This window comes from Scatophagus argus, chromosome 10, assembly GCF_020382885.2.
Source record: "Scatophagus argus isolate fScaArg1 chromosome 10, fScaArg1.pri, whole genome shotgun sequence".
Taxonomy (NCBI): Eukaryota; Metazoa; Chordata; class Actinopteri; family Scatophagidae; genus Scatophagus; species Scatophagus argus.
In genome coordinates, this window is record NC_058502.1 from 23,794,224 (window position 1) to 24,061,824 (window position 267,601).

Sequence of the window (267,601 nt, forward strand, 5' to 3'; positions counted from 1 at the left end):
TGAAGTGAGACTTACTGTTGTGCCTCGTTGGAAGTCCCAGAGATGCACAATACTTATCGGGGCTGATAATGGGATATTTAATTTGTTCTGATAATAAAATTATAGCTAATTAATAGAGCCAGTAATACAAATTATTTTCATTGACTAGTATACTACAAGCCTTTTGGCATTGCAATAATCTGAATTTAACTATATTTTTTAGTAAAATGTTTTGTAAGATCCAAAGTGTATTTGTGAGGTTTTTGATGCACTTAAGTGTAAAAATAAATTAATATTTAAAGGGTCAGAACATCTTATGGTTTTTGTTGATGTTTTCTGTCTGTTAAAAGAAAGCTTTTCCGAGCCAAGTCGTTGCTCATGGTGTTGGGTTTCTGTTATCAGTATTACCTGTTTGATATGAAATTTCCCTGGAAAAAAAATTCTGGACAGAATTTCTTGGTGCAACCAAGTGGCGAACAGTGTCATGTTCGGTAACCTTAGGATTCCAGCACTGTTTTTTGCAGATGATGCAAGAAGGAAAAATGGAACAGGAGACTGACAAGGCCGATCAGGGTGGCACCTGCTGTGATATGGATGCTGTACCACTCTGTTGTGGTGAAGATAGAGCTGAGCCAAAAGACGAGCCTCTCGATTTAACAGACAATCTAAGTTTTTTGAATGCTCATCCTTCCCTTATTCTTGCATGCTTTGCACCCTCTATATCCTGTTTGCTGCTGTAACGTTGTAATTTCGCAATAATGGGACTAATAAAGGATTATCTTATCTTATCTTATCTTAACAGTGAAGTGATTTAAAGCAACTCAGAATATTGCTGCTGTACTTTTAATCTCACCTATACAAAGAAAGCACAAACTGTGAAGAGTCAGTGAAGATTAAATAACTTCTGAGTGCTGCCACTCAAAAACTTTAGACCCAAAAATGTTTTGGAATATGCAAAGGTCTTGTTTTTTTTTCTTAGAAAAATATCTGTACTTACATAGTTTTTTTGGACATTGCTGGCATTTGTGGAAACCCCAGGATGTCCCAATTGTTGCACAGCACTGCTCCTGCTTAGTGAGACCTGGCAGAGCCTTTCCGCACTGAAATATACAGATGTGCAATGACAGTGTGAGACAGAAAAAAGAGACGGAGAAGGATTTGTTAGTTTTTAAGTTCAGAATACATATTTCTCTTCCTCTCCAATCCTCTCTATTTGACAGTCTCTCATATGACCTGTTAATAGAGTGATGCCTGATTTATGACCTTCACTTGAAATCAACATTGTGGAACTTTACAGTGTTTGGTCGGGTTTCAGTTCAGTTGCTTTCATTTGCAATCAGTTAAAAACCACAGTTCATTTGGTTAGAATTTGCTCATTAGCACTTTTAACAATGCACTGTCAAGATGAAGCACACACATCTAGCTTACATTTCTTTGTCATTTTGCAAGCTGGTTTAATTATGGAATGGTAATTTATGCTAATTTATTGCTCCTTGCTTTTGGATTATCTGGCTGTTAAGTTCTTCTTCCTGGTCTGGCAAAAGATGGGGCCTCTTCAATATTTTGTTTAATGGTGGATGGCAAAGATCCTAAATAAATAATCATAATAACAATAATGAACACAGATTTTTTTTTCTTTCTTTAAGATGTTAAGGCATGTTGCACTTGAGAAATGTTGTGTTGTTTAATATATTTCACAGAGTAAATTTGGTGGGTTTCACTATGATATGGACTGCAATGCCATGTAATTCCATCTCTTAATTCCAAGAAATTCTGTAATTGATTAAAATGAAATAAATAAATACTGAATTAAAAGTTCTTCTTTGAGTCCCCATTTCGTTTGCATTTTGATTTTACACCTCATATCTTAATGCAGTGCAAGATGGCAGCGCACACAGACACAGCGGCTACAGGCTCTCCACTTAGGTGCTCTCTTTTTGTATTTTTCTCTCTCCTCATGTGCTATTTTACTGACTAGTGCAAAGCAAAACTCACCTACAGCCACCTGGGATTGCATTGGATAAAACTCCCAGATTGCCATCAAAAGTGATTACAAGAGGATCAACAACATCCCCCTGGAGATAGCGAGACCATCGGACGCTCTGTGGATTGTTGTCGGCTCTGCCAAGTGTCATAGGCAGTGGAAGGAGCGTACACTAAAGCGGGGCTGCCGGTCAGGCCTGCTAGCCAGGGCAGCCATTCAAACCTCCGCTCCCCAGTATACAAGATAGGTTTATTTGTCACATACACAATCATACATGGTACAATGTGCAGTGAAATTCTTTATGTCCCTGCTACCAAAAAATAGGTAAGTAAAAATTTTAAATTAAATATTGTCAAACAGAAACCTTATTAAAAATAAAATTAAAAATGTGAGAATGTGCCGTATTTACATGTGCAGTATTTACATGTAGTGCATGTAGTGCAGGTGGGAGTAGGATTGTCCAGTTTAATGCTCACTGTTGAGCAGACGGATGGCCTGGGGGAAGAAGCTTTTCCTCATCCTCTCCGTGTTGGTTCTTAGGCAGCGGAACCGACGGCCTGATGGCAACAGGGAGAAGAGTGAGTGTCCGGGGTGATGGGGCTGCCTGAGGATCTTCTCAGCTCTCGACCTGCATCGTTTGATGTAAATGTCCTGCAGGTTGGGTAAAGTTGTTCTGATTGTCCGCTCAGCTGAGGGCCGAGAGGTCCTGCTTTGTGTAGCTGCCCATCCATGTGGTGATGCTCCCACTCAAGATGCTCTCAGTGGTGCAGGTGTAAAAGTTCCTGAGCACCTTGAGGGGGAGTCTGAAGTCTCTGAGGCGTCTGAGGTGGAACAGACGCTGCCTGGCCTTCTTAACAGTCCTGTGAATGTGCAGTGACCAGGACAGGTCCCGTGTGATGGTCACACCGAGGTATTTAATACTGTCCACCCTCTTCACCTCAGACCTGCTGATGCAGAGTGGACGGATGTCTTCCTGATCAATGCACCAGGAAACTGCATCGGTCATCAACAAAATCAACGAACTGGATGTGCTACTCGCCAGACACCCACTCGTCCGCGTCTGTTGTGCTCTGGCCGTGACAGAGACGTGGCTCCGGGAGGAAATCCCTAATTCCTCAACATTTCTGTTTGGTGCAACAGAAATGCTAACACAGGCAAAAGCAGAGGAGGAGGTTTGTGCATTTATACACATGACGGCTGGTGTACAAACAATAAGATCATCGCCACAATCTGCTCGTGTGCAGACCATTCTACCTGCCTAGAGAATTGTCTGTAGTGTTAATAACCGCTGTCTACATACAACCAGATGCTAATATTAGCTTGGCCCTTGCCTACCTACACGACTCAATCATCGAACAGCAGCAGACATACCCAGAGGGAGTGCACATCATCGCAGGGGATTTCAACAAAGTTTGCTTAAGGTCTGTGCTGCCCAGAATCCTAGGACCTAAGGATGCTCTTCATTGACTTGAGCTCGGCCTTTAACACCATCAACCCGGATATCCTCACAGCCAAGCTGGTCCACTTTGACTCCCCCCCCCACCATGTGTGCCTGGATCAAAAACTTCCTCACAGATCGGTCCTGAGATGGAACAGACTGCAGACCAACCTTCTAGTCTCTTTCTATCTGGCCACAATTGAGAATGTGCTGGTGCACACCATCGCTGGTAGTACGCTAGCTGTACAGTGGCCAATAGGAAGAGACTACAGAGGGTTATCAGAACTGCAGAGAAAGTGATTGGTTGTCCACTCCCCTACCTGGATGCCATCGCCAGCTCTAGGTGTCACCAGAGCCAGGGCGATCATAAAAGACCACCTTCATCCTAACCACCACCTGTGCAACATGCTGCCCTCTGGGAGGAGGTTTAGATCCATCAGTTGCAAAACAAACAAACTAAAGAACAGCTTCTTCCCTTGGGCAGTCAGAATTTTAAATTCACCGGAACAGTGATACGGATTTTCAATTAGCCATGTTGTTGATTGCAATACCTACCTCAACGTGCTGCATTGTTATCCTCTGTACGTAGCCCATTTATTGTTGTTTGTTGTTTATTATTTATCATATCTATATAATCTCACGCGAGATTGAGCAATAACAGGTCTGTGATGTCTGGGGTTGCACGCGCGCCACACTGAGTGGATCAGCGTGTGTCTACCCTTCGCCGAGAGGAGTGGGTAACCCGCTGAACCCCATTCGTAATAGGGATTGGGGATTGCAATTGGTCGGTGTCCAACTTCTTAGAGGGACAAGTGGTGTTCAGTCACACGAGATTGAGCAATCATGCCTCACTTGATACTTTCACCTTGTCACTTGACAATTTCAACTTGCACTTGGCCATCCATCCATCCTTTCCCTGGACACTTCCTCCAGCGTTTCCGGGTGGACCCTATGGCATTCCCAGGCCAGTCAAGTGACAGTCCCTCCAGCGTGTCCTGGGTCTTGCTCGGGTGCCTTCTATCGGTGGGGCATGCCCCGAGCACCTCCCAAGGGAGGCGCCTAGAAGGCATCCAAAACCGATGCCTGAGCCACCTCAACTGGCTCCTCTTGATGTGGAGGAGCTCCGAGCTCTTCCCGGGTCACAGAGCTCCTCACCCTATCTCTAAGGGTGCGCCCTGCCACCCTGCGGAGGAAGCTCATTTCAGTTGCTTGTATCCGAGATCTTGTTCTTTTGGTCCCAAAGTTCATGACCATAGGTGAGGGTAAGAACATAGATTGACTGGCAAATCAAGATCCTCGCCTTTTGGCTTAGCTCCTTCTTCACCACGACAGACCGATACATCGACCGCATTACTGCTGTTGCTGCACCATCTAATTTCATTGTACAGGTAACTGTTCAATGACAATAAAGGTCTTGATTCTTTAATTTTGAATCTTGAATAATTGAATCACCAATCCTTCTTTACATACCATATAGATATGCTTTCTCAACATCAAAGACACTGCCATTAAAGATTCTGTATTAACACAGCTTTTCTAACCTCTGTCAACAGACAAATTACTCAGTGAAATGTTTCCTTCTCTTTCTCTTCTTCTTCCCTTCTTCTGTCATCACTCTTTCTTTCTCCTGTACAGCACAGTGAACAGAGCACACACCACAGCACTATACACGAAGGGCCAGAGGAGACTGTACCTGCTAAGGAGACTGAGGACTGAGATCCTTTGGAGTGCAGGTGGCATTGCTTAGGACATTTTTGACTCTGTGGTAGCATCAGCCCTGTTCTATGGAGTGCTCTGCTGGGGCAGCAGCATCTCTACTGCAGACAGGAAGAGACTATACAAAATCACCAGGAAGGCCAGCTCTGTCCTAGGGAGCCCCCCTCGATCCAGTGATGAAGAACAATTCCCACACCCTGAACAGGACTCTAACAACACTGGGCAGCTCCTTTGGTGGCCGGATGTCTCACCCCAGGTGTGTGAAGGACCGCTACCACAGGTCCTTCCTCCCAGCTGAGATTATACAACCAGCACCGCTTAACTATTTAAAAATTGTCTTGTCTTCCTCCGCTTATCTGAATCTGGGTCGTGTGGGCAGCAGCCTTCAGCAGGGAAGCCCAACCAAGGTGTTCCCAGACCAGACAAGTTATAATCCCTCCATCATGTCCTGGGACTCCCGGATGGACAAGCCTGAAACAACTCCCTAGGGACACGTCCAGGAGGCATCTTAGCCAGGCCTGAACCCCCTCAAATGGCTCCTCTCAATGCAAAGAAGCAGCAGATTTGTCTCTCCTCTCCCCCCTCTCCCTCCCAGGCGGTCACAGCAGAAGGTCGTCTACACTGAGTCTGGTTCTGCTCGAGGTTTCTGCCTGTTAAAAGGAAGTTTTTGCATGTGTTGTTTACACACCTGTAGTGTCTTGAGGTAACTGTGTTATGAATTGGCACTTTAAATTAAATTGAATTGAATTAAATTGAGCAGTACTCTACTCTGAGCCCCTCCAGGATGTCCAAGCTCCTCACCCTATCTCTAAGGCTGAGTCCGGCCACCCTGTGAAGGAAACTCATTTCGGCCGCTTGTATCTGTGTTCTTGCTCTTTCAGTCACTACCCACAGTTCATGACCATAGGTGGGAGTTGGAAAGTAGACTGACTGGTAAATCAAGAGTTTCACCGTCCAGCTCAACATTACCTTCACCACAAGAGACTGGTACAGTCATCACAGATGCACAGATGCTGCTCCAATCCATCTGTCAATCTCCTGCTCCATTTTACCCTCACTCATGAACAAGACCCCAAGATACTTAAACTCCTCCACACGGGGCAACAACTCTCCTCCAACTTCCAATCTCATCCCACCCTTTTCTGGTTGAAAACCATGGCCTTGTATTCAGAGGCACTGATCTTCATACCAGCTGCTTCACACTTGGCTGCAAACTGTCCCAGTGCAAACTGGAGGTCACTGCTTGATGATGCCAACAGGACCACATCATTAGCAAAAAGCACAGATGGAATCCTAAGGCCACCAAACCTGAAAATTCTATTGAAAATTATGAACAGAACTGGTGACATAAGGCAGCTGTGACGGAGGCCAACCCTAGCTGGAAATGAGTTTGACTTATTGCCAACAATGCGAAACAAGCTCTCATGTCGGCAATACAGAGACTGGATGGCTCATAAAAACTGGCCAACCACCCCATACTCCAAAAGAACCCCCCACATGATGCACTGAAGGACTCAGTTGTAAGCCTTGTCCAAGTCCACAAAACACATGTGGACTGGCTGGGTAATGGCAGCATCCTTGCAAGGCTGTAGAGCTGGTCCAGTGTTCCACGACCAGGACAAAAACCACATTGTCCCTCTTGGAACCGAGTTTCAACTAACAGACAGACTCTTCTTTCCAGCACTTGGGCACTGTCCCCAATGAGCATGCAATGTTGCAGAGGCATGTCTTGAGTCTTGAGGTTCTCTGGATGGATCTCATCCAACCCTGGGGAGCTGTTTAACTGCCTCAGGTACCTCTGCCCCAGTGATGTGAGAGCCTCCCCCTCGAGCCCCCTGGCTCTGTTGCCTCCAAGGAGTGCATGTTGGTAGAATTAAGGAGATCTGGAGCTGCAGATCCGCTGCTACGACTACAAAGTCATCTCGGTCTAGGAAGTCGAGTGTTATGAAGAAGCGGTGACCTCTGACCTGCTACAAGGCCACTTTAGCTACTGTAGTTAGCCAGCCCCTATTAGCTGGTGCGGACTGATCTAAAATGTGCAAAAACTTGAGAGGAAATGGCATTCCTCCAAACTTAATGAATCTCGCCCAATCTGGCAAGACAGTCTTAGATTATATAGGAAGGCCCTACGGACTGCCAGAACAGCCTAATACTCAAAATTAATTGAGGATAACAAGCATAATCCCAGGTTTCTCTTCAGCACTGTAGCCAGGCTGACAGAGAGCCATAGTGCTATCGAGCCTTGTATCCCTGTGACACTCAGCAGCAATGACTTTATAACCTTTTTTAACGACAAGATTTTAAATATTAGAGACAAAATTCAACACCTACTGACCTCAGCTTGTACTGACCTACCACTAATTATCTGTCTATCTATCTACTGACCCTCACCAGCTACATTCACTTATATATTCATCCAAGCCAAAACATGCCTCTTAGACCCCATCCTTACTAAGCTACTCAAAGAAGCTTTACCCTTACTTAGCACCTGTCTATGAGACATCATCAATCTGTCAAACCTCACCTTAAAAAACACACACTTGACCCAGAGGTTTTAAGCAATTATAAACCAATATCTAACCTTCCATTTATTTCCAAGAGCCTTGAAAGAACAGTCGCCAATCAGCTTTGTGACTTTCTTCAAAATAATAACTTATTTGAGAATTTTCCGTCTGGCTTTAGAGCACATCACAGCGCAGAAACAGCATTGGTCAAAGTCACAAATGTCCTCCTAATGGCATCAGACAAGGGATTTATCTCTGTCCTTGTACTGTTAGACCTTAGTGCTGCATTTGACACCATTGACCATTCAATCTTATTACACAGATTGGAACACATAATTGGCATTAAAGGAACTGCATTGAGCTGGTTTCAGTCCTATTTATCAGATCGATCTCAATTTGTTCATGTTAATGATACATTGTCCACACTCACAAACGTCTGTCATGGAGTTCCTCAAGGTTCTGTCCTTGGGCCAATATTATCCACCCTTTATATGCTCCCCATCGGTGATATTATTAGGAAACACTCCATACATTTTCATTGTTATGCAGACCAGATGATGACCAAACCAGATGAAACAAATCAGCTAGTCAAACTTCAGGGATGTCTTAAAGACAGGTTCTTTGTTGCCAAAAGAGACAAGACTCTCTGCTTGTGCACAGACTACAGAGACGACATCAGCGTTATAAACAGGAAAACCCTCCCTCTTATATCTTCAGCATTTGAACTTCTGAAGGGTGCTCCCCTCTTTACCAAGTTCACCTTAAACTGTCTGCCGTTTAAGGTGGAAGTGGATGCACCAGACTCTCCTGAGCATAAGAAGCTCCATCACCCTGCCTTCCTGTATAGGAAACTCTACCCTGTCAAGAGGAATTACAACATTGGGAAACAGAATTGCTGGAAGTAAAGGTAAATGGACTGTACTTACTTAGCGCTCCTATCACTGACCACTCAAAAGTGCATAATAATAAAAGTCAGTATACTCATAATATAATAACCACCAGCAACAACCATTCACATTAAGACACACACTGATAGAACAGACATTGGGAGCAATTTGTGGTGCATTGTCTTTCTCAAGGACATCTAGACTGCAGGGACCAATAGAAACACCAACCTTCCTATTGGTGGACAACTGCTCTCCTGAGCCACGGCTGTGTGGAGGTGGTGCTTTAGGAATGGTGCCACTCATTGAAGGAGGTGGGGGGAGTATGTAATGGCTTGTCCTGTATGTGCACGGACAACATTCTCTCAGTGGTCTCCTTTGGGTGTCCTGTATCCTCTCCCAGTGCCTCATCAACCTTGGTTGGACATCTCTCTCTCTTTCTTCGTCATGGGTCTCATTCATGATGTTGCCGAGTTTGGAATGGGCCTCAGCAGATGCGACTGAAGTGTTTGGAGTGATGTAAGAGGATGGCAGATCATCATCAGGTATTCTCTCCTTTGTCAGAGAGTTTAGCTATTGCAGGACCTTCCCCTAAGTGTGGAATCCTGTAAACTAGCATTTACTGTTTTCCAAAGTGGTTAATCCTGTGACTGTCAGTCTCCAGCTCCCCAGGTTCATGAATATTCATCCGACCTTTCATATAGCTCATTTCAAGGCTGAGAGTGTTCCTTGATTATTAATGTGGGTCCTGTGTACTACATCAAGCATCTACTAGAGTTTGTTGCTGAGCCCACGGATACTAGTACCTTGGTTGATTGACTCAGCCCTGACTAAGCCTTGAATTGCCTCTTGTGACTGTTGCCCTGTTTAATGAACTTGTTTTTTGCTCATTGAAGACTGCAACTTTTTACGCATACTTTCTCTGAGAGTTATTTCAGTCCTCTCCACTGTGGGTTACCAGTTATAAAAATTATTGAGAATGACATCCTTTTGATTAACAGTTTCCTGATCCCTTATTATTTCTTTGCCCCTACCCCAGGGACAGGCCTAGGGCCTGTGTCCAAGTAACAATTTTTTTCTGAGTGCCAGTGTCTTGTGTATGCAGCAGCTTGTGGCTGCTAACAGAAAAAGTGCTGGACCCAGTATTTTTTTATAGTATGTGTACGTGTAGTACCTGTTAGTTGATATAAAAGGTACATGGCTGATAAAACCAGCTGGTACTTTAAAGGTATGCGTTGTTCTCACTGTGATAATATTGAAAACTATGTAAACATAAACAAAGCTTAAAAAATGTGATTTCATCAACAGTAACACTACTTTTGCCACTTGCCATCTGTCTTTTCCATGTGTGGAAGGTTGCTCTACATAAGCTGTACAAAAAGACACCTGAGGGATTGCCTTGTAAGGTATAAATATGCCAGGATTGCCATTACCCCATGGCTAGTTCATTTTCACAGTTCTAATGATCTAGGTAAGGCACTGTGCACCTGTTTCTTAGTGTGCTTTTGTTTTCGTGATTTGTGTTTTATTTGTGTGTTTTTTTATTTTATATACACAAGTTCCACCTTGTGTTGGTTCGTCTGTGCTTTGATTGCTTACCCCGCCCTGAGTGATCTGATGATTGATCTGATACGTCCCCTATTTAAGTCCTGCTCTGGCTCTCCCTTGTGCCAGTTTGTAACTTTCTGTTGTGTCATTCTTACCAGCAATTGCTTGTGTCTGCTTTCTTGGTTTTTGATCTACTGCTTGCATTGTGTACTCTGACTCTATCCCCACTGACACACACACACCATGCACATACATACAGTACTATGAAAAAGTGTTAGGCCACCATTAGATTTGTTGTTTTAGCAAAGTTTTTATCACCATGCATATTTATTGTTTTTAGGATGTGTTTTTATCTTTATTAAGATGCAAACAGAAAATATAGGAAACATGTACACACACACACACACACACAAAAACAATTTTCAGAACAAAATAAATGAAAAATAAAACCATTCCCAATCAGGGGCTTTCAGAAGGAATGGCATGATGAATTAAAACCTTTCTGTAATTCTCAGCCTCAAACCAGAAAAGACCCTCCACCATGTTTTACTGAAGGCAGCAAGTATCCAACTCTTCTTCTCACACATTGTTGATGACTGGACCCAAAAATTTCAAACTTGCGTTCGTCAGTCCATAATACTCTTTTCCACTGATCTTCATTACAATCGTTGTAAGTTTTAGCATATCTTAATCTTTTCACTTTGTTCTGCTTCCGAAAAAGTGGTTTCTTGGCTGGTATCCTTCCACAAAGACCTTTGTTGATCATGCTTTTTCGGACAGTTAAAGGGTCATCTTAGCATCCCAATGAAGCTGCCACATGCTGAGCCAGGTCCTTGCTGGACTTCTTTCAGTCTCTGAGACAACAAATTCTGAGAAACTTCTCATCAGATTTTGAAAGTTTTCTTGGCCTTCCATTCCTTTTTTTTGTCCTTGACCTTTCCTGAGTCTTCAAATTTCCTTCCAACAGCTTGAATACTATGTCCTGAGTATCCAGTTCGTTTGCTGATTTCCCTTAGAGAGTTGCCTTGCTGACGCAAAACTATGATTTTTATGTCTGCTGAATTCTATGATCTTTGGCATTTTGAATCGAATGATGTGATTGAAAGTTGGTCTTATATACAAATCTTGTGCAACAGACCTTTTTCATAGCAATCATTTTGACATGAATTAGCGGGACAAATGCAGGTGTTAGCAATAGGATTCCATTCCATTTAGGTTTAAGGTTCCTTGCTATTTTAGGCCATAGAAGCATTATATTATTATAGCATTGCTAAAACAATATATAAACAATATATATTATACACACACACACAAATTATTATATGGGTGACTGGTGACTGACCCTTGACATGAAAAGATTTGATAAACACTGCAGTAGGCACTTTAGATAGTGTACCTGATTCCCTGTGGTCTCCTGGAAGCAGCGGCCCAGCATGTTTTTGGAGGTCACAGGCTGGTACTGGGAGACCTGGTAGCCATGCTGCCTGGGATATACTACGTTGTAGCTGTGGTGCTGGATTTTCTGACTGCTCTCTGTCTGGTGGTAGCTGTAGCTGGTAGGAGAAGAGGAGCCTGACTGAGACCCTTGCAAGGGGTGCCCGTTGTGGTAATTATCCAGCTGAGAAACCTGGTGGACTTTGACAGAGGCCTCTGGAGGATGTTTTATGTGGATATTGACAATGCTTGGGCTGAAAACTGAAAGCACATGAGACAACATCAGCAAAACTATTACTGCGGTGCATTGTTATAAATAGTGTATTGTGGGTATTAGCAGACATTAAGGGCTTTTTTTTTTTTTGCTCACTATAATAGGAGCTCTGTCAGGCCTGATGGCATATTGACATTATGTACTGGAGGGAGGCAATTACTAATACACTGACAGACGGTAACACTGTTTTTTTTTTTTGTCAACTGTTTTTCCACAAAAAGTGTGTGTTTGTAACTTTCTAATAACCTCTTAAAAATTCATGGAAAGTATATCTTTTTCCTGTTCAATCATCCTTTGGTAACTGGCCAAGAGGCAGTTCCATTGTAGGACATAGGACATTAGACCTTTGACTATGTATTGCAGCGTGTAAGATAGATACACCGATCATCCATGACATTAGGACCTCCTGCCTAATACTGAGTAGGTCCCCCTTTCTTATATATATATATATATATATATATATATATATATATATATATATATATATATATATATATATATATATATAAATTAATATTTGAATATATGGAATGAAACTCTGAATATATGGAATATATTTGAGAGACTGGTCATGGCCTGCATCAAAGACTGCATCGATGTCACTGTGGACCCACACCAATACGCTTACAGGAAGAACAGAAGATGTCATATTTTCTGTGGTCCACACAACTCTCACCCACCTAGAGAATAAAGACTCCTATGTCCGCAGATTTCACATCTGCCTTTAATACAATCATTCCACAGACACTGATCCACAAGCTCAGTACTCTCAGACTGAGCTCCACCCTCTGCAACTGGGTCTTGGACTTCCTAACAGACAGGACGCAGACCGAGAAGATCCATGACATCTCCTCCTCCCCCATCACCCTCAGCACCGGCTCTCCCCTGGGCTGTGTGCTGAGCCCCCTCCTGTTCACCCTGCTCACACACGACCGCTCAGCGCAACATCCAAGCTGCCTGATCGTGAAGTTTGCGGATGATACAGCTGTGGTTGGCCGCATCGTCAACAGCGACGAGTCCGAATTAAAGGCAGGAGGTGGAACACCTGGTGGGTTGGTGCAGGGAAAACAACTTCTGCATCAACGTGAAGAAGACTAAGGAGATGATAGTGGACCTTTATACCCGCTTACACTGCGCCCTGCGTCTGCTGATCACTGCGAGCACCGCGGACAGCTGCGAACATGAAGCAGCTGGAGGTCGGAGGTTTCATTCTCCGCCGTCCTGATGTGATTCTGACACCGATCTAAGGTGCTCCGTGTTGGGAGGCAGCAGCGGTGGATCGACTCGATCACTCGAGCTGCTTCCTGTCCGAAGTGTCATTCCATATATTCAGAGTTTCATTCCATATATTCAAATATTAATTTCCTGAACGGCATGCCATAATATATGTATACATATATATACATATATATATATATGTAGATATGTATACATATTTGTACACACACACACACACATATATATATATATATATATGTATATACACACATATATGTATGTGTATATATGTATGTATGTATGCTGTTTGCTGTGTTCTGGATGTTTCTGGGCATCAACAACTCTGGTTAAAGATAGCAGATGCTTAAGTGTCATTTCCTGGTTGTTACTGGTCATTTTACCAGCTGGAAATGAGATTCAACAATCAATTATCTTTCTGTATTTTCACTTACCACTTAGTTACTTACTGACTTATTTACTTTACAAACAGCAACCAACAAATCCAGCATAGAATGCTTTTAAGTTAGGTAACTGTTGTACAAGCACACATGTAATAGCATGCTCGATTTATTTTTTCCAAACGTAATGTGATTACAGTAATTGCAATTGACCACCCCCCCCCCGCAGGACTGCAAGCTTTCACATTCATGAATTGTGAACATGTGCATATTAGGATATTCACTGATAAGGAACAGGCAAGTATTTCCCCTCTTTTTTTCCAATCTACAACACATCTACTTGTTTAATTGTAGCACTGGCTTCACAACTGTTGCTTTCACTCACCAGTACTCTGGCCGATGCTGTAGCTCAGAGGCAATGTATGTGTAGCATGGACCTGAGTCTGGCTGTAGTCATCTGGCGTCTGCTGATGTCCATTATCAACAGGTATCTGGCAGAACTTTCCAGTAAAGTTGGGAGGGCACTGACACCTGTCCCTGGCACTGCACTTGCCACCATTCATACATGGTAGGTGACACACAACTGAGAAGAGAAAAAAGTAGATGATGGTGATGAACAAATGACCCTATAAACAAACACTAACCAAAAAAGGACTTGTCATTATCAACACACCTGTGAGTGTATTTTGATTCACATTTGTGTGACTTTTCAACAGATCAGTCAACAGACTGAAGTACTTTAGTGCATTTAGTGTAGTCTAGTCCTCTTTTCCTCCCTTATGAGGACTTGTATACAGCTGTATACTGTACTGTGTTTACTTGTAAATTGTTAATTTATTATCTCTATATTTTTTGTAACTGTTTTTGCACTCTTTTTCTGTTCTTGTGAGCTGCCACGACAAGTGAATTTACCCACTGTGGGATCAATAAAATTCATCTTATCTTATTTCAAAGCTAACATTCACAACTCATAAACATAGGGCAAAAAAGTGAACTGTAGAGTGCCTTGTGTCTATGTGATGCATTCAATACTAATATAAGGCTAAGGGAAGTGTCGTAAATTCTTAGGACATCTGGACTTGTTAGGTTTCGTGAAGACGTTTCGCCTCTCATCCAAGAAGCTTATTCAGTTCTGAAGCTTCAAAATGTCTTCAAGAAACCTAACAAATCCAGATGCCCTAAGAATTTATTACACAGACTATGACCTGGATGACTGAGAACCTTCACCGACAAGGCTGAGGGAAGCTAAAACGGGCATGTCAGTCATCCCAAATTACATTCACAAGCTTTGTCAGAAATTAGTTAATTATAATTAGTAATTAGTTCTAAACACTAAGCAAACATACAAGTCATCCAAAGTATAATATGAATTTTAAAGTATGCTTTATGTTATACTACTGCCGCTGAGCATTCTCAATCCCTTTGGTTGGAATGTGTGGACTATATTTTGTGTGGATTATATTTTAGTAACATGGACATTTGCAAATGTGTTTCCATCCACCGTTTGTTTAAATTTGAAAATATTGCAAAAAAATTGCTACACATGACTAAGGTGGAAGGAAAAGTTGGCATGTTGTTAAGAGCAAAATGAGAAAAAGGGCAACGGGAAAAGGAGTGTCATTCCTGGTGCTTTTGTTATGCTTTGTCTTTTGTCCATGTGCCATGTTTCATGTTTGTCTTGTCATGTGTTTCCATGTTTTATGTTCAAGGGTTATGTCATGTCCTGTTTTATTTTGAAAGTGTCTCTTCCCCTGTGTGCCCTGTTTTCATGCAGCTTTGCTTTTGGTTTTCGTGATTGCTTTCTCCCTCCTAATGTGTGTCACCTGTGTCTCATTGTCTTGTCTATTTAGTCCTTGTGTTGCCAGTCACCTGTGTCAGAGTGTTACTTTTGTGTGCCTGTGTGTTCATGCTAGGAAACCTTTTTTGCCTTGTCCTGCCATGCCAAGAGTTATTTTTGCCACAGTTTATCGTTGATCCCATGACTCAGTAAGAGTGTGTTTTTTGAGTTTTGCTTAAATAAATTAAGACCATTGTTTGGACTTCTGCCTCGCCTGCCTGCCCTTTTTGACTCTGCATCATTCTCTGCGTCAGCTACGACACTCATTTTGTGAGGAGTATGTAACTTAAATGTCCACTTAACCATCTGATCCATTATGAAGACAATGGCGAGAGTGTAAACTTCCTTGAATTAATACATGACATAAACATAAACATAAATGTCATATTTTCATCATATTGTCTTTATTGTTTTTCCATCATTTGAGCTTTCACTGGAACTTTTACAGGCTATCTTGTTTATCTTGTTCATCTTTAGCAATTTTTTAGCTGCACCAGCTTGTATAGTTTTGACCAGAAGCTGGTGTGTCAGTCAGGGCTCAAGCCCAACAAAAAATACTAGTTTTAGGTATTTACCAACAGGCAACAAGAATAAAAACACACAGAAAATGTATTATGCAATCAGTGTTGAATATTGACAAAACACTTCAATTTACAACAGATGAATGCAAAAAAAAAAAGAAAGAAAGAAAAAAGAAAACACTCTCTTCTTCAGGATCAGAATTAGACAGTACCACAATCTATGGACTTTTGGCTCATGACTGTTAGTCTGCACAGAATGTTTTATTTTGAAAACTGACCAGATACTTTATGCTGTTCCTGCTACATGAAACTATTAGCTCGCTGCAGACTAGGCACCCGGAGGCGTTTTACGTGGTTGCGGGGGACTTTAATCACGTGAAACTGATGGACATTCTGCCCAGGGTTTAGCAGCATGTCACCGTACCCGGTGACACGCCCCTCTGTGTGTCCACATGTGAGGAAGAGCCTGGTTGCAGCCGTGGCCTAGAGGTTGGAGAAGCGGCTTGTGATCGGAAGGTTGCTGGTTCAATTCCCCCACTGGACGAGCAGGAAAAATTTGAGTGTGGTAGGGTGATTGGCACTCTAATTCTACGCCTGAAGTTTGATGCAGAATGGGCAATGTATATGTAATGTACTTGAAGGTATTCACTTTATTGACCAAATCTGACATACTTCTGGTCAACTTTAGAGGTGTGGTAATGCAAAGTATACAACATGTTACTTTTACATTTACATTTTTTTCTTTTTTTTTACCATCCTGACAGATTTGCCATGGGAAAGGCCTTGCTACTTCAAATAATAATAATAATGATAAAGAACAATCCTATGAACAACAACACGGTCCTTGCCCTTTTAGTGCACACACACATACACAGGTGCACTGGAGTCAGCCAAACTAAAACTCACAGTTCTGGCTGCCTGTCTGAAGAGATAAACATAAGAAGCAGAAACTAGGTGAATAAACACGATGTTCTCCACTGAAGCATCCAAAGTGTCCTCCCAGTGGCAGCACAATAAAATGAGAACAGATACACCCAGGGCTGCGACTCAACACCGCTGGAAGAACATATGACAAGGAAGACATCAAAACAAGGAAGGTCCTCAGGATGCATAGAGGGTTTCACCCCAAGTCCAGCACCCTGAGACTGTACACTAAGGAGGACTAGGGAGAGTCAGAACCTCTGTCCAGGATGAAACAACAAAGATCCAGGAGTGCATGAGGAAGATGGTCCCCAGAGATGAACTGTGAATATCTCAGGCAGCAGAAACCTGGCAATTAAGATGAGGAGGAGGGCAATGAACCACCATAGAGGGACAAGCTTTTGCATGGCGTGTACCACTGACAGACAGAAGTGGCTGATATCAAGAAATCCTAGAAATGAAAAAAAAAAACAGTGAAAAAGGTGGATTGAAGAACAGTACAGAAGAACTAATCATGGTAGCATAAGAACAGGAACTCAGTACAAGATCAATCGAGGATGGGTCTACCACACCAGACAGGACCCCAGGTGCAGACTGTGCAAAGATGCCCCTGAGACAGTTCAGCATATAACAGCAGGTTGTAAGACGCAGACACAAACAGACTATATGGAACATCAAAACCAAGTAGCTGGCATAGTATACAGGAACATCTGCACTGAGTATCAGCTGGAAGTCCCACAGTCAAAATGGAAGACACCTCCTAAGGTGGTTGAGATTGACCCAAACCAGGGGTCAGCAACCCCAAATGTTCAAAGAGCCATATTGGACCAAAAAAACAAATCTGTCTAGAGCCGCAAAAAATTAAAAGCCTTATATTGTCACACCGCGGTGAGGTATTGTCTTGTTTTGGGTTTTTTTGTCTCGTCATTTCCTGTTTTATTTTGAAGTATAACGCTCCTCTCGTTTCAGGTCACTTGCCCTTCCTCGTGTCTCCAGTCTGATTGTCTTCCCGATTACCTGAGTGTTTCCACCTGTTTCCCATTACCCTCGTGTGTTCAAAAAGTCTGCGTTTCCCTTGTCTTGTGCCAGTGTGTTTCGTCTTCTAGTGATCACGCCAGCGTACCTTGAGCCACAGTCATAGATATCTTGTTTTTGAATCTCTTTGTTGAATCCTCTGTCTGAGTGAGTTTTGTTAAACCATTTTCATAGCGCAGCTTAGTTTCTAGATACTATTTTGACATAGCTTTTCCTCTATATGAGTGATTTTTGTTGTAGTTCTTTATAGTGAGATTTCGTTCTTTTTCCTCCTTTGGAGTGATTTTTCGTTCTTGTCAGTAAATATTTTCCTCCTTAGGGAGCGCTTTCTGTTCGTTAATTCTTATAGCCTGCTTTCGTTTTCTCATTTGCTTTGTATGTTTCATAGCCGTGGGATCTCTTCTAGAGAGGATCTCACGTCAGGTAATGTTCATAGCCTCTTTGTTTATACACTCTGCTTAGAGGATTTGTCACAGACATTCTTAATAAAGATTGTTTTTTGCTACCCGAGTCTCCGCATCTGAGTCCTGCTCTGAGCCCCAGCCTGACATATATAAGCCTTATATGAAGGGAACACAGGCTGTAAGTGTATATTAGCTATATTAGCTTACCAAAATGACCAATTTGATGAATGAATCCTTCATGTACTCACCATCTATGAATGGTTTTCCACGCGTTATTATCTCCCGGGTTGCAACAAAACTAGCAGCAGAAGTGGAGTTTGGAGATGCAATCCACTTCTTAAATCTATCTTTGCGGTCCATTCTTCCTTGAATCCTCTGTTCTCATTATCTTTCGCTTTTTTCCTTTGGGATCCATGGCCCATGACACACCCGCCGGTTTGTTTACAACAGCCACCTGCGTTGCACCGCGCCACGCTGAAACTTGTGTCGCAGGCTATGACGCACATCATCGTTGACAGAAATGTTGAAATTTAATATTTATTATAAACATTTTTACAGCACTGGAAAACGTTAAGAATGTTTGTGTCATGTTTGTCCTCCTACAGAAACCATATTAAAACAAAATATATATTCCCCCCTATTTCTTTCCATTTTCATACATTTTTGAAAAAGCTCCAGAGAGCCACTAGGGAGGCGCTGAAGAGCCGCACGTTGCCGACCCCTGACCCAAGCCAAGATCCAGTGGGACTTCCAGATTCAGACTAACCAAATGGTAATGGTGAACCAGTCAGACACTGTGGTGGTCAACAAACAACAAGAGGGCAGTGGTGATACATGTAGTGATCCTAAGCGACAGCAATATCAAGAAGAAAGAATACAAGAAGTTTGAAGAAAACAAAAACAAGGCCTGAAAGAAGAGCTTGAAAAGATGTGGAGAGTAAAAGCAACAGTGGTGCCAGTGGTAATCTCAGTACTGGGGGCCTTGACCCACAAACTGGAATTCCCCCACTGGATGGTCAGGAAAAATTTGAGTGTGGTGGAGTGATTAATGCGAAAAATGCTCCCCCACTCCATTAGCTGGCTGTTGTGCCCTTGAGCAAGGCGCTTAACCCCCAAATTACTCCTCGGGCGCTTGATGCAGCACTGTTCCTGTGTGTATTTCACTGCATGTAATTTGCATGGTGTTGCACGTGTGTTCAACTAAGGATGGGTTAAATGCAGAAGACAAATTCAGTGTGTGTATGTAAAAATATATATACTGCCAATTCTTCTTCTTCAGCATCAGTAGACTCTGTCCAGAGTGATTGGAACACCTGAATTCAATTATTTGAATAGATGAATGAATACTTTTGGCAATATATAATATATAAAATATATATATATATATATTATATATATATATATATATATATATATATAATATATACACACGTGTATATATACACTGTTGCTCATAAAGTTGGAATAAAATATTTTTTACCTCTTCCCATGAAATGATTGTGACAATGTGATTTATTCTTGACAGATAAAGTGTATATCTTCTCAAAACTTTATTAATCAATCTCTTGCAAACATATCACAATGAAAATGAAACCACAATTAACCCTTACAAACTGTAGTCAGGCTTAAACAAAATTGGGGGTATTGAAACAATAGGATTAAGGCTTTGTTTAAATTCTTCAGCCTTGGTCAGTTTAACAGGAAACACATATTCGAGGAGATTTCATGCATATGAATTACTCTTTCAAATGTCATACAGTCACTAATATCGAGTATGGCCACCCCTGACTTCAGACGTCGTGGCATACTGTCCACAAGCCTGTCAATGTTGTCAGTGGGCAGGGCGTCCCACTCTTCGGTCAGAGCCTGGGCCAACTCCTGTAGAGTTTGAGGAATATTGTCCCTCTCAGTGATGGCTCGGCCTAAGGCATCCCAGGCATGCTCAATAGGGTTCATATCAGGGGAGCAAGTGGGCCATGGCCTCTGCTGCACCTCCTCTGCATCAAGATACTCTCTCACTGCAGCTGCCCTATGTGCTCTAGCGTTATCGTCTTGCAAACGAAAGTTGTTCCCATAGACCCGTCTTGCATATGGGAGGCAATGGTTCTCCAGGATGTCCCTGTACACAATGGCATTGACGTTTCCATCCAGCACCACCAATGGTGTCTTTCCTCCATAATGAACGCCAGCCCATACCGTCACTGTTTTTTTTTTTTATGCCTTTCCACATAAAAGACGCGCGCGCGTGCCAAGAGATTTCGGGCAATGCTATGTTTCCAACTTTGTGGCAGCAGTCTGGGGACTGGGCTTCTATTCCTTCTATTCCAACTGAGTACAAAAAGCCCACACAGAGCCCTCACCTTAATCCCACTGAATACCTTTTGGATAAAATGGAATGGAGACTACAAGCCAGGTCTTTTCGTCAAACATCACTGCCTCACCTCACTTGTGCTCTACTGCATGAATGGGCAAAATTTCCCAAAGAAACTTCTGGAAAGCTTTCCCAAAAGAGAGGAAGGTGGTATTTGGAATGCAATGTCATTAAAATCCATGCAGTGTATTTTCTGAAACCAAATAAAAAAAGGAAGCAATGAAAAAAAAAGAAAGCAAAAAAAAAACAACAACAAAAAACTATGGTTAACTTACCCACTCTGAAGTTCGGTGCTGTCAGGGTATCTGTAGCATGGCCATTCTCACTGATGATAGTGGTGGTATTTCCCTCCTTACAGCTGTTGTGACATCTGCTTCCTATACAGGTTAATTTGCAGATGGTTGGTGTGAAGATCACCTTTATCCTGCCTGTATTGCTGTCCGCTGTCAATAAGAGGATGGAGATGCACTTTAGTTGTCGAATAACTTTCAAGCTCCAGTCAAAAATGACAAAAAAATACACCAAGTAAATTGCAGTTAATAAAACCCCAAAAAACTTGTGATGTGTCTCCTCCCTGCATTTACATCCAACTACCGCTGTCTCTCCAGTGGCGCTTCTGAAACTTAAGTAGGAATAAATAAAAAATCTAAGAGAGAAAGAAGACGTCACAAAATTCTGGGACGTCTTCCAATTCTCCATTATAACTCTCTGAGAGGTGGATATTGGCAATTGAGAACACCAAACTTTCCAAAACAGACAAATAGTAGGCATGCCAATTTCACCCTCAGCACAGACAAAAACTTAGAGATGAGACGCAACATTACAGTCAAACTGGCACATATTATTTTCTATTTATTGTACAACAATATCTCAACATTATATAAAATCCATATTACATTTCTCTTTATTTGAATGTAGCTTTTTCCACCAATTCTTTCAGCTTGATTCATCTTTTTATCCTAATCTTTTAATACTCACTTTGTGGTTGTTATTGTCATCCCTGTCTCCAGTAGTTGGTGCTTTCCTGTATAACTGTCAGCTGTTCACACCAGAGTGTTCAAACACATGGAGTAATGTCAAGCTGGCAGAGCAATGTTTATAAACCTGAGACCCACTGGGGGAAAAAAAAAAAAAATATTGGACAAGACGTCCCAGGCTACCTAACCATTCACCAAAAGCTGTAAATTCGGTTCAATTAGGAGGGACTTAATATATTGTAGTAAAATTACAACCAAATGTCAGTTTAAAAAAAAGTAACTAGCCTGCAAGCAAATAATTTCGTGATTTAAGAGTTGTTGAAAATGACACAAACATAACATTGTTAAAATTTGCAGCACAGTGTGACACAGGATATCACCGATGGGGAGCATATAAAGGGTGAATAATATTGGCCAAGGCACAAAACCTTGGGGAACTCCATGACTAACTTTTGTGAGTGTGGACGATGCATCATTAACATGAACAAATTGAGATCAATCTGATGAATAGGACTGAAACCATCTTAATGCAGTTCCTTTAATGCCAGTAAAGTGTTCCAATCTGTGTAATAAGATGGAATGGTCAATGGTGTCAAATGCAGCACTAAGGTCTAACAGTACAAGGACAGACATAAGTCCCCCATCTGACACAATTAGAAGGTCATTTGTGCCTTCGATCAATGCTGTTTTTATGCTATGATGAGCTCTAATGCCAGATTTAAAATCCTCAAATAAACTATATGTAACCTATATATTATATTATATAGTTCAGCTGACTACTAAGCAGCAGTCATTTACTTATTCAGCTATTGGGCCACTATCAGAAGTCTAGATTTGGCTCTAGGAGAGGAGAGTATAAAAGAAGACATGAACAAGGAATCAGTTTTTTGGGTGAGTGGTACCATATATTGTGAAAAAACAATGGAAAAATATATACAATTACATTCAAGTCAACAACAATTAATGTGCGCACAAGAAAAATGTACAATTTCCAATTGTCTTTATATCCCACGAATCCGTCCAAAGGATGTATTCGTCCGTATCCCGGAAATGCAACACAGTTCAATGACCCCAAAAACATGTATGAGGGTCCTGAGGAGAATGCCCAAGCCTATTACTCCTACCAGACCCAAGGTGCCGGAAGGTCAGTTCAGCCAAGCCCTGGGAGAATCTTCAGGCTTATCCCATGGAACTCTGCTTCCTAGCTCGCCATCAAAACCTGGCCGATTCGCAGTTTAACAATATTCAGCATACCAATGCTCTCGACGGCTTCAGTGATCGGCTTCTGCAGCAATACGCGACGAGTGTGCCTCTCTCTCGCATTTACCGGTCGCTAGTCACTACCGGGTATTACACCCACTCAATTGGCCGCGCTAAGTCACATGCCCGTAGTGACGTGATGATGTCAGCCGCAAGATGGGTTCACGATCCCAGAATAGCATAGGGGAAACTAATATGTGGGTTTTTCACCCGGGTTACATATAGATAGATAGATATTTTATTGAACCAGAGGGAAAACCAAGATTTACGATTACTATTACTATGTAGAAAGTCACGTAGCTGACTGTCAACTGTTCTCTCAAGGATCTTGGAGAGAAATGTAAGGTTAGATATTCTATGGTTGTCTATAGTTGCTTAAAACCTCTGGGTTAAGTGTGTGCTTTTTAAGGAGAGGTTTGATTACAGCTACTTTAAAGGACTCGGGTACATTACCTGTTATTAGGGACTGACTGATATATTGATATCTAATAGAGAGGTACTAAGGAAGCATAAAACTTCTTTGAGCAGCTTAGTCTTTGTCTCTTAGACCCCATCCCAACTGTCTCTTAGACCCCATCCCAACTAAGCTCCTCAAGGACGTCTTTCCCTTGATTGGCGTTTCCTTCTTAGATCAGATCAACTTATCCTTAACAACAGGTTATGTACCACAGGCGTTTAAAACCGCCGTCATTAGACCTTTACTTAAAAAACCTTCACTTGACCCAGACATCTTAGCAAACTATAGGCTGATATCCAACCTCCCGTTCTTATCTAAAATACTTGAAAGAGTGGTTGCAAATCAGTTGATTGATCACCTACACAGGAACAGTCTCTTTGAGATGTTTCAGTCTGGTTTCAGAGCCCATCACAGCACAGAAACAGCACTGGTTAAAGTCACAAATGACCTCCTCATGGCATCAGACCGCAGGCTTGTCTCCATACTTGTTTTGCTAGATCTCAGTGCTGCTTTCGACACTGTAGATCACAGCATTTTATTACACAGATTAGAACATGAGACTAGGATCACAGGGACTGTGCTACGCTGGTTCAAATCATATTTAACAGATAGATTTCACTTTGCTCAAGTTAATAATGTTTCCTCTTCATATATAAGGGTTAGTCTCGGTGTTCCACAAGGTTCAGTGCTTGGGCCGATCCTGTTCACCTTATACATGCTCCCTCTAGGAAATATTATTCAGAAACATGGCATAAACTTTCATTGTTATGCTGATGACACTCAGCTGTACTTATCCTTAAAGCCTGAAGAAACAGAGCCGTTAGCCAGACTCCAGGCATGTCTTAAGGACATAAAGGACTGGATGACCTCCAATTTTTTATTACTAAACTCAGACAAAACTGAGATCATTGTTCTAGGCCCCAAACACCTTAGAAATAGAATAGCTGATAATATTCTCTCTCTGGACGGCATTACTTTGGCCTCCAGTACGACTGCGAGGAACCTCGGCGTTATCTTTGATCAGGACATGTCATTTATTCATCACATTAAACAGACCTCTAAGACCGCCTTCTATCACCTCCGCAATATTGCTAAGATTAGGAGTGTCCTCTCTCAGAGTGATGCTGAAAAACTTGTCCATGCTTTCGTTACTTCTAGGCTGGACTACGACAACTCACTATTGTCAGGATGTCCAAATTACTCTATTAATAACCTGCAGCTGATCCAGAATGCAGCAGCTAGAGTTTTAACAGGAATCAGTAAAAGGGATCATATCTCCCCCATCTTAGCTTCTCTTCACTGGCTTCCGGTAAAATTCAGAATAGACTTTAAAATTCTCCTACTTACATATAAGGCCCTAAATGGACTAGCCCCATCATACCTGCAGGATCTAATAGTCCCATATACTCCCAATAGATCACTCAGATCACAGAGTGCAGGTTTACTTACAGTTCCCAGAATTCATAAAAGTAGAACGGGAGGACGAGCCTTTAGCTATCAGGCACCCCTGCTGTGGAACCAGTTGCCAATCTGGGTTCAACAGGCAGACACCACCTCCACTTTTAAGACTAAACTTAAAACCTTTCTGTTTAGTAAAGCATATAGTTAGCAGTAAATAAAGTGTGTAGGGCTGGTAGGCATAGTTTCACTCACCTCATGATATATAGCCACAGGTAGAATAGGTCTGACTAACTGTTAATCTTTAAATCTCTATCATAGCTAAGCTGCTATAGGCCTACGCTGCCGGGGGACACAAACATGATCCACCAAGCAGTTTCCCCTCCTCCTTCTCCTCTTCTATCCTCTCCCCTCGTCAGATTAACATGCAGTTCATTATTATATTATATGAACTACCATTCATTCGAAAGCCTTATTCTTACTCTCTCACACCCTACCTGGAAAACAATACAACCAATTTTTATTGTTGTAGTGTACCGCGCTCCTGGCCCATACTCTGAATTTTTACTGGAATTTCCAGAGTTCCTATCGAGTCTGTTCCTTAAAACTAATAAAGTTATTATTATGGGTGATTTCAACATCCACGTGGACGATAGTAATGATAGCCTTCGCGCAGCATTTATCTCTCTCTTAGATTCAATTGGCTTCTGTCAGTGTGTACATGAACCCACTCATTGCTTCAATCACACTCTTGACCTTGTTTTGACATATGGTATAGATGTAGAACATTTAACTGTCTCTGAACAAAATCCTCTTCTGTCTGACCATTGTTTAATAACTTTTGAATTTATACTATTTGACTTCATACCACCAAGAAAAAACTCCTACACTAGATACCTGTCTGATAGTGCTGTGGCTAAATTTAAAGAAACAGTTCTATTGTCATTACCTTCAGTATCATGTCCCCATATGAGTGAACAAGACAATAATCCCTCTGAAATCGACCATTTCGTGAACAGTGCTGCAAGTTTACTAAGGACAACTTTAGACTCTGTTGCTCCGCTAAAAAAGAAACTCATAAAGCAAAAGAAACTTGCACCCTGGTATAATAATGAGGTTCGCAAATTAAAGCAAAATGTGCAAAAACTTGAGAGGAAATGGCGTTCCTCCAAACTTATTGAATCTCACTCAATCTGGCAAGACAGTCTTAGATTATATAGGAAGGCCCTACGGACTGCCAGAGCAGCCTATTACTCAAAATTAATTGAGGATAACAAGCATAATCCCAGGTTTCTCTTCAGCACTGTAGCCAGGCTGACAGAGAGCCACAGTGCTATCGAGTCTTGTATCCCTGTGACCCTTAGCAGCAATGACTTTATAACCTTTTTTAACGACAAGATCTTAAACATTAGAGACAAAATTCAGCACCTACTGACCTCAGCTGATCCTGATGTAACAGCAAACATTAGTGTCTTAGAACCAACAGTAGAAACAGATATTCATCTTGACTGCTTTTCACCCATCGATCCCCATCAGCTATACTCACTCATATATTCATCCAAGCCAACAACATGCCTCTTAGACCCCATCCCTACCAAACTTCTCAAAGAAGCTTTACCCTTACTTAGCACCTGTCTATTAGACATGATCAATCTGTCCCTGATAACAGGCTATGTACCCCAGTCCTTTAAAATAGCTGTAGTCAAACCTCTCCTTAAAAACACACACTTGATCCAGAGGTTTTAAGCAACTATAGACCAATATCTAACCCTCCATTTCTTTCCAAGATCCTTGAAAGAACAGTCGCCAATCAGTTATATGACTTTCTTCAAAATAATAACTTATTTGAAACTTTTCAATCTGGCTTTAGAGCTCATCATAGCACAGAAACAGCATTGGTCAAAGTCACAAATGACCTCCTCCTGGCATCAGACAAGGGATTTATCTCTGTCCTTGTACTGTTAGACCTTAGTGCTGCATTTGACACCATTGACCACTCTATATTACTGCACAGATTGGAACACCTAATTGGCATCAAAGGAACTGCATTAAGCTGGTTTCAGTCTTATTTATCAGAGCGATTTCAATTTGTTCATGTTAATGATACATCATCCACACTCTCAAAAGTTAGTCATGGAGTTCCCCAAGGTTCTGTCCTTGGGCCAATATTATTCAGCCTGTATATGCTCCCCATTGGTGATATTATTAGGAAACACTCCATACATTTTCATTGTTATGCGGATGACACACAATTGTACTTATCAATGAAACCAGATGAAACAAATCAGCTAGTCAAGCTTCAGGCATGTCTTAAAGACATAAAAACCTGGATGACCAGCAACTTCCTACTTCTAAATTCAGACAAAACCGAAGTTATTGTTCTGGGCCCCGAACACCTTAGAAATAAATTATGCAGTGATATTGCATTGATAGATGGCTTAGCCGTGGCCTCAAGCTCCACTGTAAGAAATCTAGGAGTTATCTTTGACCAGGACATGTCCTTTAACTCGCACATAGCAAATATTTCAAAGACTGCATTCTTTCACCTCCGAAATATCGCAAAGATTAGGCACATCCTGAGTCAGAAAGATGCAGAAAAATTAGTCTATGCATTCATTACATCTAGACTGGATTACTGTAACTCCCTTCTATCAGGCTGCCCCAGTAAATCCATGAAGACTCTCCAGCTAATCCAGAACGCTGCAGCACGACTACTGACAAGAACCAGCATGAGAGACCATATTTCTCCTGTTCTGGCTTCTCTACATTGGCTACCTGTAAAATTCAGGATAGATTTTAAAATTCTCCTCCTTGCTTATAAAGCCCTGAACGGTCAGGCACCATCCTATCTTAAAGAGTTAATAGTACCCTATTATCCCACCAGAACTTTGCGTTCCCAAAATGCAGGGCTACTTGTGGTTCCTAGAGTCCTCAAAAGTAGATTGGGAACCAGAGCCTTTAGTTATCAAGCTCCTCTACTATGGAACCATCTTCCGGTTTCGGTCCGGGAGGCGGACACCCTCTCTATATTTAAGAGTAGACTAAAAACTTTCCTCTTTGATAAAGCTTATAGTTAGGGCTGGCCTAGGCCAGCCCCTAGTTATGCTGCTATAGGCTTAGACTGCCGGGGGCCCTCCCATGACGCACTGAGCTCTTTCTTCCTCTCCCTCTCCTTCTGCACACATTCATGTCCCATTAATGCATATTACTAACTCAACTTCTTCCCTGGAGTCCCTGTGCTTTCTTATCCCGCAGATTCCTAGCGATCATGACTGGACCTCCTGCTGCGGTCCTGCTGTCGTCCTGCTCAAAACCTACTGCAATTACTACTGTTTAGTCCTAATCTGATTTAAATCTGTTAAGACTCAGTACAGCTACTACCATTATTGTTACTACCATTGTTATCAAAATCACAATAATACCTTCTGTATACTTCATTGTCATTATCATTATCTACATTTCGATACTTCTGGTATTATTACTGCTGCTATGCATCTCTGCTTGTGTGCTCCTTCTCTCACACCCCACCCCCCTCTGCCTCTCTCCCTTGCTCTCTCTCTCTCTCTCTCTCTCTCTCTCTCTCAACCCAACCGGTCAAGGCAGATGGCCGCCCATCTTGAGCCGGGGTCTGCTCCGAGGTTTCTGCCTTCTAAAAGGCAGTTTTTCCTCGCCACTGTCGCCAAGTGCTTGCTCAAGGGGGAATGTTGGGCTCTCTCTATTTCACAATTTAATTAAAGAGTTTGGTCTAGACCTGCTCTAATTGGAAAGTGTCATGAGATAACTTTTGTTGTGAATTGGCGCTATATAAATAAACTGAATTGAATTGAATTGAATTTTATGTCACTAACTGTGTGTCCAGTGCTCCTTGTAGTCTTGTGTCTCTCCCTCCCTTTCTCTCTCTCTCTCTCTGTATCTTTCTGCAGGTATCTCTCCATCCAGATCTTCAAGTTGAACTGTAGCCGGCTCTATGACCAACCCAATGTGTATTGTTGACATCTGCCTGTCATTCCTCTGTGTACCGACTATCGGCGGGGTGGTTCTCCCTACGGGCCGAAATCGAACTGATAGGATAGTGATTCTCAACATCACATAAAAAAAAAGAATACATGAATGTTACAGCAGTTCATTATAATTTTCATTACTGTAATTTTCTTATAACTTGTGAAATGTTAAAATCATATTGAGGTGGTAGCAAAAAGTGAAACTAAACAGTTGAGATTTTGTTTTACTTATCTTGGGGTGCTATCGGGTGCTTATTTCAGAAAGAAAAGGAAAGAAGAAGAGGAGAAACGGTCCAAAAACAAAGGTATGTGGCTAATGTTCCCTCTGTAGCGTACGACTGTAATTACATTATGAAAAGGGGCTAATGTTAATTGTTTAGCGGTCATTAGCGGCCCTTTCTGTAGACAGTGTCCACGTTCTTGCACCAGTCCAGTTTGTGGTCCAAGTACACCCCCAAGTATTTGTACTTCTCCACCACCTCCAAAGTGGCCCCTTTGATGTTGATAGGGGTCACTGGAGGCTTAGTCCTTCTCAGGTCCATCACCAGTTCCTTGGTCTTTGTCACGTTGAGCTGTAGGTGTTTTTTCCCGCTCCATGTGACAAAGTTGTCCACTACCGTCCTGTACTCTCTCTCATCCCCCCAGTAATACACCCAACCACTGCAGAGTTATCAGAAAATTTCTGAAGATGGCAGGTCTCTGTGCAGTGCTTAAAGTCTGTGGTGTAGATAGTGAAGAGGAAGGGAGAGAGGACAGTCCCCTGTGGAGCCCGGTGTTGCTGATCACTTCGTCTGACAAGCAGCACTTCAGGTGTACATACTGCGGTCTGCCCGTCAGATAGTCTGCGATCCAGGACACCAGTGGGGCATCCACCTGCATTGCCTGTCAGTTTCTCCACCAACAGAGCCGGCCTGATGGTGTCAAACGCACTCGAGAAATCAAAGAACATGATTCTCACAGTGGTTGCCGGCTTGTCCAGGTGGGTGTAGACCCTGTTCAGCAGGTAGATGATGGCATCGTCCACTCCAAGGCGGGGCTGGTAGGCGAACTGAAGGGGATCCTGAAGTGGTTGGACCATGGGCCGGAGCTGTTCCAGGATAAGTCTTTCCAGGGTCTTCATGATGTGTGACGTCAGAGCCACAGGCCTGTAGTCCTTGGGGTCGCTGGGACGCGGTGTCTTTGGGACAGGAACGAGGCATGATGTCTTCTACACCACGGGGACCCTCTGAAGACTCAGACTCAGGTTGAAGGCATGATGAAGTATTCCGCTTAGCTGGGGGGCACAGGCTTTCAGGACCCTGGGGCTCACACCATCTGGTCCTGCAGCTTTGCCTGCATGGAGTCTCTGCAGCTGTCTTCTCACCTGATCAGCTGTGAAGGTCATTGTTGAGGTGGTGGATGGGGGAGGAGTGCACGTGATACCCAGGTGAGAGTGGTCCACCCAGGCTTCTGGGGACAAGATGTGAGCGAGGCCATCCAGATGGAATGTGGGGGGAGGGAGAGAGGCTGGAGCGGCTAGTTGCTGCAACCGTACTGCTGAGGAGTAAGTGTGAATTGCGGTCCCTGTGTTGAATCTATTAAAGAACTGATTCAGCTCATTCGCCCGTTCCACACTGCCACCAACTCCTCCGCTGTTTGGCCCGTAACCTGTGATGGTCCTCATGCCACTCCTCTCTCATGTTGTTCTGCTGGAGTTTCCACTCCAGCTTCCTCTGGTACCTCTCCTTTGCCTCCCTGATCTTTAATCTCAGGGTTCGCTGAATAGCTCTCACCTCCTCCCTATTGCCTGCTGTGAAAGCCCACTTCTTATCGTTGTGGATGGCTTTGATGTCCTTGGTTAGCCACGGCTTGTTGTTGAGGTAATAGTTTACAGTTGTGGTTGGGACAATGGTGTCCACACAGAAGTTTATGTAGGCAGTGATGCACTCAGTGAGCCCATCAATGTCCTGGCTGTCTGGCTCACAGAGTGCCTGCCAGTCTGTCACCTCAACGCTTTACAAGAGGCACATAGCAGGAGGAGGGTGGATCAGGTTGTGGTCTGACCTGCTTAGTAGGGGGAGGGGGGAAGAGCTGTAACAATCCCTTACATTAGCAATGCTGGTTTTTCTGGTGAAAAATCTAGACTAGATCACACATTTGAACTGTGCGTGTGTGTCTTTGTTTCTTTTCTTTTTATGTAATTGTTTCAGGTATTTTTGTTTGGCTTTAGTTAAAAAAAAAGGACCGGACTGTGTTTTAATTTAGGCCAATGATTTGCAATAATTGTTATAATATGGATGTTTATGTTAATTCAACACTGGTTGACTGTTGTGGGCCTATTTGCACTTTTTAATAAGATGCTTTGTTTTTGTTGTTCGGGCTGTGATTCAATTTAATTGATTTGTATGCTCAAAGACTGTTCTGGATGTTTATGTTATGTTTGACTGTTGTATTTGCACATTGTTTCAGTAGTAGTGTTTGGTATTCAGTTTCTGAACGGCCTAGGCACAAGCCAACACTTTGGTAATGCCGTCTGAGCCTTACGTTCATAATCTTTAATTTAGGGTTTCCATTAGAAAAACTTCGTGACTGGCATGTTTTTTATTAATTAACTGTTGGTATTATCTGAATTTATTGAGCTTAAACTGATAAATGATATGTGGTATATGCGATATATAAGAATGATATCAAAGCATGTCAATTTAGAATCTTTTTATTGAAAAGTCAGAATCGGAATCAGAATTGTCTTTATTGTAAGTGAAGAGGTTTCACATTACTAGGAATTTGTCTTAGTGATTGGTGCATACATAAAATGTAAGAATGAGTAACATATAATAATAGAATAAAATAAAATAAGATAAAATAGAATAAGGTAAAACAAAATAAGATAAAGTAAAATAAATATGTTTTGGTTCTGGTTCTGGAGGTAGTACAAGAGTGAGGTAGTACAGAGTGGAAGTAGTGCAATTAAGTGAAGTAAACAGTGCAAATAGTCAACAGGTGGATTGTGACATGAGCATAGGATAGGATAGGAAAGTATAGGCTGTATCTAATCAGTTGTTGTCCCACTCCATCATGTAAGTCATCAGGTTCACATGAGGCATGGTGCAAATGGGGGTTAAACCGTCTGGGGAGGAATCTCAAAGCTGCACTATAGGACTTGAAAGTGTGACATAGCGGAGTGGGAAAATTGTAATACTTTGTGGGTTTTGAGGGCAACTGAAAAGTATGTTTATGCCAACCGCATGCGCGACACTGCTCATGTTCTATTGTTTTGTTTTAACATTTGTAAAAACATGGTGCAAATGTGCTATGTCATTATCTGTCACAATTGTTCACATGATTGCTTCAGTAAAACAAAAAAAAACTATATGGTGAGATTTTTCTCATTTCTAACGTGGAAGCAAAGCCAAGGACCATCACTTTCAAAGCAATCCCCACAGGGGTCAATTTCGTTCATTTCTAAAGGGTGGGGAGGACGTGTAAGCGACAAGAACCTTACCCAGCAGTGTGGCATCCTCAATAAACTGTTACCTGGAGATCTGGTTTTGGCAGACTGTGGATTTAACATTGGGGATGACTAATGGACGACTATTGGACTAATGTGTGCCAAGGTGAAAACCCCAGGCTTCACAAGAGAACATGCTCAAATGGACCCAAAATCTATAAAGAAGACACAGCAGATAGCTCACCTAAGGGTCCATGTGGAAAGAGTTATAGGTTTGGTACGCAACAAGTATAACATACTTCAGCACACCATACCAGTGAGTCTACTGGTTCCACTTGAGAGTGAGGAATTTTCCTTCACTAACAAGATTGTGATTGTGTGCTTTGCTTTAACTAATATGTCTCCCAGTATTGTCATGAAACAATAAGGCCCTGCGATACCAGATAGTAATGGAGAAATAGTGAGTGAATTGGAAAAAAACAGACTGTACATTGTTTCTTATTCATGTATTATCAATTTCTGTGTTTTTCTGAAAATAAAATGAATGGCTGTTAATCTTCCTCTGCTTATTTCTATTTGTCCTTAACATGTTATTGATATGTCAAGCACAGGAAAATCTCGTCACCTGTTACTTGCTCATACAGCGACAAACACCAGGCCTACATTTTACAAAGAAAATGATAATAAATATTGTAGTTCAGTAGCAATGTATTAAACTATATTCCAACTACTTTAATTGAGCCATAAGAAGTCCTGTGAGACCATGTCATTTACTCAAGCAATAATGTCTGAACACTTCTTGTTTTAAAGTCTTTTCTGTTTATTACAAACATTCTTGTGCAGTGCAGTGACACTGTTAAAGTTCCAGTAACACTGCAAATAAGGTGCACAGCAAAAGACTGTGTGCAAACAGATAAATAACGCTGCAAATGAGGTAACAAATGAAAAAATACAATGTGCAAACCCAGAAAAAATATCACTGCAAATGAGGTAATAAAGTAAAATACTATGTGCAAACACAGATAAATAACAAATAAAACACTGTAAAGAAAGAAAATGGATGCTAAAAAAAACTGTTGCAGCCACCCACTTTTTACCTTTAACCTTTTGCCTGCATGTGCACCATCGTTGTTTGTTTGTTGTTTATTTTTTTGATGTGTTAGACTGCTGTGACTCTGTTAAAGGGCTTCAGCTTCGGTTTCAAAGCAGGTGGATCTGGCAGCACAGGTGCCTTTTTGGAGCCTTGGGTGAAACGGCAAGCCACAAGCTCTGGGAATGCAGCTTTATAGAAAAAAAAATTCTGTGCCAAAAAATACATACTGGCCTGTGTGGGTTTCCCTTAGACCTCAATGTTCAAGTTCCATCATCCTCATTGAGCACCATACAGTCCAGAAATTGTAATTTATTTCCCTTAGGATTCTCCCTGGTGAATTTAATGTAATCCACTGGTGCTTACAAAGCAGTCATGAATGCTGTGTGAGCAATTTATGACAGCTGCTATGAATGTGTTATGTTAAGTTTTGTATATATGTACCTAGACTGGGAGAGTAGACTTCAGAACTGGTGTGGCTGATACATCTTGTCATTCCTAAGGTCATGTCTTTATGTTTTTCTTTCATTCATGTTTCATGCTTCCTGTTTATTTTGAAAAACTTAACCTCTCTTACCTGTGTTTTTTCCCTACAGTTCTGATTGTCTGCCCCACCCTCTTTAGATTCACCCGTGTCTCATTATCATTCCCCTCTCTTGTGCATTTAGTGTGTGTTTCTCCTCCTCCCTGTATCAGTTCGTCTTTGTACCTCAGTGTTAAATGTTCCAGCAGTCTTCTTACTCATCCTGATCTGTTTTCCTGGTTTTGTGGATTACTTGTTTATGTTTTGCTTATTTGTTTTTAATTATCTGTTTGTCACTTCTGCCTCACCCTTTTGGATTTGTTTGCCGTGGGGACTGACTATTGTGTACTGAAGCCCTTTTGCAAGTAAACAGTGTTTGTTTGAAACTCAAACTGTTTCTTGGAGTTGTGCTTTTGAGTCCTGCTTTTGTGGAGTACCAGTCGTAACAGTGGCAATGCACATCAGTTCTATACGCTGTTTCTCTTCGGCCGAGTGTCATTAAATGCTTCATCATAATACATCGTCTCTAGAGTTCTCTTTCCTCATCAGAGTTTCAGCTGTTAAACTCTGTGCATCACAACGCATTACATTTTATCACAAATGAAATACAGTCAGGAAGAAACAGACTCATGTTATTCTTTTAAATGTTAAATGTTTTGCACTTAAATAGCACTCTTCTAGATTGACTGACCACTCAAAGCACTTTACAATCAAAGCACTTTACAACATGGGTCAGCATTCATCCAGTCACACACACATTCATACCCTCGAGAACACCTTGCACTTCTAGTCGGGAGACATTCACACACTAATGGGGCAGGGAGCAATTTGGGGTTCAGTGTCTTGGCCAAGGAGACTTCCAATATATATATACCCCGGGGCCAAGTATTGAACTACTGAGCTTTCAATTGGTGGATGAGCGCTCTACCTCCTGAGCCACAGCCACCCGCTTACAAAGCTCTACCGCTGAAGCTTCCGAACTACCTCACATCTTTTTGCTGTACTGGAATCTTACAATGCCCTTGGTCATTTTAAATCTCTGCTATCTGATGTTTTGGATGATTCTTGTAATTGCATTAACTCTTTATCTTGTGTTCGCTGACTGTCATCTAATCTCAATGAGACTACATGATTAAATAGAAAATTTTTAATTTTGAAAGCTTGATGTTTTCACTTTCAACATATTTAACAGACCCAAATGAAAGTAAAGAGGTGATCTGTAAGAAGGCTTACTCACCATGAATGGGGTTGTGTCCTACTGCTAGCGGGATAGGCCTCTCACGTTGGGGCTGGACAGATGTCTGTGTGTACGTGGTCTGTGTGTGATAGTACTTGGGTTTTATAACATACTGCTGGCTCTGAACTGGCTGCACGGGCATGGACTGGATACTGGAGGGAAAAAAGAACATAATCAAATTTAAAGTTGTCAAATTATTTTTTTTTTTTGAACATCTAACATCTGGACTTATTTTTGAAAAATGACAAAAACACACCAAATCAAGGACACAATCATGCTGTAAAAAAGCTGGTTGTCAGGTATATGCTGGTTACAAAACCATTGATATACAGAAAAAACCCATTACATCAATGTGTTTTCCTTGGTATGAAGGAAAAAGTAAGTTTACACTCAAAATAGATCAAAAGGAAATTAAGAAAGTCAGCGATTTTAAATTGTTAGGTCATTTTGGACTCCCAACTCTACTGATACTGATGAAGGTTAAAGCAATGCAAAGCAGTAAAAGGTAAATTTGAAATGTCTGAGAACAATAAGAAATCGTATACAATTAAGGCAGCTCAAACTTTCATGCATACCATATTTTCATAAATATCCTAGTATTTTAGCTATTATATTACTGCAATGAGACAGGTTTCACAGTCAACTGTCAAACCCTAAATAACAAACAAGCACTAAAATAATGGATCTAGTAGATTGTTGACTGTTGTCAGTCCATACATGCCATCCAGCCAATTGGTACTTTACACGTGGACCTCTCAACAAAGATGAGAGCCAAGTTGAATTGTTTACCTGGCATCTGTCACCCGAGAAAATTCTGGAATACTTTCAAAGACCTGTTTGGCCAATTTATTTAATGATGAAAGGTACCTACAGGTTTTGGAGCAATGTATGCTGCTGTCCAGATAATGTCTTTTTCTGCTTATTCTAGTAAGACAATGACAAACAACATTCTTTATGTATTACACCAGCAGCTAAAGACTGGCCGAAAGATTAGACTGGCTTGCCTTCAGTCCTGAAGTGTCTCCTATTAAAAGTGGGTGTTGGATAATGATGCGTTAAAAACCTATAACAGTGTTACAGACTTAAATTGAACATGCTGCGGGCAGCAAATTCAGTATTTGTATATTTAGAAAAAACAAAGTTAAATAGTTTGACTGAGCAGAGCAGAGAAGGCTATTACATCCTCCTGTGTTACTTCATTTAACTAAATGGATAACATTAAGACGGAGACCACTTCGTCGTGCAGCCGCTGCCGTGTTTATTTTTTTTGAAGAAGAAGAATCAGCTTTATTGACAGTATATATATTTTTACATACACACACTGAATTCATCTTCTGCATTTGAACCATCCTTAGTTGAACACATACATGCAACAGTTCACTCCTTTTTGTGATGTAGGGTTTCAACTCAGGAGAATCTCCTCCTCCTTCTTTAACAACAGCAACCAGCATAGGGTCATTTCTCATCTGTCATTTCACCTGGGCAGATGTGATTGGAGCCTCTTCCACTTGTCTGAAGTAGAAAATGTGTGCTTGTTTCCCTTGCTCATTCTCCAACAGGGAGGGGTAACCTGGAAAGACCATCTGCATTTGCATGTAGCTCTGAAACCTCCTCCCAAAAAAGTAAACGAAATTCCTAGGGCCTTTCATTCAATCTGAGCATAATTGCTCTCTACTTTGTTGAGTGTGTGAGAAGCAAATGCAATTGGGTGCTCCTCGTCACCAGGCATTATGTGTGAAACAATTGCTCCTACCCTGTAGGGGGAAGCATCGCATGCAAGCTGCACGGGCAATTTTGGGTACAAAGTGTGTCAGAGCATCCAGTTCCAGCAATACTGTCTTTGTTTTCATGAATGCCTGCCCACATTGTTCTGTCCATTTCCAGGCTTTGTCATGGCACAGTAGAAGTGGTGAAGTGGTGAAGCGGTTTGAGCACTGAAGACAGATTCAGTATAAATCTTCCATAATAGTTCAAAAGTCCAAGATAAGAGCGTAGCTGACTCACATTTTGTGGCGCGGGTGCTTCTAGAATTGCTTTGACCTTGGATGGGGCTTTGTGCAGGCCATCAGAGTCAATAACATGCCCCAAATACTCCACTGGCTGGAAAAACTCAAACTTGGATTTGCGCATTCTGAGTCCATACTCCAGGTTCTTCAGATGCTCGTCCTCTGTCTCTCCCGTGACAAGGGTGTCATCTAGATAGCACTGGACTCCAGTCCACTCAGGATCTGGTCCATTGCACACTGAAAAAGAGGTAGGGTCGATGTTTTTCCAAATGGCAGTCTGCAGTATCTGTAGAGGCCTTTGTGAGTAACTATTGTGAGCAGCTCTTTAGACTTTTCATCAACATGCATTACGCTTGGTTGAACTGAATCTTGCTGAATTTCTTTTTACCAGCCAAGCCACTGAATAGGTCATCAATGTGAAATGTGTGGAAATGGATATTGCTCAGCCTTCAACACTGGGTTTAAGGTGACTTTGAAATCCCCACATATTTTCACTGAGTCATCCTTCTTCATGACCAGTACAATTGGCATTGCACAGTCAATCTGGCTGACAGGTTTCAGCACACCACTTTTCAGCAGATTTCCCAGTTCTGCTTCCACCTTAGCCCTTATTGCATAGGGAACTGGTCTAGCTTTGAGGAATTTAGGTCGGCTATCAGGCTTTAGATTCAGTTTGACTGAAAAGTCTTTCATGTTACCCAAGTTCCTCTCTAAACACTGAAGTGTGTTTATTCAGCACCGTTGCAAGACGTGAATCCTCTTTGCTCGGCCTGCAAACTTCTGGCCAGTCCAGTATGAACTCCTCCAACCATGAGCGGCCCAGCAGGGGTGGGAAGTTTCCTTCAGCCACGTACAGTGGTAACTTAGCTGTCTGTCCATTCATCTGAATAGTGACATCGATGACTCCTTTGGTTGGCATAGGCTCTCCGGTGTAGGTTTGCAGGATGAGCGTGGATGATTTTAATGGCAGATGTTGCAGAGTTTTTTTATGAACAGCTTCTGACACAGAACTCTCCTTCTGCTTGATTTCTCTTATGAAATCAGAAATGTTCAGCAATCACCAGTGGTTGGTGAGAAATGTGACGTTAAGATGGTTACCATGCAATCATACCAAATGCCAAATTGATGCCAAACAGGCTCCAGGGTGTCCAAGAAAGTCCAGCAAGCGGCAGGACCGCCTCCTGAAGTTGTTTCAGCTACGGGATCAGGCTACCACCAGAACAGAGCTTGCTCAGAAATGGCAGCAGGCAGGTGTGAGTGCATCTGCACGCACAGTAAGGCGAAGACTTTTGGAGGAAGGCCTGGTGTCAAGGAGGGCAGCAAAGAAGCCACTTCTCTCCAGCAAAAACATCAGGGACAGACTGATATTCTGCAGAAGTTACAAGGACTGGACTGCTGAGGACTGGGGTAAAGTCATTTTCTCTGATGAATCCCCTTTCCGATTGTTTGGGGCATCTGGAAGAAGGCTTGTTCGGAGAAGACGAGGTGAGCGCTACCATCGGTCTTGTCTCATGCCAACAGTGAAGCATCCTGAGACCATTCATGTGTGGGGTTGCTTTTCGGTCAAGGGAGTGGGCTCTCTCACAATCTTGCCTAAAAACACAGTGATGAACAAAGAATGGTACCAGAACGTCCTCCGAGAGCAACTTCTCCCAACCATCCAGGGGCAATTTGGTGATGAAGAATGCCTTTTCCAGCATGATGGAGCACCTTGTCATAAAGCAAAGGTCATAACAAAATGGCTTAGGGAACAAAACATTAAGATTTTGGGCCCTTGGCCAGGAAACTCTCCAGATCTTAATCCCATTGAGAACTTGTGGTCAATCCTCAAGAGGCGGGTGGACAATCAAAAACCCACAAATTCTGACAAACTCCAAGCATTGATTATGCAAGAATGGACGGCCATCAGTCAGGATCTGGTTCAGAAGTTGATCGACAGCATGCCAGGGAGAATTGCAGAGGTCTTGAAAAAGAAGGGTCAACACTGCAAATATTGACCTATTGCATGTAATTCTCAATAAAAGCTTTTGATACTTGTAAAATGCTTCTAATTGTATGTGATTATACCATAGAAACATCTGGCAAACACCTAAAAACCCTGAAGGAACAGACTTTGTGAAAATGTAATATTTGTGTCATTCTCAAAACTTTTGGCCATGACTGTACACTGTGGCCCCAACAGTATCACACCTGTCCAAACCCTGAGATCATAGTTAAATGGCTTATTAAAAGAATCAAATTACAACAGTAATTTCCATTATATTACTTTTAATATAAGTGATTTGACCCACAATGAGCTACACTGAACAATGACTTGAATAAATAAATAAATTGCACTGACTGTAGAACTGCTTCTATGCTATTGCTGCTACTACTGTGAATTGATATGTTTTTAACATGACATAAATATAAATAAATGTACATGTTGGCACAATGTGTGAGTGCTTTGTGTGTGTGTGTGTAGGTGGGAACATGTGCGTTTTATATGTGTGTATATGTTTTTATATCTATTTCTTTTCTTATCCTATCCTGAGGCAAGACCTGGAAGTGCAACTAAATCTTGCTCATACTATGACAATAAAGTCTCTTAAAAAGCATAAAAAAATACAAAAATCATTATCAGTTTTTCATGAGTCGCATTGCAAAATGGTACAGAATAAATTGTTATATGTTTATTTTATTTACAGTTCAGGTTGGATTTTATTTTATGTGCTACATAGATTTTCTACAGTTTTTTTCTAGTACATGGGAGCAGTGAGTGATTGCGCAAACGCACAGCTTAGAAGGGACATTGCCGCTAGGTATTCAACCCGAGTATGAAACACATGTGGGTGCCGATGATCCTCGTCGTCACTTTGTTATATCCTCCTGTGTTACTTCATTTAACTACATGGATAACATTAAGACGGAAAACACTTCGTCGTGCGGCTGCTGCCGTATTTTTTTTTTTTTTTTTTTATGAATCGTCAGTCTGAATACACGTCAATGCATATAACACATCTGACCTCTAGAGGGCAGCATCGCATTACAAATCTCAGTATGTATAAAAATGTTTTTGTGTGCCTTAATACATAACAGGGGCCAGTCGTTTCACAAATCTTCTGGGATATATGGACCCATGCCAATGTTAAGACGGAAACCACTTTGTCGTGCGGCTGCTGCCGTATTTATTTTTTTTAATGAATCGTCAGTCTGAATACACGTCAATACATATAACACATCTGACCTCTAGAAAGCAGCATCACATTACAAATCTCAGTGTGTATAAAAATGTTTTTATGTGCCTTAATACATAACAGGGGCCAGTCGTTTCACAAATCTTCTGGGACATATGGACCCATACCTATGGAAACTCTTGTTTGGAGCTTTAACTTATTTCTAATTTTAGTCTTAGCACTGCTGGATCCAATATTGAGGATGACAGATAAATTATAGATACATACATGGGTTGATTCCTGATACTTCAATCAAGGCATTTTGAAAAATGTTATGAATTTCCTAGGCTAAGACCCCAGAGAGGCAGATCACTCACCAAACCAAGGATAGATTGAAATAACAAAAGTCATTATTAGAATAAAGTGACAAAACAAAGCTCTCAACTGATAGTTTCAGTGCAAAAGGTTAACTGAGGAGGCCAAGGAATCAGGGGAGTCCAAAAGGGAGTGGCTGGGTGAGTGCTGCGTGGTTGGGCTGGCAAACTGACTTTGAGGGAGGGGGAATATTGACACTTCTCAAGTGAACAATGAAGGGTTGAATCTACAGAGCCAAATCAAGGCCAAAAGTTTCATTAATTTGAAATTGAAAGTTGAAATTTCAATTTTGAACTTTGAAAAATACAACATTGTATTGAAACAAACTTTTGGCCCCAACCAACTGGCACTGGTGTGGCGGGCATGGCATCAGCTTAGGGCAGTGCTTCTCAAATAGTGGGGCGCGCCCCCCTGGGGGGGCGCGGTGCGATGCCAGGGGGGGCGCGTGTGACCCTGGGGAACATGCTTTTTTTGCCGTACTAGAATAAAGTGTAATTGCACATCCACTACAGTAGTTGGCAGTGGCGCTCTCATTGTCAGAGTGTGCGCAGGGAGTATTAGCTCTATGGTGTAGCGGCTTTTTTGCACCGAGCAGGCGATATGAAGTGCAGTAAGCGAACCCTTAAGAGACAACATGAAGAAATTTTTAACAGGGATGAGAAGAAAGGCGGAGAGAGCCGAAGATAATGAGACAAAAGTAACTCACCCGAAAGCTAAGACGAGGAAATATGACGAAGCATATGTAGCGCTTGGCTTCACTGTGACTACAGTGGGAGACGACAGACCAGTGTGTTTACTGTCTAAAAATGCTGGCAGCGGACAGCGTGAAGCCAAATAAATTAAGGCGCCACTTGAAGACATTACATCCCAATCGTGCTGATAAGCCGCTGGAGTTATTTCAGCCAAAACGTGCCGAATATTGCCAACAATCATCCCGCTTTGTGAATGCTACTTCAGTAAACCAGCGAGAATTGTTAGCATCCTATTATTACATATTATTAAATATTATTACATATTATTATTACTATTATTTATAGTCGCGGCGGAGAGTGGGGGGGGGGGGGGGCGCGAATTGTTTTCTACTTGCTGGGGGGGGGGGCGCAACAGAAAATAATTGAGAAGCACTGGCTTAGGGGGACATGGAATCATGAGTGACAGCATAAAAAAGAAGGCTGAGGACCTTTCTCTATCAGGTTGCCCTCAGGGAACATAGGTACTGTGAGAAGTATATTATAAATATTCACTTTATTGGCTGTGAAAAAACTGACATCGTTGATAAGGTTCTGTTTAGAAAGCCTTTTTAAATCTTTAAACCTAAACCTGCACCAATCGCAGTATAAGAGCAATAAAATAGTATTATTGTTAGCTGGCTAATGGCCAGTCCCATGCACTATTGTCCAGCAGATGAATACATAAACGGCCAAAATGTCCAGTGAAGAATATGCCAAATAAATATATTGTTGTGTGATGAATAAAATATGTTCACAACTTAAAGGATAACCAGGACCTTTTTGTTGCATGATTGACGGGAAGAAAAATATTTGGAATCTGGAACAGGGTATTAACAAAAACTCTTTTAACAAAAACAATAATTTTAAGTAAGTTGCTAAAATTCAGGAAGTTTTCAGGAAATCATTCCTGCCTGTCGCCATCAAACTGTTAAACTCAGCACTGTGACGGACTCACTCACATTATATATACAATGTATATATTGGTTTTCTACACATGTACATACCTGCATTTTAAATTTTTCTTAAAAAATTTGAATACAGTTTTTGTAAATACCTGTACTTTTTGAGATTTTAGTTTTTGTTTATCCTATCTTTATTGTTTATTCTATTTTTTATACTTCGCACTTTTCTCCTTTTTTGGTCGGGAATACTGCATGTGCAATGTCTGTAAGAACAAGAATTTCCCTCCAGGGATAAATAAAGGAATTCTGATTCTGATTCTGAAAATATTCTTGCCTCGATCAGTTGTTTAATCTCTATGGCATGAACAGATCTCAGCAAATTTTTTTCATGTCTAGAAAGTCAGTTAACAGAGAACAAGCCGTCTGGAATATCTAAAACTTCCATGAAGCTGATAAATATGTTTACCTCAGGTTTATTTTAAACATGACTTATTGTGGGTAATGAAATGCTGTTTTTTAGCATTTACGTCAAATATGAAACTTAATCTGGTCTTTCACACAAGTTAATTCAGAAAGTAATCTTTTGTGTCACATCTACAAGTACATAACACCAACAGTTTCAGGCAAATCATATTCAAAAGTCTCATAGATTAAGACCAAGTACATGTATTTATAACTGTGGTTTTGATTTTTAAGTGTTAATAGTGACAGATGCATTTGGAAAAAGCTTACACAAGAGAAAATGAGCTTCATAACATGATCAAATTTGAGATGGTGCCTACAAAGAACTGATGAATTACACAGTGGAGTTTAAAAGCACTGCCTTCTTCTTCACTGACCTTGCTGCAGATCAGCGTAGATTATACACTTCATTCAGCGGTCATGACAGGCATGCCATAGGTAATAATTGAAACTAAGTTTACTCTGGTAGTTTCATATCATCAAGAGCTGAACAAAGAAATTAATAAATCTGTTTCTCTTGTTTGGCCCTTAAGGCTTTGGATGTCAAGCAGCTCTTCTGATTTGTTTGTGTCATTGTCAACTCCTCTAAATAAAAATCAGTAACTGAGCAGTATCAGATGCATCTAAGCTTTCATTGCAGGCTAAGGGAATCAAAAAAAAAAAAAATTGTTCCTCTATCCATCACTTATCTCTTAATATATGATGATATTTCTTCAGTTCTCTGTGCTATGCTGTTACAAATCAGGGAAACATGAGATAGATCTTGTTTCTTCCATTCATTTTCTGTACCACTTATCCGTCGCAGGGAGGCTGGAGCCTATCCCAGCTGACTACAGGCGAGAGGCGGGGTACATCCTGGACTGGTTGCCAGTCAATTGCAGGACTGACACACAAAGACAGACAACCACACATGCACACACTCACACCTAGGGGCAATGTAGAGTTCCCAATTAACCTAATGCACATGTTTTTTGGATAGTGGGTACCTGAAGAAAACTCACGCAGGCACAAGGAGAGCATACAAACTCCATACAGGAGTGCCCAGGCCGAGATTCAAACCTAGAACCCTCTTGCAGTGAGGTGACAGTGCTAACCACTGCACATTTAAGATTTACACCACATTCAAACGATGTACTGTTGCCGTAAATGTATCACTGTAACCTTAGCACTGAGGAGCTGAAGAACAGCACACATAGGCATGTTCTTCTGGAAAATATTTGTTGACTTCTTTCTTCCTTACAGAATATTTTGTTTATTCACCCAGTGGTATTTTGGAATTTTACTGTACCAAAGACACACTGACCATAAACGCCACAGTATGTTTTCATGGCTCATGTACCACCTGCAAAGGCCTAACACAGTATCATGGAAAAGTAGAATATTTATCCGAATAACTTTGGTGATCACCCAGCTTTTCCTTTAGTACCACTATTGACTGTTTCATTCAGTGAACTCCTCAACACTCATCAACATCAACACTGATATAGGTTTTGCTTCCTGTAATCATTCTTCCTGCTCATACTGACTATTAGAAAATCCACTCTTACTATAATTGCAATGCAAGTGATAGAGGACAAACTCTTGCATTTCACAACCACCTCCTGGCTATCGAATGAAATACATTCACTGTTGGGAAACAGAAGAACAATACCTTGCTGCCTACTGAGATAGATGCTGCCTTAGAGGAACTTCATTTGTCCAAAAGTGAGTGAGTGTGAGTGTACAACAGGTACAGTTGTAGGCAAACCACTCAAGCTGCGGGTTGTTCAACTGTTTGGCAGCACTAAATAAGTTTGTCTTAGTGCAGATGTGACTGTTCAAGTCAATGACCTGTTCTGCCAAAGAACTGCAAAGGCAAAATGTGAAAAAAATTTCTCATAACTGTACAAGCAAATCTGTTAATGCTGTGGACTTACTGAGGTGATTACGCCATAAGTCTGCAGAAAGTCTGCTAAAAATCAATGGTAAATTTGGTGGTAAAAACTATTGCCATTCCAAGTCAAGTGTTTTTTTCTAAACTGTCAGCAGCTGTATACAGTAGTACAGTACACAGTGAAACAAGACAATGTTGCTCCAGGGACCAGGTGCCATGCAACACTACAAAAAAAGTAAAAACTATGTACATATTATGCAACTATGCGGATATACTTAGTACCACACAAGAACAAGCTATTTCAAGAAAAACTATATGTACTACAAACAAAACTATACATAGTGTCAAGAAAACAGTAACACACAGCAGCACCACCAACCATAACACTGCTGTGTGTGGAGTATGTCAAATAACCATTAAGTGCAGGTTGAACAGTTATTGTATCCAGCCCCTCAGAATTGAGAAGTCTTATGGCCTGTGGAATGAAGCTGTCTGGTCGTAAGAGACCAAATGCTTCAGTAACTTTTGCCAGAAGGCAGAAGAGTGAATAGTTTGTAATGCATGTGCTGAGTCATCCACAGAGCTGATGTCTTTGTGCATGCAGCATATGGTGTAAATGTCCTTGAGGGGAGAGAGACTCTGATGATTTCTCAGCTGTTCTCACTACCCACTGCAGGTCCTTGCAATCCACTGTGGTGCAATTACCAAACCAGGCAGTGATGAAGCTGCACAGGATGCTCTCAGTGGTGAGAATGGGGGGTAAAGATGGGCTTTCCTCAGAGAAAAGAAGCTGTTGCTGGGTTTTTTAATGGTGGAGCTGGTGTTGCAGGACCAGGTGAGGTTCTCCGGCAGATAGACAACAAGGAATTTTGTGTTCTTTATGATCTCCACTGAGAAGCTGTCGATGCTCAGTGGAGAGTGGTCACTCTGTGCTTTCCTGAAGTCCACAATGATGTCTTTAGTCTTGTTCACATTCAAAGACAGGTTGTTGACTTTGCACCAGTCCGTTAGTCACTGGACCTCCTCTCTGGAAGCTGTCATTCTGACAGATGAGACCTACCCAGTCATTTCATCAGCAAACTTGATGATGTGGTTTGAGCTGTGTATTGCCATACAGTCGCACACAACGTTGTGGGGTTTTAGTGTTCAGTGTGGTGGTGCTGGAGATGTTGCTGCTGATCTGGACTATCTGAGGTCTCTCAGTTAAAAAGTCTTCCAGGCCAGTGGAAGGTGTTCAGGTACAACAGGCTCAGCTTTCCAATTAGATGAGATGATGGTGTTGAATGTTAAACTGAAATCTATGAACAACATTAGCCATTGAGCGGTTGGGACGATACGCAAACTGCAGGACACATCCCCTAAGCATTCTGCCAGGACTGTTGTCTGGTCCGCGAGCCTTTCATGGATTTACTCCACGTAGAGTCCTCTTCACATCAATTGTGATAGCCCCTGGTCATCAGGAGGAGGGGTTATCTTTCTCACTGCCACACTGTTCTGTGCCTTGAACCATGCATAAAAGTCATTCAGCGCATCTGGAATAGAAGCATCAATGTCACGGGCAGGCGCTGTTATCCTGTAGTTGGTGATGTCTTGGATGCCCTTCCATCAGCACCATGGCTGTTGATTTTCTGGGTATGTGTGCACTTCACCCCTCTGATGGCCCAAGACAAAGTTATAGTATGCAATGCCTTATGACAACATGAAGTAGTCATGCTATGTTCTGATTATGATTGAAGAAAAGCAAGGTACAGCTGTATTAAAAAAGGTACAACTGTCTATGGGCCTGTGAGCTATGGAAGGTAAACTGTGTAGTTTGCGAACTGTGTTTATGGTAGTGAAACGCTGTCTATGGCAGTAAAACACTGTCTATGTAATCTTGTTATAACCTCTGTGAGTCTGGAAAGAACATCTTATTGTAACCTTGAATAACACAATTATGTTTAAAAAATATTATACAAAAAGGCCTGGAAATAATGGTGTCTGGAGCTAGCAATAGCTTAGGCTAAAACTAGAAACAGGCCTGGGGAAGAGAAATATTGGTGTAATCTGTGTTTAAGAAATTATTAAAAATAAAGTGGAAAACCCCTGAAATAACCTAGGAATAGAGAGGCAGGAGAAATAGAAAGCAAAATGAAGTCTGTGGAAAGTCCCCAGCAAACCCAGAGTAAAAGGTGACTTAATGTCTGTGGAGATTCTCAGTCATCCAGGTCATATTTCACTCAAAGAGTTAAAGCAAGGCATCTGGACTTGTGAAGATTGACTTGAAGATGTTTCACGACTAATCCAAGCAGCTTCATCAGTTCTGAAAAACTGTTTGGTGGGGAACAAATATATGTGACTAAGTGAAACTAATCAAAACAAAGGATCTGACAGTCCTGCAATTTGGCTATGTAGTCTGACTGCCAGTGATGGCCTTCTGTGTCTAATGACTGGCTAATGGCTGTGAGACTGTTACTGAGTTCGGATGTGACTGATTAACGACCTATTGTTCTTATGGCTTTCATGTGAATTGGAATGAAACTTCCTGGGTATGGATGGGAGAACGGCATTGTATGTGCAAGAGAGATGATGTCTAAGTCCACCACCTCTGTTAAGTGAAGGTTTTTCCAACTTAACATAGATGGCTTCCTTGACCCCTCTTTCATACCACCTGTCCTCTCTGTCTAGAATGTGGACATCGTTGTCTTCAAAGGAATGTCCCATTTCCTTGAGATGCAAGTGGGCCCCTGAGTCTTGTCCTGTGGAGGTGGCTCTCCTGTGTTGTGGTTGTTTTGTTTCACCAATGTACAGAGCTAAGCATTCTTCACTGCACTGGACTGCATATATGATATTGCTCTGTTTTTCCCTGGGGATTTTGTCCTTGGGGTGGACCAGTTTCTATCTAAGTGTAATCATGGGTTTGAAACGGACTGGGATATCGTGGTTTTTCTGATAAACCTGACACATAAGGAATGACAATGTTACTCCTTTTCCTGTTGTTTGTGGCTTTGGTGAGTGTCCAGTTGGGGTAGCCACACGTTTTTAGGGCTGACTTGACTTGACTTAATCTGTCCTGCTGAGCTGGTGGGGACTGTCTCAGCTCTGTGAGGCAGGATTCTGATGACTCCCACTTTGTGTTCCAGCGGATGGTGTGAGTCAAACAGTAGGTACTGGTCTGTGTGGGTGGGTTTCCTGTATACTTCCACGTTGAGGCTTCTGTCATCCTTAATGTGGACTGTGCAGTCCAAAAAGGCCAGATTGTTGTCACTGGTGTCCTCTCGTGCGAACTTAATGTTGTGGTCCACTGCGTTAATGTGATCTGTGAATCGTTCCACTTCCTGGGTCTGTGTCATCCACATACCCGAACCAGTGGGTGGGAGGTGTTCCAGGAAAGGACATCAAGTCTCTTCTTTCCACTTCTTTCATGTAAAGGTTGGCCACAATAGGAGACACAGGTGATCCCATAGCATAGCCATGCTTCTGCCCGTAAAACTTCTTGTACTGAAAGTAGGTTGTGTTCAGGCAAAGGTCCAATAAATCACAGATGTGGTCTGGAGAGAGGTTAGTTCTGTCACTAAGTGTGTTATCTTGGGAAAGGAGTCTTCTTATCATCTGTGTGGCTTCTGAAGTGGGGATGCAAGTAAACAAGGAGGTGACATCAAAGGAGACCATGGTGTCCTCTGGGTCCATAATGACCTTCTTAACCTTGTTCACAAAATCCTGGGAGTTGTGGATGTGATGAGGAGTGTATCACACTAGTGGTGCCAAGTTGTTGGCCGGCTGTTTGGCCACCTTGTATGTGACCAAGTTTGTACTGCTGATGATGGGTCTGAGGGGGACTCCTTCTTTGTGTATCTTGGGGAGTCCATACAAGCGTGGAGTGGCCTCTCCAGGGTAGAGCTGGAAATAGAGCTGGCGGTTAATTATTTGATCTTTTTCCAGTATTGTAAATAACTAATTACCTGTTGCTTGTATTTGCTGGTGGAGTCTCTCTTCAGCTTCTCATATATGGCTGTGTCGCTGAGGAGGGTGACCACTTTGGAGTGGTAGTCCTGTGTGTTAAGAATGACAGCGCATCTTCCTTTGTCTGCTGATAGGATCGTAATGTCCTGGTCTTTCTGCAAAGAAATTAATGCTTTACGTTCCTCTATAGAAATGTTAGATAGGGGTACCTTGGCACTGGAGAGGGTGGTTGTGACCTTCATCCAGAGTTGTTCAGCTTCAGTCTCAGTCAGGTTGTTGTTCTTGATGGCAGACTCAGTGGCTGTTATGAGGTCCACTACTGGGATTTGTTGTGGCGAAATGGCAAAGTTGAGTCCTTTGGCCAACACATACTTTTCTGACTGGGTCAGTTCCCTGTCTGAAAGGTTCTTCACCCACTTCTCTTGATTTGTTGATGTTCAGGTGAGTGGTCTTGTCCTGTCTCCATGTGTGTGTGTCTATTTCGTTGGATCTAGCGTAAAGACATTTGAGTTTTATAAATTTGTTTTTGTCTCTCCTTACCCTTGTTGTGTTGAATGGTCTGGACTTTTGTGGTCAGTTTGGTGACTTCATCCATCACTTCGATGGGTAGAAGGGTGGCAAGCTGTTTTTTGGTATGGTTGGTTTTGGTCTGGAGAGCATCTATGGTGAAATTGGTCTGTCATATCCTCTTGTTGAGGAGCTGACTCTGGGCTCACTCTTTGAGTGAAGGTGACTTAATGGTGTTAAAATAAAGATGGTAAAGGGATGGACAACAGGCGTGGACAGGTCCAAACCCAAAGATATATAAGGCGAAGCCTCCAGCAATTTTATTCAGAGCCCTTCATGTGTACTTAGTGTGCATTGTGAACTGTTCTCCTTTTTTGTCGACATTAAAGACTTTGCTGCTCAGAATCCTGTCTCCTGCTGATGATTCTAATGGACTTCGAGAGAAGAACTGAACAATTGGATACAGCTAAAACTTAGAATTGAATCTTTTGTGGCCTTGAGCCTCAGCTCTGAGTCCCCACGACAAAGTCTCTGTCTCAGATCCTCAGCAGTGTGTGCACTTCCACAGTCATCCACGACTTCTGGTTGGCATGTGTAGTGGTGGTCTTGGAGATAGAGACATCATCAATACACTTGACAATTTAGCTAGTCACTGATGACGCACTGATGATTGCTGACTGTTTCAACTTCCCTAAACATGTGCCAGTCAAAACAGTCCTGAAGAGCAAAAATGACTCCAGCTGGCCACAGTTCAGAACTGGTTTGATGCAACTGGCAATGCTGGAAATAGCAAAACAGAGATATGGTCTGAGTATCCTAGGTTGAGGCAGGGCTCTGCCCAATATATTTCAGGAATGTTTGTATACAAAGGCTGCATCCCTGTTTTCCTCTCTCGTTGCAAAGTCCATATGCTGGAATTCATTTCCATATGATGGAATTCAGGGAGCACTACCTTAAGAGTCCCATGGTTTAAATCTCCGATGATAATAGAAAGTTCATCCGGGTGTGAGCTCTGAGCTTTGCTTTTTGCTATATACAGCTCTATTATCAGAATCAGAATCAGAATTCCTTTATTTATCCCCGAGGGGAAATTCTTTTTCGTACAGACATTGCACTTGCAGAAAAGTGAAAGATTTAAAAATAGGATAAACAACAAAATAAGTATAAATCTAATTTATAATCTAAAAAAAATACAGTCATTTACATGTGTAGTAAAAATCTAAAAATATAGGTATTTACATGTGTACTATATATACATTGTATATATAAAAGTATGTGTGCCTGTCACAGTGCAGTTTAACAGTTTGATGGCGACAGGCAGGATTGATTTCCTGTGTCGCTCAGTGGTGCATTGTGGGAGTAAGAGACTGTTGCTGAACAAGCTCCTGTAGCTGATCAGCACATTGTAGAGAGGGTGAGAGGGAAAGTCCAGTGCAGTCCTTATTTTGGACAACATCCTCCTCTCAGACACCACTGTCAGAGAGTCCAGTTCCCACAACATGGCCAGCCTTCTTAATGATTCTACTGAGTCTGTTAGTGTCCCTCACCCTCAGGCAGCTGCCCCAGCAGGCAACAGCATATGTGATGGCACTGGACACCACCGACTCATAGAATATCATCAGCATCGTCCTGCAGATGTTGAAGGAGCTCAGCCGCCTCAGAAAATAGAGGCGGCTCTGGCCCCTTCTGTAAACAGTGTCCATGTTCTTGCACCAGTCCAGTTTGTGGTCCAAGTACACCCCCAAGTATTTGTACTCCTCCACCACTTCCACAGTGGCCCCTCTGATGTTGATAGGGGACAAAATATGTCACTTTCACTTTCACTTTCACTGGAGCCTTAGTCCTCCTCAGGTCTACCACCAGTTCCTTGGTCTTTGTCACATTGAGCTGTAGGTGGTTTTTCCTGCTCCATGTGACAAAGTTGTCCACTACCGTCCTGTACTCTCTCTCATCCCCCCAGTAATACACCCAACCACTGCAGTGTCATCAGAAAATTTCTGAAGATGGCAGGTCTCTGTGCAGTGCTTGAAGTCTGTGGTGTATATGGTGAAGAGGAAGGGAGAAAGGACGGTCCACTGTGGAGCCCCGTGTTGCTAATCACTTCATCTGACAAGCAGCACTTCAGGTGTACATACTGCGGTCTGCCCGTCAGATAGTTTGCGACCCAGGACACCAGTGGGGCATCCACCTGCATCTCTCTCAGCTTCTCAGCCAGCAGAGCTGGCCAGATGGTGTCAAACGCACTTGAGAAATCGAAGAACATGATTCTCACAGTGGTTGCCGACTTGTCCAGGTGGGTGTAGACCCTGTTCAGCAGGTAGATGATACTGATATGATATTATCAACAGCTCTGCACTGACACTGTACAGTCTACATAAACTAACAGTGGTCTCAACCAATATCTATTTTTATACACTTGGTGCAAAAATATATGTGTAGCCTCCTTTGAAGCTTTGAACGATTACGTACTGCCATATACTATATAGTTAATGAGAATGTTGAACAGAATTTATACAACTTGCCTGGTGATTATAGGCATTTGTGCAGCTATTACTTTAAACTTTGCCAAGTATTTCTGTGCTGCATCTTTCCTTATCATTCAATGTCAGTCCTTCAGGTTAGTTCAAAATTATTAGTCAGTTTTATAATGAAAAAGAACATCTTTAATTGGGATCCACCAATCCAGTATCAATACCTAAACACTCCTGATAACAATTCCAGTAAATCAACAATGTTAGCTATGTTAGTCATACGAATAGGATAAAGACACTGAGCAAAAAGGCTAGTTCTATAGTTAGCAATAATTCTAAGTTGCTTGAAATAGTCCTAAAAATGCACGTCCCTCTTTTTAGTGGGGCACGTGTCCCAGTGTTTATGTGCTCCAACTAACAACATCCTGTACAACCATCAATATGGTTTTTGCAAGAAATTTTCGACTGAACCAGCTTTGTCACAACTTGTTAACAATATCTCAACTTCATTAGATGACAAGAAATTTGTTTTGGGTGTATTCTTGGATTTAACTAAAGCATTTGACACTGTTGACCATAAAACTCTTATTTGCAAACATAATAGATATGGTGTGCAGGATGTTGGTCTGCGATGGTTTTCCAACTACCTTGAAGATAGAGAACAATTTGTTTCTCTTAATGGATGTACCTCAGAGAAGTTGAAAATCTCAACAGGGGTTCCACAAGGTTCCATTTTAGGTCCATTGTTATTTTTGATTTATAGCAATCAGCCTGTGAATATTCTCATTCATCCAGGTCATGGTTATCTGAAGGAAATTCAATCGAACGCAACTGGACTCATCCAAGAGGCTTCATCAGTTCATGCTCGCTTGACTAGGCTGGGACTGGTGTGGAGACCCAGGTATTTAACCTCAGTGGAGGCGTTCACATGGCCAGTGGTGTCATAGGCTTAGTTAGTGCCCCATTGTGCCAAACAATAGTCGTTGAGAGACAGTCGTTGGGGATGGTAAAGTTGGTTTCAACTTCGTTAATGCTCTATTGTGTTATAACGACAGTCGTTAGAGTCACATGGGGCCATTTGTGAATGGCAGTTGTTCTTAGAGGCTAAGTAGTTGAATCTCCTGGGAAGAGATGAAAGGGCAGCATTGTAAATTGAAGATAGGTGGTGTCGCAGACCTCCTCCTGTGTTGAGAGATGGTTTTTCTAATTTCACATAGATGGCTTCTTTTACTCCTCTTTCAAACCATCTATCCTCTCTGTCCAAGATGTGGACATTGTTGTCCTCAAAGGAGTGAGCTTTCTCCTTCAGGTGTAGGTAGACAGCAGAATCTAGGCCTGAGGAGTTGGGCCTCCTGTGCTGATACATGCGCTTGTGTAGTGTTTGTTTAGTCTCACCAATGTAGAGGTCTTTGCATTCCTCATTGCATTGGACAGCATACACCAGATTGCTTTTCTGAGTGTGTGGTGTTCTGTCTTTGGGATGTACCAGTCTCTGTCTGAGTGTGTTGCTGGGTTTGAAATACACGGGGATACGGTGCTTGTTGAAGATCCTCCTGAGTTTTTCTGATACCCCAGATACATATGGGATGACTATGTTATTTCTTTTGTCGTGTTTTTCCTTCTCAACCACCTTGGTGGTGCTCCTCCTGGAACCAGCTGCAGTTTTCACAAAGGTCCAACTGGGATAACCACACGTTTTGAGGGCATCCCTCAGGTGTTCATGTTCTTCCCCTTGGGCCTGCAAGCTGGTGGGTACCTTATCAGCTCTGTGTTGCAGGGTTCTGATCACACCAAGTTTGTGTTCCAAAGGGTGGTGTGAGTCGAAAAGGAGGTGTTTAGGCACAAAATCCAGAAGTTGGCATATGTGTTCTGGTCTGAGTTTTGTTCTGTCCTGGAGGGAGTCGTCCTGTGTAAGTCGCTCTATTACTGTTTCCAAAGCTTCCATGGTTGGTATACAAGTGAACAGAGAAGTCACGTCGTAGGATACCATGGTTTCATCTGGATCCATTTTTAAGTTCCGGACTTTGTTCACAAAATCAATGGAATTTTGTATATGGTGGGGGGTGTTGCCCACCAAGGGAGCCAGGATGTTCGCCACATGTTTGGCAATGTTGTAATGTCGGCAATGCTGGCAATGTTGCAGTGTTCTCAGCCTCTTGGATGAGAGGTGAAACATCTTCAAAGACAAATAACAAAGTCCAGTTGCGTTCGATTGAATTTCCTTGAGATGATTTATAGTAATGATTTGGCTATGAACTGCAATAAGCTTTTTCCTATTTTATTTGCAGATGACACTTATCTTATTGTCTCACACAGTGATTTCAGTACTTTAATAGAATGTGTGAATGCTGAATTGTCTGTTGTTTTTGAATGGTTCCAGTTGAATGGGCTTACTTTAAATATACAGAAATGCAACTTTATGACTTTATGAAAGATGAGGCAAGGCAATTTTTATTCATGGCTCAGAAATTTGTCAGGTTCCACATACTAAATTCTTAGGAGTTATTATAGATGATCATTTAAACTGGAAAAACCATGTTGATAGTGTTTGTAAAAGATCGATGAAGTTGCTTGGCATATTGAGAAAAGCTTGTTCTTTGACACACTCATTTAATTCTTTATTACAGTTGAATTTTTGCTTGTATTAATTATTGCAACATTGTTTGGGCTGCTACATATTATATTACCATCTTATCTTAACAAACTATTAGTCATTCAAAAAGGTTTTTGAGAATGATATCTTGGTCAAACAATTTTGAATGTTCTGCACCTCTTTTCCCTAAATACTCAGTTTTGTCAATTGTGAACGTTATTTTTTTTCAAACATGTTTATTTATGTTTAAGTTTACAAAGAGCAATTAGGACATTCCTGATTCTTTTCATGATTTTTTTAATTATACTTTTGAAATTCATGTATATGGAACAAGACAAAAAATATTTTCATTTACCTTTATGCCACATAACAAAACATCTTTTTTTTTTTTTAATTAAATATAGAGGCCCCCAGGTTTAGAACTCTTTAGATCCATCATTAGGAGACAATTAAAAAATATCTTCTTTCAGTGTCATTGTAGTACATTTGTTTAAGTTACATCTAGTATGTGTATATACATACATATATCTATATATCTATATATATATTGTTTTTTTGTTTTTCTTTAGATATTGTACCTCAGGATCCCAAATAAACCCTCTGGCTTCTTCCTTTTCTTGTGCCACTATTATGTTTTTCTGTATTGTGTCTTTCGTTATTTTTTATAAGTGCAAAAAAATAAACCTAAACCTAAGACCCAAACATACTGTGAGGGTTCAACTCATGCCTCCGGGAGAACTTCGACCAGATCCCGAGGGAGGCTGGGGACATCGAGTCTGAGTGGATCATGCTCTCCGCCTCCATTGTGGAAGCTGCTGTTTGGAGATGTGGTCATATGGTCTGTGATGCCTGTCGCGGCAGCAACCCCCAAACCTGGTAACCTGACAATGGAATTAAGGGATGCTGTCAAGCTGAGGAAGGAGTTCTATTGAGCCTGGCTGGCTTGTGGGACTCCCGAGGCAGAAATAAGCTTCCTCCACGGTTCGGTGGGGCGCTCCTTTAGAGATAGGGTGAGGAGCTCTGTCACCCAGGAGGAGCTTGAAGTAGAGCCGCTGCTCCTCCACATTGAGAGGAGTCAGTTGAGGTGGCTCTGGCACCTGTTTCAGATGCCTCCTGGACGCCTCCCTGGGGAGGCGTTCCAGGCATGCCACACCGGGAGGAGGCCCGAGGAAGTCCCGACATGCTGGAGAGACTATGTCACTCGACTGGTCTGGGAACGCCTTGTGGTCTACCCAGAAAAGCTGGAGGAAGTGTCCGGGGAAAGGGAAGTCTGGGCATCCCTGTTCAAGCTGCTGCCCCCTCTGTATAAAGCGGAAGAAAATGGATCAATGGATGGATATTTTATGTTTTTGCAACACAGTTTTTAACTCCAACAGAAGTGGAGGTACATTCTGCATTCTATGTGTGCAAACTTAGTGCAGTTTTAAGGTATTGTAACAGGACGCAACAGAAGGAAATTTTTAAACAGAACCACGATCTCATACTTACTAAAACATTATTGAAGGATTTCTGTAGATAAAGTGTGGAGGTGGGAGTGTGGGGATTCAGAATCAAACTGCGTTTTATGGATGTTCCTACTGCAGAAAATGAGGAGCATAGTGCTGCAGGAGGAGAAGGACAAAGAGGAGGAGAAACTGCGGTGGACAGTCAGACATTTTGGATTTTCTGCAAAAATTGATGAAAATCACACATCTTACACTTTTTCAAACTTATTCTAAGTTTGATCTGATCAAAGTAAAACTTGGTCAGCATGTTCACAAGACTTTAATGATCAAAAGTTTTCAAAAGCTTCATATTTTGTTGCACAGCATGCTTGTTACAGGGCGTGTAATTTTGACATCCACCCTTTTTTCACCAAAATTTAGGGTGCTCAAACTTCAGACATATGATCACTCTTCTGCTCTACAGGAATGTAACAATATTTGTCATAGCAACAACTAATGGCAGGAGGCAGTATCAAGCTCTCTTTGTGGATGTACTAATCCTACCAGGTTGACCAGATCTATCTCAAATTTGGTCAGCACAAGGTGTTGGTGATCCTTCAGAATGAAGTTTATGAGATTCTGTCAAAGATGTTGCCATGGCGATGCATTCTTCACCATGAAACATAAAATTGTTTTGAAAGGGTAGGGATGCTCAAAACCTTATAAAACTTGGCATATTTTTCCCAAGAGAAGAATAGTAATATTTAATATTGATTTCTGTATAGGTGTGGTAAAATTACTCCATTACTCCATCATCCCCACTTACAAAAATGTCTTGTAGGTCGACTCTGTACGACGACATTTTGGATTTTCTGCAAAAATTGTAACTGTATGTTTTACTGAGATGTACGAAATTTGCTAGGCATACAGAATTCCCCAAGACTTAAAAAAGTCTCTTGGTGCCATGATCTAAACCCAACAGGAAGTCAGCCATGATAATGAAAAGTTAATAAATGTTTCAGCAAAACTTCTAAGGTGTGGATCTGTGTCTCTATCAAACCTCACATGGTTGAGAAGAATTTGACACTGACATACAAATATTCAATTACTTTTATAGCACAACCTGCTAGAAAGGGGAAATTACGTTTTTTTCTGTTTTTTTTTTTTTTTTTTTACTAAGTGTACTGTTTGCCACTTATTTGCACACGCATGAGTTGGGTTAGTACTTTTATCTGTGCATTTTAAGCACATTTAGCCACACTTTACTAACTGTGCATATTATATATTTCTCCTTACTGGTTTTAATGATGTTTTGTGTGCTAATTATTATGTCAAGAGGGTATTGTGATATTGATTTGGAGAAATTATTTTGATAATATGATCTTTGAATATTCTGAGAATGTTGTTATTGTTGTTGTTATTACTAGATGTTGTGATGTCATATTACAATGTTTATTCAGTTAAATGGATTAAGAGGATGTTCTGACTCTACTATCGTAGGTCAGGTTTTTGTTGAACCCTTTGAACTTGGACCTACCTGCATGTTGGAGCCTGTAAAAGAAGACTGATGGCGAGCCACAGCCCGGAGAACAATTAGACACACGGTGCCTGCAGAGAATCGAGAACTTGGATCCCTTCATCCCTTCATTACACGCACATGCACAACTGACGCATTCAACAGTGCAGTGGGACTGATCTTTTCCACCTCCACATTGCTGATAGGACTTGAACTGAACTTTAAACGCAGCTGCACAATTTATTTTATCTTTTCTACTTACCCGGTGTACTTTTTTTGTGTGTGTATTCACATGTGTTTCATTTCTCCATCTCATTTTGTAAGAAAGAAGGAAGCTTTATTGTTTTCTTAAAGAGATTAACACTGTGTTTGCCTCGTTCCTGGGTCATTGTTTGGTTTATCCTGGGCTCTATAGTCGAACGTGGAACTGATGCCAGGGACGAACAACCAAAAATGCAAAGTATAATCTCAATTAGGTGTTCATCATGGTGTATCAATATTTAGAAGATACTAACATTTATAGGATGCACAGGGAAAGGTCTGAGCTATAACAGAGTTTGTTACACAGCAATATTATTTTTAGAATTAACAGTACTAAGAATTCACAAACATCTGTCACAACTACAGCTACCACAACAAGCACAAGTTAATATACTATGGACTAAGGACAAAGAAACCAACACATGTACAGCAAGTGGTGTAGGTAGGAGAGAGGCAAGATGGCCATTAGATCACAACGGATGTTTTCTCACCAAGCTTAAGATGACGTATAACCACAAGATATGACTAGAGAACAAACAGAACCCTGTGGTTTTACCATGTCCAAGGGAGTGGCTTAACTGTGAAGTTTGGATATGAGAAAGAGAAAGAGGGAGGGAACAATGTGGTCTCACATGCACTGGTTAGGAGATGGCGTTCGACTGGTTTCTGCGATGGCAGCAAGGAAGATAGCAGAGTCGACTGAATGTAGAGAGGAAACATGCACTATGTTTACTCTTTGATGAAATTTCTTTGTCTTTCTGCAGGAAGTGTGTGATATCAGCTAATTTGGCGCAGTAATCCGTGGAATCCAAAAAAAAGAATATAATAGCATAATATCAATATTCAACCCAGAAGTTGAATTACCATTGATTTGGGAGCCTTTTTCTTAGTCTTTCACACCCAGTCTGGAAAACATTACAACCAATTTTTATTGTTGTAGTGTGCCACGCTCCTGACCCATACAATGGTAACGATAGCCCTTGCACAGCATTTATCTATTAGATTCAATCGGCTTCTGTCAGTGTGTACATAAGCCTGATCGTATAGGAAGGCCCTACAGATTGCCAGAGCGGCCTATTACTCAAAATTAACTGAGGATAACAAGCACAACCCCAGGTTTTTGTTCAGCACTGTAGCCAGGCTGAAAGAGAGTCATAGTGCTATCACGCCTTGTATCCCTGTAACCCTCAGCAGCAATAACCTTTTTTAATTCCAAGATTTTAAACATTAGAGACAAAATTCAACACCTACTGACCTCAGATGGTACAGATCTACCATCAAACACTGGAACCTGAGAAACAGCAGTACAACCAGATAATTTTTCTTGACTGCCTGTCTCCTGGGCGGTACGGTGGTGCAGCGTTAGCACTGTCACCTCATAGCAAGAGGGTTCCAGGTTTCAATACAAGTCTGGGCCCTCCTGTGTGGAGCTTACATGTTCTCCCTGTGCCTGCGTGGGTTTTCTCCGGATACTAGGGCTTCCTCCCACAATCCCAAAAACATGCACATTAGGTTAATTGGCTACTCTACATTGCCCCAAGTGTGAGTGTGAGAGTATGTGGTTGTCTGTCTTTGCGTGTCGGCCCTGCAATTGACTGGCGACCAGTCCAGGGTGTACCCCGCCCATAGTTAGCTGGGATAGACTCCAGCTAAGTATAGAAAATAGATGGATGGATGGATGCTTTTCTTCCACTGACTTTCATCAGTTAAATTCATTCATATTTTCTTTTCATCTGAACCAACAACATGCTTCTTAGACCCCATCCCTAACACCTAACTGGCATTAAAGGAACTGCATTAAGATGGTTTCAGTCCTATTTATCAGATCAGTCTCAATTTGTTCATGTTAATGATGCATCGTCCATAGCAACAAAAGTTAGTCATGGAGTTCCCCAAGGTTCTGTGCTTGGGCCAATACTATTCACCCTTTATATGCTCCCCATCAGTGATATTATTAGGAAACACTCCATACATTTTCATTGTTATGCAGATGACAGACAAAATACTTGACAATGAAACCAGGTGAAGCAAATCAACTAGACAAACTTCAGGCATGTCTTGATATGACATAAAACCTGGATGATTTGCAATTTTTTACTTATAAATTCAGACAAAACTGAAGTTATTGTCCTGGGCCCAAAACACCTTAGAAACAAATTATCTAATGATAATGATCCAGTGATATCTTTGATCAGGACATGTCCTTTAACTCACACATAACACACATTTCAAAGACTGCATTCTTCACCTCCACAATATTGCAAAAATTAGGCACATTCTGAGTCATAAAGATGCAGAAAAAATGCAATGCATTTATTACTTCCAGTCTGGATTATTTTAACTCCCTTTTATCAGGTTGCCCCAAAAAGTTTCTAAAGACTCTCCAGCTAATTCACAATGCTGAACGCTGCTGCACGATTACTTACAAGAACCAGAAGATCATATTTTTCCTGTTCTGGCTTCTGTACATTGGCTACCTGTAAAATTCAGGATCGTTTAGAGTTTAAAATTCTTCTCCTTAGTTGATCGTACCCTATTATCCCACCAGAGCTTTACGTTCCCAAGATGCAGGGTTACTTGTGGTTCCTAGAGTTTTCAAAAGTAGATTTGGAACCAGAACCTTTAGTTATCAAGTTCCTCTACTGTGGAACCATCTTTCGGTTTTGTTCTGGGAGGCAGACACCCTCTCTACGTTTAAGAGAAGACTTAAAACTTTCCTTTTTGATAAAGCTTATAGTAGTCATGAGATAACTTCTGGTGTGAATTGGCGCTATATAAATACACTGAATTGAATTGAAAAGTTGACAATGTGGCCTAGGTCTTTAAATGTGGAATCAAACATGTGTGACTCATTTCCTGTTTTATTTTGAAAAGTAACTCTCCTCTCATTTCAGGTCACTCGATTTTACTCATGTGTCGCCAGTCTGATTGTCTCCCTGATTACCCGATTGTGTTCACCTGTTCCCCATTACCTGTGTGTGTTCAAATAGTCTGCATTCCCCTTGTCTTGTGCCAGTGTGTTTTGTCCCAGCCTTGCCTTTACCACAGCCTCGATTACTGCCTTGAGCATCTTTCTTTTTTGCCTCTGCATCAGAGTGATTTTATGTTGTAAGTTTATTCATTCAGGATTTAAACATAGAATAGCATTAGGATTTCTCATTTGTTTTTCTTTTCCTCTATAGGAATGATTTTTTGTTTCTTCTTAGATTCTCTTAGCAGATAGTTATCCTCTGCTTTCAGAGTGATTTTTTGCTCCTTGTTAGATTTTCCCTTTCTTTAGTTTTTTGCCTCCTGTTAGTTTTGGAGATAATTGTTTATTTCATTTGTAATTTTCTTAGCTCTTTTGTTTCCTCTCTTCGGGGGTAATTAATTTTCATAGCCGTGGACCTTCGAGTTGAAGACGTGCTTCCGGTAATTTCATAGCCATTTCTTTTTGTCTCTCTGTATGAGGTAATACCCCTCAGCTTAAATATCTACCAAAAAACCCACAGTGGTGAGTCAAGCCATCGGTCCTGTACTGCGTAAACTCACGCTGGTCAGGTTAGTGCATCATGATATTAACACTGATCTCAGCGCTCTTGTAGATTCTGGGGCTGATGAGAGTTAATGGATTTGGGTCTGACAAAGAAGATTGGCCTCAAGACCGAACAATTAACAAACCCATTTAGGGCCAGTGCTCTGGATGGAAAAAAAACTTTTCACAATCACACACAAGACTGAGTCTCTGGAGCTTAATATCCAAGGGCATAGGGAACTCATGATCTTTTATGTATTAGAATCACCTTCTCAAGCACTGGTTTTTGGGAATCCCTGGTTGATTAGATGCAATCCACACATAGATTGGAGGTCAGGACAGGTTCTGGGTTGGGGAACAGAGACTCTTACAATCCTTCAGAGTGTCTGTTTTGGCTCCCCGACACCACAAAACACTGAAACCATGGTTAATATTGTCTCTACTGATTCCGCGTCAGAACCTGAGTACCCAGAACTAAGCTCTGTGCCCTCCTGCTACCACCACCTCAAAGAGGTATTCAGTAAGACCACTCCCTCCTCATCGACCGTATGACTGTGCTATAGACTTGGTTCCTGGGTTCACCATCCTCAAGGGACGCCTGTACTTTGTTTCTGGTCCTGAAAGGTAGGCCATGTAGGAATACATCATCCTATTGTGGCCAACCTTTATATGGAAGAAGTGGAAAGAAGAGCCTTGATGTCCTTTCCCAGAACACCTCCCTCCCACTGGTTCAGATATGTGGATGACACTTGGGTCAAGATCAAGACCCAGGAAGCGTAACGATTCACAGATCATATTAACGCAATGGACCACAACATCAAGTTCGCACGAGAGGACACCAGTGACAACAATCTGGCCTTTTTGGACTGCACAGTCCACATTAAGGATGACAGAAGACTCAACGTGGAAGTATACAGGAAACCCACCCAGACCAGACCAGTACCTACTGTTTGACTCACACCATCCACTGGAATACAAGATGGGAGTCATCAGAACCTTGCATCACAGAGCTGAGACAGTCCCCACCAGCTCAGCAGGACAGATGAAGGAACAACAACACCTCAAGTCAGCCCTAAAAACATGTGGCTACCCCACCTGGCCACTCACCAAAGCCACAAAAAGAAGACCCACCAACAATAAAAAGGACAACAACAGGAAAAGGAGTAACATTGTCATTCCTTCATTGTCAGGTTTATCAAAAAAAACTCAACAACCACGATATCCCCATGATTACACTTAGACAGAAACTGGTCCACCCCAAGGACAAAATCCCCAGGGAAAAACAGAGCAATATCATATATGCAGTCCAGTGCAGTGAAGCATGCTCAGATCTGTACATTGGTGAAACAAAACAACCACTCCACAGAAGAATGGCACAACACAGGAGAGCCACCTCCACAGGATAAGACTCAGTGGTCCACTCCTTTGAAGACAACGATGTCCTCATTCTTGACAGAGAGGACAGGTGGTATGAAAGAGGGGTCAAGGAAGCCATCTATGTTAAACCTTCACTTAACAGAGGTGGTGGACTTAGACATCATCTCTCTTGCACCTACAATGCTGTCCTCCCATCCATACCCAGGAAGTTTCACATGAAAGCCATAAGAACAATAGGTTGTTAACTGGTCATATCCGAACTCATCAACAGTCTCACTGCCATTAGCCAGTCGTTAGACTCAGATAGCCAGTTGTTAGACACAGAGGGCCATCACTGGCAGTCAAACTACATAGATACATTTGCAGGACTATCAGATCCTTTGTTTTGTTGAGTTTCACTAAGTCACACCCACTGAGGTATATATACTTGTTCACCACCTAACAGTTTTCCAGAACTGATGAAGCTGCTTGGATCAGCAGTGAAACGTCTTCAAGTCAATCTTCACAAGTCCAGACGCCTTGCTTTAACTCTTTGACTGACATCCAGACCTCCCTCGAGGCAGGTTTCATCCACCCTTCCTCGTCACCAGCAGGTGCAGGATTCTTTTTTGTTGAGAAGAAGGATGGGTCATTAAGACCATGTATTGACTATAGCCCTCTTAATGATATTACTATAAAGAACCAGTACCCTCTACAGTTCCAGAGTCTTTTACCAGATCCAGCAGGCAAACATCTTCACTAAACTAGACCTACGTAATGCTTACCACTTGATCAGGATCAGTGAGGGAGCTTGCCCACACCCGATAGCCGCAAGAAGGTTCAGCAATTCCTTGAGTTTGCTAACTTCTACAGGAGGATTATCAGAGGCTTCGGCGCCATAGCCGCACCGCTCCATGCACTAACATCTTCCAAAGCTTCCAGTCGTCTCCTGAGGCAGAGCCGGCGTTCCAGAGTCTCAAATGGTGCTTTACCTCAGCTCCCATTCTTACCATGCCAGGTCCTCAGCAACAGTTCATGGTGGAGGTGGACACCTCCAATGAGTGCATCAGGGCTGTGCTCTCCCAGAGGTCTGAGCACGATGAGAAGATGCATCCCTGTGCATTTCTGTCACGGCGGCTGTCCAAAGCAGAGCGGAACTACAACATGGGCAATAGAGAACTCCTGGCAGTCAAGCTGGTTTTGGAGGAGTGGCAGCACTGGTTGGAGGGGGATCGTCACCCGTTCATCTTCTGGACTGACCATAAGAACCTGGAGTACATACGAAAGGCTAAGAGACTTAATTCTTAACCGATTTAACTTTTCTCTCTCTTACAGGCCGGGGTCCCAGAACATCAAGCTTGACTCCTTGTCTCGGCTATACGACCTGTTGCCAAGGAACCATAGTCCGTTCTTCCACGGTCCTGTGTGGTCGGTCAGATAGGAAAGGAGGTAGAGCAGTCCAACGGTGCAGCTCCACCCCCTAGTAGGTGCCCTGAGAAAAAGCTGTTTGTCCCAGCTGAATTACGATCAAGGGTGATTCATTGGGCTCACACCTCTCTGCTCTCCTGCCATCCGGGAGTCCAACGGACGATGATCATCATCTCCCAGAGGTTCTGGTGGCCATCCATGGTGGCGGAGGTCCGGGAGTATGTAAGAGCTTGCTCAGTCTGCGCCTGCAACAAGACTTCCACCAGGTCTTGCATGGGACTTCTACAGCCACTGCTCGTCCCTTCTAGACTGTAGGCAGAAATATCACTGGACTTCATCACAGGGCTCCCAACCTCCCAGGGTAACACCATGGTGCTCACTGTAGTAGACAGATTCTCAAAGATGGTCAGATGTATTGCCTTGCCCAAGCTGCCATCTGTCAAGGAAACGGCAGAAATTATGATGAACCATGTCTTTAAGGTCCACGGATTTCCTCAGGACATTGTTTCCGACTGGGGGCCCCAGTCCGTGTCCTGTTTTTGGAGGGAAAACAGGACACGAACTGCACACTGCTGGGTTCCACGGACGCAGACCAAGGAGGACACCACTTCTCCAGATAAGGCACACAAAAGTCCGCTTGGCCTTTGCAAATGCTCATCTGGATAAAAATCAGGGTGATGGCAATCTGAAAGAGTTGGAGCTCATCACTAAAGATGAATGGGCAAAAATACCAGTGGAAACATGCAAAACGCTGGTCAACAATTATCAGAAGCGTTTGATTGCTGTAATAGCCAATAAAGGCTTTTCTATTGATTATTGAGAAGGGTATGAATAATTTTGGACATGTCACTTTTTGTTCAAATGTAAATAAAAGCTGAGAAATAATTTTTTCCACAATGATGCCTCTTGTACATTGTCTTATTATCTTCTGGGAGACGCCTGTGTCATTTCCAAACAAGAAAAAACTTGCTGGTTAAATAAAAGTAACTTTAAGTCAAAATTTTCTAGGAGTATGAATAATTTCGGGCTTGACTGTACAAATTCTGAACTATGCATGATTCATGCATATCTTCAACCTGGCATCACTGAGGATTTAGACCAGTGGTTCCCAACCTTTTTTCCTTTGAGCCTCCTCTACTTGACTTTAAGAAAAGCTGCTCAAAAATGTGTTAAATGAAGTCACAGTGACCCTGACCTTTGAACAACAAATTCAGTTCATCAGTTAAATGCAATTGAACATTTGTGTCGAATCTCAAGATACTCCCTCAAGGTGTTCCTGAGACATTGTGTTCACAATAGTGAATGAAAATACTGTATAATTCTTCTGGTGACAGCTATCACTGGTATGGAGACATAACAAACAGCCTAGGAGACTTGTCTCTACGTGTCTCAGAATTGTGTGTGTGTGTGTGTGTGTGTGTGTGTGTGTGTGTGTATACACATATTCCTGTAGGTGTGGGGATAAAAATCTATTTATACCCGCCTTACTCATGGAGACAAAACGCAAGTCCACACAATGTAAATACTTAAGTATTAGGGTGACGGCTTGCTTTAAGGGTAGGTTTGTAAGGGTAATCATTTTTAGTTAAGGGTTAAGGGTTAGAATTAGGCATGTAAACACAACTGTGTGTGTGTGTGTGTGTGACAGAACATAAAAATGTAATTTTCACAAATGTACTTCTTCACAAGCAATTCTTCTCAAAGATGCAGGTATGGACTGTGTGCACATATCCTTTAGATCCTAAGCTTGACAGGGGTAGACAAAGAGTGGTTTTAGTGATATCCAATAGCCAATCAGTGAAACTAAATTAATGTGAAGTTGCATAGAGCTCAGATGATTTAAATATATCATCTATATCTATCTATCTATCAAATAAAAATTGAATCAAGGTGTGGTACTTACTGCTGCTGGATGTGCTGTTGGATGTAATGGGGCTGTAAAAGCTGGGGGGCAGACTTGACAGATAGTTTCATCTGTGCCATGTTATTTGATGGAGAAGGGACAGAAGCATAACCATTTGGAGGGGCTTGCTGAGGTATAGGCCACTGGTGTCCATTAGTGTGTCCAGAAGTGTGTCCATTGATGGGTCCATTCCCAGGCAGTGCTGGAAAAGGATGTGTCTTTTGCTCACATGACTTCCCATTTGAGCCAGACTTGCAGACACAGAGCTGAGGCCTGAGGCACATCCCTCCATTCTGGCACTGAGGGATGCAATTGGCTACAACACAAAACCCAGACAGAGCAGAAAGAAAATAAGAAAAGAAAGAGAGGAAGGACAGACAGATGAAGAAGGAAAATGAGTGATAATGGTAAGTGGTCACACATACAAAGGAACATGGATGAAAACATATAGATAAACTGGATTTAACATTCATAAACACTGCACCTTATTCATATTACACAGTATCCACAACTATACATATATCAGAAGGTAGAAATATTTTATCTAAAAAGAAAATCATATAATTTTTGTTACTGAGACATTTAAGGGTATTTTTATCCTTACGTAAAACCTAAGTAGTGTGCTGTAAACAAATTCTGGTGCATTCATCATTTGACTTAGCTTGTCCAAGTTAGTGTCAAAGACAACAAATTAACTGGTGTAGACCAGCCACCTTTACTAAGACTGCTTGAAGCAATGGGTTACAGAGATATGGTGTTCTTTTGTTATAGTCTGCGTATTTTTGGACTTCGATAGAGTTGGGTCAGCTTCAATTTTCAGATTCAATTTTAGAATCGTCGTAGAAATTACTTCCAATAAAAACTCTAAATATTTTGTTCTGTGCACGCAGACTAAAAAAAAATCCACGAATCCATGAATCCATCTATTTTCTTCTGCTTTTTTTTTTTTTTGAGTCAATAACTGTGTTTGAAGTTTGGAATGTAGACTGACTTACTGACTGGTAAGTTGACAGTTGAGAGTTCTGTCTTTTGGCTCAGCCCCCTCTTCACTACAACAGTCCCATATAACACCTGCATTACTGCCAGCACTCCACCAAAACACCTGGTGATCTCAAGCTCCATTTTTCCGTCACCATCTCATTCACCATCACCATCTCATTTGTTTAAATATATTTGAGACTTAAGTGTAGCACACTATATGCTCAAATTTCAAGGCATTATTATTAGCACAAACATATCAGCAGCTCCATCCATCCTTCCATCCAAAAGTGTGTCCATACTGTTATTCTAATATCAGATGTGTTAAATTATGTCCCAAGAGTAATTACCTGATAACTTCAAAATTGTCATCATTGCTGATGTCATCATTGTAGCCTACTTTCTTTGTTTCGTAAATTTTCCACTTTGGGTAAACCTTTTATGCTTTCTTTTCCGAGTAGTGTAAACAGTTTTAATTTTACCCACCTCTCTCTGGCCTTAAGCTGAGACTGCCATCTGTTCTGCAAATATTTTCTCTCTGCCTCTCACAGAGGTCAGCTACATAGGAGCCCTGTTCTGTGATTAACATGATGGTAATTTACTTGTTAGCGGGGATAGATCAGTCATTATGATGTCCTTTCTCTAACTGTACTGGGCCTGGTGCTCAAAGAGCTAAGGAGGACACAACAGTTCAGTGACAGTTGTTTGTCGTCGTAATGTAATGAGCATCCATACTAACATTGTTATATTTATTTTTTTATCCAGCTAAGAAAAAAATATCATTTGGCAACTATTAACTACTAGCTCATCTCCCTTCGCTCCACTCTTGCCATGTACTGACAATTACACATGATCTGCAGAGAAACAGAGAGAGAGAGAGAGAGAGAGCGGGAGAGAGACTCAAGAAGCCTCTTCCACATGTGGCTCCCCTGCTGTTGTAAAAATGTGAGGTGTGTGGGCAAAAATAAATCAATAATGCACACACACAAGGAGAGAGAAACAGAAAAAGGCAGAACAGAGTACTGTATATTGGGACAAGTATAAGTTTTTTGGCATTTGGTCTGCCCACCACCACACTGAAATGATACACTCAAGATGTGAGCAAAGTGAGGACTTTCAGCTTTAATTCAAGGGGTTTGGCAAAAGTGTGGCATTAACCATTTAGGAATTACAGACATTTTTACACACTAATCACCATTTGTGGTTGCTCATAAATGATAGGACAAATGGCTAACAAGCCATTTTGCCAGGTATGGCCTATTCCCTTGTTAGTCAATGAAAAATCAAGCAGATAACAGACTGGAGTTGGTTCTGAGTGTTACATCTACCTTTGGTAGCTGTTCATTGGAACATTCAGTATGAGATCCATGCAAGCGAAAGAGTGAAAAGTGAAGTGAAAGAGGCCAGCATCATCATCAGAGAGATGTGAAGAAGGAAGGAATAACTGGCAAGCTCAGCAACACCAAAAGGCCTGGAGACTATGGAAGATAACGAAGTAGGTGAGTGCAGAATTCTGTCACAGGTGAAGAAAACAGAAAGTGTTGTTTTCATCTAAATGCAAAGAAGAACAGGAGACCGAGTTACAGTGCTTCAGTTGGTAACTGTTGAAAGGGTCAAAGGGCATTGTCTTGAAGTTACTGAACTTCACCCATCTCAGTAAGCTAATGTTAGCCTTGTTTTCTACTTTAAGATAAGTTCGTTCATTTACTAAGTTCGGTTAGTAAATACTACAGTTACTTTAATATATATAATGTATTGCACAGAAATCCTCTGAATGCTAAATATTGTGAAGGAAATATACAGTATTTGTATGTATAACTGAGTTGAATGAGTGAAGCAAAGTAATATTCACAATATTTTGAGGGAAGAGAAAAAAGCTTGTTTTTTTTCCATGTGAAGCTTCTGTTTACTTGCTCCTCATGTTAGAGGCATTTTGGTATTTTTCCAAGCAAATTTTTTTATGTTATGTAAAATTCAGTCTTTACTGTTTATTGAAATCCTGATTAAACTGAAACTGTTTAATTCTGTTCTCTTCTGTGATCATTTTATTATACTGAAGTATGCCAGGAATATAGATGTATTTTTGTTAGAAGATGATTTGAACATTTTTATCTTGGAACGTGGAAGTTGAATTGGAGAATAACAATAATTTTCAAGTAACTGAAGTGTGAGAACTGAAGGCAACTGGATATCTTTAGGTTGAAGATGTTTCACCTCTCATCCAAAAGGCCTCTTCAGTTCTGAGATTGAAGGGGAAGTCCAGCTATTTAACTAATGGGGTTGTCACCTTGGGGGTGGTCTTGAGTGTTGTTCACACTTTGTGCCATCATAACATAAGATAAGATGAACTTTACTGATCCCACAGTGGGGAAATTCGCTTGTCCTGGCAGCTCATAAGAACAGAAAAAGAGTGCAAAAAGCAAAAGTGTGCAAAAACAGTTACAAAAAATACAGAGATAATAAATTAACAATTTGCAAATGAGCGCAGTTCAATTTACAGCTATATACAAGTCCTCATAAGGGAGGAAAAGAGGACTAGACTGTTGAGCTGCACAGTCTAAAAACTGTGGGAATGGAGGACCTGCAGTAGCGCTCTTTCCTACACTGGGGGTGTAGCAGTCTGCCGCTGCTCAGAGTCTCCACTGTCTGATGCAGAGGGTGAAATGTGTTGTCCATGATGGATGTCAGCTCTGGCTAACATCCTCCTCTCACCCACCTGCTCCACGGAGTCCAATGGGCAGCCCAGAACAGAGCTGGCCCTCCTGACCAGCTTGTTTAGTCTCTTTCAGTCCCGGTCCGTGCTGCCCGGTCCCCAGCAGATCACAGCGTAGTGGATAGCAGAGGGTACCACAGAGTCATATAAAGTCCTCAGGAGGGGCCTGCACACTCCAAAGGACCTCAGTCTCCTCAGAGGGTGGCGACTTTGTCCCTTCTTGTACAGGGCATCAGTGTTAAGTGACCAGTCCAGTTTATGGTTGATACTGTCCACCATCTCAATGTCCGAGCCCTGGATGGGCTACTGGTGTAAGTGGTAATGTCCTTCTCCGCAAGTCAATCACCATCTCCTTCATTTTACCAGTGTTTAAGCACAGGTGGTTGCGCTCACACCAGTCCACAAAGTCCACGATAACCGACCTGTACTCCATCTCATTCCTCTCAGACACACAGCCAACAATGTCTGAGTCATCTGAGAACTTCTGGAGGTGACATCTGCTGGTGTTGTAGGTGAAGTCCAAAGCGTAAAGGTTGAAGAGGAAAGGTGAGAGCACTGTTCCCTGGGGGGTCCCCAGTGCTGCAGACCACCACCTCAGACACACAGTTACACAGTCTTACATACTGTGGCCTGTTGGTGAGGTAGTCGATGATCCAAGCAGCCAAACAACAATCCACTCCTGCTCTCTCCGGCTTCCCTCTCAGCAGCACTATCAGCATCATGTGAGTTGAGCTGCACTATAGGTGGCTGAAAGTTGGTGTCAAAAATGGATGTTCTATCAGGACATAGATGGCCTTTTTCACACCTCTCTCAAACCATCTGTGTTCTTTGTCCAAAAAGTGAACATTTGAGTCCTCAAAGGTGTAACCCTTATCCTTGAGATGCAGATATACAGCCTGTCTTGTCCGGATAAGCTGACTCCTGTGCTGTGCCATGTGTGGTTGTTTGGTTTCCCTTTCCTCTGAACACTCCTACCGCATATACCATGCTGAGTCACAACACCCGCAGGCTCATGCGGCCATAGCGACTCACATGATGGCACGAAGTGTCAACGACCCTCAGGACCACCCCCAAGGTGACAACCCCACTAGAGGTGAAATAACTGGAACTCCCCTTCAGTCTCAAAACTGAAGAAGTCTTTTGGATGAGGGGTGAAATGTCTTCAACAACCTAAAGATATCCGGTTGCCTTTGCTTCCAGCACTTCAACCACCATGAGCCAGACTGACGACAAATTAGCACTTGGCACTGTTAAGATCTAATAAGATGTTGTTTAACATAATTGGAAATATAGAAAATGTAGAACTTATAACCTATTTACAAAAATACAGGTCAGGTTTTTCACATGGATGGAAGGATCCAGTGAAGAGGATCAGTTGGTCCAGATGGTGAGCCACCCAATTTGATTCTCATGATACACAGTACCTCTGAAACAGCTGGATTATCTAAAGGTTCAGCGGTAGGATCGTACCAGTCACCTTGGCTGGTGCCAACCCGAGCAGATATTACACTGAGAATGCATTCTGACACAGCAGACTCTGACAGGTCAGATCTCCATCTGATCTGAATTTGGATTTGAAGAGACATCTCAAGGAAATTCAATCGAATGCAACTGGACTTAGTTATTTGTCTTTGAAGACGTTTCACCGACTAGTCCCAGCCTAGTCAAGTGAGCATGAACTGATGAAGCCTCTTGGATGAGAGGTGAAATGTCTTCAAAGACAAATAACTAAGTCCAGTTGCATTCGATTGAATTTCCTTGAGATAACCATGACCTGGATGAATGAGAATATTCACAGGCTTATTTGAAGAGACATATTTTTTCTCCATAGATAGACATTGACTTGAACAGCGAAAGGAACTACTTAAAAAGTAACCCCTAAACCACTTTTTTCTGATGTAAATCAATTTAAATGGATAGTTAGCAGTGGTACAGACTGATTCAGGTCCAAATCCTGACATTTTAGTGGAAAGTATTTGAATATTCTATTTGGTGTTAAGAATACGCATAGCAACTGCCCTCTACAGGTTGAAACCCAGCTATTACAACTGAATGCTGTGAGTAGCTGAGCAGGAGGCAGGCGACATTTTGGCGACTGTCTATTTCACCAACCACCCCATAGATATTTTGGTATTCATTTTATAGTTAGTTCTGTGTTTATAGTCTTCAGTAGGTTAGTCAGCGATTTTAGACAGTTACGGTGCAGGCTATTTTCAGCTCATAGTTTGTTCCATACTTTGTGTGTTTGAGAGAACTGTTTGATTTAGCGTCGGATAGTTTTAGTTTTTTCTGCGGCAACTGAGGAAGCACGATCTGCCACAGGAGCTGTTGATTCAGTTTTACCCCGCAGTCACTGAATCTGTTCTCTGCTCATCCACTGCAGTCTGGTTTGGAGCAGCCACAAAACAGTACAGAGTCAACGAACTGTAAAAACAACAGAGAAAATCATTGGGGCCCATCTGCCCAGCCTCCAGCACTTGTACTTCTCAAGGACTAAGAAGCAGATGAGGAACATCATTGTATAGATAAATACTTTATTCATCCGCATAGGGGAAATTTAATTATCCAGCAGCCCAAACATTTTTTCACCAGCTTGTCTAGCCGCTTGGTGGTTTTGACTGTAAAATACTCTCCGCAGGAAGAAGAGGCAGCTCTGCCCCTTCTTGTAGAGGGTGTCAGTTTTAGGGGATTAGTCCAGTTGTAGGTGTGCACCACCTCAATGTCCTGCTTCTGTATGGAGACAGGTAGATGGAGCGACTTAGATATTCTGAAATCCACCACCATCTCCTTTGTTTGAGATGGAGGCAGCTCCTACTGCAACAGGTCCCTGAAGTTCCTCAACAAGGTCCCTGTATTTCTGCTCCTGTCCAAGATCCCCCACACCCTGGAAATATCCATTTCCAACTTCTCCTCTCTGGCAGACATTACAAAATACTGTACTATAGAACAAATAGATTCAGGAACAGATTTTTTCCTATTTCCATCACTCTCATAAACAACTAATCTGAACTCTTACAATCAACCTGCCATTGACATTCTGCAATCACCCTATATTGCAGAGACACTTCATTGGTCTGCAGTAGCCTACCGCACTGGGGGGCAGCCAGGCCTAGAGGTTGGAGGAGCGGCTTGTGATCGGAGGGTCACCGATTCGATTCTCCCACCAGACGGGCAGGAAAAATTTGGGTGTGGTGGAGGGATTAATGCGAAAAATCCTCCCCCCTCCATTAGTCGGCTGATGTGCCCTTGAGCAAGGCACTTAACCCCCCTAATATGCTCCCCGGGCGCTTGATGCTGCCCACTGCTCCTGTGTGTGTTTCACTGCATGTAATTTGCCAGGTGCTGCATGTGTGTGTTCAACTAAGGATGGGTCAAATGCAGAAGCCGAATTCAGTGTGTGTATGTAAAAATATATATAATGTCAATAAAGCTGATTCTTAATCTTAATCTTCTTAATCTTAATCTTTATGTATATTGCACATTGTTGTATTTTGTTGTCTTTTCACCAGTCCACTCATACTGTGTGCACTGCCTCATTATTCGCAGGTAACACGTATACTCTAACATGACCAGTTTTCTATTGCATATATGTCTGCTTGCTCGGGGGTTCGGGATCTGGGTCTCTGGAGGCAATCTTGATTGTATAGGGTGCTATATAAATGAATTGAACTGAATTTAATATAATTCATAGGATAGTGGTTTTCAACAGAACACAAAAAATACATGAATGATATAGCATTTCATTATAATTTCATTATTATGATTTCAGTCTTGTGAAATGTTAAAATCATATTGAGGTGGTATGGAAACTGAAACTGAACGGATGAATGACATGAAAATTTTTATGAGTTGAGATTTTGTTTTATTTGTCTTTTTAGTAATGTTGTTCTCATGTTGTTAACTGCTTTCCTGCCTGTACAACATCCATTGCACGTCTGCCCGTCCTGGGTGAAGGATCACAAAATAACACTGGTTAAACAAGTCTTATAGGGAACTGATTTGAACTGCAATCTGACATCCTCCAAAAGTTAAGGTGAAGTCCCTAACCAGACAACATTCAATTAAATATATAATCCACACACATAAAAGACAGAAGCATAAACAGTTAGAGTTATATTTTGCATATCACAAACGCATTTTTCTAATATGTTAACACCCTTACAGTTGACATTAACTACCCAACTGCAATGGGCATGGTCATGTCACGTTTGCTGCGATGTGGCCACTGAGGCTGATCACGACCTTACTGGACATTGCTTGTAATTCCATGAGGCAGTAGCATCCCAGAGGGAGATTTCTGCTCTGCAACATGGAGAATACTCACCTCTTCTATTTTCGACATAAAGTTAGCAAGTTGACATTATTACATTCCTGCCCCTTGCGTCAGTCAAACAAACAAAGAAACCTAAAGCCTTTTGCAGAAAAAGTAGCATGTTGCAATGACTGAGGCTGAATCATTTTGATCTCATCTTGCGGAGACTGTAGAAAATGGGGCCTTGTTCTGCCTCATTAAGAGCCATTATTATCTAAAGCAATACAGTTTTTAGCACTTCTGTGCCACGTACTGGCCTAGTAGTAGAGTTGTTTTAGAAGTGGAGAATTGTCCCTGAGAGGGCATGCTGGAGCACTGTGTTAAACAGATAGATAGATAGATAGATAGATAGATAGATAGATAGATAGATAGACTTTATTTATTCCAGGTTGGGAAATTGCAGTCCCAGGCTGGGAAATTACAGAGCAGAGGGTGTGACAGCACATGTGGTCTAACTGTCTGGACTTGAAATGTTACTCATCCTATACAATGTTACTCATCCTATACACCTTTCATCATCAGGCCTGATGATGAAAGGTGAATTTCTTTCACTTTTTGACAGCAAGGTTTCTGTTGTTTATTTCTATGACTGCACTGTTCACATCACAGAATTATCAGAGGAAAAATGAGATGCATCACCTGGAGAGGTCAATAATGGGTTTACTACGACTTTTCTGATTTTATAATAAACAGGACAAGATTTGTAGAGAGAGAAGGGTGGTTTTTTTTGGTTGGATCTGCTGAAAAGTGTCGCAGTGGTTAGCACTGTCGCCTCACAGCAAGAGGGTTCCAGGTGCGAATCTCGGTCCCGGGTCCTTTTGTGTGGAGTTTGCATGTTCTCCCTGTGCTTGGGTGAGTTTTCTCCCAAAATCCCCAAAACATGTACATTAGGTTAATTGGCTATTCTACACTGCCCCTAGGTGTGAGCGTGTGTTTTTGTGTGTCAGCCCTGCAGTTGACCACTGAGCAGTCCAGGGTGTACCCCGCCTCTCGTCCGTAGTCAGCTGGGGTAGGCTTCAGCCCCCCTGCAACCTTGACCGCTGACGGACAAGCGGCATTTCTCTATTTGTAGTCATTTAAGTATTATGTATCGGCATATAAATCTAACAAATATTTTTACTCCTTAAGTCCTTGACGGAAGACTTAAAATTGTTACGACAAACATCTATTTAATCACAATAGTAACAATAATAATCACTGACAAGGTTTTTTATGCAGGATTCTCAGAGTGGAAAATGAATGGTAAATGGGCTGTACTTCTATAGTGCTATTCTTGTCTGAATTATCACTCAAAGCACTTTATAATTAGAAGTTATAATCATTTAAGTTTCTTGCACAGGGACACTTTAGAGTGCAGGGGTCAGGTATTGAACCACCAACACACTCTATCAACTGTACTATCACTATAAGCCCAGGGCAGGCTTAACTATCAGATGTGGTTGGTGAACTTTTATGACCCAACCCACGGTAACTATAATTTAAAAGCCTGAATATATGTTTATTTTCTGTTTTGATACTGTCACAATAACTAGATGCAAGTTCGACTCAATCAATTCTGAAATTAATGAATAGATATATTGTACAGTATATTGTAGTATATTGTTCCAGTATACTGTAAACCATTCATTCGCATCCTTAGCCCACTGAAATGCAGTATGAAACTTAAGTGGATCATAACATAAATGGTCCACAGCATCTTTATTTTTAAAAGTTGACTACATGAAATAATAAATCAGTTACATGCATCTTACAATCTCCTGCCTTTCAGAATAACAAACGAGGGACAGGTAGAGTGCTCCACTGTGCTGCTATTAACATTATGTCTTCAATGGTAAGTAAAGCTATTACTGTTTAAAGTAGGGAGCGAGCACAGTTATTTTCTTCACCACAAAGTTAGGTTAAGTTGTTAAATGTTGATGTGTGTGTTCGTCAGCTGATCTTCCTTTTTTTCTGCAGGAGAGCTCTGCTAAGTTTCTGGGCAGAAATGTTCACAATACAGTATACTTTACGTTCATTATTTATTCATTAAATCAGAACATGCTCACAACCATTGCTTGGCATAGCTAGCTAGATAGAGAGACAGATACTTCATTGATCCCGAGGGAAATTCAAGCATCCAGTAGCCCGTTACAGCAGTGTAGGTTAGTCAAAAAGTACCGTATTTTCACGACTATAAGGCGCATATAAACGTCTTAGATTTTTTTCAAAATGTGCAGCGCGCCCTATCGTCCAGAGCGCCCTATCTGTGTGCGGACGTAGTTGAGAACCATGATGCTGCGGACGTGATAGAGAACATGATAGAGAACATGGGTCTGGCCGTTCAAAGTGAGGCTGCGAGCGGCGTGGGAGCGGTGGATGACCGAAGGAGACCACAGTTTCACAAAGACTGGAAGGCAGCGCCGGGCGAGTTACGCCACAGTTTGTGACTGGATTGTAGCTGCTTGGGCTAACGTGTCTGCTGGCACTGTTGTTCGAGCTTTTGCTAAAGCCGGCATCATTTCTGGGGAGCCGCACGGCACGGACTCTGACTCTGACAGTGAGGAACGTGAACCTGCCATGTGTGATTTAGCGCAGCTGTTCAATTCCGACACAGAGGATGAGGACTTCAATGGGTTTGAGTGACTGTTACCGGTAATGTGCTTGTTTTAGTGTTGTTGTAATTAATACTTAAATAAAGCACAACCAAACTCAGTTTTGCTCCCGATCTATTTTTAAATATGCACGTGTGTGTTGTCAGGCGGGCGTACGTAGTATATGAATACACACAGGGGCGGACGTGTATATAAAACGTGTATATAAAACCCGCGCCCTATCTTCAGATGCGCCTTATCTGTGTGTTAAATACAATAATTGCACACATAACTGAGACTGCGCCTTTTCGTACGGTGCGCCTTTTCGTACGGTGCGCCTTTTCGTCGTGAAAATACGGTAAGCAAACAAACAACCAAACAAGGCCTAACTGTTAGCAGGAAAAATAGATTAACATATACTAAATAAACTAACATATGCTACATAAAGTACAATAGAGTGCAGAGAAAGCAGGTCAACCAGATTAAACTAACTAACACTGAACAAATGAATTCCCCATAATTCCCAAAGCTTAGGCTTTGTGAGGGGTCAACTTGGGGACAGAAAGCTGCAGATCTTGCAGCACAAATCCTGGCCTAGAGACATTCTCATTAATGTTACCCTCGAGTTACTGAAAATAGGAAGGTGATATTGACAGAAATTTAATATATATATATGACTTATATATAAGTCAGTCATATACCACATGTATCTAAGAAAACACTACTCCCAGATTTCAAGATGAAGTGATGGTAAGGTAAAAATATGCCTCAGTAACGTGGAACACCGGACCAGCTCTACAGCGTCTCAAGGGAGGGGTAATGGGAGTTTGACCAACCAGTCCACATGTGTTTTGTGGACTTGGAAAAGACTTATTACCGTGGCCCCCAAGGCACACTGTGCGGGGTTCTCCGGGAATATAGGGTGCCTGTTGCTACAGGCTATCCGATCTGATGTGAGAGCTTGGTTTGCGTTGCCAGCATTAAGTCAAACTCTTTGGACTTTGCTGGGGCTGCCATTGGTCCCAGTTCTATTCATAATCTCTATGGACAGAAATATTGGCGCAGCCAAGTGGCAGAGGGTGTCAGGTTCAGTGACCTTAAGCGGCAGAAAACAAGACTTTCTTAAATTAATTCTTTATTTTTCATTTCCTTTTGTTGCTATGCTTTATTTATGACCCACAATTTTTGAAAAAAAATCCTGCGATAAAGAAAAATACATCTAAATGAAGAGAGGAACATGTCTTGTCATGGCTGGTTTTGGAGCCAAGTGTTTGCGTTTAGACTGAAGTAGCAGCATTAACGTGGAAACACTGTTCACTTACGCTTGGTGCACCTCTGCGATCCCTGAACTTTACTCCATCCATGACAGCACTGCCCTCCACACACATTCACCCTGCAAATATAAAACAAGTAAAGGCAGATGAAACATCCCCCTCAGACACAGGCTTCAATGTCAACAGAAAGGGTTTCTCTCCATCCTCTTTTCCTTCACCTTTGGCATCATCATCGCAACTAAGAGTTGACCTGTATTTTAAGATGACAAAATTGTAATACCACCCTGGGGATCTCCATTTATGACAAGTCCTGAAAAAGACAGGCTCCACAGGACTTGTGACCAAGAGCCAGTAAAATTACAGTTACAGTCACAAGGAAGTTTTTCGAACTCAACTCCATCTCTGAGTCCCCTGATGACAAGGCAGCAACCACTGCTAGTCCACGTAATTGATGTTATTTATTGCAACAGTTTCTTGCTAACAACTACCTAGAACAAATGGAGTAGGTTTTAAGGACAATGAACGGCACCATTTAAACTGTGAATTCACATGGGTTGTCAGTAGTAATGTTAGTAATGACATTATGTTTATTTAATACCCTATTGACTTTATTTATCCCAAAGACATGACACTACATCACAATCTAACATAAAGCTAATATCTTTAGGTGTTATGCTGGAAGCAAATATTCTATTGTATTATGCTTTGCTCCAATCTTTAGTTGGAGGTAAAACACCATGTGTTATGTGTTTTATAGAGATGGGAATATTGCCTGCAATCTTAATTGTGCAGACTCAGACTTGCATGACCCCAGAGGACTTTGGACTTGAGTTTCATCAGTATGTTCTGTGTGACACTGGCTCAAGTAACTCGGTTCAGTATACTAAGTGATCCAGAAGTCCATTCATGGAACCGGATTTGCCGTGACTACTCATTAGAATAATACTGCTTGAGATCTACATTTGCACAGGACCACCATTTTTTTCTCGCAAGGGCCGGAGCCGCTCACAATCATTACAATGCCCTGGAGCCTCAGAGGACATATTTTTGATGGAAACATCCCAGCAACAGTCACAAAGAACCTTTTTGTTTCTGTTAACCACTTTGCATCCGACTGCTTCTCCAACCTGGATCAGTACAACACTGGATTCGCCCAGAAACTGCTCTTTACAGAGGGATTCATGACAAAACTGCAGATGAAGGAAATTTAAGTATAATAATTATGGTATCACCTGAGGTAGGGATAGGCATATTTACACACACACACACACACACACAAATATTGAGAGAGAAAGACAGAGAGAGAGATAGAAGTGTTATATATTTTATTGTTTTCCCATCCAAGGCTTTACCTGGGCGCCAGCAACAAAACAAGACAAAACTGCACAACAAAAATCCTGGCCATCCCAAAGCAACATCATCAGAGGTTGAACCACTATTTAGTGTCAATTTCCCAAAATCCAAAAAAGGAGAATGCATGCAAAGCAAGTGAAAGCAGAATCAACCTTCTGTAAAATTGCCAAGCTTTTATGTATAATTTCGCAAATTCAGATAATGTGCAAACAGCCATTATACAACAAGCAAAACATAAATAATATAAAATAACTGCATCCTTCATAATAAATAGAACCCAACCCAGTTTGCTAGATCAGACAAACAGAAAGTGATAACTTGCTACGTGACAGCTAGGTTCAACCAAGGCACATGTATTTTATGCCCCCCAACAACAACGTCTCTCAGGTCAACTCTCCATGATGCTGGCCATTTTGTATTTTATGCAAAAACTGGCAAAGATCACGACTTTCACTTTTTCCATCCTATCAATGTCAAACATGGTCAGCGTGTTTACAAAACTTTAAGGATCAAAAGTTGTTAAAAGCTTTGTGAATGTTCAGCCTTAGTGTGGATTAATAAATGTTTAATGTGCCTTATTCTGTTACACGCTTTGGTATAATTAATAATGTTATAATCATGTAGAACTGGTTGTTTGTCTCAGGACTGCACACTCTGAGGGAGATAGAGGTATCATGCACAGTAGGAGAAGGACACCATATCTCAAGTCACTCTGACCGATGGGCGAAGACACTGATACACCACCCCTCCCCTCTGGCTTGAGTGGAAAGGTGCTGAGACTAACAACCGGTGTTATCTTAAAGTATATATAATGATGTACTTCCTTGAGTGCTTTAGATTCCACTTGGCGTTTGGCTGAAGCAGACTTGTGTTCTGAGGTGGGAACTCCAAAGATCTTTGTTTCTAAATAAATAACTCTGTTTTAAGGCTATTCAACAACTGTGTTTTAACTCTCTCACATCAACCTACTCGGGGAAGCAAGTGTGCTTCAACATTAGTCATGTCAAATGCATTCTGTAGAGACAAAAGATTCAAACACATGAGGCCAGGATGATCCACCATGCATGCTGTAGTGTCCAAAGCTGTTGTAATCTTCTTGTAGAAAAATTAAGTGAACTTGGATGGCAGAACAGGTAATGATTACATAATTGCCATTTAATTCACATAGGACTCCAACTAACTCTGGTATCTCCCTGCAGAAGACACTCTCTGGCTCGATGTCTATATTAGGCAATGTACAGTGTCAAAATGCTGTGATAGCTGGTAAACATACTTACATACTACTACTAGTTATAACTTGCTGGTAGACATTCCTACACTCCTGATTGGTGAACTGATCCTTACTATAATCAAGGAAACATGGCTGGCCAATATGTACAACGCTTGAGCTTTATTGGTGTAACTGGAGCAACTTAACAGTGTTTGCTTTAATTCATATGTGTTTATGTAAATGTCATAAGCGAAGCTTTCAATAATTAATACATAAACTTACTACATACACACACTGGAGCCACTAGCAGTTGTTTGCGACACAGCCACCACAGCCAGCACGGCCATATGCAGCAAACATACAGACGTAAAAAAAAATGCCCAAGTGACATAAAGTAACTAACCACTCAGAAGTGACCTGTTGTATCCTTAGTTCGTGAGATTGCCCCAGGAGCCTTTTTTTGTAGGGCATGTAGGGCTGCACCATTAGGCCAAAGTGCCAAAGTGGAAGCACAAAGCCATACTTGCAATAGCACACCCCACGGAGGAAGGGGGAGAGGAGGGTTCATTAGCATTTAAAGCAACAGGCACTCAAACCGGTCGTTCTGATGAGTGATTGATCCATGTGGTATTCTGACCAAAGCAAGCACAGACATTTCATGAAGATCACATGGAACTTGTGTAAAGGGGGGTATAATATGTCACTTTTAATACAGTACATTAGAATGAAAACAAGTGCTGCTTTGCCTACAGCATGCGGCCTCTGTATTATTAGTATAACATTGGCTACTCTTAGTATTAACAATAGACTTGATCATTATTGTGACCACCTTTTACACTGACAGAGGCAGGAGTGCATTTAAAATTCAGAATGGGTGTATGCAACTTGATAGTCTTAAGCTTTGAGGCTGTAGGATCCGAAGTTACATGTCAGCTACTTTAATATGTGACTGTCCATTGCAAGCAAGTTCACAAGCACCACTGAAGCACCAGCACATCTTCACCACCACACATATGGATTGTGTTCAGGGAGGACAATCAAAAAACAATATTGCTATTTATTTATTTACAATGACAATCTTTTTGCTCAGTTTTGAACTGCTCAGTAAAATAGTCAGAACTAACTTATACATTTCTCAATTTTCATCATTAAAACAATATTTAGTGCCAAGCACTAAAAGTGCAAGGATCGTTTTTTTTTATTCACATTTGTCTTGGTTATTAAGGCCTGACAGCTAAAAGTGCAAGGATCCTATTGTTATTTGCCTACATACAAGAAATTTAGCAGGCACATGTGTCTTATGCCCCCCCCTACAATAATGTCTCTTGGGTCAACTCTCCATGATGCACAGGAAGCCGGCCATTTTATGCAAAAAGAAGATCACACGTCTTTCACTTTTTCGACCAGCTTTTTCGTCATGCCATTCATCCGCCACAATAATCCCATGTTGCACATGATAAAACACAACATTATGGTTCTTGGAATGCTCTGGATCAGTGTATGACAGCATGTTCCAGCACTTGGCTAATATCCATGAACCACCACTCAGCCACTCGGTTAATTACTCGTATCTGATTACTTTCATCTATTCAATTCAATTCAGTTTATTTATATAGCATCAATTCACAACAAAAGTTATCTCATGACACTTTCCAATTAGAGCAGGTCTAGACCAAACTCTTTAATTAAACTGTAATACAGAGAGCCCAACATTCACCCTTGAACAAGCACTTGGCAACAGTGGCGAGGAAAAAAATCAACAATCATCAAAATTAAAACAAAAAAGAATTTAAGTATTTCATTTTATGTGTAATTAATCTAGAATATATCAAAACTTTTCCATGATATTCCAAATTTTTGGCTTACACCTGTATGAAATAAGCACAGTGTTAAGCACAGGGTGACAAAAATCAAAGTCATTTATCAGCCAGCACACAGAGCTGGAGGCAGAAGCAGAATACTCATGGCAACAGAAGTCTTAAGAGGCAGTGGACTTGGTTACAAAATAAGCAAAAGGAGACTGGACCAAAATGGTCCAAACAGAAGTTCTCAGAAAGAAGGATGTTGTTAAGGCAGCCATCAAGGAACCAACATTGGCTATAGAATGGAGATATAGCTAAAAATGATCGGCACTGTCATCTGTGTGTATGTCATCTGTCATGTTATGATATCCACCATGATGGCACGTGTTTGCTTTCTCCACTTTTGAATGCCTCTTTTTTGTTATTATGTGTATCTTGCCTTATTTATAATGCACAGATGTCATGCACTGTTAACTTATAACAGGCAAGTATTGTTAGACAATGCCAGGTCACAGCACCACTCTACATTCACAGGTTTTATACCCCCGAACCTGCACTACACTGTTCGACCCACGCAAGACTGCCACCACTAACGAGAAGGCTCCTAAAGTAGACAAGAGAAAACTGCAGAGGAGGAGGCTGCTGTACTTTGTCTAACCAGGCATTTGACAAATAAAGCCAATTTTCACAAAGACCTGGCTGTCAGACAAAGTACCAGAATCAGCCGTGAAGCCACGGAATCACTCCGTACACCAAGGAGACCACACTGCTGCCTCCAGTAAGGTTAAAGGGGGAGGTGTGCGTGTTTGTCAACAACATGTGTAGTGTAGAAGTACGGTTTGGTCTGCAAACAATGTTCGCCAGATATGTAGATGTTGTTGAAATGCCAGCCCTATTACCCACCGAGGGAATTCAGTGTTGTTGACCTGCTATTCCCCCGCAAACTAATCCAACAGTGGCACTCAGCAAACTCCATGATGTCAACATGATGGAAACAGCTCACCCAAATGTTGCTTTCATTGTTGCAGAAGATTTCAAACCAGGAATCTATGGACTGTGCTTCCCTAATATTATCAGCATACATGTGAATATTCCCACACCAGACCAGAATAACTTTGATCATGTTTATATGACATGATACATCCGTGATGCATACAAAGCTGACCTCCGCCCCAAGTTTGGACTCCCAGGCCACATCTTCCTGTTCCTTTACCCAGCCTACAGACGAAGATTCAAGCAAACAAACCCAGTCATTAAAGTTAAACTCTGGTCTCCTGAAACTGAAAGCATCTCACAGAACTGTTTGCCAGACAGACTTGGATGGGCAATCCCTGAGGGAATGTGCCACAGAGCTGCCTGATGTTGTCACCTCCATCTTCAAACCGTTTCTTCCACAGGCCACTGCCCATTTCAAAACTACCATCATCATCCCAGTTCCCAAAAGGAGTCCAGTGACTTCTCTGAATGACTACAGGTCATTCAAAACAGTATACCAGAGATGCTGGAGCTCTTGCAGTATGCCAACAGCCCCAACAGATATATCTCAGACCTCATCTCTGCAGCTCTTCATACAGCCCTGTCCTGCCTGGAAAACAAAGAAGCCTACATCAGAATGCTTTTCATAGACTACAGTTCTGCTTTTTATGTAGTCATCCACTACAAGCTCACGAAAACTGTTAAACCTCAATCACGACCTGCGATTGGTTGCAAGATTTCTTCACTGGCAGGTCTGTCAGAATCAGAAACATAATATCCAGCAGCCTAGTAATGAACCCTGGTACCCCTCAAGGATGTGTCCTCAGCCCCGTTCTCTACACACTGTTCACACACACATTTGACTGAGTCACCTCTCACAAGGACAATACTATCCTGAATTTGCGTCCATCGACACTGGACTCATTACTGGTGGTGACACACCGGAGTGAGGTGACAAGCCTAGTGACATGGTGTGAGGAGAACAATCTCACCCTCAAAACAGACAATACCAAGGAAATGATCATGGACACGAGAAAGAAGAGGAGGACTCATCAGCCATTCATCATCCATGAGTTTGAGGTAGAGAGGGTGAGCAGCTTAAAATTCCTGGGTATATACATCAGTGATGACTTCATCTGGACACTTAACACCACCCAGCTTGTCAAGAAATCACGACAGCAGCTGTCCTTTCTGAGAAGGTTGAGGAAATTCGGCATGTCACCAAAGATTCTCAGCAACTTCTACAGCTGCATCACTCTGTGATATGGCAGCACCTTTGCTGTGGACCACAAGCACCTACAGAGAGTGGTAAGGACTGCTGAGAGGATTGCCAAGACACCACTATCCTCTCTGCAGGACATCTACCAATGTAGAGTCCAAAGAAGACCCTGCTCCATTGTTAAGGACTTCTAATAGGAAGCAATTTCGCTGAAGCTCCTTATTTAGAGCTTTGGGGGAAATGGCGTCAAGGTCAAAACTTTGACATCTAATATTTTATGTCTGCCACCTTGTGTTCATTTATTATGATTTTCAGTCGCATTATTTTTGCATTAGTTTGCATTATTTAAACTGACTGAGCAAGAGCAACTGAAATCAGCAGGAGGGGAGCTAGTCAGCTGTTAGCTGTGAGTAGCCAGTGAAAAGCAGAGTCCTGCAGTGTGTTTGACTAAGGGGGGTAATAGATAAGAAAGCTAATAACTTAGAGCAGAACTATACTCACACTAGGAGAAAAAGTTTCTGTTCAAAGGAACATGAAATGTTAAACAGTAAACTGCAGTTTGATGCAAGAACACAAGTGTAAATTTATGTACCGAAGAACATCAGCTGAGTACAGTTTAAAAGGTAATGTTTGGATCTTGGGACACATCAGTGTACACTTGACCAAACCTCTGTCAGAGATTAAAGTAAAAGTAAATAAATACAATCAATATTTCCTCAACAAAGTAATGGTGTTATTATGCTCAGAATAACTAAACAAAAGGTCAAGAAACAACACCTTGACTGGTGAATGGCACTGGTAAATGCTGCTTTCAGCAATCAGTGACAGGTCCAAAAACCCCTGATTGGAGCACCGTTATGGCTGTGCTCCATCTCTCTGCAACCTTGTTGTGATTTGGCATTGTATAAATAAAATTTACATAAACTGAATGGAGGATGCATCTAATATTGCTGAACAGTACTTTTTTGGGGAGCTGTGGCCTAGAGGTTCGGAGAAGCGGCTTGTGGTCGGAGGGTCATCGGTTCGATTCCCCCACCGGACGGGCAGGAAAAATGTGGGTGTGGTGGAGTGATTAATGTGAAAAAATTGCTCCCCCCCTCCATTAGCTGGCTGATGTATATACTGCCAATAAAGTGATTCTTCTTCTTCTTTTGTTTAAACTAATAGATCAGAGCTCAATCTTGTTTTCACTGTTTTGTTAGAATAGTTGACTGCTCTAAATTTAAATGTAACCCACTTAAATATCAGGGAAATTAGTCATTATGAACAACCCTAATTTCAGGGTGAACAGCCAAAAAAGCATATTCATGGTCTTAGGAGCAACATATTTGTCAACCTCATGGAGCAATATGAATATCCATGAGGGATATGCTTTTGTTATTTACTGTTAACTGTGGGAGTCTCACGGGTGAAATATGAGTTCTGTCTAATTACACACCTTTTTAATTGATTGTTACTTATAAAAGGAAAAAATTCGTGCAAGTGTGTGTGCACAGTTTAAAAATCTCATTTACTGCTGTATGCCATTTCTGTCTTTTGTACGCACATTAAATTTTAAAAAAGTATTTATTCCCTGGAGTTGTGCATGCTTGCTCACAACACACTTTCAATGGGACAGTGGAATGGAACAGAGCCATCCAATAGCCGTACTTTTAATTCTGTGACAAGTCATAATGTCTGCCTATTAAACCACCCATCCATTATCCGTCACTACTTATCCAGTGGGCTATAGCCCTTTGTTACCCTTCATTCTATCCCAGCTGCCATTGGGTAAGAGGTGGAGTACATCCTGGACAAGTCACCAGTTTATCACAGGGCTGACATGCTCACATTCATGCCTACAGGCATTATAATGTTACCAATTAACCAAAATCCATGCATGTCTTTGGACTGTGGGAGAAAGTCAGAATACCCGGAGGGAACCCATGCAGATTTGGGGCGAACATTCACACTGCCCTGGCCGGAGTTTCAAAGCAAGAACATTCCTGCTTTGAGGTGACAGAAGAAACACCGTCCCACCTCCTCTGCCTTTTAATGCTCTTCTCAATTTAAAGTTGTGTGGAGCTATGATGGAATTGCTTGACCAAAATCATTGGACCAAAAGAATACAACATGCTGTCACTTCAACATCCTAAAAGGTTCAGCAGAGTAATGAGAGCATTATGAAAATGTCAATCAAGCAGAGCTTGCAAACACTACAAAACCACAGAATTAGGGTTTATGCAATTAGGGTAAATATGACACCTATTTGGGTACACCAAGTGTTCAGGGCCTTACAAACCACTCTCTAAGTGGTTTATATGTCAGCTGTGCTGTGTTCTTTTGGAGCATATTTGGGCTGTTGTGGTAGCACACTTTCACTGCACAATTTTTATGGCCAAAAAATTTCAAAATATTACAACATTATCACTGTATCTCCAGAAAATGTGAAAAACACTCAGTCAAATTCATGTTTAACTTAACACTCAATATACTAGTGTAGGGAGGATGGAAAGGGAGGTAGAAAGGATGAAGTCTTTAACCACAACTGTGCAAAGCCTACATGAAGAACAACTACACTTATTGAATAGTGAAAAGGCGACCAGATGAACTGAAAAACAAATGACCCATAAGCCCTGACATCTGCATTGAATTACTTGATACTATCGTATGTGTATAATTAACACACAACATACACTACGCTTAGAACAGCACATTGGTAGTGACTTTGTTTGGGCCAGTAAGTAGAATTATTCTGAACCTGATCAGCCTAACACAAAACCAATAAAGAGCTGAGATTCACAGAACTGCCTTTAGGGCCTACTACTCACATTCAACTGCCTTAGTAAATGCATATGGTATCCAACCAAGTAGACAAAATATTATCAGCAATAATTCAACATCAAACATACTTTAACAGGTCAGATAGTTCGACTAACCCAGCCAGTGTGCAAACAATCAAGTCATCACTGTCAACTCCAACTAGTGCAAGGGAAAAGATAGCACTCGATAACAATGGGACGTTTTGTGTTCTTGAGACATTGCTTACCCACTTGTAATTAGCAGAATTTAAGTAATAAGGCTCTGGTAGTGTAATAGAATCAGTGCCTGACTGTTTCAGTGTAATTATGATACAGTTTTCTTAAAGTTGAACTGTCCACTGCTTGTTTAGTCTATGATAAAAGCTGACAAAAAGTTATTAAATTCACTCTAATTTTCCCACTATTATCCTCTCCCCTGACACAATTTATCCAAAGTGTCTTACCCCGACAGTTTCATGGGCTGTTTAGGCTGGCGCTGCTCGTGTTCGCTCAGCCGGAAGACCGGCTGCGGCTGACTTAACTGTGGGACTGAAGCCGCTTGGTTCCCCATCCTGCGGCTCCGGACCTGGCCGCCAAAGTTGGCATTGAGATCAACTTTGTACATATGCTTCCCAGCCTCACCGCGGTGCGTCGAGATAGAGCTGACTCGCACTCCGCCGTCCGATCCAACCGAGCCGGATTGGAGTACGAACAGCCTCCTAAAGCCGCTCTGGCTCTGTTGCTGCTCCGCTGACAAATGTACCGGGGAGAGAAACAAACTAAAAGAAATTAAGAGGCCCAATCTAAACCAAGACATATCTGCACCGAATGCAAAGTAAAGTGGGTGTGTGTGTGTGCGTGTGGGTATGGGGGGGAGTCCACGTTACTTTCGGCTCCGTGAAAAACTCCTCACTTCTTAAAGGAACGAAAAACGTTTGTATTCCTACAAGTCTATCTCCAACCCGGTGAGAGAATGCACTAGGCTCGGTTAGGCTAAGTAGGCTAACGTTAAACAAAGAAAAACGCTGACTTCACTTTGAAAGGTGTGAAGTATAATAGTGCATGTAAACAAAATAAAAATGTTCTTCTATTGTAAAAGTGAATTTTGTCCCGCTTTATTTCTACAGCATGGTATTCCTCTGAGTTGCTGTCGCTTCCCCTGGGCAGGATTTGTCCTAATCTGCAGTCAGAAGAGGTTCGAGACTCCAAATTTTCTCTGTTGTAGGTGAGCAGTGCCAGCACTAGCAGCCAGCCTCCTGACATGACGTCAGGGGAAAGGGGGGCTGGACACCAAACTCAAGTACGTCAGTTCAAAGTTTTTTGGTTTCAAGGGTGTTAAGGGGCCTTAACCAAAGTCCCCACTCAAACAGACATTCACTTACTGTCCAGTCTGGACAGCCTCACATACATTCTTCTGTCAGTTTTGTGTAAGTCAATACGGCTTAAATGAGAGGTACAAATGTAAAGCAGTTTGTTTTGAGATCCTTCCATATTCAGTATGAACAACGAGGACAATGTTGCAATTTCACACACGGCACTGTGCAATTCAGCATGTTGAATCTTCACCATGGGGACATTAAGAGATCCATGGACCAAAAAAAGGCTTGGACGACTTTGCAAAATTGATTAATATTTTTACATTTCAGTGGTCAATTACAACTGAAAAAGAGAAGAGAAAACAATGTAGTTAAAATACTTAAAACAAGAGCGTGTACTGTGTACTACTCATGGTATATCAGTTCAGATTTTTATATAAGATCTGATATAGGTATTGGTCGGTAAGTCTATTTCAGTCAAATAGCTTTGCCATATCTTCAGAAAGGTGTATTAATTTAAGAGTGTATATATGATCTTTTGAGTTCCAGAAACCACTATGGGTAAATTTGAATCAGAGTTGGTCACATCATATGCACAAAGCTATTTACACACACACACACACAGACACACACACCATTCATTTGACTGACATTTGTCAGCTGACAATCAGATTTATGAATCATCATTAGTGTTTCAAAACATTTATTAGATTACAGTCAAATTTGTCTTGATTATCTCTCTTTTACACAAATGTGCCACAAGTCATTCCCCTGATCCCCATTCCCCTGTTATTGTCTGTTGTACAAGACTGTAAGTTTTACCAGAATATGTAAATGTTACCCTGAACAGCACTGTTGCAATACTATTTTACCCAAGTATTATAAATACAGGTCTGCCATTCTAACAAACCGTATTGGTTGAGTTATGATGATTTTAATTGCAGATAGATTTGCTGCCTCCATGGACTTAACACGCATGGCTTCACTGTTTCAGTGTGGTGGTCCTGTTGACACATAGCATATTTTGTGTGTCACTGACTCCATTAATATGTGTTGATTGGCTTGGCTATGTGGCTTTGCTTGGTTCATTTTTCAACTATCTGGCTACAGGTTAGTCATGCTGTCCAATTAACTCTTCCATCTATGGACTCAAATACAGTTATAGAATACGTGGATAATTAACTGTGATTTTTCCCATTCTGACAATTGCCAGAGAAGGATCGCCGTGTCTTTGGAGCTGCCCATGGGAGCCCATGGGTAATTAATAACTTATCCTTTCCTATTATCCCTGTCATGCTCCTGTACAGTCCAGACATATTTTACGAGGGATGCACCTACCACTTTATGTTAACCGAGTACAAGCACTCATTTTTAATACTCAATATGAGTATTCACACTATCACTGAACAAAATAAAGTGATTATGTAAAAGCAACTGTCAGTCCATTAGTGAATGGTGAAATTTTCAGGTAGCTCATATTCAGACCCAAATATTCCACAAGCACACTTGAGGCAGAGGAGGGAGATCGAGTCATCCACTTATCAGGTGGTTCTCTGGCTCCTTCGGTCCTCATGTTAAAGTGTCCTTGCCTAAGACACTGAACCCCAATTTGCTAACAATGCTGCGCTATTGACAGCACTGACAGAGTAAACATGGAGAATGACTAAATGTTAACTTGGAAGAGTTGTGCTTGGAGGTGGAAAATGATTGTATTATTTTTAAACCTTTACTGGAGGGTTGGTCAGTTGCTATTTGTAAAACATTGTTCAAAGTTGGTCTCCAGCTCAAGAGAGAGACAGACAACAGCAGTGGTCAAGCAAACTACAAAGTGATTCAGGAAAAAATGTTTTTAGAAGAGCTTAGGAAAATAGCATTTTGGGCTAAAACTTGCACATTTAGATCAATATTTGAATGGTTAATTTGAATACATAAGGAATGTTACTGGGGTGCTACAGTAAATACTCAAAAACACAAAAACCAACAGGTTGAACAAACAACAATATTTAGATATAACTTTTAGCAACAGAGACATAACTTGTACAAATAGGTCTACAACGATCATCATTTACCTGCAACATATTACGTGCCAACTTCAGCATGTGGCATGCATCCATCATTACAAATACTTTCTCACCAGTCACCGGATGCAGGAAACTGGTTTTAAGCGGCTCTCATGGGTTTCCCTTCAGCTCACACCCAAGTTGATTGCACATTCTGATGTTGGAGGCATGCCCATCCATGGTTACACATACCACCCGAATGCCCCATGCATGCAGCTCCTCCAAAGCATGACGGAGAAGGACCCTTTGTGTTTCTAGTGACAGAGAATGCATCAAGTAGTATGCAATGGGAGCCTTCCAATGTCCTTGTATTCCAACCACCAAGACATCAGTCTTGCTGTTTCCATCACCCAGGTCTACAAAACCAGACATTGACTGGGTATATGGGTTATATTGCACGTGTTTTCTGATGGCCATGGCATCCAACATAAGTGCAACGCATCCATGTTTAGCCTGGTCTTCCTGGCATCTCCTCTCCAGCATATCCAGCATCATTTTATTTAAGCCTGGCTTGTCATCCACCGAACACAGCCACATGTCAAAAAACAAAACAAAAAAAAAAAAAAACATAGAAGTAGCTATTTAACATATTCGCATCAGTAATTTCCAAAAGTTCAATCGGACAACATTACGATTACCTTTGTAATGTATGTGGATGTGGGAGGGGAAAACGTCGAGTCTCTCTGAGGTATTTGTATGCCTTTGGACCATGTAGATGGAGTGTGAGGGCAAACTCTCTGCAGGCCTTTGTGTACTCATGGCCCTGCTTTGCCATGAAGTCGATCCGAAGATCTGAAATTTTATGAGCAAAAATTAATAAGTCCCCTTCAAATAACAACTAAGGAGTTTAATAAAGAGTGTAAGAATAAGATGTAGATAAATTTTAAAAGTGCTAATTTCGTCTTACCCGAATAGAATTCAGGCCTCTCTGTGAGCTCTTCATTAAGAAGGTTATTTTCCCTCAAATCCCCCAAAAGACTCTTTACAGTAGTCTGCCCTCTTTTCGCTTGCCATGGCGTTATTCTTCTCTTGTTCCAGACTTTCCACTCTTGCTAAGGCTTCATTAAGTCTGGCCTTAAGAGAAGTAGGAGAGGCAGGCAAGGCAGCCATGATCCAAGTAGAAAGAGGGATGAACAAGGTTTGATCGTCTCACTTCACACACATCAATTTGACACCACTAGAGTATGACCCACATTCTTTCTTAAAGTCATCACCTGTTAAAGCCACTGCCAGCACTGTGTGTGTGTGTGCCGGGAATGTATGTTCAACATGTCTTCAATTGTGTATGTATAGGTTTATTTGTGAGTTTGTTTAATATGAGTGGCAGCAAATAAGTGAGATTTTAATATGTCTAGGACCATTATGATATGATGTTTAAAATAGAAATACTCACATCATTAGGCTGAGGTTGTGGGTGTGTGGTTGCAGTTATTGGGGCCTCCTGAGAGGCTCTTCTGGAGGTAGTCCTGCCCTTTTCCAACTAAAATGAAGAAGCATAATCAGTACAGTATATTCTATTCACAAAGTACAATCAATATTAATGTTCAGTCTTACTTGTGAAAAGTAATCCCTCGAGACCTATTCAATAGTTCTCCGATTTTGACAGCAAAATGCCGCACAGTGCTCAGACATAGTACTTCTTTGGCAGTTTTAGGTAGAATGACCAGTCCAAGATAGCAGCCGCATTTCTCGTGCCCCAGCAGTCAAAGCGGCGTCTACTCTTCATTATGTCTATGGTCTTTTCCATGATTACATCATCTAAGATGGCTGTGCCCATTACCAATGAACCAACTCAATGATAACTATACTGTATTAATAAAACACAAACACAATTATAGTCAGCACACAAAATAGCTGCTCCCACTACTAATACATGAAGCCCAATGGACACCCAGTGTATATTAACAATATACACACACAACAAGAAGCATATATGACCACACACAGACACACGCACAGATTTTCAAAATAAAAGGCCCTTTCAAATTACAGGAAATGGCTGTCACAGAGATGTTCAAAATAAAAGCTTCAAACATGTTCTACCAAGGAATGTTTCCAGCCCACACACAGCACACTCACACTGATTTTCAAAATTAAAGCACCCCACCAATAACAGGAATTGGCAAAGATACAGATTTTCAAAATAAAAGCCTCAATCCTATTATCAAACATGTCAGCGATTGTTTTCAACCCACCCAGACATACAGACACACGCTGATTTTCAGAATAAAAGCCTCAAAATCATTACAGAGCTAACTAGTGCCAGCAACCTATACAAATTATACATCAAATTGACCAGCTTGGTGAGGAGAAGTGTGTTCTGAGGTTTGGTAGAGATTGGATAAACAGTATTTGAAAAATTCCTGAGAAACTAAAATCAACTTTCCTCATAGGAAACACAGGGAAATCGGCCACTTGAGTCTGAAAAGACAGCTAACTTTGGAGAATTAGCATTTGGACATGCTTTCAAATAGAACTTTCATTCAAAATGTAAAATGGACATGAACAATAGAATTTTCATATGGTTCGGTGTGGTGTCTCAAGTAGTGAGACAGGCAATGTGGCAGCCCATGATGACACTGTGTCTTTGTCTGCAGTAGAGCTGTCATCTGTTGAAACTGCTGAAGAGCACCCATCTCCATTTGCTAACATTTTGGCTGTTGTGTGTAACCACAGCTATCTTCCCACTCGGTTTGGAGGTCTGGTGGAAAACGCTCTGGTCTACATAGCAGGATTTGTAGTCCGGCAGATTCTGCGAAAGCTGTCCTGTGATGTGCGCTGTGCGAGCTTGGTCAGAGATGCTGTACCATCATCATTTGACGAGAGCTATCACCTTCTAGTCCTGAAAAACAATGGTGGCCTAATAATCCCATCACAAAGCACAGTGAAGGTGCTGAGAGCTGCAGAGAGGGTGATTTGCCGAGCTCCAACAAATCAAGCTCCAAAGCTGTTGACATCGTCCGGGAGGAGATTGGAACAGAGGATGTTTTTCTGCTTGGGGAACACATTGAGGAGACACAGTTTGGCATCGACAACCATCATTCCAACTTGTTGTCATTGGTTGTGTCTGTGTTTCTAAATATAAGGCTGCACCACATTGCCAGACTCACCTCTCTTGGCCTGCAGAAAGGGAGCACGAGAAAGAAGCTCTGCAAAACAGTCCTCCTCTTTCAGGGGTTTTAGCTCATGCAAAACTTTCATGAGCAACTTTGTACATGTGTAAATATGGTTTGGGGTGAAAAGGAAAGAATTTCCCCTCAGGGATAAATAAAGGAATTCTGATTCTAATGGGTGTCAATTTCTTGCGTTCAACTTGAGAATCTACATTTTTATTTTCTCTCTGCTTTGTTATGAAAGTCTGAAATGCAAGATGAGAGTGTGTAGAGGCATTTCCAACTCCTTGCTGAGTAGTGCTTTTACTGCCACTATCTGCTTCTGCATTGTTTGTTTTGCAAAATACCTGTTAACACCAAGATGGCGGCACGGGTGCACGCAGCGGCTCGAGGCTTTTTGTGTTTGTATTGATGTTGTTGTTTTCTCTTGTTGTGTTTTCATCACTGGAAGCCTTAATCCAGTACGGAAGTGAACTGTGGGAATTGGGGAAAAACTCCGGACTGTTTGCGCCTCCAAAGCTGGATTTTATCCCACCCGAACTGCAGCAGACCACAGAGGCTCTTGCCATCCCCCCTCTGTGGCCTCGGAGACAGAGGAGACAACGTAAACAAAAGCAGGGTAAGCGGAGCGGACTGTGTGCTAGGCTACACGCTAACCCACACAGACCAGCTCTGCCCAGTCTCTTTGTAGCTCCCACAGTAACACGAGGAAATGGAGTTTTCTTTTAAACTACAGGGCGTTCTTTATTCAGCTTCGTCCCGTGAAAACTGACAATAACAAACAACAAATAAATTTATATGAATCATATTAGACAAAACAAAGTTAATATTAACAATTTAGAAGACGACTACGTAGCTCTACAATATTGAGAGACATAAGCTTACCTCGCTGGCAGCTTGTTACCAAAAGGAGCTGGGTTCGTTGCACACAAAGGTTCATCACTCTTCATAACATTTCTTCAAGAACAATATTCCACAACTGGGGTCCATTCAAACGTTAAATGACCCGCGTTACATTCTTCTCTTGCAATATTCATCAAATACATCTCACACATAAAGCTTAAGTCTTCTTTGGTCCTGGTAGGCGAAAACTGGATTACCGCTGTTTTTCAAGATATCCTTTTCCTGTACGTCCCTAAATTATGTCCCCCAGGAAGTAGAATAGAAGGTTCCACCCCAATACAACACAAAAAAATACTGCGCACCATGAAACCCATGCTCACAATAAACAAATGAAATAACCATATTAATTTATATATTGGAAATATTATTCATGCCATTTAGGTAACTGATGACAGTTATACTCTTCCTCGCCAACGCCAGGTCACTTGTCAACAAACTGGACGAGATTCGACTGAGGATCGTCTCACGTAAGACGGACAGCTGTGTGGCGGTGGTGGTCTTCACCGAGACCTGACTGGATAAAAACATCCCCGATGCAGCGGGCGCTCGCTGTTCCGGGCCGACAGGACTCCAGCTTCAGGCAAGACCAAAGGTTTGGCGCTGCACATTCACAACTCATGGTGTACAGCAATGAACATAATAGGAACTTTCTGCTCCCCCGATTTGGAATATCTTGCAGTGAAGTGCAGACCGTTTAAACTGGTTAGAGAACTCAGCTCGGTCATGATCATAGCTACCTACCTACCACTGAGGGCTAACGCTAAGCTAGCGCTAGAGGAGATATACTGCCTGATTAGCAGCCAAATGGACGCTAATCCAGAGGCGGCTGTGATCATGGCTGGGGACTTTAACCATGTAATTCCACATCACATTCCACATTCCACATCCACAATCACGGTTTTTCCTAACAAAAAGCCATGAGTGGATGGCACAGTGTGGCCCCTGCTAAAAGCCCGCGATGTCACCTACAGATCAGGAGATAGGTTGGCTTACAGCAGGGCCCGGAAAAAACTAAAAGAGGGCATCCAGCTGGCAAAACACAGATATAAGCAGCGCATAGAGGAGCACTTCAACGACAACGACCCACGTAACATCTGGAAAGGCATCAGGACCGTCACGGACTACAAGGGCAACGAACGACCAGCAGGTCAGCCATGATCTGACTCTGCCTGACACCATAAACAGCTTTTTCGCACACTTCAACTGTCCAAGCGGCAGAAGAACTGCACATCTTCCTCAGCCAGAGGTGCAGCAGCAGCCTCTCGTCCTGCAGCTGCACCAAGTGACCTCCACTTTGAGGAGGATCAACATCAACAAGGCTGCAGGTCCAGACAAGGTGTCAGGACGCACTCTAAAGTCATGTGCTGACCAACTGGCAGAAGTCTTTCTGGACATCTTCAACCCGTCCATGCAGCTGTCCACGGTCCCTGTGTGCCTGAAGTCCTCCATCATTGTGCCTGTGCCCAAGAAACCAACCATCACCTGCCTCAATGACTACCAACCTGTCGCTCTGACCCCAGTTATCATGAAGTGCTTCGAGAGAATCCTCCTGAGATACATCAAGGACGCCATCCCCGCTGGCCTGGACAGTCTGCAGTTCGCCTACAGGGAGAACCGTTCCACGGAGGATGCCGTCTCGGGAGCACTTCACACGGCCCTGACTCACCTGCAGCATCCTAACATAGGTGTTAGGTAGGATTTAAAGGACTATTTGTGGACTTCAGCTCAGCCTTCAACCGGATATGCTGGCCCTGAAGCTCCACAACCTGAGTTTGTCAGCTTCGCTCTGCTCCTGGATCAGGGATTTTCTCACCAACAGGCCCCAGGCGGTGAAGATAGGGGAGTCTACATCTGCTCCTCAACACTGGCACACCGCAAGGTTGTGTGCTCACCCTCTACACATATAGGAACTTTTACACCTGCACCACTGAGAGCATCTTGAGTGGGAGCATCACCACATGGATGGGCAGCTGCACAAAGCAGGACCTCTTGGCCCTTAGGAGGGTAGTCCGCTCAGCTGAGCGGACAATCAAAACAACTTTGCCCGACCTGCAGGACATTTACATCAAACGATGCAGGTCGAGAGCTGAGAAGATCCTCAGGCAGCCCCATCACCCCGGACACTCACTCTTCTCCCTGTTGCCATCAGGCCGTTGGTTCCGATGCCCGAGAACCAACACGGAGAGAGAGGATGAGGAAAGCTTCTTCCCCCAGGCCATCCGTCTGCTCAACAGTCTGGACAATCCAACTCCCACCTGCACCAGATGTAAATACTGTACATGTAACTACTGCACATTTTCACATTTTTAATTTTATTATTTTTATAAGCTTTCTAAATTTTTACTTACCTATTTTTTGGTAGCAGGTACAAAAAGAATTTCACTGCACATGGTACCGTGTATGATTGTGTGTGTGACAAATAAATCTCTTGTAAATAAAAATCTTGTATCTCTTGACTGCAAGTCAGTTGAGCAGCTGTTCACGTTACCATAGAAACAGCCCCCCTTCTCGCCCAGCCCCTCCCTTCCCTGTCAGCCAGGGAGGGTCACAGTGAGAGAGCACAGAAACCTCCCAGAAAAACAAATGCTTCTTGCAACCAAACAAAAAGTCGCATGGCAAAGATTCTTTCACTGTAAGCGCCAGGCACTTGTCTACTAAAGTCATTTCGAATTTCATCTTTTCCGGTCAAAGTATATTTTTGTACGAGCAGGATAGAAACGCCTTGGTTTTTAGGATCGCCATCAAAAAACTTGACCAAATTTAACATGGGAGTGAATGAGAGGAGGGAGGTGTGCTCCCTGTGTTTGAGGAGCTCCTGACCAAATACCATTACTGACATGGCGATGAGTGGCACACCATCTTACCTGGGACGAAAATCCCTTTGTTTTGATGTATACTTTGTGTGGGCTTAATACACACGGTGGCCACAGATGAATGTTGTTCAGCTTTTTTTCAGAAGAAAAAAACTTAAGAGTGCGTGACATCATCACCACTTGGCAGGAAAGTTTTGTTTTGCTCCAAAATTTAACTCCAAAGTAACCTGCTCCAGTTCAAAAAGAAACTGAAATACAAATGTATAACAGAAAATTTGGCCCCATGCCTCCTTACCCGAGGTTAAACTATTGCAGAGCTAGAGGGTGACAAAGAGACCAGTGTTTTGCGTTTTTTTCTCTCTCTTTTTCATTAATCATCTATGTCCTGGGGCCTGCAAAGGCATTCAGCCCCATTCTAGTGCACTGGCCCACTAATAAAGACGAATCAAAATAATAAGGATGAAAATAAGGGGAGAATCTCAGAGCAAGAACGACAGTAGTACTTGTATCTTTCTCCAAACTGCGTCTATTAAATCACTTAAACACATGTACAATTTACATTCAGTGCATCTGTTGTTCAAAACCAGATATCTATTAAGTAAAGTGCTATTGACATCACCATGCATATGTATATGTATGTATACATATGCATATGTACTGCTCACTTACAGTTACTGCTTATTGCACTTTCAATTAACCTCTAATAGTGACTTTACAGAATACATACTGTACCTTTAATATCGTCTTGACTTCTGTAGCTTATAGTATTAAACTAAGGATTACTCGACTCAGCCTTTATCTAAGTGCATTTAGCTCACTCAACCTTGAACATAGCCAACCTTTGGAATGTACATATTAAGCTTTAACTGATCCAAAACCATGTTTCAAGTAACAAACCCCATAAAATTCTCTTTTATACTGAATACTGAATTCATCATCCGGGAGCTTAGTAAATTGTAAATGTTGCTTAGTAAATGGGTTGATAAAATTAATGTTACGCTGGTGTGTACATTTGCAAAGACTGTCAGACTGCGTACTTTTATCTGGACTCCAAATAATCTGACCAATGATGAGATGTTTAGCCACATGTCATTATTCAACCACTGTCTGTTGGTGGTGGTGTCCAGTAAACAATATAGGCTTTGTGGATAATTGCCGGACTGTATGAGGAAGACCTGGTCTCTTTAGGAGAGATAGCATTCATCCCACTGTAGATTTAGCAGCTAGGCTAAGTAAGCTAAGCTGACAGGGATTCCAAATAAACCCAGAGTAGAGATCAGGAGACACAGTTGCAGTCCTACACAACCTCTGTGCACTTCCACTAGAGCTGTTATCCACCCAAAATCCCAAAGAGACCCCGATCACCTAAGTTAATTAAATACAAAAAGAGGAATTTTTGCATAAAAACCCAATTAGGATTAACAGTGATACCATGGTGTTAATGTTAGATCTCTGTCATCTCGAGCTGTATTAGTAAATGACTTACTATCAGATCATGACAGACATTTATTTTGTTTTACTGAAACCTGGCTCCTTACTAAAGGATGTTAGTCTAAAATGCACTCAACCAGTCATTAATACTCACATTCCTTGAGACAACGGCCAAGGAGTTGCTCCATTTTTGATTTATTAGATTTGATCAGCTTCTGTCGAAACCCCCCCCCCCCCCCCCCCCCCCCTCACTACACTACACTAGAGGTCTTTCCAATAGTGCTGTAGCTAAATTTAAGGAAGTGATTCCATTGGTATTTTGTTAACTATCATGTCTCAATATTACAGAAGACTCCAATGCTAATGAAGAGTCTTATGACAATTGTAGTCCCTCTCAAACTGACAATTTTGTTGATAATACCACAAACTCACTAAGAATGACTCTATTGCCTCCATAAAAGGAGAACTATAAAGCAAAGTAGATTAGCAACCATGGTATGATTCTCAGATATGTCAATTAAAGCAAATTTGACAGAAACATGAAAGGAACTGGTGTTTCACGAACCTCAAAGAATATGGCAAGATAGCTTTAAATCATATAGGAATGTCCTACAGTCCCCTACTATGCCAGAGACAGCTTATTACTCATCATTAATTACAACAAAATAAGAACAAACCCAAGTTTCATTTCAGCACTATCAGCAGGCTGACAGAGAGCCATATTGCATGGCAGTTGAGGTAGAGAACTGGTGAAGGGCATACTAGAGTGGAGACTGTAATGATCTGGCAGAGCCTGGAGGAATGAACAATTGTTTAAGCACTGAGGGCTTCAGATGGGACCGATTAGAAGGTGCATAGCAGCTGTGCAGGTGAGATGGTGGGATGAAAGTAGGTCAGCCCCACCCATCTCTGCTCTGACACACAAACACAGAGACACAGGGAGAACACACAGGGAAAACAAAGATGGGAGAAAGGGGAAAACACAGGAGAATACAAAGGAGCACAGGGAATAATAATAATACATAATCCTAACAAAAGCACTCCTATCATATGAAAATATGAGCATCTACTTCAGAGTTTCCATCCCTCACACACTTTGGACAATTAAAGCATTTAGGAAAACAAAACACAAAGGCAAAATAACAAACAATTAGAAAGCCATCATGCAACATGTAAGGCACAAAACTTTAGGAAAAAAGTATGACCTTCAATCTTCAAAGAATAACAAAAATGCACAGTTAACATCATAATTCTAAAGCAATATAGGGTTGAATTACATGGTGAAGTCTTCAACCCATGTTCTTTGTGCACATAAGAGGGCCACCACCACCATGGATGGGGCTTGACAACTTCCAGTGCATAGTGGGATGGAATCCTTCTCGCGTAATCCATTTGCATTTTCTGCGGCCAGGATTATCAAAGAAATGTAAAAGGAAATTACCAAGCTTATCCATAAAAAAATCTTCATACTGTTGGGATCTCTAGCCATGTGCTCACGTGAACAATAGAGAGGCCTACATGTAACCCAAGAGACCTGAACTAGAGTGACTGACCGTTAGAGACCCCCCTGGCACAGCACCGGCACGGACATTGGCTGTGGTCCAGCCATCTCCACAGGGGTCCGAGGTGACGTCACGTCAGGTGACTTTATTGCCATTGTAAGTAAAGAGGTTTCACATTACTAGGAATTTGTCTTGGTGATTGGTACATAGAACACATAGATAGAACGTAACAAGTAACATATAATAGAAGAATAAAATAAAATAGAATAGAATAAAGTAAAACAAAATAAAATAAGTAAAATAAATATGCTTTTGGAGGTAGTCCAAAAGTGAGGTAGTGCAGGGTGGAGTATAGTGCAAGTGGGTGAGGTAAACAGTGCAAATGAACAGCAGGTGGATAATGTCATGAGCAAAAATCAGTTACTAAGGTGCAGGGTAGCATGTTGGTCAGTTGGTGTTCAACAGTCCAACAGCACAGGGGAAGAAACTGTTCTTGTGGTGTGAGGTTTTGGTCCGAATGGACCGTAACCTCCTGCCTGAAGGGAGTTTCTCAAAGAGTCCATGTCCAGGGTGAGAAGGGTCAGCTGTGATCCGACCTGCACGCCTCAGAGTCCTGGAGACGTACAGGTCTCTGAGAGATGGAAGGCTGCAGCCGATCACCTTCTCAGCAGAGTGCACAGCACGCTGCAGTCTTTGCTTGTCCCTGGCCACCTGTGCATATATACACGCACACTCATATGTATATACATGTAAAGATACACCCTTGCTGCTGTACCTGTGTGATCTTTAGTTAATAGTTAATATGTGTTGATAAAACTTGGATTATAATAGTGTTTATTGCAAAGTGATACTTATCCCTGGATGGTTGCTGCTGGTTAATAAATTCTGTTATAGTTTAATTTGTCGTTGTCTGTGGTTATTGTGAATGTACTTGTAATGACAGCTGGATTCATGACAGTCAGTGCTCGGATTTACCCTTCATAATTTTAAGAGACTGTTATTTCCTACTTATTAATTTGGCTATTGGTCCCCGGTGACAGGGTGGTGCCCCGATTTTTACGTGTATAAAGGATACACTGATTTTTGTTATGGTTTGGCATAGTATGTGTTCTGTTGTGCTTTTCTTTTTGTGCTCTATCTGTTTTCTTTTCTATTTTTGTTCCTTTTTTCAGGGCCTGTGTGTGGCAGGGGGTGTGACTGGCTCCTCCTGTTGGCAGCTGAGGCACACCTGGGTTCCATCAGCCTATTCACTCCACTTTATAAACCTGGCTTTCACTCCTGCTTGCTGCCAGATTATTCCATGCGCTACCTCTACCTCTGTTCATCAGAGTTACCTGGATTCTCCTGCTGAAGATTTCTTTCTGTCAGCCAGCTCCCTGCCTCCACAGCCTGCATAGGCCTCTCTATTGTTCTCCTGAGCACATGGCTAGAGCTCTGAGAGAGGAACACTCCAACTCCTTCATTGGAGACGTCCACCTCCACCATAAACGTCCGCTGAGGATCAAGTAGGGTGAAGATGGGAGCAGAGGTGAAGCATCGCTTGAGGTCCTGGAGTGCTGCCTCAGGAGTCCACTGAAAGCGCACCTTGGAGGAAGTCAGAGCATGAAGCTATGGCACTGAACCCCTTGATAAACCGCCTGTAAAAGTGAGCAAATCCGAGGAACTGCTGAACCTTCTTGCGGCTATCAGGTGTGGGCCACTCAGTGACCACACTAATCTTAGCCAGATCCATCTGAACCTTGCCAGGGGCTACGATGAAGCCCAGGAAGGAGATGGTGTCGGCATGAAACTCACTTTTCTCTGCCTTGACATACAGCTTGTGGTCTAATAACTTCTGTAGCACTTTCTTTACATGAGTTTGATGGGAGTCAAGGTTGGCGGAATAAATGAGTATGTCATCCAGATAAACATATACAAACTGGTCTAAAAAATCTCGAAGGACATCACTTATCATAGCCTGAAAAACAGCAGGTGCATTGGCAAGACCAAAAGGCATCACTAGATACTCGTAATATCCGCTAGGGGTGTTAAACCCTGTCTTCCACTCATCACCCTCTCTAATCCTGATGATATGCATTGCGGAAATCTAGCTTAGTGAAAACCTTAGCCTGCTGGATCTGAAGACGTGAGGGGTAAAGGATAGCGATTCTTAATCGTGATGTTATTAAGTGGGCTATAGTCAATACATGGTCTCAGTGAACCATCCTTTTTCCCTACAAAAAAAGAAACCCTGCTCCAGCTGGGGATGACGATGGACGAATGAGTCCAGCCTTCAGCGAAGTCTGAATGTAGCTTTTCATAGCTTCTCTTTCAGGGCCGAAACAGAGTACAGCCGACCCTTGGGTATGGTGGACCCTGGAATCAAGTCTATGGCGCAATCACATGGTCGATGTGGAGGAAGTGACATGGCCTTGGATTTGCTGAATACCTCCTTGAGGTGATGGTAGCAAAAGGGCACCGAGTTCAAATCTGAGCCTTCGGCATCTGTGGGAGATTCAGCAGAAACAATGTTAACAATAGCCTTAGGTACCTCTGGTGTCGGAGAGCCCCAGCAATGTTTTTCAGTCTTTCCCCCACCCCAGAATTCGACACGTTTTCCAGTCTAGGTGGGGGTTATGGTTCAATAGGAGACTCAAACACAAAAAAGTTCATTTCCTCACTATGATCTTGGATGTTTAAACATAGAGTTTCTGTTTGTGTGTTATCACAAACAGATTCTTTCAAGTCAAGTGCTCTAGCTTCAAAAGGCATAGCTAAAGGTTTGGTATTTAACCCGATCTTCTTTACTAACCGGTAACCGATCTTCTTTACTGATCGGAGATCGTGCATAGACTAACCTTCGTGAGTCTCTTAGCTGGACAAGTGACAACGAGGTGATCCAACTCCCCGCAGTAAAAGCATCGGCCCTCTTTTTGATGTCGCTGTCACTCCTTAGGAGAGAGCTGAGCCTGTCCTAACTGCATAGGCTCTCCTCCTTCCTCTGTGTGAGGGGGAGGAGAGAGCTCAGGTGGAGACCGAAAACGATCGTGTCCTCCCGGTGCTTGACTGCGGGGAAATATCCTCCATCCCGACAGCCCGCTTCGCCGTTGCCTGTTGAGTTTGCGGAGGAGATTGTCGGTCCGAATGGCAAGAGTGATCAGTGAACCCAGATCCGGAGGAAGATCCAGCAGAACCAGCCCTTTCATAAAAAACATCGTAGAGAGCGGTAGAGTTCCACCCGCTCTCCGTTGCCAGAGTGCAGAGGCGGATTGCGTAATTGCACACCAACTCTGATCCTTGGCTCACCCTGCTAAGCTCTTGAGCTTTTTCACGATCTGAGGTTACGGGGTCGAAAGTTCTTTGTAAAGAATTCAGGTAAGGAGTAACAAAGTCCAGCGTCTCGTGCCCACTCCGCCGTGGCCCTCGCTCTCACCAGACCCGACAGGTGGGAGATCATGTAAGCTATCTTGGACGTGTTGTTAGGAAATGCATGGGGAGTATGTTCAAAGTGAATCGAACAGTCAGTCAAGAACGGCTTACATTGGTTTGGTTCTCTGGAGAACCGCTCAGGAGACGCCAGCCAGATCCCCGTTCCCATGACGGGTGGTGCTGGGGCTGGAGTGGGGGCTGCTGCAGTTTCAGGAGCCGTGGTTGATCCTGATGTCTTCGCCAGGTGATCAAGAAGATCTTGCACTTGGCTTCACAAGACTCCAATGTGCGATGTCATGGCTGTCTGAAACTCTTACTGGCGCGTGATATGGGCTTCCTGATCCTGCAAGGCAGCTTCCATCTGCCAGGTCTCTGCTGAGTCCATACTGGCCAGTGTGTACTGTCAAGCTAGGGCTCGGAGCAGGACTCAGATGCAGAGACTTGATTGTTACAAGTACAGACTTTATTAAAGACGTCTGAGATAACCTCTTGACAGAGTGAAAACAAAACAAATGAGGCTATGAAAATACATGTGTTCTTCCCAAGAGGAGCAACTACTGTAGGCCTATTTCAAATTCCATACACTCTTGTTTTCGTCTGTGGGTTGTGCGAAGGCCAATGATATAGCCTTACTATACAAAAATGAGACTATCTGTACACCGCCAATGTATTGGTTTAGTCTTGACCCCTGCTGTCCGTCATGTCAGAGGGCACTGGCATTAGTGTAACCTGTTGATTCCCCAGGCGACTCCGATTCAGGTAATAAACATATTGGATAGAAAAAGGCCAAAGCTATCGGGTGCTTATTTCAGAAAGAAAAGGAAAGAAGAGGAGGAGAAATGGTCCAAAGACAAAGGTATGTAGCTAATGTTCTCTCTGTAGCGTATAACTGTAATTATGTTATGAAAAGGGGCTAACGTTAATTGTTTAGCGGTCATTAATTTGTTTGTTATTTTGTGTGCTAGTTATAGTTAACCTGAACATTATCTGAATTAACATTCATACATACCAACAAATGTGTCTACAATTAAGCCATCAGCACCTTTGCTGTCATTGCTTTGTGACCATTTGGTTATCGCTGCGTACTGTATTTGGCCGCCTGAATTTTCCGTGCAGTAAGCTAGCCTTATATAGACGGACGTTGCCCACATTTCGCCCATTATTTTCTGTCAATAGAATTTGGGCAATGAAGCATTTCTCCCCGTTGGTTAATCTGGAGGTTAATAGCATGTAATATGCGCAATGACATTAAGTGATAGCTAATGTATTTAAGTGTGCCGTTCCTGCATGTTTACATTGATGCACTTTTCCAGGGGCACTGCTAAAATATTTTGGAGCGCCTCCTGCCAAGGATGAGTCTCCAGCAACAGAGACCTCATCTGTAGCAAAGGATGAGGAGATCCTATCTACCTCTACGGCTGCTATGGCTTCGATGGCATCTCCTGCCATGTCTCAGGAAGGCCACGAGGAGTTTGCTGCTGCTTCTCCCCAGCAGGAGCCTATAGGTGGGCGGTATTTTGCCCTCATTTGTGTGTGTGAAGATAGAAGTAGCAGTGTGTTTTTATCTGTGAATTTTACCTGCCTGTACACATTTTTTCCTGTTAGTTGTAATTAATCCAGTTTTGCTATTTCTTAAAACCATGTTTTGTTCCACTGCTGTGTGCTTTGAATAATGTACCAAATCAAATGTGCTGTTCTGCAGAAATGCCTGAACCCCCACAAAGTTCAACTTCCACTGGGGAAGAGCCTCTTTCAACAGACCCTGCAGACTGGCCATCACCTCTGACAGACAGCATAAGGGCCGAGTTGGTACGCAAAGGGCCAAGTAAGGTGGCATCAGATTTCTTTTTTCCTAGGAATGAGAGTTGTTGAGATGTTGTCAGCAGAAGGGTCAGGTTTTAGGTCTGTGTGTGTGAAGGATTTGTGTATTTTGACTTTTTTATTGTTGTTATTTATATACAATTATTCTTATTTTTTTTTGTTGTGCTTTTCTATGCTTGTGATGTGAAATGTGTATTTTCTTGCATATATTTATGGTTGTGCACTTTAAATTGCTTGTTTAATGTTTAGTTTGTTTTATTTTATCCCTATCTTAATAAATTTTATATATATACTTTTCACCCAATGTTCTCTTTGGGTTGGTGGGAGGTGTGGGCCAGTGTGTGTGTGTGTGTGGGGTGGGGTGGGGGGGCTGTTCACCCAGGGCGCCATTCAGGCTAGGACCGCCACTGTGCTCCATGGTGCAATATCTGTAACTATGTCTGTAATGAAACTGTGAGAGCATGTGTGCTCCTTTCCTTTGCACTTGTTTTGTATGGTAGTGACAGAGAGATGATTCAGGTTTTTTTTGTTATTCCCTCACCTCAGCCCTCTTGGTCCTTGGTTTGACAGATTCTGCTTTTGAGCCTCTGCATCAAGCCACTGCTTTCACCAAAGTGGATCTTCGTAATGCCTATTACCTCATCTATATCCAAGAGGGAGATGAGTGTCCATCATGTCAGGTTGGTTCTTTCTGCCAGCTAATAAGCTGTTTGTTCAAGCCGAGAAGTGTAAATTTCATGTCAACTCTGTGAGCTTTCTTATAGTCATCATTGCACAGGGGCAAGTCATGACGGATCCATCCGAAGTCCAGGCTGTGGCAGACCTGACAACTGGAAGAAGCTGCAATGTTTCTTGGGATTCACACATTTCTACAGACAATTCTACACTGAGAGAAGTTACTACACGGGCAACAAAGAGCTGTTGGCTGTTGTTCTTGCGCTTCAGGAGAGGAGGCACTGGTTGGAGGGGGCTGAACACTCCTATGCTATGTGGACTGACCATAAGAATGTCTCCTATCTCTGTTCTGCTAAGCATCTTAACTTTTACCAAGTCCAGTGGGTTCTGTTCCTATGGAGACTTCACCCAGATACAAGCCATCACATCTGATGCCCTCCCCTGCCAGTCATCTCCCATTACCAGGGATTCTCAGCCAAAGAACATTCTGTCCCTGCTTTGAGGAACTTATTGATGAGTCCTTCCACTCCCCCTGCCAGGTGGGCAAACCCAATACAGGTACCAGTCCACCTAATTGCCTGTTTATCCCTGACTCTGCCTGTTCTTCGGTCCTACAGTGGAGCCACTCATTTAAGTTGACCTGTCATTCTGTGGCTCACCATGTCTCAGGAGACCAAAGCTCTACCTCTGCTTCTACCTCTCACCAGTTGCCTGCAGGTCTGCTCAATCCTTTGCCCATTCCCAGCCATCCCTGGTGCAAAATCGCTGTGGATTTTGTCACTGTCTCTCCTCTTCTGGAGGTAACTGACTTAATCTCACGTCAGGAAGAGTTCATCAAACTGGTCTCTTGGTTTGTTGGCCTACTTGAAGTGGACAGGATTACCTCAAGTCCCTCTGTTGTCAGCCTGAAGTTGTCCCTTTCCATGAAAATTCACCCCTCTTTTATGTGGCCCTTCTCCAATATGTCTATTCCAGCCCTCTCAGCACTCCAGTCTCCTGCACCTGCGCATCACCACCCAGCCCTACCTGCCTACCCCTGTTCAAGCACTGGAAATCTTTCTTTGATTCATCACATCACTCACTGCCACATCACCACATCACCAGCCATCTCCACAAGCCAGCTCTCCACTTCACCTGCACAGTTCAAATAAACATCCCGTTTATCCCACATGGAAAGGAAATATATGAACATATATCCAAATATATGCAGAATATATGTTGTGTGTATGCCATATTTAGGGTCATATATGTGCATGTATGTGGATATATAGGAAATATATGTGCCATATATGACATATATATCCACATATATGCCACACTCAGGTGCATATATGTCATACATGCCTTATATATAGCTCATATATGTACATACATAATGCCTATATCTCACTTTATTTGCTGTTCAAACAAAATGTATTTATGATTGTACTTATTTTAATTCAACGCAGACTGAGGTTTGCAGAAGAAAATTCAATGCATAAGACAATAGCTTTTGATTGTTTTATTGCATGCAGCAATTTTTAAAGTGGCCTCACACTCGTTCATCTATCATCAACTCAATCCATATTGCGGCAACGGACAAACTACTGACTCATAAAGCCAAACCAAGACACCCGCCTTAGAAGTCTATAGGGCTTGAAATTGTGACGTAGCGGAGTGGGAAAACCACTATGCATTGTGGGCTTTGCGGGCAACTGAAAAGTGTGTTTATGCCGGTTGCATGCATAACGCTGCTCTTGTGTTCTGTTGTTTTGTTTAAACAAGTTAAAACGTGGTCCAAACCTGCTGTGTCGTTAACTGCCACAATCATTCATATGATCGCGTCGGTAAAGAAAAACGATGGGCTGACATTATTCTCATTTCCAACCTAAGATCGTAGTGTTGTCATATATTCCCACCATGATAACTGTGCAGCTCTCAACCTGCATCGTTTGATGTAAATGTCCTGCAGTTCAGGTAAAGTTGTTCTGATCGTCCACTCAGCTGAGCGGTATTTGAAACTGTCCACCTTCTCCAACTCAGACCCGGCGATGCAGAGTGGACGGATGTCTTTCTGCTGCTTCCTCCAGTAGTCCACAATCACCTCCTTTGTTTTGCTGACATTCAGCATGAGGTTATTTTCCCGGCACCAGCTCTCCAGGTGGGTGACCTCTTTCCTGTAGGCCTCCTACTTGTTGTGGGAGATTAATCCTCAGCTGGTGCTGATCTAACATCAAACATTGGTGTCTTAGAAACAACAGTAGAAACAGATAATCATCTTGACTGCTTTTCTCCTATTGATCCCCATCAGCTATATTCACTTATATATTAATTCAAGCCAACAACATGCGTCTTAGACCCCATCCCTACTAAGCTACTCAAAGAAGCTTTACCCTTACTTACCACCTGTCTGTTAGACGTTATCAATCTATCCCTGATAACAGGCTATGTACCCCAGTCCTTAAAAGTAGCTGTAGTCAAACCTCTCCTTAAAAAACACACACTTGACCCAGAGGTTTTAAGCAACTATAGACCAATATCTAACCTTCCATTTCTTTCCAAGATCCTTGAAAGAACAGTCGCCAATCAGTTATGTGACTTTCTTCAAAATAGTAACTTATTTGAAATTTTTCAACCTGGCTTTAGAGCTCATCATAGCACAGAAACAGCATTGGTGAAAATCACAAAGGACCTCCTCCTGGCATCAGACAAGGGACTTATCTCTGTCCTTGTACTGTTAGACCTTAGTGCTGCATTTGACACCATCTTTCCAAGATGGCGCTGGTGAGGTCGGCCGATGTCGTACCTGCTCCCGAGATTTGTTTGTATATAGTCGTTTTTAGCGTAATTTTTAACTTGTTAAGCCATCCCGTTGTAGGTTGTAACACATATGACAGACTAATTAACCTTGGAGCACAGTACTCAAATTGTGCTCCTATCAACTTAATTCCGGACCCGACCTGGCCTGTCGACATCCTACGGGCAGGCTACAACAACAACAACATTGGACGCTCAGGCCGCAGGTCACGGAGAAGGCCCTGAGGGAAACGAGCCGGCATTAGGAACAGACTGAGACACAGAGCACACCATTCACCTCTGCCCAGCATCCTACTCGCCAATGTCCAGTTGGAAAACAAGCTCGATGAACTCAGGGCCAGAATAAAGTTCCAGAGGGATATACGTGACTGTAATGTCATCTGCCTCACTGAGACATGGCTGACCCCCCTGACTCCGGACCACGCCGTTCAACCAGCGGAGTTCTTCTCAGTTCACCGCAAGGACAGGACGGGCAAGTCTGGTAAATCAAGGGGAGGTGGTGTGTGTCTTATGGTGAACAACAACTGGTGTGACAACAGGAACGTTGTGTCTCTCAAACACTCATGTTCCCCTGACCTTGAGCTCCTGACCATCCAGTGCCGTCCTTTCTACCTGCCCCACGAGTTTACTTCGGTCATCATCAGCGCTGTTTACATCCCGCCTCAGGCGAACACGGACACTGCTCTCACCAAGCTACATGAGGCTATATCTACCTATCAAGCTAACCAGCCTGATGCAGCCCTCATCGTGGCTGGGGACTTTAACCGTGCTAACCTGAGGAAGGTGATACTGGAGTTTAAACAACACATCGACTGCCCCACCAGAGGAGAGAGGACTCTGGACCACTGTTACTCTCCTTTCAAGGATGGTTACAAGGCCAAGTCTCTGCCTCCGTTTGGCCTTTTGGACCACAGTGCAGTCCTTCTCATGCCGAAATATAAACACTGACTGAAGCAGGAATCTCCTGCACTCAGAGAAGTAACACAGTGGACTGACCAATCAGAGGCCTCTCTGCGGGGCGCACTTGATTCAGCGGACTGGGACATTCAGTGCAGCTTGGGCGGTGACATCAACGAGTTCACAGAAACGGTTGTGGGATTTATCGGGAAAACGGTGGAAGACATAACACCAACAGCCACCATCAGAACTTTTCCCAACCAGAAGCCGTAGGTGGACAAAACTGTCCGCGATGCGCTGAGGGCCCGCACCGCTGCCTACAACTCGGGACTCGCCACCTGTGACACGACGCTGTACAGGGCAGCCACTTACGCTGTCCGTAGGACAGTGAAGGAGGCTAAACGCCGCTACGCTGCAAGACTGGAGCTACAGATGGAGGGGAGCAACTCTAGGGCGCTGTGGCAGGGACTACATACCATCACGGACTACAAAGCTACACATCCACCCGCGATGAGAGTCGACGCTTCTCTGGCTGATGAGCTCAACAACTTCTTTGGACGCTTCGAGTTGGACAGCAGGCAAGAAGCTGCGCTCCCAGCCGGTGCAGAGGTGACGCTCACTGTGACGGAGCTGGAGGTGAGGAGGATGTTTAGAAGTGTAAACACCAGGAAAGCAGCAGGGCCTGACGGCATTAGCGGTCGGGTCCTCAAAGCCTGCGGTGAACAGCTCGCACCAGTGTTTACAACGATATTCAACCTCTCCCTCTCACAGTGTGTGATTCCCACCTGCTTTAAAAAGTCTGTTGTAGTCCCCGTCCCAAAGACAACTCAGGCCAGTAACCCCAGTGACTATCGCCCCATAGTCCTCACATCTGTGGTGATGAAATGTTTTGAGAAGCTGGTCAAAACATTCATCACCTCCTCTCTGCCCCCCACCCTAGATCCCCTTCAGTTTGCATACCGCCCAGACAGATCCACAGATGACGCCATAACCTTCCTGCTGCACAAGACACTTTCCCACGTAGACACTAGGATGGGGAACTATGTGAGAGTGCTGTTTGTGGACTACAGCTCAGCATTCAATACCATAGTCCCCTCCAGGCTGGTAACTAAGCTGTGTGATCTTGGACTGAACTCCTCCCTGTGCAGGTGGATCCACAGCTTCCTTACTGGCAGACAACAGATGGTACGCGTGGGCCCCCATAGCTCATCCCCCCTCACCCTCAACACTGGATCCCCCCAAGGCTGCATGCTGAGTCCCCTGCTGTACTCCCTGTACACACATGACTGTGTGTCCACATCAGACAGTAACACCATTATAAAGTTTGCTGACGACACAGCCATCGTGGGGTTAATCTCCCACAACAAGGAAGAGGCCTACAGGAAGGAGGTCACCCACCTGGAGAGCTGGTGCCAGGAGAATAACCTCCTGCTGAATGTCAGCAAAACTAAGGAGCTGATTGTGGACTACAGGAAGAAGCAGCAGAAGGACATCCGTCCAGTCTGCATCAGCGGGTCTGAGGTGGAGAGGGTGGACAGTTTTAAATACCTCGGTGTGACCATCACATGGGACATGTCTTGGTCACTGCACATTCACAGGACTGTTTAGAAGGCCAGGCATAGTCTGTTCCACCTCAGACGCCTCAGAGACTTCAGGCTCCCCCTCAAGGTGCTCAGGAACTTTTATACCTGCACCACTGAGAGCATCTTGAGTGGGAGCATCACCACATGGATGGGCAGCTGCACAAAGCAGGACCTCTTGGCCCTTAGGAGGGTAGTCCGCTCAGCTGAGCGGACAATCAGAACAACTTTACCCGACTTGCAGGACATTTACATCAAACAATGCAGGTTGAGAGCTGAGAAGATCCTCAGGCAGTCCCATCACCCCGGACACTCACTCTTCTCCCTGTTGCCATCAGGCCGTTGGTTCCGTCTGCTCAACAGTGAGCGTTAATCTGGACAATCCTACTCCCACCTGCACCAGATGTAAATACTATTCATGTAAATACTGCACATTTACACTTTTTTAATTTTATTATTTTTTTATAAGCGTTCTATTTTACAATATTTAAATTTTTTACTTACCTATTTTTTGACAACAGGGACATAAAGAATTTCACTGCACATTGTGCCGTGTATGATTGTGTGTGTGACAAATAAACCTATCTTGTATCTTGTATCTTGACCACTCTATCTTACTGCACAGATTGGAAGCGCCGCGGACGGTTGCCTCGGAGTTTCTCTCCTCCCTGTGGACGATATTTTTTGTACTTTTTGTTAGTTTTCCAGTAGTTTTCTTTTGTAGTTTTGTAGTTTTTAACTTTTGAGCATAAGAGATACATCTCTACCCAATTTTCCACCACTTTTCCACAATTCTGGAAGTTTTCCGGAGTTTTTGGTCAGAGGCGCAGCGGCTCTCTATGGAATTACGCAGAGATGGAGGCGCAGCGGCTCTCTATGGAATTACGCAGAGATGGAGACGCCGTCGAGGGAAGCGCGCAGGAGCGCTCGTTAGGCTGAGGCAGCGGGGGTTACGCACGGCGCTCCCATCTATTCACCTGGCAAATGTTCGCTCCCTGGCAAACAAAATGGACGAACTGCTGCTTCTAATCTACAAAAACTCCGACTTTAGGAACTCCGTCGCCCTGTGTTTCACTGAAACCTGGCTCAGCGAACACATCCCGGACGCTTCTCTCCAGCTGCCCGGCTTCCGGCTTTTCCGTGCGGACCGCAACTCGGAGCTCTCTGGAAAGAGAGGGGAAAGGGGAGGTGGAACATGCTTTTTTGTCAACAAAGGTTGGTGTAAAGATGTCACAGTGTTAAGGAAATCATGCAGTCCTCATCTTGAGTCGTTATTCATAAACTGTAAACCATTTTATTCACCGCGGGAGTTCCCCTCGTTCATCCTGGTCAGTGTTTACATTCCACCTCAGGCATGTGTAACAGAAGCGTTACAACACCTAGCTGACCAGGTATCAGACATGGAGGCAAAACATCCAGACTCCCTGCTCATCATTCTTGGGGATTTTAACAGAGCAAACCTCAGCCAAGTACTCCCAAAATGCAGACAACAGATAAAGTGTCCCACCAGGGATGCTAACACGCTGGACCACTGTTATACTGTTTTAAGGGACTCCTATCGCTCTGTTTCCCGTGCTGCCTTGGGACTCTCTGACCACTGCATGGTCCATCTCATCCCAACCTACAGGCAGAAGTTAAAATCAGCAAAGCCTGTGGGGAGGACAATTAAGAGATGGACAGCTGAGTCAAAGCTGGAGTTACAGGCCTGCTTTGACTTCACTGATTGGAGTGTCTTTGAGGCTGCTGCCACAGACCTGGACGAACTGACTGACACTGTGACATCCTACATCAGTTTTTGTGAGGACTCATGTGTGCAGACCAAAACCTTCTGCACATACAACAACAATAAACCATGGTTCACCAATAAACTCAGGAAGCTGCGCCAGGCTAAAGAGGAGGCCCACAGAAGTGGGAACAGGGCCCTGTACAAACAGGCCAGGAACACACTGACGAGGGAGATCAGAGCTGCAAAGAGGTGCTACTCTGAGAAGCTGAAAAACAAGTTTTCAGCCAACGACCCTACTTCAGTGTGGAAGGGCCTGACAGACATCACCAACTACAGGAGCCCATCCCCCCAAACAAGGTACTGGCAGAGGAGCTGAACAGCTTCTACTGCCGTTTTTCGCACCCTTCTCCCACCCCATCCACAACACTCAACCTCTGTGCCATACCTGACACCCCCCCCCCCCCCCCCAACTCAGACCTCCTACCAGCACTGAAGGTCAATGTGGAGGAGGTGTATCGGCTCTTCCAGAGACAGAAAACCAGGAAGGCTCCAGGACCTGATGGAGTGTCTCCCTCCTGCCTGAGAATCTGCGCTGACCAGCTGGCACCCATCTTCACCCAGATCTTCAACAGATCTCTGGAGCTGTGTGAAGTACCCTCCTGCTTCAAACGTTCCACCATCATCCCAGTCCCCAAAAAACCCACCATCACGGGGTTGAATGACTACAGACCCGTCGCCCTGACGTCTGTGGTCATGAAATCCTTTGAGAGGCTGGTGCTGAACCACCTGAAGTTCATCACAGGCCCACGGCTTGACCCCCTGCAGTTTGCTTACCAGGCAAACCGGTCGGTGGATGACGCAGTCAACATGGGACTGCACTTCATCCTCCATCACCTTGACACCCCAGGGACATATGCCAGGATCCTGTTTGTGGACTTCAGCTGTGCATTCAACACCATCATCCCAGAAATCCTCCGCCAGAAGCTCTCACAGCTCACAGTGCCGACCTCCACCTCTCAGTGAATCTACAACTTCCTCACTGACAGGAGGCAGCAGGTGAGGCTGGGGAGCATCACCTCCAGCCTCAGGAGCTGCTGACCATCTTTTACACCTCCATCGTCCAGTCTGTTCTCTGCACTTCCATCACCGTCTCGTTTGGATCGGCCACCAAACAGGACAGAAACAGACTGCAACGGACAATCAGGTCTGCAGAAAAAATCATCGGGGCCGACCTTTGCACTACATCATTCCACTGTTTGCACTACATGTATATATATACATATACATATATATATATATATATATATATATATATATACATATATATATATATATATATATAGATATATATATATACATATATATATATATATATATATATTTTCTTTTTCTTGTAAATACTTTATTCTTCATTTCTTCATTTGCTATTCGCTATTGCTATTTTGTATTTTGTAAGGTGCACAGGACAGAGAAAAATCCGGAGTCAAATTCCTTGTATGGTCACACATACTTGGCAAATAAAGCTGATTCTGATTCTGAACACCTGATTGGCATCAAAGGAACTGCATTAAGATCAGATTGATTTCAATTTGTTCATGTTAATGATACAATGTCTACACTCACAAAAGTTAGTCATGGAGTTCCCCAAGGTTCTGTCCTTGGGCCAATATTATTCAGCCTGTATATGCTCCTCATCTGTGATATTATTAGGAATTACCCATACATTTTTATTGTTATGCGGATGACATACAATTGTACTTATCAATGAAACCAGATGAAACAAATCAGCTAGTCAAGCTTCAGGCATGTCTTAAAGACCTAAAAACCTGGACGACCTGCAATTTCCTACTTCTAAATACAGCGTCGTGTCACCGGTGGCGAGTCCCGAGTTGTAGGCAGCGGTGCGAGCCCTCAGCGTATCGCGGACAGTTTTGTCCACCCACGGCTTCTGGTTGGGAAAAGTTCTGATGGTGGCTGTTGGTGTTATGTCTTGCACCATTTTCCCAATAAATCCCACAACCGTTTCCGTGAACTCATCGATGTCACCGCCCGAGCTGCACCGAAACATGTCCACTGAATCCAGTGCGCCCCGCAGAGCGGCCTATGATTGGTCAATATAACAGATTTGTATCACCGACTGGTAAACATCACACAAGATAGTCGTGAGTCCCCTCAAAATTTCCTCTGCAGAGCAATTGAGTTAAAAGAAAGGCTGTTGCTTGCTTCAAGCGATGTTGGGTCAGATGAGCAGTACAGTTCAGAGTTCATCCAGAAGAATTTCTTGAGGTCAGTGAGTACTGGGTTGTTAAGTGACCATATCAAGTTTCAGCAAAAATTCTATCTCATTAATCTGAAAGTAACGGATGAAATACTCATTGACATAATGAATGAAGCAGCTAGTGTTGAATCAGAACGACAATCCAAGCAAAGGAAACACACAAGCAGCAAAGTCGCAAAAATAAACGAAATACAGACAGAGATGCAGATCGGTCAGCAGGGCCAGGGTGCAACCAAAGCCAGAGTGGGTGTTCAAGAACAGTCAGCTGAAGTAATGAAGTCTAAGAATGCTGCTGTTACCAGTTCAAGAGACTCAGAACTTTATGAAACAGTCAGGCTGCTGAGAGAAGAAATTGCTGAATTAAGGGAAACCATGACTAATTCCCAAGGGCCCACATGCCAAATGAGAATGATAGTGAAGAAGGGACGGGTGATCAGTGTGAACAATGTTTTAAGTGTGGACGGACAGGGCACTTCTCAAGGGGCTGTAGAGGACAAAAGAGGCTGGCAGTGAACCCAGACAGTATGAAGGCCACCATTCGGACTGTTACAACACCAAATCCATCCACAACCAAATAACTAGGTACATGAGCTTCTCTGTGACAGAATTAGGCAGCTGGAGTTGGAGTTAGAGAGAAGTGGGAAACCTGGACAGATTGTGGGTGCTACCTATGCTGGTCATCTGTCGTTACATCGTCAAGCCAAGATGAAAGCCCTCAATGGGAAGAAGTGTATGGTGGATTGCTTATTTGAGGGAGTAGCAACACAAGCATTGTGGGATACAGGCTCACAGGTCACAATTATCAATGACGGATGGAGAAAATCCCGCCTCCCACACATCCAGCTACGGAGCCTGGATAAACTATAAACTCCTGAGTGAGGATGAGACCCTTGTTGGCAAAGCAGCAAACCAAACAGTCATACCCTTTGCTGGCTCGGCTGAAATAAAATTCAAGCTTGGATCAAATCGGAGTCCACAACCAGAGCTACTCGTGCCAGTGCTTGTCTCTAATGACCCCCCCCCCCCCCCAATCATCGGCTACAATGTTATTTAGCATCTGGTGGTGGATGGAATGGAGCAGCATCCAGAGGTCACATCTGCTGTAGTCCCTTCGGGGATAAATAAATCAATTCTGATTCTGATTCTGAAGAGACACTTTCTCCATTGACTGTAAAAAGGCAAATGTGTTGATACACATAATGCAGAACAATGACGAGAATGACGAAGAGGGTGTAGTTAAAATGGGAAGACTAAAGACAGTGATCCGTGCAGGGCAGACTAAGGAGGCGAGGTGTGGTGTGAGGACAGGTCCGCTGTCCACAAAACAGGAAGTTCTTTTCAAGGCAGAGGAGGTGCCAAAGTGGCCAGAGGGCTTAAACATTCTGGAATCCATCATCTGCCTACAGAAGGGAAACTGGTCTAAGGTAGCTATCCCTGTCACCAATGAGAGCCACCATGACATTATTCTCACCCCTCACACAGTGCTGGGACAACTACAGCAAGTCAAGGCTATTTACCCAGTGGATGTAAGACCAGCTAGTGTGGGTGAGGACACAGCCCAAACATCCAGTGTGAGTAAAAAGACAGCAGACACAGTCACTGTTTCTGGAAAACACAAAGAGGAGAATAAACAGTTGGACACATGCACACATGATTCATGGGACCCTCCAGTGTCAGTTGCTCACCTGACACTAGATCAGCAGGAGAAGGTGAGACAGATGCTCCAAGAAGAATGTGCAGCATTTTCAAAAGGTGAGAATGATGTGGGCTGCATTCCATCTCTGCAGTTAAAAATCAGACTGAGTGACACAACTCCAGAGGCGGGCCTATACCTCTTTGCCTAAGCCACTTCACAAGAATCAAGAAGAATCAAGAGTCTTTACTGTCATTATGCAAGCATAACAAAATTTTGTAAAGATTCTCGGCTCAAATGTACACATATAAATAGCAGCAAAAGAAAAATATCAAAAATATAAAACACAGTGAAGTGAAGTGAATAAAGTGCATTTAGTGCCAGTCTATGGTGTGCTGTGAGTGTTTGATTGTGTGTGTATGTGGCTGGGGTGGGGCACGTGTGTGAGTCAGGGCCGTGTGAAGCGCTAACGAGACAGCATCCTGCGTGGAACGGTTCTCCCTGTAGGCGAATTGCAGACTGTCCAGGCCAGCGGGGATGGCGTCCTTGATGTATCTCAGGAGGATCCTCTCGAAGCACTTCATGATAACCAGGGTCAGAGCGACAGGTCGGTAGTCATTGAGGCAGGTGATGGTTGATTTCTTGGGCACAGGCACAATGATGGAGGACTTCAGGCACACAGGGACTGTGGACAGCTGCATGGACAGGTTGAAGATGTCCAGAAAAACGTCTGCCAGTTGGTCAGCACATGACTTTAGTGCGTCCTAACACCTTATCTGAACCTGCAGCCTTGTTGATGTTGATTCCTCAAAGCGGAGGTCACTTGGTGCAGCTGCAGGACAAGAAGATGCTCCTGATTCCTCTGGCTGAGGAAGATGCGCAGTTCTTCTGCTGCTTGGAGAGTCGAAGCGTGCGAAGAAGCTGTTTTAAGTGTCAGGCAGAGTCGGATCATGGCTGACCTGCTGATCGTCGCGCTTGTAGTCCGTGACTGATGCCTTTCCACATGTTATGTGGGTCGTTGTCGTTGAAGTGCTCCTCAATGCACTGCTTGTACCTGTGTTTTGCCAGCTGGATGCCCTCTTTCAGTTCTTTCCGGGCCCTGCTGTAAGCCAGCCTATCTCCTGATCTGTAGGCTACATCCCGGGCTTTTAGCAGGGCCACACTGTGCCGTCCACCCATAGCTTTTGGTTAGGAAAAACCGTGATTGTCTTTGTGGGTAGGACAGCATCAGTACAGAAGTGAACATAGGACAACACAGCTGACGTGTATTCCTCCAGGTCAGTGTCTACTTTGAACACTCCCCAGTCTGTGTTCTCAAAGCAGTCCTGTAGGGCTGAGGAAGCCTCCTCGGTCCAAACCTGGAAGGTTCTGGTGGTCGGTTTGGTCCTGCAAATCAGAAGTGTGTAGGCAGGGATCAACTCCACAGAGATGTGGTCAGACATACCTAAGTGAGGAGCTGCTACAGCCTTGTATGCCTCTGGGATGTTACAGTAGACCTGATCCAGCATATTATAGTCTCTGGTCGGAAAGTTGATGAATTTGTGGATTTTGGGGAGACCGCAAACGGTGCGGAGTTTTTCCCCTATTCCCACAGTTCAGCCCTTCCTTACTGGATTAAGGCTTCCAGTGGTGAAAACACAACAAAACAAAACAACAACATGAGTACAAACACACAAAGCCTCAAGCCAAGAGCCTCAAGCCACTGTGTGCACCTGCGCCGCCATCTTGGATGGTTCACAAGGAGGTGAAACAGTATTTGGAAGATCTATTGAATAGAGGATAGATTCAAAAATCGGGAACTAGGATGCGTGCGCAAGAAAGACAGGACTTTGTGTGGATTATCGTGAGCTGAATCAGAAATCCATTCCCGATCGCCACCCCATCCCTTGAGTCCAAGATATGTTGAACAGTTTGAGTGGCAGTGCATGGTTTTCAGTACTGGACCAGGGCAAGGCCTATCATCAGGGGTTCATGGAGGAGAGTAGCAGATCACTTACAGCCTTCATAATGCCCTGGGGCTTGTATGAGTGGGAATGGATCCCTTTGGCCTGTCCTCAGCTCCAGCAGAGTTCCAGCGCAGTATGAAGGAGTACCTCACAGGTTTGCGAGATGAGATATCTCATCTCTGCATGGATCCTGCTGAGGTAGTGTCAGTTCAAGCACTCAAAGACCGCACACCTGAAACTGTGGGGGATCTAAGGAAAATGCTAGGCTTCCTATTATACTATCGGCAATATATTCCAAATTTCTCACACACTGCCAAGCCATTGTACAAGCTATTATGCACTGAGAATACATCACAGAGCCGAACCCAAGGAAGTGCAAGTAAGAGCAAGGGGAAACACAAGAAATCAAATTGGCTACTGTCTAGTCGACATATCACCTGGACAGAATAACACCAGGAAGTGCTTTGTCAGCTCCTAGAGCACCCGCTGCATCCACTGCTTCTAGGTTACCCTGACTTTGAGAAGCCATTTGTGCTGCATTGTGATGCTTCTCAGGAGGGGCTTGGTGCAGTATTGTACCAGAGACAACAAGGCAAGCTGGTTATCATTGGTTATGGGTCAAGAACACTAACTGCTCCTGAAAAGAATTACCACCTCCATTTGGGCAAGTTGGAGTTCTTATTGATGAAGTGGGCAGTTTGTGAAAGGTTTTGTGAGTACCTGTATTATGCACCCACCTTCACTGTCTATATTGACAATAATCCCTTAACTTATGTCTTAACCACAGCAAAATTGAATGCCACAACACACCGATGGATTGCTGAGTTAGCAGACTTCTCAATCAAGTATCAGCCCGGGAAAGTGAATGGAGTGGATGGGTGGTCACGTATGTCACTTGACATGCACACATGCTCATAGGAAATGGAGCCAAAAGTAATAACAACATTCACACATGCACTCCAAGAGTATGTATGAGAGTGCAAGAGTATGTCATGACAGGACAGTGGCCTCGTGTGGGAGGCAGAGACAGGCGTGATGACATCTCTGTACTAATAAGGAACAGAAACAAGCCGTATGTTAACAAAGATGGTATCCTGTACAGTAAGTCAGTAGCTCGGGCTCAGCTGGTGCTGCCAAAAACATTCCATCAATAGAGTTACCGGAAGCTGCATGAGGAAATGGGACACATCAGAGTGGAGAGAACACTCAGCTTAATTCGTGATTGATTTTATTGGCCTCATATGCAGAGGGATGTGGACCATTATGTGACAAAGGTGTGTGGCTGCCTGAAGGGGCAGCGCCCAAACAAGCCAACCAGAGCACCACTGGTTAATGTGGTCAGCAAATACCCTTTTGAGATGGTGTCAATGGATTTCCTGCACCTGGAAAGCTGTAAAGGAGGATATGAGTACATCCTAGTGGTCACAGATCATTTCACTCGCTTCGCCCAGGCGTATGCATGTACCAACAAGTCAGCAATAACTGCAGCTGAAAAGATCTTTGGAGACTTTGTACTCAAGTTTGGATTTCCTACCAAGTTGCATCATGATCAGGGTAAGGAGTTCAAGAACAAGCTTTTTTTCCAAGCTGGAAGAATACTGCTACATTCAGCAGGGGGCAGCCGTGGTTGGAGAAGCGGCTTGTGATCGGAGGGTTACCGGTTTGATTCCCCCACCGGACGGGCAGGAAAAATTTGGGTGTGGTGGAGTGATTAATGCTCCATTAGCCGGCTGATGTGCCCTTAAGCAATGCACTTAACCCCCCCAATATGCTCCCCGGGCGCTTGATGCTGCCCACTGCTCCTGTGTGTGTTTCACTGCATGTAATTTGCCGGGTGTTGCATGTGTGTGTTCAACGAAGGATGGGTCAAATGCAGAAGACAAATTCAGTGTGTGTATGTAAAAATATATATACTGTCAATAAAGCTGATTCTTCTTCTGGTGCAGTGCTCATCATGTGTGTATGTGTGGCTGTATCATGTGGAGTTCCTGGGTATGCTTGCTCTTGGTGTTTTGAGTAATTTCCTGTATTTTTGGTTGGATATGTTACTCAGGCACCCAGTACATACTAGTCACAGTATCTTACATCTTGTATGTGATGCATGTTTTTCATACTAGGAACGGGGAAGTGATGTCGGCTTCTGGTGCAGTAGCTGAGCTCTAGGCACTGCTGTTTTTTGCCCATTTGTTAAATATGTTTAGTGTATTTATGGTTACCTCGTTTATTAGGTATTTTCTTTATAAGTTGTTGTAGCCATGATGTTTTCTCCCCAGTTGGGTTAAGTTTTGTTTTCTGTTTTCAGTAAACAAAGATTGAGTTTGTACTCTATTCCGGAGTTCCCTTAATACCAGTATAGGTGGGTCGGTCAGAGCATTACCGGTGGTGGCTCACTAGGTGGAGGGTCTCCCCACTCCTTGAGTTTATCTGCATGTTTAATATTTTGTTGTGTTCTAACCTGTGTCTTTTTGCTTTGCTGTGTGTGTGTGTGCGTGTGTGTGTGGCCACTTCCTGTTGGCCTCCCTGATACCACCCCTCCTGCTGGTAAATGCTCCAGTATAGTGATACCTTTTTTAGAGTATATTTTCGTAGTGGGATTTTAAGCCAAGCCGGCATGTTATAATGTAAATTCTGTCTAAATAAAACTTGAATATTGTTGTAAAACTAGAAATTCACCTCTCTACTCCTTCTTTCAAACCAAAGAACCTGTGTGGTATTCTCTGGGTGAAATTCTCAGAGTGGCGTTGTCGTATTGTCAGGGGTGTAGAACTGCCCCTGTCTCAGTCAGATGGAAGAGGATTCTGTTCAAAGATATTAGAGATAGAAAGATATTAAAGAAAGATATTAAATGTTTTACTTCAATGCCATATGTCAGAACAAGGTCAAGAGTGTGATTGAAGCAATGAGTGGGTTTATGTACGCACTGACAGAGGCCGATTGAATCTAATAGAGAGATAAATGCTGCGCAAAGGCTGTCATTACCATCGTCCACATGGATAGTGAAATAGCCCATAATAATTACTTTACTTGTTTTAAGGAAGAGACTCGATAGAAACTCTATCGAGTCTCTTTGATAGAAAATTCCAGTAGAAATTCAGAGTATGGGCCAGGAGCGTACACTACAGCAATAAAAATTGGTTGTACTGTTTTCCAGGTAGGGTGTGAGAGACTAAGAATAAGGCTTTCGACTGAATGGTAGTTGACTTTGAGCTCTGGATTGAATGATAGGTTTGGGTCAAAAATGGCTGCAACTCCACTGCCTTGGGTGGTGTCCCGAGGAATGTGAGTGTTAATATGATTGTGGGGAGTGGATTCATTTAAGCTGACATATTCTTCTGCCCGAAGCCAGATTTCGGTTAAACAAAATAAATCTATATTATAGTGCAATATTAACTCATTTACTAGTAAAGCTTTAGATGAGAGGGATCTAACGTTTAACAGTCCACATTTAATTCTCCCATTTGTTGTAGCTATGGAGGTGTTGGTGTTGATCTTTATTGGATTTTTATGTATAACTCCACTTTTTGTATTTGATTTAATTAATTTAAGTGGTCAGGGGAAAGACACAGTATCTATGGGATTTTGGGTGGGTAACTGTCCTTAATGGAATTGCAGAGAGGCGTGTAGGACTGCAACTCTGCCTTCTGGTCTCAACTCTGGGTTGTCAGGGTTTTGGTTTAATAAGAAACTGAGTCAGATTTATAGATATAAGAGCTGCTCCATCCAAAGTGGGATGAATGCCACCATAAAGAAGACTGAGGTATCAGAAGGTGTGGGACCCTTTATAAAATTGAATTCTAATTTTAATTTTCCTAATTGTGTGTTGTGGCATATTTTTTGGGATTGTTGGCAGGACTTGGGCTGTTGTGTTGGGGCATCATTGGGTTACTTTACCAGACCAGGTATTATGGCAAATCCAGCACCCGCAACGGTGGCACCATTTTTCATAGGGGCACCCTGGGCCCCAAAATTTACCGGCCATGGTCTGGAGTTTAATGAGTGGAGAAATCAGATGCAAGCCATACTTACAGAACAGGTATGGGCTGAAGCACAACAATGTGAATTCATCATAAGCACTCTGGAAAGAGAAGCCAGGTCAGCCAAGTCTTGGATGAAGCCAAGAGGGCCACTCCTGCAGTGATATTTCACTTTCTCAATGTAACTGTATGGTGATAGAGAATTTATTGGTTCCCTTCGCTTTATGTTTTTTGACTGCAGACAAAAGCCAGCAGAAACTGTCAGAGCCTCTGCTCTTTGTCTTCGGGAGCTAGGTAAGAGGCTACAGTCCAGAGATCCTCAAGCTCCTCAAGCTCATGAATGGATGAATGTCCAGCTACGTGACCAGTTTGTCACAGGGCTGCAACCAGAAGCTTTTCGAAGTGGGGTAAGGAAACATCTTAGAGAAACCCCAGATCTGACATTTGCTAGGATTCAGCAAATGTCCCTGGACAAGGAGATGGACCAAGTGGAGGGGGATTGGCCAGAGTCGACATGTGCATCTATTACTAAAAGGAGGCTTGTGCCAAACCTGACAGTAGGCTGGAAGGTGGAGCTTAAGGAGGAAATCTTGGAGGAAGTGAAGGAACAAATATGTGAGGCCATACAGCAGGAATTCCAGAGGCTCCATTCCTTTCCAGTGCAACAGGTAACCCCCCCCCCCCCATCCCATTATAGCCAAATCAACCACCCACGCTACCCTCGCAGTCCTACACCTTACCAGCAAAGGTGAGATCAGAGGCCACGTAGCTCGAGCCCTAGGAGATCACACCAGCAGGAGAGAGCCAGGGATGTAGGGAGGAGATCAAGGGTCACTCCTAGTGCACACGCACAGCAGCATAACTCCACCCAAGACACTACAAGTTCTGGGTTACGGTGGGATGAGCAAGGCCGACCCATATGTAAGCAGTGTGGGGTAAGTGGTCACTTCTCTAGAAAGTGCCCACAGCAAGATTTAAACTGCTGAACTCAGTCACCACGGCCAGGTGACTGGCAGCCATACAGCGACACCAGAACGAAGTCCTCAGAGAAGCTGTAGTTGGGTCCTGCCAGGAAACCCCGGTAACTTTTAACAGTAAAACTGTGAGTTGTATAATGGACACAGGCTCACCAGTGACATTAATGTCTGAAAGCTGTTTTAACCACTTTTTCCCCATGCAGGAAGTAGGTCCTGTTGGGACCTAACGTGACTGAGGCTAAGGGCAGCCAATAAGACCACGATACCCTATGAAGGCTAAGTATAATGGATGTGAAAGTGGGGGACTGGATGAGTTGGGAGTTGTCATCACTGAAGACATAATTGGTGACCCAAAAGAACCACCTTTCTTAGGTATGAACATTATCCGGTGTTGTTGGAATGCAATGGAATCCCCAGTAAGAAGGACTTGGGAAATGTCTTTTGAGGTTTGCAGACGTACAGCTGCTTGACGCCCTTTCGACTGGTGTCCCCAACGGTGAGAAGAAAGCCACAGTACAGTGGTCCACAGAGTGTGAAGAGTCCTTCAAAACGCTGAAGGTGGCATTTGCCCAAGTTCTGGTTCTTGGTTTTGCAGATTTTGTCCTTCTCTTCAGAGTTTACACTGATGCCAGACTTACAGGCTTAGGTGCAGTCCTTGCACAAGTTCAAGATGGAAAAGAGCGTGTGATAGCCTATGCCAGCCGCAGTCTCCATAGGCCTGTAAAGAAGTAATGTCTCAGATTCTTGCCCCCCTACAGCATCGGTGGGCTACATGGGATGGGTATCACAGACGCCAACACCACTTGGGTGCTGCAAAGATCTGCTCCGTCCTCCGTAGAGCTTTCTATTGGCATCAAATGGAAAAAAATGTGGCTGAATGAACATCCAGGTGTGAAAGATAAAGGTGAAGGTAAGGTAAAACACCCATAATGTCCATTACTACGCATTATCTCCATGAAGTTGTAGCCCTTGATTTTTTGACTTTGAGTAGACCTACACACGCATACTAATATGTACTCGTAGCAACTGATCTATTCACAAAGTATGCATGGGCCATTCCCCACACGGGTCCAGATCGCGAGTACCACAGTCAAAGTTATTCTCAAACATATAATCCAGACTGTGGGGTGTCCTTAACGTTTTCATTCAGACCAAGGTGCAAACTTTGACTCTGCTTTGCTGAAAGAACTTTGTCAATATTATGGATGCAGGAAAAGCAGGACAACCCCACCTGTGAACGCTGGAACCAGACCCTACTTAACATGTTGGGTACCTTGGAAATTGAGCAGCGTTCAAGGTGGGTTCAGCATTTGCCAGAACTGGTACAGGCCTATAATAACTCCACACATGCTTTGACAGGCTATACCCTCCATTTACTCATGTATGGGTGGAATGCTCTGAACCATCCACCGCAATAGGTTACGTCTGTGTCTGTATCCCTGTCCAGGAAGAAATCCAACCTACCAACGATGATGTCAGTGAATCCATGGCAGACATGGCAACTCAATGGCTGACGCTGGGCCCCCAGAGGACCATTCATGAGGCAAGGGAAGACTATGCTCATCTCTCTTCATCTTTCTTCACCCTGACGTTCATAGAGAACAAACCTAGGCCAGCCACCAGAGCGTTATGACACCTCACTGCTACGGCTCCTTGACTCCTCCTGCGTTGGGTAACGTATTGCGTATTGCGTCACTTCCTGTTCTCGCACTACTCATTCACTTGCTAGCGTTTGGTGTTCGGTGGTATTGGTGTACTTGAGTCGACATATTTTGTGTTAGCTTTTACTGTGGTTGGTTCTTACAAATAAGTACACAAGCACTTTAGGAAAAGTTTATTAACCGCACGATCATCTAGATTCTTTCCTTTTCCGATCCCCGTCCTGTTTGTCGTTAAGCTTAGCTTAGTGCTAACATGGCTTCTTCCACTCACTCTCCCTCTGCCTCTCCCTCTCCCGTCTTCTGTAAGGTGTGTGAAATGTTTAGCTATTCCTCTGCCTCCTTTAGTGAGAGTGAGATGTGTAGAAAGTGTAGCTTATTCATAGCCTTGGAGGCGAGGCTAAGTGAGTTAGAGGCCCGGCTTCGTACTGTAGATCACAGTCCATTAGTCCCGACAGCTAGCCAGCAGCAGTTAGCCTGTGCGGACCGGCCTATTTTAGCTACTTTAGCCGATGTCAGCCGCCCCCCGGCAGCCCCCGAGCAGCCGGGAAGTCAGGGAGGTTGGGTGGCGGTTCGAAAGAAGCGTAGTCCAAAACAAAGGCCCGTGGTTCACCACCAACCGCTTCATGTGTCTAACCGCTTTTCCCCACTCAGCGACACACCCGCTGAGAAACCGACCCTGGTTATTGGCGATTCTGTTTTGCGATATGTGAAGCCGACACCAGCGACCATAGTCAAATGCATCCCGGGGGCCAGAGCGGGCGACATAGAGGGCAATTTAAAGCTGCTGGCGAGAGATAAGAGTAAATTTGGTAAGATTATAATTCACGTCGGCGCTAATGACACTCGGCTACGCCAGTCGGAGGTCACCAAAGTCAATATTGAGTCGGTGTGTAATTTGGCAAAAACCATGTCGGACTCCGTAGTGTTCTCTGGTCCCCTCCCGAATCTGACCAGTGATGATATGTTTAGCCGCATGTCATCGCTCCGTCGCTGGCTGTCACGGTGGTGTCCAGAAAACAACGTGGCCTTTATAGATAACTGGGAGACTTTTTGGGGAAAACCTGGCCTCATTAGCAGAGACGGCGTTCATCCCACTTGGGGTGGTGCGGCTCTTATTTCTACCAATATGGCCAAGTTTATTAGACAACCAACACCCTGACAACCCAGGGTCGAGGCCAGGAAGCAGAGTCGCTGTCTTACACACTTCTCTGCTGCTTCTGTAGGACTGCCGCCCTCCGCTAAAATTAGAATAAATAAAAATATAAATGCACACAGTAATACTAAGATTAATAATCCCATAGAAATAGTGTCAGTGCCTCGTCCTCCCATAGTCCAACCAGCACAAAATTTAAGAAGTGTTAATCATAATAACCTCATAAAAATACAAACTAGCAAATATTTAGAGCCAAAAAATAGGACAGTCAGATGTGGATTGTTAAATATACGATCCCTCCACTCTAAATCCCTCCTAGTCAGTGATCTAATTATTGATCATCAGTCTGATATATTCTGCCTCACTGAGACTTGGTTACGGGATGAAGAATATGTTAGTTTAAATGAATCAACTCCATCTGGTTATATTAACTATCATGTTCCTCGAGGCACAGGCCGAGGAGGAGGAGTGGCAGCAATCTACCACTCCAGCCTTCAGATTAACCCCAAACCAAAATCTATCTATAGCTCATTTGAGAGTCTCACTCTCAGCCTGTCTCACCAAAACTGGAAGTCAGAAAAGCCAGTTTTATTAGTTGTTGTGTATCGCCCACCTGCTGCTGCTTACTCAGAGTTCCTGTCTGAGTTTTCTGACTTCTTATCTAGTTTAGTGCTCAGCACAGATAAAGTCATTATAGCAGGTGACGTCAACATTCATATGGATGTTGACTCTGACAGTCTTAAGACAGCCTTTAGTTCACTCTTAGATTCAATAGGTTTCCTTCAGACAGTGAATGAACCAACACACTGCCACAATCACACACTCGATCTGGTTCTCACCTATGGCCTAGAAACTAAGAACCTGTCAGTTGCCCCTCAAAACCCTCTCCTTTCAGACCATTCACTTGTAGTTTTTGAACTAACTCTAGAAGACTTTACAGCACACAACAAAAAGGTCTATTACACCAGATGCCTCTCTGAAGATAGTGTAGACAGATTTAGGAATGCAATCCCATCACAGCTCCCCTCACCTCCATGTACCAGTACAACAGACCGTACTGATTTAAACGTTACTCCTGCAGTAATTGATTCCTTTGTCAACAACACTGCAGCCACGTTGCACACAGTTTTAGATATGGTTGCCCCACTGAGAAAGAAGGTTAGAAATCATAGGAGGCTAGCTCCTTGGTATAATTCAAATTTACGAAAACTTAAACAAACATCAAGATGGATGGAGAGGAAGTGGTACTCCACCAAATCAGCTGAATCCCAGAGAGCCTGGAAAGATAGTCTATTGGCATACAAAAAGGCCCTTCGTGAAGCCAGAACTGCCTATTATTCAACATTAATAGAGAAAAACAAGAACAACCCACGTTTTCTCTTTAACACTGTAGCCAGGCTGACCAAGAGTCACAGCTCTGTTGAACCTTGTATTCCTGCAGCTCTTAGCAGTGAAGACTTCATGAGTTTCTTCACCAATAAAATCAATAACATTAGAGAAAAAATCAATAAAGATCTTCCCAGAATAGCCAATATAGTGCCATCTCCAGTAATCTCTTTTAATCCTACTCCATCCCTGGACAGGTCCCTGGACAGGTTCCTGCCCATAGACCTCCCCGAGCTGACCTCCAGCATTAACAAATCTAACCCAACTACATGTCTCTTAGACCCCATCCCAACTAAGCTCCTCAAGGACGTCTTTCCCTTGATTAGCGTTTCCCTCTTAGATCAGATAAACTTATCCTTAACAACAGGTTATGTACCACAGGCGTTTAAAACCGCTGTTATTAGACCTTTACTTAAAAAACCTTCACTTGACCCAGACATCTTAGCAAACTATAGGCCGATATCCAACCTCCCGTTCTTATCTAAAATACTCGAAAGAGTGGTTGCAAATCAGTTGATTGATCACCTACACAGGTACAGTCTCTTTGAGATGTTTCAGTCCGGTTTCAGAGCCCATCACAGCACAGAAACAGCACTGGTTAAAGTCACAAATGACCTCCTCATGGCATCAGACCGGGGGCTTGTCTCCATACTTGTTTTGCTAGATCTCAGTGCTGCTTTCGACACTGTAGATCACAGCATTTTATTACACAGATTAGAACATGAGACTAGGATCACAGGGACTGCGCTATGCTGGTTCAAATCATATTTAACAGATAGATTTCACTTTGCTCAAGTTAATAATGTTTCCTCTTCATATATAAGGGTTAGCCTCGGTGTTCCACAAGGTTCAGTGCTTGGGCCGATCCTGTTCACCTTATACATGCTCCCTCTAGGAAATATTATTCAGAAACATGACATAAACTTTCATTGTTATGCTGATGACACTCAGCTGTACTTATCCTTAAAGCCTGAAGAAACAGAGCCGTTAGCCAGACTCCAGGCATGTCTTAAGGACATAAAGGACTGGATGACCTCCAATTTTTTATTATTAAACTCAGACAAAACTGAGATCATTATTCTAGGCCCCAAACACCTTAGAAATAGAATAGCTGATAATATACTCTCTCTGGAAGGCATTACTTTGGCCTCCAGTACGACTGCAAGGAACCTCGGCGTTATCTTTGATCAAGACGTGTCATTTATTCATCACATTAAACAGACCTCTAAGACCGCCTTCTTTCACCTCCGTAATATCGCTAAGATTAGGAGCGTCCTCTCTCAGAGTGATGCTGAAAAACTTGTCCATGCTTTTGTTACTTCTAGGCTGGACTACTGCAACTCACTATTGTCAGGATGTCCAAATTATTCTATTAATAACCTGCAGCTGATCCAAAATGCAGCAGCCAGAGTTTTAACAGGAATCAGTAAAAGGGATCATATCTCCCCCATCTTAGCTTCTCTTCACTGGCTTCCGGTAAAATTCAGAATAAACTTTAAAATTCTCCTACTTACATATAAGGCCCTAAATGGACTAGCCCCATCATACCTGCAGGATCTAATAGTCCCATATACTCCCAATAGATCACTCAGATCACAGAGTGCAGGTTTACTTACAGTTCCCAGAATTTATAAAAGTAGAACGGGAGGACGAGCCTTTAGCTATCAGGCACCCCTGCTGTGGAACCAGTTGCCAATCTGGGTTCGACAGGCAGACACCACCTCCACTTTTAAGACTAAACTTAAAACCTTTCTGTTTAGTAAAGCATATAGTTAGCACCAAATAAAGTGTGTAGGGCTGGTAGGCATAGTTTCACTCACCTCATGATATATAGCCACAGGTAGAATAGGTCTGACTAACTGTTAATCTTTAAATCTCTATCATAGCTAAGCTGCTATAGGCCTATGCTGCCGGGGGACACAAACATGATCCACCAAGCAGTTTCCCCTCCTCCTTCTCCTCTTCTATCCTCTCCCCTCGTCAGATTAACATGCAGTTCATTATTTTATGTCACTAACTGTGTGTCCAGTGCTCCTCGTAGTCTTGTGTCTCTCCCTCCCTTTCTCTCTCTCTCTCTCTGTATCTTTCTGCAGGTATCTCTCCATCCAGATCTTCAAGTTGAACTGTAGCCGGCTCTATGACCAACCCAATGTGTATTGTTGACATCTGCCTGTCATTCCTCTATGTACCGACTATGGGCGGGGTGGTTCTCCCTACGGGCCGAAATCGAACTGATATGATAGTGATTCTCAACATCACATAAAAAAAGAATACATGAATGTTACAGCAGTTCATTATAATTTTCATTACTATAATTTTCTTATAACTTGTGAAATGTTAAAATCATATTGAGGTGGTAGCAAAAGTGAAACTAAACAGTTGAGATTTTGTTTTGCTTATCTTTTTAGTAATGTCATTTCTCATGTTGTTAATTGCTTTCCTGCCTGTACAACATCCATTGCACGTCTGCCCGTCCTGGGTGAGGGATCCCTCCTCTGTTGCTCACCCTGAGGTTTCTTCCATTTTTTCCTGTTAAAGGTTTTTCTGGGAGTTTTTCCTTAGTCGATGTGAGGGTCGAAGGGCAGAGGATGTTGCTGATGTTATGTTAAGCCCTTTGAGACAAACTGCTTGTAAAAATGGGCTATACAAATAAAGTTGACTTGACTTGACTTGACTTATGGCCGGTGAGTGCAAAGTATAAGGGAAGGGGGAGGTAACAGCAGCTAGGACTAATAGGAACAACTGGGTCCCCGAGGACGTGGACAGGAAAAAGTGGGGGAGTGTGTCGTTTGTCATAACATGTAACAGCCTTACAGTGTGTTTTTAGGAGGTGGATGCCTACTTTTTCCTACAGTGGCTGTTGCACTGGAATGCACCATGAGGAGTGTGAGGTGACAGCTGAAATGCATGAATTAATTAGTCTAGAGTGGTGTGAAGAGAGTGTTTCTTTCCAGTGCACAGGGTGGATTGGTTGCGAACAGCAGGCTGCTGTGCTGGGCTGTGCTGGACAGAAGAGGACCCACTCACCTGGACTCCCCCACTCCAGAGGATCATGGGAAATAAAAAAATAAGAAAGTACAATTATTTTCTCTGCTTAACCCTCTCTCTGAATCTAGCCCCCTCTTAGAGATCAACAGGCTGTATGAAGCTGAATTCCATAAAGAAGACTGAGGTATCAGAAGGTGCGGGACAGTGGAAGAGTGCCCCCCCAAAGCAACACTAAGGCCTACAAGTTAAGAGAGTCAAATCGAGGAGCTGAGGATTATTTGTCCAATAGTACAGCCTTTCGCAATCCACAGATTAAGTTCCTTATCATCGGTGCAACTTTGTAACAGTACAGCATCATGAACAGAAGGAAATTCAAGCAGATTGGATGGTTGCATTGAGGCATATTGGTATAACAAAGCAAATGAGGAAAGCACAGCTTGTTTGGCTGCAGCACCAGTCCTGGCATTTCTTTTGGCAACAGGATCAGTACCATTTGAGTGTGGGGTGCATTTTACAATGGCTAACTTGAACAGAGGCATAATAGCAGCTCACAAATCATTTGTCAACACATGATGTTGAATTGGTTTTCCAAAATAATGAGGCACTGCAGTTTGCCAAAATGGTTGCCTCATAGCCTGAGTGGCACACTGAGGACACGAGTTGCAGAGGTGTTCAGAATGTTTACCACAGCACGTGGAGAAGTTGTGAGCCAGAACAATAGCAGCTGATTTCTCAATCATTGCTGCAGCAGCAGTGACTGATCTGAGGCAGGCTGGCACACCACAGACCACACTATCCAAGTGAGTGGCACTGGTAAGAGGCTGCTTCATGTCTTCAAAGGCTTTACTCATTTAATCAGTCTATTTACATTAGGAGGCGTTTTCTGCAATGTGGCAGAAAGAAAAGAATCATATCTAAAACAGCTGGGTAAGGCTAAGCGTAAATCCAGTAAAATCGTTATGCATGTTGGCTGTAATGACACCCGAATGCGTCAGTTGGAGGTCACTAAAATTAATGTTGAATCAGTGTGTACAATCGCAAAGGCAATGTCGGACTACATAGTTTTCTCTGAACCCCGGCCCAATCTGACTAGTGATGACATGTTTTGCCACATGTCATCATTCAATTGCTGGATGTTGAGATGGTGTCCAGCAAAAGATGTAGACTTTGTAGATAATTGGTAGACCTTCTGGAGAAGACCTAGTCTCATGAGGAGATACGGCATTCATCCCACTTTGGATAGAGCACCTCTCATATCTAGAAATCTGACTGAGTTTCTTATTAAACCAAAACCCTGACAACCCAGAGTTGAGGCCAGGAGGCCTCGCTGCACTTCCATTAGCACAGTTACCCACCCAAAATCCCATAAAGACTGTGTCTGTCCTGAGACCACCTAAATTAATTAAGTCAGATACAAAAAGAGGTGCTATACATAAAAATCTAATATAGATTAACACCAACACTTCCACAGCTACAACAAATAGGGGAATTAAATGTGGAGTATTAACCATTAGGTCTCTATCATCTAAATCTGTACTAGTAAATGAATTAATATTAGATTATAATATAGATTTATTTTATCTAACGGAAACATGACTTTGGCCAGAAGAATGTCAGCTTAAAGTCTATCATTCAGTCTAAAGCCGTAAGTCAACCACCATTCAATCGAAAGCCTTATTCTAAGTCTTTGACACCCAAGCTGGAAAATATTACAACCAATTTTTATTGTTGAAGTGTACCACACTTATGGCCCATATTCTGAATTTCTGCTGGAATTTTCAGAGTTTCTATCGAGTCTCTTCCTTAAAACAAATAAAGTAATTACCATGAGCGATGTCAATATCCATGTGGACAATGGTAACGATAGCGTTTGCACAGCATTTACCTCTCTATTAGATTCGATCGGCTTCTGTCAGTGTGAACATAAACCCACTCACTGTTTTAATCACACTCTTGATATTGTTTTGACATATGGCATTGAAATAGAACATTTAATAGTCTTTGAACAAAATCCTCTTTTATCTGACCATTGTTTAATAACTTTTGAGTTTATAGTACTTGACAATATACCGCCAAGAAAAAACTCCTACATTAGATACCTGTCTGATAATGCTGTGGCTAAATTTAAGGAAGCAATTTTATTGTCATTTACTTCAGTATTATGTCCCGGTACCGCAGAACATTACAATACTAAAAAAAAGTCTTATGCCAATTGTAGTCACTCTAAAGTCGACCATTTGTGCACCGTGCTATCGAGCCTTGTATGTGAGGATTTTCAATCTGGCTTTAGAGCTCATGATAGCATCAGACAAGGATCTCTATCCTTCTACTGTTAGACCCTCGTGTTGCATTTGACAACACTGACCATTCTATTTTATTACATAGATTGGAACTGCATTACGCTGGTTTCAGTCCTATTTATCAGATTGATCTCAATTTGTTCATGTTAATGATGCATCGTTCATACTGACAAAAGTTAGTCACGGAGTTCCCCAAGGTTCTGTGCTCAGGCCAATACGATTCACCCTTTAAATGCTCCCCATCGGTGATGTTATTAGGAAACACTCCATACGTTTTATGGAGATGACACACAAAAAAACCTGGATGACTTGCAATTTTCTCCTTCTAAATTCGGACAAAATTGAAGTTATTGTTCTAAGCCCGAAATGCCTTAGACACAAATTATCCAATGATATAGCAACTCTACATGGCTTAGCCTTGGCCTCAAGCTCCACTGTAAGGAATCTCTGAGTAATTTTTGATCAGGATATCCAAAAGCTCTTCTTGTGATGAATTAAGATTATTTGTGGAACCACATCAATTTTGTTTTCTTATGAAACAGAAAAAGGGCAAACATTAAGAATTTAATGTAGTTTATTATTTGATACCTCACAATCATGGTTATATTGTAATATAGATAAAGAGAGACAATAAAAAACAACTCAAGTCCATTGGCTTTCCATTTCTAATTTGATCTATTGCTATCAATTGTCACACATAAAACTCTTGACTTAATGAAATTCAACAATAAACAAAGCTGATGACTGCAGCAGTGGATTGTGTCATGACTGCTGAGGAGCTGAGAACCACATTATGTTTTTTTTCAGGAGGATATTCCTTGTGATTGGTCACGCAGCCTCCCACTCAGCCTTTGTAGCTCTGTGATGAGTTGCTCCAGAGCAGCAACACTGTCCTGTAGCTCAGCATGGATCTCACCTGTGGCCACCTCTGTGTGCATTTGCTGGAACAGAGTAATGCAGAATATCAAATAATAATGTCATGCACTAAAAATCATATTGTTATCTTTATTATTTCACTCATTAACACTGGATTATTTGGTGCAAGCAAGGAAGTAGGATGACCAGACATAGTAAAAAAAAAAAAAAAATCCCAAATTATGAGGCAAATAATAGCCAAATATAATTTTAGAAAGTGACAGCAGTGAAACATTTCTTTTCTTTTATTTTTAACAATTTAAAATGGGTAAAACCCTATTTCAGCACAGAGCTGTGCATTGATTCTATCAGGAGATTATAGATATTCTATAATGTTAATGCTAATTCGTCATCTCAGATCTTGAATGTTTGGTCCCTCAATTCAAATAAGTATTGAAAAGTATTTTCAAATACCAAAATGAGCTGAGAAAAGATGGCACCGTACTAGCAGCAGCTTGTTGCAACAGCTCCCATAACCTCTAACTTTGTGTGTTTTGTGTTCTATTGTACTTTTTCCAGCTCTGCACTGTCCACTATCTGTGCACCTGAACACTACACCTATACCAAGATGTTACTCCAGTATTTTGGATACTTCTTACTACTTCATATTGCATTCAGAACACTACTAAGAAACTGAAGCCATGTTTGTAACACCAATGGCATTGTTTACACTTGCCTGATTGCCCTGAGGTGACTGGTTCTCATATTCTGAGAAAAACACAACATGCTGGAGGTGATAAGGAGGAGATGGTGAAGCTGTAGAGTGGGGGTTAAAAAGAGGATGAAGAAGAAGAGATTTAAACCCTGCATCCCTGCAGTCATTATGGGAAATGTGAGATCCTTGGCTAATAAATGGACAAACTGGAAGCGCTCACCAGGAACCAGAGAGAGTACAGCGCGTGCAGTGTCATATGTTGTTGATATGTGTGTCATGGAGACCTGGCTGACTTTTGGTACTGACTTTTTTGAGTTGTGTCATCTGAAGAAATGCTATGACAACCAAATTTCCCTCTGACGATTAATAAGGTTATCTTATCTTATGCCAGTCCTTCTCAAATAGTGGGGCGATGCCAGGGGGGGGCGCGTGTGACCCTGGGGAACATGCTTTTTTTGCCGTACTAGAATAAAGTGTAATTGCACATCCACTACAGTAGTTTGCAGTGGCGCTCTCATTGCCAGAGTGTGCGCAGGGAGTATTAGCTCTATGGTGTAGCGTTTTTTTTTTGCACCGAGCAGGCGATATGAAGTGCAGTAAACGAACCCTTAAGAGACAACATGAAGAAATTTTTAACAGGGATGAAAAGAAAGGCAGAGAGAGACGAAGATAATGAGACAAAAGTAACTCACCCGAAAGCTAAGATGAGGAAATATGACGAAGCATATGTAGCGCTTGGCTTCACTACAGTGACTACAGTGGGAGACGACAGACCGGTGTGTTTACTGTGTCTAAAAATGCTGGCAGCGGACAGCATGAAGCCAAATAAATTAAGGCGCCACTTGAAGACATTACATCCCAATCATGCTGATAAGCCGCTGGAGTTTTTTCAGCGAAAACGTGCCGAATATTGCCAACAATCATCCCGCTTTGTGAATGCTACTTCAGTAAACCAGCGAGCACTGTTAGCATCATATTATTACATATTATTAAATATTATTACATATTATTATTACTATTATTTATAGTCGCGGTGGAGAGTGGGTGGTGGGATGGGGGGCACGAATTGTTTTCTTCTTGCTGGGGGGGGCGTAACAGAAAATAATTGAGAAGCACTGTCTTATGCAAACGTGGGTATGCGCTCCTCTGTGAGTGTGCTCACACCCTCCAAAATTAGGCATTCACCAGACTAGTTAAGCCTAGTTTTTAACCTAGCTGGTATTTGGAAATGTGTTTTCCTACATTATATATAACTGGCACATAATGTACAACAGCCCTGAGCAGATTGTGAGCCTCACTGTGCTGCTAACATTCACTAATATCTTATATCCCTAGTGGAAATGACAGAGTGGTTTTTGACACTGATAGATATTTAAAGTTTAAAAAAAAAATCAATATTTTTTAATTTATTCTTTTACAAAAATAAATAATATTTAAAACAGTTTGTAAAGGATTAATTAAAATTATAATAAAAAATAAATTAATTATTTGTTATTAATTGTAATTAATTATTATTATTAAGATATTAACTACACAGGAATATCTTGCTCTCTGATGGACTAACTATATAATAGTACCACTTTCTAAGTTACCTCAGATGTGTCTTTGTCCTCACTGGAATTTTTCACAATTTTGGCTAACATGTATGCTTGACCATATCATATTGATACATGTGTGATAAGGCTATGCAGATATATCATTGCCAGGGTTTGACCTAGGGGGCACCACTGCAACAATGCCCCCCTTAAAAGAAACAATATCATCCCTGGGCCCCTTCATCACTAAAACCCCCGTTCAAATTTTGATAGAAGGTTGAGTCTCTGGTGTTCAAGTGATTTCTAACTAGCTATTTCTAACTACCACTTCTAACTAGATCTGACTATCAATATTTTAATCCCTTCTTTAGGATCTTTGGATATTCAGTAATGCAGAGCAGCTAAAGGGGGTGATGCACTGAAAATGATCATTTACACTCATTTGAAATGCCAGCACCATAGAATCAGCAGTATTTTGGGAAAATGTTGTGAGATGCAGTAACGAACCCAACAAGAGTCACTCTGGCTGTGAGCTCTCCTCCCGTCTCCTCGCAACTTTATATTATATGTCTCTAAGCATTAAGGAATGTCAATAATAAGCCAGAATAGCTGAATGAATTAACATAAAACAAAAAGTTTTGTTAACAAAAAGGCTATTCAGACTCAAGACACAATGCCACAGTAAAGTCTTGACGCAATTTGCTTGACGATTAACCATGAGTCATGGCTCTACTGTATATTATACTCTATATGGCTAAACTGTACCTTAGCTTTTGAAGCCAGGCTCTTGAGGCTGAGGCGGGTGGAGGACAGCATCTGGAGAACTTCTTCTGAATTGTTCTTCTTCTTACTGCAACTAATGGTCACTGAAAAAGACAGAGAAAGAGAGATTCAGAGAATGAATTAGATTGTAACGTTTAAGTATGTTTGCATGTAATAAATATGTAAAAATGGTCAACTGTAAATGGAAGGGATTTAGCACTTTCATAGAATACGAACCAAAGTTCTTTACAGCACATGCCATGTCCATCCATTTTCTCTGACATACATACATATACACACATATATACTATATGTGGCTCCTAAGCGTGCGAAAGTGAGTGGTGGTAGTGAAAAAGAATGATTATTTTGTAGAGGATTATTATTGTAGAGGATAATTATTGTAGAGGAGAGGCTTAAATAATTTAGACTTGTAGTGTGCAAGGGAGACTGGGTTATACTGCACAAAAGAATCCGATTTACTGTATGTAACAGATTAGGTGGTTATATTGCATGTTATATCGCAATTAAATTTAGGTCCTCAGTAAAAGATCAGTTGACACTCCTTAAGGCAACAAGCCGCAACTTTTAGTGGTCATTGTGGACAGAACAACTTTGAAATACAGCTCAGCAGAGCTTGTCAGCTGAATAATAACTGGTTGGCTCCATTTCCACCAAGAGCTCAGAGTAGCGTTTGGCAGACTGCAGCTTCTAAGGACAGTGGCATGGAAGGGCAGGCTACGCTGCTTCAGAGGCAAGAGGAGGTGGTGTACAAGGAAGCAGAAGAGGAGTAAGAGGGTTGGCTTGCTAGCCAAGCTGACCAAAACTTGGCTCAACAGCAACATGCCACACTCTGTTTTCCAGTTTGACAGGTGGTGAATGACAATAAAGTATCCTTGATCCTTTTTGGGGTGCTGTTGCAATCAGCCATGATGACAGTTTGCGCTGTGTCTGTTGTCTGAAGCAAATAATTAAAATTACTTTTAATTTTAATTATATAGATTATTATAGATTACTTTTAATAATCTTTATAGTTAGCATTATTTATATAATTGGCTTCTTCACTAACGTGGAGACATGGGTTGTCCAAGACAAGTCCCAGGACGAGTCCTCCAAGGTACTTGTAGTTGCATACCCTCTCCACCTGCGTCACATAGATCTTAAGTGGTGCGTAGTGAGACCTTTGCCTCTCCCTCCCGAAATTCACAATCATCTCCTTGGTCTTGGAAACATTCAGGTCCAGACTGTTGTCCCTGCACTATAAAGGCAGTACCGCCACTTCATTCAGATAAGCTGACTCGCCTTGTAGATCAGGCCCACCACCACTGCGTCATCTGCCAATCTGACAATAGTGGTAGTGCTAGGGACATGCTGAAAATGGAGGTGAACAATGGGACAAACTGATCTGCACGGGCCTTCAACACTCTCCCTAATATGTCGTCCGGGCCAGCCTTTCTGCTGTTCACTCGTCTTAGAGTTCTCCTTAGGTCATGTTCCGAGACAGTGGGTGATCTTCCTCAGTCAGCTCAAGTCCTGATGTAGCACTGTTGCTAGCTGCAATACTAACTGTGCTGACATTGTGGTTACTCGAGTTGCTGATCTCAGAGCGGGTGTAGAAAGAGCTACCGTAACTAAAACGTGGCAGCAGCCAAATGACTTTACTCCACTCAATGATGCTACTCCTCCAGGGTTTGTTTACATCTCTCAACCTAGTGACTCCGGCTGAGGGGGAGGACTTGCGGTAATCTACCACAAGAAATGGAGGATAGGACCTGTGAGTGCTCCTGTCTGTCACTCATTTGAGGTCACTGTATGTCATCTCTCTGGACCTATTCCCACTATTGTAGCCACCCTGTCTCGCCCACCAAAGCCTAACAGGGATTTTATAACTGACTTTGCTGCCTTCCTGACTCACCTCTCCACACTCTCACCAAACATAATACTTCTGGGGGATTTTTGTATTCACATGGACAATGTCAATAATACTGTCACCAAAGACTTCACATTCTGTTTGGACAGCTTTGGACCATCGCAATTTGTTAACTTTCCCATATAAAAGTTCATATTTTGGACTTAATCTGCTGCTCAGGTGTTACACCTCTCTCAGACCACATCCTCTTATCCATCACATCAACTTGGACAATCTATCCTCTGGTATCAATAGCCTTCCCAGTGCTGAGTTTTTCTACCCCAGATGAATCACTCTCACACTACAACAGCCCCCATAACCTTCTAAATAATCTTGCTTCACTCAAAACAAGGTCTGTCTCATTTACTCTCTCTGCACCTTGGTTCACTCCCACTCTTCGACAGTTAAACGCAAAAGGATGTCAACTTGAAAGACTCTACAGGAAAACCGATCTCACTGTGCACACGGATATTTTTCCACTACTAAGACTGTATTTCTAAAGCCAAATCCATCTACAACTCTGGTTTAATTAGTTAAAATGATGGAAACACCAAGGCCCTTTTTTTCCTCCTTACAAACATTACCAAACCCATAGATTCACTTCCTTCTCACCTTTACTCATCTGATTTCTGTAATACCATGGTAGTTACCGTCCTCTCCATAGTTCTCAAAATCACTAATGACCTCCTCCTTGCTGCTGACTCCAGTTCACTATCCATTCTCCTCCTGCTTGATCTGAGTGCGGCCTTTGAAACAATTTCACACACCACCTTTCTGGACAGACTTTCCTCTACTGGCATCACAAGCACACCTCTCAAATGGTTTCATTCATACCTTTCAGGCCGCACTCAGTACATTTGGTTAAAATCACTCACCTCCCACAAAGTCCCTGTGGGAGGTGAGTAATTTGTGATGCTGTTCATCATTTACCTTCTCCATCTCAATCACTTTTCGCAAACATCAAATCCACTTTCACTGCTACACGGATGACAAGCAGATCTACATTTCCAACAAACCCAACTCCACACTGCCACCTTCGTCCCACACCAACTGCTTCCTTGAAATAAAATCCTGGTTCACCTCAAACTTCCTCAAATTAAATAGCAAGGCACAAAATCCATCTTAAAGTTCATAACTTCTCTATTCCCATCGATGATTCCTCCATCTCCCCCTCCCCTCAGGTAAAGAATCCGAGGGTCATCCTCGACAGCACTCTCTCCTTCACCTCCCTCATCAATAGTGTCACCCGGTGCTCCTACTTCCATCTCCATAACATCAACCGTCTCCATCCTTCCCTCACTCCTCACTATACTGCCATTCTTGTTCACAGCCTCGTCACCTCCCGTTTAGACTATTGCAACTCCCTTCTGTTTGGCCTCCCACAAAAAATCCTCCATAAACTACAACTGGTCTGCAATTCAGCCACCTGTATCATCACACGCACCCCCCTCCATCCCATCACACCCATTTTACAACAGCTCTACTGGCTTGCCATCACACACCGCATCAACTATAAAATATTTCTCCTCACCTTTAAAGCCATCCACAACCTCACCCCTCCATATCTTTGACCTCTTCCACATTGCCACACCCTCCCGCACCCTCAGATCCTCCTCCTCCCTCCATCTCACTGTCCCCCCGACCACCTTGCTACCATGGGGAGCAGAGCATTCAGCCATTCTGCTCCTCACCTCTGGAACTCACACCCACCTGACCTCCGTAACACTGACTCAATCCGACATTTCAAATCCAAACTCAAAACCCATCTGTTTAGACTTGCCTACTCCATCTGACCACAACAGCATTGTCTATTTTAAATTGTATTTTTTTTGTCTCTTATTGTTGCTAACACTGTCTCTGTTTTTATGATTAATGATGAGGTGACTTTGAGTGTCTAATAAAATCATACAAATAAAATGCATGATAAACATTATACACCATGTCAAGACTCAGCACAGCAACAAGACACAACTGCATCAGCAAGGTATCTTCCAGACAAAGCAGATTGGGGTTTCAAGATGTGCTCTTCAAGCTCTTTTGAGGAAGCACAAAGAAACGTTGGGGATCGGAGACGCAGTGGTTGGCCAAGGAAACTTGCAGCAGCTGAAAAACACATCAAGCTTATTTCCCTTCAAAATTGGAAATTGTCCAGCAGTGCGAACAGCTGAGAACTGGCAGAAACCAGTGGGACCCAGGTGCACCCATCTACTGTCCAGAGAAGTCTGGCAAAAAGAGGTCTTCATGGAAGAGTTGCAGCCAAAATGCCATACCTTCAACATGGAAACAAGGCCAAGCGACTCAACTATGCACAAAAACATAGGAACTCTGGTGCAGAAAAATGGCAGCAGGTGTTCTGCACTGATAAGTCAAAATTTGCAATATTTAGCTGTAGCACAGTGCTTCTCAATTATTTTCTGTTACGCCCCCCCCCCCAGCAAGAAGAAAACAATTCGCGCCCCCCCACCCACTCTCCGCCGCGACTATAAATAATAGTAATAATATGTAATAATATTTAATAATATGTAATAATATGATGCTAACAGTGCTCGCTGGTTTACTGAAGTAGCATTCACATAGCGGGATGATTGTTGGCAATATTCAGCACGTTTTCGCTGAAAAAACTCCAGCGGCTTATCAGCATGATTGGGATGTCATTTCTTCAAGTGGCGCCTTAATTTATTTGGCTTCATGCTGTCCGCTGCCAGCATTTTTAGACACAGTAAACACACCGGTCTTTGGTCTCCCACTGTAGTCACAGTGAAGCCAAGCGCTACATATGTTACGTCATATTTCCTCATCACCGAAGGACTGCTGTAGCAGAAGGCAGTTTTTTATCAGGCTGGAGAGCAGTACAATAATGAATGTCTGCAGGCAACAGTAAAGCATGGTGGAGGTTCCTTGCAAGTTTGGGACTGAATTTCTGCAAATGCAGTTGGAGATTTGGTAAGGATTAATGGTGTCCTCAGTGCTGAGAAATACAGGCAGGGACCGTCTCGGGTAAAGACCAGCGAGTCTATCTGCGCAAGTCCATCGAGCAAGGACACGAGTGGGCAAGCTTAGTCCCTTGCCTCACTTAATGGTAATGTGCTTCACGTATATTCCTGTTATCTCCGGGTTGGGCAGAACATTTCGTTACCAAACATGAGGACAAAACCATGCTAACCTCCGGTCCCTACAACATAACACAGCTACCACTGCTACGCTCGCTGTTCTGTGGAACTGCCAGTCCACAGCCAACAGAGCAGGCTTCATATCTGCTTATGTCTCTCACTTCTTTCTCAACCTACTTGCTCTCACTGAAACCTGAATTAAGCCTGAAAATACTGCCACCCAAGCTACGCTCTCCTCCAACCACACCTTTTCCCACATCCCCCGACGGGACTGACTTCCTGGTCTCTAACAATAGCAAATACACCCAACTGCTGCCTCCAACTTCATACACTTCCTTCGAATACCATGCCATAATAATACTTACAGCTCCTAAATCTATGTGGTTGTTATTTACCGTCCACCAGGACAACTGGGTGACTTTGTGGATGAGCTGGTCACTCTGCTGTCTTCCATCCCTGACCATGACTGTCCCCTGCTTGTCCTTGGCGACATGAACATCCACTTAGACAATCAAAAAGCAGTGGACTTCCTTTCCCCAACCAGTTCTTTCAACCTGGAACAGCTCCACAGTCCCCCTACTCACAAGGCTGGCAAAGCGCTGGACCTGATCTTTACCCGCAACTGTTCAGCCGATGGTCTGTCAGTCACACCTCTCCATGTCTCCGACCCCTACTTGATCCACTTCTCCATCTCACTGAAGTAACAACCCTCTGTTCCACCTCCCCTGATATCCTTCTGCTGCAACCTCCAAAACTTGTCCCCTGACCACTCCTCCTCTCTGGTCACCTCCGGTATGCCTCCGCTCAGCACTTTTTCCTTTCTGAAAGTTAATGATGCAACCAAATCTCTGTGTTCTGCACTGAGTAACACTCTGGATAGCCTGTGTCCTCTATTCACTAAACCAGCCCATGCCAAGCTGCCCTGCCCATGGCTGAGAGATACCCTCCAGAAAATGCAAACTGAACTCAGGGGCTCTGAGGGAAAATGGCAAAAGTCACATCAATCACCCGATCTCCTAAACTACCAGTCACTCTTGTCCTCCTTCTCCTCTAGCATCACTGCTGCCAAAACAGCTTTCTACAATGACAAACTCAGCAATTCTGACACTGACACTCGGAAACTATTTGCCTCCCTCAAAACACTGCTGCATCCTCCACCTCCACCAGCCACTAACTTATCAGCTGATATCCTTGCCTCCTTCTTCACTGACAAAGTGGCAGCCACCAGCAACCAGTTTTCTGATCCAATCAGAAAGAACCTGTCTCCACCGCTATGTCCTGTCAATGGCGCTACCCTGGCATCCTTCACTCCTCTCACAGAGGGTGAGGTCTCCAAACCCCTAACATGTAGCCGTCCCACTACATGTTCGCTCTATCCCATACCCTCTGGGTTACTTCAAACTATCGCTCCTTCAGCCACACCAGCAATCACTCATGTGATCAACTAACCACCGCAACATTCCCAGCTATGTTCGAACAAGCCAAGATAACACCTCTGCTAAAAAAGCCTTCTCTCACCCCTGCTCTACCTGAAAACTAACGGCTGGTCTCAGTGCTTCCATTCCTATATAAGGTTATTGAAAGGGCTGTTTTTAAGCAGACCTTCAATTCCCTAATTCTGAATGGGCTACTCGACCCTAAACAGTCAAAAGTGGTCACTCCACTGAAACGGCCCTGCTGTCTGTGACAGAGGCCTTGAAAACTGCAAGAGCTGAAGGTCGGTCTTCGGTCCTCATCCTACTTGATCTATCAGCTGCCTTCGACACTGTTAACCACAGCATCTTGCTAACTTCACTCTCAAACATGGGCATCTCAGGCAAAGCACATGCGTAGTTCAAATCTTACCTCTCCAGGTACTTCTTCAATGTGTCATAGCTGGGGCAAACTTCCGCACCCCACTTGCAATCCACAGGGGTCAACCAGGGCTCGGTGATGGGGTCCCATCTCTTTGCAATATACACCACCTCCTTGGGGCCTATAATCAACTCACATGGGTTCTCATACCACTGCTGATGACACCCAGCTCTACCTGTCCCACCAGGTGACTCCGCTATTTCATCTCGAATCTCCCTATGCCTTTCTGACATCTCTGCCTGGATGACGGCACACCACTTACAACTAAATCACTAAAACTGATTTTCTGGCCAAATACTCTATCTGGAACGATATTAACATAACGATTGTCTCCACCCCTCTCATCCCGACCCGAAGTGGCAAAAAATTTGGGTGTCATGATTGATGACCAATTGTCCTTCTCTGACCACACTGCATCTGTATCACCGTCATGTCACTATGCGCTTTACAACTTACGAAAAATCCTACCTCATCTATCTCAGTATGCCACTCAACTTCTTGTCCAGGCCATGGTGATCTCCTGCCTTGACTACTGCAATGCACTTCTTACGGCCCTCCAGACATGTGCAGTCAAACCTTTACAAATGATCCAGAATGCGGCAGTGCTTCCGGTTTTTAATGAACCCAAACGGGCTGATGTCACTCCACTACACATCCAACTACACTGGTTACCCATGGTAGCCAGAAACAAATTCAAGTCACTAATGCTGGCCTACAGAGTAACTTCAGGGTCTGCACCCAGCTACCTGAGCACTCTCATTCAGGCTTACAACCCTTCTCAGGCTCTATGTTCAGCAAATGGATGTTGTTTGGCTCTGCCATTCCTTCACACAAGGCACTCCCAGCCAGACATTTCTCTCACAACGTTCCACGCTGGTGGAACAGCCTACCAGCCACAGTAAGAACAGCGGCATCCCCCTCTTCCATTAAAAAGCACTTGAAAACTGATTCCTTACAACTGCACCTTCTCTCCTAACATCCCTAACCCTCTAACACCCCTTTACGCTTTCATGTTCTCCACTCCTCCTACCAAAACTTGTTTCCACTCACTCTGTAAGTTTGCTTTGGATAAAAGTGTCTGCTAAATGAAGTATAATGTTTTTTCCTTGTATTGTCTGTCTTCTATGTATGTGGGGCAGTCGTGGATCAGCGGTTAGGGTGTCGGACCCGTAACCGGTGGATTGCTGGTTCGATTCCCTGTACCAGTGTCCATGGCTGAGGTACCCTTGAGCAAGGTACCTAACCCCCACTGCACACGGTCGCCCACTGCCCCGGGTTTGCTGTGTGTGTGTGCACGTCACTTGGGTGGGTTAAATGCAGAGCACGAATTTCGTTGGAGTGAGTTCCCTCCAATGACAAAATATGTCACTTTCATCTTTCATCTTTCTTTCTTTCAACTGATCACCTACACAGGAACAGTCTGTTTGAAGTGTTTCAGTCTGGTTTCATAGTTACACTGCTATAGGCCTATGCTGCCGGGGGACACAAACATGATCCACCGAGCAGTTCCCCCACCACCATCTCTAGTCACCACCTTGTCTCCTCTTCTTCCTCTCCTCTCATCAGGTCAACATATGATTCATTATTTTATGTCACTAACCGTGTGTCCAGTTCTCCTAGTAGTCCCTCCCTTTCTTTCTCTCTGTATCTTTCTGCAGGTATCTCTCCATCCAGATCTGTATGTTGAACTGCATCCAGCCCTCTGACAAACCCAGTGTCTACTATCAACATCTGCCCATGTTGTTCTTCTATGTAGTGCTATTATAACTAACTGAACAACATATTAGCTAAAAAACAAATGCATACAATACATAGTCTTTCAGAATTCCAATTATAACAACCTGTCATGCTTGTCCTTTGTAAAGTATGATGTTTATTGCATGTATGTTTCTCTCTCTTTCATCCTCTCTGTTCTGTCTAGCTCTTCTTCCCCCCCTTCACACAGCCGACTATCAGGAGGATGGTTCTCCCTCGTGAGCCGGGTCCTGCTCAAGGTTTCTTCCTGTTAAAAGGGAGTTTTTCCTTACCACTGTCTACTTGCTCGGGGGTTCAGGCTCTGTGTTTCTATAAAGCACCTAGAGACGATTTTGATTGTACAAGGTGCTATATAAATAAAAATGAATTGAAAAAAATTGAATATACACATATCGCTATTACTCATGTATTTGCACTGTTCTATACTGATCATCTATAACAGCCATTGTATGCTTTTCATTAGATTCATACATTTGCTCTCGGAGATACTGGGTGTAGACACATTGTCACACCAGGAGCAGCTGGAGCATTTGCAACATCATCAGGTTGCTCGAGGGTACCTGAATAGTCATAACTCTATTGAGCAATCCATTCCTCCACATCTCAGTAGCAGTGATTTCATGAACTTCTTTAATGAAAAAATTGTAACTATTAGAGATAACATTCAAGACGTCCTAACATCACCTACCACAAATTTTGTCTGTCAATGCACCCGCATTAGAGATAACCACTAAGTCAGATATGTACCTGGACTCATTTCTTCCTATCAACCATCAACAATTGGCTTCTATTGTTTCCTCCTCTAAATCCACAACCTGTCTCTTAGATCCTATTCCTACCCGAAATGAGCAGGAATAACACTGCTAACTTGCAAAACCTGAAGAGACACAGAGCCTCGTGCTAAACACGCCGCCATCTTGGTCATGATCATAACCTTCCATAAGTTTCTGTGGCAAGGAAAGACATTCTGCTTTTATTTTAGCAAAAAAAAAAAGAAAAGAAAGTATGCAGGGCACTTTCTGTCGCAAAGTGATGGATGACCTAAGTGTTGACCACTGACCTTTATTGAACTCTAACTCTGAATCCTGAAGGCCATGCTGAGCACACGTTAATGAAAAAATGGTCATGTTTGCAAACCGTGCATCCTGGAGGTTGATCCTGATTTAAAAGAAGATTGTTAAGCTCACAGATGATATACCTTCAAAGCTTGAAACAATTTTCCAGATTACCAGATTAAACTTTTACAATAATATATAGTCACTAGTCATGTGGAGTTGAACGACTTTGAGGAAATTGTCTCCAATCAAGACATTGTGTGGTTCTCTGATTTTATCCACTAATTTCTAGAATAGAAATCATATCTGCAAAACCCTCCACTCATGTCATGTTGATGTGCCTTAACCTCAGCCAGTGGATGAGGGATGGAATAAACCTTTATTTCCAGAGTTTTTCCCCATAAGTTTATCAAAGTGTACCTTATAAAAATACTCTGAATTGCCCCACAGGCACTCATGCTGATTCTTGTTGGGATAATCAATTTCAAAGCCATTGCAGATCTCCTTCTGGTACTTGTGCAGAACAACATTCAATAGATTGAAGATGGCGGCCTTGATTCCTTCCAGGAATTCTGGCATCGGATGATAGCAGTGATTTCCATCCGGTTCTAGTACGTCCCTAATCTCCTTCCTGACACTGTCCAGGGTGTCCACCGGCGTGAGAAAGCAGGAATTGTTTGCGTGGCTTTATGTAAGTTGGGAGACACCTCAGGTGATGGAAGAGGCAGAGTAGCAGCTCCCTCTGTGGATGGATATGGAGATGGCATGTTCGAGCTGGAAGACATGATAGTCTCAGTGGGTTCAAATGCCGTCTGTGTGGAGCTTTGTGGATCCAGTCTTTTATATGCTCTATGAGGAGGGGTGGTGATTGGCTCAGGGAGGATTGTTTTGATGTCTTTTTTTTTTGGAGCGGGGGGTTTCTTTTGTTTGTTCAAAGACTATAGATACATTCTTTTTTTTAAAACTTCAAAGAGGGGCTCTTTTTAAAATGCCAGTGAGAAGTTCTTTTTAACTGTTGAAACCTCTCTAACAGTGACAGCTATGGAAGAGCCATCCAATCTCCTCACCCGATGCATCCAGCATTTGCATCCACCTCTTCACTGGTACACGGAGTCTTCTTTTCTACTCCTTTGTCAACAGTAACATCATCATCAGGGTCTGTAATCATCGCTTTGTCATCCAGACCTTTACCGTTTGGAATAGACTTGAATAGAATCAGAAACTGGAATCGGCTCACTGCTCAACCATCTTTACACCATTGTTGGTGTAGTCATTTGAAGTGAACCTCTTCCTTTCTTAGGACCAAAAGCCTCTCCTGGGTTAAGATAATAAAAAAGCACTTCTCCAGTGTAGTAGTTGAAGTGATAGCCCCACTTTTCATTCTCCTTTGAAATCCACTCTTTTTGCTGAGTCCTTGTTGCTTCCTGAACTCTGCACTTGGACATTGAGGGCTTTCTTGATTCCTTTCACACCACTGATTCTTGGTTTACACTCAGTGATGTCTTGCAGATGATTGTGGAAGTAGCAGGTCTTTTTTGACATTTTTTCCCCTCAATCAGTCTTGTTCAGCCAGACTCAGAGTCAGGACATTAAAACACCTAAACAAGATATTACAGCTAGCAGGAACTTGTCTGAACACACTGACATCACTGCCTTTTTGCATGGGCATGCTCGTGTTTGGCTGGTGTGTGCGCGTGTGTCTATGGGGATGTGTGTGCGCACCTGTGTACGGGAATGCATTGGGATGTATGCGTGCATCTTTGTGCACGTTTGTGTGTGTGTGCATGTGTGTCTGGAGGAAGCAGACAGTTCAGGTGCCATTTTATCTCGTTTAATTTGCTAGACTACTAACTCTTTTGAAGGAATGCTTACTCAAGGACATTCGTCTTCTTTTGGGGATCCTCCCCTACAAATGGATAGGCAGCAATAAATAGGCACCAACCATAACCAACCACACAATCAACTCTCTTAATGTAGGACGTCTGGTTTGTTTTAGGGATCCTTCCCAGCAGATTCACAGCCAGCCGTAGACAGACAACAACCATAAACAACCACCCCATATCACCCTCCAGATGAACACTTTGCAAATATGACGATTTTTTCATCAACATGTGGTCAACATGGCCTCCAGGGTTCAACAGGGGTTTGCTAAAGGGCAACAGTCAACATTCAGGTCATCCATCACTTTTTTGATAAAAAAGTGCCTTACATACTTTTAAAAAAAAATATCATTACACTATGTCACCAAAACAAGGTAGTAAGCATAACTTCCTATAAATGTGAAAATTGAGATCATTCACTCTTCCCTCTGCAGTTACTACTGTTCACTTGAAAAAGGGCATTCGTTTTAAATGTTTTAGTCTAGGCAAAAGGGAGATTCACACATGGAGTATGAAAGGATCAAGCATAGTTTCCTGGAATGAAACAATGCTAAGGTTTTTGTACTGCTTTGTGCATGGCAGTTGTGTACATAGCTGGGTAGTGCTCTCACCTTCACCCATATGGATGGCTCTTTTGATCACTGCCTTGAAGAGACCAGGTTCTTTCTCCCAGCCACCAGCTTGAATTTTGCAACGATGGGCCTTGGACAAGAATTGTAATGCCTGAAAAATCATACACAACACCATTACTGTTTATGGTTGCATACACAGATAACAAATGAGCTCAAGACTTTTGACTTTGAATTTTTAACTTCCCCAATTTTTAATTAATTTAACTATTGCTTGTGTCAGCTGACTCCATAGCTCTAGCAGCATGTGAAACAACATGGTTGTGACATTTCATGTAAACTACTGAATTACAGCAGGTCAAAATACCTTAAAACTACAGCATATTGTAAAGTGAGAATTATTAAAATTATTTTAAATACTTTTAAATGATAATTAAATGATCTTATTCATAAAGTAACAATACTAATAACAAGAATCGTTGCTACTTATACACTGTACATTTCCCATGAGGTCTTTTTCTAGCCAAGGTATGACAGAATACATTGTACAATCCAAATATTAAACATCATAGAGCTAGACCTTTTCATTGTCCTCTGGGTTGGAGCTGTGGCCGTCACCATACAGCAGAGCATACTGCTGCCATATCTCAGCGTCACTACTGTGGCGGGAACTGACCCTCCCCAGGAGTTCCTTCAGTTTTGACAGGAAGGATACTGCCTCCTCACCATGGATGTCTGTCAGGTTTTCAACAACTGCTCTTACCAGGATCTGTAGAATCTGTCATTGGAAAAACATTATACACTCATCATTAGTAGATTAATGTTATATAAATCACAATTCATGAAGCGTCTTTATTATATGTGATGTCATGGGTTTGAATTAATCGCAACATGCAAACCCTTAATTAAAAAGTAGCATTGTTCAGCACTGCCAAAGAAAGTGGGCCATTTTTAATGGTGAAAACGAGATGACTAAATAAAAAGTAACCACTGAAAAATTTTGATGAAATATTAAAAAAAATGAATAAATAAAAGCAACTAAGTAGAATTTTCACACTAAAAATATGTTACAAGTAAATGTTTTACATTGAGAATGTTGCCTCAGTGTATAAGTACGTAAGTACAACCAGGAAAATGTACTACAATATCAAAAGTAAAAGTACTCAAGTAAAATAATGGCCCCTGTAACTGTAAATGCTATTAAATATTTAAGCAGTATTACATGAGATGGTGCTTGCGTTGAGGAAACTGTCATTCTAAGTGTCACTGAAGTGCCAATAATATAACGGTAACCCTTGAGTGTAATATTGCAATTATACAATAATCACCAAAAAAATAAAAGATGCAATCAAAATGTATTTATACTGTGGAGCAATTCACTGTCAAAATCAAAACCATCTTTCTATTGTCATTTCCATTTTCAAGGAAATACCATGGGGTATGACTAATAACTTCAAAGCAATCAAAACACATCAGCAGACTCCTATATGTAAGTTTACAACTCCAAGTACCACAATTAGGTTGACTGGTAGTAATGACACAACAGAGAAAACGTATAGTCCCTGTCAAGATCTTCTAACAAACTAACTAAATTTGGCTTCAGTTCATATTTGTTGTTGGTTTCAAAAATGTTTTCACTGTGGTCACAAAACTGTTTGCTGTCCACAAATTGGGACACACATCTGTATTAGTGGGATGGTCTGGCATCAGTCTAACAGCATAAAATATATTTGCTAGAGTAAGCTGAGTTTATAAAAATAATGTTAACTTCCTTGATCCAATGAATCACATGAATATGTTGAAGAGCTTCTGCAGATGATGTGTTCTGTGATGACCCAAAATGTTCTATGTTTGATCAGAGCATAAAATCAAAAGTTTGAAAATGAAAGCTTTAGTTGTTTTTGTATCACATTCAAAAACAAATAAAGCTTTCATTTTCAATAAAAAACAAGTAATTTTTTATTTTCAATTCTGAATGAAATATCAAATGAATGAATGACACGCATTTTACACGATTGCCAACACGCTTTCGATCAAAACTTGATAGTATTACTGTGAATACATTGGATATTTTTATTAGTTTTCAGTTAACAAGCAGATAATAGCTTTAACCAAAGTACACAGTTTAAAACTAGTTAAAATTGTTACCTTCTAGTTTGTGATAGCCAGCTGTTATCTGTGGGATATAACTTAATTGACCAAATCATTTAATCAAAGTGTTAATCAAACTGCAAATATTCCAACAATTTTGCAACCTTTGTGAGGATCGGCCATTTCATACAGGAGGGGAATGTACACTATATTGCCAAAAGTATTCGCTCATCTGCCTTTACACGCATATGAACTTAAGTGATATCCCATTCTTAATCCATTGGGTTTAATATGACGTTGGCCCACCCTTTGCAACTTTAAGAGCTTCAAGGTTTAGGAATGTGTGTGTTCTTCCAGAAGCGCATTTGTGAGGTCATGGTGGACGAGAAGGTCTGGCTCACAGTCTTCGCTCTAATTCATCCCAAAGGTGTTCTGTTGGGTTGAGGTCAGGGCTCTGTGCAGGTCAGTCAAGTTCTTCCACACCAAACTCGCTCATCCATGTCTTTATGGGCCTTGCTTTGTGCACTGGTGCGCAGTCATGCTAGAACAGAAAAGGGCCATCCCCAAACTCTTCCCACAAAGTTGGGAGCATGGAATTGTCCAAAATCTCTTGGTATGCTGAGTTCCTTTCACTGGAACTAAGGGGCCAAGCCCAGCTCTTGAAAAACATCCCCACACCATAATCCCTCCTCCACCAAACTTCACACCTGGCACAAAGCAGTCAGACAAATACCGTTCTCCTAGAAACCCCAAACCCAGACTCGTCCATCAGATGGAGAAGCGTGATTTGTCACTCCAGAGAACACGTCTCCACTGCTCTAGAGCCCAGTGGTGGCATGCTTTACACCACTGCATTTGACGCTTTGCACTTGGTGATGTGTGGTTTGGATGCAGCTACTCGGCCATGGAAACCTATTCCATGAAGCTCTTTACAGACTGTTCTTGAGCTAATCTGAAGGCCACAGGAAGTCTGGAGGTTTGCAGTGATTGACTCTGCAGAAAGTTGGCGACCTCTGCGCACCATGCGCCTCAGCATCCGCTAACCCCGCTCTGTCATTTTACATGGCCTTCTACTTCGTGGCTGAGTTGCTGTCATTCCCAATTGCTTCCACTTTGTTATAATACCACTGACAGCTGACTGTGGAATATTTAGTAGCGAGGAAATTTCACGACTGGATTTGTTGCACAGGTAGCATCCCATAACAGTACCACACTGGAATTCACTGAGCTCCTTAGAGTGGCCCATTCTTTAACAAATGTTTGTAGAAGCAGCCTGCATGGCAAGGTGCTTGATTTTGTGGCCATGGAAATGATTGGAGCGCCTGAATTCAATTATTTGGATGGGTGAGTGAATACTGTTAGCGTATATGTGGAAAGGTTCGTATGAGACAGCTGTCACTCTGCTTGTCAGTGTTACTGTAAAACTGATAAATTTGTTTAGGGTCATTAGGATTTTAGGGACTATATAACAGAGGCTGTCCAGCCTATGGGGTAGTAATTGCATGGGTGGGATGAGGCACTGCTGCCATTTAAGGTGTGTGTCAATATTTTTTTTTTTCAAAAAATGTTTGACTTCTGAATTGACCCTGTGTTGCAGTAAAGTAATGTTTTGTAATTATTCAGTGGGTGCACTGAAAAAACTCTGTTCTGTAGGCTGTATTACATATACAGGTCTATTGCAAGTCTATAGTTTGTTCTGTCATGACTGATAGTTTAAAATTGTTGTTCAAACCACAGTTTTTCTTATTTTCTGTTACAGCTATGAATGAAATTCTTCACTGACTACCTTCTTCTTGTGTAAAATGCAATGCTACCAAATACATCTGACCACCCTGACTGTTCCATTGACTGTATAAAAACATTCTTATACATTCTTTCTAATGGCTAGCATGAGGCTGCTCCAGTGGTCACTTCTTGATACAAAAAGATGGCGACAGCCATAATGCAAAACCTGAGGCTTCAAAACAGTACTCCACTAACCAGTGGGTGATGTCGCAATGGGTTTACATTTGGAATGTCTGCAATCAATATGGTCTTCACCTTAAGGTCATTAAGGGCCTGTCTTGAGTTTTTCCAGCTGTAAGCAAGCTTATTATTATGTATGTACTGTATTTTCTAAATTTGTGAATGTGATGTTAAGTTAATCTTTTCCTAACAACAACTTTAACTTTAGTCTTAAATCACATGTTAAATCTTCAGTTTCATTGGGCTACAATTTGAAGCCCAGTATAAAGGTCTAAGGGTAATCTAAAACAGCCCCGTCACCTCTGTGTGTTACATGACAAAGATTACTTTTCACACCTGTCTCACAGCCGTATGATACACTACATACTGTAAGAGCAGGGTATTATGTCACCTAAGATGACACGCACAGTTGTTTACCTGGATGTCCTTGTAGTTTTGCCTGAGGTCCATCAGACGATGGTAGGCCTTGATGGTTTCAGCAAAGTCCCCGATGTCAGTGCTCACAGCTATAAAGTTTTCCCAGATTTGCCAGTGTTCATAGTTACACTTCAGGGCTTCCTGCAGGGTTCGAAACGCTTTATTTCTATCAATGAGGGTGACAGGAAGAGACAAACAGAAAAAGAAAGATCAAAAGAAAAAGGTTAACAGTGAATGAGCACAACAAAACATGAATGCTTCTGGTTCCGGTAATGTAACAGGGAGATGTGTGCTAGAAGGTCCCTCAATTTCATTTTAATAACTAACTTCACTATAATTCCAGTCACACACAAACTAACAGCACCAACCTTGGGTATAAGTTTTGAGGGAACGTGTGAACAATGTGTACATGAAGTTGCCTACAAGACCCACAATAACAAGCAGCATACTAGCAGCAATGGCAGTCACCAGTATCAACAGTCAACAACAGGAGTCAGATACCAATACCAACAGCAATATCTCCTTGGACAAGCTGTTACCTGAGCTGGCCAAGCAACGAGCTATTATCTGAGAAGATATGTCCTTATTAATGTAATATTCGGTTACTCCTTTACAAATGTAAGTGGATGTTCTTTGCAAGACTGTTAACATGTTTCAGAAATTGCTTGCTGCAGATAAAAGTACAACAGGAGAGAACTTTAGAAACTTTGTCTGCATTAACTAGTATTGCTTGTGTTAGAGCCATTTTTATGTTTCAATACATATTTATGTCATCTATTTATGTTAAAGGATTTAAGTAAATTTAAGCATAGTGACGTCAGGTAATTTTTAATTTATCACCTGTGGAAAGAGGGGGGCAAGTCTTTTCTTTGTGTAGAGCCTTTTGTGAAGCAGGGCATCGAGACGGTCGTTTGACCTCACGTTAGTAAGAATTTTTGTTGTGGACGAAAAGAAATAAAACTGATCAAGGAACTCAACATTTGGAATATATTTTGTAAGTTATTTTGGAACGTGGGAGTCAGAGAAGTGGAGCCCCGATATCATGGCACTAATTTAAAATAATAAGAATGCCATAACAGCTTGAACGTGCAACATAACTGATTAGATATAGCTGATCATAGCTGATTAGTAGCTATTGGCAAGGATTTTATTCTAGTGTGCTTGTTTAATTAGCAGCTCGAACTCATCCTATGTCCTCAGTTGTTTATTTGTTTTCATTCTGGGTACAGCACATATCTATTTCTTAATGTTTAAGAAATATATACTGTAATGTCAATGTTATAAATTCGAATTCCTGTTTGGAAAAGGCTGGGACTGGCTAATTTTGTAGAATTGTACATTGACGGCTATTTCTCTAATTTTAGTGACCTTTCAAGAGAATTTAACTTGCTCCATTGAATTTTATTCAGTTACTTAAAAATTATCCATTTCATTCATAGCCCAGCTTTTCATAATTTACCTCAGAGATCAGATGTCATATTTAACTTATAAGATGCAATCATATCTCTTACAAAAGTGTCATTTATTAAAATGAAAATGACTGGGAAGATTGGATGTGTCTCATTTGGTCATGAGTTCTCTGGACTCAGTGCAGGAGGTGACAGACAAAAGGGTCCTCGCTAAACTAACATCTATGCTGGACCATGAGTCTCATCCCCTGCAGGACACCTTGTCCACTCTGGAGAGCAGCTTCAGGGACAGACTGATTCATCCTCGCTGTGTGAAGGAGAGATTCCATAGGTCTTTCCTTACTGCTGCTGTCAGGCTCTACTACAAGCATGTGCAATACTCTTATTCACTTACTGGTAGTCACTCACTGTACATAAGTTACTAGTTATTATTTATGCAGAACTTTGTAGTTGAGTTAGATAGGTAGATGCTATTATATATATACATATATATTTATTCTGTAACTCTTATTCCAGTGCTGTTTTTGTACCCTGCTGTTGTAATGCTGCAATTTCCCCTTTGTGGGACAAATAAAGATTTTCTTATCTTATTTTAAAGACTTTTGGTTGGCCTTAAAGAAATACTGGCAAATTGTTCAGCAACTTAGGAAGGGGAAGTGGCACTTCATTCACACTGTTTACAGTGGGTTTGGGAGCTGCTGACCTCGACTGAGGAAATAGTTGGAGGGTGGAAGGAATACTTAGGATGAGGATCCCTGCCACCAACCCCTTTTTCTGTGGAGGAAACAGAGCTGCGTGACTCAGGGGTGGGCTCTGGGGCAGAAGTCTGCAGCAGCAGTTCCCCCGGGGATGGATGAGATCCGTGAGTTTATTAAGGCTCTGGATATTACAGGGCTGTCCCGGCTCACACGCCCCTGCAATGCTGTGTGGTCATTGAGGGCGGTGCCTTTGGAAAGAAGGGTGTTCCAATTACAGAAGGATCACACAACTCAGCCTCCCTGGGAAGGTCTATGCCAGGGTGCTGGAAAAGAGAGCTCAAACATTTGTTGAAACTTGGATTCAAGAGGAAAAATGCAGGTTTTGTCCTGGCTGTGGAACACTCAGTCAATTCTACAGATTCACTATGGGAGTGCTACGGGGCCATGGGAGTTCGCCCAACCAGTCCACATCTGTTCAGTGGACCTAGAAAATACACACAACCATGTCCCTCAAATTATCCTGTGGGGGGTTCTACACAAATATGGGGTGGATGGCCTGTTGCTTCAAGACTGCTGCCCCTGTGACTTGGACCCAGGTTAGTGCAAAATGAAAATGAAACAACACAAAGGATGAATGAGAAAATTAAACAGTGTTTCAGACAGCTGCTTAAGCATTTGACGCCATGCATTGACAATGCATGGATAACAGGTGGCTGAACAGACAATCTTCTGATAAATATTGTACTCCATCCACAAGTTTGGTTTCCTTTCCTTTGTTCTGTCATTTGATAACTTTTAGTTTTGTTGCTTGAATGGCCCAGGATATTTGATGCAGTGACATGGAAATTACTAAAAGCAGCCTCAACTGGAAAGCTTCTGCTGCTCCATATAAAAGTCATAGTAACTTACTGTCAGTAACTAACTGACACATAGTCAATGTAACTTACAAATACCGGTCAAGGTGCAGTGAAATGTCTATGTCAGTACAGGTTCCACAGCCCATGTCTCTGTATAGAGTTGAAATCATTTTTTGCTGTCTTGGGCCATTTCTGTTGGAAGTTCACAAATGTAAGCGAGGAGAGTTTCCTTCTTAGTGTAGGCAATCTTTGGACCCTTGCCACTGAATAACCAATTGAGTGGGAGCGTGCAAATCGATTCTCTTACCAGAGACAAGTCCTTAGAGGTGTCAATTGTTCAAATCAACCCAAGTCTTCCTGAGATATCGCCTTGCATAAACACAGACAGTGATCTGCAGGATCAGCCACTTTTAAGCCTGGAGGTGGATGACGCACGTAGTGACGGAGTGACAGAGAAAATTTGGGCTTGCTTGCTAGGTTTTCATTTCGAAAATAGCAGAAGGAAGAAAGAAGACATGTTTTACAACATCTGAAGTGCTGGATATATTGATGACTGAAAGCGGGGCAGGGCATCATCCAGCCAGTAAGCAATCTGGACAACAGCAATCTGGAATCCGTTATACCATCAGACGATCACAGTGACGACACTGACAATGAAGATTGTGAAGTAGGCCTGTTTCTGGCTCAGCATCTACTCCACCCCCGCAGCAGTTGCCATAGCCATCACTGTCGACACCAACATCAAAGCCACAGAGGCAGCCTCAGTCATGTGTCTGTACTATTCTGCCTCAGCTGTCTTTGCCGTTATCAGAAGGAGACTCCCCTCCACCAACGTTTTTTACCAACATTTTACCTAATTTTTTTTATTCATTACTCTGGACATTTTTGCATTATTTTATTCTCTCAATCGGAGTCAATCTTCACCTTCTTAGTACAGTTTTCTTTGAATGGAGTGGGTATTATAGAAGACTATATATACTCTTCTCCACCTGCTTCATAATAGTAAAGTCAATCTTGTTACAGGCAATGATACAATGATTTTCTTGAGTTTTAGATTTTCACTGCATGACTCCAGAGAGATATTCACTCTAAAACAAGATAAATAACATTTTTAATTTATGCTGTTTATGCTTCTGTGCCACCTTGATTTATTCTGACCTGGTAATATATGTTAATATATACTTATTTTTACACTTCTACAATAATCACATTGTAGTTGCTGAGATATACTCATTTTAATTTGGGATTGTCATTTTCACAAAAAGAGACCTTGTTAGGAACAGGTCATATAATATACCATAGTAATTTGGCATAAGATAATATCTACTTTAAGTTCAATACTTTATAATAACTATACAACAATATATTTGGATTGGAGTTGACTTGGACTTGACTCAGATCAGTAATGGACTTAACGACTTGAACTTGACAAGGACTTGAATACTGGGAACTAGAAACTCGACTCGGGCTCTGGGTTTGGTGACTCAACCACAACACTGGTGATGGGTAGATGATTTATGAGTATACACAGTTTAGGATGAACTCAGAGTCAACCCTCACACCTTGCGTCCAAGCCCATACTACCTCAGTTTCTCCACATCCACGCTATCAGCAACAAGGCTGTGGGGTGGTCAAGAATTACATTATTTACATTTCATGATTTTTTTTCTCCTAATTCAAGTTAGTCAAAAATCCTTCACCTCTAAAATCCTGAAAGCCTGATGCTGAAGATGAGTCCATGTTTTTGAGTTCTTCCAGTTTCTAAATTGCAGTAAAATACATTGGGCTAAAGCTAATAATGGTGATTAGCAACAAACTCAATTTGTGTGTTAGTGGAGTCAATTTCAAGCAAACTTTACCCTTAGCCGACTGTTGGAACCTCTAGCCATGTGTTCACGAGAACAATAGAGAGGCCTACATGTACCCCACGAGGCCTGAGCTAGAGTGACGAACCGTTAGAGACCCCCCCCACCACCACCCATGACGTACACCTAGTCGTAAGAATTCAAACCCAGGACCAGCACAGACATTGGCTGTGCGCCAGCCATCTCCACGGGGTCCAAGGTGTCACAAAAAGAGTCACCACTCACATGGTCACCCAACATCTTGTTTGCTGACTCACCACTCACGTGGTCACCCCGCCATCTTGTTTTCTTTTTGCCACCATTTTGAATCCTTACTCTCACATACACACACATATACTCTCTCTGATACTTCTACACACACACACACACACATATATATATATGTATATGTATATATATATATATATATATATATATATATATATATATATATATTTATGTCTTTTGCTGCTGTACTTGTATACCTATTGTAGCTAGTAGTTAATGTGTACGCATAAAACTTGGATTATAATAGCTTGTGTTACAAAGTGATACTTATCTTTGGATGATTGTTGCTCTTCAATAAATTCTATTATAGTTTAATCTGTCTTTGTCTGTGGTTATTGTGAATGGACTAGTAACAACAGCTGGATTCATGACAGTCAGTGCTCGAGTTTACCCTTCCTAGAATTTTAAGAGACTGTTTTCCCACTTGTTAATTTGGCTATTGGTCCCTGGTGACAGGGTGGTGCCCCGATTTTTCCTACTAGTGCACAACACCGACTACAATTATTTACAATTATATTTGTGATGTTTATTACTTTTATCACCAAAAGCAGACAACGAAGTGCCAGCTTCATCTGTAACTGATGTAACCGTGTTAAATGGGCATGAGATCACTGGATATCAATTGCAGGCTACTGAATTAAAACTGAAAAATGCTAATTTGCCCCCCCATCCCACTCCCATACTCACTTCTTATGGAGGCGAATGTAAGCTGAAGAGAGGTTGTTCCATGCTTCTGCATTCTAAAAAGAAAAGGGGAAAAACAGAGGGGAAGAGGAGGAAAAATATTGTCTAGATAATAACGATATTTATGATAACTGCACAGGGGCCATCAAGGGGTTCAGAGGTGGTTGGAAGAGTGACCATTGAAGAACTCTTCAAACAAGCAGGTTTCTTCGATATGGTGTATGTGTTCTAAAGTCAAGACATTTTGACCAATGTCTATATTGTGTATTTGTTTTGTAGATAAGTATTTATTATGTAGTAAGTTCTGTTCTGCATGTGTGTGTAGATGTGTTTATGCACTTACGTCTGGTTCTAGACCCACACATCTCTGGAAAGCCTTGGCAGCTCCCTCATAGGCCTCCAGGGCAAAGTAAGCACAACCAAGGGAAAACCACACACCAAGCTGTCCAAGGCACCCAAAACAATGAAAGAGAGTCCAAGCATTACATTTCTCCACAGATGTTTCCATGACGCAGGTATTCACCATATTCACAACAATACCATGTTAGTTTACAGTGTTGGCATGCTAATATTTTCTCGGGTTTCCTCCGAGATTGTCGACAGTGCACTGTTAACAAGTGTTTGCTCGTGGGGGAATGTTGGGTTCTCTGTATTACAAAATTTAATTGAAGAGTTTGGTCTAGACCTGCTCTAACTGGAAAGTGTCATGAGATAACTTTTGTTGTGATTTGCAGCAATATAAATAAACTGAATTGAACTGAATTGCAATTATTAATAATAGACAAAAAGTACAGCTGAATCTGCTGTCATTAGTTTTGCAGTTGTTTAGATGTAAAAAGTTCATTGCATATTTACATTTTTACATACCAAACCATTGGACAAAATTAAATTATGCTGGTTGATGACTGATTCATTCTGAAAGGGTCTGTACTGAATTCCCCACCACCGATATTAGGACATATTGTCTGGAAAGTACCAAATTTACTGGTCCATTTTGTATTGGCAGCTTTAGGACAGCTTGTGCACATAAAAATGTGGTGTTTATTCCTTGATTTCACTGCAGTTGCTTTTAGTATTATCTGAACTGGTTTCAGTTTGTGTCAACTTGACCAAATGGCCAAAGGAAGCAGATGAGAACCACTAGTTGCAAGGAGACATTCCATCATTAAGAGTTTGATTCTTCACTGCACCATGAATACAAACTGGCAAGAACTTTATAGCTAGTCCGTCACACACAAATTTGACACCTCATGTATTTTCAAATCTTTCCTGGGTGTGTACCATTTACACAGTTCAATGAAATTTTCTACCCACATAAATACAGCATAAATGTTTATATAAAACTGTTACCAAAATAAAATTTTGAGGTGGTTCAAAAATTAGTTGTTACTGAAGTCAACTCAATATAAACTTTATTACATGAGATATACTTCCCCAAAAATGTAATGTACCAAATGTACCAAAAAAGCATGAACATGGCATTTCATTCCCAATGAATTAAGGCCAGAAATGTTAGTACTTTGCTCATACCTGCATGGCGTTGATTTTGAGTGACTGCTCAAAACAGTCAACACATTTTTGGAACTCCTTGTAGTGGAGGTGCAGCAGGGCTTTGGAGCGCATGGCTCTGGCACTGTGCTGGCCTGATAGCTCCCATGCTCGGTCATAGTACTGATGGTCCTTCAATATGTCTCCGAGCAGACAGTACAGAACGGGTGTCTCCTTCTTCTCCAACTCCCTGCGAACAATCTCCTCGGCCTGAGCAAGCAGGCCAAAAAAAAAGGGAGTTCAGGGTCAAGTAGAAGATGATGAAGAAAGGAGACAGTCATTTCAAGAGAAAACAGAAGAGAGGACAGCAAGCAAAGTAGAGTGAAGAAACAACAGAAAGATGTTGTAGGGTAGTGTTTGAGATGACGGGAAGTAAAATATCAACAAAGGTAGGATAACAGGAGAATGATGCGTAAAAACACAACATATTAGATCTGGGGGAAAAAAGGACACAAACACAGAAAAATTAAGGGTACGTAGCATGATGTTCAGTGTAAGCACAATGACAGTCAAATCACTGTTGGGATCTCTGGCCATGCGCTCTGGAGAACAATAGAGCGGCCTACATGTAACCCATAAAGCCTGAGTTAGAGTGGCTAACAGTTAGAGACCCCACCCATGACGTGCACCTAGTCATAAATTCCTGAGTTCAAACTCAGAACCGGCACGGACATTGGCTGTGTGCCAGCCATCTCCACGGGGGTCCGAGGTGACGTCACTCAGGTAACAAAAGGTCACTGCGACCATCAGATTATGCTTTTTCCCATGCGTGCTGTGACAGTGAGAGCTTCTCCAGGCTCTCCAGGTGTCCAAACCGTCAAAAAGGGAGCAACAATCAAACATTTTGATTATCATCATCTTAGATCCCGGGTCACAGTTCTGCAACTCGCAGACTGCTGTATTTTTTTCTGTAACTTTTCCTTTTTTCCTTTTACCGACGTGGATCGCTGGGCAATCAGCTGATCGCACGTTAACGAGCCGCGCGCCTTTGTTAAGGACGAAACAAAGTTTGTTAACTTCTTCACCGGTGATTTGCTCCGCTGCCGCAGAGAGATCAATACTCCGCATCATCTGAAATAACGGACCGCCAGCATCCCGCCGAGGACGACGCTGCGAACGTTTAAGCGGATTATTATTTCAAACTCCGAAAGATCGGAGCAACGCAAAGTAAGAGGCTTATGTCTGGGCAGAGATAGTGTAAAGTAGGGTTGTTTACACATGATTTCCTGTAACTCTTAAGTGCTGCATTTATTGATTTTCTTTCCAATCGGTCATTTCCACCGTTTCAGCGAGACCGCGCGTCACCGGTTAAAGGACCAATAGCTGAGCAGATAAGCTCCGGTTTACTGACTCCGCTATTGTGTGGTGATACGCGAGTTTCTAAAGAATTGGAGTGGATTCTTTTATTGGGTTGTGTTTCTTGTATTTTCATTTCTATCTTTCCTCACACTCTTCCTTCTGAACGGTAAGGCGAAAGTCCGAGCACGCGATCACGAACCGTAACCAAGGGGTACGTGGCGCTCAAAGGCTTCCGCCCATTGTTCTCTTCTATGACCATATAAGCAACATTACGTGGGTTATCACCAACTTGGCCCTGAATAATACGGCCAGCGTATTCTTCTGTAGCTATTTAGGTTTTGCTGAGTCATCACTTCCGTGTTGACTAGCTGTTTTGTTTGCTGAATCATCCTTTATGTGGTTGTTCATCTCGTGTGCTGATTCCTCCTCATGTAGTCCTCCACCATTTTGGTAATAGTTTCCCCACTCGCCATTTTGGTTGTAGTTCTCCACTTATGTGGCCATCCGCCATCTTAATTGTAGTCAGCCACTAGCTTGTTGTTAGCTGCTATCTTGCTAACCGCCATCTTGTTTGTTTTTAGCCGCTAGCTTGTTAGCCGCTATCTGGCTAGCTTGTTAGCCTCCATACTGTTTGTTGTCATCTCTCTCTCTCACACGCACACCCACACACACACTCCTGTATATATGCACACCTATGTATACTCTTGTTGCTGTACCTGTGTCATCCCTAGTTAATAGTTAATGTGTTGATAAAACGATTATAATAGTGTTTTACAAAGTGATACTTATCTATGGATGGTTGTTGCTGTTTAATAAATCCTGTTATAGTTTAACCTGTTGTTGTCTGTGGTTATTGTGTATGTACTTGTAATAACAGCTGAATTCATGACAGCCAGTGCTCGGAATCATCCTTCACAATTTTAAGAGACTGTTTTCCCATTAATTAATTTGGCTATTGGTCCCTGGTGACAGGGTGGTGCCCCGATATTTATGTGTATAAAGCATACACTGATTTTTGCTTTAATGATTATTCCCCATAATCATTGACTCTTTTGCCAATAACCAAATTTCTCCTACTAGTGCACAACATCACCGACAGACATTTGCACTCATTGCACCTCACCATGCCACAATATATTTTAGACTGTTCATGGACTAAGTTCAGTCGCATACTGTTGTGACTGATGAACAGATTGTTTTCTCGCTACAAAACCTTATATCTTGATATAGATTTAGATTTTGAAGTGGGCCAGACAAACCATTGAAAGGCTCATGGCCTCCAAGACCTGACAGATTAGTTTCACTGCATTCCTTTTAAAACCTAAGTGCTATGTTCACATATTTTGAAATGTAACGTAACTGACACACATTTTCACATCAAAATGAAGCCTTTCTGTAATGTTGTTAGACATTTAGAGTAACAAAATAAGCATTTTGAGTAGACACAACTTTTACAGTCAGCACTGCAACCATGTTGTTACTGCCAGCTGAGGGGATCTATTGGATCAGCTCTAAAACTTTTGGAGATCCACAATGCAGAGTGTGGATGCAGGATGTGGTGTAGATATCCTTGATGGGGGTGGCAACCCGATGACCTTTTCAACTGTTCTCACTACCTGTTGCAGGCCCTTGTGATCCTCTGCGGTGCAGTTACCATACCTGGCAGTGATGCAGCTGCACAGGACGCTCTCAGTGGTCCCCCTGTAGAATGTGGTGAGGATGGGGGGAGGAAGATGGGCATTCCTCTGCTTCCTCAGGAAGCGGAACCGCTGCTGGGTTTTCTTGATAGTGAAGCTGGACCAAGTGAGGTCATCCGCCAAGGAACTTGGTGCTCTTGACAATCTCCGTGGTGGGGCCATCAATGTTTAGTGAAGAGTGGTCACTCTGTGCTCTTCTGAAGTCCACACCAGTCTCTTTGGTCTTGCTGATATTCAGGGATACGTTGCTGACTTTGCACCAGTCCGTTAGATGTTGCACCTCCTCTCTGTAGGCTGACTCGTTGTTCTTGCTGATGAGACCCATCACAGTCGTGTCATCAACGAACTTAATAACGTCGTGCTGTGCACTGCCTCACAATCATGAGTCAGCAGAGTGAACAGCAGAGGGCTGAGCACACATTCTTGAGAGACTCCTGTGCTCACAGCAGTGGTGCTAGAGATGTTGCTGCTTATTTGGACATTCTGAAGTCTCTCAGTTAGAAAGTCCAGGACCCAGTTGCAGGGGGAGGTGTAAGGCCAAGCACGCTCAGCTTTTCAACCAGGTGCTAAGGGACGATGGTGTTGAATGCTGAACTGAAGTTTATTAAACAGCATTTGAACAAAAATGTTTGTTGTCCAGGTGAATGAGAGCCAGGTGGAGCACAGTGGTAATGACGTCGTCCGTTGAGTGGTTGCTACGGCACACAAGTTGTAGAGCAGGGGTGTCAAACTCAGTTGCACAGGGGGCCAAAACTCAAAGCACACCTTAGATCGCGGGCCGATCTAAAGTGAACACTTTGAACACATTTTTAAACATACAGAATAAAAACAAACAGGATTATCATTCCAAAATAAATAAAATAAATTACTAAATGCATTTATGCATGTGTATATACACACATATATATATATACACACACATATATATATATATCTGTATGTATATATAATAAAATCTCCTGTCAAAACAAGTTAGAAATACGAACATGCTGCAAAAAAACCTTGAAAAAAAAGTGTTTTTCTCACAAGAATGTTTGTAATAAACTAAAAAGACTTGCAAGACATTATTGCTTGAGTAAATGGCATGATCTCACAGAGGACTTCTTACTTCTACTACAATATTTCTAATATTTCTCTAACTACAATATTTATTATCACCATCAGGCATAGTTTTATTTACTTTCTTTGTAAAGTGCAGGCCTGTTGTTTGTCACCATATGAGCAAGTAGCAGGTGAGGAGATTTTGGTTAAGGATAAACAGAAATAAGCAGGAAGAAGGAAGATAGCCAGCCATTCATTTTATTTTCAGAAAAGACACCACCAACACCAGTCTGAAAATGTCGTGAACACACCAACATGTGGTGGGTGATTGTGCTGAAAGTGATGTTTGGTCGTCTCACGGCTGCTATCCAGACCATTCGGCGTCTACTTGTTAGCTCACAGATCCGAGGTCCTTGCTGCACGTAGGAAATGAGAAAAAAAAAGCTCACCCGATCGATTGTTTTACCGAAGCGATCATTTGAACGATTGTGGCAGTTAACAACACAGCATGTTCGCACCATGTTTTAACTTGTTGAGACCCGTAACCGGTGGATCGCTGGTTCGATTCCCCGTCCCGGTGTCCATGGCTGAGGTACCCTTGAGCAAGGTACCTAACCCCCACTGCTCCCCGGGCGCTGCACGCGGTCGCCCACTGCCCCGGGTTTGCTGTGTGTGTGTGCACGTCACTTGGGTGGGTTAAATGCAGAGAACAAATTTCGTTGGAGTGAGTTCCCTCCAATGACAAGATATGTCACTTTCCTTTTCCTTTTCCTTTCCATTGGTAACAATAATAATAGATCTATATGAAGCTATATGAGCTCGCAGGCCGAATATAATTATATGCCGGGCTGGATGTGGCCCGCAGGCCTTTAGTTTGACACATGTGTTGTAGAGGATCTAGGGTGGGGGGCAGCTGGTCCTTTATGTGCGTCATGACCAACCTCGAAGCACTTCTTCACAGTGGGTGTGAATGCAACAGGACACTGGTGTTGTGACAGGGCACTGGTGACTTCTTGGGCTTCTTTGGGTGCTTTCCTTGAACCATGTAGGAATGATGGCACAGCTTAGGGAGATGTTGAAGATATCTGTGACAACATCCATAAGCTGGTCTGCACAGAGTCCAGTTCAGTTTATTGTTGAACACCCAGATACTTATAAGAGTACACACTCTCTATGTTCATTCCCTGGATGTTCACCGGTTTTGGGTAGGCGTGACTGCACCTGCGAAAATCCACCACTAGCTCCTTGGTTTTCGATGCGTTGATCTGGAGGCAGTTCCACAAAGTCCTTGATCAGTTCTCTGTACTCCCTGTCATCATCATCAGTGATGAGACAAACAATGGCAGAGTCGTCAGATAACTTCTGCAGATGACAATGTGCAGAACTGTGCCTGAAGTCTGCAGTGTACAGGGTGAACAGAACAGGAGCCAAGACTGTTCCCTGTGGAGCCCCTGTGCAGCAGACTACCATGTCTGAGACACAGTCTTTAGTCCTCACGTACTGTGAGCGGTTGGTGAGGTAAACCATAATCTAGAATGTGAGATAATGATCCACGCCTGAGAGTTTCAGCTTGTCCCTCAGAAGCAGAGGCTGGATGGTGTTGAAGGTCGAAGAATGTGATCCTCACAGTGCTTCCAGGCTTCTCAAGGTGGGAGACAGCTCTGTGAAGGAGGAAGATGACGGCATCATCCACCCCAATGCCAGGCTGATAGGTGAACTGCAGTGGGTCCATGGTTGGTCCCACCAGAGGGCAGAGATGGACGAGGACCAGTCGTTCCAGTGTCTTCATCAGGTGCAATGTCAGTGCCACTGGCCTGTAGCTGCTGAGGTCCTTTGGGTGAGGTGTCTTTGGCACTGGCACCATGCAGGATGTTTTCCACAGCTGTGGAACTCTCCCAAGCTTCAGGCTCAGGTTGAAGGTGTGCTCCACAATCCCACAGAGTTGGTCTGCGTAGGACTTGAGGAGCCTGGAACTGATGCCATCTGGACCTGCAGCCTTTTTCGCCTTGATCTTCCTGAGCTCTTTCCTCACTTGCTCTGTAGAGAGGGACAGACTGGGGCACGGGGGCAGGGTGTTAGGGGGTGTGTGGGTGTGTGTGGGAGTGGGAGGGGTGAGAGCATTGGAGGTGGTGGTGGGGGAGACAGTAGAGGAGGATGCAGTGGTGGCTGGCTGAGATCTGAGCGCTGTGTGAGTGGGGGTGGGTGTGATGGAGGGGGGAAATACAGGGTGTGTTGACAAGGGGGGGCTGCAGCAGGGATAACTGGGCTGGGGGAGGGTTAAATGTCTGATCGAACTTATTGAAGAATAGGTTCAGATCATTCACCCAGTTTTGGTCCCCCACAGCCTGGGAGTCTGGTTCTTTGAATCCTCAGATGGTGTTCCAGCCTCTTCAGGCTCCGCTGATGTAGTTCTGCAGCCTCTGTTTTTTCCCTGTATCGGTTCTTCCCCTCTCTGATCTTCCACTTCAGCTCCTTCTACACAGTCTTCATCTTCTCCTTGTTTCCAGACTTAAAGACCCTCTTTCTCACCATAAGAAGGACATTTATGTCCGGATTGATCCAAGGTTTATTGTTGGAGAAACACCGTACAGTCCTGGTGGGAACAGTGTTCTCCACACAGAAGATGATATAGTCCAGTGATAACAGTCCCTCAGAGCTTCTTCAGTCTCCTCAGACCTCTTCTTACTGTGCAGGTCACGGCTTGTTGCCTGTGCATGAGGAGTTCATACACAGGCACTGTTACGAAGTGCTCTTCTATGAGCCCTAATTCCTATTGAAGATCTGTGGAAGGAGCTGAAACATGCCATCTGCAGAAGGCACCCTTCAAACCTGAGACAATTGGAGCAGTTCACTTATAAAGAATGGGCCAAAACACCTGTTGACAGGTGCAGAAGTCTCACTGACAGTTACAGAAATCGTTTGATTGCAGTGATTGCCTCAAAAGGTTGTGCAACAAAATATTAAGTTAAGTGTACCATCACTGTCGCCAAGGCCTGTTTCATTAGTTTCTTTGTTTTTTAAATGATTATTAACAACAATTCAAAAACAATGTCTGGTTTACATTGGTTAATTTTTATTTCTTATCACTTTTGTCAGTTTCAAGTTATTTCACTGACCATTGTGGGTTTTTCTTTAATTAAAAGAGGGATACCAACAATTTTGTCAAATCAAATTTTCCTGGGCACATGGGAACACACATGCAACATTACATTACATTACATTACACATTACATGTAATGAACGCACACAGGAGCAGTGGGCTGCTACTGTCATGTGCCCAGGGATCAAATTGGGGGTTAAGTGCCTTGCTCAAAGGCACATCAGCCAGCCAGTTCGGTGAGGGTATTGAACCGGCAACCGTCTGGTCACAACAATGCCTAGAGGTGTGGCCTCTAGGCCACAGCTGTAACATGTGCATAAGTATTCACACCCTTGGCACACTTATTTTTGGGCAGTTTCTCCCACTCTTCAATGCAGAACCTCTCAAGCTCCATCAGGTTGGATGGGGAGCATCAGTGCAAAGCCATTTTCAGATCTCTCCAGAGATGCTCAATAGGGTTCAAGTCTGGGCTCTGGCTGGGCCACTCAAGGACATTCACAGAGTTGTGCCGAAGCCACTCCTTTGTGATGTTGGCTGTATGCTTATGGGCCATGTCCTGTTGGAAGATAAACCTTCACCCCAGTCTGAGGTCCAGTGCACTCTGGAGCAGGTTGTCAACAAGGATGTCTCTATACATTGCTGCAGTCATTTTCCCTCCCTTCCTAGTCTCCCAGTTCCTGATGCTGCAAAACATCCCCACAGCATGATGCTACCACCATCATGCTTCACAGTAGGACTGGTATTGGCCAGGTGATGAGCAGTGCCTGGTTTCCTCCAGACATGACGCTTGACAGTTCAATCTTGTTTGATCAGACCATAGAATTCTGTTTCTCGTGGTCTGAGAGGCCTTCAGGTGCCTTTTGGCAAACTTCAGGCGGGCTTTATGCATTTTACTGAGGAGTGGCTTCCGTCTGGCCACTCTACCATACAGGCCTGATTGGCGGCGTGCTGCAGAAATGGTTGTCCTTCTTGAAGGTTCTCCCCTCTCCACAGAGCAATGCTGGAGCTCTGTCAGCGTGACCATTGGGTTGTTGGTCACCTCCCTGACTAAGGCCCTTCTACCTCAATCACTCAGTTTAGTTGGGCGGCCAGCTCTAAGAAGAGTCCTGGTGGTTCCAAACATTTTCCACTTACAGATTATGGAGGCCACTGTGCTCTTTGGGGCCTTTAATGCAGCAGAAATCTTCCCGTAACCTTCCCCAGATCTGTGCCTCACACAATCCTGTCTCTGAGGTCTACAGACAATTCCTTTGACTTCATGGCTTGGTTTGTGCTCTGACATGCACCGTCAACTGTAAGGGCTTATATAGACACGTGTGTGCCTTTCCAGATCATGCCCAATCAACTGAATTTACCACAGGTGGACTCAACTCAAGTTGTAGAAACCTCTGAAGGATGATCAATGGAAACAGGATGCACCTGAGCTCAGTTTTGAGTGTCATGACAAGAAGGGTGTGAATACTTATGTACGTTATATTTTTTATTTTTCATTTTTAATAAATTTGCAAAAAATACAAGCAAACTCGTTTCACTTTGTCATTTTGAGGTATTTTGTGTAGAATTTTGAGGGAGAAATTTAATTTAATCCATGTTGGAATGAGACTGTAACATAACAAAATGTGGAAAAAGCGAAGCAGTGTGAATACTTTCCGGATGCACTGTATAAGGGCACAATGGACTGGTTTTGCTCTGCTTTCCCAAACCACTGATGGTGATATTAGTCATCAGTAAAGGATGTCCACCCTGGGACTTCTGGTTGAGTATAGATTTTGTCAGGAAAAATTATTTGGTTTGGAATAAATTAATTCTAAACTTACTGCCTGACAATAGAGGCACATTCCTAAGCCAGCATTGCCAAGCTACTGACTGACTTGGACAATCTTCTGCCTGTTCTGCCCAACAACCTCACTGCAACTGTCACTTATTTGCTTGATAAAGCTTTGGCTCCAGTCAACTCCTCCAACCCAATCCACTGTGGGCCTGCTAGGCAAATAACCACGATTGAGAATGGCTTATCCGACTAAAGTGACAAAGTTGCAGAATTGGAGAATGCATATGCTACGCTGAAAACCAAATATAGTGTGTTGCTCGACAAGGTAGATGATTCGGAAACTTATTTAGACAGATCAAATTTAAGCGGGGTCGACTGGAAGGCTCGGGCTTAATCAAGTTAAGGATAGAGTTCTTAACCAAGATCTTCAGGACCCGAGTTCTGCAAAAAACACCACTGACAGTGTTTTGACATCTGACATCTTTATGCGGACATTTGCAACAGCATACTTTCCTTGAACACTGGCTCAGCATCTACAAAGGCTTTTTTAATTGTTATGTATCCAGTTCCTCTGTTTCAAGCTGGCAATTCTCACACACAGTCTGCATAGTCTAGTTGGGATTTGGTTCACAGACCGATGGCTATCTAATGAGCATATCAAAGCTGTTATTTTGCATTGCTTTCTTTTATTTATTTTCTTTAATCTGGGTTACCCACCAAAAAACAAGTCAAAACATGACTTTAGCTATTTTTTGTTTTGTTTTCTGTTTTATTTAAGTAACCACTATGAAGGAATTTTCCATATAGTTAGCCTGTATCCTTTGCAGGTGTCTGCATCAAAATTGTGTATTTAATCTGTAGCTATTACATAGTAACCAGTACAGTCTACACAGCAAATAGGCAAAGCATATAAGCCCTGTGGTAGAAAGGTCAGCTGTTCTGTCAGGAGTTAGAGGAGCCTAAGCATCAGGAGAAAGATTACAATGTGTGGTATGTAAAGACATGTTTAGGTATAAATAATCAATTATGCACACATTTGTTTAGGCTAATAACACAAGAACTTTGAGAGAATTACATTTATTTCTCCATACTTCATTTTTTGTCAGAATAATTTTGTGACAGAGTTCATGGAAGCAGTTGAGTGGCCATTATCATCTCAGATCATGCTGCCTGAACAAGAACATCATTTCCCGAAACGTGATGTTTTGATACTTTCCAACTACATCTGTGAAAAAAAAAAACCTATATGCGTTGATACCATCATACAGTATATAACCAAAAGTATGGGACCATTACACCAACAGGGACTTTAATGACAATGCATTCTAAATACATAAACACTATTATTTGCAGCCATAAGAGCTTCCAACCTTCTGGGAAGGCTTTCCACAAGATGGGTGTTAAATTAGTGATCTAGCTTCATTTATTATCCTGCACTTCAACAAATTTAGTAAATTGACAAATTTAAAACTGGTTCAAGCTGATCTGTTGAAGCGTTTGGCTCCACAGTGACAATGCTGACAATGAAGATTGTGAGCCACCAAGTAGGCTTACTTCTGGCTCAGCATCTACTCCACCCCCATAACCATTGCCAGGGCCATCATTGTCGACACCAACATCAAAGCCACAGACAGGCAGTCCCAGTGATGTACCTGTATTATTCTGCCTCAGCCGTCTGTTGTCATCTGAAGGAGACTCTCCTCCTCCACAGTTTTTACCATCATTTTACCTCACTTTTTTATTCATTATCCTGGACATTTCTGTGTTATTTATTCACTCCAAAGGCAGTCAATCTTCACCTCCTTAGTACAGTTTTGAAAGGGGTGGGTATGGGGGCAAAGAAGAATTTCTCAAAACGAGAATGAACACCTACAGTGACATATGAATCAAATAAAATAAGTTTTATAGTTTGGTACCTGAGAAACCTCAAATGGCAAAGGTGTGCCAAAAAGTGCCAAAATGTGCCAAATGGAGAGAATGCCTGGAAATTCCTCTGAAAAAACCTCTCTGCTTCACAATAGGAAAGTCTAGTTACAGACAATGATGAGACTTGGGCATGTCAGTTTCAAGCAAGAGTCACAAAAAGAGGCCTCGCTAGGAAGAGGTCATATAATATACCATAGTAATTTGGCATAAGATAACATCTACGTTAAGTTCAATATTTCATTATCATTACTCAACTCAGATTTTTCTTTCATGACTTGGACTTGACACGAACTCAAACTTGAAATTGGACTTGGACTCGAAGTTTGGTGACGCAACTACAACACTGGTGGTGTGACTAGATGATTTATGAGTATACGCAGATTAGGATGAACTCAGAGCCAACCCTAATACCATATGTCTAAGCCCATACTACCTCAGTTTCTCCACATCCACACACAAGCAGCAACAAGGCTGTGGGATGGTCAAGAATTACATTATTTACATTTCATGATGATTTTTTTTCTCCTTTGTCAGAAATTCAAGTTAGTTAAAAATCCTTCACTTCTAAAACCCTGAAGATGAATCATGTTTCTGTTCTTCCAGTTTCTAAATTGCAGTTCATGTAATTATTTTGCCTAGCAAAACTGCTGCACTCGTGACAAAAAAGTACAGAAATTTCAGTGGCCACTGGCAGCTACTAGTTAAAATGTCACCTGGTCTGAGCATTGGGGCAGTCGTGGATCAGCGGTTAGGGTGTCGGACCCGTAACCGGTGGATCGCTGGTTCGATTCCCCGTCCCTGTCCCTAACCCTGTACCTAACCCCCACTGCGTGGGAGCAGTGGGGGTTACCCCACTGCCCACTGCCCCGGGTTTGCTGTGTGTGTGTGCACGTCACTTGGGTGGGTTAAATGCAGAGCACGAATTTCGTTGGAGTGAGTTCCCTCCAATGACAAAATATGTCACTTTCATCTTTCATCTTTCTTTCATTTGAGATACATTTCCAGAATGTATCTATCTATATATCTAGAATTGCATGTGTATGTATTTCAATCAGCGACGGGTTAAATGCAAAAGTTTGAAGTTTGAAACATTTTGGGGAAATGTGTTTAAAAGCACAGACCAATAGAATAATCATGGTCTGAATTTGCACCTAAAATGTTTGTTTTGAGTGTGAACATGTCATTACATGGGGAAAATAATATAAGCTTTCAAACTTTAATTAAGACATTAAAACTAAGTTGCTGATAATAGATGCAGTATCTATTTGTCTTTTTGCATGTGTAGTTGGTTGCATACCTTGCCATGTTGGCCCAGCTGCTCATGGCAGATAACTGCATCCTCCCAAAGCTCCAGCTTTTCATAAATGAGCAGTGCTGAACTGATGCAGCCTAGGTCTGTCAGAAGGCTGGCCAGCTGTTTCTGTAGAGGAGGAAAGAACACGAATAAGAGGCTAAAGCCATATAAAGGGCTTTGCAATGTGTTCAGCAGGCAGTACAACAATGCTGATATGTGGGTGCCCGTGTAGCTCAGTTGGTAGAGTGTGCAACCCATTGAGGCTATCTGTCCTCTGCAGTGGCCACAGGCTCATCTCCCGCCTGTGGCTCATTTGCTGTGTGTCATCCCTTCTCTCTCTGCCCCCCTTCCTGTCATATCTTCAGCTTTTCTATATGAATATTAGCATTAAGAAAATGCTAACATGTGCATTAAGCATTAAGAAAATGATAATAAATGATAATATGCAGCCATAATGTTGACTTTGTTCACCATCTTAGCATGGTTGTAGTGTTCTCATGCAGGGTGTAGGGAAACTCTGACTAAACACCAAGTTAAGGATTCAAGGAGCTTTATTGTCATTTCACACATGTAGAAACATGAGGTGGAACAAAATTAGTTTCCTTGGTCCCGGTATAAGCCCAAAACCTACAATACCAATGCTATAAATATAAAAACAACCAGAATAAAGATATAACCAGTGAACAGGGACCAGATGGCAACAGTATTTACAGCAGTATTGTGGAGTTGTGCAAACGAGACAGGTAATAGTGCAAATGAGATGCATAGTTCAGTGCAGATTGGCTGCATTGTGCAATGTTCATGGGAGTTGTCAGGGAAGGGAGAGGGAGGGTGATGTGTGTATGTGTGTATGTATGTATGTATGCGTGCGTGTGTGTGTGTGTGGGGGGGAGGTGTTAGCAGCAGCAGGTGCTGCCGCTGTTGACGATGTGTCCAACCACAGCTGTATCATCCGCAAACTTCACGATCAGGCAGCTCCGGTTCTGAGGGTGATGGGGGAGGAGGAGTTGTCGTGGATCTTCACGGTCTGTGGCCTGTCCGTCAGGAAGTCCAGGACTCAGTTGCAGACAGTGGAGCTCAGTCCAAGAGTACTGAGCTTGTGGATCGGTGTCTGAGAAATGAGTGTGTTAAAAGCTGATGTAAAATCCACGAAGAGCAGGCGGACATAGGAGTCCTTATTTTGTAGGTGGGTGAGAGCTGTGTGGACCACAGAAGATATGGCATCCTCTGTGGATCAGTTCTTCCTATAAGTGTACTGGTGTGGGTCCACAGTGATGTCTGTGCAGTCTCTGGCGTGGGCCATGACCAGTCTCTCAAAGCACTTCATGACTATTGGGGTGAGGGCTACTGGCCAATAGTCATTCAGGCTCGTCACTGTGGAGGACTTGGGGATGGGGATGATTGTGGCTGTCTTCAGACAGGTGGGGACCGCCGCCTGTTGGAGAGAGGTGTTGAAGATGTCCGTCAGTACCTCAGTGAGCTGATGTGCACAGCCCCTCAGCACCCGCCCAGGGATGTTATCGGGACCAGCAGCTTTGTGTGGGTTTATCCTCTGGAGGGTCCTCCTCACTTCTGCTGGGGTCACGCTGAGGGGCTCTTAACCAGGTGGGGGAGTGAGTCTGGTGCTGAGGGGGGTGTCCAGGTCCTCAAAGGGGGTTAGTTGTTGAGAGCATCAGGCACCGTGGGGCACTGTGCATCTTTGGTGTTATAATCTGTGATGCACTTTATGTCCCTCCACATGCTCTGTGGATCGTTGGATGTGAAGTGTCCCTGGATCCTCTGGGCGTATGCGGTCTTGGCCCTCTTCACTCCTGCAGTCAGCTCTCTTCTCGCCACCCTGAGTGCCAGTCTGTCACCTGACCTAAACGCAGCATCCTTGGCTTTCAGCAGAGACCGGACCTCCGCGTTCAGCCAGGGTTTCTGGTTTGGGTAGGTTGTTACTGTCCTGATACTGGTGACATCCTCTGTGCACTTGTGGATGTAACTGAGGACAGCAGATGTATAGTCCTCCAGGTCCACCTCTCCCTCATGGACAGCTGCTTCCCTGAAGACCTGCCAGTCTCTGCGTTGGAAACAGTCCTGCAGTACAGGGACAGCATCGGTGGGCCACACTGTGATGGTCCTCTGTGTTGGCGTGTGGCGTTTGAGCAGCGGACGGTAGGCAGGAACCAGCATGATGGAGAGGTGGTCGGAGAAGCCGAGGTGGGGGTGGGGGACAGCTTTGTATGCGTCTCGTTTGTTTGTGTAAACACGGTCCAGCGTGTTATTTCCCCGTGTCGGTATGGTGACATGCTGGTAAAACTTAGGCAGAGTGTCTGTCAGGTTTACGTGGTTGAAATCTCCCGCAACCACTTAAAAAGCCTTCGGGTGCTTGTTCTGGAGCGAGCTGATGTTGTTGTGTAGCTCCCATAGCGCTTCATTAGCATCTTTGTTAACGTAGACACATAGCCTGCACCCACGGGCTTTCCCCGACAGCTGGTTACGGTCCGCTCGGAAGAGAAGCCGGCCACCGATCTGGAAGACTGGGTCCGGCATGTTCTCTTTAACCATGTTTCCGTAAGACAAAGCACCGCACAGTTCCTCATCTCACGTGAAACCCGCAGCCTCAGCCGAAGTAGGTCCATCTTGTTATCCAGAGAGCGAACATTGGACAGGAACAGGGACGGGATCGGCGGTCTCCCGACGTTAGCCTTTGGCCTAGCTAACAGGCCGCCCCGTTTGCCCCTCTTCTGCTTCCGCGCACACCGCTTACCCTTGTCTTCCGTCCGGCGTAGCCTGCTACGCCAGTCCGGTGTTCTCAGGAGCTGCAGTCTGCCCAGAGAAGCTCTGAGTTGGAGTGAGGCCGTTGTTGTTGTTGTTGTAGTGGTTGTGGTCCTGAACCTTATACACTTGTTCGTACAAATGAGAAAAATCACTGAGATATTGGGAAACCGGCTGGGTTCCACTATGCCTTCACACCCTCAGTTTTGTCTTCTTGGTGGTAAGGCAATGTTCTGATATGGTAACAGTGATATGTCCAAACACATAATTTCGAATTTTAAAAGTTGGTCTTGTCACAGCTGCAAGAATGATTTTACTGAAGTGGAAGAAAACGAGATCTTCCTCTGTGAAGTCATGGTCTGGTTACATGTTAATTTAAAACAAGAATGTAAAGAAGTGAATGACTGACCTTTTTCTTTCATGTCCCCTGTTTTATTTTAACATTAAGAGATGGTTGTCTTCTATCTTAAATGTCTTGACTGTATCTGTTCTACTTTGTGCTGCCTTACTTTGGAAAAAAAAAATCAATGAAAAATTTAAATTATATAAAAAAAGACTAAACAAAAACACTGCCTATAAAAGCATTCACATCTTAGGATATTTATATGGTCAATATAATTTGCCTTTGTTCACTAGAATTTGAAAAGGGTTGGGATACAAAGGTTATTGAAACGTACAAGTAAAGTGATGTGAAGAAGAAGAAGAAGAATCAGCTTTAATGACAATATATATATTTTTACATACACACACTGAATTCATCTTCTGCATTTGACCCATCCTTAGCTGAACACACACATGCAACACCCGGCAAATTACATGCAGTGAAACACACACAGGAGCAGTGGGCAGCATCAAGCGACCGGGGAGCATATTGGGGGGGTTAAGTGCCTTGCTCAAGGGCACATCAGCCAGTTAATGGAGGGTGGGGATTTTCGCATTAATCCCTCCACCACACCCAAATTTTTCCTGCCCGTCTGGTGGGGAAATCGAACCGGTGACCATCCGATCACAAGCCGCTTCTCCAACCTCTAGGCCACGGCAGTGTTAACCTCAAGAGACTTGTGGTCTCCTCAGGAAAAACAGTGTTTTGTGTGCAGTTTTGACAACTGCAGAGGTGTTTGTGGTCCAACAGAGGTTCTCGCGGACCAAGGAGTTTAAAACAGGTAACCCTCTCCACACATGACCCCTGATATAAATGGGGGCGTGACCTCCTCTCTTACACTTCCTGAAGTCAAAAACCATCTCACTGGTCTTGCAGAAGTTGAGAGAGAGGTTACTGTCCTGGCACCAGGACAGGACAGTAAGACAGACACCACCTGGGGTCTGTCTGTCAGAAAGCTCAGAATCCAGTTAAAGATAGATGAGTTTAGTCCTTTTGGATGAGCTTCACATGCACAATCGAATTGAACGCTGAGCTGAAATGAAAGAATAGCATTCTCACGTGTCCCTCTGATCCAGGTGGGAGGAGGGCAGTGTTCGGCAACAGGGTGATGGCATCATCTATGAACCTATAGGGCCCTTATGCCAACTGGACAGCTTCCAAGGAGTAAGGGAGTAAGGGAGGGAGATGCAAATGTGTGTTTTAACTAGCTGCTCAAAGCGCTTCATGATGATGGAGGTTTTTGCAATGGGGCGGTCGTCATTCAGGCAGGTGATGGGGGGATTTTTTTGGAATAGGGATAATTATGGTTTCTTTGAAGCATGTGGGGACTGTGGCACATGGTCAGTGCATGCTCTGATGACCTGACATTGGAATGCCATCTGGCTCGGGTGACTTCCATGGGTTTACTCCTTTAAGAGCTCTCCTCACATCAGCCGTCTGCCTCAGGGTGAGCATTCTCAAGTACAGTTATTGTTTCATATAGTCTAATGGTATCTGTAAACAGTAAACAGCACTCATCATGGCAGAGCAGAATTCCTGAGGGAGAATAAAAAGGCCATACCTTCATAGTTAAAGGCTCCATGTCGGGTGAGCAGTGTTGTCTCAGAACTGCAATATTCGAACTCCAGCGAAAGTTAACTAAAATGCACACACGCACTCCTCTTTGCTTGCTGGACAGTAAATCCAGGTAGTGTAATGGCCAAGTCCAGTATCATGGAGACAAGCCAGGTCTCAGTGAATGCTGTAACACAACAGTTTCTGATGTCCCTCTGGAAATTCATCTGCACATGTAACTTGTCCATTTTATTGTCCATGAATTAGATGTTAGTCAGCAAAATGCTAGGTAGTGGGGGATTGTGGTATCGTGTCTGGGATCTGACAAGAATACCAGCATGTTTTCCTCATTTCTTCCTCCTCCCTTGGCGCAGAGGCAAGCACAGTGGTGAAAGAGAAGTATAGTCACAACACGGATTGCAGAAAGTTGAAAAAAAAAAATGGAGGGAGAGAGAGACTCTGCGTACAACAACTGTTGCCCAGGTTCCCCATCCATCCATCCATGTTCTATCCGGGACCGGGTCGCGGGGGCAGCAGCTTGAGCAGGGATACCCAGACTTCCCTCTCCCCAGACACTTCCTCCAGCTCTTCCGGGTGGACCCCAAGGCGTTCCCAGGCCAGCCGAGTGACATTGTCCCTCCAGCGTATCCTGGGTCTTCCTCGGGGCCTCCTCCCGGTGGGGCATGCCCGGAACACCTTCCCAGGAAGGCGTCCAGGGGGCATTCGAAACAAATGCCCGAGCCACCTCAACTGGCTCCTTTCGATGTGGAGGAGCAGCGGCTCTACTCCGAGCTCCTCCCGGGTGACAGAGCTCCTCACCGACCTGTTGCCCAGGTTCTTCACCAGTAAATGCTTTACAAGAGAGTGAAGCAAAGAGAAAGTCACTGTTGAAGAAAACTTATATTAAATCTCAACTTGAGTTTGGTCAAAGGCAAGTGGGAGACTCCACGGTCAACTGGAAGAAGGTTCTTTGGTCTGATGAGACCAGCTTTTTGGCAATTAGACCAGACTCTATGTTTAGCAGACACCAAACACAGGACATCACCACAGGCACACCATCCCCACCGTGAAGCATGGTGGTGGCAGCATCACACTGTGTGGGTGCTTCTTGGTAGCAGGCCCTTGAAAGCTTGTGTAGATATTGAGCAAAATGAACGCAGCAAAATATGGGGAAATCCTGGAGAAAAATCTGATTCAGTCTGCAGGGGAACTACGACTTGGGAGAGGATTTTTCATTTTCAAGACAATTTCGCGAAGCATTCAGCGAAAGCTAAACAGAAATGGTTAAAAGTCAGCAAGATGAACGCTCTGGACTGACAGAGTCAAAGCCCAGAGCTCAGTCCAATAGAGAATTTGTTGCTGACTTGAAAAAGGCTTTTCATGCCTGATCCCTGTGCAACCTGTTCGAGATTGAACAGTTTTGTTTCATCAGTGTAAATCAAATATTGACACTACTAAGTGAACCCTGGCAATAATGTGGCGCTTTGCAATTGACAATAATAATTAATCATTACTAACTAGTAATAATCATTAATTATTATTTATTGTTTGATTAATAATTATCTTTAATCTTTTAGTTATATAATTAGTATGCCCTCAGTAATGTCTCCCAAGGCAAACTGGTCCAAGCTGAAGGGCCAGACAAAGTGCAGTTCAGGAAGGCCACAAAGCTACAGAAGGACAAGTGTACCCTGCCTGGGGGTTACCAAGGGCCAGCCATGGAGCAAAGCCTGTGGAAGGGGCGTGTTAAGTGTCTGGAGTCCAGGCCGTTACCCATGGCACCTTGCCAGCCCAGCCTGAAGCAGGGACATGGTTCTGTCCTTCAGTGAGCCATCCACCAACCACTGGAAGGTGCCCCTACTGAAAACTCCATTGCTCTGCTGGGGGACTTTAATGCCTACATGGGCAATGACAGCATGACCCGGAGGGGTGTGACTAGAAGGAATGGCCTGCCCGTTTCGGATCAGGGATTAGGGGAGGATGCTGGAAAGACCCAGTACACCTAAACAAACGGCGAGGGTTTGCTGGAACATCAGACTGAGGACCCTGTCTTGATGGTCTTCAACTCCCACCTAAGGCAGAGCTTTGACTGCATCCAGGGGGTGGTGAGGCAGCAGTATGGAGCTGCAGTCAAAACTGGTGCTAGTCGCAGGAGCAATCCCTGAACACGCTGGTGGACAGTAGGGGTGCTGTCAAGCTGAAGAACGAGTCCTACAGGCCATAGCTGGTTTGTGGGACTCCAGAGGCACCTGACAGCTACTGGCAGGTCAAACAATGCATGGATCAAGCCGTTGCTGAAGCAGAAACTCGGATGTAGGAGGAGTTTGGGGTGTCCATGGAGCAAGACTTTTGGCTGGCAATTCTGGCAAACCATTCAGTGACTCAGGAAGGGGAAGGTGAACTTTGTTCACACTGTTTACAGTGCAAATGGAGAGCTGCTGACCTTCACTGTGGACTAGAGTTGGGTGGTATCCAAATTTTAATAGCGTCAAACCTCCTCCACATTTTACCCCAGTATACGGTATTACTGTGACCTGGGTTTCCATTAAAATCTGCTGGTATTTTTTAACCCCTCGGTCAAAATGTCTGGTGAAAATATTCCCTACAAGTACAAGTTGAATCAAAGAAATTACAAATGAGGACGAGTTGGCTGCAGCTACAGCCAGGCTCATAGATGCCACAAGTGCGCAACAAGACGCCATGGCTTCTCTGTGATTATGAAGGCTTGAACGTCTCAACAGCATGCAAATTTCTCATTAGAGATTTCAGTGAAATCTACCCTGATCTTTTTCAGTTTGTTAATATACAGTAGTTTTTATTGCATATATAGGCTATTTCAAAATGCATATAGCAGTTTTTTTAATTTCAAGTTGGCAGCATGCAGCGTGATTAAAATGGTATGAGCCAGTCCAGATGTGTTTTTCGTTTGCAAATTGTTTTATCTGAGAAAAGTTCCTTTATATTCACGTTAAAAGAGCGCAGCCTTATGCAGTATTTGTTTTAGATGTTACGTATGGGAGTCAATTGACGGTGTAGGAAAATGAGAGCCGAGGTTGTTCTGAGAATAGAATAGATACATGAGAACATGAGAAAACAATGGCTACAGGTTGCCATGACCTGGACCGATATTGGATTGGTGTCACATGTGGGAAAGAGCAAAAGTACACCACATACACATACATAATGTAGTGCGTGATGCAATATATGCGCTGCATATAGGAAAACAGGTGCAAAAGGAAGACGCTGTATATGCAGCGCGTTTGTACTTGTTGGCCACCGTGCCGAGCGACCTGATTCAAAATCTCCACCTTTGCAACTGTGCACTGGAAATTATTCGTTGTTAGTTTTTTCTGTAAGAAAACTGCTTGGAGAGGAAAAATACCAAAGCTGAAAAATAAAACTCAAGATTTGTACTGTAATGTGTAATGTAATTTTCTTTTTGTTACAATTGATGATACAAAATTGGTATCGAATAAAGTATCGTTCAGGAACCGGTATCTAAGTAAAGGTATCGGTATTGGTACCGGTACTGAAAATTTGTGATCGATACCCAGCCCTATATTGCACCTGTTACAATCAAAATTGTCCCTAGGTGCTTTACAGAAACGCAGAGCCTGAACCCCCGAGCAAGCAGACAGTAGCAAGGAAAAATTCACTTTTAACAGGAAGAAACCTTGAGCAGGACCCGGCTCACAAGGGAGAACCATCACAATCAATCAATAATGCTGCTTTGCACACCTATTCACACTACAGTATTTACAGAATTTCCCTCCAGGGATTAATAAAGGAATTCTGATTCTGATACAGTACATTACATTATACCAGTCCTTCTCAAATAGTGGGGCGGTGCGATGCCAGGGGGGGGGGCGTGTGACCCTGGGGAACATGCTTTTTTTGCCGTACTAGAATAAAGTGTAATTGCACATGTAGCGCTTGGCTTCACTGTGACTACAGTGGGAGACGAGGAAAGACCGGTGTGTTTACTGTGTCTAAAAATGCTGGCAGCGGACAGCATGAAACCAAATAAATTAAGGCGCCACTTGAAGACATTACATCATAATCATGCTGATAAGCCGCTGGAGTTTTTTCAGCGAAAACGTGCCGAATATTGCCAACAATCATCCCGCTTTGTGAATGCTACTTCAGTAAACCAGCGAGCACTGTTAGCATCATATTATTACATATTATTAAATATTATTACATATTATTATTACTATTATTTATAGTCGCGGCGGAGAGTGGGTGGGGGGGCGTGAATTGTTTTCTTCTTGCTGGGGGGAGGCGTAACAGAAAATAATTGAGAAGCACTGCATTATACCTTACACTACACAATGCATTACAGTATTAGCAGGCCACGCAACAGTGATTGTTTAAGTTATTATGGTATTTAATGCTCAGAAAAATATAAAACTTAATGCATATAACAGGTTCAACCGGTTCATTCAGTTCCCAATAAAAGTAAAATTCTATTGGCTGTCGCGTGACACAGTAGAAGCACCATTCCCCTCTTCATAAAAAATTATTCCACCACATCTGATGACTTCAAATTCAAATTCAAAAAAAGTTTTTGTTACCTGAACAGCCCATCTGGGAGGGACATGGCAGCAGTAGAAGACTTTGAGCCGCTCGGTCACAGGGCAGTTCTTATCTTCAAAGTGGTCTACTATTGCCTGGTAAAGGAAAAGAGGAAATTAAGTTTTCTGCTGGGTATGTTATTTTCTGATAAATACACAAAATTAGTTAGATGCTGTATTTTACCATGGTGTGATTGTGGTCACTGGAAGCTTCAGTCACTTCAAGAGTGACTCTGACAAAATATCTTTGGAATGCATGCTTATTGAATGAGATGTAATTTCAGCAAATATCGGTATCAATTGGCACAGTAGTATATGGTGTGATTAACTCTCTCCTGAGCCTTCCTTGGCAAATCATACAACGACTGACTTTCAACATCTATTCATGTTAACAAGCAATCAGCAAAACTTTGTTTTTGTTACATATAGTCTGAAGAAATGCTGTACAACAGGACTATGTATTGTACAGTCTATCAGGCAAAGCAAGATTAAATTGGCATGGTTAAAGATTGCATTTTTGTTTTTGTGTGACTACTTCTGTTGGTCCAGGCAAAATGTGTCAAATTTCAGGTGAAATGTTCACTTCTGCAATAAAGCTTGAGATATAGTTGTACAATTTAGGGTCCTTAACATTTTTAGAAATGTTACCTTTGCAGAAAGCCTTGTGACAGCCATGGTGTCAATTTTACTTGCACCAATCGTGGATACAGCCTGCTGCTGTTGATCCTACTTTTTTCTAAGCTTTTAGCCCGTACTTCTTTTTTTTTTATTTATTTTATTTATTTATTTATTATAACATTTTTTGGAAGCTGTGCCCTAGCTAACCATGCTACTTACAAGAGTTTTGCTAATTTTCATTCACGCAATTACCACATGCCCACTTTGTTTACTCCCAGGATTAGCTGATCGCACTGAAGATTCCATCCATCATGGCACCGCAGACGGTCGACATGGTGTTTGGTTCAGCTCTCTTTTTACTGTTTTTGTGTTTTTATCCCGGTCGATGCCTCAGTTCACAGATTTATTACACCAGAGGCGAACTCATAAACATCCGCGCAACAACCCCACCAGATTTGTCTCCTGAGTTTCTCGCCAGCTCTCTTGGCTATGAACATAGTAAATTCTGTATGTCACCCAAAACCATGACAACCACACAGAGTCCAGACCAGGAGGCAGAGCTGCCATCTTGCACACCACTCTACAAGCTCTTTTCGACTGTCACAACCCCCAACCCCCTTCACACCCCATAGAAACTGTGTCTGCTTGAGACTGTATAAGCCCACACCCAAATCTAGAGGAGTTGTTCATAAAAACTGGGTTAATCAAATCAAAACAACTATTTTAGCTAACCAATCCAATTTAACTATTAAATGAGGTTTGTTAAACATTTGGTCCCTCATGTCCAAATCTCTAATAAATCTGCTGGGGGACACATCAGGATACAGGGAGCTATCTCCTCTCCGCTCTTCTCTTCTCTCCTTTTACACAATTACTATTCTGTCTTTATCTGTTATACTGTGTAGTCTGACCTTGGTGTCTCGCACTTTCTGTGTCTTCATAGACTTCTCCAGAGCTCTATCCACCGGCACCAACCTCCACCTGCATCACCTCCTTCCTTCTGCTTCAACTCTGCCGTCCCTGCTCATCAACCAGCCTGCTGCTCCTGCTTTCAATGCTTCCGGCCCAGCCTTCCCACCAGGAGCTGCCTCCATCAGCCCTCCTCTAACTGAACATTCCCCATTTATCCCATATTTCATGATTGCTAACTGCTTTCCTGCCTGTACAACTTCCACTGCACGTCTGCCTGTCCTGTGTGAGGGATCCCTTCTCTGTTGCTCACCCTGAGGTTCCTCCCATTTTCCCCCGCTGTTTTTTCGGGAGTATTTCCTTAGTTGATGTGAGAGTTGACGAGCAGAGGATGTTGCTATGATGTTATGAGACAAACAGCCTGTAAAAATGGGCTATACAAATAAAGTTGCCTTGTCTTGTCTCCCCTCACTCGTCAATGTGAGGTTGTTGGCAAACAAGATGGTTAGAAGAGTTAGCAAAGCTAGCCAAGAGTCCATGGGAGTACCAGGAGTGTAGTGTAGCAAACCGCTCCACAGAGGATACCATCATGACAGCACTCCAAACAACCCTGACACACCTATAGAAGCCCAACAGCTGTGTGAGAATGTCGCGGGTGGGACAGGGATGCCCAAAGGGCCGTATATAGCCCAAAGGGCCGTAAAATGCCCAGGTCTGCTTTAGAAGAACAATGAGAACAGAAGACCTCCCTCTCCACATAAATGGAGATGAAGTGGAACTTGTGGAAAGCATAAGGTTCCTTGGAGTCAATATATCAAATCAGCTGACATGCAACACCTCAAACCCAGTTTAAAAAGCTCCAACAGAGACTGATGCTCAACCTCTACCATGAGTAGAAGTACAATGAAGAGCATCCTTACCAACTGCATCATTGTGTGGTATGCCAGCTGCACAGATGCTGAATGGAAGAATCTTCACTTCATACAGTGCACATGCGTCAATACGTGTGCAGACTGTTACAGACGCTCCCAATCTTCTTCACTGTTTCTACTGCTTTTTATTATATTTTCACGACTCTTTTTACTTTCTTTTACTCTGGACTACACTGTTTTTCTACCCACCACACACCAGGAAAGTTGTGGGTCTTGAACTACACTTTTCAGTGCGGCGATGAAACTCCTCGCTGCCCGCATTGTTTACACTCGGGATCAGCTGATGGACCTGAAGCCGGCCACCGCTCCAGGGAAAACACCGAGAGTAATCCCTGCTGAATGCTGGATCAAGACTCACAGAGGATGCAGGGAAAATAAAAAGTTACGGAGGAAGAGGGAAGCTTTGAAACAGCGGAGTCTTATGACTAGAGGGTCCCCATGGCGTGGAAGACGTCATGCCTCATTCCTGTCCCGAAGACACTGCATCCCAGCGACCCCAAGGACTACAGGCCTGTGGCTCTGACGTCACACATAATGAAGACCCTGGAAAGACTCGTCCTGGAACAGCTCCGGCCCATGGTCCAACCACTTCAGGATCCCCTTCAGTGCGCCAACCAGCCCCGCCTTGGAGTGGACGATACCATCATTCATCATACCATCACTACCTACTGAACAGGGTCTACACCCACCCGGACAAGCCAGCAAGCACCGTGAGAATCATGTTCTTCGATTTCTCGAGTGCGTTTGACACCATCAGGCCGGCTCTGTTGGCGGAGAAGCTGACAGCGATGCAGGTGGATGCCCCACTTGTGTCCTGGATCGCAGACTATCTGGCGGGCAGACCGCACCGCATGTACGCCTGAAGTGCTGCTTGTCAGATGAAGTGATCAGCAACACTGGGGCTCCACAGGGGACCGTCCTCTGTCCCTTCCTCTTCACTATCTAAACCACAGACTTTACGCACTGCACAGAGTCCTGCCATCTTCAGAAATTTTCTGATGATGTATTACTGGGGGGGATGAGAGAGAGTACAGGACAGTAGTGGGCAACTTTGTCACATGGAGTGGGAAAAACCACCTACAGCTCAATGTGACAAAGACCAAGGAACTGGTGGTGGACCTGGGGAGGACTAAGGCTCCAATGACACCTCCATATGGAGGTGGTGGAGGAGTAGAAATACCTGGGGGTGTACTTGGACCACAAATTGGACTGGTGCAAGAACGCGGACACTGTCTACAGAAAGGGCCAGAGCCGCCTTTATTTTCTGAGGCATCTGCAGGATGATGCTGAGGATGTTCTATGAGTCGGTGGTGTCCAGTGCCATCACATATGCTGTTGCCTGCTGGGGCAGCTGCCTGAGGGTGAGGGACACAAACAGACTCAATAGAATCATTAAGAAGGCCAGCCATGTTGTGGGAGAGGAACTGGACTCTCTGACAGTGGTGCCTGAGAGGAGGATGTTGTCCAAAATAAGGTCTATACTGGACTTTCCCTCTCACCCTCTCCACAATGTGCTGATCAACTACAGGAGCTCGTTCAGCAACAGACTCTTACTACCACGATGCACCACAGAGCGACACAGGAAATAATTTCTGCCTGTCGCCATCAAACTGCTAAACTCAGCACTGTGACGGACACACTTACTTTATATATACAATGTATATATATTGTTTTTTACACATGTACATACCTGTATTTTTATTTTTTTTTAAATTTTGAACACATGTAAATACCCGTACTTAGATTTTAGATTTATACTTATTCTGTTTTGTTTATCCTATTTTTACACCTTTCACTTTTCTTTCTTGGTCGGGAATACTGCAAGTGCAATGTCAAAAAATGTATGAAAAAGGATTTCCCTTCGGGGATAAATAAAGGAACTCTGATTCTGAGTGGTGAAGGCAGCCCAGTGCATCCCTGGGTTAAAACTCCCTAACGTTAACACTGTGCACTCCAACAAACTACAGCAAGCAGTATATTCATGAAACTCACTGTTGTGCTGCCATTTGGAAAATGGTTCAAAACAATGAGAACCAGCACTAACAGGATGAGGAACAGAGCTTTTATCACAGAGCTGTGGGCTCCATCACATAATACACTCAACAAACTGTGAACGTACACACACATAAACACCAGACTGTGAAACACTGACAGAGACTCTGTGGATGTACACATGCATGTGAACTACATGCAATGTAATGACAACCAAATACTTAATGGACTCAGCATCCCAATTCCAATTGTGCATTATCTTATTTGAAGATGGAGGGTCATAGTTAAATGTTAATGCTTGAGTTTTGGAATTAGTTGATCTTGCATTGTTTTGTACCATTCTGTGGAAAAATCATCTGTCACTGGAGACTTCCCACCTTTCACTCTCCTGATTGCTGATTGAATTTCTTTTGTTATTTTAGATATTAATTTTCCATTTTGTTCATCAGTGATCTGATGAAGATTTATCTTGGCCAGGAAGGCATAGATCTGGTTGTCGTTGCTTGTCTGAGGTTGGGAATATAACATGTTGTAGCATTTTGGAAGCGCTGTTGAATTTTCTCCGGAATAGTATATTTCATTTGTTGCGGAGTTTCTTATTTTATGAAAAGTTCTATCCGCTTCAGAAACCTCTGATGAAAGACAAAACAACAAGGATGTGTACGTCGCCCGGATCGGCATTACCGGGGGCTCACCCCGGAGTCAGACCTGGGGTTGGGGCTCGCAGGTGAGCGTCTGGTGGCCGGGTCTCCGCCCACGGGACCTGGCCGGGTACAGCCCGAATAAGCGACGTGGGCCCGCTCTCTCGTAGGCCCACCGCCCGCGAGAGGGTTCAGAAGGGGTCGGTGCAACGTGGTTTGGGCAACAGCTGTGGACGGGGATCCCGGTGACCCAAATCCTGGACAAAAACTCTGGCTACTCTGGCTCACTGGGGGGGAAAGAGCCTGAGCTTTTGCAGGAAATTGAGTGGTACCGGCTAGAGATAGTCAGGCTCACTTCCACACACAGCCTGGGCTCTGGAACCCAACTCCTGGAGAGAGGCTGCACTCTCTTCTACTCTGGAGTCGCCCATGGTGTGAGGCGGCGAGCTGGTGTAGGCTTGCTCATAGTCCCCCAGCTTAGCCACCATGTGTTGGAGTTCTCCCCGGTGAACGAGAGAGTCGTTTCACTACGCCTACGGGTCGGGAAAAGGCCTCTCACTGTTGTTTCGGCCTATGGGCCAAACAGCAGTGCAGAGTACCCGGCTTTCTTGGAGTCCCTGGGAATGGTACTTGAATGTGCTCCGACCGGGGACTCCATAGTTCTACTGGGGGACTTCAATGCCCACGTGGGCAACGGCAGTGATACCTGGAGTGGCGTGATTGGGAGGAACGGCCTCCCCGATCTGAACCCAAGCGGTGTTCTGTTGTTGGACTTCTGTGCTAGTCACAGTTTGTCCATAACGAACACCATGTTCATGCATAAAGGTGTCCATCAGTGCACATGGCACCAGGACACCCTGGGCCAGAGGTCAATGATCGACTTCGTGGTCGTGTCATCGTGTCATATGTTTTGGACACTCGGGTGAAGAGAGGGGCTGAGCTGTCCACCAATCACCAGCTGGTGGTGAGTTGGATCCGCTGGTGGAGGAGGAAGCCGGACAGACTTGGCAGACCCAAACGTACTGTAAGGGTCTGCTGGGAACGTCTGGCAGAACCCTCCATCAGAGGGGTTTTCAACTCACACTTCCGGGAGAACTTTGACCAGATCCCGAGGGAGGCTGGGGACATTGAGTCCGAGTGGACCATGTTTTCCACCTCCATTGTGGAAGCTGCCGCTCGGAGCTGTGGTCGTAAGGTCTCTGGTGCCTGTCATGGGACTCCCGAGGCAGCTGATGGGTATCGGAGGGCCAAGCGTGCGGCAGACTGAGCAGTTGCGGAAGCAAAAACTCGGGTCTGGGAGGAGTTCGGGGAGGCCATGGAGGAGGACTATTGGTCGGCCTTGAGGAAATTCTGGCAAACCATCCGGCGCTCAAAGTAGTGATATGGCTCTTATCCCCTTTCTCTATACTTTTTGTGGAATGATTTACTTGCTTTGTATGGGTTAATTTCTCTGGTGCACCCGGGAGTTTTCACGCTATGCGACAATCTTGACGGTGTGCCAGGGTTGCAATACAACGAAGCATACAAAAGTAGAAAGTAATTCCCCCACAAAATATAATAATAAACAATAAAAATATTTTAAAAAATAATAAAAAAATAATAACAGAGTACTATAAAAAATAAAAAAAATTAAATAATTTCTGACTTAATATCTACCTTAGTGCTCAGTACAGATAGAGTGGGTGACTTTAACATTCATATGGACCTCTTAAGACAGCCTTTAAGTCACTCTTAGATTCAATAGGTTTCCTTCAGATAGTAAATGAACCAACACGCTGTCACAATCACACCCTCGATCTGGTTCTCACCTATGGCCTAGAAACTAAGAACCTGTTAGCTGCCCCTCAAAAAGCTCTCCTTTCAGACCACTCACTTATAACTTGTGAACTAACTTTAACAGACCTAACAGCACACAACAAAAAGATTTACTATACCAGATGCCTCTCTCAGAATACATATATTTAGGGATGCAATCCCATCACAGCTCCCCTCAGCACCATATACCAGGATAACAGACCGTACTGATTTAAATATTACTCCTGCAGAAATTGACTGCTTTGTCACCAACACTGCAGCCACTCTACACACAGTTTTAGTTATGGTTGTCCCACTAAAAAAGAAAGTTACAAATCATAGGAGGCTAGCTCCTTGGTATAATTCAAATATACAAACACTGAAAAAGGTATCAAGATGGTTGGAGAGGAAGTGGTACTCCTCCAAATCAGTTGAATCCCAGAGGGCCTGGAGAGATAGTTTATTGACGTATAAAAAGGCCCATCTTCAAGTCAGAACAGCTTATTACTCATCATTAATAGAGCAAAACAAGAACAACTCATGTTTTCTCTTTAACACTGTAGCCAGGCTGACAAAGTCACAGCTCTGTTGAGCCTTATATTCCTGCAGCTCTTAGTAGTGCAGACTTTATGAGTTTCTTCATCAATAAAATCACTAAGGTTAGAGAAAAAAAATCAATCAAGATCTCACCATGATAGCCAATATACTGCCATCTTTAAAAACCTCTTTTAGTCCTAATCCACCTCTGGACAGCTTCCTGCCCCTAGACCACCCTGAACTGACCTTCAGCATTAATAAATCTAACCCAACTACATGTCTCTTAGACCCCAGCTGGCAGCTTTAATCAGTGTAATCTACGGACTGTATTCCCCAAATACCACTAGCACGTAGACATCCCCACCTGTGATAAGAACACTTTGGATCACGTATACACCAACATAAGGGGTACATACAGGGCTGCATCACGCCCCTTCTTTGGACATTTGGACCACATCTCTTTGTTTCTGAATGACTGAATGAATCCTGAATGACTATAGGACAGTAGCACTCACTCCAATCATTATGAAGTGCTTCGCGAGAGTGGTGCTGGCCCACATTCAGAGCAGCATCGCGGACACACTGGACCCCCTGCAGTACGCCTACCGGCTCAACAGGTCCACCTCAGACGCTATCGCCGCAGCCCTGCACATCTCCCTCTCACACCTGGAGAATAAAGACTCCTACATCAAGATGCCTCTTTATAGACTACAGCTCCGCCTTCAACACGGTCATCACCCACAAGTTCACCCACAAACTGTTCTCCCTCGGACTACACCCCATCCTTTGTGACTGGCTCCTGGACTTTTATGACTGGTGGTCTGTCAGAACAGGGAACAGGACTTCAGCCAGCATCATCACAAATATCAGCACACCACAGGGGTGTTTCCTCAGTTCCATCTTCTACACCCTGTTCACCCACGACTGCGTAGCCTCCCACAAGGACAACATCACCCTGAAGTTTGCAGACGATACCGCTGTGATAGGACGCATCACTGGCGGAGACGAGGTGGCCTCTCTGGTGACATGGTGTGAGGTCAACAACCTCACCCTCAACACAGACAAGACCAAGGAGATGATAGTGGACATGAGGAAGGAGAGGAGCCCTCATCAGCCACTGCTTATCCAGGGACTGGAAACAAAGAGGGTGAGCAGCTTTAAATATCTGGGTGTCCACATCAGCGAGGACCTCACCTGGACATTCAACACCACACAGCTTGTAAAGAAAGCTCAGCAGCGGCTGTACATCCTGAGGAGGCTGAGGAAGTTTGGCATGTTGCCCAAGATCCTCAGCAACTTTTACAGCTGCGTTGTTGAGTCCATCCTGACCAGCTGCATCACTGTGTGGTACGGCAGCTCTACTGTCATGGACCGCAAACGCCTGCACAGAGTGGTGAAGACTGCGTCTAAGATCACCATTTATCTATGCTCTCTCTGCAGACAGTAGCGGTTTCTCATATGGGCAAATTGGGCAGCCGCCCAGGGCGGCACTTTGCTGGGGACGGCATGTGAAGACCTCCGCCCCGCCCACCAAAAAAAAAAAAAAAAAGACAAAAAAAGATAAATAAATACTTTAATAATTAATTAATAATTGGCGCCCCCTGGCGTTGGGTGGAGGTGGAGGTAGGGTCACTCACTGAGGTCAAATCACTGAAATAAGGAGAAGGGGGAACGGGGATCCTCCTAATTGTTCCACAGTTATGGAATCAAATAGCACTCAAAGTAAATTTCATTCATAACACCAGGTAGTTGCCTACTGTAGGCCTATTTCAAATTCCATACACTCTTGTTTATCATCTGTGGGTTGTGCGAAGGCCAATAATACAGCCTTACTATTCAAAGATGAGACTATCTGTACACCACCAATGTATTGGTTTAGTCTTGACCCCTGCTGTCCGTCACGTCAGAGGGCATTGGCATCAGCGTAACCTGTTGATTCCCGAGGCGACTCCGATTCAGGTAATAAACATAATGGACAGAAAAAGGCCAAAGCTATTAGGTGCTTATTTCAGAAAGAAAAGGAAAGAAGAAGAGGAGAAACGGTCCAAAAACAAAGGTATGTAGCTAATGTTCCCTCTGTAGCGTACGACTGTAATTACGTTATGAAAAGGGGCTAACGTTAACTGTTTAGCGGTCATTAGCTTGTTTGCTGTTTTGTGCGCTAGTTATAGTTAACCTGAACATTATCTGAGTTAACATACATACATACCAATAACTGTGTCTACACTTAAGCTATCAGCACCTTTGCTGTCATTGCTTTGTGACCATTTGGTTATCGCTGCATACTGTATTTGGCCGTCGGGATTTTCCGTGCAGTAAGCTAGCCTTAAAAAGACGGACGTTGCCCACATTTCGCCCATTATTTTCTGTCTCAGTATAACGTTAATAGAATTCGGGCAATGAAGCATTTCTCCCCGTTGGTTAATCTGGAGGTTAATAGCATGTAATAGGCGTAATAACATTAAGAGATAGCTAATGTATTTAAGTGTGCCGTTCATGCATGTTTACAGTGATGCACTTTTCCAGCAACACTGCTAAAATATTTTGGAGCGCCTCCTGCCCAGGATGAGTCTCCAGCAATAGAGGCCTCATCTGGAGCAGAGGATCAGGTGATCCCATCCACCTCTACGGCTGCTATGGCTTCTATGGCATCTCCTGCCATGTCTCAGGAAGGCCATGAAGAGTTTGCTGCTGCTTCTCCTCAGCAGGAGCCTATAGGTGGGCGGTATTTTGCTGTCATTTGTGTGTGTGTGTGTGTGTGTGTGTGAAGATAGAAGTAGCAGTGTGTTTTATCTGTGAATTTTACCTGCCTGTACACATTTTTTCCTGTTAGTTGTGATTAATCCAGTTTTGCTATTTCTTAAAACCATGTTTTGTTCCACTGCTGTGTGCTTTGAATAATGTGCCAAATCAAATGTGCTGTTCTGCAGAAATGCCTGAACCCCCACAAAGTTCAACTTTCACTGGGGAAGAGCCTCTTTCAACAGACCCTGCAGACTGGCCATCACCTCTGACAGACAGCATAAGGACCGAGGGCCAAGTTAGGTGGCATCAGATTTCTTTTTTCCTAATGGGAGATGTCACCAGAAGGGTCTGGTTTTAGTTCTGTGTGTGTGAAAGATTTGTGTATTTTGACTTGTATTTTTATTGTTGTTATTTATATTCAATTATCCGTATTTCTTTGGCGTGCTTTTCTATGCTTGCGATATGAAATGTGTATTTTCTTTCAATTCAATTCAATTCAGCTTTATTTATAAAGCACTTTAAAAACAATATATATCTTGCATATATTTATGGTTGTGCACTTTAAATTGGTTGTTTAATGTTTAGTTTGTTTTACTGTATTTCTATCTTAATAAAGTTTATACATATACTTTTCACCCGATGTTCTCTTTAGGTTGGTGGGGGCGTGAGCCAGTTCGGGGGGCACCACAGGGGCTGTTTGCCCAGGGCGCCATTCAGGCTAGGACCGCCACTGTCTGCAGAGCATCTACCACAGCAGGCCGAAGGTACAGGAGTGTGAAGTGCAGGACCACCAGACTCTGGAACTCCATCTTTCCCTCCGCCATCAGACTACTCAACAGCTGACAGGAGTCTGTAACAATGGACTGTACCCTTGCATATACTAACTGCTTAGATCCAGCAACATAGCAACTGCACCTTACTATTCAATAATTGCACATGTACCATGCTGTTTACCTCCTGACAGTTTTTGCACAATTACTCATTCTGCTGAATTTTGCACAACGGCGGACACAGCACACATGCACTTTTCTAACTCCAATTGCATATTTTGTTAAATTACTTTAAATTATTCTATTATTTTAGTATTCCTTAACTTTTAACGGCATTCAGTGTGGACAGTGTGGAAGTAAGATTTTCATTGTTTCCTTATTGTGCATATGATAAAAAACGCTTTGAATCTTGACCTGCATCTGGCCCTCTGATGAACCCAGTGTCTACTGTCAACATCTGCCTATGCCAATCTTCTATGTAGTGCTAGTATAATTAACTTAAACAACATATCATCTAAAAAAAATAAAATAATATATATATATATATATATATATATATATATATATATACACACATACACATATATACACACACACATATATATATATATATATATATACACACACACACACATATATATATATATATATATATATATACACACACACATATATATATATATATATAATACATAGTTTTTCAGCATTCTAATAAAAACATGTTTGTCCATTGTAATGTATGATGTTTACTGCATGCATGTTTCTCTCTCTCTCTCTTTCATCTTCTCTGTCCTGTCTACCTCTTCTTCCCCTCCTTTTACCCAGCCAACTATCAGCAGGGTGGTTTTCCCTTGTGAGCTGGGTCCTGCTCAAGGTTTCTTCCTGTTGAAAGGGATTTTTTTTCTTGCCACTGTCTGCTTGCTTGGGGGTTCAGGCTCTGGGTTTCTGGAAAGCACCCAGAGAGAATTTTGATTGTAAAAGGTGCTATATAAATAAAATTGAATTGAACTGAATTGAATTGAATTGAATTGCATTCTCTACCACTCTCTCTCTCCAACAACTCAACTTGATTACAAACAGGATCAGCCTTGAAAAAAAATATCATAGTCAAAAAAATCGTTACATCCAACATGCTGGTTCAATTCCTGCGGACATATGTAACATGAATGTATATACAAAAATTGTTCTTCAAAAACCTGGTAAAATTTAGAAAATATAATTTTTAGAACTTTAATTACTTATATTCTATCAGGCAAGCACTTGCAGGTCAAAGCACTGGTAGTCCATCTCTTTTTACTTTTCCATGACTAGTTAAAAAATGCTCCTGTCTTTAATAGAAAAACAAAAAAAAAAAGGTTTCAGTTAGTGAGTATAAAATATATGTTTTGAATCTTGACATATAAAAAGCTTCACAGTACTGCTAATGACTGGATTATTAATGAACACAGAAATGTAATCCCCCAACATCTCCTTACTTGGGTTTGCATCATAGCTCTCTCAACACATCGGGAGCTTCCTTTTTCCAATTTGGTCCTGAGGCAAAGTGCTGTGACTTCTATACTCCAGAATTTAGGCTGAGACAGAATACACTGCAGAAAAACATGGGAGAGACAAAAAGTAAGAACACATTAGAATAAATTTAGTCTTTAAATTTGAAATGTAAAGCAAATCATTATGGGTGTCTATAATTTGTTACATTTTGAGTATTTGACCATCATAGTTGGTTTGCTTTTACGACACCGGAGTATAGTCAAGGCTGTTACATTAAAGGCATGAAGGCAAAAATCAAGAGATGCAGACACTGCACCAAAACAAGCAATATGATACAGATCTGATACTTCCACATGCAAAAGTGACAGCATGTCTCTATGAAAAGAACAAAAGCTAAAAACATCAAAATGAATAGTATACATCTCAAATCTAACATATATAAAATTCTGATTTTATATAAAACAATTATCACAAATAATAATACGTGGAAAAGTAGAAAAATGAATATCAGTAACATATTACATTAACCCTCTGGAGTCATTGTCCGTTTGACTATTTTTGATTTTACCTTTAAATTTCAGCTTAAAAATGATTTACCTTGCCTTGCCTATAAATTGTAAATCTCAAAAAATGATGTACAAATTTAGCAAACAAAAAGTTGTTTACAACTGTTTACCTTAAAATGCAGTAAATGCCTCAGGCAATTTTTTGTACAGCTATTTACAACTATTTACAATACAATCAGGTGTCATAATAAAATGCACCGCACATTATTTATAAAACCTAAAACTTACTTATGTTATTTATAAAACTCGCACCAAACACGCAGCAAACGTGACGACAATGTTCGGGAAAAAGCATTGCATATACAGTTTACCATAAAGGTTTCACTTGACATATTACAAAATTTAAAAAGTTGTACATAGACTGAAATACCCACTTTTGACACAAATTAAAACAGAGACTCATCGAGGCTGCGTCTTGCAGCTACGTCATCTTAAATTGTTTCACACTTTTAATGTGAAACATCTATGCAGGAAGCACTGAGTCTTACTTACATTAGCAGCTGCAATTGAACTTTGATGTTCTGTCACAGAAGATAGCCTCATTCAAAATTCCAGTGACATGTATCTACACTAATAACTAAAAATACAGCCTTTGTATAGTGTATCTCTTAACAGTATGCCATGTGGTTTCCTGTTTGAGCAGCTGAACAGTGGGGCAACAAACAGATCCACCACCACTGAAAAACTACAAACTACTGGTTGCTACTGCTTGTTCTTAACAGAAATATGTATCTCAGTCCTGCAACCTGTTTAGGTGTCGATTCAGTCAGAATCCAGAAAGTTCTGTTTATTTTACGGTTTCTCAGAAAAAAATTCAAACTGCTGAAAATCCATCATGGGGAATATTTGTGGCCAAAGGAGCTTTTTGTGTATGAAATGAGGGGCCTAGGCTTTCACAAAAATGTATTTCTGAAAAAAAAATGCTTTATTACCATTACGAATTATCACTATCTGAAACCTGGGACTCACATTTCTTGGATAGCCTTTACACATCATTTCCAGTCACTGGGTCAGGTTTCATATGTTAATAGCTACCTTCATATATACCTTCAATAGATACCTTCAAGTAAGCAAACTGACAGACACAGAATAGGACCCTTCCCCTTACAGTTTTGAACCCTTAAAATCTGGTATACATTTAAAGTACAAGAAAATCTATACTATACAAAAGACTGGTTGCAGCTGGCAGCTGAGGTGGCATCAAAGTAGACTGGTTACCCATTCAGAAAACTTACACTATATGCACAAACTCTTTTTTTAAAAAAAACTTTGCCACCATCTATAAAAAGAAAACCTGCACCCTGCTTGCTATACTATACAGAAAAAAACTACAAATACTGCAAATCTCTGCTGGTGATAGTGACAGAGCGATGAAGACAGGCCAGACATATGACAACCATCTAACCAGCCTGCAGATTCTTGGGTCTACATGTAGACTGAGAAGATGCCTGCTCACAGATCCAGCGGCTGCCTGCAGCTTTCCCATTCCATACAATGATAATAGAGTATACACTTTCGATTGTTCAAACTGGGCTCACTGTTGACCAGATGGATGAAAACACAGAAAATGTTTTTTTTCAGTTGGATAATACTATTGGCTGAAATTCTATAATTTCCAAGCCTGTTCCACACAGGTACATTCTGAATGTGTACTGAATGAACAATGTCCAGTTCTTTTTTTAATAAAATCAATAGGTAAGATCCTACAGTGTTTTTACAACTTAATTTACTGCCAAATTTACACCATCAAGTTCTGGCTATGAATTCCCAAGGAGATTTTGTAAAGGGTGCTTCATAAAGGGCTTGACAGCACTTTGATCATTTGTTCAATGTTACAAATTACCTTCTACTTGCATCAGACGAGAGGCTGGTATCTGTACTTGCACTGTAAGAGTTTAATGACTGTCCATCATACCATATGACAAAGACTGGAACTTTTTTGGCATAGAATGAACTGCATTAAGCTGTTTCAAGTCCTATTTATAGATCTCAGTTTGTACATACGAATGATGAATCCTCCATGCATGCCAAAGTTAGTCGCAGTTCCACAAGGTCCTGTGCATATTATTAGAAAACACACTGCCATATCTTAAAGGCATAAAAACCTTGATAACCTGCAATTTTCTGCTATTAAACTAACAAAACAGAAGTTACTGTGCCGAGCCCTAAACATCTTGGAAGACAATGTAATATAATAAAATATAAAAATCTTAAAGTTAACACAAATAACACAGACACTCTGGACAGCATTTATGTTGGCCTCCATCACACCGCAAGGAATCTGGGAGTTAACTTTGATCACAATATGTCCTTTAGGGTTGGATATTATTAAAAATTAAGAACAAAATCAACAGAGTTGCTTTGTATTCCCAAATGTACTGTATATAAATTGACTCCCATTAGCTTCCATTGTGAAGGGTTTTGGAGTTGTTTTGGGCTTGGACCACCAGCGGTAGATAGAGGAGTGGGTTGACTCACTGTGTTTTGAGGTTATGAATTCAATCTTACCATCTGATCTCACATCAGAGAACTCTGGACTCTGGCAATACAAATCTCACTCAAAATATAACAAAATACTATGCATTATTACACACTAAACTATCCAGCATTGAAGAAGAATTAAAGGTGCACCAATTGCAATTTTCTTGGCTTTCCCCTTTGCAAGTGTGACCTGCTGACACAGATTTTTGCCAATTCAGATTTTCTTTCTAAAAACTGTAATTAACAGCATATACAAAAAAAATTCCACCTTTCTTCAATGCAAAATTTCACTTTAATAATAAAAGCAATTCTTAACTTTTCCAATTTCCTCTCAAAATAAAGTAACTGGAAAGAACCACAAAGAATAATTAACTGAAAATGAGCTGTTTTTTTTGGGGTTTTTTTAAGTAAAAATTTTATTTTAGCCTATTTATTAAAAGCAGGTGCAACAGATTTATATAACAAAACAAATTCACTAGGTCTGAGGTAATTTATCAGATTTCTGAAGCCTCATTTTAATCCTTTCTCTGCTTAGTTTCTGGACTGTGTGTGTGAGCAGGAGGTATTTTCCACTGAAGTCAAGCCAGCCCCCACTTCAAAAACACAGTCAAGCTAGTCCCCACAATGTCCATATGCTAGGGTAATAGTGAGTTAGAACTGATTTCACAACAAAACAGACAACTAAACAAAGTTACATTCATTCATTAAATTAACCTGTCTTCACTCAGTCACTCAGTCATAGATGATTATATTAATATGAACAAATGTAAAAAATGTAAACAAATATGAATATGAATCATAAATATTAGATGAAATAACCCCTTCACTTTGCAAACAGTAATGAAACAGCACATGGGAGCTCTGCTTGGTCTTAAGAAGTCGTACCATTTATTTACTGACTGACTGTTAATTGTACTGGACATACACAGACAACTCAAACTTGTGGCTAACTCTGCATACAATTCTGCTTCAATAAACATGTTATCGCTCGCCTCTCGCTTTCGCTTCACCTCTCATTCCTTACACATTCACAGACCTATAGCTCTTTATCTTAAAGTAGACATCCTACTCTGGTAACACTGTAGGGTCGTGAATTCTATAATTAATGGGCCAATAGCACTAGAATGGGGCTTAATGCAAAGCCCAAGGCTATGTCGTTCCGATGGGCGAACGACGATGAATGCAAAAAAGAGAGAGGAAAAAAAACTAAAAATCGCGAAACATTGCTCTCTTTGTCACCCTCTAGCTCTGCCATAGTTTCACCTAGAGACGGAGGGTTGGGGCTAAATTTTCTCCAATACATTTGTGTTTCAATTTTTTTGGCTTTCGAGCTGGAGCAGTTAAAGTTTTATGAAGATTTTGGAGTGACGAAAAAATTTTCCCGCCAAGCCGTGATGGTGTCACTTTCAGCTTCTGAAAAACAGCTGAAAAAACCTGAATAACTTTCATCTGTGGCCGCAGTATGTATCGCACACGCACAAATTATACATCAAAACATAGGGATTTTCGTCCCGGGTAAGATGGCGTGCCACTCTCACTAGTCCTGTGCATTATGTATAGTCTTCAGTTTTTTTGCACTACTCGTGCACTAGTAGAAGCAATTTGGTTATTGGCAAAAGAGTCAATGATTATGGGAAATAATCATTAAAGCAAAATCAGTGTATGCTTCATACACATAAAAATCGGGGCAACACCCTGTCACCAAGGACCAATAGCCAAATTAATTAACAGGAAATAACAGTCTCTTAACATTAAGAAGGATGAATCCGAGCACTAACTGTCATGAATCCAGTTGTTATTACAAGTACATTCACAATAACCACAGACAATGACAGGTTAAACTGTAACAGGATTTATTAACCACCAACAACCATCCATAGATAAGTATCACTTTGTAATAAACACTATTATAATCTAAGTTTTATCAACACACATTAACTATACATATATACACACACACATATATATATATATATATATATATATATATATATATATATATATATATATATATATGTATATATATATATATATATATATATATATACATATATATATATATATATATATATATATATATATATATATGTATATATATATATATATATATATATATATATATATATATATATATATATGTATATATATAAAATACCCGCTGAGAAATCAACTCTGGTAAATGGCAGCTCTGTAGTCAGAAACGCGACCACAGTCAAATGCATTCCTGGGGCCAGAGCGGACAAAGTTTAATCTTATGTAAAACTGCTGGCTAAGGATAAGCATAAATACAGTAAAACAGTAATACATGTCGGTGGTAATGACACCCGAATGCGCCAGTCGGAGGTCACTAAAATTAATGTTGAATCAGTGAGCATGTTTGCAAAAACTATGTCGGAACTCCGTAGTTTTCTCTGGACCCCGATCTAATCTGACCAGTGATGACATGTATAGCCGCATGTCATCATTCAATCGCTGGCTGTCGAGGTGGTGTCCAACAAATAATGTGGGCTTTGTAGATAATTGGCAGACGTTTTGGGAAAGCCCTGGTCTCATTAGGAGAGACGGAATTCACCCCACTTTGGATGGAGCAGCTCTCATATCTAGAAATCTGACTCAGTTTCTTATTAAACCAAAACCCTGACAACCCTGAGTTGAGACCAGGAAGCAGAGTTGCAGTCCTACACGCCTCTCTGCACTCCCATTACAGCTACCCCCCCAATATCCCATAGAGACTGTGTCTGTCCCCCGACCACTTAAATTAATTAAATCAAATACAAAAAGAGGAGTTATACACAATAATCTTACAAAGATTATTAAATTATTAATTATTATTATTATTATTACCAACACCTGCACAGCTACAACAGATAGGAGAATTAAATGTGGACTGTTAAATGTTAGACCTCTCTCATCTAAAGCTGTACTAGTAAATGAGTTAATATTGGACTATAATATAGATTTATTTTGTTTAACTGAAACCTGGCTTCGGCCAGAAGAATATGTCAGCTTGAATGAATCCACTCCCACCAGTCACATTAATACTCACATTCTCCGGCCGATGAGGTGGAGTTGCAGCCATTTTTGACCCAAACCTATCATTCAATCCAAAGCCCAAAGTCAGCTACCATTCAATCGAAAGCCTTATTCTTAGTCTCTCACGCTCTACCTGGAAAATAGTACAACCAATTTTTTTGTAATTGTTGTAGTGGACCGCGCTAATGGCGATTTCAACATCCACATGGATGATAGCAATGACAGCCTTTGAGCAACATTTATCTCTCCATTAGGTTCAATCGGCTTCTGTCGGTGCGCACATAAACCCACTCACTGTTTCAGTCACACTCTTGACCTTGTTCTGACATATGGCATTGAAGTAGAACATTTAATAGTTTTTGAACAAAATCCCCTTCTATCTGACCATTGTTTAATAACTTTTGAATTTGTACTATTTGACTTCATACCACCAAGTAAAAACTCCTACACTAGATACCTGCCTGATAGTGCTGTGGTTAAATTTAAAGAAGCAGTTCTATTGTCATTGACTTCAGTATCATATCCCGATATTAGTGAACATTACAACAATCCCGCTCCTCCTGTTCCTCCTTGCACAAAGGTGGAGGTAGAGATCCTGCTGCTGGGTTGTTGCCCTCCTACGGCCTCCTCCACGTCTCCTGATGTACTGGCCTGTCTCCTGGTAGCGCCTCCATGCTCTGGACACTATGCTGACAGACACAGCAAACCTTCTTGCCACAGCTCGCATTGATGTGCCATCCTGGATGAGCTGCACTACCTGAGCCACTTGTGTGGGTTGTAGACTCCGTCTCATGCTACCACTAGAGTGAAAGCACCGCCAGCATTCAAAAGTGACCAACACTTCAGCCAGAAAGCATAGGAACTGAGAAGTGGTCTGTGGTCACCACCTGCCGAACCACTATTTTATTGGGGGTGTCTTGCTCATTGCCTATAATTTCCACCTGTTGTCTATTCCATTTGCACAACAGCATGTGAAATTGATTGTAAATCAGCGTTGCTTCCTAAGTGGACAGTTTGATTTCACAGAAGTGTGACTGACTTGGAGTTACATTGTGTTGTTTCCCTTTATTTGTTCCCTTTATTTTTTTGAGCAGTGTAGTATTATTACTGCTGCTATGCATCTCTGCTGGTGTGCTCCTTCTCTCACGCCCCACCCCCCTCTCCCTCTCTCTCCTTGTCTGTCTGTCTCTCTCTCTCTCTCTCTCTCTAAACCCAATTGGTCAAGGCAAATGGCCGCCCATCTCGAGCCAGGGTCTGCTCCGAGGTTTCTGCCTTCTAAAAGGCAGTTTTTCCTCGCCGCTGTCGCCAAGTGCTTGCTCAAGGGAGAATGTTGGGCTCTCTGTATAACAATTTAATTAAAGAGTTTGGTCTAGACCTGCTCTAATTGGAAAGTGCTCTGAGATAACTTTTGTTGTGAATTGGCGCTATAAACTGAATTGAATTGAACTGAAATGAAGCCAACTAGCTAAACAGGTAGTTTCACCTTGAATTAAGCAGTCTTGATATAATGCTGTTGATTGATTTCAGTATTCAACACAGTCATTCCCCAGAAGCTGGAGTGGAATTTGAGCACCCTGGTACTGAACACATCTCGCTTTTATAAGTTGATCCTATACCTTCTTCCTGACAGTATGCATCAAAAAATTATCTCTGTAGCCACCACACTCAGCATCACCATCATCTTCATCTTTTGTTCACCCTAATAAACCATGACTGCTCCACCAAATATGACTCCAACCACAATACTGCAGACAACACAACATGGAGTCTCAACAGTAACAACAGTGAGACAGCCAAAATGGAGTGGCAGGCACCCTTGTTTCAAGAAATCAGTCTAATCTTACAGTGTCACAAAGAGAGATGACACCTGATTTTATGAAGGCCCAAAATTCTCACCACTGTATTCCCAATGGCTCCTCCTTGGAGCAAATCATCAGCAATCATTGGTGATGACGTCAGGTGGATACAGAACTGCACATCCCTAACAAGGCACAAAAGCATTTCCACTGCCTGCAAGTCCCTATAGAAGAAGGTGAAGTCAGCTGAGTCAATCGTTGTGACTTCTCTCTCCTCCATCAATGACTTTTTATACATCTGCGCAAGCTCCTAAAGAGCCAGCAACTGCTTCTCCTCCCAGGCTGTCAGACTGCCCAACACCCAGCTGCATTCTAGCTCAAGACAAGGACCAAAGACCCATGGAACCCCTTTGTCCTTTATACATATTGGACAAAGGGGTTATATTGGAATTTATATTTGGAATGCTATGTGCAATTCAATTTTTTTACTTATTTATACTGTTCCACTCTGGCGCACTGATGCTGCTATTTTTTTACAATCGTGGATCAGCGGTTAGGGTGTCGGACCCGTAACCGGTGGATCGCTGGTTCGATTCCCCGTCCCGGTGTCCATGGCTGAGGTACCCTTGAGCAAGGTACCTAACCCCCACTGCTCCCCGGGCGCTGCACGTGGTCGCCCACTGCCCCGGGTTTGCTGTGTGTGTGTGCACGTCACTTGGGTGGGTTAAATGCAGAGCACAAATTTCGTTGGAGTGAGTTCCCTCCAATGACAAAATATGTCACTTTCATCTTTCATCTTTCACTTTAAAACTAATATCTATCACAGTGAGTATGTAGATGCGTTTCTGTATCACTTCTGGGGCTGAACTGCAAATTTTGTTGTACAAGTTGTGCAATGATAATAAATCTTTCTGATTCAATGTTGTCCTGCACTTGGGACCAAGAGAAACATCCTGCATACAGGATGGATGGATGACAAAGACTCTCTTATCTCTGTTAAAACTGGTTGATTCTCACTGCCAGTGATGTGAACTCTAGTGAACTCTATGTGGACTTGAAAAGAAAAAAAAAACACTCACTGTAAATTTTAGTAAAATATACAACATGATGTCCAGTGAAAAGCACACAACAAATACTGACCGTGCATATCCCTGAGGGCTTGCGGTTCAACTTTCAGTCAACTAATGCCTTCGGAAACCTCCATTTATAGCTTAACCTTCTGAAATGTTGAAAACTAAGCAAAAAAAGCGAACGCAAATTTCACTTTGGCTTTAAGGACATCCTCTCCTGCTACTTTACTCAGGTACCATGGAGTTACAGGTTGTTTTGCTGGAGTGCAAATTCATTCTGAACTTGTAGCTTGGGGGGAACAAATTTTTTACAATGAACCAAAGCTGGGAAAAGGATTCGACCAAAGATAGTAGGTAATGATCAATTAATGATTAATTAATCAATGATTAATTGATGTTTCACTGGCACTTAAGAAATTGACATGCAGTTTTAAGCTCATCATGAACTGTTTTTGCTTCAGGTTTAGGACAGTCAACATAAATTTTTGGTTCTTTTTTTCTCCCTTGTCTACAGGTTTCATGCAGTTCTCCATTAAATGAGTTATTTCTTAAGTTATGCAGAATGTTTTTTGTTTGGGTATTGCTGTACACCCCTTTTTCCTAACAAAAAGGTTAACAACACCTCCACTATTAGAAAAGGTATTATTCAAAGTCAGCCAAAAAAGATTTTAATTCAGATCGGGTGAGTCCACACATTTAGAAAATCACATAAAACTGTATCATTATGGACAGAAATTAGACACTCCAACAGACACATTATCAATGCTAGGCTGAATATGGGAAGCAACCCAAACACCTGTAACTATAATATTATATTATAAATGACAAAAAAAAGACTTACAGATGTGAAGGCCAGGAGTTCCTCTTCAGTTATTTTGTGAACAGGGTTTTTCTTCTGGAAGTCAGTGCTGCAAGACAACACTCTAGGTCAAAAGCATATAAAAGGTAAAAAGTATATAGATTATGAAAACGTGAAAGGCTATAGGCTTTAGGAAGAGACCATACATTGAGAAGATATATTGCTGCTTCGAAAGCCAACATCTATGATAACAAAGAAGCAACTTCTAGTCCAATGTTCCAACATCTGCAAATGGCAACGAGAGACTGATCAGGACCACAACAATGCTACAGCAAGGGGGTGCCAGGATGACAGGTCAGGGGGAGAGAAATCATCATTCCCACACTCTGAGATTGGCACCAAGCTCAAGTAACGGACAAAGAGTCCCTCAACACAAAGGTAGCTGACCTGAGGAGGAAGATGATGGCAAAGCTGGGGACTTGGCACCCCTGTCACCTATTACCACAAAGTACCTTCTGAAAATTTACTAGAAAATGTGACTGTAGCACTACAGACTATCCCTACTAGGTCGACTACTGAGATCAATGAGCTGATGTACACCACAGCAACAGTAATCCTTGAGATGCTTGGCCACAAGGTTAACACAGTAAGAAACAAGAAGCACTATCACCCATTGAAGAGGAGGCTGGAGGCCAAGATCAAGGCAAAACACAGAGAGGTCAGCCAGCTCTCAGAGTCACATAACAGCACGATGATGAAAGGGCTACCAATGAATAAGTCTACACTGGAGGTGTTGGAGAAAGCCAAACCAAGACTCACAGCTCTGACTGTTAACCTGAAGAGATAAACACAAGAAGCAGAAGCTAGGAGAATAAACAGTATGTTCTCCACCAAACCATCCAAAATGTACAGGCAGGCCAATAACATGAGAATAGATCCACCCAGGGCTGAGACTGAACAGTACTGGAAGAACATATGGGAGAACACATAACATTAGTTGGTCGGGAATACTGCATGTGCAATGTCTGTAAAAACAAGAATTTCCCTCCAGGGATTAATAAAGGAATTCTGATTCTGATTCTGATTCTGATTAATGCATTAATGCTTGAGTAGAGGAGCTTAAGTTGGGGCAACTGGACTTCAGTTTTTTCTTTTCAGTCTTCTTCTTCAGTTCTGATTAACTGGTCAGGAGTCCCAGGTATAAACCTACCGGCCAGATGGCGGTAGCCCGGCCAAGTCAACATGTGACTGCCAGGGGGTTAAATGGGTCTGTTACGGAAATTTCATTTCTGCCTGTAGTGAGTTAAGCAAAGGAAAACACAACAAATCCGGAAGATAGCATGAACCAAATGTTTTGATCTCTATAGAGAGGAGACAACGCACAGAACCACATGGCAGCAAGCAGTTCAGAATTGTGCCCCCACTGGTTGAAGACTTCATGCCATTTTATACTTTCTGATGTGCCTCTGGTTCTTTGTTTGGAGCTTCAAAGACATTCCTTCACAGGTTGAAGGAAAAACAGACAGGATGCAATAACTGTCACATCTGCCATGTCTGATAAAGAGTGTCAGACATGGAGAGGTAGACAGCACCAGGCCCTGATATGATCCACGCCAACTGGCTAAAGAAGCTAACTACACTCCATGAGCACCTAGCAGCACAAACAAACCAGCTGCTGATGGATGGGACTTACCCAGAGAGGCTAACCCAAGTAAGGACACTCCTCATAATGAAGGATCCTCAAAAGGGGGCAATTACATCCTGCCAGTCAGCAGAGAAGAAGAACAGGGGAAGCCGAGGACTAGTGAGTGTTAGAGCCACTGGATGAAACAACAAAGATCCAGGAATATATCAGGAAGATGTTCCCAAGAAATGAACTGCAAAGTGAATAAATCTGGCAATGACGTTAAGGAGGAGGTAGAGGAACCACTGTGGAAGGACAAGCCCTTGTATGGCATGTACCGCAGACAGAATAAAGAAGTGGTTGCTTATAAAGAAATCCTACCAATGGCTCGAGAATGGACTGAAGCACAGCACAGAAGCAATTGGACTTCAATTTAAAAGCAAAAACGTTTCACTTCTCATCCAAAAGGCTTTTTCAGTTCTACCAAACTTTATGAGAATTGGTCCTGTTGATGTTGTGTATTCATACACCTTAGCTTTTACTGCAGACTATTAGCTATACACCCGTAAACATGAAGTTATAATTTGCATAATAAGCTTGCATCTCTATTGTCACCCCCAATAAATTGAAAAGTAGACGAGATTCTACAAATTCACCTACATACAGATATACAGACCGAAAGACAGACCTCTTTTTTGGACTTAAAAATTCAGACTCAGAGATAAAAATGTATTTCAGAACTTAGGATCTAGATCAACTTATTTAACAGTGTGGTAAAGGATCAGTGCTGAGCTCTTGGGTAGAGGACTTACCAGAAGCCCAGGATAACAGCCTGCTCCTCAGCACGAAGGTCAGGCAGCTGATAGTGATCTGGTTCCACTAAACTGATCTTATCCAGCACAGTGTCATCACCCAGACTGTAGTCCTGCAGGGAACCACATATGGAGTCAGATGTGTTCACACATCCTACAGCCATAAAACATGGCACATGAAAACTGCTAAATGACATTAATTGAAACATTGTATGTGTTTTTAAATTTGATTGGATTTGGATTAAAGTGTACTTAATTTTGAGAGATTGTGTGCAGCCAAGGAAAACTGCAACTGCAGAATATGCACTACATCAACACAACACTACATCTCTCACACATCTTGAAAATGGTGATGTTAGCGGACTAATATTTCATTTAACCTTTATTGATAAGCTCTGTGGGGAAAAGAGAAAAAAAGTTATCAGACTTTAAAAGCCTGTGATGCCATTTAGATCATTAGGTTATTGCTACGTATAGTTGTTATGGTTTCCCAATAACATGTAACAACACTGGACTAAACTGGTGGAATGGATGGAAATTGTATGTTGACACTATGTCTCTAAAAACAAAGACTATCATCACCTGAATTTGTCTATTACAATAAGTATGGAGCATTAGACACAGACAGTAACTTTTTCCATATTCAACTACTTCAATATATGGAAAGTCATTTTTCAAAAAGCATGACCAATGAAACACCAGTTTTGCTTTGTAAAATGAATAAAAATAGATTCTGCCCTGTCTGGCGCATGTTCTTGCAGTAACAACAATGCTCTGAGTCTCCAACCAACCATGAATTTTGTGTACCTGATACCTCTATTGGGTGAATAATTGCAGTAAACTAGATGTTAAGGATTTGGAATGAAAGGTACAGTGAACTTTCTTGGATGTAAAGTGTCGTGCTTACATATATGCTGACATACAAAAAACTTCTGCAATTTAGATTCAAAGTATTAGCATTTGATTCATCAAAATGGTCTGAACTTTAGGGGTGAATGATGTATAACAGTCACATGTTTCTCCTTTATTGCCAAACATATCATGGTGGACTTCTGTATTTAATTAGATTAACACAAGTATGCCAAGTCCAGACTTATTACTTAATATCTTATTCTCAATGTTTCCTTGTACCCATTCTAGATTAACAGAAGGAAATTTCCTTGTGTGCTTTTTGAGAAATATAGATAAAGAAAAGATCAGCAATGTGTCTCTGGACAGGCGAAAGGTGAATGGTTGGAATGTCATCATCTCATTTTGTTCTCTTCAAATTAATCAGAGGCTGTGGAAAAAAGTCAACTAGTGCAAGAAAATATTATATGATATACGAAATATACTCCAGTGGCCTTGAAAAACCAAGTGATTATGGACCAGAAGCTCAAATGTCAGCATGGAAGCATACCTGCGTGACTGTTTCATGACATGTATGAAGCCATAGACTGCTAAAATAGTGAAACACCCCTGTTACGCTTCAGACCCTGGTAAACTACATTGTATTTTATTGTGTCACACGCCATCCATGTGGTCAATATTCTGGATGAGATAAACAGAAATAGACAGTAGCAAGTCAAGTACAGACGACAATTGGCTCAATTGATGATGTTCCAGGGCCACTCTGCTGCTCACAGGTGCAGCAGAGGATACAGCAGAGGCTGTTGGGGAGGTGGATGTGGCGGAAAAAAGTTGGTGTTTGTTAAGTCTGCAGGAAATATGGGAACTAAGCCAAAGACTGTACTAAGACCAAACCATCTGAAAGAAAATCCAAAAAGAGAACTTTTGTGTGAAGTGCACTGAACTGAAGAACACAAGACAAACAATGCAGCAAATGAAAAGCAACGAAATGTTCTTAAAATAAGTAATGCTGACCTAATAAATGTACTTGTAGTACTACTCGATATTAAATTGGTTTGGAACTAGAAAGAAGCCATATCAAGAGGCTCCATTTAAGTAGTGCAGAGGATGCAAAAACAACAAAGGCAGTCAAGGTGGAAATGAAAATGTAACACATATGGCCTCATAACGCTGCTTTATACCTTCTTATAACAAACACCCTGCTTATTTATTAAAGGTATCAGATCAGTTCTTGGATTAAATGATATCCAACCAGTGGAGGTGCCATTGAAAGAGAAAACTTCATGTTATAATTTTGTGTTCGCCTGTTATCCAAGATCCTCTCCCATATACAGTGGCTTGCGAAACTATTTGGCCCCCTTGAACTTTGTGACCTTTTTCCACATTTCAGGCTTCAAACATAAAGATATAAAACTGTAATTTCTTGTGAAGAATCAACAACAAGTGGGACACAATCATGAAGTGGAACACACTTTATTGGATATTTTAAACTTTTTTAACAAATAAAAAAACGAAAAATTGGGCGTGCAAAATTATTCAGCCCCTTTACTTTCAGTGCAGCAAACTCTGTCCAGAAGTTCAGTGAGGATCTCTGAATGATTCAATGTTGACCTAAATGACTAACGATGATAAATGGAATCCACCTGTGTGTAATCAAGTCTCTGTATAAATGCACCTGCACTGTGATAGTCTCAGAGGTCTGTTTAAAGCGCAGAGAGCATCATGAAGAACAAGGAACACACCAGGCAGGTCCGAGATACTGTTGTGGAGAGGTTTAAAGCTGGATTTGGATACAAAAAGATTTCCCAAGCTTTAAACATCCCAAGGAGCACTGTGCAAGCAATAATATTGAAATGGAAGGAGTATCAGACCACTGCAAATCTACCAAGATCTGGCCGTCCCCCTAAACTTTCAGCTCATACAAGGAGAAGACTGATCAGAGATGCAGCCAAGAGGCCCATGATCACTCTGGATGAACTGCAGAGGTCTACAGCTGAGGTGGGAGAATCTGTCCATAGGACAACAATCAGTCGTATACTGCACAAATCTGGCCTTTATGGAAGAGTGGCAAGAAGGAAGCCATTTCTTAAAGATATCCATAAAAAGTGTCGTTTAAAGTTTGCCACAAGCCACCTGGGAGACACACCAAACATGTGGAAGAAGGTGCTCTGGTCAGATGAGACCAAAATCGAACTTTTTGGCAACAATGCAAGACGTTATGTTTGGCGTAAAAGCAGCACAGCTCATCACCCTCAACACACCATCCCCACTGTCAAACATGGTGGTGGCAGCATCATGGTTTGGGCCTGCTTTTCTTCAGCAGGGACAGGGAAGATGGTTAAAATTGATGGGAAGATGGATGGAGCCAAATACAGGACCATTCTGGAAGAAAACCTGATGGAGTCCGCAAAAGACCTGAGACTGGGACGGAGATTTGTCTTCCAACAAGACAATGATCCAAAACATAAAGCAAAAGCTACAATGGAATGGTTCACCAAAAAACATATCAAGGTGTTAGAATGGCCAAGTCAAAGTCCAGACCTCAATCCAATTGAGAATCTGTGGAAAGAACTGAAAACTGCTGTTCACAAACGCTCTCCATCCAACCTCACTGAGCTCGAGCTGTTTTGCAAGGAGGAATGGGCAAAAATATCAGTTTCTCGATGTGCAAAACTGATAGAGACATACCCCAAGCGACTTGCAGCTGTAATCGCAGCAAAAGGTGGCGCTACAAAGTATTAACTCAATGGGGCTGAATGATTTTGCACACCCAATTTTTCATTTTTTATTTGTTAAAAAAGTTAAAAATATCCAATAAATTTTGTTCCACTTCATGATTGTGTCCCACTTGTTGTTGTTTCTTCACAAAAAATTACAGATTTATATCTTTATGTTTGAAGCTTGAAATGTGTCAAAAGGTCACAAAGCTCAAGGGGGCCAAATAGTTTCGCAAGCCACTGTACTTAGTATCCTGTGTGTTATGAGGAGTTGGCCTGTTAGTAAGGTGATATAAAGACTCTGCATTCTTCCATTTTAGAGAGGGTAACTGGAAAGTGTCATTAAATAACTTATGCTGTGAATTGGTGCTATATAAATAATTGAATTGAAATAATATGCCCAAAGGAAAATAAAATATAAGAAATAACACATATGGCATATACAGTATTTTGACCCAGAAGCATGTGGGGAAAGTATCGCAAGGTCACAAAAAAGACTGGGCATTCGACTGTGGGTTGCAGGGCTAAAACTCTGCCATACTCAGGAGCAGCATGAGCAGTATCAAATACTCTGTAACTTTTCGATTGTAAAGTCTGATATAATGTCTCAAGGAAATTCAATCGAATGCAACTGGACTTAGTTATTTGTCTTTGAAGACGTTTCACCTCTTATCCAAGAGGCTTCATCAGTTCATGCTCGCTTGACTAGGCTGGGACTAGTCCAACTAGCTGGTGTGGAGATCCAGGTATTTAACCTCTGTGGAGGCATTCACATGGCCAGTGGTGTCATAGGCTCGTTTAGTGCCCCATTGTGCCAAACGACAGTCGTTGAGAGACAGTCGTTGTGGATGGTGAAGTTGGTTTTGACTTCTATTGTGCTATAACGACAGTCGTTAGAGTCACATGGGGTCCTTTGTGAATGGCAGTTGTTCTTAGAGGCTAAGTTGTTGAATCTCCTGGGAAGGGATGAAAGGGCAGCATTGTAAATTGAAGATAGGTGGTGTCGCAGACCTCCTCCTCTGTTGAGAGATGGTTTTTCTAATTTCACATAGATGGCTTCTTTTACTCCTCTTTCAAACCATCTATCCTCTCTGTCCAAGATGTGAACATTGTTATCCTCAAAGGAGTGAGTTTTCTCCTTCAGGTGTAGGTAGATGGCAGAATCTAGGCCTGAGGAGTTGGGCCTCCTGTGCTGATACATGCGCTTGTGTAGTGGTTGTTTTGTCTCCCCAATGTAGAGGTCTTTGCATTCCTCATTGCATTGGTAGATTGCTTTTTTGAGTGTGTGGTGTTCTGTCTTTGGGATGTACCAGTCTCTGTCTGAGTGTGTTGCTGGGTTTGAAATACACAGGGATACGGTGCTTGCTGAAGATCCTCCTGAGTTTTTCTGATACCCCGGATACATATGGGATGACTATGTTGTTTCTTTTGTCCTGTTTTTCCTCCTCAACCACCTTGGTGGTGTTCTTCCTGGAACCAGCTGCAGTTTTCACAAAGGTCCAACTGGGATAACCACACGTTTTGAGGGCATCCCTCAGGTGTTCATGTTCATCCCCTTGGGCCTGTGAGCTGGTGGGTACCTTATCAGCTCTGTGTTGCAGGGTTCTGATAACACCAAGTTTGTGTTCCAAAGGGTGGTGTGAGTCGAAAAGGAGATATTGGTCTGTGTGTGTGGGTTTCCTGTATACCCCAATGTGGAGGCTCCTGTCCTTTTCTATGTGGACGTCACAATCTAAGAAGGGCAAACTATTATCTTTGACATCTTCTCTGGTGAACTTGATGTTCTTGTCCACTGAGTTGATATGTTCAGTAAAGGCTTGCACTTCTTGCATTTTGATTTTGACCCACGTGTCATCCACATATCTGAACCAGTGGCTCGGTGTTGCTCCCTCAAAGGAGTTCAGGGCCTTGCGTTCCACTTCCTCCATGTATAAATTGGCCACAATGGGAGATACTGGTGAACCCATGGCACAGCCATGTTTCTGTCTGTAAAATATGCCATTGAACTGGAAATATGTGGTGTTTAGGCACAAATCCAGAAGTTGGCATATGTGTTCTGGTCTGAGTTTTGTTCTGTCCTGGAGGGAGTCGTTCTGTGTAAGTCGCTCTCTTACTGCCATTTTGTTCTTGTTTGTTTGTTCAATGTAAAAGTATACAAAAGAAGGTTCAAAGTAATAAATGAGGCATAAAAAACACCAGGTTGGAAAGGAAACAACAGATACATACCTTTGGTAGGCTGGCCAGAGGTGTGGGGGTGGGGCTGGCCTCACTGTCTTTCTGGCTAGACTGGTCCGGCTTTCTCTTGACATCAAGGATGAGCTGAGCCAAGCACTTTTGCTGAAAGCGGGTCCGTTTACCAAGTGCACCTTAATTGACCAAACACAGTTAGTTGTTCTGCTCAATCCAGGCATCACCAGTGCTTGATCAAAATGGGATTATGAGGATTATTACCATCACATTTTCAGCATTACTTTATTTTTAGTGGTTCACATCAAAAGACAGAATGAACACAACAGGGATAGAGCAGTTACATAAACTTAATGAGAGTCAAAATAAGAGACATGCATAACAGAACAGGGACAGAATGCCATAATTAATGTGTGAATGCAGACACACAGATTGAAAATACTGAATGATAACACCTAGTGCAGGGTAGCTGCCTCCTCTTGGTTCTCGTTTAAAGTGAAGCTCCAGGGATTTGAATGAGCAAATGTCTCTCTGTGCATCTTTTATTTTAGGGCCAGTAAACAGTGCGTTACAGTTGGCTTGAAATAAAGGCATGAATTAACTTTTCAGCCTTTGGTCATACTCAAGATACTTTTCAAAGACAGAAAAATTACATATTCATCACCTTGTTAACACAAGACCTTAAGCTCACTTATTATCTTCTAAGACCAGATGCTGCTGTACTTTACATACCAGTCATGTTGATATTCAACCCTGAGAGTTCCTGGGCCTTTTGGATATGTTCCTTGGCAGGATGATACTCATAGTAGGTCAGACTAGTGTAGACGCACTCCAGGTGGAACTGAATAGCCAAATTTCTGTGCTCCAACAACACAGATTGGCATTTCAGCACTGAAAAAGACAGAAATCAGACGTCTAATATTTTGAAATTCCCCACTGTGGGACAATAAAGGAAATCTTATCTTTTATTCACTACCCAGAATCCAGTCCCTAGAAGTGCATATTTTGTGATAGAGATAAGGATGGTCAACAAGCTTGTCCTACTTAACCATGGCTACATCTGTCATTATCAATATGAAACTGTCACAGACAGGTGTAAGCCTAATTTTTAGTTTTCACCTGTATTAACTGTTGCGTGAAAGCCTTTGACTGTTGGGAAACATGGATGTAAAAGGGGCAATTTCAAGCATAGATTTCAGTTTGCCACTAATCACCATCTGGACAGTCTGACAATTTTGACAAATAAATATATATATATGACAAATATGACACACAAGCATGCTCTTAGGCTTATTTCTCGGTATAGCCTACCCCAAAATATTATGAAAAAAAAATGGGCCCAATTTATATGTGCTTCATTACTTTTTCTTTCTATTTCAATCGATTCAGTAAGTCAATAAATCTTTGAATCTTTGAATAACAGTATGTTTCCTTTTTGTAAGCACAAAGGATAGGCTCTTACTTAAACAGTGTGTTTCAAATAGGAATGCTGCAATATAATGATACTGACAATACTCACTACTCCACTAGGTTTTAAAAATGAAATATTTAGGTTGTGTTAATTGTACGCCTATGACAATACTGTGTAAATAATAACAGATATTAGGCCTCGTGGCTCTTTATTAGTTCATCTTACTTGCCTTTTCACTATTTAATAAGTGTGATTGCGCATTCTGTACATTTATAGTTAGCCAGTGATCTAATTATTGATCATCAGTCCGATATATTCTGCCTCACTGAGACTTGGTTACGGGATGAAGAATATGTTTGTTTAAATAAATCAACTCCGTCTGGTTATATTAACTATCATGTTCCTCGAGGCACAGGCCGAGGAGGAGGAGTGGCAGCAATCTACCACTCCAGTCTTCAGATTAACCCCAAACCTAAATCTATCTATAGCTCATTTGAGAGTCTCACTCTCAGCCTGTCTCACCAAAACAGGAAGTCAGAAAAGCCAGTTTTATTAGTTGTTGTGTATCGCCCACCTGCTGCTGCTTACTCAGAGTTCCTGTCTGAGTTTTCTGACTTCTTATCTAGTTTAGTGCTAAGTCATTACAGTGGGTGACTTTAACATTCATATGGATGTTGACTCTGACAGTCTTAAGACAGCCTTTAGTTCACTCTTAGATTCAATAGGTTTCCTTCAGATAGTGAATGAACCAACACACTGCCATAATCACACACTCGATCTAGTTCTCACCTACGGCCTAGAAACTAAGAACCTGTTAGTTGTCCCACAAAACCCTCTCCTTTCAGACCATTCACTTGTAATTTTTGAACTAACTCTAACAGACTTTACAGCACACAACAAAAAGGTCTACTATACCAGATGCCTCTCTGAAGATAGTGTAGACAGATTTAGGGATGCAATCCCATCACAGCTCCCCTCAGCACCATGTACCAGTACAACAGAGCATACTGATTTAAACATTACTCCTGGAGAAATTGATTCTTTTGCTAACAACACTGCAGCCACGTTGCACACAGTTTTAGATATGGTTGCTCCACTGAAAAAAAAGATTACAAATCATAGGAGGCTAGCTCCTTGGTATAATTCAAATATACGAACACTGAAGCAAACATCAAGACGGATGGAGAGGAAGTGGTACTCCTCCAAATCAGCTGAATCCCAGAGGGCCTGGAAAGACAGTCTATTGGCATGCAAAAAGGTCCATCGTGAAGCCAGAACTGCCTATTATTCAACATTAATAGAGCAAAACAAGAACAACCCACGTTTTCTCTTTAACACTGTAGCCAGGCTGACAAAGAGTCACAGCTCTGTTGAGCCTTGTATTCCTGCAGCTCTTAGTAGTGAAGACTTCATGAGTTTCTTCACCAATAAAATCAATAACATTAGAGAAAAAAATCAATAAAGATCTCCCCAGAATAGCCGATATAGTGCCATCTCTAGAAATCTCTTTTAGTCCTACTCCATCTCTGGACAGCTTCCTGCCCATAGACCTCCCCGAGCTGACATCCAGCATTAACAAATCTAGCCCAACTACATGTCTCTTAGACCCCATCCCAACTAAGCTCCTGAAGGACATCTTTCCATTGATTGGCGTTTCCCTCTTAGATCAGATCAACTTATCTTTAACAACAGGTTATGTATCACAGGCGTTTGAAGCCGCTGTTATTAGACCTTTACTTAAAAAACCTTCACCTGACCCAGACATTTTGGCAAACTATAGGCCGATATCCAACCTCCCATTTATATCTAAAATACTTGAAAGAGTGGTTGCAAATCAGTTAACTGATCACCTACACAGGAACAGTCTCTTTGAGATGTTTCAGTCTGGTTTCAGAGCCCATCACAGCACAGAAACAGCACTGCTTAAAGTTACAAATGACCTCCTCATGGAATCAGACCGCGGGCTTGTCTCCATACTCGTTCTACTGGATCTCAGTGCTGCTTTTGACACAGTAGATCACAGCATTTTATTACACAGATTAGAACATGAGACTAGGATCACAGGGACTGCGCTATGCTGGTTCAAATCATAGATAGATTTCACTTTGTTCACGTTAATGATGTTTCCTCTTCATATATAAGGGTTAGCCTCGGTGTTCCACAAGGTTCAGTGCTTGTGTCGATCCTGTTCACCTTATACATGCTCCCTCTAGGAAATATTATTCAGAAACATGGCATAAACTTTCATTGTTATGCTGATGACACTCAGCTGTACTTATCCTTAAAGCCTGAAGAAACAGAGCCGTTAGCCAGACTCCAGGCATGTCTTAAAAGTTCATAGATCGCTCCAGAAAGTCACTCCAACACACACAAAAGCTAAAAACAAACAATCCGGCTACACTCGCATGCTGGGACAGGGAGCCACTGTCACAGTGCCATGATATATGATATTAAGTCTGTAAGCACTGAAGCCGCAGAACTGCAACAAGTCGCATTACTGTATTAAACAGGCAGTTGTACTACATTTTGCACCAAATCTTGTTTGTCCTCCCTACCACTAGATGACGAACATGCAATACTTGAATCCTAACCCAAAATCATATTCCCATTCAAAGTATCTGAGGAAATTGAAATTGAAAAGTGCTTACTTGTGCTATTTGGAGTATGCAAAAGTGGTCCTGTCCAAAGTTTTGAAAGAAAGCATTGCAAAAACACACAAAATGCCAATAAATCTGTTTACAGTTGATGATATTTTATATCTCTTCACTGATTCTGAAGGAGAAAATCTGCCTTTAGAGGATGATGATCAGATGTCTCGTGACATCGTCTATACATAGCGATGGTGTACATGAACGTAATTACCACTTCCATCCTTGTTCACAGTCTTGTCACCTTCCGCATTGACTACTGTAACTCTCTCCTCTTCGGCCTCCCTCACAAATTCCTCCATAAGCTCCAAATGGCGCAGAATTCAGACGCTCGCATCATCACCAAAACCCCTTCATTTCATCACATTACCCCTATACTACAGCATCTTCACTGGTTCCCAGTCAAATTCAGTATTGACTTCAAAATCCTTCTGCACACCTTCAAGGACATTCATAACCTCGCCCCTCCTTATTTGTCGGATCTCCTCCATATTGTCACCCCCTCCCGCTCCCTCAGGTCCTCCTCCTCTATCCACCTCTCTGTTTTCTGTGTTTTATTGTTTTGTTTTATCTTTGTACAGTGTCCTTGTGTGTCCTGAAAGGCGCTTAGAAATGTATTATTATTATTACCCTACCAAACATTGGGGTGACAAGGATCGATGAGATAGTAGGGTTCCTAGCGGTGAAAGCAGCAGTGGTGGTGAAGATAGGGCTAAAAATAGCAATGATTATGATGGCTGGGTTTACTTGAACAATGAGGAAGTGTATGAGGAATGAATGAAGCACTTTGATGAGCCTGATGGGTATTGAGGAGACAGTGAGTTGACAAATGCTAAATCAATTGATTTTCAAAGGGTCAAAAGCGCTGACATCACTGAGAGCTGCTACCTGTCTCTCATTCAACACTGCTTACTGCAACACTGCTACAAAGAGTGTCACAACAAAACAAATAATACAGCATAATATGAAATGTTTTTTTTTTTTCATTTTTCTCATCAAATGACAGATATCATGAAGTCATATAGCCCTATTAGAGTGAGACTTCTGATGTGACCACAGGTTACAGTGAGGCAAACTCTTTGCTGTTGATTACAATGAGTTTTTGAATATCCTAAGACCTTAAAAATTGTGTTTTTAAATGTATTGAAATTTTCTTTGGACTAGGTTCGCTGAAAGGACTAGATGTTGCAATCCCTAGTGTTTGCACCACTTTTAATTTCTCAAACATGTGAAGTCTATACGCAAACTTTTTCCTGTATCATGGCAAAACATCGAAATTCAAATTCAATTCAACAAAATGTGAAACATTTGGAACCGTTCAAGTCATGTCTGAGGTGGATGGTTTTAAACCTCAAGAGGGGGGTTTAAAATTCAGTGCTTGTGAATGGCAGAAAAAAAAAAAAAACAGCAGCACAGTAAATTCCAAATAGCCAACTTCCTTGGCTTGGATGGAGCTTCTGGACATGATACTCATGCCTTCTAAATTTCATACATCTTGGAGGAATATACCCTGAAGGGCACTTCAATTAAATTGTGTATGTTGCACTACCTAGCTACTTTGACACGCTACTTTCCATTGTAAATGGTACCCAAATAGCAGAGCTTTCTCTATGGAAAAACTCAAAGCTCCCAGTGCATGCAAAAGGGAATTCATTTTACTTCTCTCTCTGCTCTCCCTTTAGATTAAGGGTTGAACTGGGTCACACTGTTGCACTAATCTTGAAATGCAGACACCCCAGCATCTCTTCTGGGGACAGCTGGAGAGTCTGATACCAAGTCCTAGCAGATGATTGGACACAGACTACAAATCTTGACTCTATGCGTAACACTGTCCAGTTCTGGTTACTGTACCAATGGAGTCCCTTCCTTATCGTCTATTGCCAAGAATGGGTCTAACTATCTTGAGCATTCTCTAAGTTGTATAAGACTAGTGTGTCACTGGGTGACATCACACACAGTGCTCTGTACTGATGACTCCTGATGCTCAATTTCAATCTTTCAGTGTAAGACATCCATGTTCAGGGCCATTTCTTCACTACTGAATCCTGAGATTTTCTGCTTAACAGCTTGAAATGGAGAAATTGAGTCAAGTTCAGCAATAAGAAATTTTTAGCCAACAGGTAGGAGTGACAGTCTAGAGACAACCTTGCAAAAGCACTTCAAACAAATGTGGAAAAAGTTAATCACTAATAAACAGATTAACTTTCAATGTTAAATAACTTTAATTAGGTACTAGGACTTAAAAATCATATAATGCAACACATTGTTTGGGCAAATTACTCCACTGTGTACAGTGGTAAAAGCAGAAAATAACTGTCCAACCAGAGCCAGTGTTTTTGCACTACAGGAGTGTCTATTAACATAAGTTGTACACACACACTAAAAATACACAAATGCACGTGTAGAAGGATATCCACATTATAGTGCTCACAAACCTTTGTCCATGCTGCTGTGGGCCAAGGTGAGCAGCTGCAAAGAACAGGCCTCTAGGATTTGCTGGTGCAGGCTGCAGTAGCGCAGGGTCCACCAGGGCAGCAGCTGAACAATAAACATTAAAACAAAAAATAAACACAAAAATAAGCAAACAAATGAAAACCCTTATGAGTTCATAAAAGAAACGAGAAATTAATTAAGTTGATGGGAATAGTAAACAAAGTTTGACATTTTCATCAGTCGGATTTCTCTATATGTTTCAGCTAATGTTTGTACACCTCATTTTCAGTTCTTAGAGTTGCGTGAAAATGCTGGAAAATGACTTCTAGTATACATTCAGGTCTAAAGCAATATTTTGATAAATCTGTGACCCTGATTTTTTTTATGCAGGACCAAATAGCAACTAGATATGGTAGAGCTATATTAATACAATAAAGTGAAAACAAAGGAAGAAAATAATTATTAAAAATAAAGATTCCTTATTCAGGCAAAAAACGTATTTTCTTTTATTTCATTTTATTCATTTACTTACTTTTTAAAAAAATATTTGATACAATTCTGCAACAACTTTTTACGTGAATGCATGTTGCAAATTACACTGAGGATTTCTTCAATGCTGAGTACCAATTTTAATCCAGTCCTGTGTAACAGTACGTGGTTAGGGAGAATAAAATGCTGAAGGGAGATCTATACTAAAACTATAATTAAAAACAACTGAAGCAACTGTGGGAGAACTATAAGTATTTACAAGGTCCCATAAATTTAAGAGAAGATCAAATGATTCATGATTTCTTTTTTTTTTTTTGAGAAAACTGACATTAACCTGGAGGTCACTGGTGAGTTGATATCAAATGATCCATTTCATGAAACCTGGTTCCCCAGTTCAGCTAAAAGGTTGTTATAACATACAGCGATTAAATTAACATGCGTCACAGTCAAAGGAATCCTTCGAATTTAAGGTCCAAAAACGGTACATCATTATTAATATTTATAGTCTAAAATAGTAGCAGTAATGTGGCACTTAGATGATGATTAGATGACTGAATAAAATGAAATATTGAAATAATATGAAATAATATTCATGAGTTAATATTTTTTAGATTTAGGCTGTAGTACATAAAATAATTATTTATCAATTAATAATGTAATGTTTGGAATAATCGATAAATTAGTCATAAATTGACTAACTGACAAAAATTACCATCAGATTAACTTAAAAACTAATCAATATAGGTGCAGCCCTTCACTAGATGATGCCCAGAACCATGTAGCTAGGGGGCTGGGTTAACCCTCTCACTCAACTGCACTGGTTAGGTCATGCCTAATGAGGAGTTTTAATATTAATGTTTTTTTTAATCTAACACACTTTTAATCTAGCTGCAATGTCTTGCAGCTATGTGTGCTATACTTACTCTTACACCAAAACTCCTTACCCCTTATCTATGTTGGCTTAGTGGCAACTCGGTACAAATCCCCTGAACGTCTTGTGCCCACCAAATAGCATCAGACACTGATTTTTAACATGAAAGTATTAAAAATTAAGCATTTTTACACATTTTAATTACCTGTTTGTTTTGGAGACCAGAAGACCACTGCAGATAATTTGTCATTTAAAATCCTTATGCACAATGAACTATAAAAAAAACTGAGCACCTACAAACAATCTGAGGTAATATAGAAAAGTTAAAGTTGGGGCAACTGGACTTCACTTTAAAAGTGAAGACATGTCACCTGTCATCTGTCTCACCACCAAGTGCTGAACAGGATTAATTCTAGAATGCTGCATGTGAGAGACGTACTTTCTTTTGCAGAGAAGCTAACCATCAACCATTTCAGTGAGGGTTGCAGTGCAATTATATCTCATTGTAATCCAATTCAGAAATGCAGTCTCTTTTTTGAGACCTTGTAAAATAAATCCATAATGATAAATCTGACAGGGTGGCACGGTGGTACAGTGTTTAGCACTGTCGCCTCACAGCAAGAGGGTTCGAGTTTGCATGTTCTTCCTGTGCCTGCATGTATTTTCTCCAGATACTCCAACTTCCTCCCACAATCCCAAAAACATGCACATTAGGTTAATTGGCTGCTCTACATTGCCCCTATATGTGAGTGTGTGCGTGTGTGGCTGCCTGTCTTTTTGTGTGTCAGCCCTGCAGTTAACTGGCAACCAGTCCAGGTTGTACCCCGCCTCTCGTCAGTAGTCAGTTCTAATAGACTGGTTTGTTAGCCCTGCACTGGCATTCCATGATGTCTTGGTTGAGCCTGTCAACCAGTCAGAGTACACCTGTACATCATTGCAAAAGGTGAGAAGTTAAGCCACTGAACATCAAGATTTCTAAGGGTGTTCGGTTACTCCTTAAATGTCAGTCAAACCGAATTCCCATTGCCAAATCCATTTTTTAAAGGAATTATTTTAAATATGTAACTATATAATAAATAGTAAATAATAAATACCGCCGACTATAAGATTTACTGGTTCTCACATCACTATGTTTAAAAGGTAAGTTCTGATTTCCTTTTGGATGACAAACTCTGGTCTGAGAGCTGAAATCATTTTGCTGCAAAAATGGTTTGGCTGAAGGTAAAATTAGGGTTGCTGTTTTTATTGGGAAGTTGATGTACAATATCACTGCCTCTGTGTATTTCAGGCTTTTCACACAGACATTGCCTTGCAAGGTCTGTTTACAGAGAGTATTTTTACTTCCCTGGAAACTTTATGGAAAAAGGGTGGTGTACCAAACTGTTACAGTTTGTCAGCACTGTGGCACCAGAAAGTCATATAAGCATGGTAATATGGCCACTCACTTGAAGCGACTTCACCCCGCTGTGTTCCTGACTGGAGCAAGGAAAAAAAAAAAAGAATAACAACTTATTCCTGCAGTATTTAAGCAGCCCTTTTCTGTAGGCCCAGTGCAGGCTAAAGCTGTTAATGATTCTGTTGGGATATTTACCACTGAAGACATGTAGCCATATTCCGTTGTGAAGAACAAGGGGTGAAAGTGCTTGAGCCATGGTACGAAAATAAACTGAAAACAAACTCGCGTATATCTTATCTATGCCTTTTTTGTTGTGGCTGAACCGACAAATCGACCGAACTGCCACTCAAAAACCACAATACGATCAGAACCGTGAGTTTTGTGATCCGCTGTCCCCACTGCAAAATGCTCAGTGTGTGCCCCAGCCCTGCAGAGATTTGACACCTGATTTTAATTTGTCGTATGCTATTTCAAATTTTAACATATGTTATACTTATACTAAGTCTTTATAGATATACTATACAGCCATAGTAGGTCCTATACAATATACAGCCTTGTTAACTATCATAAAAACACAACAGTCCTCAAGCTTGTCTGGCCTGATGAAAGACCAGTTAAAATTCCATCCACAAGGCAGACTTTAGGCATTATGGCTGTAAGTAAACAAGTTAGCAGACACCATAAGCATTATAAAAGTTAAAACGTGATAAATCCTCACATTACTTATCAATCATCAGGAAGAGGTGGTCGTGATGGATAGGCAGTCTTACCTGGAGGCTGGGCATCTTACATGAGCACTTGGTGAGAATAACCCTGGCCAGCAGGAGAAGGAATGGGTTGGCAACCAGGCTGTACACAGACTCCCCATCCAGGAGCAGGCAGGAATGGATAGCCTCTGCCACGGTCTTCTGCGGCCAGTCAAAAACATGCAAAATTTGTTAGCATACAATTCTGTATAATTCTGCATATCTACAGAACTATACAGTACATACAGTAAGATCTGTATGTTTATCATTTGTTTCCATTTATACTGTGAATGAGAAAACAGCTCAAAATGTCAATAAGTATAAAAGTTACAAAAAAAAATCTTCAGAGCTGAACATTTTAATGTTTGAATAGTGTCTGTGGCTGACAGTAAGCATAAGCAGTTAACATCAAAAAACATAGATAAGCAAAGAAAAGAAGTAACAGAGCTAGAAGCTGTTAAATGCTGTGTGTGGTTGTTTGTGCCAGCAATTGCAGTGTCATTAGGTTCTTTTTGTTTATTCGATGATGTTCGTGCCAATGTTGTATTTTTATGTTGTTTTTTTTTTTATCAGTGTCTTGGACTGTAGGAAACAATTTCATTTCCATATGCTCTCGATGTGGAAATGACAAAACTGAACTAATACATTTATGGATATACAGTATATATGTAGATAGATAGATATACTTTATTGATTCCAGGCTGAGAAATTACAGTGCAGCAGCTGCATTACACACAATAAGCTATACAAAATATATTAAAAATAGCAACATACAAAGCAAAATAAAAAAAAGTGTATATACAACAAATAAATAGTGTAATGTTGTGCAAAATAAAGTAGAATGTAAGGTGCAGTGAACGGAGTGTGTAAAACATATAAAGTGCCTAGTGACTGTATGTTATGAGCAGAGTTTTAGCTGTTATTGTACAGTGTGATGACATGTGGCAAGAAAGATTTCCTGTATCTGTCCCTTCGACAGTGGAGCTGTAGCAGCCTGTGGGAGTAGGTGCTCTGCTGTCTGTCAACTGCTTGATGGAGAGGGTGCTGATCAAGGATTCAAGGATTCAAGGAGCTTTATTGTCATTTCACACACGTAGAACATGAGTGGAACGAAATTAGTTTCCCCGGTCCCAGTATAAGCCCAATTGCCTAACAAAATAAATATAATCGACGCAAGGTTATCAATCATTGTCCATGATGGATAACAGTTTGTTCAGCGACCTCCTCTCCACCATGGTCACCAAGAACTCCAGTCTGAGCCCGAGTACAGAGCCAGCCTTCTGGATGGTCTTATCAAGTCTGTTAGTGTCGCTGACTCTGACCCCAACACACAACAGCAGAGAAAATGGTGCTGCCAACAACAGACGGATAGCAGATCTCCAACAACTTGCTGCACACATTGAAGGACCTCAGCTTCCTCAGGAAATAGAGTCTGCTCCTCCCCTTCTGGTACACAGCCTCGATGTCCAGTGCAGTCTGTTGCCGATCACCACTCCCAGGTATCTGTAACCCTCCACCTTCTCCACCACCTCCCCCTGATCCATAGTGGCTGTGAAGGCGTCCTCTTCCTCCTGAAGTCGATCACCATCTTTCTTTAGTCTCAGGTGATTCTGTTCAGACCACCCCACAAAGTTGTCCACCAGTGTCCTGTACTCGCCCTCCTCTCCCTCTCTATTACACCCAACAGCAGCTGAGTCACCGGAAAACTTTTAAAGATGAAGATGAAGATGAAAGTGACATATTTTGTCATTGGAGGGAACTCACTCCAACGAAATTCGTGCTCTGCATTTAACCCACCCAAGTGACGTGCACACACACAGCAAACCCGGGGCAGTGGGCGACCGCGTGCAGCGCCCGGGGAGCAGTGGGGGTTAGGTACCTTGCTCAAGGGTACCTCAGCCATGGACACCGGTACGGGGACTCGAACCAGTGATCCACCGGTTACAGGTCCGACACCCTAACCGCTGATCCACAACTGCCCCCAGGTGACCTGCAGGTGACCTGACTCAGAGTTGTACTGAAAGTCAGTGATGTATAAGGTGAAGAGGAAGGGAGAAAGCACAGTTCCCTGTGGAGCTCCTATATCACTGACCATCACATCAGACATTGCCCAGACAGACAAACTGTGGCCTGGCTGTCAAATAGTCAGTAATCCAGGAGATCCTTGCGTCGTCAACACCCATCACCCGCAGCTTCTCACCCAGCAGCAGGGGTTGAATGGTTTTGAAATCAAAGAATGTGATCCACACAGTGCCTCCCACACCATCCAGATGCAAATGGACTCGTTGCAGCAGGTAGATGACAGCATCGTCGACTCCTAAATGGGGCTGGTAGGCAAATTGTAAGGGGTCAAGAAACATCCTCACCTGTGGCCTCAGCTGGGCTAAAACCAGTCTCTCCAGGACCTTCATCAGATGAGATATGAGGAAGACTGGTCTGTAGTCTGCCGGGTCAGATGGCATCGACTTCTTGGGGACTGGAACAAGACAGGACTTCTTCCACAGTGTCGGGACTTTCTCTTGACTCAGAATCAGGTTGTATAGATGTCCCAATACAGGAGACAGCTGGCTGGCATAGGTCTTCAGGATCCTGGAGCATGTGTGGTCATGTATGTACAGTAAATCCTGAGATTGCTGTGAAATTACAGTTATTGTCATTTTTGACAACTAAGTTCATTTCTATTTTCCCACTGGCACAAATACTTTAATGCAGGTTTATATATATATAGATATATATATAGATATATATAGATATGTAGATATATACAGTCATGGCCAAAAGTTTTGAGAATGACACAAATATTACATTTTTTCAGGGTTTTTAGGTGTTTGCCAGATGTTTCTATGGTATAATGACATACAATTAGAAGCATTTTACAAGTATCAAAAGCTTTTATTGAGAAATACATGCAATAGGTCAATATTTGCAGTGTTGACCCTTCTTTTTCAAGACCTCTGCAATTCTCCCTGGCATGCTGTCGATCAACTTCTGAACCAAATCCTGACTGATGACCATCCATTCTTGCATAATCAATGCTTGGAGTTTGTCAGAATTTGTGGGTTTTTGATTGTCCACCCGCCTCTTGAGGATTGACCACAAGTTCTCAATGGGATTAAGATCTGGAGAGTTTCCTGGCCAAGGGCCCAAAATCTTAATGTTTTGTTCCCTAAGTCATTTTGTTATGACCTTTGCTTTATGGCAAGGTGCTCCATCATGCTGGAAAAGGCATTCTTCATCACCAAATTGCCCCTGGATGGTTGGGAGAAGTTGCTCTCGGAGAACGTTCTGGTACCATTCTTTGTTCATCGCTGTGTTTTTAGGCAACATAGTGAGAGATCCCACTCCCTTGACCGAAAAGCAACCCCACACATGAATGGTCTCAGGATGCTTCACTGTTGGCATGAGACAAGACTGATGGTAGCGCTCACCTCGTCTTCTCCGAACAAGCCTTCTTCCAGATGCCCCAAACAATCGGAAAGGGGATTCATCAGAGAAAGTGACTTTACCCCAGTCCTCAGCAGTCCAGTCCTTGTAACTTCTGCAGAATATCAGTCCGTCCCTGATGTTTTTGCTTGAGAGAAGTGGCTTCTTTGCTGCCCTCCTTGACACCAGGCCTTCCTCCAAAAGTCTTCGCCTTAGTGTGCGTGCAGATGCACTCACACCTGCCTGCTGCCATTTCTGAGCAAGCTCTGTACTGGTGGTGGCCCGATCCCATAGCTGAAACAACTTCAGGAGACGGTCCTGCCGCTTGCTGGACTTTCTTGGGCGCCCTGGAGCCTGTTTGGCATCAATTGAACCTCTCTCCTTGAAGTTCTTGATAATCCTATAGACGGTTGACTGAGGTGCAATCTTACTTGCTGCAATAAACTTCCCCGTTAGGCCCTTTTTGTGCAATGCAATGATGGCTGCACGTGTTTCCTTGCTTGTAACCATGACAGATGAGGAACAATGGCACCATCTTCCAGTTCCAAGTGTCCAGTCACTCAATCCTGAGAGATTGATCTCCAGCCTTGTCCTCATCAACACCCACACCTGTGTTAATGTGTGTGACACCTGTGTGTCATTGAAATTATGTTAGCTGGCCCTTTTGTGGCAGGGCTGAAATGCAGTGGAAATGTGGTTTTAGTGATAAAGTTAATTTTCAAGGCAAATAGGGACTATGCAAATAATTGCAGTTGAGTGGATCACTCCTCATAACATTCTGGAGTATATACAAATTTCCATTATAAAAACTGAAACTGCAGACTTTGTAAAAATTAATAGTTGTGTCATTCTCAAAACTTTTGGCCATGACTGTACACACAGCTGTATGTATATTTTTATTTTACTTTTTTTTAATACTCCTGTCAACCCCTCTGGGGTGGTGTGTGTTTGTGTTTGTGACCCAAGCCTGTTTTCCTCAGGCTTGGGTCAGGCTTTTACTCGCCACACCTTTTCGGGCTCCTTTCAGTCCTTGGTGTTTTTAGAGCTTCTCATGTTCCTTCTTCTTGATATTGCTGTTGCTGCTTGGGATTGGTGCATCTACCACCAAGGATCAAGGAACTTTTATTGTCATACCAGCTCACATTTACATGCTTATGGTATGAAATTAGGACTCAGGTCCCGGGAGCAACAGGTAGAATATAAAAAAATATGAAAAGTTGAATAAAAATAGAAATACAGGCTAAGTAAAAATTGAATATATAAGCTACAGGGCATGGCTAGAGTTCAGCAGTCTGACAGCTTCAGGGAAGAAGCTGTTTCTGAGGCTGGTGGTCTTACTCCGGATGTTCCTCAGCCGCCTGCCTGAGGGGAGGGATTGGAAAACTAGGGGAGGGGTTGGAAAAGTCTGTCTTCTTCCAGTATTTGTCAACCACCACAATGTCTGACTGGTTCGCCATTATTAGATCTATTCTTTAGATTTTGCTCATGTCATTATCCACCTGCTGTTCATTTGCACTGTTTACCTCACTCACTTGCACTATACTCCACCCTGCACTACCTCACTTTTGGTCTACCTCCAGAAACATATTTATTTTATTTATCTTATTTTATTTTGTGTTACCTTATTCTATTTTATTTTATTCTTCTATTATATGTTACTTGTTACATTCTATGTATGCACCAATCACCAAGACAAATTCCTAGTAATGTGAAACCTCTTCACTTACAATGGCAATAAAGTCTTTTCTGATTTCTGATTGCCATTTTGTCAGCCTAGATCTCGTCTTAGCTCTCGGATCTTAGCATGGTCATTTATAACATTTGCATCCACAATGATAAAACCAACACTCAATGGCTTCCATGATTATTTATCCATGTATCCAACTCAGGAAAGGGAAGCAGCACTTCATTCACACTGTTTACAGTGCGGATGGGTAGTTGCTGACTTTGACTGAGGACATAGTCATACGGTGGAAGGAATACTTTGGGGATCTCCTTAATCCTACTGACACATATTCCGTGGAGGAAAGAGAGCCAGAGGACTTGTGAGTGGACTCTCCTATCACTGGGGCAGAAGTCGCTGAGGTAGTTATACAACTCCGCAGTGGAGGTGCCCCTTGGGTGGATGAGATCAATCCTGAGCTGTCAGGCTGTCATGGCTGATACGCCCCTGCAACAATGCGTGGTCATTGAGAACAGTGCCTTTGGAGTGGCAGATGGGGGTGGTGATCCCCCTATTCAAAGCAGGGGGACCAGAGGGTGTGCTCCTACAGAGAAATCACAGTCCTCAGCCTCCCTGGGAAGGTCCAGGGTGCTGAAAAGGAGAGTATGTCCATTAGTGAAACCACAGATTCAAGAGGAACAATGTGGTTTTCATCCTGGCCGTGGAACACTGGACCAGCTCTACAGCCTCATGAGGATACTGGAACGGGCATAGGAGTTTGCCCAACCAGGCGACGTGTTTGTAGTTTGGAAAAGGCTTATGACAATCTGTAAGGGGTCCTGGCCTGTTGCTACGGGCCCTTCAGCTGTATCTGTATTGTCAGAGTGAGAACTTGGTTTGCATTGCCAGCAGGAAGTCAGGCTCGTTCCAAGTTGCCAGGGCTGCCCTTTGTCACTCTTTCAGTTTATTTTCTAGGCTCAGCAAAGTGGCAGAGGATGCCAGGTTTAGTGGCCTTATGATTCCGTCTCTGCTTGCTGCTTGCTGATGATGTGGTCCTGTTGAGATTTCCTGTTGAAACTGAGACTTCCAGCTCAGTTTGCAATGTAAAGCAGCTGGGAGGAATATCAGCTCCTCTAAGTCCGAGGACAAAGCCAGAAAAAGTTGGATTGCCCGCTTCATGTCGAAAAAGAAATGCTGCCCCAAGCAAAGAGGTTCAAGTATCTGAGGGTACAGTCAGGGAGAGCTGAGCCAAAAGGCAAAGCTCTCAGTTTACCAGTCAATCTACGTATGATCATGAGCTGTGGGTAGTGACCAATGCAGAAGATCACAAATACAAGCAGCTGACATGAGTTTCCTCTGTAGGGTGGCTAGGCTCAACCTTAGAGATATGGTGAGGTGCCTGGACATTCAGGAGAGGCTCGGTGTAGAGCCGCTGCTTCCTCCTGCACGTCTCCCTGGGGAGGTGTTTCAGGCACGTCCATCTAGGAGGAGACCCCAAGGCAGACCCAGGACAACAAAGAAGGGATTACATCTTGCATCTTACCTGAGAATACCTTGGTATCCCTTCGGACAAACTGGTGAAAGTGACCGCGGAGAAGACAGAATGGGCTTATCTGCTGAGACTGCAGTTATTGGCCAAGAGTGCCAATTCACATGCCAAATTACACCAGGTTGAACTTCATCCATCCATTTTCTATACCGCTTTAACCAGGTTGAACTTGCAAAAGACAAACATGCAGTTTTATGTCTAAACAAGCAGCTTCTCTGAGACAGAGTAGAATAAAATGAAACAAACTGCTTGTTGAAAAAAGGTGCACACATGCATGTCAATCTTTACGATGGCAACATGGAAGTCCATGGAACCAAAACCAAGTGAGGTTAAGGAAGGCCCAAGGTGAATGTTAGAAAACTGAAATCTCAAATGAAGCGGAGTCCAGTGGTGGAGATTTTGAATCAGACTCAGGCTTTGTAACGTCCACAGGCGGACTTGAATTCTGAGAGGAGAAAGGCTTTGGTTCGCTTTTCTTGCAGTCAAACAAGGAGAAACTTTCTGTTCTGAAATTGATTCTGTGCACGGTCAGGTGCTTCATCAAATTAGTCTTGTTGCTGGCCTTAGCAACGATGGTTTTTTTTTTTGCATATATTGCATCGCGCACTATTGGCATCAATCTTGCTATAATGGAGCCACACTTTTGACCTCGGTGGCATTTTTTTAACTGCTTCGATGACACACACACACACAACTACAGTTTCCAACACACACGTGAACCCCGTCTGCATGCTGCGATCACATGTAACGTTACAGCTAATCGCCGGCAGCATGATCAGGTCTTGATCACGTAATTAACCTCTGGGTACCCAAACTTGGCACCAAAATGTAAGGCATATTTTGATACTCGGTACTACCAAAGCATTTCGGTCAGTGCCCTAAAAGAACCGAAGTTTGGTACCCAGCCCTAAAAGAGACCACATCATTTGGACATTTTTTTAAAAGCAAGAGGAGACTATTTCGAATTCTCTCAGGATACCCTTTTTTGCTCATCCCATACCAAACATGAGGGTATACGGTAATACTGCGGATGTTGCTCTGTTACAACTGCTCTGGCAACTTTTTCCTGCAGCAAGCAGCAATCTTCCTCCTCAGCTCCCTCTGAACAGCCTTCAGACTCCTCCTCCTTTACAGTCTCCTCAGACCATCTCTTCAATGTTCAGGTGACAGGTGTTTGCCTGTATACAAGTGTACACAGGTGATGAACCAGGTTATGATCAGATCTTCCAGGGGAGGGAGGGGTGATGAGTTATATGCCTCCTTGGTGTTGGCATATACTAAGTCCAGTATTATTTTTTGTCTCAGATGGGACAGGTGACATTCTGGCTGAAGGTGGACATAGTGTGGAAAGGAGAGACATGGTTGAAGTCTCCAGAGATAAAGATCTGTCATGATGACATGCCAGAATTCCCTTGGTAGATAATGTGGCCTCAGGCTACAGCTAGCAGTTCAGTGTCCTTACAACAGACCTGCTCCTTAACAGTGATGTGCCTAGAGTTACACCACCTATGATTCACTAATACGGCCAGCCCTCCTCCTTTTCTCTTACCTCCCTCCTTTGTCCAGTCTGTCCACATTATGACCAACATTCAAAACATATGTTGCTGTTTTGAATGTTGGGCCATAATGCCATAATCTGTTATGTGTTATCAAAGAGGTCCGTTTAATAAAAAATAACTGGCTGAACAAATATCAATGTTTTGTGCAAGCTGAAGATAACTGATTCAATTGATATTTTTTTTTTTTAACACTTGGATGAGCTGCCAGAGTTTCTGTTCGTCAAATCGCTGTGAAAGTGCCGTTGTGTTTATGGCTGAGGTGTGGACTCCAACATTCACTTGAGTTAAAATGGGTCAGAGCATCTCCAAAACTGCAGTTGTCAGGACCTACCCAAAGTGGGCCAAGGAAGGAACATCGCTAAACTGGCAACAGGGTCATGGGCAGCCAAGGCTCACTGATGCAGGTGAGGAGTGAAGGCTGGCCAATGTTGTCAACAGAGGAGCTGCAGTAGCTCAAACTGCTAAAAAAGTTAAGCTGGTGGAGGCAGTGTAATGCTTTGGCCAACCTTTTTCTGGGAAACCTTGGATCCTGCCATTCACGTGGATGTTTGTACCACCTATCTAATGTTATGCCTGCTCTATATATTTACAGTTATTTTTGGTGTGGAAAGCCCTTAACACAAAAATGAGGGTAATGAGCTTGCAAGTATGATCAAATAAGTGCAGGGCACAGGACGATAAGACACAAAAGCAGCAGAGAGTGATGAGATGATATACCAGAGAGGACAGCAGGGCTGAGGGCAGCAGGTCAGAGATATTGATGGAGACTGGAGGACCAGTCCAGTTACTCTGGGCAAACATGTGGAGGCATGACACAGCCAAGGCCATCACTACCAGCTCCCTACAACAGAAGTGACAAGACACACACCAGGCTTAGTTGAGAGACTGGAGAATCGAACCGATAAATAAAATACTTGAAGGTTTTCAGACTCTGGAAAATTCTGTGACACTAACAAGATGCTCAAACAAATTTCTAGGAGGAAAAACAGTTGTTAATCGCTGCCACTTCATTCTGCAAGTAATTGTAAGACTGTGCTGTCTTTCTGTTTGGTTAAGGAAGTGATGGAAAGTGATGACAGGGAGGGGAAGGACCTAATTATGATGATGGGAGAGGAGGAGCAATACGTGCTACATTCAACAATTATTCAGGAAAAAGTTCTCCCCTGAGGACAAGAAAGATATGTTAAGCTGTCCTTATTAAAATTAATAATACACACCAAAGGGAATAGAGGTGGTGAAAGGAGCACGGACACTTGAAAAGCTCTCTGCATTTCTCAAATATTCACACCACTAAACTCAACTCTTCAAGTTAATGCAGGGATTTTAATCAGAGGGCTCACAATTTGAAACATTTTTGAAAATTGACCTCAATGTACATAATGCAATTCTTACAGAAATGTCAAAGATGTTTGACAACACATCATAGCATTGATTTCACCATGGTGTTCCTCAAGATCTTTGTATCTTAATGTGGAATTCTGGAGGAATCTTTGACCATTTTTAATCAGTTCTAATAATGTGTCCCACTTTATGTGGCACATACTGTTTATCTGTTATCTCCCCCCTAAAAACAGCCTGTCCCATTATCTATTTATCATGGATAGATAGACAGCTACAGTTCCATCTTGACAAGTCAACATGATCACTAAACTTTTATCAACTTTTTACAAAATACTCCTCCCAGGTGGACTTGGATGAAAGCATCAGGCTCACAGTGTGAAGGTCAAAACGGCTTAAAACTTTGAACAGATGAAAAGCAGCAATACACATTTTCAGGATGTCTGACAGAGGTTCTATTGTTCAACCACCTGTTAAAGCAAGTTAAAACACATTTGAGAAATCATCTAGTTAAGTTGATACCTGGTCCTCCCCTACTGTTATTACCTGTTGGTCTGGTCATTGTTGGTTCCACAGGTCAGGTACAGAAAGATCTGTCTCTCTAGGTAGGCTTCGATGTCTTCCCCTTCGCTGCAGCTGCCATCTCCGGTAAGCAGATCTAACACTTGGTGGCTCAGCAGAACTGCTTCAAAGTCCCCCTCCAACAAGGACTCCAGCAGAAGTCTCACCTCTGGATAAACATAGATTAAAGCTCAAGTATCTTAAGGGAATCAATATAAGAAACTGTAAAAGTGGTGCTGGGAAACTCCAGTATTTCTTCTGAATAACGACATACAGGGCAACTAAGAACTGATGCTTTTTAAAAACTGTAATGATTTTGCATGATGATGATACTCAAGCAAGAAAGGGGGTCAGTTCTACCAGATCCTCAATGGACAGAGGAAGGTGAAGTCCAGTACTAAGGACCATCTTTGAGTACGTACAGTATTCAACAATGTAATTTCTTGCTACCAATGTTCCAGAGTAATGTGTCAACACCTAGACCATCTCCATGACAACTGAGCAAATTCTGTTTGTTGATTAAGATCATGAGATTTGACGGAAAGCTGTATTTTTAAGAATTTTTTTTGTATTGTGAAAATACAGTTTATTTCACTGGCAAAATAGTGAATCATTTTCTTTGACTTCTGGCGCTGACACGAATGGCAACCTGTCCAGTAGCTCTCTCTCTTAAATTTCCCTCAAGATCAATAAGGCATCTATCTATTTATCAGTCTATCATGTAATGAACACTTATGGTGGACAACTACAACAGAGAGTGCACTACAAGCACACATCCTTGTAGTGCTACAACGCTAAGGGTTGTTGCTGTTTGTGGATGGTTGCTGAGGAAGTCCTTAATCCACAGTTGGTGGCTGAGATTCCAGCAGTTCCAGCATTACCCTGACCAGAGCTGTAGTCAAGAAAAGCATTCTCACATATGCCCCCTTCTGCTCCAGGTGGACCCATGCTGTGAAAAACAGTGTTTATGGTATCTTCTGTGGATCTGTTTGTCCTGTATGCATACGGTTCTCGGTCTATGACTGGGGAGAGAGTAGCTCTTATTTGTCCCAGGACTAGTCTTTCAAAGCACTTAGCTATGATGGGTGTGAGTGTTACTGTTTGATCTTCTTGTATGCAGCCGTTTTATGCCTTTCTTGAAGTTGTGTCTGGCCATGCTGTAAAGTTCTCGGTAGTCAGAGGCTGTAAGGTATGTTACAGTATCTCTGAAAAGCTGGACCTCTTTTGTCATTCATGGTTTCCAGTTTGGGAAACCACAGATGCGTCTGTTGGTGACATTTTCCACATGGCATCTGATGTAGAATGGTATCGTTGATGTATGTTCTTCTAGGGTCTGAGCGAAAAACAGTCCAGCAGTTGTAGGGACACTCCCTCTGGACATGTTTTAACTGTTTTAATTGTGGGTTTCTGTTTCTCGATAATGGGGCAGTAAACTGTGATTAAAAAAGTGACAAGTGTTGAGATTGCACGTTTGGTGAAGGAGGGATGAGGCTCTGTTGCCTTTGCGGTTATTGGAATAAACACAATTCAGTATGTTATCCCCTCTGGTTGCACGCTTGACATGTTGCTCCAAACTTCAGAGCACAGTCTTCAGACTGACATGATTGAAATCCCGAGCCACATTGAAAACCCCATTGGGATATGCATTCTGTTGTTAGTTTACCGCTGTTAGCATGTAGCTCAGTGCTACATTAGCCTTAGCATCCAGTGGAATATACATGACTGTTAAAACAGAGATCTCCCGTGGCAGAAAAAAAGATCTGCACTTAATTGCTAAACATTCTAAATCCGGTGAGCAATCTCTGTCATGGTAGTGTTTGTGCACTAGTTACTGTTCGTATAGATACAGTGGAGTCCTTGCACCTGTTGCTGCAGTAGGCTGAGCAGCCCACTCGCTCAACAGCTTCATTCGGGACTCCTGGGTTTAACTGGTAGCAGGGTACCTAATGAATAGTAAATATTTAAAATGGATGTTTTATCAAATGACATCAATATAAAGCATATTCTTTAGAAGGTGCCTCTCATCCAAGAGGCTTTAGCAGTTCATTAACAGTTCATGATCATGAAGACTAGACTATGCTAGTTCGATTCAGTCTCTTTAGCTATTGACCTATAACCCTAACGGAACTTTAATCTTGACCATGACCTGGATGGCTGAGAATCTTCATAGATATCCTCACACAGCTTTCCTGGATGGGTGACCGTAAAGTGTCTAAGCTAAGAAGACCTAGATTACATACAAAATCGATGCACTGTAGAGAGGACAGTTGAAAGTAAACCAGGGTTTCTGGTGAATGTTAGTTAGTTAGTTATATTGATGCCATTTGATAAAACATCCATTTTAAATATTTACTATTCATCAGATACCCTGCTACCGTGCAACAGTCTGCTATCACACTGCGTTAAATACAATAATTTATTCTCATGCAGGCATTGGGATACTTCTGTCAATTTCTACACTAATCAGCTCTTTGATCAGACATCAGCAAGGCGTATCCCATAGTGCTCTGGGTCTTGCAGTCATGGGAGCACAACTATGGCTGCCTCGATCTCGTTTTTTTAAATTATTATTATTTAATTAATTAATTGTATCTACAACACAAGATTGGGACAACTGAACAAAAATGAACACAGGAATCAACCAATCAAGGACAGAGATTAGCAATCGAATATAACCATTAAACAAAAGAGAAGTCATACCAAAGAACAGATAAGAAAAAAACAAAAAAAACAAAAAGAGACACAAAGGAGCAAGGTATAAGACATGAGAAGAGCAAGGATCGAGAAATAGACAAGAATATTTTATCAGTCTTTTGTTTTTTTTCTTTCTGACTTTGACTATGACCTAAAGTAGTTGGCAAAACTACACATGAACACCATTTGCAAGAATGAATATGATATTTACCTATAATAATAACAAGATTGATAGTATCGAAAATGTTTGTATCCATGTTGTCCATATAATAAATAATACCATTATAGGAAAAAGGGGGTATATTATCCATTTTCAAAGATAACCAACTATGGATTTCAGACCAGAATAAAGTGACACGGGAAGATTCAAAAAATAGATGTTCAATAGTTTCGGCCTCTGAAGAGCAAAAGACACATAGGTCAACAGCAAACTTAAATCTTCTATGCAGGAAGTCACTAGCAGGGTAAATTGCTGATACTATTTTAAAATGGGTTTCCTTAACTTTAGGAGCAACAGCGCAAGTTATATAAAAAGAAAGGGCCTGTCTCTTTAGGGACACTTCTATGTTATTCTGAACAGAACATGAATTAAAGTCGCCAAAAATTATTTGTTTAAAATGCAGACTTTTCATTTTGTTGTTACATTTTTTTAATCCGATAAATTAATGTCACCAATTTTTAGAGTGGGCAAAAAGGGTGTAATCGACAAAAACTGCATACTGTTATGAATCAGTTGGATTAAAGGAATAGGTATTGCTTTGCAGATCTTTTCATACCCTTTTTTTGAGATGACAGTGTTATACTTTGAGGTGAAGTCTTCACAGGAAAACAGTTGTTCGTCTGGTTTCAGTAGATCATAGACACAGCAAAGAGTTGTGTGGTGAAAAATTATGGGTAAATATCATCCTCCCAAACTGCAATGCTTGTTTGTGGAAATTGGATAGTATTACAGGAATTTTAGACACCTCAAAGTCACATTTAACCAAAAAAAATCAATTCCACCAACCTTATTAAAAATTTTGTTAGGGATATGGTGCCATATAGAAGAGGACTGAGACATACAGTCTTTCAACTATTTGATTCAAAAGATGCAATTACAGATTGAAACTCTATGGCTTTCAAGCCCCCCTTAGCATAGTCTCTAACCAATTGTGACTTACGGAGATAAAGAGTCTTGTTCTTCCATATAAACTTGAAATCAACAAAGATAACAGACTTATTCGTTTTTGACGAAGTGTGCAGAGAATGGCAAGCGTAGATAAGCCTTGATAGACCGTCAGCTTTGGACAGAAGAATCCTACCCAGTATAGATAAGTCCCGTGTGAGCCAATGATTTAGCAATTTCTGTACTGCTTTCACTCTGGAAATAATATTCAAATCATCTCTATCATGCAAGTTCTCAGTAATTATCAAACCGAGATATTTGACTTCGTTCTTGATTGGGATATTAGCTATGTTATTTGTATTACTACTACAAAACCAGCTTAGTATTTTTAATGCTTAACTGTGGTGTTTTAATACTTCTTTCAGGTCATTTTAAAGTTAGCTTTCAGAACCTGCAGAAAGCTAGACCGCTCACTCCGTCATCTTGACACGCCCCCCCCCCCCACCTCGATCTCGTGAGCGTACCGTTGCCAGCACGTGCATGATGTCAAAGCAAGCCGGACAGAAAGCTAACCGACATCCATAGTGCGACTGTCGCCCGTGATTGATTCTGCGAAGGCCTGAGACTTGTCCAAAATGGAAAAGGTATAAAAAGCAGCTAGTGGAGTAGACCACTGTGTTTTTCTTGGCTAAAGCGACCACAGCCTGCCAGTGTAGCCTTTCCTAAAGCATTCATGAGATAACCTAACCTACCTGTGATGGTGTTAATAGCTATGTTGCGAAATAGTAAAGACAACTTAGAGCCTCACCTGCGAAGCCGAGAATATTCTGGTTCCATCCCGTTGCCTCACTGGGTGTTAAAAAGCCTCGGAGAATGGGGATCTCAATGTCCAGCAGCATTTCGCCTCTAGTTTCTGTTAAATTGAAAGCTGTTGCCTTCTGTCAGGACGGGCTAATAAAAATAAGTCAACGATAAATCACTTTATTAATAAGCCAAAACGACGTTTCTCAATCAGAGATAAAACCTTTGCTTCCATCCATGCGGTACGAGCGGCTGGGAGCAGCCATGACAGATATACACTGCATTGTGGGAAAACAACTTCTTCTTCTTCTTCTTCTTCTTCTTCTCGGGGGGGGGGGGGGGGGTGGCGTGTTGCAACCAACTTGAAAGGTGCATATCGCCACCTACTGTACTGGAGTGTGTAACTCAGGATGACTTGTTCTTCAGGTTACAATTTAAATTAATACAGTTAACAAAAGAGACAGTCAAACAACAAAAAACAAAACAAAAAAAAAAAAACAATCATATCCTTTTCCACAGTCCTGTTGCTTTTAAAAAGTTTAAGCAAGCCTTACAGCATTCTCTCATTTCATCGCTTTTGCCTAAGATCCCTTTCAAACTCCATGGGCGTTGTAGTTCATATATTCTGTGTTTAAGGTCCTTTCTTTCCCTTTCATACTTTTTACATTTCATGATGACATGCTCAACATCTTCACTGACCTTGAATTCTTCACATTTGTCCGTCATACATTTAGCCATCAAGCTGAGGGTTGCTTTCAAACCTGTATGTCCTAATCGTAGCCTTGATATCATGACCTGCTCTCTTCGGCATTTCCCTTTAAAATCTGTAGCATTTATGGAGTTTTGAATATTGTGGTAGTGCCTGCCTTTGGGCTCTGTATCCCATTTCTTCTGCCACAGTGTTTTTACCAATTTCCTTATAAATGTTTTGCCCAGTAGATCAGCTTTTTGTTTGTTTGTAATTGCTAGGTATTCTCCATCGACCAAGACTGGAATTTTAACCAATTTCCTTTTCCCGCTCATCTTCTTAACCATTGACCATACTTTGTTAAGTTTTATTTCTCTACCCATGGAGAAGCAGAACTGTCTCCAAGCTGTCTTTTTGGATAACTTTATTGTTTTGCAAGCAATAGCTCTCTTTCTTTGATAATTACCAATCCCAATTACCAGCCTCAGTTTGGACGGCAGACACCCTCTCTATGTTTAAGAGTAGACTTAAAACCCTCCTTTTTGACAAAGCCTATAGTTAGACCAACCCCTAGTTATGCTGCTATAGGTTTAGATTGCTGGGGGAGATCCTTAGACACCGAGCTTCAGAGCAGGGGGACTCACTCATCATGTCCCATCACCGGTACAGTACTAACTCGCCCTCTCCCCCGGAGCCCTTGTGCTCTATCTTTCCTTAGCACTTCCGGAGCATGTTGCTGGATCCAGAATCTCCTACCCCGCCCTCCTGAGGCCTGGTATCACTGCTGGATCCTGAGCCCTCTATGGCCCTGCCTACTGCACTGATAGTGCTGCTGGATCCAGAACCCTCTCCATGGCCATGTCTGAATCCTGCTGCTCCTGCTCTGCACTGTTCTCTCTATCCTCCCTGTCTCTCTCTCTCTCTCTCCTTTTTCTCTCTATCTCGCCCTCTCCTGTCTCTCTCCATCTCCCTGTTTCTCCTCTCCCCCCTCTCCCTCCCAGGCGGTCACAGCAGAAGGCTGTCTATACTGAGTCTGGTTCTGCTCGAGGTTTCTGCCTGTTAAAAGGAAGTTTTTCCTTGCCACTGTCGCCATATGCTTACTCAGTGTGGGGTTTTGCCCTGGGACCTGTTTTTCTCTGATTCTCTTCTTTTTGGTTGTTGTTGTTTACACACCTGTAAAGTGTCTTGAGATAACTGTGTTATGAATTGGCACTTTAAATAAAATTGAATTGAATTGAATAATCCAACAGATTGTCTTCACTATAATGTTTTCTTAAAACTCTCAATGCAGAATTTCTTTCTTTGATTACAGTACTGCAGTTATTGTTCCACCATGGTACCATTTCCTTTTTACCGCTAACTGTGCTCTTAGGAATGCTTGTTGTTGCAGCGTTCAGGATTAATGAAGTTACATCTGCTTCACAGCTATCAATATCTTCCTTCATTTGAAATCCTTTTGCAGTCTCTTTACAGTTTATTCTAAATTTCTCCCAGTCAGCTTTATGGAAACACTATCTTTCGACAGCATATCCTTCTTGTGCATACAACTTTAAGTTAATTGACGTTAATATTGGAAAGTGATCACTTCCCATGTTGGTATCTGTCATAACGTCCCATTTGCACTGGATACTCGGGTTTCCAGACACCAGAGTAAGGTATGAAAGATAAAAGTGACATATTTTGTCATTGGAGGGAACTCACTCCAACGAAATTCGTGCTCTGCATTTAACCCACCCAAGTGACGTGCACACACACAGCAAACCCGGGGCATTGGGGGACCGCGTGCAGCGCCCGGGGAGCAGTGGGGGTTAGGTACCTTGCTCAAGGGTACCTCAGCCATGGACACCGGGACGGGGAATCGAACCAGCGATCCACCGGTTACGGGTCCGACACCCTAACCGCTGATCCACGACTGCCCAAAGTAAGTTCCCTGACCGGGAATCAAACCCGGGCCGCGGCGGTGAGAGCGCCGAATCCTAACCACTAGACCACCAGGGAGTGCATGCACCAGTATATGCATGAAACTTTGTTTCTTCTGATGTCCACTCTTGTGCCCCTTTTGTCATTTATGCAAACAAGACCTCCTGGTTGCATGGTTAAAGCATTACAAGGATTGTAATAATTCACTATTGTGATATTTCCTCTTGGGCTACATATTTCTGTCACCACACGTTCATGATCGCTTGGTACCTTTATGCTTTTAAACTCTGTTGTGTTTTTAATAAAAGTTACACAACCCCCACCTTGTTTTCCTATTCTGTCATTTCTGATTGGACAGTAACCTGGGATGACAACATCTAGGTGACATTTCAACCATGTTTATTGTATGCACAAAACATCTGGGGTGTTTCTCAGCTCAGAGAGGACCTTTTTAAATTCCTGTCCGTTGGCAATCAAACTTCTGGCATTCCATTGTAAGAATGGATCACCATCAGGACACTAAGTACTATGCGACAGCCCATCATAATTGCTAGGATTTAACATTTCATGAATAAGCTCAGCTGTTACTTCTTTAATTCCCAATATTTCATCTGCAGCTTCCACAACTGTTTTGATACGATGACTTTTCCTTGTCTGCTGCAGGGCAACATTCACTGTCTTGCATATGAAGGCAATAAAGCTGACTTTGTCCACAATCAGTGTGTCATTGTTAATTTTTTCCAGGTTTGTATTTGGTGTTGGGACTGGGTGCCTCTGAGCGAGGTTGGTTGATTTGTTACTTTGTATTTCTGTACCTCTTTGGCTTGTCTTTGGACGGGACATCCACCATAAGCAGCACTATGCTCTCCTCCACAGTTACAGCTTTTGATTTTTGCATTCTGATCGCACCTTCCATACTCATATTCTCCACTACACCTTGCACATCTTAATTTTTTGGGGCAGTCATGGATCAGCGGTTAGGGTGTCGGACCCTTAACCGGTGGATCTGGTTCGATTCCCCGTACTGGTGTCCATGGCTGAGGTACCCTTGAGCAAGGTACCTAACCCCCACTGCTCCCCGGGCGCTGCACGCGGTCGCCCACTGCCCCGGGTTTGCTGTGTGTGTGTGCATGTCACTTGGGTGGGTTAAATGCAGAGCACGAATTTCGTTGGAGTGAGTTCCCTCCAATGACAAAATATGTCACTTTCATATGAAAAGTTTTCTCCTATAAGTTTTCTCCTTCCCCTGCATTGTCCTGCTGTGTGCCCCATTCTCTGACATTTGAAACACCGGAGTGGCTGTGGGACAAACTTTCTGACATCATAGCATAAGTATTCCATTCTAACTTTCTCTGGCACGGCATTCTCAAATTCTAGTACCACTGACAGGCTGTCCCTTTTGACTCCTGTCCTTCTAGTCTGAAGCCTTGTAGCTTTCACTACTTTCCCTCCTTTAATCGCTCCAATTATCTCATCCATTGTCATAGACATTGGCACTTCACTAATTACTCCTTTGAATTTAGCTGCCTTCCCTGGTATGTGGGCACTGACTTTTTCTCCGTTGAGTGACTCGGTTGTGAGGAACTTATCTCCTTGTTGTTTATTTTTTGTGAAAATGAGCAGTCTCTTATTACTCAGGAATTTGGCAAACAGAATCTTTCCCATCTCTTTTCCAATTGCTTTGGTTAGTTTCAGTAGATGGAAGTGAGTTCAATCTCTTTGAAACTTTATCATAACTTTCCATTCCTTTTATTCACTCTCTCTCCTTTCTTCCGGCTTAACTTTCTTGATCCTATCCTTTTCCCCTAGTTCCGAAAAAGTGCTCTCAGAGCTACTCCTCCTGTCTTTCCTTTTCTGCCTAACCTCCTGCCATGGCATAATTCCATCACATTCTCCATCCGAGCCGTCATCAGCTACATTCACAGTACAGGTGTTGCAACACTCCACACACTTGGTCTATAGTACTCACAAATTTCCGATATTCTCCAACTCCCACCGCTACTCTCCGCTCCCTGGGAAAAATACTTAAGCCTCAGCGTGCTTTTCATTACGTTAATATAGATGTGTTTTCAATTTGCTTAAATTGCATCCACCTTTCATCCATCCATCCATTTTCTATACCGCTTATCCGTCAGGGTCGCGGGGGAGCTGGAGCCTATCCCAGCTGACTACAGGCGAGAGGCGGGGTACACCCTGGACTGGTCGCCAGTCAATCGCAGGGCCAACACACAAAGACAAACAACCACACACTCTCACACTCACACCTAGGGGCAATTTAGAGTAGCCAATTGACCTAATGTGCATGTTTTTGGTATTGTGGGAGGAAGCCGGAGTACCCGGAGGCACAGGGAGAACATGCAAACTCCACATAGAAGGACCCAGACCGGGATTCGAACCTGGAACCCTCTTGCTATGAGGCGACAGTGCTAACCACTGCACCACCGTGCCGCCCATCCACCTTTAATTTTTTCACAAAATTAATGTATTTATTCTCTCTTGAATGTCACCATGAGTCATCCAACATGTACTCTGTTAACAGAGTAATAAAATTAGACAAATAAAATCAAAATGGCTCTAATTCAACAAAAAAACAAAAAAGAAAAGTCTCTATAAAACGTCATATTGAGTCGACTTCTAGACCAATCGGCCCCTGGATCAGGCGACATGCAGGTGTTTCCCATAGAACAAGCCTAATAGTTGTAGAGAGTGTTGCAGGCATGCAATTTAGCTAAAACCAACAGAGGAACACAGTTCTCATTGCAGAGCAGCAGTGTTTCTTCTTGGCGTGTTCCTTATTAAACAAGTGCATGTATTCTGCATTCTAACCCTTTTAAATGATTGAAGTTGACTTGAATCCAGACTCCATTGACAAAAACAGTAATTTAACTGTGTGTAAATGATCTGAATATTCCCACCACTGACAATGACACAAATTTACTAACCGATCAAGGCAAGGATACTCCAACAGCTCCACTTTTCTGCTCAGTAAAATTACTGTTTTTGTTAATGGAGTCTGGTTGCGATTGCCAAGTACCCTGCTCTTGACCAATAATTCACAGATTCCAAAGATTTTTGTGTGTATCAGTCATTTACATGGGACTAAAAGGTCTCGGTTATCCTTTCAGTTGTGAATATCGGCATACAATAGCCTGTTTATTTGGCGTATTTTCCACCAGACATTTTGGCCGGTGATGTATTTATCTGCCTGACAACAACGCATGATACCAGCCAGCAGCCGAGATATGCCGGCTAACGTAAACTCTGCTAGTCCTGTGCTTAATTTCCAGCTTAATATTACAATTTCTCAGAGTATCTATTCAAAACATAGCTGTCATTTCAACCTGCCAGCGTAGGCCAAATATGTGGCCAATACGTCGCAGTCACAGTCACAGTCACAGTACCGTAGAATGCAGCGATTGACAACATTCAAAAGAGCGTGTAGTAATTATTATTTGCCTGCAGTCAGTTGCTTGAGATCAGGCGCACAAGTGTGGTCTGCTGGATTAGATTGGCTTGCTGTTTGGTATAGACGCTAACCCAAGCTCAGACTTTGAGAAGAATAAGTTAGTTTGCAGACATTCTGTACAATAATGGAAAAATACTCATGTCGGTAACATTTGCTATTCAATTTTGTCTTTTTTTTCACTCAGGTCCAATTAAGAGACATCATAAACACAGCACAAAACCTGGTGTTGATGTTAAATAACAGTGTACCAGCGAATATAAGGCCAGTCAGGCAGGGAAATATAGGAGAAGCTGCTGCTGGACAGGGAGCGCAGTCAGTGACAACAGTGAGGCCTCAGCAGGCAGTGCGACAAATTATAAGATCTCTGCACAATGGCTCCAGACTGTCAGTGAAACAAGAAGTGGCGCGGTAGGATACACTGAGCATTTGTCTTAGAATATTGTCTGGAGCTTCAGACCATCACCATGTAAATTATTGCATAAGACAAATGTAACAAATTTAAGCTAACATAATCATAATCTTGTAGAGTTTTCTAGAAGACGTTTCTCTGCTCATCCAAGCAGCTTCATCAGTTCTAAAATAGTTTGGTGAGGAAACAGGTTTATATGTGGTAGAGGACCTCAGTGGGTGGGTCTGTGTGAAACTGTCAAACAAAAGATTTTAGTGTCTTTGATACTTACCTGTGTATGTCTGGCTGTCAGTGCCAGGTGTGCCTAACAGCTGTCTAACGACTATGAGCCTGCAGAGGGAGCTGTGCTGGGACAGGGTAACGACCATTGTTCTTGCTGGAATCATGTGGTTTGGAATGAAACTTCCTGGGAATGGAAGGCAGCACTGTGTTATAAGTGGAAGAAAGATGATGTCTGAGTCCACCACCTCTGTTAAGGGAGGGTTTTTCCAACTTAACATAGATGCTAAAAGAGTTTAAAAGAATTTCACTGCACATTGTACCATGTATGATTGTGTGTGTGACAAATAAATCTTGTATGCTTCCTTGACTCCTCTTTCATACCACCTGTCCTCTGTCTAAAATGTGAATGTTGTTGTCCTCAAAGAATGTCCCTTTTCTTTGAGGTGTAGGTGAACTGTTGAGTCTTGTCCTGTGGAGGTGGCTCTCCTGTGCTGTGCCATTCTTCTGTGAAGTGATTGTTTGATTTCCCCTATGTACAGATCAGAGCATTCTTCACTGTACTGAACAGCATATATGATGTTGGTTTGATTGTCCCTGGGAATTTTGTCCTTAGGGTGGACCAGTTTCTGTCTAAGTGTGGTCATGGGTTTGAAGTGGATATCTGCATAGAAAGAAGACTGCATAATATTTCTCTCATACTCCTGACACATAAGGCATTTCTTGTGTTGCATTTAGACTTTCAATACACTGAACCATTGTTATGTAAATGTATCTGCCAAATGATTGTGAGGATGCCAAGGGATTTATCATGGACTGTACAGTTTCCAGGATGTACAAATTCAGAGGACATTCAATTTCCTGGACTTGAACTCCTCATGCACAGCATCAAACATCTCCCAGTCGATTCCTTCTTCATGTGACCCAAAACCCAGAGCTGGTTTGGGGAGAGTCCACCTTCAGTCTGTAAAGGATGGTTGTTCCAGCCTTCTTTGAAGGTGTGAAGGGCGTATGCCAGACGGAGAAGGAAAACACAGTGGGCAGAAAACAGATGAACAGCATCTGCCAGATGCAACAGGCCAGCTTCCTCGAGGCTGTGAAGAACTTCATAGTAAAGGTGTGTCACGTTGGTACAGACATCTCGCCGCAGGCGCTCCATTCTAGATCAGAAGCAGAAATTATTCAGTTGAAAAATAACATTTATTTACATCTTACTATTGGCATACAGTAAATTATGTGAATTATTATTGTAACCTCTGATTATGTACACTCTGCCCAGCTATGAAGCTCCCTCTTCCAGTGCCTTTAACAGTGAACATGGTTTCAGCAATTGAGACATTTTCCATGCTCTCATCACCCCTTAAAATACATGGGAAAAAACGTTCTGTCATATTCATCACAACAAAATATTCAATCGAACATTATTGAAATGAGTAATTAGAGAACTCACCACCACATGCTCTTTCAGGAAGTGGTCTCCTGAGGCAGAGGAGGCGCTGAGAGACTGTTTTCAGTCTACTGACTAGAGAGTGCTGCAGGACTCACATGGGGAGGACACTGAGGGTGTCACTAGCTGCATAACTGACTACATGAACTTCTGCATGGATGTTGTGGTCCCTACCAGAACTGTATGCTTCTCCAACAAGGACACCTACAGAAGGAAAGTGGAGCAGACAGTGTGTGTCCGAGGCTGCGCAAGGCCTGTGCTTTAGAGCTGGGTGACCCCTTACAGCACATCTACAACCTGAGCATGCAAGTGGGAAGGGTCCCAGTGCAGTGGAAAACATCCTGCATCGTCCCTGTTCCAAAGAGACCACACCCCAAGGAGCTGAACGACTTCAGGCCTGTCGCCCTAACATCACATGTCATGAAGACTATGGAGGGGCTGCTGCTACACCACCTCAGACCACAGGTCCAACATGCACTCAATCCACTCCAGTTTGCCAAGCAGGAGAAAGTGGGTGTGGATGATGCCATCCTCCACCTGCTTCACCGGGCACTCTCACACTTGGACAGGGGCAGTAGCGGTGTGAGGATTATGTTCTTTGATTTCTCCAGCTCTTTCAACACCATCAAGCCCCCGCTACTGAGTGACAAGCTGGAAACAATGGGTGTGGATCCACATCTGGTGAGGTGGATCACAGATTACCTCACTGGAAGGCCTCAGTACGTGCGGCTGAGGGACTGCACCTCTCAGACTGTGGTCAGCAGCACAGGAGCCCCACAGGGAACAGTGCTCTCCCCGGTCCTGTTCACCCTCTACACGTCTGACTATAAATTCAACTCAGACCTGTATCACATGCAGAAGTTCTCTGACAACACAGCCATCGTTGGGTGTATAAAGAACGGACAGGAAGAGGAGTATAGGAGCCTGATGGGGGACTTTGTGGCATGGTGCAGGTCCAACAGTCTGCAGCTCAACACCACCAAGACCAAGGAGATGATGGTGGACTTCCGGACCTGCAGCCGGTGTCTATTGATGGTGTCTGCGTAGAGATGGTGCAGACGTATAGATACCTGGGTCTGGAGCTGGATGACAGATTGGACTGATCCCCTAACACAGACACCCTCTACAGGAAGGGACAGAGACGACTTTACTTCCTGAGGAGGCTGGGGTCCTTCAACATTTGCCAGAAGCTGCTGCAGATGTTCTACCAGACGGCGTTTATACCCTTTATGCATGCTATGCTGTCTGTACCAATGTTGCTGCTGGATACCTGAATTTCCTCTCGGGGATCAATAAAGTATCTATCTATCTATCTATCTATCTATCTATCTATCTATCTATCTATCTATCTATCTATCTATCTATCTATCCATCCTTCCACCTGCCTTCCTCATCCTCCTGCTCTTGGGAAACAACTGCATGGATCTTATGTGCAGGGATAAAAGACACTCCACAATTTCAGCTGGGATGTTTAAAGTATTGGAGGAAGCTGTCAGAATAAATGCTTCTTGATTTACCACATACTGGAAATAGTCCATATTCAAGTGCGGTTGACTTACCACATTGGTAATCCTTGATTTCCACTGGTCCCTGTAAACAACAAAATACAAGTTGATCACTGTTAACTTAGTCGTTTAACAACATACAGTACTCTCAATTCCACATAATGTAATGTTAGGCTGGGCAGACATTCAAAACACTTGAAAAAAAACAAAAAAAAAACAAAAACAAAAACAAAAAAAAAAGTATTTTTAGCAAATTAATAAGCCAATCATTAGCTTCCAAGTTCTACAGTTTGTTATTTCTGTAAACAGAAGTTAAGTATAAAACACTGTTGCTTGGGACGTCAGTCTGATCAAAGGAACACAGGGGAGAATTCAGTTAAATTAACTATTTCATAATTTTGCAGGTCAGTGGTAATCAATTAGCAGAAGCCAACTTTTTACACTAGTAATGCTATCACTAACTTTGCGTGACCGGCCCCCCTGTCGTTACCTTGCAAGCTAAAGCAGTAAGTCTGTAAGTCCAAGAACTGTATATTATTTAAAACAGTACAATTTCATGAAATAGATACCTGATACACACCTTATTGACTTTACCTGTGATGCTGAGTTGTACAGTTCACTGTCGTTACCCATCTTCGGATTTGGAGCATGCGTAGTCAAATCACGGTTCGATTACTTTCCCCTGTGACCTGCTTGTGACCTCAGTAACGTCATTTCAACACTTTTCGAATCGTACCCACAAACCTGAATTCATAGTCGTAGCAATTAAGAGTTGTATTCACAAGGCTTTGCACTCACAGCTTTTAGATTTATACTCACATGAAAACAATCCTAACCTGAACAATTTCTCAGACTCACGTATGTGACAGCAGAATTTTGTGTTCAGCACTTTTATTGACATACAAATGTTCAACATTACGAATACAAATGGTTAGAATCACACACACGTCTTTTTGGTAGTTGTCTTACTCCATACATGTGGAAATGGAAACGTCAATCGTTAAAGTGTGGCTGTTGAACTGCACAACCTGGCATAGTCATAGTCAATCTGGCATACATAGAAAATATCTGAAAGAAATCACAATATTTCAAGTAGGTTATTTCTTATTTCACCTTTTTAATTTTATACTGTATACTGTCTGTTCAACTTGTTTTTCTTCTTCTTTCTTCTTTTCTTCTTCTTTTTCTTCTTGCTTTAACTTCTCCAGTGCCTTCAACACCTCCTGAGAGACAAGCCACTGGAGGTGCAACAGCACCTTGACACAGTGCGCTGGATTATGGACTACCTGACCAGCCAGCCACAGTATGTCAGAGTGGATGGCTGTAGCTCTGAGGTCATGCTGAGTAACACAGGTACTCCCCAAGAAACAGTCCTGGCACCACTCTTCTTCACACTTTGTACCTCAGACTTCTGTTATAGCTCTGGTTCCTGCTACCTCCAGAAGTTCTTCGGTGACTCTGCCATTGCCTGATGTATCAGCAAAGACAATGAAGAGAAGTACAGAGAAATGATAGAGAGCTTCACCACATGGTACAGCAACAGCCACCTGAAGCTCAATTTACAAGTATACCAAGAACAAAGGGGAAATGTAACACTTGAGGTACAGTTGAAAATAGAATCAACAGTAGGAAAAATCTAAATGATAATCAAAGACGAGAGAAATAGACATAGCAATGATAAGGAGGAGAGCGACAGACAGGCCATCAGGGCTAACTCATTACAAGGAGCTGTCATGGCAGCTAAGGCACATTCCTACAACCCAAAAGATGACAAAATGATGAAATACACAAATATAAACACACAAGACCTTGAAGATAAGGAACAGATGCATGAAGTATTGAAATCATTGGACAAAAGAGTGAATGTGGAGGGCAGTGGGTGTCCATTCCTAATCCTAATTTCCCCTCTGGGATGAATAAAGTCATCTATCTATCTATCTGCTGTATCTATCTATCTAATCCATCCATTTATCTGTCTCTCTAGCTATCTATCTATCTAATCCTAACACCACAAACACATGTAAACAAATACAGACCATTAAACAGAGGTTTTCTGCAAAAGAATAATATATGGAAGCTTGCGGATTGAGGGGGAGGGAAATGCATGAAGAATGAAGCAACAAGAGAATGAATGGGTTCCCGTAATGGCGGCGTGTTAGTAAGGCGTGTTTTTCTCCCCTCCGCTGCTCAGTGAGTAAATCCTGATATATCTCCAATGATAAAGGTTAACTTCTTGCAATATCCACCTCTGCTCTACCAACATGTCTACCGCACCAGGAAAGCACACCTGAAGAGCATGCTGACCAAAATATCAGACTTTGCTACAAAAGAAAACACAGATGCTAACACTAATGCTAGCTGCACGTCTGCTGAAAGCATAGAAGTGAATGAGGGAATGAGGAACGAAGTGATTCTCAATGGCATCAATGATCTGAAGGCTGACTTTTCCATTAGACTAGATAGGTTGTTGCCTACATTTGAAGCTGTGAGGAATGACATGCAAGAGGAAAGCAAGAGTGGACGAGTATGGGACATTGAATCCTTTAAAGATACAGAACATAAACAGTCGACTTTGCTTTTTTGTTCTGTGCAAATACTTTAGTTATCACAAAATAATTATTTACTCAGGGCAAAATGAGTGATTCTGATCTGGTCATAGACAATAATGTTGAGATATAATTTGAGTATAGCTATCCTGTTATTGAGATAGAGATTTATGGGAATATTTGACAATTTTTAAGTTTCTGAAATATTGTTTTTACATTTTTACTCCTGATGAGGATGCTTTAATTTTCTACACAGATAAGATAAGAACTTTATTGATCCCACAGGAATCAACCAGTTGAAAAAAAAGAAAAGGAATAAGAAACATTTATATCTTATCTATGGAGATTCTCAGTAATCCAGGTTATGGTCAACGTAGAGTAGTTCCATTAGGCAATCAGAATCAGAATTCCTTTATTTATCCCTGAAGGGAAATTCTTATTCTTACAGACATTACACTTGCAGTATTCCCAACCAAGAAAGGTGAAAAGTGAAAAGTATAAAAATAGGATAAACAATATTTAAAACAAGATAAGTGTAAATCGAAAATCTAAAAGGACAGGTATTTACATAAATCTAAAATTCAAAGTACAGGTATTTACAATGTGTTCACACTTAAAAAAAAAAAATTAAAACAAAAATACAATACAATATATTGTTGAAGCCCACTTGCTTCCCCGAGTAGGTTGATGTGAGAGAGTTAAAACAGAGTCGTTGAAATAGCCTTAAAACAGAGTTATTTATTTTAGAAACAAAGATCTTTGGAGATCCCACCTCAGAACACAAGTCTGCTTCAGCCAAACGCCAAGTGGGATCTAAAGCACTCAAGGAAGTACATCATTATATATACCTTAAGATAACACTGGTTGTTAGTCTCAACACCTTTACACTCACACAAGAGGGGAGGGGTGGTGTATCAGTGTCTTCTCCTGTCGGTCAGAGTGACTTGAGATATGGTGTCCTTCTCCTACTATGCATGATACCTCTATCTCCCTCAGAGTGTGCAGTCCTGAGGCAAACAACCAGTTCTACATGATTGTAACATTATGAATTATACCATTAATAATATAGCATAAAACATATAGCATAAAACAGAATAAGGCATGTTAAACATTTTTTTAATCCACAATATACATAGTATATATAAAGTGAGTGTGTCCGTCACAGTGCTGAGTTTAGCAGTTTGATGGCGACAGGCAGGAATGATTTCCTGTGTCGCTCTGTGGTGCATCATGAGAGTAAGAGTCTTTTGCTGAACGAACTCCTGTAGCTGATCAGCACATTGTGGAGAGGGTGAGAGGGAAAGTCCAGTATAGTCCTTATTTTGGACAACATCCTCCTCTCAGGCACCACTGTCAGAGAGTCCAGTTCCTCTCCCACAACATGGCTTAATGATTCTATTGAGTCTGTTTGTGTCCCTCACCCTCAGGCAGCTGCCCCAGCAGGCAACAGCATATGTGATGGCACTGGACACCACCGACTCATAGAACATCCTCAGCATCGTCCTGCAGATGTTGAAGGACCTCAGCTGCCTCAGAAAGTAGAGGCGGCTCTGGCCCTTTCTGTAGACCATGTCCACGTTCTTGCACCAGTCCAGTTTGTGGTTTAAGTACACCCCCAGGTATTTGTACTCCTCCACCACCTCCACAGAGGCCCCTTTGATGTTGATAGGGGTCACTGGAGCCTTAGTCCTCCTCAGGTCCACCACCAGTTCCTTGGTCCTTGTCACATTGAGCTGTAGGTGGTTTTTCCCGCTCCATGTGACAAAGTTGTCCACTACCGTCCTGTACTCTCTCTCATCCCCCCCAGTAATACACCCAACCACTGCAGAGTCATCAGAAAATTTCTGAAGATGGCAGGACTCTGTGCAGAGCGTCAATTTTGAGGTATAGATCGTGAAGAGGAAGGGAGAGAGGATGGTCCCCTGTGGAGCCCAGTGTTGCTGATCACTTCACCTGACAGGCAGCACTTCAGGTGTACATACTGTGGTCTGCCCGTCAGATAGTCTGCGATCCAGGACACCAGTGGGGCATCCACCTGCATCGCTGTCAACTTCTCCGCCACCAGAGCCGGCAAAATCAAAGAACGTCATTCTCACTGGACAAGTGGTTGCCGGCTTGTCCAGGTGGGTGTAGACTCTGTTCAACCGGAAGATGATGGCATCGTCCACTCCAAGGCGGGGCTGGTAGGCGAACTGAAGGGGATCCTGAAGTGGTTGGACAATGGAGTGGCTGGTTGCTGCAACCGTACTGCTGAGGAGTCATTTGAAGCGTGAATTGGTGTCCCTGTGTCAAATCTGTTAAAGAACTGATTCAGCTCATTCGCCTGTTCCACACCGGCATCAACTCCTCCGCTGTTTGGCCCGTAACCTGTGATGGTCCTCATGCCACTCCACACCTCTCTCATGTTGTTCTGCTGGAGTTTCCACTCCAGCTTCCTCCGGTACCTCTCCTTTGCCTCCCTGATCTTTAATCTCAGGGTACGCTGAATAGCTCTCACCTCCTCCCTATTGCCTGCTCTGAAAGCCCTCTTCTTGTCGTTGAGGATGGCTGGACATGAACATGAAGTTTTCTGAAAGACATTTCGCCTCTCATTTAAGAAGTTCTAAGTGATTCTTCAGTGTATATACTGTGGGTGTGACAAAAGGCAATAGGGAAACAAAGGTGCCTCAGGTCCCTCCTGTTGAGTGGGCCGTTAGGGTCACCTGGGGAAGTGTTAATGGTTGTGAGGGGGTTCTGACTGGTCGTTGACACCCCTGTCAGAGTGTTTTTGGTCACATGCCTATTTGAAGTGTGAACCTGGTGGGAGCAGTTGAGAAGTGAATCTTTTGGGTATTATTCCTAAGAGGTCCTTGTAAGTGGATGACAGGTTGTGTCTGTCAGAGCACCACCTCTGTTGAGTGATGATTTTCCCAGGTTGACAAAAATGGCTTCCTTTACCCCTCTCTCAAACCATCTGTCTTCCCTGGCCAAAATGTGGACATTGTTGTCCTCAAAGGAGACTGCCTGGTAGTTTAGGAGGTCGGAAGGATAATAGGAGAGGTGGAACAGAGGGTTGTTCCTTGAGTAAGATGAAGAAGTGGATGTGTGTGCGCATGCGTCGATACGTGTGCAGCCTGTTACAGACGCTCCCGATCTTTCTCACTGTTTTCTACTATTTTATTATTTTTTCGCGACTCCTTTTACTTTCTTTTACTCTGGACTACACTATCTACCACACACCAGGAAAGTTGTGTGTCTTTTTGGTGTTTTGTTCGTCGCTGAACTACACTTTTCGGAGCGGCGATGAAACTCCTCGCTGCCCGCATTGTTTACACTCGGGATCAGCTGATGGACCTGAAGCCGGCCACCGCTCCAGGGAAAACACAGAGAGTAATCCCTGCTGAATGCTGGATTAAAACGCACGGGGGATGCAGGGGAAATAAAAAGTTACGGAGGAAGAGGGAAGCTTTGAAACAGCGGAGGCTTATGACTAGAAAGTTTAAGCCGTGTCTCCCCTCTATCGTCATGGGAAATGTGAGGTCACTCGGGAATAAGATGGACGAACTGACGGCACTGTCGCAGAGTCAGAGGGAATACCGGGAGTGCAGTTTGATGTGCTTTACAGAGACATGGCTGCACCAGGACATACCCGACGACAATGTGACGGTAACGGGCTTCCATACGGTCCGTGCGGACAGAGACTGCGCTACCAGCGGTAAGCACAAAGGGGGAGGGCTTGCCGTGCTCGTTAACAACCGGTGGTGTAATCCAGCTCACATCACGGTGAAGGAGCGCATCTGCAGCCCGGATGTGGAACTGTGTGCCGTTGGACTACGTCCATATTACCTGCCCAGGGAGTTTTCACATGTTGTCATGGTAACTGTTTATGTTCCCCCCTCTGCAAACCCCAGCAGGACATGTGACACTATTCACTCTGCAATAGCCCGGATACAGACTCAGCACCCGAGTGCATTCATTGCAATCTCGGGTGATTTCAACCATACTAACCTGGACAAAACACTCCCCACTTTCACTCAGTTTGTGAACTGTCCTACCAGAGAGGGAAGAACAATAGATCTGCTGTATGCTAATGCAAAGGATTGTTACAGCTCTTCCCCCCTCCCCCCACTAGGCAGGTCAGATCACAACCTGATCCACCTCTCCCCCTGCTATGTGCCTCTCGTAAAGCATCTGCCCGCAACTTCAAGGACTGTGAGGAGATGGACAGACGCGGCCAATGAGACACTCCAGGGCTGTTTTGAGGTGACAGACTGGCAGGCACTCTGTGAGCCCCACGGCCAGGACATTGATGGGCTCACTGAGTGCATCACTGCCTACATAAACTTCTGTGTGGACACCATTGTCCCAACCACAACTGTAAAGTGTTACCCCAACAACAAGCCGTGGGTAACCAAGGACATCAAAGCCATCCTCAATGACAAGAAGAGGGCTTTCAGAGCAGGCAATAGGGAAGAGGTGAGAGCTATTCAGCGCACCCTGAGAATAAAGATCAGGGAGGCAAAGGAGAGGTACCAGAGGAAGCTGGAGTGGAAACTCCAGCAGAACAACACGAGAGAGGTGTGGAGTGGCATGAGGACCATCACAGGTTACGGGCCAAACAGCGGAGGAGTTGATGGCAGTGTGGAACGGGCGAATGAGCTGGATCGGTTTTTTAACAGATTCACACTTCAAACAACTCCTCAGCAGTACGGCTGCAGCAACCAGCCACTCCAGCCTCTCTCCCTCCCCCCACATTCCATCTGGATGGCCCCGCTCACACCTCGTCCCCAGAAGCCTGGGTGGACCACTCTCACCTGGGTACCACAAGCACTCCTCCCCCACCCATCACCCCAACGATGACCTTCACAGCTGACCAGGTGAGAAGACAGCTGCAGAGACTCCGTGCAGGCAAAGCTGCAGGCCCAGATGGTGTGAGCCCCAGGGTCCTGAAAGCCTGTGCCCCCCAGCTAAGCGGAGTACTCCATCATGTCTTCAACCTGAGTCTGAGTCTTCAGAGGGTCCCCGTGGTGTGGAAGACGTCATGCCTCGTTCCTGTCCCGAAGACGCCGCGTCCCAGCGACCCCAAGGACTACAGGCCTGTGGCCCTGATGTCACACATCATGAAGACCCTGGAAAGACTCGTCCTGGAGCAGCTCAGGCCCATGGTCCAACCGCTTCAGGATCCCCTTCAGTTCGCCTACCAGCCCCGCCTTGGAGTGGACGATGCCATCATCTACCTGCTGAACAGAGTCTACACTCACCTGGACAAGCCGGCAAGCACTGTGAGAATCACGTTCTTCGATTTCTCGAGTGCGTTTGACACCATCAGGCCGGCTCTGCTGGCTGAGAAGCTGACAGCGATGCAGGTGGATGCCCCACTGGTGTCCTGGATCGCAGACTATCTGACGGGCAGACCGCAGTACGTACGCCTGAAGTGCTGCCTGTCAGATGAAGTGATCAGCAACACCGGGGCTCCACAGGGTACTGTCCTCTCTCCCTTCCTCTTCACTATTTACACCACAGACTTTACGCACTGCACAGAGTCCTGCCATCTTCAGAAATTTTCTGATGACTCTGCAGTGGTTGGGTGTATTACTGGGGGGGATGAGAGAGAGTACAGGACGGTAGTGGACAACTTTGTCACATGGAGCGGGAAAAACCACCTACAGCTCAATGTGACAAAGACCAAGGAACTGGTGGTGGACCTGAGGAGGACTAAGGCTCCGGTGACCCCTATCAACATCAAAGGGGACACTGTGGAGGTGGTGGAGGAGTACAAATACCTGGGGGTGTACTTAGACCACAAACTGGACTGGTGCAAGAACGTGGACATGGTCTACAGAAAGGGCCAGAGCCGCCTCTACTTTCTGAGGCAGCTGAGGTCCTTCAACATCTGCAGGACGATGCTGAGGATGTTCTATGAATCAGTGGTGTCCAGTGCCATCACATATGCTGTTGCCTGCTGGGGCAGCTGCCTGAGGGTGAGGGACACAAACAGACTCAATAGAATCATCAAGAAGGCCAGCCATGTTGTGGGAGAGGAACACCACAGAGCGACACAGGAAATCATTCCTGCCTGTCGCCATCAAACTGTTAAACTCAGCACTGTGACGGACACACTCACTGTATATATACAATGTACATATTGGCTTTTTACACATGTACATACCTGTATTTTAAATTTTCTTAAAAATTTGAATGCAGTTTTTTTGTAAATACCTGTACTTTGAGATTTTAGTTTTGTTTATCCTATCTTTATTAAGTTTATCCTATTTTTTTATACTCTGCACTTTTCTCCTTTCTTGGTCGGGAATACTGCATGTGCAATGTCTGTAAAAACAAGAATTTCCCTCCAGGGATTAATAAAGGAATTCTGATCTGATTCTGATCTGATCTGATGAAGTAGTCTATATGCTTTACAGAGACATGGAGAAGTGTGACTGATAGACCATCGGCTAAACAGTTGTGGTTAAAGATTAGGTCCAGCGCTTTGCCAAACTTGTGAGTAGGGGGGCTGCGGAGCTGTTCCAGGTTGAAAGAGTTTTCAATTCAATTTTTAAAATTTTATTTATATAGCACCTTATACAATCAAAATTGTCTCTATATGCTTTACAGAGACTCTGATCCTGAACCCCCGAGCAAGCAGACAGTGGCAAGGAAAAACTCCCTTTTAAAAGGAAGAAACCTTGAGCAGGACACGGCTTGCAAGGGAGAACTATCCTGCTGATAGTCGGCTGGGTGAAGGAGGAGAAGAAGAGGTAGACAGGACAGAGAGGATGAAAGAGAGAGAGAGAGAAACATACATGCAATAAACATCATACATTACAAAGGACAAACATGACAGGTTGTTATAATTGGAATAATTGGACTATGTATTGTATGTATTTGTTGGTCAGGGTCAGGAAGTCCACTGATTTTGAATTGTCTAAATGGATGTTTATGTCAGCAAGGACAAGCACGGGACACTCATGGTCAGGGATGGAAAACATCAGAATTTCCAGCTCATCTAAAAAGTCACCCAGGTGTCCTAGCAAATGGTAAGTAACAACCACATAGATTTTGCTATAGCTGTAAGCATTATGGCATGGTATTCGAAGGAAGTGTATGAAGTTGGAGGCAGCAGTTGGGTGTATTTGCTGTTGTTAGAGACCAGAAAGCCTGTTCCGCCCCCACATCCAGACGGACGGGGGGGTCTGGGAAAAGGTGTAGTTGGAGGAGAGCGCAGCAGGGGTGGCAGTATTTTCAGGTTTAATCCAGGTTTCAGTGAGAGCAAGTAAGTCGAGAGATAAGTGAGAGGCATAAGCAGATATGAAGTCTGCTTTGTTGGCTGTGGACTGGCAGTTCCACAGACCAACAGCAAGGGTAGCAGTGGTAGCTGTGTTATGTTGTAGGGCCCGGAGGTTAGCATGGTTTCGTCCTCATAATTTGTAGCGGAATGTTCTGTCCAAACCGGAGAATATACTTTGTTGGGACCTCTAGCCATGTGTTCATGAGAACAATAGAGAGGCCTACATGTAACCCAAGAGCTAGAGTGACTAATTGTTAGAGACCCCCACCCATGACATACACCTAGTCATAAATTCCTGAATTCGAACTCAGGACCGGCACGGACATTGGCTGCGTGCCAGCCATCTCCACGGGGGTCCAAGGTGACGTCACTCAGGTAATAAAAGTTTGTGTTCTTGTGTTCTTCTGTAGCCATTTTGGGTTTTGCTGAGTCATCACTTGCGTGTTAATTTGCTGCTTTGTTTGTTGAGTCACCCTTTATGTGGTTTGTAGGAGTAATATTTTTTTGTTTCTCCACAGTTGTGGTTACTGGTGCACTGGCACAGGGGTCCCGGCCTGGCCGTCTCCACATTCATCCATTATGTCTACTCTGGCTGGTTACCATTCCCGATGGTGCTGTCCCCAAAGAGATGGGCCCACAGTGAACCCTAGTGGTGAATATAAGTATCAGAGCCAGGTTTGGTTCCCACCTAAAGTGCTAAAAGAGGGCAAAACATAAAAAAAAAAAAAAAAAAAAAAAAAAAAATAAGATAAGTGCTAAAAAGCTGCAAATCACACAGTAAATAAGTGCTATTCATGTTAGTGCACACATAGAATATAATATATACATATATCACAATAAAATAAATAAAACCATGCAATAAAAATAAGAACTTGTGTGGGGACCATAAAGTGCTTAGCTCGTATTGGTATAAACTGTACAAGGGTTAAAATAGTAATAAGAATACAAGTTATTATACCATAAAACCAAGGGCGGGGGGACAGTAGCCATGTTAATAACAGCCGTACACAAATAAGATGCAAGTTTACATTGTTTTGGTTTCAGCAGATAACACAGACAATAAATCAACACAACACAGTCCTTTTTTGTTAAGAATACTTTTTAATTTTTATTGATATTATTCTCTCAGGTGGTGTGAATGATGATGCCCGCCGCCTCCCACCTCCCATTACCTAACATTGAGGCCTAAGGGGGCCCTGGTTTTTAGCCGATCAATCCACCATCCCTCCCTCCATCTCCGCTGGCCCCCTGTCCACGTGGTACAGGTCTTAAGACCCATTACGGTCAGTTGTTGGGTCGGGTGGGAACGAAAGTGAATCACCAGCGGAGTCTGTAGTTTACCCTGCCTGATGTTATAAAGGTGCTGCTTAATTCTCTCCTGGATGCTGTTGACCGTTTCACCTATGTATAACAGGTTACACTGTTGACACTGAATGCAATAAACTGCATTCCTATCCTGGGGAGAGAAGTGATTGTTTACTGAAATGCCCCTCCCACTGTGTGGGTTAAATAAAAATTTCCTCTGTGTAAATGTCCAATTTAGATGTTTTTTATTTTGTGTAATTGTACTCCTCTGAAAGGAAGCTTGAACCAACATATCCTTAAGGTTTTTATTTTTCCTAAATGCCGAAATTATTTTATGATGTTGAAGAATTGGATGATTTTCCATGGTAGTCTGAAAATTATTTTTTAGGATGTTTTGTAGTGTGGTGATCAGAGGGATGATTACGTCATCCATGCCAATTAGGCAGTCTCCACTCTGCCGCTGATTTTGCGGATTATCTGCACCTGTTGGAAGACAAAGATCTTTCAGCGTGGAGCTCTTGATGGTGCGGAGGAAACGCCTGGAATATCCCCTGCGTCTGAGGTTGGTGAATAAAATTGAAGTAGCATTATCAAAGTCGGTCTTACGTGAAGATATGCGGTAAAATCTGATGATTTGTGACTTAATTATGTCTTTGAACGTATGTTTTGGGTGATAGCTAGTTTTGTGGAGGAGGGCATGGGTGTCGGTTGGCTTAAAGTAGACCCTGGTGAGTAGTTTCTTATTATTATTGTCAATTGTATCAAAAAAAACGTTTGTGTCTAGAAAGTTCATTTCTTCGACACCCAGAGTGTGTTTAATTTTTATAGATGAATGATGATTATTTAATATGTTAACAAATTCAAGAAATTTGTCCTCACCATGCACCCATGCGCCAATAATATCATCCAAAAATTGGTAGATAAACAGCGGCTGTAAGGGACATTTCAGCAGCGCACCTCTCTCCCATTTGCTCATATAGAGGTTAGCATATGATGGAGCGTACCTGTGTCCCATAGCAGTGCCATGGATTTGTAAGTAATGTTGTTTATCAAATAAAAAATCATTGCATGTTAAGCAGATTTCCAATAATTGTAGGATTTCATCATCAGGTCTGTCTTTGTCCGGGTATTTATTGAAGATCGTCCGTATTGTCTGCAATCCTACTCTGGTGTCGATATGGATGACAAGCGTTGGGTAACGTGTTGCGTATTGCGTCACTTCCTGTTCTTGCACCACTCATTCACTTGCTAGCGTTTGGTGTTCGGTGGTATTGGTGTACTTCAGTCGACATATTTTGTGTTAGCTTTTACTGTGGTTGATTTTTACAAATAAGTACACAAGCACTTTAGGAAAAGTTTATTAACCGCACGATCATCTAGATTCTTTCCTTTTCCGATCCCTGTTCTGTTTGTCGTTCAGCTTAGCTTAGTGCTGACATGGCTTCTTCCACTCACTTTCCCTCTGCCTCTCCCTCTCCCGTCTTCTGTAAGGTGTGTGAAATGTTTAGCTATTCCTCTGCCTCCTTTAGTGAGAGTGAGATGTGTAGAAAGTGTAGCTTATTCATAGCCTTGGAGGCGAGGCTAACTGAGTTAGAGGCCCGGCTTCGTACTGTAGATCATAGTCCATTAGTCCCGACAGCTAGCCAGCAGCAGTTAGCCTGTGCGGACCGGCCTACTTTACCTACTTTAGCTGATGTCAGCCGCCCCCCGGCAGCCCCCGAGCAGCCGGGAAGTCAGGGAGGTTGGGTGGCGGTTCGAAAGAAGCGTAGTCCAAAACAAAGGCCCGTGGTTCACCACCAACCGCTTCATGTGTCTAACCGCTTTTCCCCACTCAGCGACACACCCGCTGAGAAACCGACCCTGGTTATTGGCGATTCTGTTTTGCGATATGTGAAGCCGACACCAGCGACCATAGCCAAATGCATCCCGGGGGCCAGAGCGGGCGACATAGAGGGCAATTTAAAGCTGCTGGCGAGAGATAAGAGTAAATATGGTAAGATTATAATTCACGTCGCCGCTAACGACACTCGACTACGCCAGTCGGAGGTCACCAAAGTCAATATTGAGTCGGTGTGTAATTTGGCAAAAACCATGTCGGACTCCGTAGCATTCTCTGGTCCCCTCCCAAATCTGACCAGTGATGATATGTTTAGCCGCATGTCATCGCTCCGTCGCTGGCTGTCACGGTGGTGTCCAGAAAACAACGTGGCCTTTATAGATAACTGGGAGACTTTCTGGGGAAAACCTGGCCTCATTAGCAGAGACGGAATTCATCCCACTTGGGGTGGTGCGGCTCTTATTTCTACCAATATGGCCAAGTTTATTAGACAACCAACACCCTGACAACCCAGGGTCGAGGCCAGGAAGCAGAGTCGCTGTCTTACACACTTCTCTGCTGCTTCTGTAGGACTGCCGCCCTCCGTTAAAATTAGAATAAATAAAAATATAAATGCACACAGTAATACTAAGTTTAACAATCCCATAGAAATAGTGTCAGTGCCTCGTCTTCCCATAGTCCAACCAGCACAAAATTTAAGAAGTGTTAATCATAATAACCTCATAAAAATACAAACTAGCAAATATTTAGTATTCATTATATTAATTATATATATATATATAATATATTAATTATATTTATTAAATATACGATCCCTCCACTCTAAAACCCTCCTAGCCAGTGATCTAATTATTGATCATCAGTCTGATATATTCTGCCTCACTGAGACTTGGTTATGGGATGAAGAATATGTTGGTTTAAATGAATCAACTCCATCTGGTTATATTAACTATCATGTTCCTCGAGGCACAGGCCGAGGAGGAGGAGTGGCAGCAATCTACCACTCCAGTCTTCAGATTAACCCCAAACCTAAATCCATCTATAGTTCATTTGAGAGTCTCACTCTCAGCCTGTCTCACCAAAACAGGAAGTCAGAAAAGCCAGTTTTATTAGTTGTTGTGTATCGCCCACCTGCTGCTGCTTACTCAGAGTTCCTGTCTGAGTTTTCTGACTTCTTATCTAGTTTAGTGCTCAGTACAGATAAAGTCATTATAGTAGGTGACTTTAACATTCATATGGATGTTGACTCTGACAGTCTTAAGACAGCCTTTAGTTCACTCTTAGATTCAATAGGTTTCCTTCAGACAGTAAATGAACCAACACACTGCCGCAGTCACACACTCGCTCTGGTTCTCACCTACAGCTTAGAAACTAAGAACCTGTTGGTTGTCCCTCAAAACCCTCTCCTTTCAGACCATTCACTTGTAGTTTTTGAACTAACTTTAACAGACTTTACAGCACACAACAAAAAGGTCTACTACACCAGATGCCTCTTTGAAGATAGTGTAGACAGATTTAGGGATGCAATCCCATCACAGCTCCCCTCAGCACCATGTACCAGTACAACAGACCGTACTGATTTAAACGTTACTCCTGCAGCAATTGATTCTTTTGTTAATAACACTGCAGCCACGTTGCACACAGTTTTAGATATGGTTGCTCCACTGAAAATAAAGGTTACAACTTAAACAAACATCAAGACGGATGGAGAGGAAGTGGTACTCCTCCAAATCAGCTGAATCCCAGAGAGCCTGGAAAGACATTATATTGGCATACAAAAAGGCCCTTCGTGAAGCCAGAACTGCCTATTATTCAACATTAATAGAGAAAAACAAGAACAACCCACGTTTTCTCTTTAACACTGTAGCCAGGCTGACCAAGAGTCACAGCTCTGTTGAGCCTTGTATTCCTGCAGCTCTTAGTAGTGAAGACTTCATGAGTTTCTTCACCAATAAAATCAATAACATTAGAGAAAAAATCAATAAAGATCTCCCCAGAATAGCCGATATAGTGCCATCTCTAGAAATCTCTTTTAGTCCTACTCCATCTCTGGACAGGTTCCTGCCCATAGACCTCCCCGAGCTGACCTCCAGCATTAACAAATCTAACCCAACTACATATCTCTTAGACCCCATCCCAACTAAGCTCCTCAAGGACGTCTTTCCCTTGATTGGCATTTCCTTCTTAGATCAGATCAACTTATCTTTAACAACAGGTTATGTACCACAGGCATTTGAAACCGCTGTTATTAGACCTTTGCTTAAAAAACCTTCACTTGACCCAGACATCTTAGCAAACTATAGGCCGATATCCAACCTCTCGTTTTTATCTAAAATACTTGAAAGAGTGGTTGCAAATCAGTTAATTGATCACCTACACAGGAACAGTCTCTTTGAAATGTTTCAGTCTGGTTTCAGAGCCCATCACAGCACAGAAACAGCACTGGTTAAAGTCACAAATGACCTCCTCGTGGCATCAGGCCGCGGCCCGATCCTGTTCACTTTATACATGCTCCCTCTAGGAAATATTATTCAGAAACATGGCATAAACTTTCATTGTTATGCTGATGACACTCAGCTGTACTTATCCTTAAAGCCTGAAGAAACAGAGCCGTTAGCCAGACTCCAGGCATGTCTTAAGGACATAAAGGACTGGATGACCTCCAATTTTTTATTATTAAACTCAGACAAAACTGAGATCATTGTTCTAGGCCCCAAACATCTTAGAACTAGAATAGCTGATAATATTGTCTCTCTGGACGACATTATGTTGGCCCCCAGTACGACTGCAAGGAACCTCAGCGTTATCTTCGATCAGGACGTGTCAGTTATCCATCACATTAAACAGACCTCTAAGATCGCCTTCTTTCACCTGCGTAATATTGCCAAGATTAGGAGTGTCCTCTCTCAGAGTGATGCTGAAAAACTTGTCCATGCTTTCGTTACTTCTAGGCTGGACTACTGCAGCTCACTATTGTCATAATGTCCAAATTACTCTGTTAATAGCCTGCAGCTGATCCAGAATGCAGCAGCTAGAGTTTTAACAGGAATCAGTAAAAGGGATCACATCTCCCCCATCTTAGCTTCTCTCCACTAACTGTGTGTCCAGTTCTCCTCGTAGTCTTGTGTCTCTCCCTCCCTTTCTCTCTCTCTCTATATATATATCTTTCTGCAGGTATCTCTCCATCCAGATCTTCAAGTTGAACTGTAGCCGGCTCTATGACCAACCCAATGTGTATTGTTGACATCTGCCTGTCATTCCTCTGTGTACCGACTATCGGCGGGGTGGTTCTCCCTACTGGCCGAAATTGAACTGATAGGATAGTGACTTTCAACAGCACATAAAAAATACATGAATGTTACAGCAGTTCATTATAATTTCATTATTATAATTTCAGTCTTGTGAAATGTTAAAATCATATTGAGGTGGTAGCAAAAGTGAAACTAAACAGTTGGGATTTTGTTGTCTTTTTAGTAATGTCATTCTCATGTTGTTAACTGTTTTCTTGCCTGTACAACATCCATTGCACCTCTGCCCGTCCTGGGTGAGGAATCCCTCCTCTGTTGCTCACCCTGAGGTTTCTTCCAGTTTTTCCTGTTAAAGGTTTTTCTGGGAGTTTTTCCTTAGTCGATGTGAGGGTCGAAGGGCAGAGGATGTTGCTGATGTTATGTTAAGCCCTTTGAGACAAACTGCTTGTAAAAATGGGCTATACAAATAAAGTTGACTTGACTTGACTTGACTTATTCTCCTTCCACACATATTCATGTCCTGTTAATGCATGTCACTGACTTGACTTCTTTCCAGAGTGCTTTCTCATACGTGCAGGTTCCCATGGATTGTGTTTGGACCTCCTACTGTGGTCCTGCTTGACGCCAACTACTGTTATAATCATTACTGTCATATTTCTACATCATAATTACTACTACTACTACTATCAGTGTTATTATTGTTAATATTGATTTTTGTCATTTTTGATTAGCATTCGTCTCAAAACTGTTGAATTTGTCAATTTACTAGGGCATGCTAAGTGGACTGCTTTTTTAGTTTTATATTTGTGCCGACTGGAACTTCCATTTTCTGTTGTTTGAACCTTAGAGTTTCTTCATTTTATTGATATTCAGGAGCTCTCTAGAGCAGAGTTTAGAAGATGAAGGTGAATAGTTGGAAGTGTTTAGTAAGGGGGAGAATCCTACGTGCTGACGGTCAGGCAGAGAAGCGAAAGGACATTTTGTGAATCTTGGGACTAATGACTGAATCCTTTTTTTCTTTTTACAATTGTTGTAAACATTTGGGATTTTATTGTGTTTAGCTGAAAACATTTTCTGTTGATAGAGAGAGATGTGACATGCACTTTACATATGAAAAAAGTCATGATCACACATACATAACTTAATTGTGTGGTTATGGTTAACAGCTCCAAGGATGGATGTGGAGCGGGTCACCTGTTAGCTTTGTATCATGGAATGTGAAAATGCTGAATGGTCCAGTAAAAAGGAATGGTAAATATTTACACATCTTAAGAATTTAAAAGCTGATATAGCATTCCTCCAAGAGAGGCACCTTAGGAATTCTGACCAACTGCATTAAAAAAAACACAATGGCAGGGGAACAGCAATAATAATACATAAAAAAAATCTGTTCACTTCTTTGGATGTTATATCTGATTCACAAAGACGCTGTTTGAATCAGATTGTTGTCTCTGGGCAACTTTTCTATACATCTGTTTTAGTGAATCTGTATGTCTTTAACTGGGATGATGTAGAATTTGTACAGAGACTTGTCTGTAAGTTACCTGATCTAAATTCTCGTGATTTTGGGGGAGACTTTAATTGTGTTATGGACCCAAAAATGGGCCAGTAAATTTTCAGAACTTATCAGTCATATAGTGTGTGTGGGTCCCTCATAGTAAAGCATTCTCTTTTTTTCTAATGTGCACCATTCATATTCAAGAATTCATTACTCTTTTTTTGCTAAAAAACTTCTGAGCTCCCTGGAAAAAGTTGAATACTCTGCCACTCTACCAAACTCCCATACTTCTGGAGCTTTCTTTCTTCTCATAGTTACACCTGTTGTGCAAAATGGTGCTTTAATGCTGCATTACTGACTACCTAATAGGTCTGATTCTGCTTATCTGTCATTGCTCTGTGAAATTCTTACAGTAGTACTTAGAGGAGAAATAATCATATACTCATCTTATCTTAACAGAGAAAGAAAGAGGGAAAAAACAGCAGTTAAGTGATTCAGTATTTGATTTGGATTGCAAATACTTCATATCTTCAAATTGCTTCACACATGTACCCTCCCCCCTCTAGACATATACACACACCTTCTCACACACACACACATTCCTGTGGCACAAGGAATGTGGCCGCCATCTTGAACCAGTTATTCTACCGTAAACTACCAAAGCAGGAAGATGCTTGAGCACTGTGCGGCGTATTGCTGTACAAATCGGCAGACTATTGAAAACGGGGCTCAAGGGATTACTTTTAACAAGTAAGATTGAACATTATTATTGGTTGTAGTACTCTACTATTGGTTGTACTATATTGCTGTACTGTATTTATGTCCACCAGCAAAATCAGACAACAGAACATCTGACTGTAGAATAATTTGCAAACTAGCTTACTCACAATTTCAGCAGCTTTGGTTCATTATCAACATCAAAATAGTTTTGTTGAAGAAGGGTTCTAAGACATTTGAAGGAAGAAAATAATAATAAGAAGTAAATAGGAATAATAGGAAATATGAAGATAGGATATAGAAAAATAGGAAGAAGAAGGTAGAAAATACACTTGACTTCCTTTGTAAAATGTTTCTCCCAAATTTCCCATTTTCATTTTGAAGGTTTCCCAAAGACAAAGACATTAGTAAGAAGTGGGAAGTGGCTTTGAGGAGGGAAAGATTCACTGCAAGTGATTCATCTGTGCTTTGCAGTGAACATTTTAAGCAGGGAGATTTTGATAGGACAGGTCAGATTGTCTGACTCAGAGATGGTGTTATTCCATCCATGGCACACGCACACACACACACACACACAGTGCTGGCAGTGGCTTTGACAGGTGATGACTAGAAGAAAGAATGTGGGTCATACTCTGGTGGTGTCAAATTGATGTGTGTGAAGTGAGACAATCAAACCATGTCTATCCCTCTTTCTACTAGGATCATAGCTATGCCTTGCCTGCTACTCCTACTCCTACGGACTCAATGAAGTCCTAGCAAGAGTGGAAAGTCTGGAACGAGAGAAGAAGAACGCCATGGCAAGAGAAAAGAGAGCAAGGACCACAATAAAGAGTCTTTTGGGGGATTTGAGGGAAAATTTAAAAAAATGTAAAAAACTTTCATGATTAAAAAAAAATTAAAAATTAAAACTTTCATTAGCGACTTCATGCATGTGTAAATATGGTTTGGGGCGAGGGGGTGTCAATTTCTTGTGTTTAATTTGAGAATCTACATTTTTATTCTCTCTCCATGTGTCCTGTATCATAGCTACATGTATAACGTTTGCAGCAAAAAAAAAAACCAAAAAAAAAACAGAAAATCAGTGAAATATTCAGCGAGTTCTGATTGATTAAATGCACTGACACTTCACTGCGCCTGCCAAACAGATTACACTGAATGGAGCGGGTGACCGGTCCAAGATGGTAGCCCCACAGCTTGTCAGCACCAGTAGGCAGTAGTGGTCGATGTGGCGTCTACTCTTCATTATGTTTATGGGTGGAACAAATTAGTCGTGTTACTGTCCTTTGTATGCACTATTTGTTTGCAAACCTTGCACATGGTAAATTGCTGCTCCACATCAGACTTTTTAAAACCAAACCAGTTTCAGATAACGGAGCTGGAACCCCGTTTCAGAACGAGCTACTTGCTGCCCGGCATATCTGCTCCGCCTTCCGCCATTGTTGTCAATATTCCACATGTTTTGGGCTGCAAGTGTGTCGCACACTTACATACGTCATCAATGGGAATTTATAATTTTTATCGTGGGATGACATATCCTTACCGTGGGGAATGTTTTTGACGATATATCGCCCATAAACCCCTGAAGCTTAAAGAAGTGATCTTTGCCATCTCTGCCATGCACAACTCAGTCACCTGCAGTACTTAAAGTCTGCAGTGTTGTTGGTGAAGACAAAGGGAGATAATACAGTTTCCTGGGGGGGGGGGACTCCGATCTTACTTATCAGACGTTCTGACACACAACTCTGTAGTCTCACAAGCTGCAGTCTGCCCATCAGATAATCGTAGATCCATTTGAAAAGTGGAGCATCCACCTGCACATCCCTCAGTTTAGCCCTGAAGGCACTTGAGAAGTCAAAGAACATGATGCAGACCATGGTGTTGGTCTCCTCTAGCAGGCATGCAAATGCATCCTCCACCCTAACATGTGGCTGGTATGCAAACTGCAGAGGGTCCTGTGATGAGTGTACCAGTGGTCTAAGGTGTGCCAGGACCAGTCTCTCTATGACATTCTTTAGAGGTTAGTGCTATGGCTCTGCAGTCATTGAGGGCCTCAAGATGACCCTTCTTGGGCACCAGAACCATGCAAGATATTTTCCTTAACACTGGTATTCTCTGAAGGTGCAGGCTGAAGTTGAAGAGGTGCTAAAATACTCCACACAGCTGGCTGTCATACTCCCTCAAGCACACGTGGGCTGATGCCATGTGAACCAGCAGCCTTTCTTTGGTTGGGCCTCTTCAGCTGTCTGCTCACCTGGTCATTTGTTATGTGTAGTCCAGTCTGGCAGTTGGGGGATGTAGCAGAGTCTGTAAGGGTGGAGGTGTCAGGGGTGGTAGAGAAGGGAGCCTACTGTAGGGGGTTTTGGATGGCATGGGGGACACGAGAGTGTGCCGTCATTAGGTGGGTTGCAGACAGAGGATCCAAACCTGTTGAAAAACTGGTTCGGCTCGTTTTCTCTTTGTGTGTTCCCCTCGGCTGCACCCTTAGTGTAGTATATTCTTAGGGCGT

General features: G+C 42.6%; 2 protein-coding genes, 3 long non-coding RNA genes and 1 other non-coding gene across 10 annotated transcripts in view; 3 read left to right on the plus strand and 3 right to left on the minus strand.

The window, feature by feature from the left end:
• ltbp1 (latent transforming growth factor beta binding protein 1) overlaps positions 1-87,700 on the minus strand; it is a 191,333-nt gene extending 103,633 nt beyond the window's left edge. For 4 of the 5 annotated variants that reach the window (XM_046401529.1, XM_046401527.1, XM_046401528.1 and 1 more), the window contains exons 1-8: positions 86,906-87,700; positions 77,151-77,221; positions 65,256-65,571; positions 34,837-34,988; positions 20,742-20,909; positions 13,763-13,960; positions 11,450-11,748; positions 977-1,079 (exon numbers count right to left, since the gene is read on the minus strand). In XM_046401529.1, the coding sequence (XP_046257485.1) occupies positions 977-1,079; positions 11,450-11,748; positions 13,763-13,960; positions 20,742-20,909; positions 34,837-34,988; positions 65,256-65,571; positions 77,151-77,221; positions 86,906-87,258 (1,660 nt within the window). In that variant the 5' untranslated portion in view covers positions 87,259-87,700. Of the gene's footprint in view, positions 1-976; positions 1,080-11,449; positions 11,749-13,762; positions 13,961-20,741; positions 20,910-34,836; positions 34,989-54,560; positions 55,149-65,255; positions 65,572-77,150; positions 77,222-86,905 lie in introns of those variants that run through there. The other variant, XM_046401530.1, reaches the window with a different exon arrangement.
• Positions 87,701-133,334: 45,634 nt separating this feature from the next.
• Positions 133,335-237,320, minus strand: ttc27 (tetratricopeptide repeat domain 27). Its single transcript, XM_046400976.1, has 20 exons — positions 237,031-237,320; positions 232,409-232,592; positions 231,242-231,365; positions 222,355-222,492; positions 218,831-218,933; positions 213,069-213,227; positions 212,376-212,515; positions 206,584-206,696; positions 204,190-204,256; positions 194,387-194,500; positions 181,974-182,069; positions 172,707-172,829; positions 160,558-160,785; positions 159,371-159,469; positions 159,031-159,083; positions 153,248-153,413; positions 149,355-149,552; positions 148,817-148,928; positions 136,649-136,749; positions 133,335-133,719 (listed from the first exon to the last, which is right to left on the minus strand). Exons 1-20 carry the CDS (start codon positions 237,119-237,121, stop codon positions 133,582-133,584), a joined length of 2,547 nt encoding a protein of 848 aa, XP_046256932.1. The 5' UTR covers positions 237,122-237,320; the 3' UTR covers positions 133,335-133,581.
• On the plus strand, positions 191,395-192,352 carry LOC124065538. The gene is made up of 3 exons (XR_006844442.1): positions 191,395-191,452; positions 191,907-192,114; positions 192,327-192,352. It is a non-coding gene; the product is annotated as an uncharacterized LOC124065538 (long non-coding RNA).
• Positions 237,321-239,637: 2,317 nt separating the features above from the next.
• trnae-cuc lies at positions 239,638-239,709 on the minus strand. The gene has a single exon. It is a non-coding gene; the product is annotated as a tRNA-Glu (tRNA).
• An 18,196-nt stretch (positions 239,710-257,905) lies between these two features.
• LOC124066068 lies at positions 257,906-259,118 on the plus strand. The gene is made up of 3 exons (XR_006844536.1): positions 257,906-258,357; positions 258,477-258,523; positions 258,776-259,118. It is a non-coding gene; the product is annotated as an uncharacterized LOC124066068 (long non-coding RNA).
• Positions 259,119-263,392: 4,274 nt separating this feature from the next.
• On the plus strand, positions 263,393-266,021 carry LOC124066487. Its single transcript, XR_006844616.1, has 2 exons — positions 263,393-265,128; positions 265,795-266,021. It is a non-coding gene; the product is annotated as an uncharacterized LOC124066487 (long non-coding RNA).
• Positions 266,022-267,601: the final 1,580 nt, after the last annotated feature.

Coding starts and splice junctions, on each gene's coding strand:
- ttc27 (XM_046400976.1), bottom strand. CDS start 237,121: ATGCTGCTGGACATTGAGATCCCCATTCTCCGAGGCTTTTTAACACCC. Junction 160,786..172,706: donor AGCTGGGCCAACATGGCAAG/GTATGCAACCAA, acceptor CTGCTTGCTCAG/GCCGAGGAGATTGTTCGCAG. Junction 148,929..149,354: donor ACCCAGAGGACAATGAAAAG/GTCTAGCTCTAT, acceptor ATGATTTTTCAG/GCATTACAATTCTTGTCCAA.